The sequence below is a fragment of the Petromyzon marinus genome, chromosome 34 (assembly GCF_048934315.1).
Source record: "Petromyzon marinus isolate PM22_M1 ecotype Great Lakes invasive population chromosome 34, UKy_Petmar_22M1.pri1.0, whole genome shotgun sequence".
NCBI lineage: Eukaryota > Metazoa > Chordata > Hyperoartia > Petromyzontiformes > Petromyzontidae > Petromyzon > Petromyzon marinus.
The window spans coordinates 10,089,402-10,334,728 of NC_133700.1; the positions used below are offsets into that span (position 1 = coordinate 10,089,402).

Sequence of the window (245,327 nt, forward strand, 5' to 3'; positions counted from 1 at the left end):
GCCAACCTCTGTGCATGGTGACCACCCATCCAAGCCCTGTCCAGGCCCTCCACCTGCTTAGCTTCAACGAGATCTGGACGAGACAGGGCACGCGCATTCCGGATGAACCGATCAAAGGCACAAGATGTCCACGTAAACGATGAACACGCAAGATCTGGTCTATGTGTACACTACACACCGATAGACGGAGCTGTATTGTTATACAATACACAGATATACCATTGTCTTGTCTATTTAGGAGAGGAGCGGTGGTTCTAGGTGAGCGCACGGTCCGATGAATCCGGTTACACAAAGTTATATCCCGTCCGTGGCGAGTGATGTCTGCACTGGTCCTGCACCCACCATGTCACCCGCCCGGACTGACCAGCGTGGTGAAGTATGGTCAAGCAACTCTCTTGACCAACACGGACGTGGGGGAGAGGACTTCATCCAGCGGTGGATTGACAATGGGCTGTAAATTATGATAATATTGTTACATACCATATGCCATAGCAGCAGGACAATACAACAACAATAATATAATAAACAGGTAATTATTTACGTAATATGTTTATAAGTGTTACTTTTCGTTATTAAGTTCATATTTCCAAAAGCACTCCAACTTTGCATTTTTTGGGGCACCTTTTTATTTAATAATTTTTCAATCTTGGTCCGCCTGCAATGATTGTCCTTTTAGTTTGACACGATTCTTGTCCACGTGTTTTCGTATTGGGTGCTTCCGATGGGGACATATTCCAATTGTTCACCGAACATGTCGCGTGCGACTTTCATTCCCCCCCCCCCCCGCTCCCTGGCATTGAGAACGGCGGCTCAGAAACGTGGAAACGTCGAACGAGACAAATATTGAAGTTCGCAGAGCTAGCAGTGGAGAGAGGTCAGGTGTTGAGTGTTTTGGGCTGGGCTAGGACCACGCTTGTAAATAGAAAGAGGAACGCATATATTAGACGTTTGACTGTAAAACCACGTTTATTGCTGACAGCAGCAAAAGCGCTGGATCTCGATACAAAGTCGCATCGAATACAGCAGCAGCAGCAAGCACCACGTCACAAAACAACAACAACAATGACCCACTGGCACACGTGGGGGCTGCACGCGCAAGCGTCGCCAGTCGCCACGCCACGCTCCTCTAGAGAGTGAAACGCAGAATGCCGTTCGCGCTGGTGCAGGGGGCTTCACGGCTCCCTCGACCCATCATGCCCCCCCCCCCACCACCACCACCAGCAGCGTTCGAAGAGCCACGCGCGCCTCCTCGCCGGCATCGGGGGGGGGAGCCGCGCCTTGAGCAGGCCCCGGAACGCGCAGAGCGCGGACGGCGTGCGCCAACTGGAGACGTTCTTCCCGTTGACCGTCGGGGGGGGGGGGGGAAGGGAAGCGGGGCTTTGGAGGACGCCTCGCGGTAGAAATGACGCACGGGACTAAGGTCGAGCCCAGCGAATGAGCGGGGATCACCGCGGAGATTTGCGTCCGCGCGTCGAACTTCTTTCGCACCGTACGTAGCCAACCGCGCTAACGGGAGGCGGTGGGGATGGAGCGGGAGGTGCCATTGTGGGTCGTCGTTGCATCGCGAGACGGCGGCTTCAGCGGGGGGAACTGAAAGGCCTTCATCCAGCAGTGAATTGTTCATGGTTGATGATCATCGTCACTTTACATGCACGCGAATGAATGCACACCGTTATGGGCAGCAGAATGTATTCGTGTGCGTGTGTGCGAGATGTTCAGGGTGAGAGTTGGGAGCGGTTGTGTAGCGGGTTGGTGCGCTGCGCTACGAACCAGGCGACCGGAGTTCGATTCCCACTCATGGCCAACACCAGTGACGACTGGTCCTGGACACCCCCCCCCAGGTCGACTCAGCCTCAAATGAGTATCTTGTGTGGTGTGTGAACATCATCACTGGGGAGACAAAGGCGGCCCGGCGTGGTGTTGGCCACCCACCCCCTCGTGTGCCGTGCCGGCCTTCATAGGTGCTCGCTAACAACACTTGCCCCAGCAGTCTGTTCGGGCTATACGGGGGATCTTTGTCTTCTATGTTCAGGGTTAGGTGTGTGACACCACGCGGCCGACGTGAATGCACATGCACACACAATCACGACATGCAGGCCTCGGAACATAATGAATAGCTCCACGTCCGCTCCATCTCGCCACACAAGAATACTGTCGGTGGTGATGGTGTAGTCCATGGGCCTATTGATCTTCCGTATGTATTGTCACCAAGGAGCATTTGTCTCTGTGCCGGGTTCACCCTGCTGGAGCTCATCGGCAGGGCCAGGAGGCCGTGCTAAACAAATCCTCGTTGGTTGACGGGACGCTGTTGTTGGTCAGAGCACTTCCTCTACACTGAACTATTTTTTTTATTTTACCAGGCAAGGCCCCACTGAGCTCTATAGCTCTTTTTCAGAAGCGACCTGCACACAAATGACAGCTCAAAGAAGTAGCGATCCACGTGGAATTTGATAGCAGTAGCCAAATACTCTCAAAGCATTTTTCTAAATGTGGAGGGGAAAAAGCAGAGGACCCGGAGAAAAATCCACGCGACCACGGGGAGAGAAACGTTCAGACTCCAAATATACAACAGCAGGCGTCAGGGTCGGGATCCAACCCAAAACCTCCTGCATACCAGGCGAGGTAGTTAACATCTCGCCACCGCAAAGAAAAAAACAATGTGCTGTATGCCAACCCATAAAATATTAGGAAGCATCAGTTCATAGCGTCACATTTAACATATCATTCAGATTCAAGAGACATGGGGGTGTTGCATTTAAAGTAATATATTACTGCTATTATGTAATGTGGGAGGGGGAGTTGAGTGGGTCCTGTTTATGCGGCTCATTGTGTGAGATTTTACATCTTTGGGGTAGAGTGGGGGGATGAGGATTGGGGGAGCGCATGGCTCGTGGTCCACACACGGCCCGCGACTTCATTTCATCCACCCCGCGGCCACCACTGAGACCCCTGCCACTGAGAAGGGGCCCGCAAACGAGGCTGTATATCCCTCGCTCCAACAATATCGGATCTTAGCCGCACTAATCGGGAACGAGCAGGGGAATCGTTTCTAGCCCTGCAATAACTACTGTCCAACAAAAATGTGAGTCCTAATTATGTATTTTCGTTAGTATTACATAACGGTCAGATACGCGCTCGTGGATATCACACACACACCAAAAAATGGGTGATCCTCAATAAAGAGGAAAGGATTTTCTTGAGTTTAAGATTTGGATAGCAACTTTTGCCTAGCTACAGAACGGTGGTCATTGTGCGTGCGCGCGTGTGGTTACAAAGACGCAGCCCTGCAATGTCTTGTTTCACTGCTAGCGGAAGAGGGTCTCCACTTTACAGAGGCTACAGCTAATGAATGTACACACACACAGGCTAAAAAACATCCCGGCGTCTGTAAATAAACACTGCCCTACATCGCGCCGCATATCACGCTGACGTTTCGGACAACGTACCTCCGTTCAGAGCAAGTGCATCAATTCCACTCCAACACCAACCTTGATTATTAACACTGCTGTAACTGAACCGCAGACGGATCAATTGGCCTAAATCAACGTTGTTGGTGCAATGGTTGATTTCGGAACGATGGCTCTTCTCGTTTGTTCTGAAGAAGGGCCATTTCCCGAAACGTTATCTAAACAGGGCCTACTACATGTGTACTTCATAAGGAAGTGTGGGGAGTTAAGGATCACGATGGTGCTGTGGTGTTTTCTGCAAGCAACGTGAGCCCCCGGTACGAATTAATGCGTGATGTATGAGCGTGTACGCATGCACGTGTGTCCATGCGTGTACGCATGCACGTGTGTCCATGCGTGTACGCATGCACGTGTGTACGTACGTGTACGCATGCATGTACGTGTATGGGTTTGTGACTATGTTTGCGTATGCCCGTGTGTACGTATGTGTGCAGGATGCGTGTGTGTACGCACGTACGTGTGTATTTATGTGTGTCTTTGTTTGTGTGTTTGCCTTTGGTATGTGTGTGATATGTTGTGTGTGTATGTGTGTAACATGTGTCCATGTGTGTACGAATGTGTGTGAGCTGTACGTATGCATGCGTGTGTGTATGCATGCATCAGTGTGCTTTGTATTTACTGGATGTGTATATATGTATGTTTTATTATATATGTATAAACTACTAAATACGATAGTGAGTATGCTGTAGGTTTGTTTGTGTGTGATTACGTGTACTGTATGTGTATATATGTGCGGCTACATAGGTGCTCGCGAACAGCACTTGTCCCAACAGCCTATTAAAGACCATACGGGGAATATTTGTATTGTGTGCCGCGCTTGACCTCATAGGAACTCGCTAAGAGCACTTGCCCCAACAGTCTGTTAGAGGCTATATGGAGGATCTTTGTATGTGTGTGTGTATGTATGTGAGCGGGTGTGTATGTGCATGTGTATTGATATGCATGTATATGGATGTGCATTAGTATGTGTACATGTGTGTATATGTGTAAGTACGTGTATACACATGATATATACTGTGGTTGAGTACATGTAAGTATACATGTTTATTTGTACAAAATATGTATGTAAAAATGTACCTATTTTGTGCATATTCATGTATATATGAACGTGTAAAGTGTGTGTCCTGTATTTGTAAAGAGTATGCATGTGTAAGTGTACACGTGCATATGAATACGATTCTACACGTGTGTTCGTATATGCGTATGCGTCAATTGTCATAAGCATATGTATACGTTTACAAGTATAAAAGTCCACGTTATGTTCATTACTCTGTATTCGTGTAAATGTTCGAACACGTGTAGAATACGCAGCCGTGTACACATTCATGTAAGGTGTACACGTGTAAGCACACGTGCATGTTAATGTGTGCACGTACACGTGCGCGTACACAACATTCGTGGAAACGTGTGAAGTCATCTATTCGTACACATGTGCGGTATAAACATACAATGCTTGTGCACGTGCGTGTACATATATGTGAGCACACGTGCACGAGTTGAAACGTGCACGTCGATACGTGTGTACATATGTAAGTCCGAGTAAATATATACGTGCAAGCACATTTGTGCATGTACATGTGTGCGTGTACATACACGTGTACATACACGTGTACATATACGTGTAAGTAGTACGTGCTGGCCATCCAACCCCTCTCGTGTGCTGTGCCGGCCTTCATTAGGTGCTACTCGCCCTGTGCACTTGCCCCTACAGTCTGTTAAGGCTACACGGGGGATCTTTGTCTTTGTAATACGTGCACACACACACAGGTAGGTAGGGAGGTGTACGCAGCATGAACATTGCCATGCAGAATTCGCCGAATTTTCCTGGGAATTATTTCATTTGTAGGCGGCGCTACCTCTGAGAAAGCTTCCACGGCCACCTCCCCAATATCTCTCCCCTCTCTCTCTTCTCGTGTGAGCAGGGACGGCTACTCAGACCACCACCACCACCACTCAACATCCCTCCCCTAGTCTAAGTCTCAACAACCCCAGCCAGTGGGGGGGGGGGGGGAGAAGAAGGGCAGCTGCGGGTGATAGAGCAAAAGAGATAGAACGAGAAGAGGCAGTAGCTCCACTGACAGAGAGGGAAGAGGGCAGAGAGAGAAGGGGTGTGTGTGTGAGAGGAACAACTTGTGGGAAACTGCAGCCTTCGTGTATATATGTGTTTGTGTGTGTGTGATTTGTGTGATTTGCTCGCAAAAGCGCTCCCACCAACCCCTCCCACCACCCCAATCCCTCCTCCTACCGCCCCCCCCACCCCCGGTCATTCTGTACATCCCCGCCTCCTGTTCCCACCACGTACAAAGAGACCACCGGGCAAATAATCATAATCAATAATCGTAGTAGAAATCAAAACACGAATATCACAGAGAGGAGAGAGTGCGGCAGAGAGAGAAAGAGGTCGGAGAGAGAGAGGCGACATCAGAGAGAGCGCAGAGAAACCAGAGAGAGTGGTGGTGGTGTTGGTGGTGGTTGTGGGGGGTGGAGAGAGTGAGAGAGGAGAGAGTGCGGCAGTGAGAGAGAGAGTCGGGGAGAGAGAGGCGACATCAGAGAGAGAGAGCGCAGAGAAACCAGAGAGAGTGGTGGTGGTGTTGGTGGTTGTGGGGGGTGGAGAGAGTGAGAGAGGAGAGAGTGCGGCAGTGAGAGAGAGAGTCGGGGAGAGAGAGGCGACATCAGAGAGAGCGCAGAGAAACCAGAGAGAGTGGTGGTGTTGGTGGTGGTTGTGGGGGGTGGAGAGAGTGAGAGAGGAGAGAGTGCGGCAGTGAGAGAGAGAGAGTCGGGGAGAGAGAGGCGACATCAGAGAGAGAGCGCAGAGAAACCAGAGTGGTGGTGGTGGTTGTGGGGGGTGGAGAGAGTGAGAGAGGAGAGAGAGGGGGAAGTGGGGAGAGAGTGAGAGAAGAGAGAGAGGTGGTGGGAGGAGGACAGAAGAGGAGAGAGAGAGCACACACACACATTCTGTCTCTCGACTGCTTGACTCGGACCAGGAACCAGGAGGAGGAGAAGAATAAGAACTGGGACGCCACAATGAACAAGCTTTACATCGGCAACCTCGGCGAGAACGTCTCGCCGGCTGAACTGGAGTCGCTGTTCAGCGATAAAAAGATTCCCGTGTCGGGACAGTTTCTGGTGAAGGCTGGCTACGCGTTTGTGGATTGTACGGACGAACAGTGGGCAATGAAAGCCATTGACGCCCTGTCTGGTAGGTGTCTGTGAGTTCTTCTTCTTCTTCTCGTGCCGTGTATTCTTCTACGTGTTTGAATGTTACCCCCCCCCCCTCCCGACCCTTCCCTCTCTGGATTCACGCATAACTAACATAACTACCTCCTTAACCCCCCCCAACCCACTTCATCAATTGTTGCAATAGCCGTATGTATCTATCCACACGAAGAGCAAGTCGCATATGCATCGAATGTTATAGAACGCGTCCCCCCCCCATGTAAAAGGGGTCTCTGTGTGTGTTATAATACGCACGTCTGTCTGTATCTTGGGTTACCTTGCCTTAACAGACGCTATTCCTGTTTAACGTAAGAATCTGTCGCTGTATGTATATATCTTAACGAAATAATGGCATTCGCACGCGTCACTTACGCACACACACACATAATGCCATCTGGGGGGGGGGGCTGGGTTGTGTGGGTTGTGTGTGTGTGGGGGGGCACTAAACGAACGAGTGCTGTGAAACGCGAAGATCACTTTTGTTGGTTTGTTGGTGGCATCACACGGGGAGAGGGCCTCGTGGTGAATGGGGCGAGACAAACAAAAAGAGCGACCCCGAGATGGGAGCTCAATCGAGACAATTATATTTCTTGCCGCTCTCCGCTACCAAATCGGCACGCGCACGTGGTCCTCCGTGTAACCCTCACCAAAACTTTAACGTGGAAATGTCCACACTCTTAACCCGCTAACGCGCCGGGGTCACAGAGTATATAACTACGTTTAAAAATATATATAAGGCAGGTTTCACCACGTATATTATTTTTTTTAAATATACTGTTTGGGGGGGGGGGGGGCGCGAGGCAAAGTGCTGTTTGCGAGCACCTATGAAGGCCGACACGTGGGACTACTGGCCAGCACCTCTCCCGGCCGCCTTTATCTCCCTAGAGCCGACGTTAACACACCGATAGTCGACCTTGCCCGCAACCAATTCGTATATATTCACCATTGGTGTAACAAGCGGGAATCGAACTCAGGTCGCTGGGTTCGAAGCTCCGTGCGCTAACCACAACACGTAGGCCGATGTACACACACATACACGACACACACACGTGTGTCAGTACTGATACACGTGTGTGTGTGTTGTGTATCGTGGTCATATCACTGCTGTAGATTGTCACGCTATATGCTGGTGGTGGAGAGCAGGGGGTCGTACCGCGGCGCGCGTGCTGTGCGATCTGCGTGTCCGACGTTTCGCTCCACGCGCTGGGAGCTTCTGAAATAGGAGGGGGGGGGGGTTGATGGCGGGGAGAGGGAAACTTTAAGTTGCAGTAAAAAAAACGTCGAAATATGATCGCCCGAAACGAGCCGAACAGCAACCCCCGACATCGGGAGCGCTTCTGTAGTATAAACCTCGGGTACGCTGCAAATGTCGTGTGCACGTAGTAAGCGACGTTCGCGACGGACGAATTCTTCCTCTTGAATCTTCAACGTTCTTCGCGGCGTCGGGAGTGTTTCGTAAAGTTTATTTGTAAGATGAAGATGGAATGAAAAATGCCGTCTCTGGGCCAAACTTGTCGAGAGAGAGAGAGGGACAGAGTGTGGCGGCGGTGTTCCATCTCTCAAGGACTACGCGGGTCTCGCGTAATGGACCAGCGAAGCGACGGATCGCCGTGCGCTCTGTTAAAAAAAGGTTATATGATTAATATCGACGATGACTGCGACAGAGCAAGCAAACGATAAACTCACGCGCACACATTTGTTTTCAACGTTATAACCATTCTTATTTACGTCGAAGGGTGTTTTACCCCCAAAGGGGGAGGGTGCGTGCTGCGCATCTGAAAAGCGTTGCGAATACAGTGCGGGGTTGACGGTCGTCTAAGACGTCGTCTTAGTCTGAGACGTCTTACACTATACCACGGTGAGATTTGCTTGTTCAGGCATAAGACGAACCCAGTAATTTGGTCAAACAAGCCAGGCAAGAAACAACATCTGTAACAACAACAACAAACAAATTTAGGGATAGGTCTCGAGGCTTAATTGAAGAGCCTCCCCCACAATGGTGAACGCAAACAACGAGGATTCGTATTAGCGGTATTTAAATGCAACGATTTTACAAAAAAAACGCTTTTGCAAACTCTTACACACACGATTGGTACACGCGCATATCCGTGTGAATGTTAGCCACCAAACTTTGTGTGATGTACCCAGCGATATTTGTGTTAATTGCTGGAAGGAACTAATAACGTTTTTGTAACATATATAAGGGTCATTATGTAATTGCGCGCGTTATACATTTTGTCAACAATTTTATTTATCCATCAAAAATATTCACGCGGTAAAAGTCAACAAAACTCGCACCATACCCACGCCATAGTATAAAAACCCACACCATAGTTTTACCATGCGCAGCCCCCCAAACGTGTAGTAGTTTACACGCTAGAGTTACGTCATCTCTCCCCCCCCCATTCAACCTCTATAATGTTTAAAAGCACCTTGCCACAACTGTGTGAAAGAGATGCAAACAGACACTGCAATGTTTTTAGTTCACGGCCGTATTCCCATTGTTACATATGGTGTATGTAAACATTGTACCTTGTATTTCCATTAAAGTAATATGTTCATGGTAGTCATACGCCTGCTCATATTCAAAGCCCTTTTGTCAATTCACTCCTGAATGAAGAAGGCCTTCCCCAACGCCGTCGTGTCGGTCATGCGTGTTGTTTGACCATACGCTGGTCAGTTCTGGTCGGTGAAGTGGTTGGTGGTGATGGTGATTTGAGACAGCACCGCCATTCAGACAAATGCACACGTGTACATGTACAGCGGCTCTTTTGTGTATCAACCGCTGGACTTTATGAATGAGGGCCTCGCTGTGGCGTACGGGCCAACGGGGTTTGTGTGACCACTTTGGTCAATGTGCTGCGTCGGGGTTACTGAAGTCTTGTTCAGAGGTGCAACGTTTACGGAGCTAGTGGACGGTGGGCCTGTCCTGCCAAGCACCAATTCCACGCCAATTCCATTGTGCATAATTCATCGCGTCCCTACTATAACCGCAGTACAAACATTGGTCTTGTTGGTGATCGTTAACGGTCAATTGCGCCGCACGTGCGTTTCAAACTCGTTCTAACGTTGTCCTTCTCGGTGACTTGTAGGCTCTCGTACCTGTGTTTTTAATTCCGTCCCCTCTCCCCACCCTTTCCCTTCTCGTAGGAAAAGTCGAAATCCACGGGAAATTAATCGAAGTTGAACATTCGGTTCCTAAAACGCAAAGGTATGGAGCGCGTGATTTGTTTATTTCACTTATGTCCCAATGAATATTTGATACATGAAAGCATGGGTTTAATGGCTCAATCGATATTTTCTGGGTCGCTGATTAGGCTGGAGAGTAGGTGGTACGTGACTAGTAGCCGCAGCGAGATGGATACTGGATGCGGTGTGCCGGATGCAGAAATATTTTCACTGACCCGGATGAAAATAAACTCTGCAGAACAAGTCAATGTTACATTGGCTCTCTGTCCCAATGAGCCCTACGGGTATGGCCTGTAACCTATTGAAAAGTCCACATTCTCACGCCGAGGGTCAGACTATCCATAGGTCCACCGCCGTTGACCTTTCCAAAAAGCGGTTGTTTTATCGACCCCGGAGATATGATTGGCTCAGAACTCACAATCTTAAGATTGAGTCCAGCGCTCTAGCCACTGCGAATGATAGTGGACATTGAGAAAGGTATTATGAACAATGCTGTCATCATCTACTGCTGGAAGAACTAAAAATACGAACTTTTAAAATCGTGTTGGGAAGAAAATAGCTTTCAAATCTTTGTGCTTGATAACACGCAACTGATGTGCACACTTTACTCGGCCGTGCCAAACATTGTCTAGGTGATGCGTCAGAGGCACCCGACCTAAACTACAGGCCTCGCTACTCGCCACGGGCACCCTCTTAATGTTCACCGCACTCACACTTCCAAATAAAAATATAAATGCGCAACACGCTACACGCGCCTGATGATTACGTAACGCACGTGCGCGTGTGATGGACAGGGCGCCGATTCAAATGAAAGTAGACATTAGGACCAGTATCGTAAAGAGAGGGTCCTTTGCCTGTTATTACATCTAGCAGTTCGATTATTGGTTAAAGAAAGTCTGACTGCTGATGCGACCCTGCATGCCGAAACCGGTCCAGTTTTGTTATTTAAGCAATGCTGCTGAGATGAAGCACTCCCAGAAGGCCTTGTTGTTTGACGGGGAGTAGAAAACAAATGGTTATATTTTTATATGGAGGGACATATATGTTAAGGAGATACATACATACCTATGTTCTTGTTTGTTAAATGAAGGTGTAAGTTGATTGTACATATGTGTGTGTTTGTGTTGCACATGACGGAGAGTTATGGTTCGTATCAGAGGTGTTGTGCATGTGGATATTCCACGTGAGCAAGAGAGGGCTGATTTAAATTAAGTTGGAGGGATTGTGTGCGTATGTAAGGTAGATTTTCAGATTATGAAATAGATATTGTGTGTACCCCCAAGTGACGTTAGATATCGCTGATTCAAATTAAATTGCAGCTCTCTCTGCGTCATTTGGAACGCGTTTAGCAATCATCAGGCGCGGTGTAGCGACTACTCTTTGTATTCGAATGGAATAAAAAAAATTGGAACACGTGGAAGGGCATTAAGGGGCTTGGGTGTGTCGCCGCGAGGACCGGAGGTTCCAAAACTATCTTCTCGCAGTGGAATCATTACAATTAAGCAACATTGCTAATTTTAGCGGTAAGTCAGCGTGTAGGTGTTGAGATGCGAGCGTAGGCCGCGTGTGTTGGTGCAAAGAGCGCCGTAATGGTTGGGCCCCTTGCGTTCCGCGGTCACCGCCACCACGGTTCCCCAACCTCGGCCAGGACGAGAGCCACATCAAGTCAGCGCCGGCGGCGAGACGTGAACCCGGCTCGACTCACGCCTACGTCGGCTCGGCCGTAAAATGTGAACCAGGTCACGCGGTGGCGTGGCTATTGTGCATGGGGCTTGAGAGACAAAAGGCACCATCACGCGTGCGGTGTGGTTCGTGGTGGTGGCGGATATCCACTACGCCACCGTTCCTCGTGTGTTACCCTACCGGCCTCAATAGGTGCTCGCTAACAACGCTTGACTCCCATACAAACCTGTTGAGGACAACCGTGGTATATTTGGTTTGTTACGTGTGTGTGAGACTCAAGTCCTAAAATGTTATTTTCAACAGCTTCTTGGTTTACAGCAACACGGGACAGTTAAATGAGTGATTGTGTATGATAGTCACTGGCGTACCGGGTTGATGCTCACATCTATATTCTGTACCAGTTTACAAACAACCAACGTGCTAAATATACAAAGCGTTTGTAATACGCATATGTATATATGCATAGCGCCGTGTGTGTATATATATCTCTCTCAAAACCATAGCCCCCGCCGCGAATCAAGAGTACACGTGGAGGAGGAGGAGGCCTTGCGAGACATCTCGTGGTTGAGAGAGAGAGATAGTGTATTTGTGTGCACGCGTGTTGTGTCTATGCACAACAATGTTCACCGTCGTCGGTGTTTTGTGGTTTTGTGTTTTGCGTGCGGCGTGAGATTTGCGGAGAGCGGTGGCGTTTGTGGTTGGCGCACTCGCGCTCACAACCCCCACCTCCCCCAGGGGTCAGTAAAGCTGAGTTCGATTCCCCGGCCACGGCAATTGCTTTATCACAACCTCCCCCCACACCTCTAGGTCATCTCAGCCTTAAGTAAATTAATGCCCGGTGTGATGTGTAATATATTTTCTTTATGATCAGCATTTGGGAGACGAAGGCGACCGTGGGTGCTCCGCGTTTGCCTTAATAGGTGCTCGCTAATATAATTTATCCACAGCCCCCCACAGCAGTCTATTAAGGCTATACGCCGATATAGCAGAGGGACTCTATTGTGCTGTTTACGCTAAATGGATAGTACACAATGGCACGGATCTTGAGCACACGTGCATCATATCACATAGCGTATTATGATGAACACGTATCATAACTGTGTGTGTACATGCGGTTCACATCACGTTTGGTATTGTGGGGGTCAACGATATGTGAGCGGTACGTGGTGTGTGTATGTGTGTACTCTATAGGATTAACAGACTGTTGGGGCAAGTGCTGTTAGGTAGAACCTATGAAGGCCGGGAAGGGCACACGAGGGGGTTGGATGGCAAGCAACACGCCCGGCCGCCTTTATCTCCCCTAGTGGCCTATGTTTACACACACACTCATTTGAGGCTGAGTCGACCTACGGGAGGCTCCAGCACCGGTTGAGATAATCTGCCACCGGCGTTGGTCGTGAGCGAGAATCTAACCCGGGGTCGCCGGCTTCGTAACGCGAGTGCGCTAACCGCTGCACCACCGCTCCTACCCCCCCCCCCCCCCAAATGTTCTCCTAAAGAGATCCCCCATATAGCCTGAGCAGACTGTTGGGGGTAACAGACTGTACGTAACATGGGGACAACACACACACATCCCCCTAGACGTACGTACAGACATACACACACACACGCGCGCGCGCAAATGTCAAATGTAGAGATGCGAGATCTCGCTGATTTTGCATTTCGTAGTAGTATATATTTATGTAGAACACACACACACAGGGGCATGTGTGTGTGTATATGCGAGTACACGTGCGGCTACATACAACAACACAGTGCCTGCGTATACAACACAGCAGTGCGTACACACGCACGCACGTGGCACACGCGCGCTTTTGGATGGACGTAAGAGAAAATGATAATAACTTGAATGAGAAAGAGGAGCAGTAGGGGTGGAGGGGGTGGGGGGACGAATTTGGATGTATTAATGTATCTCATGTGCGTGTGGATGCATGCTTCATTTTACGCTTGGTGGGTAAATATTCTGGAATGGTCGACGGTTTGTGGTGGTGGTGACCGCGGCCGTCACGTTGGGTGATGAGCGCTGATGGTGATGCCGATGGTGATTGTGTTTGGGTTGTTGATCATGGTTGTGATGGTGTGGGTGGTGGTTACGGTGGTGGTGGTGGCGATGGTGGGGTTGTGTCAGTGTTGTTAGGTGGTGATGGTGTGGATATAATGGATGGTGTTAGTCGTGGTGGTAGCGATGTAGGGTGATGGTGGTTACGGTGATTTTGGTTGTTGGTGGTGTGGTGATTGTGATGGCCGTGGTGGGTAGTGATTGTTGTCTTCTCGGTGTTGGTGTTCGTGACGATGGTTGTGCTGGTTGTAAGTGGTGGTGGAGCTGTTGGTAACGGTGTAGTGATAGTAGTAGTGATATGGTGGCGTTGGTGATGCATATTAAGGTGGTTGTTGATCGTACATCGTTCCAGCGATGGCGTGGTTCGTAATGATGAAGGTAGTCGCGTTTGTTGTACTTACGACGATGACGTTGATAGTAATGATGATGGTTATCTTGGTGATTTTAATGAAAACTGTGCTGGTAATTGGTGATGATGGTGGTGCTGTGGATGGTAACGATGGCGATGGTGGGTGTTGATGGTAATCATGACGATGGTGATGATGCCAGTAGCAGGGATTATTACGAAGATGATGATTATGGTAATTACGACAAAAGTGATGGTGGTGCTGTTGGAAGTGGTGATGGTGGCAATGATGATAATGGTGGTGGTAATGCAGATGATGGTGGTGGTAATGCAGATGATGGTGGTTGTGGTGGTGGTGGTGCTGATAGTTGTTGGTGGGTGATTATGGTGGTAGTGGTAATTATGACGATGGTGGTGGTGCTGCTCGTGATAATGCCGATGATACACACGATGATTGTTTAGTTGGTGGTAATGACGGCGGCGGTGGTAATGATGATGGTGTTGGTGGTGGTGGCTGCTGTTTACTATGCTAGCTATTTGAGCCACTATCTGACCCATCCATCCACCTTTTTTTCTTCAAAACAACGGGGCTGGGTGATGATGCACATTTGATGATCCACCTTCGGTATCTTTAGTTCCATAGACCTATGTGAAGGACACGCAACACCACCAAAGTGACGTTCACATTTCTTTCCCTATACGCGTACCACACCACAACCACAGATTGAAAACTAATTTCTTTAGAACTGCTTTTGTGTGTGTGTTAGTGTGTTGTCCACCCTCGCAACCTCGCGATAAGCACAGTTGGCTACGTACGGTGCGAAATAAGTTCAACAGGATGTAGTGGTGAGGACAAGTCTTGATTTTAAAACATTACACTTTAGCTATTAAACAAAGCAAACGAAACAAACAACGTTAGAGCTAGCAGTCGTGAATGCATGCTAGCATGTGTGCATTCGAATTTACAATGCGTAAACACTCACACACATGCGATGCATTAACAACCCAGCAAAAAAATAACCCAGCACTTGAAGTTTGTCGGGTTCTTAATTTGTAATCTCCGGGCTGGGAAGAGCTCATTGTTGTGTGCATTTTAATAACTTGTGTTTGGCGTTTGTACACGAAGATACTTTGATGCAACGTTATTGACAACATGCTATGGGCAAAGCTTAGCCTGTCGGAAAAAAAATGCATGCAGAAACGGTCACGAAGGCCATGGCCAAATTTAACTTGACACGAACAAAAATAATAATTTCCCCCTATTATTGCATTGCTTTAAAAGACGTTTGGGGAGAGATGCGGTTCGCAATGACAGATGGAAGGCTGGCACGGAACAATGAAGGCGGGTGGCGGAGTAGCCAACACCACGCTTGGCCATCTTCGTCTCCACAGTGGTGATGTTTTACACACAACGCCACCAGGTTACTCATTTGAGGCTGAGTCGACCTAGGTGAGATAGTAGTCAACGGTGTTGGATTGTGCGGGGATCGAACTCGGGTCGCCGGGTGCGTGGGGCATCACTTTAACAGCTCCACTCTCTGGCCCCCCCACAAAGGCACGCACCGTTGTGTTTATGCCATCAGAGACACGGAACTTTCTTTACGTTTTATTAAAATACTCGGTTGTAAAGTTAGTGGTAAATAACGTGATGCAGCGCTGCGTTTCAGACCGCGTTCTTCAATGTTAATCAATGCTGGTATTCAATGTTATTATTCAATGTTATTCAGTTCGAACCAAAAAGCGAAACTGCATGTACACACACTACAGGGCGTATTTGGTGGTGCCACGTGACGTGTCCTGGAATAAGGTGTAAGTGTTCCATGTTGATATTTCTTCTGTAAGTCCGGGCTCACTTGAAATACCCATTGGTGTCCCACGCGTGTGTCACAGTGCAGTCCAATACTGCACTGTGAAAGTATCAGGCATCATGGTTTGGAATGAAAAGGTTTCCCCGCAGAGAGTTAAAACTTAACGCGCAATCTTCTATCCCTCGCTCCATTGTGCTGGTGTTTACATTTGTGGCGTATCCACGGCATTACAGGGAGGGAAAAAAGTATTTGATCCCCTGCTGATTTCGTACGTTTGCCCACTGACAAAGAAATGATCAGTCTATAATTTTAATGGTAGGTTTATTTGAACAGTGAGAGACAGAATAACAACAACAAAAATCCAGAAAAACGCATGTCAAAAATGTTATAAATTGATGTGCATATTAATGAGGGAAATAAGTATTTGACCCCTCTGCAAAACATGACTTAGTACTTGGTGGCAAACCCCTTGTTGACAATCACAGAGGTCAGACGTTTCTTGTAGTTGGCCACGAGGTTTGCACACATCTCAGGAGGGATTTTGTCCCACTCCTCTTTGCAGATCTTCTCCAAGTCATTAAAGTTTCGAGGCTGACGTTTGGCAACTCGAACCTTCAGCTCCCTCCACAGATTTTCTATGGGATTAAGGTCTGGAGACTGGCTAGGCCACTCCAGGACCTTAAAGTGCTTCTTCTTGAGCCACTCCTTTGTTGCATTGGTCGTGTGTTTTGGGTCATTGTCATGCTGGAATACCCATCCACGACCCATTTTCAATGCCCTGGCTGAGGGAAGGAGGTTCTCACCCAAGATTTGACGGTACATGGCCCCGTCCATTGTCGCTTTGATGTGGTGAAGTTGTCCTGTCCCCTGAGCAGAAATACACCCCCAAAGCATAATGTTTCCACCTCCATGTTTGACGGTGGGGATGGTGTTCTTGGGGTCATAGGCAGCATTCTTCCTCCTCCAAACACTGCGAGTTGAGTTGATGCCAAAGAGCTTCATTTTGGTCTCATCTGACCACAACACTTTCACCCATGTTGTCCTCTGAATCATTCAGATGTTCATTGGCAAACTTCAGACGGGCATGTATGTGTGCTTTCTTGAGCAGGGGGACCTTGCGGGCGCTGCAGGATTTCAGTCCTTCACGGCGTAGTGTGTTTCCAATTGTTTTCTTGGTGACTATGGTCCCAGCTGCCTTTAGATCATTGACAAGATCCTCCCGTGTAGTTCTGGGCTGATTCCTCACCGTTCCCATGATCATTGCAACTCGACGAGGTGAGATCTTGCATGGAGCCCCAGGCCGAGGGAGATTGACATTTCTGTTGTGTTTCTTCCATTTGTGAATAATCGCACCAACTGTTGTCACCTTCTCACCAAGCTGCTTGGTAATGGTCTTGTAGCCCATTCCAGCCTTGTGTAGGTCTACAATCTTGTCCCTGACATCCTTGGATAGCTCTTTGGTCTTGGCCATGGTGGAGAGTTTGGAATCTGATTGATTGATTGCTTCTGTGGACAGGTGTCTTTTATTCAGGTAACAAGCTGAGATTAGGAGCACTCCCTTTAAGAGTGTGCTCCTAATCTCAGCTCGTTACCTGTATAAAAGACACCTGGGAGCCAGAAATTTTCTTATTGAGAGGGGGTCAAATACTTATTTCCCTCATTAAAATGCAAATCAATTTATAACATTTTTGACATGCGTTTTTCTGGATTTTGTTGTTATTGTCTCTCACTGTTCAAATAAACCTACCATTAAAATTATAGACCGATCATTTCTTTGTCAGTGGGCAAACGTACAAAATCAGCAGGGGATCAAATACTTTCTTCCCTCACTGTACGCAACGATTACAGTAATAATGCACCGGCACAGTGCCCTGTCAATCCACTTCTGGGTGAGGACCGTGTCAGTCATGGGGATGAGTTGTTTGACCATACTTCGCCACTTCCTTCAATGAGGTTTAAGTCAAAGATGGATTTAGGGGAACTGAGCGTGGATGGCCTGGAGGGAGGCGGGGGTCACCCCACCAGAAATGGTTCAGATCTCACTTCACCACTGAGCTTAGCAGTCGTCGCCGGGAATCCAACTCAGGTAGCCTCGGGTTCATAGCCCAGTGAAAAAAACTATAGCACCATCTCTCTCTGTCTCACCCAATATAATATTTATCGTGAGCTTACACCGCATTGCTTTATATACAGCATAAGCAATGTCCACAGCAACGGTTGTTCCACGTTAAAATGCACACTCGTCAATATGCAGCAGAATTGTATTATGGAATAAAAACACTGCCTTGTTCAAGCCACTGCTGGATGAATGCTTAGCCAACTGGTTACACGTTGACACCCCTCTGTACGTATTAAGCAATATGTTACGTCTCAACGGGCAGAACACAAACTCACTGGAATATGACCAGGATAGTAAGGGGGAGGGTGTTTGGCTTATAGAGAACTAAGTCGATGTTCCAGGTGATTTGCCTGATTAAGGGATACAAATATTTGTTTGTGCTGGGATGAGTGCATTGAAGCCACCCCACAGCCTCTGTTCACTGTGTGACTCTGGAGTGGGTGCTACAGGTACACGATGCACATGTTACACATTGGTGGCGTTCATGTCTCATAGTTTTTCAAGACGTCCGATCATTGTTATTGTTAATTAAAGAGTGTGAGCTAAGCACTCTTGCTCATATTTTCCCGTTGGCAATGAAAATTACATCTACAATGTGAAAGCAAAATACGTATCTGTGCACAGTCTACAGTTATCGAAAGCTTCCGTGTAACTGAATCAAATTTACACTGAATAGTAATGTTAACGTTTCAGGGAATGACCCTCGAGAATGGAGGCACATGGTCATCACATGTAGTTGGAGAGATAATTTATAGACTGATTTCAGTCACAATCATGCTCCTGTCCTGTCACTTTCTCTGCACTGCAGAAGGCCCATTGCCCGAATCGTCATTTAGTTATTTCAGTGCCGTGCACACAGTATTTCTTACTTTAAGGCAGTACTGCTGCTCATGGCAATGGTGGCAAAATGTTTCAGCCCATGCCTATGGCTCCACTGCCAAACGATATTGCCTGAAGTTTCACTTGCAAGATGAACACCCCTAGTTCTTAATTAGAATCCTTATTTTTTTCCTCAAGGAATGTGATGAGAGATGCAGTTGGGGTGGGTCAGCCAGCTACATCAACAAAAAGTGAAATAAATGAAACAAGAATAAAACAGAGAACAGATAGGTGACTAATAAATATGTAAAGCATGGAAGCACAAATTTCACTGGTACATCCAATTCATGCAGATTTGTCAACACCAAATGCAAGCTTGGGCAAGGCAGCAAAACAACAACACCATTCCAAGACAACTCGAAAAAAATAAAGTCCATCAGTTACATTGCAATTTAAAATTGAACTAAGGACATTGTGGGGGGCACAGAATCGTAGCTCGGTTGTAATGGGTGCAATATATGAATCGGATCTCTTCCCCAACCAATGTCCACTTCGTAGGCCGGAGCCTGGGCACCTCCTGCCTGTGTGGGCCCCAGTGCAGTTGCAAGGCCTGCTACGTCACTTGCGGTGGCCGTTCCCAGAATAAAACATGAGGGAGGGTTTTTTTTTCGCGTCTGGAGGTGGAGCTGAGTTTGTTGTGAAGCTCTACAATGTGGATGTATGTAGCCTGTAGCCCATAGGTTCTGGTTAGAGCTAGTGCAGTGTGTGATGGATGGTCGCTCAAGAACACAGGGGTTTGTGGGGGATGGGCACAGAGCTTGCCGTGCACTTTGACCTGACCAATCCTTGTGTTTGTGCCTTGCCACTGTTTGTCGGTTGGAACTTCTGAAAACGATCTCCCACAATTTGTGATGGGAAAACTGTTTCCCCACATCTTTGTGGCAGAACCAGAATCCGCGTCCATCTGCCTATGCAGGTGAAAATGTAACGTTAAAGTGAAAAACAAAATTAAAAGTAAATTTACGCCGATGCATATTAAAGTGCAATAGAGTTTGATAGCACAGCAGTTCAATTGTGCCTTTGTTATAAGGTTTTACTTTGGGTATAACAAAGGCGTTTTGAGTGTACACAACATTAGTTAATAGTTAAATTCACGTGTGTGTGTACGTCTGTATTATGTTTGAATGCTCTGTAAGTGATGCCTGGGGTGTTGTGATGACTTCTTTTGAGCATAAAAACAGACGTTTAAGCTGATAAGTGACCCCGTTGGAGGATTGGTGTGTCACTCCTCTGCCTGTCATTTCCCCGTCTGTTAACATAACTTTCTTAGTATATACCATACTAGTTTATGGATGTGTATGTGCTTATATTGTGTCCTTATCTTTGGAAGGTCTGAACATTACATACACTACAAGTCACACACATGTTATTCTTCTGGTTTGTGATCTAGAGTTCAGGTTAGAAATTTGTAACATCCAAAGATGATCAAAATATGTATTTAGCGCTCCGATGTGTTTACAGGTTGTGCCGCGTGTTGTTTGCCATGATGTCTGACGTTTCGCTCCCACGTGCTGGGAGAAACCTGTAAGCACGTAGCACAACCCAGAAACACGTTGGAGAGTTGTACAGCACAACCGTTAAAAACTTTGCAATACTGCAGTAAAATATGCAATTACAATATAAAGATTACAGTATATAGCCAATCACTAACCAGAAGAATATAGTACTGACACAAGTATAGGCATGAGTTGAGTGGCACCACAGTAACGAGATGATAAATACCTCGCCTGGTATACGGGAGGTCGTGGGTTAGATTCAGACCCCGACGCTTGCTGTATTTTCGAGTGTTCATGTTATCTCTCAGTGGTCGCGTGGATTTTTTTCTGGGTTCTCCGGGTTTTCCCTCCACATTTAGAATCAATGTGGCTTTAGTGTATTTATCTGATATACATTTCTACATGATAAGCCACTTTGTGGCCAGATCGCTTGGGGAAAAAAGTGGGCCTTACCTGGTATAAAAAAAAAGTTTCAGTTAAGTTTGTGTCAGAGGTGTGCCCACAGACACACACACACGTGTTGTGTACTTTTGTATGTCTGTCTGCTCAGCGATGTACATTACTGCACCGGATCACACCAAACTCTCTCGCGCCGTTCATTTGGAACTGTTGGTGCGGGATGGATCTCTTCGAGTACAGGATGCTTCAGATATTGATTAAAAAATGCCACTTCAAAGGAGTCTCGTCAACGGGGAGTGCATTTGTTGCTTGAAAAACGCATAATTGTCGACTTGTGCAATGAGCAACGAGGGGATTCCAGGTGTGGTGAGATGTTCTTGATGTGAGAGGTAGTATGCAGTGTGTGTGGGTCTCAATCGGTGATGGGATCTGTGCACAGTAAAGAACACATGAGTAACGTTGTACTGTTTACAGCATTTATACAGTATCATGTGCGTATTCCCTACACATTCCTTAGACGCATAATACTGTATGAAGAACTTCGTGGGTTAACATTTGCAGTACACATTTACAATGTCGTGTTTTCACTCTAATTGAACGCATTCTGTATCACGTGCCACAAATCCATGAGCACGTGGATAACTTCAATCAGAAATCTATCTAAATCAGGTGAGAGCCACATTGAGACTAAACATCTATTGTCCTCGAAGATCCCGAGTCGCCAAAAACAATTGTAGGAAGACACCGATGTATATATTGGGTTTTTTTTTACACAAACGCAGCGGTACATAAAATATATTCGTGACACGTTCCAACTTACGTCCCATGCAGTACAGCAAAATGGCATTCACAAACATGGGTATTGCACCTTTAAGATACACAACTGCCCGCTACAAATGTTTGTGTTTCAATGGGAAACGCTATATAAAAAACCCCCCTATTTCCTAAACTCTGCAACTGTGAAGGATGATTCATTCACATTATTTTTTTGGTGGGGGGGGGATTTTACTCTTTGCACGAGAGAAACAAAGTTTAGGTTTCAGTGTAAAAAAAGAATGACTCATCAATAAGTATGTGGATTATAAGCCCAGGTGACTCATCGGCATGCCATAGCCTGCTGTCACTACAAAGGCAAAAAAACACCCATGGCTTGTAATTGAAAACAACGTTAGCAAAAAGCCAATAAAAGACACACAAGTCCCGGCGAGCCAGTTGCTAGCCTCTGTTTATCGCGCTTTGTTACCAAATCGCCTTGTATAAGGAACACGGGGTTGGGACAGAGAAAGGGGGAGAAAAAAAAACTCCATTCCAACTGAAAAAAAAATGTAAGGTGAAAACCAGCTTTTTCCCCCTCCTCTCTCTCTCACTCTTTAATGGCTCGATTCCAAACTCTGGACGGGGCTGTGTGTGGCTGCTGTGCTCTGCCGTGTGGGTTTCGTGAGCTTCTTCGACACCGCCGCTTTTGCCGGCCACCTCCTCCTCCTGTCTCTGCCGTGTGGCTCCGCCGTGGAAGGTTTTTATTTGGGGGGGGGTTCACGCACAAAGACAAAGATCCCCCGTATAGCCTTAACATTCCTTTTTTGCGGGCAAGCGTTGTGTGAGGTTCGGTACTGGGGGGGGGGGGGGCAGTGGTTCTCCCGGCCGCTTTTGTCTCCCCCGGTGGCGATGTTTACACAACGCACCAGGTGGTAATTTGAGGCTGAGTCGAGCTAGAGGAGGCCCAGAGTCGTGAGCGGGACTCGAACTGGTCGGGTTTGTTGCCGGCTCCGTAGCGCAAGCTCGCTAACACGACCGGCTGCTCGCCCTCCCCATACGGGGTTGGAGGGGTCACCCGCACACAAAGACCCCCCGTGTAGCCTTTAACAGACTGCTGGGGCAAGTGCTGTTAGCGAGCACCTATGAAGGCCGGCACGGCACACGACACGGGGTAGGGTGGCCAGCACCACGCCCGGCCGCCTTTGTCTCCCCAGTGGCGATGTTTACACACATCGCGCCAAGTATCCATTTTGAGGGCTGCGTCGACCTAGGGGGAGGATGTCCATAAGCGGTGCAGATAATCGTCTCTGTTGTTGGGCCGTGAGAGGGAATGGGCCCCGGGTCGCCAGGTTTCGTCACGCAGCGCGCTGACCGCTACGCTACCGCTCCCCGCACGCACGTGGCGACTGGGGGGGGGGGGGGCTGCTCTCACGTGGAGGAGCCAGGGGGACCAGGCGGGCGAGTGGTGGGGGGGGGGGACCAGGGGGTGACCAAAGGGGTAACCGGGAGGGGGCGACTAGGGGGGGGGCGACTAGGGGGGGGCGACCAGGGTGGGGGGGGGGCAACTAGAGTGGGGGGGGGCGACTAGGGGGGGCGACCAGGCTGGGGGGGGGCAACTAGAGTAGGGGGGCGAATGGGGGGGGGTGGAGACCAGGGGATGACCGGGGGGGGGGGCAACCAAACGGGGGGGGGGGCGACCAAACGGGGGGTGGGGGCGACCAAACGGGGGGGGGCGACCAGGGTGGGGGGGGGCAACTAGAGTGGGGGGGGGGCGACTAAGGTGTGGGGGAGGGGGCAAATGTAGCTCCCTCCCCATAGAGCACGCGGTGGTGGTGGTGGCACCGCTTGGCAAAGCGGCGAAACGTCTCCGCGGCGCGCTCACGCACGTGGTCGCCTTCTATTTTCTCGTCGTCGTCGTCATGGTGGGGTGGTTGGTTTGTCGCGTTTGTTTTAAACTTGCAAGGCTGCCGTCCGCTTTGTACGCGACGTTGCAAATGTTGAGCATCTGTGTGTATTTGGTGCCGAGGTTTGTTTTGTTATTGGTGTGTGCACGTGTGAATCATACAGTGCGTTCGGTACTTAAAGCTTGGAAACTCCCAATTGTTTGTGTAGTCTTGACGGGTTTTTTTCTCTCTCTCTCCCGGGTTTGTTTTTTCTTCGCCCCAGTTTCTTTTAGACATTGCTGCAAGCAAACAGTGCTCCGCACATAACGTTATCATTTTTTAAGCTTCGGTTGTTTAAACGCGGCCCCGTGTTTTTTTTTAACAAAGTCTAGTTTTGTTGTTGGGTGGGCAAGGAGTGTTGGAAGAGTATTAATTAGCCCAGTGCCGGTAGTTTACCATTCGTCGATTTCCCAGAAGGACCCAAGAGGCTGTTAACGGGGCCCTCCAAACCAACGCACGCAAGCTCCGATTAAGAGAAAATATAAACAATTTTAACTTAAATTTTGATTTAAAGCTTTCGTGACTGCAGCGATTCGTATTCTTGGTGCTTTCGGTAAAGTCACGTAGAAGGGAAACAATACAATAATAAAAATATAAAACCACAGCAAGAACATTTTCATGCTGTGGTTTTTCACACCTGATGATGATTGCTTGCGTTGCAGTCGAAACAATTTTATTGTTTTATATATTTATATTATTTTATTGTTTCCCTTCTACGTGGCTTAACCGAAAGAACCAATAATATTTCACTTAACTCTTCCCTGGTCATTCGCTGGGGGCAGCCACAAAATGATTTTTTTAAACTGACGGATAAGCACACGGTGGGTGGTGTGAAACAATTGTGAAGGTTGGTTTGGAAGTCTCCTGTTTTGGTGGTGGTGGTGGGGACCCCCCCATGTCCCATGGTCAGGGAAGAAGCCACAAATGTGGCGTTGCGTCCAAGGTAGTTTCTGCCCAAGGTTTGCTTGTCCCAGTCGGCGTCTTTTGGTCTGCAAGTCGTTGCTACAGTTTTTTTTTTAGTCCCGTCGTGCTGACTGATTAAAAGAGTTGTATGTGTGCGAGGTGTTGAGCCCCAAGCAATGTGTGTTAGGGGCGAGTTTTGAGGGTTGTTGATTCATAATAATCCGTGCCCACGGTTTGCGCGCGTTCGTCAACGGGACAGCTCGCGGAAATTGTTAAACCCACACTTGCACTTTGGCGTAAATATCCAATTCAATGGACGTGTAATTCTCAACGTTCCAACCATATTTAGGGAATATTTTCTCGTCCTTCCGTTGCGCTACAGCCTGAGCGTACACATTTTTTTTACATTTTTATTTAAACAAAACCCAGCTCCCCCGCCCGCCCCATTCGCCCCGTACAATTATTAGTGGCATCTCTTGGAGTAACGCTTTTGACCAAACGTCACCCCACAACCCCGCTCAACAACAATATCCGTCGCCCGCCACGACGTTTTTGCGTATCTCGCCACGGAACGCGAGCGAAGAAAGGTGTCACGGCGACACACACGCACACTCACTCGCTGTAAGTCTACGAAATGACATTTGATTGTGTGGAATATTTAACGTTATTATTATTATTAACTCTTGCGGCTCGTCCTCGCGGGCCCTCCTATCTCGCCTGTGGGACTCCACAAAATGGCGGGCGGTGTAAGTGGCTGTGGTTTCTGTGTGTGTGTTGTGTGTTGGCGATGTGGGGGTTGGGGGATTTGTACTTTGGTGGTGGTGGTGGTGAGGAGGAGGGGGGTAGGACGTTGCAGTTTTGGGTTTGTGAAAGCACAAAGAGGTCACCACCTATAACCCCACTTCCCTCTGTAAGGCAGCTAAAGAATTCCTAAAGAGGGTTATACCAAGGCGCGTTTGCCGCTTTCCACACCGCCACCACCATCAACATCATCAACACCAAACAACTCCTCCCCACCCACCCTCCGCCAAAACGGCAATCGGAGCGTAAAGTAAATTGATGATGAAACGGTGTTTGTGTGGAGAAACATTTAGTTTAGTTTTGCGACCGAAAACTGGTGGCGCAACAACAACAAAAAAAATGCCCCTCAAAAGTTAACGTCGTCGTCGTCGCTGTTTATTGTTTGTGGCGGTGCTTGTAATTGTCCCAGTTGGTTTTAAAAAAATACTAATTGAGCTCGTAAATTATCAGAAATGTTCAAGCGCAAACATTTCCCAATTACGCTAAACGTTGAGTGACGTACTGTATGTACAGTGTGCGCCATTCATACCCTTAACGGACAATTTAATTGACGCGCGCATTTATTTACTCGTAAAATAAATAAAAAGCAAAACGCCGCTTCACATTCGAACGTATTCCCAATCTTTAATCGTATACGGTGTAAGTCCCGCGTGCTTTCACTCAATTTCAAAACCGAACGTTAATTCCACAAAATACACGAATGTACAGAAGGTCGTGCGCGTACACGATATCACGATATCAAAAATAAAATCAACCTAATTGTCTTTTGTGAAACTGTACGCGCGCGCGCGCACGTGCGATTTCACACTTGCTTTCACAAGTACCACCCCGGCCGCCCGCCCGCTACTTTCGCTAGGCTACGCGTTTCATTTACCCAAAATATAACAAAACAACAGCTTTAGCCATGCACAAGCGTGTGGTGGTGGTTGTTGTTGGTGGTTGTTGTTGATTGTGGGGAGGGGAAAGGAAAGGATAAGGCGGTTCCAATGGCTGAGCCCGCTCCATTTTGTCTCCTTGCCACTTTCACCTCTGACCCCACCCCCCCTCCTCCTCCTCACGGGTTGGCCCTCAAAATGGCCGCCTCCGCCATGTGCCCCAATTCTGCATTACCCCATCTCGAGTTGGGGAGAGGGCTTTTTTGTGGCTGGCTTTGGAGGGGGGGCAGTGTGCTTGCCACCACCACCACCGTCGTCTCCCCCCACCGTCTATTCGCTGCTCATTGTTTTTATTTATAATTCCATACATTTCACCCACCCCTTGTTTCGCCCCGTTCAGAATTGCGTTCTCCCGTAGGCAACTAGCGAAACGAAGATGCCACTTTTTCACCGAAAATTCAATTTATTTCGCTCATTTTTTAATCCACGAGTTAATAAACGTTGCTGCGCGGGGCGGTTATGTTCGCGCTTATAAATTGGCTTTACACTCGTGTCCAGTGTAGATATTTCTGTATAAAAGGGTGCATCTGTAAAATAGTAAAACACGTTAGTCCGTACAGCAAAGACTCAATGAATTTTAAGACTAAGTCTGCATTTGCGATTTTTGACCAGGTCTTGGCGATACAATTTTTTTTATATTTACATGTTGGCTGCAATAGCTCAATATAAAAGGCACAACAAATGTAAAAAAGGTAATCTTTTATAGGCCAGTTATTGGGTTCCAACAGCTTTAGGAGAATGAGGCGCGTCGTTGACAAAAGAGGCGAATGATAATTCTGTTTTGAAAATTTCTTGTCGATCAGTCGCTTCAATTTGTCCATTTCTTGCATTGAAGGCAGTAATACAGTTGCTACGTGTGATGTATTTGAATCACAGATGGGCATTTGCCATTCCTCTCACAAATAACATCCTAACTTTGACTTAAAGCTTTCGTGACTGCAGGAATTTATATTCTTTGGGTCTTTCGGTAAAGTCACGTAGATAGGTTAAACAAAAAATAACGAAAAACTACGACGTTTCGATCGAAACACAAGCGGTCGTCATCAGGTGAAGACTTTGTTTTGACGACCGCTTGTGTTGAAATCGAAACGTCGTAGTTTTTTTTGTTATTTTCTTTTAACCTATCTACGTGGCTTTACTGAAAGACCCAAATAATATGAACGTCGTAAACATTTTTATTAAACCACTTGTCACGCCAATTGTGTTCACGTCTAACATTTTGCTTTGTAAGTTACTGAAGGCTAGGTGAAACCTAAAAACATAGCTCTATTTGTATTAATTTGTTATTTTAAAGTTAATAAAAATACACATTTCAATCGAACGAGCATTTGCCATTGTCTATTCAAGATATGGGGACGCTGCTGTAGCATAATTGTGAGTGCACAGGACTTGCAATCCACAGGCACCTGTTCGATCTCTCCGTGCGGCAGTTTAAACAATGGGACCAGTTTAAGAAGTCCTCCACACCGCCTCTTGTCCATCCAGCAGTATAGATGGGTGCGCTGCAGTTAGTCGATTGGCGGGTCTCGTGTGTAGGGGTAAAGTGTGGTTAGCTCTCACCTCTTCTAAGACGTCTGTTCAGCGTGGAAGAGTAGGTCCCTCTCGTGGAGGCTCTTCTGCCAGCAGTGGCGTAAGCAGGCAATTACAACGCTGCACCTTTATCTTTATGCAAGATGCGGTATGTGGTTTTGTCGACTTGTTTACATTGTCATTGGTGGCTGCGGTCTATAGCGGTATAGAGTCTGTGCACAGTCGAATTGGGGATTATTACACTGATGGGTCGTATAGGCAAATGTTGTTCCCTAACATCCTTGCAAGGTGAGCTCAATGTGTTGACTTCAAGTCCATTGGATTGTTGGTCTAACAATTGGTTGTGTGTGCGCATTTCTAAAGTCTGCGTTCGTATTTGTGTTAATGGCCGGGACTTAATTTCCCACTGATAATTTTCTGGGTCGCTGGTAGACTGAAATATGTGGCTGGTGACTAGTAGAAAGCCAGAAGTATACTGGATGTGGTGTGCCGGGTACAGACATATGTTCTCAGGTTGCCGACCCGGCTGAAATGAAGCCCAGGGTGTATATGACCATTAAGGCAGGGGAATGGACACTGGGGCTCTAGAAATAACACAACACATGAACAATATGTGCATTGCTGTTGACTGTATACTGCCAATGCACACAGCTACAATGAATAGCATGTAACGTTAAAAAAAAAACAGGACTCGTTTCCTCGAGGCAGTCTTGGTTTAAATCACATTTGTGTGTGACGAAGGCGTGGGTTTTCGCGGTTGTGTTGCAAAGCTCTCTCCGATGTGTTTTTGTGGGTTGTTACTGCGTATTGTTTGGAGACGATGGCCGACGTTTCATTCCCAGCACTGAATTAATTTCCTGGTGAAGCTCTCAGTGCATCGAACGAAACATTGGACGTTGTGCTGAACAACGCCGCGGTACAACCCGTACATACGTCGGAGAGATATGTTTGTGCTCTTGTAGAAGGCCAGTCGGCCAAATTATCAAGGTAACATTTTCTGATGTACTGTAGTATGCAAATGCAAGAGTAAGACAAATATCCTCTCCGCGTAGCCATTCAGACTGATGTGGAAAGTGCTGTTGGAGTGTATTAAGTCCAGAATGGTGTAGGCAGGGCATGGTTTCACCAGCACCACACACGACCACCTTAATCTGCCCAGTGCTGCCGTTGACATACCACACCAGGTTATTAAGGCTGAGTCGACCTAGAGGAGGCCCAGGATCTCTTTCTGATATCGCTCACCGCTGATTTTAGCCGTAGTTGGGAATCTAATTCAGGTCGTCTGGTTTATAATGCAAAGTGCTAGCCACTGGACATCCATTCCCTGCACATACACATTGATTTACACAATTGATGCATGTACGGAATGTTACACGGACTATGTTGCTCAGACATAAAATAACTGTGCAGTGACATTTTGATCATTATAGAATAACAATAATTTTGGGATGACTGCAGTGCTGAATTGAAAGACATGACTACTTTGTATTGAATCAAACACTGAAAACTGAGTCTTATACATTTCTAGAATGCAATAGAATAAAAGTGGTCGAGCAGTCGTTGGTACAGTGGTTATGTGCTGTGCTTTGTAGCCCTGAGTTTGATTTTCTGCAGTGGCTAGCATCAGTGGCAATTGCCATCAAACTGGCCCTGCCACCAATCTGCACCGACCAGCGTGGTGAAGTACGGTGAAAGAACCAACATGCATGGGGAGGCCTTTCACATGGCTGAGAGAGTATTGTACATGCAATATGGTGGTCACATGACATGCATGGAAAGGCGGCGTATGCTTGGGAGTCTGCCATCCTGCTATTGGTGAGCAGCACACGTTTGCATGTTATTTCTAAGCCTTAGTTCATTTGTGGATCGAGAACAGGCTGGACTTGATTTATAAACCGATTGTGTGTTCTAGTGTACAAAGTGATGACTGTTTAAAAGGGAACAGAGATTTTTGCATCGCACCACCTCACTGGAGGGCCCAGCCTGCACGTGTGACATCAGAGTTGTCACCGCACAATCAAGGGCCGTGTCAGCCATGCCCGTGCCTGCAGAGGTTGCTTTTGAGGTCAGGGGGTCAGCGATGAAAGTCGCAATCTCACGCAGACCTACCTGCGGTCCTGATGCTTGTAACGTTGCTAAGCAGGCGGCGAGTTGTAATATTTTTGTTACCAATTTGAGCCAAAATTCTCAAGGTCTGTCTGGTGAACCCCCCCCCCCCTCTTGGTGACGCCGTGTTTTTTTTGAGTAAAGGTCAAAAGTTAAGAACGTAATGAAGAACCATCTGAGAGATGGACTGCTGCCGTGGTGTTGTGCGTGCCTGACGTAGCCTCTTAAAATAAACAGCGGGCGTAATAAAACAATCGTGCCCGTTTTCAATAATGACTTAATTGAAATACAATGGAAATGGATAATTTGCATAATTGGCTTAATTGAAAAACAATAGAAATCATGTTTAAGGAGAAAAAAAAAACCTCCGTTAGCTTCGAGGAAACGTCGAGTGCCTTGCGCAAGGAAGCAGATTTTAACGATTGTCCAAACCGCACATTCATTGTCGAAGACGACAGGACGGACGTCCCGACGTACAATTTCCCAAATCGTGCTGCATTTTTGCAACAGACATCCGCTACGATTTGAATGCAATCGTTGTCAAATGACGGCACTGTAGTAATTCTATATGACACGATATGAGCTCCAGATACGTACGCTGAAAATGGTGCCTCTGAAATACGTATATATACTGTACACACTGAATTTATGTATATGCTTGGATATAATTGGAGGCACTTCATCCAGCAGTGGATTGAAAAAAAGGCTGCACATGTGCATGATATTAATCGTGTATATTTATGAGTGCCAGTTAAAACATTTGTATGCTGGTGCCATTGCATGAGCATGAAGAGAAACCGCGAACGTTTCATGGATTTACACCTCGCGTTAATACACTTGTTTTTAATGCCACATACGATACAGATGGGGCCTCAGAATGGGGGAATGCTGGGGAAACAATTCAGAGTAAGAAAGCTTGAGGCCACCCTCCACCGTACTCTACACGTGCGCGCGTATACAAAGGCGTCAGCAAACGCGTAAATGCGCATACATTTTAAATGTATTCTACGCAACACACGCAGGGTTGTATAATGCTTAAAACGACGTGCGTCAGTGTAGCGGCGTGCATTATGTAAAACTGCGTAATGACTGAACACGTGCGTTGCATTGGCAGTAGGACCACGTGCGTGTAACTGCGATTTTTTTGCGAAAAGCTCTGGAATTGTGATTTTTTTATTTTTTTTTAAAACCACTGGTACCTTTGAGATGTAGGTATCTAACCAAGATCCTGTGTATGGGGGTGGCAGAGATGGAGGGGGGGCAGTGGTCATGTGAAATTTGGGTTTTAATCGTTACATCAGAGCCCACTGTCCTTGTGCGCCTGGTGGGACATTAACATGCGTGTGCGCATCGATTAATGTTAATGAACCCCAGCTCAATTCTATGGGGGCATGTGCATACGCCCGTAAATAAAATATAATCTCAAACCCTCTTGTACATTCTGCTGCACGATGGTTTGTCCACAATAGTTTGTCCAGCCATTGGGATTGTTAGAACTATATTAAATGGTGAAATAATTTGACAGTTTAATGAACGCATCATGTGACACAAATGCAGCATCGCATACGCACGTATGTACGTCCCGATGTTTTTACACCACTGTATATTTTTCTCGTGGCCGGATGGCTCAGCGGCTCTCGGTTGGGAATGTTGCAGGTTCAAATCCTGGTTGGGGGTTGACTCGTCCTATCAACCTTCTGCGGTCGATAAAACAAAGTACCACTTTGGTGGGGAATTCAAAAGGAGTTGACCTATGGATAGACTAACCCCCTAGTAGGAATGTGGAATTTCCACCATGGGCTCAGGGCTGTAAACAGGAGATGATCACCACCACCTCAGTGCTCATTTGTCCAGGCAATGACTTGACTAGATGTCTGATGTGTGGAGTGATCTCATAGTGTTTCCCACTCTGTGCTGTGATGGTGGTGACGTGCCTTGGATTCCTGGCCACAATGCACTTCAACAATGTGGGCCACTGTTGTCTCGACTTGGCCTGAAAATTATTGCTTGGTGCTGTGTGGGAGCGGAAGTGTAGTGGTTAGCACGCTGCGCTATGAACCTGGCGACCGAGGTTCGATTCCCGCTCACGGCCGACACCAGTGACGAATATCTGAACCGGTCCTTGGCCTCCCCTAGTTCGACTCAGCCTCAAATGAGGATCTGGTGCGATGTGTAAACATCGCCACTAGGCAGACAAAGGCGGCCGGGTGTGGTTGGTCACCCCACCCCCTCGTGCGTCGTGCCGGCCTTCATTGGTGCTCGCTAACAGCACTTGCCCCAACAGTCTGTTAAGTCTATACGGGGGATCTTTGTCTTTTTAACGCGTACCATTATTGTCGGGAGACACAAAGGTTGCTGGGCTTTCCTTAACATTTTACTGGTCATCGTCATCAGCAGCAGCCGTGGTCCGTACACTACCGGATGAAGTCCTCCCTATTCCATCATCTGCCCTCACGCTTTCACGATGCTGCGATCCATCTCACTGCTGCATGTGAGCTCACCTCATCGCTCCATCTCCACGGTGGCTGGAAACCCCATCCGCCACTTAATTAGAATGGATGATGCGGGCGACAACTGCAATACTGTACGTGTCTTGCAAGCAACGTAGTGCAGCAACACCAGCGACACCACTGCAGTGTGGTACGCCTTGCATTCTGATATTGGGATGGCCTGCATCGCTACTGCCATGGATACAGTTCCGTGAACGTCACTCATTGATTCCTCCGCCCATGTTGAGGGCTATGTCTACCAAACACTGACTGTTTCTTCTCGTCCGTACTGCGTTCAAGCGCCTCAACTGCAGGTCACAACACCTGTCTTGCTGCTCCTTCCCACGCACTGCTCTATGTTGGAATGCCCTCCAATCATCTCTTTTCCCAATTGTTTTGCAACCCTGCTCAATGCAAGAAACTTAATCTTATCCAATACGCTGTCGAGGTGGAGCGGTGGTGCGGTGGTTAGGGTGTTGCGGAATGAACTCTTGCAACCCACGTTCTATCCCAGCCACAGCTAACATCATTGGCAAATGATGGTTCTGTTATGCATTTTGGGGCCTGCACTCATCAGCGGTGATTAATTAAAAAAAAACACGAGGGGAGGGGTGACTGCCTCGTTTAGTTATTTTTCAGCGGAGTTTGCGTTGTGTCATGCTGATGGGATCACAGCAGTGGTGGCGGTCGTCGGGCAAGCGGGCTCGGTTGACATTAAAATAAGCTCGGGGACCACACGCCTTTTAGATGAATGAACGCGCCTGTTTTTTTTTTTACAATGATGCCGAGAGGGGAATGCAAAGAAGAGGAAGCGCCGTTATTAAGTGGCGGGTTTATTACTCCAGCGCATCTCGTTTTTTTCTTAAATGCTTAGTGGATTTATCGTCTGTCGTTTCCGTACTGCCATCCTCGCTTGGGATCAATCTCGTTTGGTGTTGGTGCTGTTTGTTTACGGTCGCCGTCCAAGCATTTAAACAATGCAAAAATAAAAACCTTGTTAGTAGAGTAATGATGCCAAAATGTGATATTGGTTTTAGAATCACTGTGCCCTCATCAATTGTTGGGTATAGAGGATGTGTATAGAGATGGCCCGGTGGCTAACAGGGCTCATAATGGTTGTGTCGGAGCGGCGAGCCAACGCTGCCGAGTTCCTGGGTTTGAATCTGGGCAGCCACCCGTGATTAAACTGGGTTCTCGTACGCAGAGAGTTGATGGTGTCAGTCCGGTCATCAATGTCTCGCCAATCTCCGGAGGCTTAAATGAATAAAGTTTCAGACGATTCACATGCGGCTGGACACTCACTAAACGACCACTGACCGTGCTGGCTCGAAGAGGTTGAGCAAAGATGCTCGTGATCTGTTGCTGAGTCATCTTCCGGGGCCATTGATTGACATGTGACTGCCGACTCAGGGAATCCCACATGGACATTTTTGTTGTTGTTGGTGTGCCTGATAGCACGATTGAAATTCGTGACGAAATATATTTATTTAGAATACATTGAAGCTTGATGGATGCGTTTGCTTGCAGGTACATGGGGATGCAAGCGTGCATTCTCAATAACCGACAAGGTCAACAATATCCGCAATAACGCCTAAGCAATAACGAGGCTACACGTTCAGCTCCCGCCGAGTTGGTGGCTTATACTAAGGCTGAGGATTGTACACGCGATGTCGTTGGTCACGTGATGTGCATGCAAGCCGATCATGGGAGCTGTGTGCCTTCCTGCTGTTTGTGAGCAGCAGCAGCACACACATTGTGTCTTGTTACTTCCAAGTGACAACACCGTCGGCCGATTCCAACGTAAGCCAAGGCCGCAGTGCTTCCCCTTTGCTCGTTTTGTTTCTGACGCAGTAGTTTGACGGCGCTGGCACGACGACGACTCTCGGTGTCGAGTTGCGCGTCGAGTGTTGCGCTTAAACGATGATCTCGATTTCATTGTCCATGTGCCCGTTGGTGCCTTGCAGCAGTTTGGTCAAGAGCCACCTTTTCTCATTTCGTTATGTAACGAGGGTTTTCTTTTCAAAAACACAAGGGAGCAGGCAAGAAAGGGCACTTGGGCAAATGCGGCTACCGTCATGTATTAAGTAAAGACTGTGAAGTGTTTTGCGCACTGTTGTTGTGAATCCGAAAACCTTGGGTTTGAATACTTGCCACGGCTAACATCAGCGGCCGGGTGATATCTCGAATGGTTTTGATTGCCACCCGTTCGCCAACCCGTGCTGACTGATGCGGTGAAGTATGGTCAAACGAGCATGACTGGCATGGTGGGGGCAAGACTGTCATCCAGCATGGGGTTGACAGGGCTGAAATTTACTATACTGTTGCTGATAATACTGTAATAACAATAATGCCAATTATTTACCCAGCAAAGCTTCAGAGTCTCAAGATTATATCTCAAGAGGGGTCCTACTATGGTTTTGAATGTTTGGCCAAATCCAGTGTCCAGAGAAAACCCTTGCATATGAGGGGATAGCGCCCAACACTGCCATCTCCTGTTAGTGCTCAAGTTTGCCTCAATTTTACCTGCTGTAGGTGATAGCGTTTAACAAAAAAAATGTAGATCTCGATGTTGGTCTTTTAAGTCACCTACTTAATCTTTTATTTTGATCATAATGGGATTTGATCAATATATGATTTAAAAGCTGCTGTTTAACTTGTGTCTTTTTACTGGAAATGTATTTTGGGGTACAGTTCACCGTCGCATATCCAACCGCCGTGACCAGTTAACCGCTCGCACCCAGTGCAGTATCTGTGCGCACGGTGTAATCGTCATTTTTATACAGACATTTACAAATCCTCCCTTTTCGCACGCAGCAATGCATTCTCAATTTCGTGTACATCTGCTTACTCGGAAAGCACAGTCGGTGTTTAAAGCAGTTTGTTCAACATATCTTATTGGCGTGAGAAACAATGCATTTCCAATGCTCAAAAATGCATTTGGTCTTAAGTATTAAAATATAAATTGTATTATTTAACCGAAATAAGTCAACAATATCCTGGAATAACACGTTTGTGACATCATCGTTATCTGTCCCTTCCTTCAGGTCATCAGCGGTGATGGCGCCCTATGAATTTCCACTCCGGTTATTTTTCCAGCCAGTATCACCGCTGCTCTCAATCTCTTAATCACTAATCGTGTAGGACTTTCACCACTGTGCCTATCCCACCTGGATTTCTGTCTTCCCCTGCTCCTGTGTCCTTCTTTGGACAGCAGTCTTTCCGCATATTTAAATCGCTATTTTTTTACAGCTGCATCCTGCATGTGAATGAATACAAGGTTGTTTGAAATATCCCATTCATGCACTCTCACGGTGTGTGGTGTTATTTTAAAGGTACTTTCTGATATTGTTCTGATGCTAAAATAATAATCATTTGGCAATTGTACAGCTAAATATTGGTATAAATTGCCTTTCAATTTACACATGAATTTGGCACTCAAATCCATAATATTGTTTTCTTATTTTAATGTAAAAATAATTGATAATACTCTGCAGTAATAGGTGTGCTCATTGTCAGTCCACTGTTGTGTAGGCCCTCCCCACGCTGTTGATTTTGGGGTTTGTGTGACCATACTTCACCACGCTGGTCCACGTTGGTTGGTGAAGGAAAAGTGGTGGAGAAAGGTGCAAGAACCTCTTTTTGCAATCAATCTTGGGTCGTCAGATTAAACGCATTACGCGAACGACTCTTCCAGTTTCAATGTAATTTGATTTCTGATAGAAAACAATCTCATTTAGGTTTTTGTTAAAAAAAGGATTAAAATACATTGCCCTGCCAAAAAAGCTTGAGGTGCCGAATGTTTAATACAAGATATTTAACAATAGTAATGACATTAATTTTTTTACCGAGGAAAACCTCACCGGGTCTCAACTCTTCCAGAAGGGTCTTTTCGTAAACTGGAGTGCCAGTTTGGTCATTTACATTATTGTTCGTTTGCCTTGTGGGAGGAATCCGGAGCTGCAGGAGAAACGCATATGAGAGGGGATGTTTTGTGAATTTCACTAAAAATAAATAAATGCCACGGGAGTAAAAAACATTTTTTGAATGAAATCAAGCAAAATCCACCACCAGCACCACCACGACTACAGCGGCCACCATGAAACACCGACGCCAAAGGGGGTCGTGTGTGATGCCATCAGATCGGTGCTCCATCGCGCTGCCGATGGAGTACTGATCTGGGGAACACATGCGTTTAATGTTGAACTTCTTTCGCACCGTACGTAGCCAACCATGCTAATCGGAGGTCCTCGAACCGCCTCGCATGCCCCCCCCACACCCCACTAGGCACTCGTTCTTGCTCCTCCACCCCACTCCGCATCACCCACGCAACTAAACAAGCACACGGTTCCATCCAAACAACCACTCAACCATCCACACAATCATTCAACCACCTACCGTACAAAGACAAAGGTCCCCCGTATAGCCAGAACACACTTTGGCGAGCACCTGTGAAGGCCGGAACGGCACACGAGGGGGTGGGTGGCCAATACCACGCCCGGCCGAGTGGCGATGTTTACACCGCACCAGGCACTCATTTGAGGCGGAGTTGACCTAGGGCAGGCCCAGGACCAGTTAAGAGAAGAGTCACTGGTGTTGGCCGTGAGCGGGAATCGAACTAGGGTCGCCAGGTTTGTAACACAGCGCTAACCGCTACACTACCGCTCCCCACGGTACCCCCCCCCCTACACACGCAACATACACATACCCCTCCCCATCTACCCAATCACTCACCCCACCCTCTCCACACAATCACCCACATAAGCACCCCCCCTACACACAACACACAACCACCTACTACCCTCTGCACACAATCACCAACGCACCCCCCTCCACACACACACCCCCAACATCCACCCATCTCCGCTCTCCCCCACCCCCCACACATCCCCCCACACACCCCCCCACACACCCCCACACATCCCCCCCACAGTCCCCATTCCTTCTCTGATGCAGCTTTCTATCCAGTTCCAGCCGGTTTTGGCAGCTGGAACTGGAGGCTGTCCTGGCCCGGGTAACGCCCCCTTTCTCCCCCTCTACTCAATGGAGGCTCCGGAGGTTGATGGTGGTGGGGGAGACAGGGAGAGTTGGGAATGGGAAGAGGAAAGGGGGGGGGGAGAGATTTTGGTGGGAGGGTGATGAGAGGTAGTCGCAATTAGGGGGTGGGGGTGGGGAGGGAAAGCGGTGGAGATTCTGGGTGGGTTTGGGGAGGTAGGATGTGTGCGTGGGTGGTTAGGGGTGGCCTGTGTGGTTATGGGTGGCATGGGTGGTTAGGGGTGGCCTGTGTGGTTAGGGGTGGCCTGTGAGAGGGGTGGTGGTGGTGGTGGGATGCCTTCTTGCTAGGTGCTCGCAACACTGTACACTGGGATCTCCCTCTTGATGGGAACACATAACGTTCTCGAGAGTAACGCAGCGTTCTTGGCGTTGGTGCCCCCCCCCCTCCTTTTTTAGATTGAGTCACAGTAAGAGAAGGCTCCCTAGCGCTGGCCAGTGATCAATGGTGGAGCCGTGTTGGTGTTTGGCAACGGGGGTTTAATGCGCACCCTCACGAGCATTCTGGCGGAAATGTGGCATGCATCGTGCTCACTCCAAGCTGGTGGATTTTTTTTATTTTTTGTTCAATGTCCAAAAACCTCGGCGATAATTATAATGAATTTAGAGTCCTTTGTCCAGCCACTACTGGATGAAGGGCCTACTCATGCCCTGTCGGTAATTGGGATTGTTTAGAGCAGCGGTCCCCAACCTTTTTGGCACCAGGGACCGGTTTCGTGGAGGACAATTTTTTCACGGACCGGGGGGGGGGGGGTACATCATTGGGTCTTTCCCCCTTTTCAAAGAAGCTCTCCAGCCACGTTTGTTTTTTTACTCATTTTGGCTACTAGGGTTAGCTTGTGGGCTTAACAAAACTGTGACGGAGACAAGTGCTCAGTGCGGGAAAGAGGCGCGGACAGAAGTGGTAAATAAAATAATGGGCGGGCCACGTGCGGACTCACCGCTCACCTCCTGCTGTGCGGCCCGGTTCTGAACAGGCCACGGACCGGTAGCGGTCCGTGGCTCGGGGGTTGGGGACCCCTGGTTTAGAGCATCCTTCGCCTTGTCAATGCGGGTTTTGGTGAACGGACGGAGAGGACCATCAAACCGGTTCAGATATCACTCACCAATGATGTTAGCCGTGGTTGGGAATCAAACTAGGGATGCTGGCTTTATTGATAGAGCTTTCGGCAAAACGACTGCATCACCGTTAAAGCCTTTATCCTAACACAACAAGAGCGTTCCCATGCTCACATGGGTGGAAGGAAATACTCATGTTTTACTGGCAGTAGTGAGAATTCTATGTTCTCTTGGATTGAACAAATCTCACCACAAGGCTATCACTTAATTTACAAATCAAGGGATTACTTGTACCCACCATTGCTATATGATGTTATTGGTGAATATGATTTTGATGAAGTTGATCATATTCATTTCGGTTGACCATGTCTGGGATTTTAACCCCATAACCTCATGGCATCCCTACCACCTGAGCGATTCACAGTTTATGCGAAAGTAAATTATAAGCTCACATTTTTCATGTTCTTGATTTCCATTCAGGTAAAACTTTTGTTGTAGCCAAGGGCTTTTTGCCTTAGTTTCCTTATTTAAAATACAGCTACTCTCTCATTTGCGTCTTTAGAATTGCTGCAGTGGTTGTGGTTTGGTTTAGAAATCCTCCGTGTAATGCTTGTTGGCCCATATATTTAAAGTGATTATTACGACATGAACATCTACAGTGTTGGAAAAAAGTATTTGATCCCCTGCTGATTTTGTACGTTTGCCCACTGACAAAGAAATTATCAGTCTATAATTTTAATGGTAGGTTTATTTGAATAGTGAGAGACAGAATAACACCAACACAATCCAGAAAAATGCATGTCACAAATGTTATAAATTGATTTGCATTTTAATGAGGGAAATAAGTATTTGACCCCTCTGCAAAACATGACTTGGCACTTGGTGGAAAAAACCTTGTTGCCAAATCAGAGGTCAGACGTTTCTTTTAGTTGGCCACCCTGGTTTGCACACACCTCAGGAGGGATTTTGTCCCACTCCTCTTTGCAGATCTCCAAGTCATTAAGTTTTCAAGGCTGACGTTTGGCAACTCGAACCTTCAGCTCCCTCCACAGATTTTCTATGGGATTAAGGTCTGGAGACTGGCTAGGCCACTCCAGGACCTTAATGTGCTTCTTCTTGAGCCACTCCTTTGTTGCCTTGGCCGTGTGTTTTGGGTCATTGTCATGCTGGAATACCCATCCACGACTCATTTTCAATGCCCTGGCTGAGGGAAGGAGGTTCTCACCCAAGATTTGACGGTACATGGCCCCGTCCATCGTCCCTTTGATGCAGTGAAGTTGTCCTGTCCCCTTAGCAGAAAAACACCCCCAAAGCATAATGTTTCCACCTCCATGTTTGATGGTGGGGATGATGTTCTTGGGGTCATAGGCACCATTCCTCCTCCAAACACGGCGAGTTGAGAGCTCCATTTTGGTCTCATCTGACCACAACACTTTCACCCAGTTGTCCTCTGAATCATTCAGATGTTCATTGGCAAACTTCAGACGGGCATGTATATGTGTTTTCTTGAGCAGGGGGGCCTTGCGGGCGCTGCAGGATTTCAGTCCTTCACGGCGTAGTGTGTTACCAATTGTTTTCTTGGTGACTATGGTCCCAGCTGCCTTGAGATCATTGACAAGATCCTCCCGTGTAATTTTGGGCTGATTCCTCACCGTTCTCATTATCATTGCAACTCCATGAGGTGAGATCTTGCATGGAGCCCCAGGCCGAGGGAGATTGACAGTTCTTTTGTGTTTTTGCGAATAATCGCACCAACTGTTGTCACCTTCTCACCAAGCTGCTTGGCAATGGTCTTGTAGCCCATTCCAGCCTTGTGTAGGTCTACAATCTTGTCCCTGACATCCTTGGAGAGCTCTTTGGTCTTGGCCATGGTGGAGAGTTTGGAATCTGATTGATTGAATGCTTCTGTGGACAGCTTGTTACCTGTATAAAAGACACCTGGGAGCCAGAAATCTTTCTGATTGAGAGGGGTTCAAATATTTATTTCCCTCATTAAAATGCAAATCAATTTATAACATTTTGACATGCGTTTTTCTGGATTTTGTTGTTATTGTCTCTCACTTAAAATAAACCTACCATTAAAATTATAGACTGACCATGCTTTTTTCTCTCACTGTATCAACTCTTTTTTAAAATTCAATAATTGAAACATGTTCAAATATATAATTTCACTTGATTTAATAATATCGACGATTTATAATTAAGTCAATTATTTACGTGCTGAGTTTCGACACCCATTTTCAGGTGGGACCCACTCTGGGATGTTTGGCTAGAGTCTTGAAAATACAGAATGAGCAAAAAATAAATGTTGGTTACTAAATTTCACGAAGTATTTTTTGAAGGAACTTTCTGCTATGTTTTGTGGCATTTGGGCCACACTTGGCCGCCCTCGTTGATGCTGAGAGACGGAGTTACGCGTACATTGACAGATTTTGTTCGCAGACGCAGTCACCTAGCCTACAATTCATTTCGGACCTTTTGTATAAACTTGGCCATGTGTTCGTTGGCGTTGGTACAGAGTCCCCTAAGTTGGCTGCACTTCTGCTTCATGGGATTTAAATGTTGGTGCTTTGGTCAACGATGATCGTGTGTGCCCCATTGTCACTAGTGGTAAAGAATAACCCTCTTGGACTTGTTGACATAATGGAGCTCTCGGAAATAATGTCCTCACTGCTTTTCTGCCACGCGCTGCGATCGCATTCCATCTCTGATCACTGGGAGGAGTGTCGCTCTCGATGCCCGTGAGTGATGGTGACCTGGTGGGTTGTGACGTGAATTTACGTTGGAGAGAAGAAAACAAAAACGAACAACAGCTAGCTGTATTATGTAAAAAAACGAAATGGAGAGAATTCATCAATCGCGAGCGAGCTTTTGTGATCACGTGGACGTTTTCATTGGTTCTCATGAATCATGTGCTCTTGTAGGCTGACATGTGATTGGTCAAGAATGTATCTGGAGACGCTTCATTTAGGTGCGTCTAACTATTTTTCAAATCCCTGTGAATTTGTACCATATTTAATGAAACCACATGTCAAGTAGCAGCTATAGTTCAGTGGGCAATATTAACAGGGGGCTCCCATTTGTAAGGCCATGAGTTCGAATCTCAGCTAGGGTTGACTCGGACCACCACCATCGGTCGCCGATCATCATCGATCGTCACCAACATCTACATCATGACCATAACCAATGTAATTAACAATGTTGATATATTTGGCACCGCTTGGTACAGTTGTGCTCTAGTCCCTGCCATAGGAATGTGACATTTTCACCACTGACTCTGGAAGAGTCAAATGACCAAAGCACATAAAAAACCGTGAGCTTTTGGCTGAAAGGAAGTTGCACAAATACACAACCTCACAGTAAAAAAATGGAATCCTAGTAATACACGTTCACATGTCATTGGTGTCGTTTGAAGGCTATTATATATACCGTATAGGTTTAGAATGTACCATACTGCTTATTTATGGTATAATTGAATAGTTTTGAAACTACACAAAACTGAATACAGCGTCATCGTCCTGGTGTGGTCAAAACCCCAGTGCATTCGAGTACGTTATCTTCTGAGCGTTTTTTCCCTTTCCGATAAACGTGGAAAAAATTATTTAAATTTGATTCGCAGCCACAATTGGTTGTCACACTGCGTCCAAGTAAAACGCCGTGGAAAACTCTCTTCCCCAGAACATTAGCGAGCTCCTGTCGGTCGAGTCTTTTACTTCTCACATACCCTGCTTGTCTAAGGCTCATGCTTTTAACATAATTTTTTTATCTCTTAATCAGTTAATTCGTGAAGGTTTTAAAAATATATTTTCATGTTTTTTTCTTTCAGTTTTTGTCATTAACGATGTGTTATTAAGGTTTTGGTGATTTATGTGAAGCGATGTGAAGCCTTGTTTGAATGGCTCTGTAGGAAATCAAATTTCAGCTAGTTAGTAAATCAGCATCAGAAAGGGTTTTATTCGCCATGAAAGTTCGCACAGGTAGGGAATTTACTTTGGCAGGAAGGTGCATACATTCAAGATATAGGAATGTTAAATCTTATTATAAAGTAGCTGTAAGATACAATCTAAAAAAAAATACAAATAGGGTAACATAGTTTAAATATGGCAAGGTGTCAGTTTGTAGTCAGTGTAAGCCCTTGGCCTTGTTGAAGAGGCCAGCAGCGGATGGGAAGAAACTGTTTTTGTGGCGTGAGGTTTTGGTCCTGATGCACCGCAGCTTTCTGCCGGAGGGGAGTAGCTGGAACAGAGATTGTCCAGGGTGGGAGGAATCGGCCACAATCTTCCTCGCTCGCCTCATGGTCCTCGAGGTGTGCAGGTCCTCGAGGGTTGGTAGATTGCAGGCAATCACCTTCTCAGCAGTGTAGATGATATGCTGCAGTCTGCTCTTGTCCTTGGCAGTGGCAGCAGCGTACCAGACGGTTATGGAGGAGGTGAGGAGTAATTCAATGATTGCTGTATAGAAGTGCACCATCATTGTCTTTAGCAGGTTGAATTTCTTTAGCTGCCGTAGGAAGTACATCCTCTGTTGAGCTGTCTTGGTGAGGGAGCTGATGTTCAGTTCCCACTTGAGGTCCCGGGAGAGAATAGTGCCCAGGAAGCGGAAGGACTCCACAGTTTTGACTGGGGAGTCGCACAGAGTGATGGGGGTGGGTGGGGTTGTATTCTTTCTAAAGTCCACAACCATCTCAACTGTCTTTAGAGCATTTAGCTCTAGGTTCTGGCTACACCAGGTCACCAGGTTGTCAGCTTCCCACCTATAGTCAGACTCATCCCCACCAGAGATCAGCCCATTGAGGGTGGTGTCGTCCGCAAACTTCAAGAGTTTGACGGACAGATGATTGGAGGTGCAGCTGTTGGTGTACAGGGAGAAGAGCAGTGGGGAAAGGGGAAAGGACACAGCCCTGAGGAGTTCCAGTGCTGATGGACCTGGAGTCAGAGACTTGTGTTCCCAGCTTAACGCACTGCTTCCTGTCAGACAGAAAGTCTGTGATCCACCTGCAGGTGGAGTCGGGCACGTACAGCTGGAACAGCTTGTCCTGAAGCAGGGCAGGGATGATGGTGTTGAAGGCAGAGCTGAAGTCCACAAACAGGATCCTGGCGTAGGATGTTGGGGAGTCCAGATGCTGTAGGGTGAAGTGGAGGGCCATGTTAACTGCGTTGTCCACAGACCTGTTGGCTCTGTAGGCAAACTGAAGGGGGTCCAGGAGAGGGTCTTTGATGGCTTTGAGGTGTGCCAGGACCAGGCGCTCAAAAGACTTCATTACCACAGAGGTAAGGGCGACCGGTCTATAATCATTTAGTCCTGTTGGCGTTAGCTTTTTGGGCACAGGGATGATGGTGGAGGACTTGAGACAGGCTGGTACATGGCATGTCTCCAGGGAGGTGTTAAAGATGTTGGTGAACACCGGAGACGACCTAGGGGTACTTTGTGATTACCCTGACGATAACTCACATTTACATGGATGAAATGTGCGTCCGAAATTATGGAACCGCCCTGAATTTGAATGTGACCCCGTAGAGCCCGTGGAGCTTGATTTTTTGTTCCTGTGATCACCGAGGAGAGCCTCGCTGAGTCTCCAGACACTTTTTCAGGTGGCCCTTGCCAAGTTTTCCCAGTAGGGCGGTGATGTTGCCCCGTGCAATCCCGATTGAGGTAATTGTGAACAGATTTTTCAGCATGGGGAGGTTTGGCCAATGCCCTCACGTAACGTTCATCTAATTATGGGAGGAAACCGGAGAACCCGGAGGAAACCCCCGTGCAGAACAGGCAGACAGCATACAAACTCCACACAGAAATTACGCCCGAATCAGTAATGAAACCCAGCTACCTCTTCCTGCGAGGCACATGTGTTACCGCTGCGCCAACCTGCCGCTCGATTGTAAATTTTCTTGGTGCCATGCATCGGTCTGTGTGATCGTTACTCGTTGATACTCGACCTAAATGTTTCGTGTTTGGCGCAGCCTATCTGGCTGGCTTTCCAGGCCGATCGGACATTGGTGTTTCTGAGCCTTAGGTGAACCGTCGCCGGTCCAGTGCACCGCTTGCTCGTCACGGGAGACCCACGGTCCCTCCGTGTGGATTGCGCTTTAGGGTCTGGGTTGGGAGGGGTGGCGGGGGGTGGGGGTTAGATGAGGTCGCCTTCGCTCCGACATTACCTCCAACGTCAGCGATGCAATTCCCAACGCGAAAGCTCTCGCGCAAATGCCACGAGCAGCGTGTGTGTGTGTCTTTGAACTGTGTGAAGCTGTAGCGCAGTGGTTAGCGCACTGCCTTACGACACAGGTGATCCGAGTTACATTCCTGATCATGGCCAACGTCGGTGGCGATTGTCCGAACTGGTGCCGGGCCTCCCCTAGGTCGGCTCGAAGGTCAGCCGGCTTTCATAGGTGTTCGCTAACAGCCCTCGCCCCAACAGTGCATATGGCTATATCGGGCTATCTTTGTGTTGTCTTTGACTGGACGGCCGGGCAGTGGCAGCTTTCCTCGAGTGAGCAAGCCTCTGCATCCGTGTGCAATACCCTGCTAGCGCCATTTATTTTTAGGCATTCCCCCCATTGCTACCGCACACAGCCACCAGACAAGACTCAGCGGAGATGTCTGTTGAGCAATTCAGCACTGTTGAGTCATTATGCCTTGGCGGCCGGATTCATGGAGTAAACATCTCCGATTTTGAAGCAGATGATGATGAGCGTAATGTATTGGAGTGGAGCGCTTGGTCATGAACTCGCATGCACATTTATTTGCTTGCGTGTTGCGTTTCGGATTGGGGGGGGGGGAGATGCGTTCGCGGGGAGGGGGGCGCAGGGGCTTGCGGATAGTGGAGATGATGTTGGGGGGGTGGCGGCTGTGGGAGAGCGTGAGGGGGGCGGCCTCTTGCTGCGGCTCGTGGGTTGTGGAGGAGGCTAGAGGCTCGGAAGGGGGGAGGCGTGGAGAGGGGCGGTGGGCTGTGCTATAAGAGCTGGCACTCGGCCAAAAAGCCCAGCGTGTGCGACCGTTACTGAGCGCAAGTGGGAGAGAGAGAGGGCGGGAGAGAGAGACGCGGAGAGGTGGAGTGAGGACACGGGGGGAGAGAGAGAGAGAAAGACCGAGGTAGAGAGAGAAGAGGGAGAGAGCAAGAGACGGAGATGAGCTGAAGCAAGCGCCCCTGCTTTGGAATAACGTTGGTGCCAAATAAAAGTGACAACGGCTAGAATCTTGAGAAAATAACGATTAACGGCGTACCGTTGCGTCGAGCTGACCGGGCAGAGCGAAACGGACCCCGTACCAACACGACTGCCGCCGCTGCGCTTTCGATAAAAAACGCGTGTCGCGCACGCAGCGAGGCAAGTTGAGCGAGTGGCTGGTGGGACGCACCTCCGGCGCGATGGAGCTCGGACCGACGGAGCGCGCGAGCATCGTGCGCCGGGACGGGTTAATTGGAACCTGGGCTGCGGCGGTGGCGGCGGCGGCGGCAGCCACAGCCCCGCCGGGCGTCTCCTGCGCTCCGAGGGTGTTGGCGACGCGAGAGCGCGGGCGCGCGCAGGGGGAACGTGCGCCTGGATCTTCCGCCTGCACCGGCGCCGCTGCCACCACCATCGTCGGGAGCTTGGCCGAGGACGAGCTGCTTCTGGGAGCGACGCCGATTTCCATGTCGATTTTCAGCGTCGCGGCCGCCGCCGTCGTCCTCGCCGTCCCGTTTGTCGTTCGCTTGCCGCGCTGCGATGAGGGCAGCTCGATTTGCGGCTGCGGCGCGGGCGCTCGTTCGCGGGCGGCCACTAGCACCGGGCTGCGCAGCCATCGTGGCTGCGGGACTGCGTGGCGACAGGCACGCGGACTGCATAGCGATGGTGAGAGACTGCATAGTTGAACTCGGACTGCAGAGCGACAGCCGCACGGACTGGCAGAGCACGCGATGACGTAGATTTGGACCGCGTGGCGATGGCGACACCGACTGCGACACACGGACTGTGTGGGGACATAGAGCCGGACTGCGTAGCGATGGAGCCACAAGCCTGCATCAGTGAAATGCGGACTGCGCAACGGCTCGTGGGCCGCGTAGCGGTGGGCAGAATGCGCAGCAACACACGGACTACGTAGTGATGGAGGCAGAACCGCGTAGCGACGGGGCGCGGAAGCCTCCGCGCTCGCGTAAACGCACCGACGCTCGGCTGGCTGTGAGGTGCTAAAGGACGGTGGCGTTGCCACCGCGGCAACTGCAGGTGAATTAACGAGCGCCGCCGAAGTCGGTGCGGACGGCGTTAATCGACGGCCTCGTTGACACCGCCCGGTAGAGTCGGCCCGCTGCTGCTCCCCGCACGAGCGTCGGCGAGGTGTCGCGATCTCTCGAGTGAGATTGCGCGCGCCGCCGCCTTGGGGGAGATGGCGCGAGGTTGGGAACGACGGCGGCGGCGGCGGCGCTCGTGACCGACCAACCGATCTCGCTGACTGAGCACCACGGAGAAAACTCGGCCCTTGAAGTCCACACGAACGATCCAACTGCCGCGATGAAATTGCCAGGGTGGCCCAGGTTGGAGAGGTGAGTCCTGTTTGTTGGTCGACGGACCTGAGAATGATGCCACCTTGGGATGCAACGTGCTGCCGCTGGGAGGGCCGTGCTTGAGGAGCACTTTGAGCGATTTGACGGCGTCGGTGGACCATTCACAGCGTAATTTTTTTGCTGTTGAAAAAAGCGCCTACTCGGCAATTGTAAGAAACACATGTACGTTGTTTGTATATGTCGTACGGGGAATGGGGGCAGCAGTGGCAGTGCGTGCAGTCGCCGCGCTGCGCTTTGAACCCGGTGGTGACCTTGGTTTGATTCATGGCCAGGGCTAACATCAGTGGCGGCGAGTGATGTCTGGACCATCCCTGGCCCCCACCCCCCGCAAATGACACCGACCGGGCATCGTGAAGTGCGTTCCAACGAACCTCGTGACTGACACACGGCGTACAGAGGCCTCGATTCAGCGATGAACTGACAAAAGGGCTGGAATGTATTATTGTTTATTCATGGAATGATGCACCAAGTGAACTTTACGCTGTGATAGTTTCACGACCTATTGGGGGCACACACGCATGCGCCGGTGGTTTTCACCTCGCGGCTCTGTCTCTTGGTTGTTGGCTGCTTGAGACACTCATCGGCTGGAACTGGAACATTTATTCCATGAATCGGACGTACGTGCTGTCGGGGAGGAAGTGGTTATGGCGCAGACTTACTAAACGCCGGCAAATGCCGCGTGTGCGTGTGTGGAGTTCACTTCCCGCTCACGGCCAACACCAGTGACGATTATCCGAAGCAGTGCTTGGTTTATTTTATTTTGTTTCAGATTCAAATGAGAACCTGGTGCGGTGTGCAAACATCAGCACTGGGGAGACAAAGGCGGCCGGGCATGGTTCAGTCCACGTGTGTTATTCCGAGAGGGAGGGTGGCCAGCACTTGCCCCAACCGTCCGTGAAGGCTATACAGGGCTTGTCCAGGAATCTCTTATTTTGTCTGGAGCTCTCTTCTCTCATTTCAGCACCTCTGTTGTCCAAATCTATATTTTCTCAAGACTTCTCTAGCTCAAGCTCTACGTCTTATGTCTTATCACGAGGAGTTTATATATCGAATGGGAGGGGGGGGCGCCCACCATTATAATTTCTGATTTGTGACAACAAATGGGGCCAGCACCACCACTGATTCTGCACTTCCAACCCCCGCGACCCCCTGTTCTGTCTCTTCCTCCTTACTCGCATTCTTTGATGTTGTTTTCCCAGCTGATGTCCATTCTGCCACGTCCTCTCGAGCTTTATGCTGGAGTGTCAGCGTTCTTGTCTGATGGCGAAACATCCCCGTTAAATCAAGGGCCACTGTGCTTGTTTATTGCCTTAAGCGAAACACCCCTTGTAAGTTGAGCCGTCAAAACGGCCTCCGAGTCCAGTGGTACCTGGCTCGGATCCTGTGAGGTCATGTAAACCTCGCCCGTATTTTGTTGCACCCAATTATCAAAATATATGTGGACACCGAAGTAAAACCGGTTGGTGGTGGGGTTAAGCGTGGGTGCTTTCTCTCTTCCGAGCCATTGGAGCAGTGTAGAGGAGGAATTTTAAATGTTATTTTAACTTTATCAGGTAATGCCTACTGAGCTATGTCGCTATTTTGCAGAAGAGGCATGGTAAAAATGATAGTTCAACAAAGTGGCTTATCATGGGGAAATCTATGCCAGCCAAATGTTTTAAATGCTTGTTTCTAAATGTGGAGGTAAAAAAACGGAAGACCCAGAGAAAAATCCACATGACCACGCGGGGAGAGACATGTAAACTCCAAATATACAGGTGTCAGGGTCGGGATCAAACCCACGACCTGTATACCAGACGAGGTAGTTCATATCTTGCCACCACAGCACCCTTAAGAGTTAGAGGGGCGGAGGAAAGTGTTCTGCCTGTAGTGACAAACGTTCTGAGCGTAGGAATATCCTTCAACTAAAGCAGAATGCTTCGTACTTGCGTGTTGGCTATAAATGATATACATTGTTGACTGCCAACAGGTGGCAGCTGTCATACATATATATGATCTTGACCGAGAGAGTGACTGATGTGAATTGACATTCTACAAAGGATAGAAAGCTGAAACTTGGCACAGATGTAGTCGAATCTATGCTTATAACCAGAAAGAACAACAATAACAACCCAACAGTGTCGTGTTTATGCCACCAAAAATAGGTTGATTGGTTTCAATCAGAATATTTGTACTGGAGGAATCCGATTACCTATAAAGCTCTTTTTTACAGATGTCCGCTCATAGGGGACAATAAACCTGGAATTGTACATTGCTTTATGTGTCGCACTAAATACTCACAAATATACAACTTCAACTATCACGAACCAAGTAATTCACCTGCCGTGGAGTGTGATGCCAATGTCAATGCAAAGTGGGCGTGGCTAGTTTGGTAAATTTCAGCTTTTCGGTTTGAGCCGTTGTACCCCCCTCTTATTAGGGTGGTCATGGAGCCCATTGGGATGGTCTTTGTTTCTTTGTTTCATGCCCTGGCATGCAATAGAAAACATAACACCTGGTGCAGGCCCTTGACCCCGTGACCCCGTGTATCAGTAAGCCTTTGGCACTCTGCATGGCATCGTAGTGCATTAAACCACAGTGATGTCAGTGCTTTTAACACGTAGGCTTTCACGACCAATATCATCCATATAGGTTTTTGGGTTAGATTGCGTGAATATATAAATGTTAAAACCCGCCGTCACCCGACACAGCCAACTAGTAAGGGTTGTCACGTAAACAGAACGTGGCCAATTCGTCGCTAGAACAGCACACCGGTGTGTTGGAGAGCCAAGCTACAACATTTTCAATCCGAGTACGACGTCAGATTGTAAATGTTATGGCTTGGCTCTCCAACACACCGGTGTGCTGTACTAGTGACGAATTGGCATGTTCTGTTGACGTGACAACCCTTACTAGTTGGCTGTGTCGGGTGGCGGCGGGTTTTAACATTTATATATTCACGCGATCTAACCCAAAAACCTCTTATGATGTTACTGCCACATAGTGGTGGCGATTGGCTGTTTATTGCTGCTGCTGCTGTTTCCGCTGCCCGCCGCTGTTGCTATTGTTGCTGCTGCTATTGTTGCTGCTGCTGTGTACAGATGAATAAACACCCCTGAGCTGGAGGTGGCCGCATGGCTGAAGAGGCTAATACCGTGTCAGATCAGATCATATATCACTCGCTTGGCACATGGTGAGTGTCTCGGGTTTGAATTTGGGTTTCAGCCATCAGTGATTTCAACTTAGTTTTCAAATGTTAGCAAGTTGGTGGTCTTATACCGGTCACCAATGGCCACACAAAAAAACAACAGACCATTTAAAATGTTCTTTTTGCCTAATTTTGCACATTTCCACAATGGGAACTATAAAAAAAAATTGCTTTGAGTGCCGTGTGCCGAACACCAGCTCGTAGCGGGGCATGTGAGAAGCTGCACCACCAAGTGTAGGTAAGAGGCACTTGTAAGAAACCTCAGAAGTAATTCTGTGACATCCGCAGACTCCGCCCTTCTGTGCGTACCTCTATCCCGGCTGCGTTCCTGGAGTGAGCGGGCATCTGCTGTGGCTGCACCACGGTTATGTAATTCCCTACCTTTGGAAATTCGTTTATCCGAGTAAGTGGATACTTTTAAGTCTCGTCTTAAAACATCTTCTTAATTCTCCGTCTCTTTTGGCCTTTCCTTTTTCTTACAAGGTGCCTTGAGACATTCGCGGAAAGCACCATAGAATTAAATGTAATCAGCTTCCAGAAACTGTTCTCTGACTCTCTTCTGCTTTCCGTGAATGTTGGAAATGCAAGTGATGCTGATGGCACAGTTGTATAATTTTTCAGATGCACTTTTGCAGTCGTCTGGAACGCTCTTACGATATTAGGAAGCCACTGGAGCTATGCACTTAAAAAACAGCTGGATTGACAACGAATTTGTTTAAAACTGCTTTTTGTGTTTAGTTTGTTGTCCTACCCCCGCACCTCCAATTATCACGGTTGGCTATGTACGGTGCGAAAAAGTGCACATATAACGTGACATAAATACGCTCGGTCTCTTGGACTCGTCGTGTTGGGTTGTAAGTGTCTGTGTGGCCGGGCTTGGCTATACGGTGTACTCATTGTGGGCTACGTGGTCTTGCAGTGTCTGAAAAGATTGGGAATATTATACTCTTTGTTTTTTTCGGTAAAGTCACGTAGGTAAAATAAATGAAAACAACATTTAATTTGAAAACATTTATTTTACCTACGTGACTTTACTGAAAAAAAACAAAGTTTGAATCCTTGCAGTCACGAAAACTTCAAATCTAGAATTGGGAATATTGTCTTATTGTAGGCCTGGGCTGCGAGATAGCCAGGAGATGCCTGCGAAAACAGTGGATTCTTTTGAATCTATCTGCGTGGCGCTTTGGGAGTCACCGCCTCGCGATTGCGTGATGGGTTTTTCTCCCGAGTTTCTTCTGGAAAAAACATGGCAATGGAGTGGGACCTTCCAAAAAAATGTCTTGAGATTCGGTCAGGCCTTTCCTGGGGAAATCGATGATATCATTCTTGTTATTATTATTACACCACATGTTAGGAGACCTCACCCGTGCCGTGGCCCTCGGTGGTATGTCTACACATCGACACTTTTCGCCCTTTTGCTTTTCACTGATTTTTCCATCCGCAACTTCCCCTCTGTATCCCAACCCCACCACCACCACCCCACCACCAACCAAACACCACCCCACCACCACCCCAACTAACCCCTTGCTTGTACTTGCCTTCACATTCCTGACATGCCATGTGGCATTCACATGCACAGTGGTAGATGTGGCTGATGGGTGGGTGAGGGGGGGGGCGGTTGCGAGGTGGCTGCGGTGGGGATGGGGTTTGGTTGCAGTGCTTTTCTGCTGGGGCGGGAGTGGTGGTGGTTGGTGAGGGGGGGGGTGCCATCGCGGCTCTGCTGGGTGAATGGCTGTGCGGTTAAGCTATCCGCTGTGTGTGCACGCGCATGCATGCGTGCTCGTGTGTACACGCGTGTGTCATTTGGCTTCCTTCCATTTCGCATTTTGGCTTTCCCTCCACCCTGCCCCCCTTCCCCCTCTCCCCTCACGCTGTTCAAGCGCTGCCCCGTTTTTCTCTTTGAAGCAAGCAGTGATCGGAACCCATTGATTGCTGCTTTCAGAGCCGTTCTCTCTACATTAAACATTTGATATTTTTCAGCATAACCCCCCCCACTGCCCAGTTTGTGCAGAATTCCTCCACATTTAACTTCGACGATTGCCTCGCCCAGGTCTCTCGACCCCGTTTACAGGACGGGGGTCCTGCGTCGTGCCCTTTGACAATTTTTCCCTTTTTAATGCGCGAACTTATTCACAACCATTGCGCTCTCCCGAGTCTCTCGACCCCGTTTACAGGAGGGGAGGCGGGGTGGGCAGGGGCAGAGGGTCCTGCTTTTTGCACCGTTTGGCAATTTTCCTCCTTACGTCCGTGACATTAATAATGTCGTCGGCCGTCGGAAAGGATCGGCCACGCGGTTGATCCATCTCTGATGCCGCGTCTCAAAGTTCTCCCCGCTCGCGATGCTGCCCTCTGGCCGTGTTTGATTGCCCGCCGATCCCCTCTTTGGAATGCTGGCTCCATCCTCCCTTTTATTACTTTCTGAGAGACTCAATCCTCGTGTAAGCTGACTCCTGATTCTTCGAGTGTTTTTTTTTTCTGGGGGCTGAGGGGGTGGGGGGGGGGATAGCAACGTAAGCGATTAAAAATAGGTGTCGGCTGGCCAGTGCGTCCACGTGTGTCCACGCGTGTCCGTGCGCATGTTCGCGAGCGTCGGGCTGCGTGACTTGTATCGCTGCTGCTCGTTGGTGAAACGCCGGCGTTTGTGTGTAATCCGCCGCCGCCAGTGTCGTGGTGCACCGCTCGCACAGTTTGCATCACCTGGATGAGACCGAGAGCCGCTGTGCATGCAGTGCACACCCTTGTGTTGCACGTGCGTGTGTGTGTGTTTGTGTGTGTGGGGAGCGGTCGTGTAATGGTTAGCGCGCTGCGCATCGAACCCGGCGACCCGAGTTCGATTACCGCTCACGTCCAACACTCGTGACAATTATCTGAACCGATCCTTTTGCCTTCCCTAGGTCGACTCGGCCTCAATTGAGAACCTGGTCAGGATGCCTAAATATCGCCACTGGGGAGAGAAAGGAGGCCGGGTCGTGGTGCTGGCCACCCACTCCCTCGTGTGCCGTGCCGGCCTTCATAAATGCTCGCTAACAGCACTTGCCCCAACAATCTGGAAAAGGCTGTATGGTGGATCTTTGTTAAATCTGGCTGTTTCCAGCCTGCACACATTTTTCCATTGCATCGTGCTTTCTCTTAACTTACAGTATTGAATGATTGTTGCCTTTAGGCAACTGCCAAGGGGATCTCCCCAAAGTGTAAAGGTCACAGCCCTTTACGTACAGTGAGGGAAAAAAGTATTTGATCCCCTCCTGATTTTGTACGTTTGCCCACTGACAAAGAAATGATCAGTCTATAATTTTAATGGTAGGTTTATTTGAACAGTGAGAGACAGAATAACAACAATAAAATCCACGTCGAAAATGTTATAAATTGATTTGCATTTTGATGAGGGATATAAGTATTTGACCCCCTTCTCAATCATAAAGATTTCTGGCTCCCAGGTGTCTTTTATACAGGTAACGAGCTGAGATTAGGAGCACACTCTTAGAGGGAGTGCTCCTAATCTCAGCTTGTTACCTGTATAAAAGACACCTGTCCACAGAAGCAATCAATCAGATTCCAAACTCTCCACCATGGCCAAGACCAAAGAGCTCTCCAAGGATGTCAGGGACGTGATTGTAGACCTACACAAGGCTGGAATGGGCTAAAGACCATTGCCAAGCAGCTTGGTGAGAAGGTGACAACAGTTGGTGTGATTATTCGCAAATGGAAGAAACACAAAATAACTGTCAATCTCCCTCGGCCTGGGGTTCCATGCAAGATCTCACCTCGTGGAGTTGCAATGATCATGAGAACGGTGAGGAATCAACCCAGAACTACACGGGAGGATCTTGTCAATGATCTCAAGGCAGCTGGGACCATAGTCACCAAGAAAACAATTGGTAACACTACGCCGTGTAGGACTGAAATCCTGCAGCGCCCGCAAGGACCCCTTGCTCAAGAAAGCACATATACATGCCCGTCTGAAGTTTGCCAATGAACATCTGAATGATTCAGAGGACAACTGGGTGAAAGTATTGTGGTCAGATGAGACCAAAATGGAGCTCTTTGGCATCAACTCATCTCGCCGTGTTTGGAGGAAGATGAATGCTGCCTATGACCCCAAGAACACCATCCCCACCGTCAAACATGGAGGTGGAAACATTATGCTTTGGGGGTGTTTTTCTGCTAAGGGGACAGGACAACTTCACCGCATCAAAGGGCCGATGGACGGGGCCATGTACCGTCAAATCTTGGGTGAGAACCTCCTTCCCTCAGCCAGGGCATTGAAAATGGGTCGTGGATGGGTATTCCAGCATGACAATGACCCAAAACACACGGCCAAGGCAACAAAGGAGTGGCTCAAGAAGAAGCACATTAAGGTCCTGGAGTGGCCTAGCCAGTCTCCAGACCTTAATCCCATGGAAAATCTGTGGAGGGAGCTGAAGGTTCGAGTTGCCAAACGTCAGCCTCGAAACCTTAATGACTTGGAGAAAATCTGCAAAGAGGAGTGGGACAAAATCCCTCCTGAGATGTGTGCAAACCTGGTGGCCAACTACAAGAAACGTCTGACCTCTGTGATTGCCGAAAAGGGGTTTGCCACCAAGTACTAAGTCATGTTTTGCAGAGGGGTCAAATACTTATTTCCCTCATTAAAATGCAAATCAATTTATAACATTTTTGACATGGGTTTTTACGGATTTTTTTGTTGTTATTCTGTCTCTCACTGTTCAAATAAACCTACCATTAAAATTATAGACTGATCATTTCTTTGTCAGTGGGCAAACGTACAAAATCAGCAGGGGATCAAATACTTTTTTCCCTCACTGTATACAGGGCTCCCAGAGGCATATGGCAGCAGCGAACATTGACGACTCTACTCTATTGATTAGTCCTAATGATCCATAATACAGATTTTGGGTTAGATCGCGTAAATATATAGCTGTGTCGTAAAACGCGCCACCACCCAACACAGCCAATGAGTAAGGTTTGTCACGTAAACAGAACATGCCAATTCGTTACTCGTACAGCACTAACCGGTGTGTTGGATTGCAAAGCCACAACGTTTACAATACGAGTACGACGTTTCGCCAGTAATTACAACTAGCTTCATCCAGCAGTAATTACTAAGTGGCTGTGTTGGCTGATGGCGGGTTTCACGACACACATTTACGCGATCTAACCAAAAACACCTGTGTTATGGATGATATTGGTCGCGAAAGCCTACGTGTTAATTTGAGTCCTACTGTGTCTGAAACCGGTCTTCAGTTGTGCCTTGTGTTTCACCGCAGCCTCTTGGCGATCATAATGACGAAATGGCCACACGCGTTCAGAGCTCTTTTGAGCTGGTGGTCTGGATAAGGCTGGGAGCTGCTGTGCGTGCAATGCTGCACACCTACTTGTGGGTACGTGTGTGTGCATGTTGTTGAATCCCGGTTTGAATTTTCACTGCCGAGCTCTTCCAATTGAAGCCGCCGTGCATTTTACAACTCCATAGTCACTCTTGCACATTGGACATTGGCAATACATTGATTCCCACCGATTATGAGGAATTCTATGCATGTTTGGAGCGGCCGCTGGTTTAAATGCGTGCAGCCAAATTGTTTGAAGGCCTGCACGTGTTTGTGTTGTGTGTGTGTGAGAATATTCTGTAACCGTAGGAAATAATTAACGTAATACTTCTCAGTCTTGTATCAGTCCGCTGCTTTTCATGGAGGCCTTGCCATGCCTCGTCGACCGTGGGGGTCGTTTGACCACATGTCACCACCGTGTGGATCAGTGCAGGACCGGTGGGTGTCCAGGCATCACTCGTCACTGATGTTAGCCTTGGCCTGCAACAAGACTCAGGCCCACCAACGGGTTACCATGGCTCAACCGCTTTACCATTATCAGCTGTGTGAACGATCGGCACCAATCATGGTGAGGCTGAACTTGGCCCCATCAAACCTTTCCCAAGTGGTGGGGTTAAACGAGGCACTGTGCTGTCGCCTGAATTCACAAATAACGTTAAATTTATGAACGGAGACATTTCAAGTTTTATTTTGCTGAAGCAGGTGGGAACTTGAGAGAACAGAGGGATGAGTCTCGTTTGCAAGAGTGATCGGTGTCATCACAATGACAAAAGCAAAGCAAATAAAATAAAGTTACAGCAATTAAGTGAATATCAGTGTATCAAAAGAATGTGTTTCTGGGTAGTGTAGTGTTATTTCCTAATTGCTTGTGCCTGAAAAGTACAGAAAATTACTATTATTCCTCGCAAATTTTGCTTTTGTGACCAAGGCAGTGATATTTACCACATAAAGTCAGAAAAAAAACATTAATCAAAATTAACGTGTATTTATACTGAAGTAATACAAAAATGACTATATAGTGATATAAATCAGAGCAAAAACAACTGCGTGGTGCATGAAAACTCGAATATATTGCGCGTGCGTGAATCGATGTTAAATTATAAATTCCCTCTCGCGGAAGCTGGCTTGGGCAGATTATTAAAATGTGAAAGTGGCTTCCCACTCAGAGAGGGGGGGGGGTAGAGAACCATTGCTTGCAGCCAGGGTGAGAGTCCAATTGGGGTTACAAGTCTGTTTCTAGGGAGAGCTGGTTTACAAAGAAAAGATACAAGAGTCGTAAAAGCGAATTTGCAAGAAAACAAAGCGTTAAATGTTATAAATAAAATTCAATTGAAAGAAATAAAAAAAACAATTAACACGGAGGCAAAAATAACACAAATCAGATAAATTGGAAGTGCGGAACTTAACGAGGTAGAACAGCGATAAAGAAGCGATTGCACTCGGCTTCAAAGTAATTAATCCGATTGATCGTAGAAGATCGTGTAAAACATTAATGTGGGGCAGTGCTCTTCCACTTATGATGTGAAACTGAATTTCTTTCTCTTTATGAGACCTCCTTTGCCGGTAACAAGATATAGGAATAGGTTTTACCCTTTTAACTGGCACAAAAACTGACACCTTTATTCAAGGCATCATGTTTGCAATAACCACAACACAAGCAGTCAAAATGCAAACAAAAAAGACAACTCTGATAATGATATGCACTGTCCTTGAAATTGATTGGTCCACACCCGAGACGGCTTTTCTTAGAGCCTAGTCTCCATTGGTGTTGGACCAGAAGACGCCAAAAGGCGTACAACTCAAAAACAGCCCTCAATACTCTGATAGTGCGCTGTTTTTGAGTTGTACGCCTTTTGGCGTCTTCTGGTCCAACACCAATGGAGACTAGGCTCTAAGAAAAGCTGTCTCGGGTGTGGACCAATCAAATTCAAGGACAGTGCATATTATTATCAGAGTTGTCTTTTTTGTTTGCATTTTGACTGCTTGTGTTGTGGTTATTGCAAACATTGATGCCTTGAATAAAGGTGTCAGTTTTTGTGCCAGTTAAAAGGGTAAAACCTATTCCTAATTTCTTTCTCTTTGTTGATCCCTCTAGCCGTGTGCACTTAGGTCCCCTACCGCGCTGCGCGGTTGTCATTTGTCGAGCCGGGCATCCCTTGCTAAAGAGACTCTCGCCACCTCACGTGGGGATCTCGCTTGGTGACAAAAAGTGTCAAGCGTCATTATTATCGGATGGCAAGCGGAGGTGCGAGCGGTCAGCACACGGTGCTGCTATACACCTAGCGACCCGAGTACGATTCCCGGCCAAGGCTAACGACTGTAATAGTGAGTGATATCTGAACCGATCCTGGTGAAGTGTAGATCAAACAATCCCCACGGCCAACACGGTGTGTGTGTGTGTCGTGGCTTTTATCCAGCAGTGGATTGACAAATGCTGTTAAATCGACTTCGTTATTTTAAAATCTCCCTGTTTAAAGTGCTGAGACAGTGGCTGGATTTTCGACATTTTTCCTGACGGTGTTGGGGTTGAGGGAATCGTGTATTGTGCAGAAAATTCGCCTGGTGCACTCAGGTGCTCGTGGGTGGCAAGATGCGGAACATTCTTGAGAATTAAATTGACAGTGTCTTCCTCCACCCCCCCCCCCAGGCACGATCATCGAGTTGCTTTGCAGTCGTAGCATTTGTTCTGTGTTTTAATGAGAATCGATCAGATATATATAGCGGTAAAGGGAAAAACGTGGGGCATTATTGTGACCCGACACCTGCGCTGTGTATTTTCCTTTCCCTCCTTCCCTCTCTTTCTCTCTTAACGTCGGCAGCCGTTTCGTGTGAGACCGTTAAGAGGATCTTATAAACGGGCAATTATTTAATGAAATGCTTTAGGAGTCCAATTAGTTTTAATAATGGGCAATAAAAAAAACACGTACGAGTGACTCGAAGCAGGTGTAGCAGCGAGGTACTGGGTTGTACCGATCGGTGCTTGCGGTCGACCGCTCGCGTACGATCGTGGAAATAGCCCCGACCGCTCCGTGACTATTCTATGAAGCATCAACGTTCGTCTTAATTGTGTGATTCCAGTATAATTGGTGTCTTAGCATTTATTTCTGCATTAACGTTAATTCATAACAATAATGGCAAATATGTATTTATTAAGCGCCGGTGAGTGTCGAGGGAAGGCTCTGCCACATTGGGGATGTTTGAGTGAGTCATAATTGGATTTTTGGGTTGGGAAAAAAAATGATCTGAAGGAAGGGGGTGACACTCAGACCTGCCACCTTATGGACACACCTCTCACAGCCATAGACCTACAATATCTGGCTAACTGTCGTGGTTGATGGTGGTGGTGGTGGCGGCCACCCATCCACGTACCAAGCAGGGCTCAATACTGCTCAGCTCCCAACATCTGATTATATGAATATTATTGCCAATCACAAATGGACACATTTGGCAGTATTTAAGAAACCAGAATGTAGATTTTTTTTCTTTGGGCTGGTTTTGATAGCGATGCCTTTGAGGTGAGGTTGGTGGATCACAGAAATGGAACTGTTGGTTGTGCGTGCGACTCCCACTTGCAAGACAACGAGGTGGTGTGTGTAGGGGCAGTACAGTAAGGAGGTTGCAGGCAGGTTATGTTTGTGGATTTTGAGTGTTTCTCCTGGTGTGTGTGTGTGTGTTTTCTTCACAATAATATTGACCGGATATCCCAGTTCAGCAGCCCGAGACTCGGACTTTCATGTAAATAATTAGATTTTATTTTCTGATTATATACTCTTGTCCGTGGAAAGATGCGTGGGTTGTGTCATTCCTTGTAAATTAGATTGATCCACTCTTACGAAGGTGGCAACAATGAAAGTCGTGCATATTTGATTCGCCTTGGTTTCATAAAAAATATAAACTAGAAAGTAAATAACCAGCCGAACTTTAACTTCTTTACCGTAGCTTTAGTCAAATCCAAAATTTTGTCATTGTCTCTTCTGCAATGTTACTCCGATTGTGCTCTCGACTTTAAGGACATTTCCATTCATAACTCTCGCAGGGCAGTGCTTCACTCCTTGATAGAGATTGGTCTGCGGAAGGAGACGGCGTGCGGACTCCATCAGATAACCTTTGAACTGACCTCTTATCCACATTGGCAGAGCAGCACGTTCCACGTGGCCTGCTAAAGAGATATTCTTTGTGTGGCGATCAATCCAATAAATGTGCCAAATTTAGGCACGTGAATTCAGAAATTAGTGCAACATTTTTTTTGTCATGACCATCAACTCCATGGCACCTGAAATCCCGGTAAAACCGCAGGCAGCTGAAACCTGGATGAGAACCCATGCCCTCGGGTTTGCTGGCTCAGTGCTCGGACCTCTGAACCACGCGGGCCATCTCTAGCTACGTCAGGAGTAAACGTTTACAATGTCGTGTTGTGACTGAGTCGAGGGAGGGATTACAAAAAAAGGAAGGAAAGGTGCTTTAAGAGAGGCAGCGAGTCAACACGGCTTTCTTTTTATTGATCCCTGCGAAGGCTGTTCCGAGTGTTGCAACGCGTGCGTTTGGTCTGCGGTGGCAACAACTTAGCATCTCTGGCCGACCGTCAGCTTTCAAGGCGATGTTAATGCTCGTGGCGCAAGCGAAAAACGCAACTTGGATCTGCGGCGAAACGGAATTCCGCGCGCGCGCTCACGGCCCCTAGCGACGCCGAGGGAGACGGAGGTGGCTTTGGCGGTAGCGGCGCCGCAGTTACGGCTCCGTCGTTGTCGACGTGCCAGCGGTCGGCAAGCAATGGCTCGGTGCGCGTCGCAGCGGTTTTCGCACGACTCGCGCGATGGACTTCGCGGTCTGGCGCTTGCGTGTTGCGGGCGACGAGGGGACCTCTCTGCTGACGGGCGATTATAGACTTAGCGGATGTGTCGGAGGTAAGAGGGTGTCGTCGAGCGCCCGCCGCTCATCAGGAGCGTGTCGGTGGAGACCTGCCGCTTACCCTTTTAAAGCAAGTGAGTCTTGCCTAAGGGAAATGTAATTATTGCAGCGTGTTCATTTTGTGACGTCGCTCTAATGGTTTGTGCCTGTGTGTCTGTGTGTTGTGTGCGTGCAAATTTGTGTTCTTCCCGTGGCCGGTAGGAGTCGCAAGATCCAAGTTCGGAACATCCCTCCCCAAATGCAATGGGAGGTCAGTGAAGTATGCGATAGTTTTTACTCACTGAGCGCTGTACACGTGTGTGTTGGTGATAAATAAAATAAATGAATCTTCTTGTGTTCCATATCTCGCGATGAAAACGCATTGTGTGTTCTGTCGGCCAATTGGATGCCTCCAGCTTTAACCGTTAATCATCACTGATAAGCACCGAAAGAGAGAAACCAGCCCAGAGTTGGTGTATTTCAACAAAATTCTGATAGTTTACATACTTCTAAAATACAAATACAACGTATTTAATTTTGATGTGCAGATATGGATCTCAAGTTAATTTGTGTATTTTATTTATGAGTAAAAGTGTAAAGTTTTGCAAACCTATTTATGTTAACCATTCTCTTACGTGGTAACATTTTAACATTTAAATTTGATATTCTTGAACAAAAATCTTCTTATGACCGATAACGAAATACTGTATTGTTATTTGTAAATAAACGTGCACACATACAAACAACACGTACATCCGTACATAATGCACACCATTGCATACGCATACATGCGATTGTATGTACAGTTATATGTTAAAACACACACAGAAACATACTTGCATATGGACACATGTCTGTGTCATGCTAGTGCTTAGTTTTATTATAATTTTCATGATCGTAAATGCATTTACGTCAAACAAAGACGGTCACCGCATCGCGCGCTTTCAGATGCGCTTCTGCAGTCATCTGGAACGCTCTTCCTTCCGATATTAGGAAGCTACTGGAGCTCATGCACTTTTACATCGTCTAGATTGACAACATAATTTCTTTAGAACTGCTCTTTGTTTAGTTTGTTGTCCTTCCCCCCGCATCTCTGATGAGCACGGTTGGCTACGTACAGTGCGAAAGAAGTTCAACATACATAAAATGTACGCATGTGCATGCCATTCAATCGTTCACATTCTACTATCAATGTTGCTCTTAATTTGCCTCATTTCTAAGCAGCGAAATGTTTCTTAAACTCTGCCCCACCCGCCCCCAACCCCCACCTCTTTCCCACACCCAGCAGGATTAATCGGTACACCGCAGTTAGATCGATCGGTCGGCCGGTCGCCCGACTGGTGGGGCACAGTGTGGGTAATCGTCGCACCTCTTCCCGAGATGTCTGGCCAGCGTGGAAGAGTAGGCCAAACATGGTCCTCTAAAGAGGGGTTCTCGTGAGCTCTCTCTCTACTGCAGGCCCCATCTGGCCAGCAGTGGCATGAGCGAGCTATAGCAGGGCGGGGTGGGGGGGGGGCTGCACCTTTCGCTCGAGCAGCAGATCGACGCGCGTTGTAGAACAAGGCAGAAATGCGCTCCGTAGCTCCAAGACCAAACGTGTTTTGTTTTTGTCATCTCGGGTTTGTTCAGTTTAATTAATCGGGGGGTTCTTGTTTGTAGGTTTTAGATGGCCTGCTAGCTCAGTACGGGACTGTGGACAACTGTGAACAAGGTGAGACTCTTGCTCAATCCTTCAGATCTGAAGCTCGCTCGGTAAAATCAAATTGCGCGGCAGGTTGATTGTGTCTCTCGGCGACTGTAACAAGAAACCCCTGTCACACTACATTTGTGTTTTGCGCTTAATTTTGGCAAATTCCAGCTCTTGATAATTAAAACTTTGATTGGAATTTGTCACAAAATCTTTGCAGGGCATGAAGAGGTGCGCCTGTCGTTTGGGATAAAGAGGTCACTCGAAGTGACCTCAGAAGTAGTTCTGTGATGTCATCTTCTGGGGCCATTCTCTGATATAGGGGCTAAATGGAAACGTCTTCATCTCGGGACTTGATGTTGAAAGCACAATCGGGATCTCCTGCAAAAGGAGTAGGGAAAATTGCGTGGCCCTTTAATTCATCACACCGGCATCTTGTTGGAAATTACAGATATATAGCCTGCTCGGCTTACATTTTGGACAATGGCCCTTCCTCGTGGGAAGAATGATTTGTGTTTTCAACACATTTTTTCCTCGATCGCCTGCTTTGCTTCCGTCACATCTCGGAAGCTAAGCAGGCTTTGAGCCTGGATGGTGCTTAGATGGGTGGCCACCATGCACAACAGGATGTTAGAGGCTGCAGGGCTACGTGGTGACCGAGCATAATCCATCGTTGTACTCTGCTTGTACGCTGCCACATCTATGTTCCCCAACCTTCGCCAAAACGAATGCACCGACTAACTCCAACGACCCACGTGGCGTGGGGAAGGCCTTCGTTCAGCAGTGGAGAGATAACGGACTGTGTTGTCGACTTTACAACTGTCTCTCGGTGCATTGCTTGACGTGTATGCATGCGCGTGCTTCTTGCAGTGAACACAGAGAGCGACACGGCAGTTGTGAACGTGACCTTTGGCAGCAGGGAGCAGGCCCGGCAGTGAGTGTCACCTCCACCCACTCCCCCCCCCACTACCACTACTACCATCCATAAAATTATTAGCACACAGAACTTGCAATCTGGAGATCACTGGTGTGGCGTTTCAAACAGTGGGGCGTGTTTCTTGAATCCCACTTGTACTGTTCACCCAGCGATGTAAATGGGCACACTAGTAGACCAAATATGCTCTCTGCGGCAGTGTGAGTAGGCAATTGTAGGGCTGCACCTTTATTTTAACAAATATTCCTCCCAGCTGCGTAGAGCGAGCAGCTCACAGGCTGAAGGTTACGAGTCCAAATCCTAGCTGGGGGTTGACTCACCCCATCTCACACCCCCCCCCCCCCCCAGGTTTGAGAAAGGGAGTACCACCTTCTACTAAAGTCAACATTGGTTGCCCCTACGGATAGACTCGCACCCATCATAGGAATGTGCAATTTCCACCACTGGCTCGGGGGCTGAAAACGAGAGATGAGCCACCGCCTCACGAAATCAATTAAAACACGTGGTCTGTTTGTAAGCCAATTTGTTCGTAAGTCTACTTCTGTCGATTCCAAACATGTAGTATGGCGTGTACACTAAATACGGGGAATGGCTTTAAAAGTTGTATATTCTTCTGTAAATGTAGATGCCACTGCTTCTTCATGTTCTGCAGATGTAGATGCCACCACCGCCATCTATTGCGCGGCGGTTGAACTTACGACTCTCAATCCGAACAGGCAACTGGACATACGGACCAGGTTTGTTCGTATCTCTGAAAGTTCGTCGAGTCAAATGTTCGTAGGTAGAGGAGTCCCTGTCCGTACGTGCGTCTACCCCCTCCAGGGCCATCGACAAGCTCAATGGCCACCAGCTGGAGGGCTACTCACTCAAGGTGGTCTACATCCCGGACGAGAGCGCCGGGCCGCCCCCCGGTCGCCGGGGGTTCCCGGGCGGCCGCTTCGGGGGCCGCCAGCCCGGGGGGGGCGGCGGGCAGGCAGCAGGAGGCGGCGGCGGCGGCCTGGGCCCCGGCGGTGCATCGGGGGGGCCCGGGGGACCGCACGGCGGGGGCCAGTCCGGCGGCGGGGGCCGGCAGCAGGGCGAGGTGCCGCTGAGGATGCTGGTGCCGAGCCAGTACGTGGGCGCCATCATCGGCAAGGAGGGGGCCACCATCAAGAACATCACGCAGCAGACGCAGTCCAAGTGAGAGGCCAAGCCGTGACGTGCATGCATACGCGCGTCTACAAAGACCCCCCGCTCCCCCAGTGTAGCCTTTAAGCAGACTGTGGGGGTATAAGTGCTGTTAGCGAGCACCTATGAAGGTCAGAAAGACACACGAGGAGATGGGTGGCTAGCGCCACGGCTGGCCGCCTTTGTCTCCCATGTGGCGATGTTTACACACCTTGCAAGGTGCTCATTTGAGGCTGAGTCGACCTAGGGGAGGCCCAGGAACCAGTTCAAATTATCGCCATTGATGTTGGCCGTGAACGGGAATGGCACTTGGGTTTCTGGGTTCATTGCGCAGCACGCTAACTGCTCCAGTACCACTCCCCACTCGCGCAGAAATACAAAGAACCCCCCCACCAGTAAAAAAAACTGTTGGGACAAGTTCTGTTAGTGAGCATCTACTGAGGCCAGCATAACAAACACATGAACACCATCGCCTCCCCCAGTGCTGGTGTTCACTACGCACCGTAACCAGGTACTCATTTAAGGCTGGGTCGACTTACGGGAGTGCCGGGTTTAGGTTCAGATATCACTGGGCACTGATGTCAGCTGTCACCCCACGGAATCAGGCGTTGAAAATACACAAACAGAAGCCACAAGCACCTCCGCGTCTCGGAGCTGCGCGTGAACATTGAGCGCGATGTCGTCATCGTCATCCCGACTCTTCCATCCCGTCCCGTCCAGGGTGGACATCCACCGCAAGGAGAACGTGGGCTCGGCTGAGAAGCCAATCACGATCCAGTCGACGGCAGAGGGCAGCTCAGCAGCGTGCCGCCTCATCCTGGAGGTCATGCAGAAGGAAGCGCTGGACACGAAAACGTGAGTGAGAGAGAGCTCGCCCCGTCATCCGCGCGCTGTCACCCGCCGCTCCCTGCACTGCGATCGCGTATGGGTGGTGCTCGATTGTATTGTTTGTTTGGAGGCGAGCTCACGTCCACTATTGATTGAGAAAGTGTTAATGTGCCCTGCGTTAACATCACCTGTCAAAACACATGACTGTTTAAATGTTGATGATATGATAAGTATCTTGCCCCGTGTTATTATATACCTCTGAAAGTATCTTATCTACAGCACATAATTAGCTGTAGTATCCACCCACCTACCTACCCACCCACCCTACCGAATAGGACCCATTCACCAACCTCACCAACAGCCTATCTCATGTATTGTGTTCTTGGTGATGGTGCTTGTACTGACGATGCCCATGTGAACCCTGTATTGACGTGATCACTCTTTGTTGATCCCGTGTAATGGTTGTGCAATGGTTCGCTTCAGTGTCTCGATACGAGTCTCCTCTGAATATAGCGGCCCCTAGTGGCTGCACAGGTGACATTAACACGTGACATACAACACGTACAAATCCTAACACTTTTATTCTCACTCATGCGCCTATCCCGAGCTTGACGAACAGTATGAATCAAAGAGTACATAAGTGGTTGCAATGCTATTACCCACGCTAACCCCATGTTAACCTCGTGTTTTATTACATATCAATGCCGTTTACGATTTGTTTAAATATAAGCTCATGTTTTTCGTTAACTAAGCGAGTGTTTATCTTCACTGTTCAAAGGCCTTTAATAGTAGCTGCCAAAAAAAATCGCAACCAAAGACCAAATATGGGCGCCACTATGGAAAGTTGTTAACTACCTCGCCTGATATACACAAGGTCGTGGGTTCGATCCCGACCCCGACGCTGTATATTTGGAGTCGGCATGTTCTCTCCGTCACATGGATTTTTCTCCGGGTCCTCCTGGTTTTTCTCTCCACATAGTATTTGGCTGCTATAAATTTCCACGTGAGAAGCCCCTTCGTTGAGCTATCATTTGTGACCAGCTCGCTTCTGGAAAATAGCCTATACAGCTCAGCGGGCCTTACCTGGTAAAATAAAAAATAGTTTTTAAATAGATAATTTCACCCTGGACGTGCGATCGCAGTGCCGAGGAGGTCCCGCTGAAGATCCTCGCTCACAACAACTTCGTGGGTCGTCTCATTGGCAAGGAGGGGCGCAACTTGAAGAAGATCGAGCAGGATACCAACACCAAGATTACCATCTCGCCGTACGGAGACCGCACACACCACCGCGTTCGTCTTGCTTTCAAAACCACCGCGTTCGTCTTGCTTTCAAAACCACATTCGCAAGCTTTATGTTTAAATTATTTTGCGCCGTATGTGGCCAACCTTGCTAATCGGAGGCGTTGATATTGAGTGTACAGGCACCGGAGCCCACAGGTCGGCGGTGCCCAGGTTCTGGGTATTATGTAAAGGAGAGGCACTGTTTGAAATTAATCGCAAGTATCACTCGTAGGTTGTAGATAGATGGATAGTTTTTATTTATTTAAGCAGGAAGGACCGAGTGAGCCGTTCGGCTCTTTCATGGGTGTCCTGCGACGGTACAGATGTTATACACTGTGTGTCACGGCCAAGTTAAAATGTTAGTTTCTTGGCTACATTTAAAAAAAGTCATCCTTGAAGTCTCTCAATGACGTAACACGGTCTAATCTTTGCCGGGTGACTTGCGCTCCGTCACCAGGCTGCAGGAGTTGACCCTTTACAACCCGGAGCGGACCATCACCGTGAAGGGCTCCATTGAAGCCTGCTCGCAGGCCGAGGTGGAGATCATGAAGAAGCTTCGCGAGGCCTACGAGAATGACCTGGCAGCCATGACGGTACCTACCCCTCCTGTCGCCACCTCCTCTGAGGAAAACCTCATTCTTTCAAACTAAATATTTTTTGTATTTTACCAGGTAAGGCCCACTGGGCTATATAGCTCTTTTTCAGAGGAGACCTGGCCACAAATGATAGATCAACGAAGTGGCTGATCATGTGAAAATTGATATCAGCCAAATATTATAAATGCATGTTGATTCTAAATGTGCAGAGAAAAACCAGAAAACCCGGAGATAAATCCACGCGAACATGGGGAGAACAAGGAAACTCTAAATACACAGGCATCAGGGTTGGGATCAAACCCACGGCCTCCTGCATACCTGGCGCGAGGTAGTTAAATGGCTACATAGCTCAGTGGGCTTTACCTGGTAAAAGTAAAATACATATTTTTTTCATAATAAAGGTTTTTGGGTTAGATCGCGTTATTTATAAATGTGTCGAAACCCTCCACCACCCGACACGGCCAATCAGCAAAATAAAGTGTCACGTTGACAAAAGACAATTAGTTCACTACTTTAGCCCACCGGTGTGTTGAAGAGTGAATCCACAACATTTACAGTTTGAATACGACGTTTCGCTGGTAATTACATCCAGCATCATCGGGCGAATTGCCCGATGTCACGTTGTCTTTGGTCAACGTGACACTTTATTTTTGCTGATTGGCCGTGTCGGGTGCTGGAGGGTTTCGACACATTTATAAATAACGCGATCTAACCCAAAAACCTTTATTATGAATAATATTGGTCGCGAAAGCCTACGTGTTAAACCAAATATTTTTTTGTTTAGTTTTAATGATTGTCCATGAAGGTTCCTCTCGTGAATCGCGGCATAAAACTGCCATTCAGTGCCACTGGGCGAGAAGAGGTCTTAATGTCTGTATCTCACGAGCGGTGTCACTCCCATCCTGTTCTTAACTTTTGGCAGCAACAAGCGAATCTGATCCCAGGCCTGAACCTCGGAGCCGTGGGCCTCTTCCAGCCATCGATGCCGATGGTGCCACCGCCGGTGGGCTCCGGAGGCCCCTCCTCCTCCTCCTACATGGGCCTCATGGTGAGCAGCCTCACAAGCGGCAGAAGCTCTGGGCGTCAGAATCAGATGAAATTGGCGCAGACCTTCCTTGTAGAGTGTTTGTTTTGTTTACCATTATCATTGTGTTGTTGTTCCCATCAATATCACAGTCATTTATCAAATTTGGCAAATATGTACTGTTATGCCGGGACACACATGGCCTACTCTTGTTTTGAATGACAACATGGAAACTTTTAACATCCTCTTTGAGCCAGACGACACCCCTGATTAGCACGGATGGCTACGTACGGTGCGAAAGAAGTTCAACATACATACGTAGTAATTTCACAGTTAATATACATGCAGGATTAACCAGGGCAACCGCTGGGCTCAAACCGCGAACCTCTGCAACGAGCAGTAAACACGCTACCGCTCGGCCAGGTCACTTGCTCTAGAAGTATCAGGATCGTCATTGTCATGATCATTGCACAGCATCTCTTAACTATGAGTCTCCTTTGCCAGTTTTGCCATCAACATTTTAACCAGACATGATTATTATCACTGTCATCGTTATAATCATCAGACGCAGCAGCAAATTCATCGGTATGATTATTGAACATCCCGTATTCATCATTATCATTGTCATCTAACCACCGTTATCTATGATTCACCGTTATCTTTTTTGGATATTTTCACTGGTGAGATGAAGGCAGCCGGGTGCACCTGCTGCTGGCCACGCCACCACCTGGTCACAAGTGCTCTAAAGCTGCAACAACCTTAATAGCCACTTGTGGACAGCATTTATCCTGAAGGTCTCCCGTCTGTTGAGCGGAGGAAGAGTATGCGTGTGTGTGCGTGTACATGTCTGAGTGCGCACATGTGCGTGTGTTTGTAGGAGCGGGTGTGCACGCACGCGTGCGATTGTGTGTGCGTGTGCACACACCCACGTGTGTTTGCGTGAGCGTGTGTTGTGCACACCGGTGTGGATTAGTTGGTATACGTTTGCACACATCCCTGCGTGTGTCTGTATGCGTGCGCGTGCGTTCGCGCGTGTCCGTTTACACGTGCGTGCTTGCCCGCGCGTGTGCGTACGTGTGTGTGTGTGCGTGCCATCCGGTGTAGGCTTGGCATGCCGCCGCGGCCCCGGGTTCCGCCCCGGGTGTTCCGTCGTGCCCCGTAAGTGCGCTGGCACGCACAAGCGCCAAGCCTATTAACGAACACTTGCCTCCTTTTTTTTTCTCGCGTTCAATAAGTTCCGCCGCAGGCTTGGCCAGTGACCACCAACGCCACCAACCCTCCTTCGCTGCACTCTCCGCCGCTGCCACGCGCGCACCGGAAAACTAAAGTGGAAATAGCCGTTTTCAAATAACGTGTTTTAACAGTGCTTGGGCAGGATTCCATTTCACCGAACGATGTCATTGTTTTCGTTTTTTGCCTCTCAACGTTATAAGTATAACCGTCTGCTCTCCGCGAGTCCTCTTAACATTGCGCATCGGGCAATCTCTTCTGCTGTGCAAATTCTTTGTGCGTCTCTTCAACACCTCCAAAACTCGTGGAAGCCACTGCTTGGCTCGGCTTTGCTGCCTTCTCCTGTTCACCTGTGGGCGTGTTTTCTGTACCGTAAAAGTTACACGCAGCAGCGTTTATAGAGAAGGCGAAGGGGGACAACTAATTTGTGGGGAGGTACCAGCTAATCGCTGCCATTTTGTTTGCCTTCTTTTACAAGCGCTGGGAATTTTGTTTGCCATGGCATTGCGTAAGACATTGCTTCTTAAAAATATTAAACAAATTTCACGGACCTTAATCCCTAAGACCTCACGCTTCCCCTGCAGGGAACCTAAGATCTGGATTTCATTAATTATGATACATTTTTAATGGTTTTCAATTCAGGTTGAAATTGTTTACACATTAGCACGCTGTGTCGTGTCCATAGTGAAGGTGGGAGCACTGTAACTCTTGTCGAGAGGATACCATGTGAATGAATCTAGTATTACATTGTCTTGCTATTAAGCACTTGCCCTAATAAAACCGGCCCCAATGATTAAGGGGGTGAGGCACAAACCAGGGCAAAAAGGATAATTTCTGAATATTCAAACGTGTTTTGCCCTGACAGCTGCCCTTGGTCTTCCGAATGGTTATAAAGACAAACTCACTTTGGAAAGCATTACAGGATCCATGTTGCGTGCATTATTTTTTTCCCAACTTGTAAATAACGACGCCTCCTTCATTGGTCATATGATGCATCGCGATGGGTCACATGACCTTGCACGCACTAACGTATACAGCACATGCAGAGTTTCAGGTTTATTTTATTTAACGAGGTGAGAACTCGGATACCAGGATAAATTCTCATTTGTAACAGTGACCTGTAGCACCAAAACGATGCAACCAAAACAAAATAAAGTACAGCAATGAAGCGAATAGAAATCAAAACTAATTTGGATGGGTAGATGAACAGGACGATCCACTCTTGATTCACGTACAGATTTCACTTTTGCGTGTCAGGGCATGTGTCACGAAATCACGAAGGATTTTTCGATATGGCATGTGCACAGGTGTGGTGCACAGGTGTGGTGCACAGTGTGTGCTTACCATGCACGTGTGTGTTCCTGTGTGCACGTGTGCTTCCTCAGCCCTCGGAGCAAGAGACGGTCTTCCTCTTCATCCCGGCGCAAGCGGTGGGCGCCCTCATCGGCAAGAAGGGGCAGCACATCAAGCAGCTGTCTCGCTTTGCTGGCGCCTCCATCAAGGTGTCTTTATCGTCGCACTGCCCCCCCCCCCGCGGCGCCTCCACATCCAGCACCGTCGCCACCGCCATCACGGTCGTCGCATAACTGCGATCCTCATCTTTGTCGTCAACCTCACCATCGCTATCTTCCTCGCCACCGCCGCCATCGTCATCACCACCGTCCTCATCATTAGTATATATGTATGTTGAACTTATTTTGCACCATATATAGCCAACCATGCTAATCTGAGGTGCATGGGAAGAACAAACTAAAACACAAAAAGCAGTTATCACCATGGCTATTGTCCTCACCTTGGAAATCATCACCATCATCACCACCATCCTCAACATCACTAACATCCTCGATTGTCGCTGCCACCTTCCTCATCATCGGTATTATCATTGACACTAAATTCACTATCATCACTTGCTCTCAAGCACTGCCACAACAAGATTGACACAGTCTTCACAAAATAGGCATTTATGTTGGACACTATCCTTACTATCTCCATCACCACCGTTGTGATAATTATCATCACCACTATTGCCATCACCATTATCACCACCAGCACGACAATATGCATAATCAACTATCACCTATGACACCATCCCCATCATCATCATCGCCACGGATATCATCGGCATTACCGCTGCCACCATCGTCGCCAGCGCCATTACTGTTATCGCCATGCTACTATCCTCACCATCACCCCCACCACCATCACCATTATCACCACCACCATCCCCGCCATCACCGTCGCTACTTCCACAACCTATGCGAGCCACCGTTTGTCGTGTATACCATCTTACAGATTGCACCAGCAGATACGCCGGACTCCAAGGAGAGGATGGTGATCATCACGGGCCCTCCTGAGGCTCAGTTCAAGGTAATTTCCTTCAGCCGTGTTCTCTTGCCCAGGATCAAATACACTTTTGAGTGCGGCCGATCTCGTCAGCTCACACGCACGAAGCAGGGTTGGTGAGCCTGTCTCTGTGCTTGAATATGAGATTACAAGGATGGGAATACCGGGTGTTGCCGTGGTGGCGAGATGTCAACCACCTCGCTTGGTATACAGGAGGTCATGGGTTCGATGCCGACCCTGACACCCATATATTTGGAGTTTGCATCTTCTCCCCGTGGTCGCGTAGACTTTTCTCCGGGGCCTCTGTTTTTTCCCTTCACATTAGAAACATGCATTTAAGAGTATTTGGCTACTATAAATTTCCACATGATAAGCCACTTCGTTGAACTATCATTTTCTGAAAAAGAGCTATATAGCTCAGTGGGCCTTACCTGGTAAAATAAAAAATGGTTTAGTTTGGAGGCTGGGGCTGTTAAGATTGGCCAGCAGGTGGGTCTCAAAAGTGTTTCTCCCCCTTCTCCGGGGCCGGTGGATGCAGTCTCAGGGCCGCATCTACGGGAAACTCAAGGAGGAGAACTTCTTCAACCCCAAGGAGGAGGTGAAGTTGGAGGCGCACATCAAGGTGCCCTCGTCGGCAGCCGGCCGGGTCATCGGCAAGGGCGGCAAGACGGTGAGCATGGCCCGCAGCGACACCACACGGCTCCCGTTATGCTATTCATAATTATTGTTTTATATTTGTTGATTTATTATTAACTTGCCATTTGCCAGTTCGCTGCTGGATGAAGGCCTCGCCATGCCGTGCAGGTTATGGAGGCTATTTACCCATACTTCACCATGCTGGTCAGTGTGTATTTGTGAAGATGGGGAGCGTATATGTGGGAGCATAAAGGTACAGTGAGGGAAAAAAGTATTTGATCCCCTGCTGATTTTGTACGATTGCCCACTGACAAAGAAATGATCAGTCTATAATTTTAATGGTAGGTTTATTTGAACAGTGAGAGACAGAATAACAACAACAAAATCCAGAAAAGCACATGTTAAAATTTTTATAAATTGATTTGCATTTTAATGAGGGAAATAAGTATTGACCCTTGTTGGCAATCACAGAGGTCAGACGTTTCTTGTAGTTGACCACCAGGTTTGCACACACCTCAGGAGGAATTTTGTCCCACTCCTTTTTACAGATCTTCTCCAAGTCATTAAGTTTTCAAGGCTGACGTTTGGCAACTCGAACCTTCAGCTCCCTCCACAGATTTTCTATGGGATTTAGGTCTAGAGACTGGCTAGGCCACTTCAGGACCTTAATGTGCTTCTTCTTGAGCCACTCCTTTGTTGCCTTGGCTGTGTGTTTTGGGTCATTGTCATGCTGGAATACCCATCCACGACCCATTTTCAATGCCCTGGCTAAGGGAAGGAGGTTCTCACCCAAGATTTGACGGTACATGGCCCCGTCCATCGTCCCTTTGATGTGGTGAAGTTGTCCTGTCCCCTTAGCAGAAAAACACCCCCAAAGCATAATGTTTCCACCTCCATGTTTGACGGTGGGGATGGTGTTCTTGGGGTCATAGGCAGCATTCCTCCTCCTCCAAACACGGCAAGTTGAGTTGATGCCAAAGAGCTCCATTTTGGTCTCATCTGACCACAACACTTTCACCCAGTTGTCCTCTGAATCATTCAGATGTTCATTGACAAACTTCAGACGGGCATGTATATGTGCTTTCTTGAGCAGGGGGACCTTGCGGGCGCTGCAGGATTTCAGTCCTTCACGTCGTAGTATGTTACCAATTGTTTTCTTGGTGACTATGGTCCCAGCTGCCTTGAGATCATTGACAAGATCCTCCCGTGTAGTTCTGGGCTGATTCCTCACCGTTCTCATGATCATTGCAACTCCACGAGGTGAGATCTTGCATGGAGCCCCAGGCCGAGGGAGATTGACAGTTCTTTTGTGTTTCTTCCATTTGCGAATAATCGCATCAACTGTTGTCACCTTCTCACCAAGCTGCTTGGCAATGGTTTTGTAGCCCATTCCAGCCTTGTGTAGGTCTACAATCTTGCCCCTGACATCCTTGGAGAGCTCTTTGGTCTTGGCCATGGTGGAGAGTTTGGAATCTGATTGATTGATTGCTTCTGTGGACAGGTGTCTTTTATAGAGGTAACAAGCTGAGATTAGGAGCACTCCCTTTAAGAGTGTGCTCCTAATCTCCGCTCGTTACCTGTATAAAAGACACCTGGGAGCCAGAAATCTTTCTGATTGAGAGGGGGTCAAATACGTATTTCCCTCATTAAAATTCAAATCAATTTATAACATTTTTGACATGCGTTTTTCTGGATTTTCTTGTTGTTATTCTGTCTCTCACTGTTCAAATAAACCTACCATAAAAATTATAGACTGATAATTTCTTTGTCAGTGGGCAAATGTACAAAATCAGCAGGGGATCAAATACTTTTTTTCCCTCACTGTAGATGATAATGGCGGGGTTTGTTAGATTGCCATTAACTGGCCACTGTCGCTTGCTGCTGCTGAAATCAGCCGTGACTGGGAATAGAGCTCGGGTCACCGGAATTATTATCCGGTGTTGTAATATAGTACGAGTGATATGGAGCTCTCCGTTGTTAGTCTGCATGACCCAGAAAGGATTGAGTGGCGTTAACATTTTTTGGTGGTCCAGAGACAGCGGTGGACATGTTATGGTGCTTATGTCAGGGACCAGGAACACATGGATCCGAGAGTATATGTAAGTTAGAGACATAGTGACTGCTCAGGAATTTAGAGTGGCTTTGGTAGGATACTTCATTAGAAAGGTGATGGCTGGTGGTGGATCGCTAACAACAAAGTGGCACCCAGAGGAGGGAACTTGCCCGCGAGGATGGCCGCCATGGAGATGGAACAATGATTAAATTAGCTAATGTGCAGGCACTCAATGGCGGTGACGACCTGGGGAGACCTTCATCCATTTGTGGATAAATCATGGCTGCTGCCGACGATGACGTGATGACGGTGATGATGATTGCGTGTCCCCTCCCATGTGTCCGTGCCGTGTCAGGTGAACGAGCTGCAGAACCTGACGAGTGCCGAGGTGGTGGTGCCACGGGATCAGACGCCGGACGAGAACGATCAGGTCGTCGTCAAAATCATCGGCCACTTCTTCGCCAGCCAGGTGAGCCTTAGTGTGCTTAGTTTCGCGCAAATATAAACGGAACCGCGTTGTGTCTCTCCGGACGTAAATTAAAAAAAATCCGTTTTATTTCACCAGCCTCTTGGCTTTCCACATCAATATTATCAAGCAGTATTTTTTGTTTAAATAGGCAAACTCGACTGGTTTTGAAAATCTAAATGTCATAAGCAAGAATAAGACTTGATGTTATTGGCAAGAGCACTCCGTGTAAAATATAGGACACTTCGATTTAAAGCTTTTGTGACTGCAAGGATTCATCTTCTTTGGTTCTTTCGGTAAAGTCACGTAGAATGAGAATAAAATAAAATAAGACAATAAAATTCTCACGACGTTTCGGCCACAACACAAGTAGCCTTCTTCAGGTGAAAGAACAGAACTGTCGGGACGACAGAGCTTCATTGTCCTATTTTATTTTATTATTTTATTCACATTCTACGTGACTTTACCGAAAGAACCAAAGAAGATGTAGGACACTGTTCGAAATGCAACGTTTTGTAGTGCTTCTTGCACCCTTGCTCTGCAGCACATCCTCTAGTGGAGGCGGCAACGTCAGCACTGGCGTCAGTAAGAAATTGGGGGGTTACTCACCTTACCTTCACCTGTTAATGTCATTAAGTCGAAGATGAATGTTGCGCACTTTCCCTGTGGTTGTTTTGAATGTGTGTAATTTAGTTGTAGTTTTTTTTTCTCTCACTTCGATTAACCTTGTTGACTTACATTTTTTTTCTTTTTTTAGACGGCGCAGAGAAAGATCCGCGAGATTCTCCACCAGTTTAAGCAGCAGCAGTCCCGACCGGAGCAGTCGCAACCCCGCAGGAAATGATGTCATCGCAGAGGCCCAAGAGGACAACGGGGGGGGGGGGGGGGGGAAACAGCAAAACGCCAGTGATGATGTCTTCCCTATATTGAGAAGCCAGTATTGATTATTGCCAATGTTGTCTTGTGTTCCATGGAATGTAACTATTGGACAAATTAAATTGTTAATGCACAGGGACGTCGATCGCGGGCGTGGAGTTGAAAGAGCGGGGAGCAGTAAACACAGGTAGCTTAGGGTACAGGGGCACGCACATTAGGTGTCCTGTTGTCGATGGAAGGCGACAGGGGACACGGGACTATTAATTATTACTATTTTAATGTTTTGTTAACGACAGCTTTTGGGAAACCGAAGCGGGTTATTAAACTGTGCTCTTGAGAGTGCCTGCTTTTTTGTCGTGGCGGCCGCGGCCGATGGTAACCGTTGCTGAGGCCCTCGCGCAAGAGAGCGTTTTAGCGGTAGAGGCGTTTGTCGAAGACACTGCCCAAGCTTTGCATCGTTCGCGACCGGCGCCCGCGTGGGCTTGCGGAGCGGCGAGCGTCGTTCTCCCTCGGTGCGGCGTGGCGCGGTGCGGCGCGACGGGGTTGAGGCAACGTTTTGCGCACCGCAGTTTGCCGTGCACGGAGAACGTCGCGACGTCACGCCGCAACCTAAGCGGCTGAGATCAGAGAAAAAAAAAATCTATAATACTCTAAGGCACATGATGATTGTATAGGATTTTTTATATATACACACACGAAGCTCCGCTAAATGCCTTGCAAGTATTGGCACAAGGGATTTTGTTTTTCTGTTGCTCGTGCTCTTCTCCTCTCCCTATCACATTCCATGGAATCGTTTTTATCGCGCAGTTTCCCCCGTCGAATATTTCGAGGGGACGAAATTGCACACGGCTTGAGATTTCTTCGTAAAACATATCATTGGGGGCGTTTCCGAAATTGTGCTTGCTGCAGCTGGCTTCTTTGGTAAGCCAGCAAAGTTGTAAAGCTTTTTCTTTTTATTAGATCTGAAAAGGGTCTGAGTTTGATCCCCTTAAATGCGTTATTTTGCATTTTTTATGAACACAAATGCAAAACAGGGCTTTCTTGTAACCGCTGGGGTTAAGTTAGTTGAAACGTCGCAAGGAAAACGTTCAATTTAACGGAACTGAACGCGATGAACCTTTTAAAGAGTTGTTCGAAACACTGCGCAATATCCGTGTCACGCTGGTTTTGTACAGTTGTCCTCAACGCAAGGGGTTACATTAAACTGGTCGTCTTTTTGGATACAGCTGCTGCTGCAAAAAAAAATCAAGAATTTTAAAACGACGTATACTTTTAGCTGGCCGCCAATATGTTAAAATAAAAAAAAACACAAGCTATAATGTAATGATGAGGAAATAATAATGGTAATACATTTTTTTAGCATAATCTACCTCAGGCATATTTAGTACCTCAATGTATTTCATTTTTTTAGTTATTTTGTATGCTTTATATGAAAAATAAAAAAAATTAATAGACTTTATAATGTTTTATTTTTTTAATAAAATGAGAAGTTTGCGTTCATTGATGAGGAAGCTGTTGGTGGCATCTTGAAGCCGGTTTGCCTTCAGGGCTTCCTGTCAATGGATCCACGTTTGGAACGTTTACTCATTCAACTCAAATTTATCACGGAAATTGTGTGGCAGAGGTCAGTAATGATCAACGGACATTTTGTTTTGCCTTTATTATTTTTGTCATCCACCGTTAAATTTTTTAGGTTTAACTTTTTTTCAACCTCAATTCTTCTGAGGTGTGTGTGTGTGCGTGTGCGCTGATGCTAGTTTTGTCGAGATGTGGGGAAGTTTAAAGGTGGGGGGGGGGGGAAACTGAAAGATATATGATATATATTAAACTACAAGAAATAACGCGAATCGATTTGGATTTGCGTTGTTGCTGATGGTGCCAGGTTAGGTTTTAAAAATAAATTAGAGCATGAGAGGGAATGAATACGCACACATAATTGTTGGTAATGTCGTGAGATGATGCTACGGATTTTTTTTTACGTGTAGTCGTATTTGTGATACTTGGATTGCGGTGGGAAACTAAAAAAAAGATTGTTTCCTTGCCCAATCTTAAAACAAAAAAAACAAAAAAATGACAAAAAAAATATCCCAGAAAACTTAACAAAAACAACTTGTGTCGCTACATGATGTTCACCTTATTTTTGTCCGGAGATTCCATGTGCATCAAGGGTGCTGTATGTGCTGTGGTAAGAAGAGGTGGTGTTAACTTTACGTTTCCACAGTACAGGTTTCAGGCTTGCGGACTTAACTGTGACATTACTGTGCCAGAACCTATCACGAATGATAATCCTCCTCACAAACTTAGCGAATTCATCCCATCCCATCTCCCTCACCTGCTTCACACCCGCTGCGGGCCTAGTGACCGACCCAGGGAACGTGCACGTTATCTGGGCAGCGTTCTTGTCTGGAAAAAATGTTTGAATACATGTTAATGGTAATTTAGGTTGTGATTTAAGAAAAATATATATTTGGCATTTGGCCCTGCATCACTTAAAAACAAGCTTTAGTGACTGAGGTGGCTGGCCTGTGGTTTCCCCTCTAGCGATTTCACGGCCATTGCCAGGGGTGACCATGGTAGTCTTGGCTCTGTTTTAGAAAAGAGAGCCAGATTGCCCCATGGCTGGACCGCTTGTGACATTATTGGTCCGCTTACAATATCTGGAAAACCCTCATAGCTCTTTTCCACTGGCTCATGTTAGCTGATCCAGCGCAGGGGCCACTCCCAGTCTGGGTGAGTTTCCACCGGATATTTTCTGAGCCGAGCTAAAATGAATCTGTGAAACTGGCCACACATCTCAAATCTGGCTCGGGGGGGGGGGGGGCGAACCAGGGCCAGGGGTTGATAATTTTCATCGCACTCGTCTATTGCATGATGACGTGAGTGCCACGACTTGGGTTTCCCCATCAGAAATGCAACAATGACGCCGCCTGGGCTGCACCGGGCTTGATCGGCGTAGCCCCGAATGCAATTCGGTGGGAAAAAAAAGAGATTGGAGGAGGCCCTGGTATTGTGGTTCGTGTACAGTTCAGTTGCAGGCCACTTGCAGCTGGTTGTGAGAACGTAGCATCAGTCTCCGAGGAAGCCTCGTTGGGATCACAAACCTCACGGCCTGCACGTGGCTACGTTGAAAACAAAACTCGTGCGGAAATGTGTCACGGATTTTTAGTTTTTACATTTTTATAGGATCAAAATGAAATACATCACAAAACGAGATTAGATCGGCAAAAACGACGGTAGCTGGAACGGTGTTTAGTGTTCGACAATTTCCCCCAAGTCCTTTTCCCATCGTCAAACGTAATTTTGCATTGAAAGTTCTAATTAGCAGCGAGTAAAGCTAGATAATGACCATTTACTTACCTATAGCTATGTACTGGCATTTTGTTAAATGGATCTCTTACATCCATTTTTACATCTTTGCTCCCCCCACCTCGTTAATTAGTTTCAGTAACGACTGCTAAAATAATGAACGTAATCTTTCTTGTGTATATTTGATGCTTCTGATGAATCGTAGGTTATCCATGATCGGTAGCCCGTATCTTATGGGGAAATCGTGTTTGATTCAAGATGGGGTGGGGGGGGAGCACCCACGGGAGGGGGGGGGGGCGCTGTTTCCTTTATTACACTCATAAGTTGTGGATACTCCAGACTTCCTCCAAGTCAAGTAGCCTGCTTTGATCAAATTCAGGAAACAACAAAAAAGATACATCGTTTTGGGGGGGAAAAATTTTAAAAAATCACAAAAAAATAAAAAAACCCTACCTCTTCATTCTGCCGAATGATAGCTTTTGAGTTTGATATTATTTTGCTGTTTTTATCTATTTCCTCTGTCTCAAGATTAATCAGGTTTTATAGTATCCATGGCAGTGAATATTTTGTACACTGACAAAACGGTAACATTTTAAAAAGCTTTAATCTCCGCTTGTAGATGACGTAAAATCATGTATACATTATCGCAGTATAACCTTCCTATGCTTTTTGATTGATCACACAGTGAAGTTTTTTGAGGAGATAATACTAATAATTTAGTGTCGACATTCTCTAGAAATTGCATTGCTCTCGATTACTAACATTTGATAAACAGTTTAGTTTAAAAAAATATATACTCTATACCAATCTAGCAGCTCAGCTTAAATGTATGTGTTCATGGTGTTTGCAGACTTGGTTGCGGACCTTTTTGAGAATTTAACAAAAAAAACGAAAAATGTTATTTACTAACAGCTGCACATCACAACTTGTGCGAGTATCACATCACACAATGATTGAACGTTTGCTCAATAACCCACGCTCGTTATTTGTCAACGTTTGCTTTTATTTTCTTCGTTAATGCCCTTCACATTTTTTTTACGCAGCTTATTAGCTGCTTGTGTCACGTTAAACGTTTGCCTAGTGCCACTTTCGATTGGCGAATACAACCCTTGTCTGCCACTGTCCACACTACGTGCAACCACGATTGATAGATCACATGCATTTCGGTTCCACGCCTCATTTGGCTCTGAGAATCAAAGCTTATCGGGTCGACGTCGTGCGAAGAACAGGGGTAGAGTGTGGGGAAGACGTCGTGCAAAGAACAGGGTCAGAGTGTGGGGAAGAGTGCTGCTCCCAACTATTGTGGTGGACAAGAGGTCACCGGAAGTGATCTCGGATGTAGCTTTCATCGGATTCGGTGGTGCTGTTCTGTTATTCGAAGGGTTACACACAAGGCGGTGCGAGAGATTCAAATGGGAAACTTCGTCGAGTGACATTAACACCAATAGAGTGCATTCGGCACTGGACGAAATGTAATTGTAGAAAGTGCCGCTATGAAGCCTATTAATCATGCACTGTTTCCCCCCTCTACCGAAACAGCGTTCTTAAAACTGCACCAGAAAAATAACATTCGGTGTTCTGAGAAGCGCACCGTCGCTTGAAAGTCACATTTCCACCACTGGACAATCGAAATAAAATTGGGCGAATTGGCGACAACGAAACTTGGCTAGCGTGAACGCAGGGGCTGGAAAGTTGAACGCTTGTGGGGCACTGGGCGAGAAGAGAATAATAGTGGACTGCTATGACACCCCTAAGGGGAAAAAAAACTCCTGCAAATTTCGATTTAAAGCTTTCGTGACTGCAGTGATTAATATTCTTGGTTCTTTCGGTAAAGTCACGTAGAAGGGAAATAATACAAATGGAAACGTGAGATGTTTTTTTATCACGACGTTTCGATTGCTTGTGTTGCAATCGAAACGTCGTGATAAACATTCTCATTAGGTGATGATTGCTTGTGTTGCAATCGAAACGTCGTGAGAATTGTATTTGTTTTATTTGTATTATTTTATTATTTCCCTTCCACGTGACTTTACCGAAGGAACCAAGAATATGAATCCTCTGCAAATAATGTCTTGCCGAGTGTGTACAAATTGGCGTTCAATCGCAAGTTGGTGTGTAATCTTAACAGCTAATGTGACACGCACTATGCAGGAATATTGAGGTTAGTCGGTTTAACGCTTAAGACTTTCGCTACCAATATCCATAATAGAGGTTGCTTTTGGGTTAGATTCCTTGAGTATAAGTGTCGTTACACCCGCCACCACCCGACAGCTAATTACGCGACAAACCTTACTAATCGTCTGTCGGGTGGTGGCGGGTTTAACGACACAATTATATTGATGCTATCTAACCCAAAGAAAAACTATTATGCAAGAATATTGACCCTACCTCATCAGTGTTACTCTCTTGCAAGTGTTTGAAGGGTGTTATGTTATTTTTTCAATGACCACACTTTTTTTGGGAGTTGTATTTTTTTAGGAGTTCAATGTATTTAACTGAATGTGACTAACTGATCACACTGTCTTCAATAGCTGAGCGAGAAACGTAACATTGACGAAAACTCAGTAGGCATTAATAGCAGGAGTGGTAACGACTTATACAGGTCTATACGTGTGTACCCACGTATTTACCTTAGATCGCGCATACATTTGAATTGATTTATGATGCAAAAAATTGTTTAAAGCACCAATGAAACCTAAAACATGTTGATATCCAATTCCAAAACTACTTTTCTCAAACGGACTGCCTAAAACAAAGTTTCCCAAACTTCAGTCCTTACGATCCTCCCTCCCCTCACTGTCCACCAGCGGGCTACATATTTGCGCGTTCACAAATTTACTGCACATTCCAATACACAAAATAACGCGCTCCACGCTGCACGCCCCCGATGATTGTTAAACACGTCCGACGTGATGCGCTAAACATTCACGCTGTCTGCGTCACGTAGAACACGTGTACACACACGGCGAGATCTCAATCTTCACTTGGATCGGCTCGATTAACGCGTAACGTGGGACGCGTTTAACAATCATCGGGCGCGTGCATACGGAGAACGATTTCATTTTGTCTTTGAATGGGAGGAGTAAATTGGCAAACGCGGAAATGCGTAACGTGGTGGTGGTGGGGAAGGATCGCGAGGACTGGAGTTGGGAAACCGGACTAAAACATTACTACCACCCAAAAGCAAACACGCGTTTACAGCTGAAAGATTGAGGATTTGGAGCTAGATACGTGGAAATTTTCAAATAGAGCATTACAATAACTGAAGGTTGTGTTTTTTTCCTTCTCTTTACCTATTCCGTATAAGTAGTAGTAATAACGCTTTACATAGTTAACAGTGATGAAGATCGGGTCTCTAATGACTCTTTAAAGCTTCTCTGGCGTCTGTAAGGGTTTTTGTTCCCTCGTGACGGCGTTGTCTCGTGGTTAACATGCGGGGTGGGAGGGCCGGGGTAGTGGTGGGGGGCATGATATCGATCACGCGTGTGATTAATCTACACCCTGCTTATTTCCAGTCCTTTAAACGTGTTCCCGTTACAATTGTGGAGGGAAAAATACTTGGTGGGGGGGGGGGGGGGAATAGCGGCGCTCCCATTCTTTATAGTCACAATGCACACATTGAATCACGCTTGAGAGAGACTTGATAACGATTTGGAGCAAATTATATGCAAGAGATGGTGCTCGTGTTACAGGTGTGGGCTCACGGAGGAGTGGTGCGCTGTATAAGATGACTTAAGATGTGTGTTGTGCGTTGCTGCCCCGTGTTGATCGACGTGCACTCAAGAAGCAGCGTGGTGCGAAACGTCGGAAACTGTGCCGAACAACGCGCGGTGCACGAAGGCACGACCTGAACACACGTTGCGAAAGCTGTACAGCACAGCCGTGGAAACCCTACGAGGGAGAACAAAAAAATCAACAATTGATTTTGTGATCCTCAATCTTGACGATGAATCCACTCGTGGACGGACACGTCTTGCGTTGTACCAACGTAACTTAATTATATACGGAAGGGTTCCGGTTCTTAGCTCACGCGGTAAAGAATTTTGGATTTTATCGAACCACAACTTCCTCCCGCAGAAGGGAAAAAAAATACTCCAAATGAAGTTTACCAAATATCCCAAGCGGAGTCGAAAAATACATCTTAAAAAAATAAAAAATCTACAAGATTCAGTGAGGCTTTGCGGCAGGGATACAGTCTAAAGTACAATTAATTCAAGTCTGTTTTATTCAATACTTGTTACGTCAATTAAATGTGACCGTATACATTGTAAAGAACTGATTTTGTTATTGGCTTAAGTGCCACCGCTTCCCTTACCCTCCCCCCCCCATGATTTTAACCACAGAGCAGCTGAGAGGCTGTGGTAGTAGCTCTTGGTGTTGATTCATTGTTAGTTCTGACTGTTTCGGCTCGGACTCGATCCATGGTTGAAATAACTTCGGCGGAAAAAAATAAACCAGGTTCGTAATTTAATGCTTATAAAAATGCAGATGAGCACAAACAATAAACAAAAAATCTCCAAGGAGTTGTGAGTCAAAGTGTTAAAAGGCAGCTGAGACGGCTATGATTGCCGTGTGACTCCTTGATGTGGTTAGATTTTCGCGATTACACTTTTACATTTTTAAAAAGGGCAAGCCGGGCTGGCGCGTGCCAGTTTCCGAGTCGATCCACCTCTTTAGAGTTTTTAGAAAGTACAAACAACAACGATACGATTGTAATTCTGGTTCTTCATTGACTTGTCAGAGTACATGCAACTCAAGCATCGGGTCGTCGGAATGGAAACGCTTAATTTATATCGGGTCCCGTTCGCACACCGCCGAATACTTTCTGGGTCGTTGGTGAACTGGACAGGGCACGTGGCCAAGTAACCTATAGGCCATGTTCAAGGTATACTGGACGGTGGTGTGCCGGGGGCGAATATGTGTTTTGGGATCGCCGATTCTGCCCATCACGTGTCTCGATTGCTTGAGAGTAAAGCGCGCAACAATGCCAGGTGCGTTTTACGACATGTGACAGGGCGTTGCGCAGGGCTCTCGAGCTGTACAATGTTTCCACATCCGGCTCACCATACCCATGAAACCTCGCGCTATGGCCGTGTGCATGTTTAACTTCTTTAGTGCACCGTACGTAATCAGCCGTGATAATTCTCGGACTCGCGTGCCTACAAGCCACGTGCCACTTACCGGCCTGTTCCACTCTACTACGTGTGGGTAACTGGAGCCGAAGTGATGCGAGACCTCAGACGATGCACTCTGCATTGTTCCCATTCTCAGTGGAGATTCCAAGATGCGGTCACTTTTTGATTGAATCGGGTCTCTTTCGCTCTTTTTCAGAGCAGTTTCACTCATCTGAGCTTTCAAGAGCAGTTCCAATCATGTTGGGAATCAGTGGAAAACAAGAGCTCGACTTTGGACGAGTCTAATATATGCGTTGTGCAAACAGTTTCGGACTTTTTTACCTTCTTAAAATGAACTTCAAGAATAACGTGATTGCTTTTAAAGTTAGAAACAGTGAGTCGTGGACCTGAATATTTGTGTCATCAAACCGAATTATACAATTTTGCATTTATGAAGCGTCAAAATGCAACATCTCAAAATTGTAGCATGCTTAATTAAAAAAGCGTAATTTGAGAGCACATTTAGTAAAAAGTTAAAATAAAACCATCCACCTGCACGAGCTGAAACAAGATTAATTAGTGAATTTTTTTTTACAATTCCTGGTTGACATATCTTCCCGTTTCCAGTCCAGTTTACCATGTCTACCAGAGGTGTAACGATACGTCTATTAATCGACCTCTCTCTATTCTCGTGCTCAGGATACACGCATCGAATCTCGTGCGCTAGTCACGATGTGTGTCATGGTGATGGCTCCGCTCACCACAATCGTAAACAAAATTGTGACAATTCATGGAACCGCGCGGAGGGAGGGCCAGGCAGGTCGTTACGCCTCTAATATTTGCATTATGTACTGTTATTGTGCCTGATAAACCTATGACTGAATGCCAGTTTGCATGTGGGACGATGCTTGTTTGGCATCATAAGCTCTTGCGCTGACAGCGACTCCAGAGGACCTTTGTTTGAAAAAGCAGGGGGGTGGGGGGTCTCCGGCAAGTTTCCGTTATCGTCAGCAGAAATGCAAAAAAAACCCACACACATAGGAGGATTTTAAAAAAATGTAATGGGAGTCATCAGAAATACGCCGTGGTCCGTTGTATCGCGTCGATTACAAGCAAAGTCAGTTTATGTATTTCCCGTCGGCTCGCACAACGCTTCGCCAGCGAGTGAACGCGGCGGTGATGGTGTTGTCTGGCAGCGAATTACGTTATCTAACTACTAGACAGACAGTAATAATATAAAGGGACAAATGCAGGAATGTGATTTGTAAACAGGCGGTGTTTTGCCCAAGTGTTCTTTTTACATAGGCATCGCGAATAATTTATAGGTGAGCATTAACTTAAAACAAATTATCAAACGTTTTTTTTACTGACACGTCACAATAGGAAGATTAATACGCAGTTCACCGTCTTCTCTGCAAATTGTGCTTTTGATATTTTATCGCAGTCTAAAAGATAGTTGTTTATTTATAAAAAAAAAACAACGTATGGGGGTGGATAATATCCATACATTCTTTTGAAGCTACTTGGAGAATACATTCAAATAGGTCGGTGTTTGTAATGGCAAACTATTACTGAAAATTTGTGAAACTATTTTCAAAACAAATCCTCATAAAGCAACCTTTCTAAATATTGCTGTCTGAAATAATAAGTTACAGCCCTTTACCAATCCACTGATGGATGAAGGCATTCCCATCCAGTATTGGTTATGAGGCTTGTTTGACCATACTTCACCACTTTGGTCAGTGCTGGTTAGTAAAGTTGTTTGGAGCTTGGGGGCGGGGGGGGGTTAAGCCGTGGCCGGGAATCGAACGCAGGTCGCTGTGTTCATAGCACAGTGTGTCAGCCGCGGTGTGTCAGCCACGGTGTGTCAGCCACTGTGTGTCAGCCACTGTGTGTCAGCCACTGTGTGTCAGCTACGGTGTGTCAGCGACTGTGTGTCAGCGACTGTGTGTCAGCCACGGTGTGTCAGCCACGGTGTGTCAGCCACGGTGTGTCAGCCACGGTGTGTCAGCCACGGTGTGTCAGCCACGGTGTGTCTGCCACTGTGTCTGCCACTGTGTCTGCCACTGTGTCTGCCACTGTGTCTGCCACTGTGTGTCTGCCACTGTGTCAGCCACGGTGTCAGCCACTGTGTGTCTGCCACTGTGTCAGCCACGGTGTCAGCCACTGTGTCAGCCACGGTGTGTCAGCCACTGTGTGTCAGCCACGGTGCCGCTGGCTTCCTCATAACTCTTTATTCCGCTGTCTGAATACCCTTCGAAACGGCTCGCTGTCACCACCGTCAACAAGATGTTGTTATTATTGTTTAAAACTTTGCCTCCGTGGATTTAGATCGCACCGGTGTCCAGCAAAATGTAACTTTGGTCGTCATTCTTTTAGGAAACATTTTAACGCTTTAGATTAAGGACCGTGAAGAAGTTTAATTTGAATTTCTGGCTTGTGTATTTTGTTGTTGTTGTCGTTGCTTGGATCCTACGCTGCTCATGAGGAATAAAACGACCGAGGTTGTTTTTTTTCTCTTTCATGTCTCTGTAAAAAAAAACAGACGATGCTGGGAATCCTGATGCAAAATACGGAATTGTTATTTTGTAATTTTCTCTTTCATTAGTTATTTGATCAACAGACTTTGCTTGAACGGGATCCATCGCCCAGTTGCGGGGTGTGGGGATGCCTTTTTTGTGTCTCCCAACATTTCAATAAAAGCAAGATGCTGTCCCAAAAATAACCCACCGTCTTCTGCTTGGTGATTTTGTTGTTGTTGACTTGTTTTAACTTCCACAGCTTTCCGGAGTAACAGCTTTAAACTACAGGATGCTGCCGCCCCTTGCTGTGTAAATGGTTCGTCACACACTGGGGCTTTGCAGACCCCCGAAGGTCTCGGGATTCGACTCTTTATCTCTCGGCGTGGCAGTTAGAATTAATGGTATCAAGTTTAATAAATTTCCGCCTCTGTTCATGGGTCCACGACATGTCGATCGGCATGTCGTGTGTGGTGGGGTAAAATGTGGGTACCCCCGTCTCTTCGGTCTGGAAGAGTAGGCCAAATGCCCTCTATGGGCGTTCTAGAGCGTAGCAAACTAAGCTGAATGCATATAAGTTATATTTATCAATCGGGTGGTATAACGTTTAAAATATACTTTAGCAACATTTTTTAATTTAAGTTGATATATTACGAAATTCTCACGCTTACGGCCACTCGTCCAATTGTGCCAGCTACAGGATTCCTAAAGATGCCCAGCAGTGAGTGGTGGAGAAAGCTTGCTATAAGATATTACTGACATGCAGTCTAACATGGATGAGCAACACTAGCATATTAAAATGACAACACTGTAACGTCAGTTTCACGCGTAAGATTTCGCGACCAATATTAAAGCACGTATCGAACCCAAAACCTTTGTGGATAACACGTTACGTGTTTTGTAATTCATTATCGTGCAGTTGTTCTTTTGCACAGCACTTGTTTACACCTGTTTCTTTTTTCACTTATTTTGCATCGTTTTTCTGGTTCCACACTGACACGTTCAACCCACTTGTCACACTGTCTTTATATAATTACACTCGCTCCACATCTCATTTTGTAGGGCCAGAGTTTGTATTCTTTGTTATACAGATTGCCGACTGATAGCTCATGTAAGGATACATAGATATACACACGCACCTGTCAACCCACACGGTACATCCGTATTCTTGTACAGGGAAATTGAGTTTGCAGGTCCATACGGCGTACAGCCGTTTCAATACGGGCAAATAAAATGTTTATTTGTTTGTGTTTCTCACTTGTGATGGGACTTTGTGGTATGAACGTTGAGATTCATAAGAGCACGGGGTGACCAATAAGGTCTGGATCGGTCTGTAATAAGGCCTGAATGAAATATCGACGGAACAACCGAAAGCCCCCATTGGCTTGGTGACCCCCTCCCCCACGTTGTTGTTGATGTGCACAATAAACGACGTTTTAGACAATGATCGTACGAGTGAAATGAATGCACGCACACCTTTGTCCACAAGGGAAGCGAGCCCATGATCTGACACACGCGTTCACGGTTTGCTTTGCACTGCACTCTCTCTGCAAAGGCACCATGCAGTTCGCGAAGGAGCTTTGAGCACGTGGATGCGTCATGTTGGCTTATCGAGCCTAACAAAGGGTGGTAGAACCCGAAAACGAAACGATTTATTTTATTTTACCAGGTAAGGCGCACCAGCTAGCTATATACCTCTTTTTTTCAGAAGCGACCTGGCCACAAATTATAGCTCAACGAAGTGGCTTATCACGTGGAAATTGAGAGCATCCAAACACTCGAAACGCGTGATGTTGATTCTAAATGTGGAGGGAAAAACCGGAGGAGCCGAAGAAAAAACAAAATCTCCGCGACCACGGAGACAGAGAGAGAGACAGAGAGAGAGAGACACGCAAACTCCACACATCCAGCAGCAGGCGTCAGGGTCGGGATCGAACTCACGAACCTCCTGCACACCAGGCGAGGGAGCAAACATCTCGCCGCCGAGGCACTTGGGAGAGATTCACAGCCAGCGTGGAACTCGCGCAAACGGCCGGTCACTGTGAGAGTCGGCACCACCACGGAGGAATGGCCACAGTTGTCCCCCCCACGTGTCCTCTTCACGCGCCATGCCCCACGACGACAGCGAGAACGGCGACAAGAACAGCGACGGCCGCCGCCGTTCACCACAAAGTTGCGGCGACGTCATCGCTGGCGCTTGTGCCAGGCTAGGTGTACCTTGAGGCCACGTGAAGTGTTAAACCACACACAGGCGCAGAGCTGGAAGATCAAGGAACAATGACAATGCAACACAGTGTTCATTTAAAGCGACAATAAAACCTCGGAGGTGGTGCCACATGGCGCGGCACTTTGCGTTGTCTGCGGCGTAAATGCTCCGCAAACACGCGGACAATAAACCCTGCAGGGTGAAGAAGCGTGGATTTAAACCAAGGGCACCCCCCACCCCTGCCCCACTTGCCATGGCATTTGTGCCGTGAAGTTTGATAAGTGCCTCTGCTAAGTCCCACAGACGTGCAGCCAACTTGATGACACAAGTGAATGGAAGCACATCTGTTAGAATGTGCATTCCCGTCGTTCGAGTAAAGATGAGCTGAGCCCAGGCCTTTCCTTTGAAACAAAGCTGAACACATGCCTGCGAAGATTTTTGTTTAGTTCGACATGCTCTTAAGAATATCTACACGTCTCAAATTTAAATAGAAATCATGCTGTGGTGTTCCCCCTTTTCGGTTTTAATACCATTTGCATTCATCCCCTTTTCATGTATTGCAACTGCGTACTTGCAGTGGGTTTAAACTCTGTGCCAGCCCATCCATCAGGCCCTTCCCCGTACGAGGCAACAGCAGATCTTCAAACGGCGTCGGGTCAATAGGGTGAGGCTGCAATGTGTCACTTCACCCACCCACCACATCATCATCGCTTCTCCCCCCACACACACACACAACTCCTCCACCAACCTACCACAACCCCCTCTCGCTAGGACGCCCTTCATCCCCCCCCCCCCCCATTCTCACCTCTGACCTTTATCCACCAAACCCCAGCAAGTGTTCTGTGGATAAAGTACAGTACCAGATAGTTCTGTTTTTTTTTCTGGACAGAGCTAGAGAGAAACAACACCACCGTTGTCCATTTACCAACCGAATTCTCACAGGCACACGGAGGGGCGAATGCTTCGTAGGGCAAGGAGCCGTCCTAGAGGAGGGCTGGACATCTGGCAGATAAACTGGGGGTTGCAAAGTGGTCGCCTGAATACTACTGCTGAGGTCTGTGCAGTTGTGGAGAGTTTGGATTTTAGTTTCCTGAAGAAAACGCTGAGCACGAGGAGTGAAACGTTGGACACCAATCATGCCAAACAACAACACCGCGGCATAGCCCGAAGACTTATCGGAGAGTCCGCGACTTGAGTCCGCGTCTGTTTTCAGGAGACTCGCGTGATATCGATAGATGGGGGGGGGGGGGCGAATAAGACGTCATTATTACGATGATTGTTGCAACTGTTGATTGATTTCTTTTTTGGCTTCTGTCAAATGCCAGGTCATCGGCACGGCCTGCTCCTATCTACTCTGTTCGATCTTTGGGCTCGCTTCTTCATTTCAATGAGAACAAAGAAAATGCTTTAGGGGCCGTCCATAAATGATGTCACGCACCTAGGGGGGAGGGGGGGGTCAGACATTTGTGACGATGTGTGGCGAGAGGGGGGGGGGTGTTTGAGAAATGTGACGTCACATCAAAATGCGCAACTTTAAATAAATATAGACAACACGTTCTACTTTATTAAATAGACGTTTTAATGTTTTCTCCTACAACATCAGAGTGCAGCGCCACATTAAATACGCACTACAATGACAACAGTTTAAAGCGATTTGAAGCATGTTTTATATTTTTTTTGGGGGGGGCAGAGCTTTGTGACGTCATATTTGAGGAGGGTCTGACTTTTTGTGACGCCGTGTGACGAGGGGGGGGGTCAAAAATCGTCAAAAATCGCGTGACGATTTTTGCCTCTTTCTGGCAATAATGCATAATGCGTAAAGATGTCATCAAGGCATATTTGTCGTGCAAATTTTACCACAAGAATGCACGTGGTCAATGCAGACTTGATGCCTTGTAAGAGGTGTATATTTGTTGTTTTAATATCTTTACACCTCCGGTATTATCGCCAGAAACGATGCAACCTTTCCATTTTGTTATCTTAATAGGGTGCTGGCAAAACGAGTCCCGTAAATCAAACAGATTTTTTAACTTAACTTCATTTTGCCTTTCCCCTTCTAATTTGCCATCGTTCATTATCCGCCTCATGGCCTTTTCTCCAACAACTTGTAGAGCTGTCACAAATGCATTCGTTTCTGGATTGCTTTAAAGTGCTACGTGATATAATTGTTCTCTAATAGTATAACATGTCGAAACAAAACTAAACAAAAAACCTGCTTTTCAACATTCAGGTTTTTTGAAGAAATAAACAAATTAATTGGCACGTTTGCCCCACGTGATTGGCTCTGTCGGGTGGCGGAGGTTATCGCTGTCGTTATATCTACACGATCTCAAAACAAATCATTATTAATCATAACATTTGTTCTGAAAGCCTACGCACGAAATTAATTTACAGCCGTTTGTCATTCCATTGATGCATTGAAGGTCTCCCCATGCGGTACCGTTCATAGGAATTGCTCGACCATACTTCACCATTCTGGTCAATGTGTGGGGGTATGCGGTGAGGATGGCTTCAGATGTCACTCGCCACTGATGTTAGCCGTAACCCGGAAAACGAACCCCAGCGTCGTCGAGTTTAAAGTGCAGTGTGCTAATTACTGCACCACCGCTCCTCCGGTTTACAGAATTATAACCATTGGTGGAGTTTGACTTCTATATTCGGTGGGGGGGGGGGGGGGGGGGGGTCCGCTTTGTCCCTCACATTAGGAATCGCGTGTGTATATAATAACTGTTTAATCTGAATTGTAAACTACTGAAAATAAATTAATAAAGGTGTCCAGTTTGGGCGGGGCGTTGCACTCCACGTGCCCCCCTCCCACACAAACTCTGACTTTAACTTGACAATAATAATATTATTGCTATTTTGTTTTTCGTATTTTCATCATCAACTTATAATCAGCCGACTTCTCCCAACGCCACAATTTGTTGCCACCGTGTTTCTGGCTCATTCCACCCCCCACTCCCTTTGAGGTTTAGTGGGGGAAACGGAGCCCACTCCGTGCATCATTAGCATGAGAATTAAGCAGGGGGATTGATAATCCGGGAGAAACCCATTACACCTCACAGCAGGTGCCATCCACAGTGCCAATTATCCTTTAACTGTGGGTCACTCTTGAGATTCTTTTATCGTTTGTATTCATTGATTTGCTTTGTTCCGTTAACAGTGGGTTTTTTTTATTTTTGCATTATTTGTTGGTGTTCTTTAAATTGTACAGTTGAATTCCTGCTAACCGCGACCCTATTACCCGGGGCTCCCATTATCCTCTGGTTTTCACAGCTAATTTGATCGGTTCAGATATCAAGTACCAACTGACGATACATCTATGGGACCCTTTTTTGCCAGTATCAAAATGATGATGAAAAAAAGAAAGATACCAGCAAAATGGGTCCCACAGATATAACTGCTCAAACAGAGCTACCCATGCTTTGGTGTTTGCATTGCCTTTGTTTATGTGCGCCTTTTGGCCTTGTTCTCTGGTCTAACACTGGTTTTCAGTTTCAGTTTCATGTATTAGGTATAACCCTGTGAGCCATGCGGCTCTTGACTCGGGTGCAACCGCAACAAAATAAAAACATGAACAAGAACCATCTTAAAGTGACTACACGCAACAGAAACATCCTGGTGAGACTAGGCCATAAAGAAGACTGTCTCTGGTGTAGGCCAATCAGTATCAAGAACAATGCCCATATATTAATAATTATCAGAGCATATTTCTTTGCATTTTTACCACAAGCATGTGTGCTTAATGCAGACTTGATGCCTTGCAATAGGTGTGTGTATTTGGTGTTTGAACATCTTAACATCCGCATTGCCGGAAATGGTTCAAGCCTATTCTTTTTTTTTATTACAAACTTATCTTATCCGTGGTCAAGAATTGAGCTCAAGGCAACGGGTTCTCCAGCACGGTACGCCAATCACTGCGCCACCGCTCCACCCCACCGCACCTCTACGTGTGAATTAACAATACAGATTCACACAAAATATTGAAGTTAAGCAGCCATAACTTTACACATCCAGTAATAAACAGCAGTTTTAACGAGCAGCTCTACTTCCCTTACTCTCCAAAGGATTTATTTCAAATAATAACTTTCGAACATCATACATCTTTGTATGATTACATCGCAGGATTGCGAGAGGTGTTGGCAGATTGGGGAATCCTTCATCCAGCAGTGGATTAGCCAAAGCAGACGATGATGGTGAAGATGAAGACCTTTGCATGAATAACAGCTGTCTTCTGCTCCTCATTTGTCCTATAGTTTCTCCCAAGCAGGTGCTGTGTTGGTTGCAGGAAGCATTAGCTATTGATCGTGGATGATTAAATGGGCCATCTTTGCCGGCACCCCGTTAAGTGGTCCACTCTCGTTGGGCAATTAATATCTTCCGAGAAGACAAGCTTGCAAAGCACACTGGGATTCCCGTTATGCTCTGCTATTCGAGACATTGTGGATAAATGATCAATTTGTCTTTGGGCCCAGCACATATTTTAATTATTATTATTTTTACCGCGCTTCCGTCTTCAATGAGAGAAAGCGTTTGAATTTGGTTCTTGTTCCCCTTTAAGCTGCTTCGAATTTGTCCCCGTAGTGTATGGGAATCCCACCTCTGGGTTACGTAAAAAAAGACCCCATTACATAATTGGAAGAATATTTCAATTCTGGAAGATATAGTTTCAATTGGTGGCTATGAAAACGCATCTACATTACATTTCACTTAACTGTTAGTTACTATACTATTTGCCAATTATGAATTCAAATGGCTGAGAGAACACAAACATGCACACGAACGCGTTGTATTTTTTCCAATTAATATTATTTCACTAAAGTTTAGGGTATCGTTCTCAGCTTCATGAATGCTCATTTTCACCACTGTGTTGGATTAAAAAAATATATTTATCTCTTTGACAATTGAATTTTAGTTTCAGAAGGAGCTCACAGCACATGGAGTGAAACGTGCCAAACAAACACGCGACAGAACCGGAAAAAATATTTTTTGCAAAACAATGCGTCATAAATGAAATTGCAAATGATACTCTTGATGTTCAACGTCAATATTTTGTTTTAGTTTATAATAATAATACATTCTACATGTGGTTTAACACGTAGGCTTTCGCGACCAATATTATCCATAATATAGGTTTTTCCGAGTTAGATCACGTAAATATAAATGTATCGCTAAACCCACCACCACCCGCAACAGCCAATTAGTAAAGTTTTTCACGTCAACAGAACATGGCCAATTCATCACTCGTACATCACACTGGTGTGCTGGAGAGCAAATCCACAACATTTACATTCTGAGTACGACGTTTCGCCACTAATTACAACTAGCTTCATCAGGTGACAACCAGATTTGTGGAGAAATCCTCCTGTTTCGTTCCTTAAAACATTTATATTTACGCGATCCAACCCAAAAAACTCCTATATTATGGGCATTCTACATTTGTAAATTTTGACTTAAAAAAAAATAAATTTCCTAACTCTATAAGCTCTTTCCAGCTCATATATAAAGGTCGTCTATCTCTCTCTGAGCAAAGAAACTCACATTTGTGAATAGCAATGGGGCCTTAAAAGGAAACCTATATAATAGGCTACGTTTTGGGAAATTGTCCATCTTTCAAGGAAATCATGCGGAAGGAACGTTTCCTTAAACGTCACCGATTAAATATTTGTTTTTCCCTTTTAAGACCGCTGTATTATTTCCGAATGTGTTAAGTTGTTGATGTTGTTAATTATGCTCGTGAACTATTGCCAACGCAACAGCAGCATCACCAAATAATTTCCATATCTCACAGTGGTAGGCATCCATCGACATTACTTGTATTTAACTGTTTTCGTCATTTAGATTCCTCGTTACTTCATTGAGAGGGTAGTCCCCTTAGGATGAAACGTCTTCAAACCACGTGCTGGGTCGCCCAGGGTTGGCGGTGGGCAGGGTGGGGGATGGGTTGAGGAGCAATTTCTGTGAGGCCTCCCAGCAAGGTGTTTTGCCTGCTGGGAGAGAGGGGGGTGTCGGTTGGGGGTGACGGAAGCATTGATGAGGAATGAGGATGAGGAAAGGGATGAGGTGTGAGGTGGGGGTGGGGTGTAGTGCGAGTGGCACAGGGGGGTGTGGGTGGGTGGGGGTGAGAAAGCCACATGGTCCAGTTTGGGTTTTCTTTGTTTGGCTAGGCAAAGGGTCGTCAACCAAAATAACAATAATAATTTTGTAAACCCCCCCCCCCTCCCCAATATTTCAAGAGTTCGCAATACATGCGACTACGAGACGGTGGTCCTTCATAAATCACGTCACGAAAACAGTCGTTCACGAGCCACGTGCAGCTCTGCAGCCGCAGGTTGCCGACCCCTGCCCATGGTAAACTGGATTCCCATGGTAAACTGGATTCCCATGGTAAACTGGATTCCCATGGTAAACTGGATTCCCATGGTAAACTGAACATATGACAATGACTTGGTGAGACCTTCATCCAGCATTGGTTGAGTGATTTGTTGATGTCTACGTTATAGAATATACAACATAGCCCGAGTGTTTTGACAGTGCTCTAGAAGGGCTAGAACTTTGGCCACATTTTTCACATTTTTTTTCTCCGAATAATTAAGACCCAATAGGCGGGTTTAGCCTAAAGTTATGAATAGCTTTAAGTTTAATGCTTAACACAATAAAATATACAATGCATCCCCACGAAGTAAGTCACCTCCATACAGTATTGTACCAGGGTGGTCCAGATGACCTTAAATTAATTCTTCAAAAATTAATGTTTTAAGTAAGGTTTGTTTAAAACAGAAATTAACATGCAACGGAAAAACATTTTAGGGGTCACGGTGACATGTTAAATTGCTTGCCTCGTATACAGGAGGTTGTGAGCTCGATCTCAACCCTGACGCCTGCTGTATAATTGGAGTTTGCATGTTCTCCCTGTGGTCGTGTGGATTTTTTCTCCGGGTTCTCCCTGTGGTCGTGTGGATTTTTCTCCGGGTTCTCTGCTTTTCCCCCTTCCACGTTTAGAAACATGCGTTTCGAGTATTTGGCTGGGATACATTCCCACATAAGCCATTTCTCATTGGGCTATCATTTGTGGCCAGGTCGCGTCTGAAAAAGAACGCTATAGCTCACCGAGCTAAAAACAAGTTTTTTTTTTTAAAATCAGAACTATGGACTCCCACGGTGAACTGGGTATGCAGCGGTGCGTGATGCTGGCTCGGTGTCCTCTTGGTAGTGGTATATGTATACAGGACTTTTTATCACAGCCTCTTGGGTACAGGTTGTGAGTTTGTGTGGCCGAAGTGTTCGTGTCTTTGTCGTGGATAAGACGAAACAGTCATACGTACAAACAATACACTTCCTTTGTGTGTTGCTACATTTGGATGCTAAAATCTGAGTGACATCATCTATCTTCACCGCAGAGTCAGGCCATCGCGGCCGCTGGTATGGTACACAAACACTGCAAATGCGTTCGTGGGATTACACGCAATTTAATTGTGAAATTATTAAAAAGGGGCATGACTATCTCACCGTGGAACACGCCTATCTTGTGAGATAACAATGTGCTTGTATTTGTGGACATTTGCACTAAATAAAAAGTGACCACGAACCTTGCGCACAATCAGCAAAACATTAAAAAAATACATTAATAAGAATTACTATTGGCTGCACTAAAAGGTACCCAGCATGATGTTTAATTCGGGTTATCACAGGCTAATGGTGCGCTACACCACATTCAGTTACACTACATGCAAACACTGGCAAAGAAGGCAGTAAACCGCTTTTTATTGTTTTTTTTCTGTTTAATGATCTGAGAATATGACTTCTTAAGTGGCGGTGCCTTAGAGGAAGCAATCCGCAGTGTAAATAAGATGTTAGCGAATAGCTGAGACAAAGGGTCACACATAAGATGGCAGAGGCCAAAGGTGAAAGGACTAAAGATCACCGCGCTGAGAGGGATAAATTGCCTGAGTGTGTGGCCTCACTAATTAATTTCCGAGGTGGACAAACAAGAGTTCAGCAATCCCAAGAATGTTCCATCCAGGCTCATTTGCCCACTATTTTTGCCTCTCTATTCAAGTTCCAACGCCCCCTACCCACCAACCAAATGCCACAAACACCCTCCACCCATCCTAGCATCTGCGCCATCCTGAAACAAACACGCACACAAACAAAACACAAAAACATTCTTAGAAGCTACGCCCTGCCACCACACACACCGTGCTGTCTCGTACCCACCCCCTCCCCCAAGGGGAATCTAAAGTGGTCGTTGTGGATTTGAGGTGGCAGCTGATGAAATGTACACATTTTAATGATTTTTATTTTCAACTTGTAAGACTATGCGCTGGCATAGTCTTACAAGTTGATTATAATAGTGAGTGAAGTTTATAGGTTTCTATTGAAGGTGGTTCCAGGGGTGGGGGTCGATTGCTCCATCCCCCGTGGAACCCAAACATTTAATTCACATTTACTAAAATATTTTTCAAAATTAAAAAGGGGCCCTATATATATATAAAAAAAAAGTTTGTAATGTCCAGAAGCACCCCCACGTTTGTAAATGTCTCTATCCCCTCTGGTTTACTTGTGGCTCTGATGGGAGACAATTCCTTTGGGCAGAGGAGGCAAGAGAAGGCAGATTAGTTTGTACGTGTCAGTGCTTAAACACGGAGATAAGCTGGAAGCATGCCACACATTCTTGAGAGGTGCAATACTTAATTATTGTAAGGGAGTCGGGAGGTGGGGGGGGTCCTGAAAAAAGCCTGATAAGGCACCCACCACAGCTTTCCTGTTTTGAAGGGGGGGGGGGGGGAATACCGGGAAGACCCACAAACACCATGGAACCAAAACAAAGAGTCCCCGTATAGTCTTTAATAGACTTGGGGAAAGGGCTGTTTGCGAGCACCTATGAAGACCAGCGTGGCACACGAGGAAGTGGGTGGCTAACACCAGTTTGTCATTTTTAACACGTAGGCTTTCGCGACCAATATCATCCATACGTTTTTTGGGTTAGATCGCCACCACCAGACACAGCCAATTAGTAAGGTTTGTCATGTAAATAGAACATGCCAATTCGTTACTAGTGTAGTGTACTAATTCAGAGACACCAGTAGGAGACATACTCTCTCTTGTTTATTCCGACCTTCACAGCCATAGGGGATAACCACATACCGGGTCAGGACAGCCAACATGCTTCCAGACCCACAGCTCGAAGAGGCGAAGACCACGACGACAGCATTCCCGATGGCAGCAGCCCCGACTACGAGTCGGGGCTCGCCTTTTATCCTCCCCAGTGTGGCCAGGTTCCGCCCCCGGCCACGCACCCTTCTGGATCCCCCAGAATGTTCCAGGCTTCGCCCACGTGTCCTACTGGTTAGACCGGGCTGCTCCCCATCATCCCGTTCTGCTAGTCCCCAGCATCCCGTTCTGCTAGTCCCCAGCGATACCCGCTCCAGTGACTCATTTCATGCCACGACACTAGTACAGCACCCCGGTTCGCTGTGGATATTGTGGATTTGCTCTCCACATTTATATTAACGCGATCTAACCCACAACAACCTATATTATGGACCAGTGGTTATGTTTTCACACCACAGCAGGTACTTTACTAATTAAGGCTGAGTCGACATAGCGAAGGTCTACAGATGTGCACGCATGTACACACACATGGACACGCTTACACTCGGCTCTGGTGATCCTCGCGTGAAGACACCGAGATCCAGAGAATTGACACCGCAACATTTCACTTGCACAGACAATGTCTGATCTGAAGTGGTTATAAATGCCAATTGCAAACACATTATATTTCAGTTTTACGAGGCATTTCAAATGATCATCTAATCATATAGATTGATACATTTATAAAAAATTATAATCAATTATTAATTATATATACCATCCAAAAAAGGACCTGTCATTTTAGTTGTAGGCATTCTGATTTGTGGGGCCCTATACGTTTCTAGTATAAACTGTGGATATCAGTGTGGGAATTGCCACTAAAGTACTGTCCTTCTATTTTGCAATCACACACAATCATTGTGTGTCGTGGAATCCTTAATAGGCGCTCACTAATTGCATTTTCTATGTTTGTATTGCTAATTAGTGACTTTGTATTTGAACACACAAGAGTTGTTATAACTGCGGGGTAAATTAAAGTTGTACAATGGATTCTATCTTACAGTTACAATTCTATCTTACAGTTACATGCTAATTTCTCACATTAACATCACTAGCCCTGGCCACTTCTTTATAACCCTTGAGCTACACCAATTTCAAACCTTTTAAAAAGTCTGTCTCAGCAGCAGACCATGCTTTCCCACCTGATGATGGACGCTTGTGTTGCGCCCGAAACGTCGTGATTTATTTTATTTTATACCTACGTGACTTTACCGAAAGAACCAGAGAGTATTGTTTGTGCCACGGAGTTTAATTCGCTCGGTTTACCCTCCAGCGCCCCCTGGTGGAAAATGTTGAAATGTGGCAAAGTTGGCGCTTATTATAAGGGAGTTCAATTGTTATGGAAAGGGTTAATTTAGCTAGTTATTTATATTTACCATAGAGTACTTTACATGGTAATTTCCCCACCAGACAACAGCATCTTCCCATTAAGCTGACTAATATCAGGATTTAAATACACTACTTACACCAAAACGTAATTATCCACGTCTTCAGTAATGATTAACAAACAGAAGGCAGAATACACTTTTTGCCACCACAGTTATTATTATAGTGCTTCACTGCTCTAAGATATTTTCTTACGAACCTCCCTTGTATATTTATCTTTGTCGAATTGTATTTTACTGCAGTAAATTTGCACGGCGGCTGAAGATCACAGTCTCAGCATGAACGTTGAAGTGTAGCGTGCCTTTAGTTTTCTCAAAGCTGGCTCTGTTCGTTATATAATGATAATATCAGAGACACACATGACGTAAATGACAACAGGAAAACAAGAAGTATTTTTTTTTTTAAAACCGTTCGACTACTTTATGATTTGAGTCCTCGTCTGTACAGTACTAGATTTTGATCTGACTTGTATTCATACTTGTGTATGTGCTATGAAGACGGGGCTGTGCCCGAAACGTCGTCTATTATGTTTTTATTTTTATTTTAAGGCCGCTGAGGTATTGACGAATGTGTTTGATTGTGATTGTGGACCCACTTGCCACACCATTGACAATTTTGCATGGCTCTGTTTTACGTTGCATGAACCACATACGTCCACTAGATGGAAACCCTGGACTGGGTTTCAGATTCCAGTGCCCCGTGTGTATCATCATTGCGAATTGCTTGCCAGGTGAAGGATTCTGCGTTAAGGGATGGTGTCTTGCCAAGCTTATGATGGTGAACTTCTCATTCGGTAATTTCTCTCGGATTTGTCTGTTCTTGTTTGTGTTGTTGTTGTTGTGTATGCATTGGAATATAGCAACAACACCAAAGTAGCCTGTCCGAAATGAAGATAGGAGGCATCCTCATCAAAATCAGGCAGTGATCAATCCTCTGTGGGATGAAGGTCTCCCCAAGCCGTCGACAAATCTCACGACCCTGCGATACAATAATCTCACGACCCTGCGATACAATAATCTCACGACCCTGCGATACAATAATCTCACGACCCTGCGATACAATAATCTCACGACCCTGCGATACAATAATCTCACGACCCTGCGATACAATAATCTCACGACCCTGCGATGCAATAATCTCACGACCCTGCGATACAATAATCTCACGACCCTGCGATACAATAATCTCACGACCCTGCGATACAATAATCTCACGACCCTGCGATACAATAATCTCACGACCCTGCGATACAATAATCTCACGACCCTGCGATACAATAATCTCACGACCCTGCGATACAATAATCTCACGACCCTGCGATACAATAATCTCACGACCCTGCGATACAATAATCTCACGACCCTGCGATGCAATAATCTCACGACCCTGCGATACAATAATCTCACGACCCTGCGATACAATAATCTCACGACCCTGCGATACAATAATCTCACGACCCTGCGATACAATAATCTCACGACCCTGCGATACAATAATCTCACGACCCTGCGATACAATAATCTCACGACCCTGCGATACAATAATCTCACGTAGCATCTGCTGCACACGAGCTGCTTCCATAATTATTAATGAGTCAACGGGTACAGAATTCATAATACAGGATGTTTTGGGTTAGATCGTGTAAATACATGTGTCGTTAAACCCGACACAGCCAATAAGTAAGGTTTGTCACGTAAACAGAACATGCCAATTTGTCACTAGTACAGCACACCGGTGTGTTGGAGAGCAAAGCCACAACATTTACAATATGAGTACAACGTTTCGCCAGTAATTACAACTAGCTTCATCCAGGAGTAATTACTCATTGGTTGTGTCGGCTGGTGGTGTGTTTAACAACACATTTATATATTTACGCGATCTAACCCAAAAAAACCCTTGAACACATAGGATTTCGCGACCAATATCATCCATAATAGAGGGTTTTTTTGGGTTAGATCGCGTAAATATATAAATGTGTCGTTAAAACCCGCCACCACCCGACACAGCCAACTAGTAAGGGTTGTAACGTAAACAGAACGTGCCAATTCGTCACTAGTACAGCACACCGGTGTGTTGGAGAACCAAGCCACAACATTTACAAACTGAGTACGACGTTTCGCCAGTAATTACTAGCAGTAACAACTTTCGCCAGTAACAACTAGCTTCATCAGGCGACAGCCAGATTTGTGGAGAAATCCTCCTGTTTCGTTCCTTAAATAGCGGATGTTACGGATGATATTGGTCGCGAAAGCCAACCACGTGTTAAACTGGGTACAGATTTGATCACCTGGGAGTTTAAGCAAAGGTCAACGGGAGTGAACAAAGAACCAGACAATTCGCAACGCACGTGTTGTTCAGCCCTTGTGTGTAAGCCCACTGCTGGATGAGGGCCTTCCCATGCCGTGTCGGTCATGGGGTCTTATTTGCCCAATATTGTCCCACGCTGGTCTGTACGGGTTGGTGAAAGCGTGAAACATAGAAACGCGGTAGCAACAATGGATTTTGACCCCACTGATTTTTCCGACCACCACGTAAGCACGTCCGCCTATTCCTGCATCCTGTCTGGAGGGCGAACCTTAGTCACTCACAGCCATTCAAGCACCGTCCAGGCTCAACTCTGCTTGAACTTTCACGAGACGGGCCGCATTCCTGCCGAATTGGTCATAGGCATTCGGAATGCGTTTTCACCTTTAATGCGGGTATTGTGTTGTTCAAGAATATTTGACAAAACGAGCGGTGTAGCTACGCGATTCCATGAACATGAGTCACGATCACGTATACACGTGAATTCAGGTAGGCTCGAGTCATCATCATTATCTTCATCATCATCTTGTGGTCTTGCGTAACGTGTCTGATCAAGGCTAACACAAAGCAGTCACTGCACGTGATTGATTTACGTGTTCACGTCATTCATTCACGGCTGGTTGTCGGACAGGAAGTTCAGTTTGACATCTTTACTTGAGTCAGACAAAAGAGAAACGTTCCTAAGCATACGTTACATTTTAAAGAAAGTTTTGACCGCCCTGTATGTACGTGGGTATGCACAGTGCAGCAGTGCTAAAGAGGAAGTAACTGTAAGGCTACTTTCACAGTAGTCTAATAATAGTGTTTTACCGAGCTCGATTGTTAAAAGTGGACCGGGATACACATACTCCAGAAGCGTGTGTTGGAGCACTTTGGGATATTATTTTAACTGATTCATAAATTACATAATTTTTGGTTATATCGTGTAAATGTAATGGCAATGTTTATGACAGAGCCAGTCAAATCAAGATGCCACGTGGCTAAATATGCCAATTGATTTATCAGCAAAACCGGAGGAACATTTTTGACTATGTATACGGTATTACATTATTGCGTCCATCAGGGATGGAGCTGGGGTTGTCAACCCTCACGATTTTGCCAGGAGCCTCGACTGGAATTGTCCTCGAGCTCCCGGTGATTATTATTGAAAGCTATCCAGGCGATTTCAACACAGCAATACCCCGGTTAACGTCAGAGAGGCGCGTTCATGAAAGGTGCGACGGCGGATATTGAAACGACGTTGCTGAACGACGTTTCGCAGGGGATTTCATTCGGCATCATCAGGCGTTAACAGAGGCTCGGCTCTTTCCCCCATATTTGCCCGCGTGGCAACTTGAAAGTAGGGTTCGATATACGGAATTTCGCTTTACGTACAACTTTCCAGGAGCGTATCTGTTCCGTACATCGAAGGATGGCCGTACTGTATTAATTGTTTTCTGGATTTTCTGTTTGCACAGTCACATAGTCACTTTAAGATTTCGATTTAAAGCTTTCGTGACTGCAGGGATTCATCTTCTTGGTTCTTTCGGTAAAGTCACGTAGAATGGAAATAAAATAAAAATAAAACATAATGAAATTAAATTCTCACGACGTTTCGGCCACAACACAAGTAGCCCTCCTCAGGTGAAGGAACAGAACTGTCGGGACGACAGCGCTTCAATGAGATGTTTTCTTGCTCATGTTTTGGTTTTGTTTGTTGCGGTTGCACCCGATTCAAGAGCCGAATGGCTCACAGGGCTATACCGAATAAATGAAACTGAACTACTGTGGCAGGACACATAGCTATAAAGGATGATACAGTATATGTATGTATGTTGAACTTCTTTCGCACCAACCGTGCTCGTCGGAGGTGCGGGGGAAGGACAACAAACTAAACACAAAAAGCCGTTCTAAAGAAATGAGTTACTGATCTAGGCTTCCTAATATCGGATTGAAGAGCGTTCCAGACGGCCGCAGAAGCGCGCGATGCGGTGACCACCGTCTTTGTTCGACGGCCAGCCAGAATCCGCTGCTGTGAGGATGACCAGAGTTTGCGTGATGGTTAACGTATCTTTACGAGATCAGCAAAGGTATTGTGGTTAATTTGTGGCAATCACTTTGTGTGTGTTGAGTCGAGACTAACGACGGAATGGCAGCAAAGGAGTGAACACACCAGAGCGGGCGAACGGGTGAGATTATATCATGGACAAGGTGCCACTTTGATAATTATTTACATCGCAAGCCCATCGGGGAAGGCGACGCCTTGGGAAGGACTATCGTCCAGTAGTAGATTGCTCATGGCTGCTGTAATTCATATTCTTGGTTCTTTTGGTAAAGTCACGTAGATAGAAAAGAAAACATGTTATTTTAATATATTTTTGTTTTTTTTACAAATTTATTATTTTTAAATTTTCTTTCTACGTGACTTTCCCGAAAGAACCAAGAATATGAATTCCTGCAGTCACGAAAGTTTAAGTCAAAATTTGGCTGCTGTAAATTGCAGATGACGAAGACGTTTCCCAGCAATGTATTCATTGCGTGAACAAGTGCCAAAGTTTCGTCTTTCCTTCTCCACACAAAGCCCCTTTGGATACTCTGTTAGAAACCCCCGCATTCTCTCGTAGGGCTGGTGGTGGTTACAACACTTAAGGGAAGGTACTTTCCTGAGCCGGTGGGTGGGAAGTTGTGGTTGTGTACTTCCCCCTCCCCCTCTCTCTCTCTCGTTATATCGCTCTTGCTCCACCACTGGCCATGTTCACATCCCCCACGAGCATTCCCTGTTGATTCATTGCTCAGCTGTCTGGTCTTGTTGCTTGACTTTTTCTCTCAACACCGTTGGCTGCATAACAGGGCGAAAGTCGTCCGAATCACTGGGATGTTTCACCATGTTGTGTGGGCCTGGTGAACTCAACAGGTCACTCACACTCGACCTCGTGGCCACAACCCCAGGGCCCTGTGGCACCATCGTTAATAAAAAATAGCTGGCGTGGCCACTTTCATTTGTTGAGACCCAAAGACTTACGGGGAAAACTTTTCTTCAATTTTTTTGTGTTCTTATACTTCTGTGTTTTTTTGGGGGGTCAACATTGAATTTTCCATTTTTTTAACGCTTGCGTATTTTTTTAATTATTATTCCCTTTACTGTAAGTTAATAAATATTATGGTTTTATAATTTACTGGGCAGACCATCGTGCGTGACAGGTTGTTAGAGGCGTGTGAGGCGATGTGGAAGGGAGCTAAGAGAACACCTCCAACCCAAGCTGACAATTCGAGTTTCAAGTGAATTTGTTAGACCAGGTGCCAACTCAAGCAAGGGACCGTGATGAGCCTCATCTGTAAGGGCCACCTGGGGTCGGCAAAATAAAAATAAAACACTAATAAAACACCTGGCAAAGTACGGTCAAATAGCTCCCAGAACCAACACCTTGAACATCATCCAGCAGTGGATCGACCAACCACGAACCGTAAACGCATAGCGCGTTTCACTTTGTTCACTGGTAACCTGTTGATAATATTCTATTGATCAATTCGCTTTACGTTCATTACTATTCAGTACTACTTAATATTCATGATCAACGAGACACGCCCTAATTAATATTAACGATTATCGAGACACGCCCTAGTTAATATGCATGATTGTCGAGACACGCCCCCTTCATTAATATTAATGATCATTGAGACACGCCCTTCATTAACATTCGTATTACGAATACCTACGGATGTTGAGGGCGTGGCTTGACCGTATATGGTATACAGGGCGGCCATGTTAGGTAGAGGAAAACACTTTTTTATTAGTCGAGTCTTGATGACATCACTAAAGTATTATACGGTTTTATTAAATTAAAATAAACACCCAATAGATTACATTAGCAGCGAGCGCGCGGTCAATAACGAAAACAATTATTAACACAGTAGTGGCTTAATTACAAAATAAAACGATATACGATTAATACCTTTTGTTGTTATTATAATAATAAAATATAAAAAAGAATAATAAAATATGAAATATATATTATATATATTTTATTATTGTATTGTTTCCCTTCAACGTGACTTTACCGAAAGAACTAAGAATATGAATTACTGCAGTCACGAAAGCTTTAAATCAAAACCTTTTGTTGTTGTTAACCCTCACTCAAGATGGCCGAATGGGGCGTCCGGGAGGGCGGGGGGCGTGGAAGGACGCCCACGTGCAAAGTCCCCGCCCCCTCATCCACCACCGCCCCCTCCCCCCCCACCTCATCCGCGTTTCTCGCCCACGGCGCGAGAGTTCACAGCCGACTCGCGCAGTACAGCGACGGTAGCAGTCGTAGCAGCAGTAGTAATAATACTATTATTAAATTACATTTAAAATAGGCGGAGAATCAGATAGGCGGAAAGTCCCCTCCTCCTCGTCCTCTACCCCCGTTGGCGTTTTTATTTATTACAGACGAGCGCGGTGGCACGGGATGGATTTGCTGCGACTGATGCTGTGTTGAGTTCCGAGTGAGTACACGTGGGTCGCTTATAAGTTCGTTCAACTCCACCACTTTCATTCAACAACTCCACCACATTCAACTCCACCACATTCATTTAAACAACTCCACCACATTCATTCAACTCTACCACATTCATTCAACTCCACCACATTCATTTAACAACTCCACCACATTCATTTAACAACTCCACCACATTCATTCAACTCCACCACATACATTTAACTCCACCACATTCAACCCCCACGACATTCAACTCCGCTGTCGATAACTGCTCGCTTAATAAACCCTCTTCTTTAATAGCACGCGTGTTTCATTTGAACAAGTGCGTGATTTCCTTTGATTTAATCTCGCAGTGTCTCTCTAAGCACGTTACTAACTTGTCTATTGACTTACAACTAAACTTGGGCCTCTGTGGGTTTTATTAACGTGATGGTATAAAATTGCGTGTGGGTTATGTATATTTATTTACAGATGTTGTCTCTCCATTGAATGTGATGTGCAAGTTGTGTGTTAGGATGCTGCTGTTTTACAAACCCGCGTGTGTAAATATGTATAACGTATTCTGTATTGTGTTTGATTAATGCCTATTACTTATGACAAGTTTACATTTAAGCTCTTTTAAAGCGCTGTCTATTATATGTTAATTGATTCTGCAATGTACAAGCCCTTGGTCTATCCACCGCTAGATGAAGAGCTCACCGAAGGCCGTCTCGGCCACGGGGCTTGTTTGACCATACTTCACCACGCTGGTCAATGCGTATTTGTGAAGTTGATGCTCCTGGGACCGCTTCACAGATGTCTCTCGCCACTGATTCATCGCCGAGTGCGCTAACCGTTGCGCCACCGCTCCTCTCGCGCGCGTTATCTTAAATAACGTTAATCGCTGAACATAAATCGTTCAGAAATACAATACTGTGTTTTAAATGCAATCTATAACACATTGAACAATGCCCATTATCTGTAAGTGCGGTTGGTGTCGCAGTTGCTGTAGTTCTGCGCCCTAAGTTCGAATCCCTGCCACGGCTGACATCAGTGGCGCGAGTCCCCTCTGAACCGGTCCTTGTGTGGCCTCCCTCCCTCGCAAAATATAACCGACCCGGTTAAGCCAGCAGTGGATCGGTGAAGGCACTGCGAACTCACTTAGTCCGACTGCCACTGCAGCAGTGGTTACGATGCGATGCTGCACTCACTCATTGTGCGACGTGCCGCGTGCAGTTTGTGTCGCAGCTGCCACACCGCGTTCGCCATGGGGCTGAGTAACAGCGCGCAGGGCCGGGCGGGCCACGACTTGCGGTCCCATGCCATGCCCATCGCCTTGCCTATGCCGGAGCCCGGAGAGTTGGAGGACAAATTCTCGCAAGTCCTGGTGAGAAGCTGTATGTGGATGTGGTGGGGGTGTGTGTGTGTGTGTGACAGCAGCATCGTGGTTTCTTTGCGACTCAACATGTGTGTGGTTTTGATTTAAAGCTTTCGTGACTGCAGGGATTCATATTCTTGGTTCTTTCGTTATGTTATTGTTTCCCTTCCACGTGGCTTTACCGAAAGAACCAAGAATATGTATGTGGTTCCTTGTATTTACACGATGTAACTTTAAAAAAACCCCTCTATTATGGATAATATTGGTCGCGAAAGCCTACGTGTTAAACCTTCCTCGTGGTGAATGTCAGGATTTCGTGGTGACAGCTCATAAGGTGTGTGTGTGTGACATCATTTTTGGCCTGTGTGTTGTGAGGGCCTTAAACATTGTGAAATCCTCAAGATAGTGTGTGTGTGACACCTTTAAGAGATGTGTGAGAGACCATTACGGTGTGTATGAAAGCATCTTGTATATGTGAGATTCATGGTGTTATACCTTTTAAGGTGTACGTGTAAAGTCCTTATGGTGCATGCTAGGACCTTGTGGTGTTCATAATACCTTTTTAAAGTGTGTATTTAAGGGTGTTCTGGTGTGCGAGCTACTTGTGTTTTGTGTGAGTCCCGTATGGGCTGTGTGAGTGTTAGACCCTCAAGGTTCGTGAGACCCTGAGTGTGTTTGTGACTGCCATGGTGTGCGAGGTCCATGTAGTTTATGGAGGACCTTCACGGTGTGTATATTGCACTTCCATTGTGGTATTCTCTTAAGGTGTTGTGTGTATCTGTAGTGTCTGGAAGGCCAATGTTATTAGCTTTTGAGATTGAGATGCAAATTCTTAAAGGCTAATCCACGTGCAGACTTCTAGCAGAACTCAAAAACTAGGTGAAAAAACCTACTTCATCTCTCATGGAGACCTAGGGGCCAATAGCAAGGTTACTTCCTCAAGCAGTGACTAAATCAATTGTCCATCTTAGTGGAACCTTTAAAATCTGCTTGCAGGGATGTGAAATTTGCATGTGTATGAAAGTTTAGGTGCGCACGTGCTGGTTTTGTGTGCCCGTTCATGTCATTACACATTGTCATGCGTGTAAATAACGTTACACGTCGTGCGTGCATATCCGCCTTTGTCCAGCTGTCCCCAAGTACAAGGTACTTTTTGGATCCACGTGTGTGCTGTGAGCTTGCATCTGATAACACACACTAACGGCACTTACCCACAACAGTCTATATGGTGGTGTTTTTGTCTATGCACGCATATGTAGGGAGTGGTGACATTGAAAACTTAGCACACTGCGCTTTGAGCCGAGCGACCTGCGTACGATTGCTGGCCATGGCTAACTGCAGTGGCGTTTCTGGGCCTCCCCTCGGTTGACTCAGCCTTAAATGTGTAGATGACTATCTGGGGGCGGTACTGCCCACAGCATACCCTCATTCACTGGGCAGTCCTTCACAGGCGTTCACTGACCAGAACTTGCCCTAACAGTCTGATGTGTACACAGCGGATCGTTGTCTTGGACCACGGTGTTTTCTTGAGTGTCGCATGAAATAGCAGTGCTTGTGATGCTAACGCTTGCCGAATCCTCACCTCGCACGAACCCCAAGCATTGGGAAGGAGCTGGGCGGGGGATCTCCGCTTTTCGCAAGGCTGCCAAGCGCAGCCTCTGGAGATTCTTAAGCTTCCCCTAAAATTACAAAGTCAGAAAATTTGCCACAGGATAAATAAATGCGATGCATTGTCATGACTGATAAAATTCACCTTGTGGCGGTAAGAGTTGGCCCCGATAATACCACTGCGCGTAACGACTGGGATTTTGAAGCTGGTTGAATTTGCCGTTAGAAAGTGCAGTGCGGGTTTTAAAAAATAAAAATGTGTGGTTGTGTGTGTAAGCGCCGAGCAGTTGGGTGGCCTGGCAAGTGAGGTTGTGCTTGTCACAGGGTCGTTTTGTTTGGAGTTGGCAGTTCGATTCCCACAGCTACCCGGTAATGTCTGCAGGGGGAATTAACAAAGTAAGCCGTGTGCGCCGCAAAGTGGATGTTGAGAATCACATGATATCACTTGCTAGGGTTAGCTCCCTGTGTGCGAGAGCCATGACCTGAATTATGATCGTTTTGCCAGACTTGTTCAAATCCCCCACCTGAGAGTGGAGCACGGCTGAGCCTTTGTTGAGACGGAGGGAATGTTCTTGCGTATTGCATCTTTACAGCAGCACAATTTTTTTTTAATACAATGCCTCGAGTCTTGAGTGAGTCAGAACGGTTACATCATTAACATCTCATTGTACCCTGGAACCAAATGTGACTAAAGATTTCCTGTATTGCCCAATTGTCGTCGTTTGTCTGTGTTGGAAACACAACTCTCCCCCCACACTGTGCGGTTTGGGAATTGCTGTACTCTCCCGTAATTGTCTGAGGATGTGTGGAGTAGGGGGGAAACAATGCAATGGCTGTCTTACAATGCGATTCCCATTATTAGATGGGTGGCGGCTCTCTCGGTGTGGAATGTGAGCTGGTTGATGGGACCCTAAAGGTTTTGGGGTAACTGTATGCTGATGGATTCACATGATGGCTATTCAAGGCATCTGAGTGAAGTCAAGCGGTGTCTTCACTTAATTGAAAGACCCGATACATTTTGTCTGAAAAAAAAACCCCATCTTGTTTGACTTATAGGAATCGATCTGTCTGTCTGTCTCGGTCCGCATTCTATGGCTGCTTTGTGTGCGAGTTGTGTATTCAGACCAGTCGGTTTTGTCTTGCAGATTTCATGCATAATGGTTGTGCTGGTCTGTGGATTTAGATTAGCTAAATACAGAGGTGTTCTGAAAGAGCCACAATTATACATTTATATTTCCAGACAGCCTTAGAGTTAACCCTAAGGCCTGGCCAAAGGCGGTTTGATTAAAGCAAATCCATTTACACATCCATTCCTGACCGAACTGGACAAATTAATGGTTGTGAATTAGTTTCAGGTTTTTATTTTATTTATGGCAGGTGAGGCAACATGCCTTGTAACCAAGTACTTTACTATAATAATGATGCCAATTATTGAAGCAGGAAATCGTCAGTGGGTCTTAAGACTCTTTCCATGTTTTTTTTATTTACATGTCTCATGTAACGGGGTCACTAGTGGCCTGCCTCTGCATTCACCACAGCATTAAAACAAATTTTTCTTGATTTGATTCACAATCACGAATCGTGACAATTTCATGAATTGCCGGTGGCAGTGGAGAACAAATACTTTCACCTTTTAATATTCAGTATGGAGTTGGTCAGGTGCCTCGAGCAGGTACCTCCTGAAAAAGCATTGTCTTATCATCGTCACGCGATTTCTCTTCGGCGACTGTTGGTGTGACTTATGTACGATTACTTGCGTGGCATCACAGGAAAATAACAATAACCACTTTGCAATAAACGTGACAGTATGTCAGAGAGGGCAAGTGAAAACGGCTTGCCAAGGTCTGGTATCTCTGTTTGAAGAAAAGCCATAAGTTCACCAGATTCGAAAGGGCTTTGGGTTTAAGACTCTGTGGATTTACAGTGCACTGCATGTGTGGAAGTTGTGGCTTTAATTTCTCTGAAGCGGTTCCATTTCGCCGTGCAGCAGAGTTTGCATTTCCCTGATGCAATCACATTTTCTCTGTGTGTCATCACTCGATTTTGTTTGTGTATATTTTTGTGATTATTCGGACTAAGTGTGCACTTGGCAAACTGTGCAGGCATGACAACACAGAAAGGCTGCTGCTGTGAAGACGGCTTTGCTGTTTTGGGGAATATAAAAATACATTTCCATCGTCAGCCATGTTGAGTCCACTGCTGTATGAAGGCTGCCCCAAGCTGTTGCCATCTCTCACGGCCCTGCAGTGTAACTAATTTAACATTAGCGGGGGTAAATATGTATACCTGTACAATCCGTCGCTCTTTTGCTCCAAGCTTGTAAGCCATTTGTGTTCGTAGCCGGTGGATGGGGAACTCTGCTGCTTGACGTTCCCAGAGCTTGGGCGCTATTGTAGGTGGGTTGTGGGAGGATGGCAGTGGTCTACTGAACCCACTTGCCCACTTTGTGAGCATAGTGAGAGGCGAGACTGGCTGTTGAGGCTTCCAGATGTGTGTGATGATTAACTCGCAGCCCCGCTGTTGATGGAAACCGTTATTCGTTCACTCCACTCATGTTACTGTCATGTGACGAATATTGTTATTGGCAATGCAGGTGGTAAAGTGCTTCCCCTACTTTGCGGAATATAGGTCACTTGAAAGGATCTCAGACGTAGCTCCGTAATATTCACTTGTATTTAGATTGGTGGAATACATGTAGAGGCTTTGAGTATCTAAGTGGATCACCTTCTGCTTTGCCATCCTCCCAATTCTCTCATTGAAAACAAGGGCCATCGTCCAAGATCTTAGCATGGTATAATGTTCACTTACAAGGCAGTGCTTGTTAATGACGCTAGTTAGATGCAGTTTGATTTATACGAACCGTAATAATACATCACTTTGTGCTGCGAGCGTTATGCATTCTTCAATTAGCAAACGGCACAAGCGGACTTTGAGTTCCTTTAATGCCAAGCTCACAAAAAAAATGTGCGTCAAAATAGCCTTTGGTCCTACGATCACTTACAAAATAATGGCCTCGCTTGTTATGGTTTTGCATGGGAGGAAAGTGGATTTTCGAGTGGGTGTTCCATACATAGGAGACTATTGAAGTCGGCTTGTGTGTGTGTGTGTGTGCGTGCGTGTCAGTGCGTGTGACTATGGGTTGTGTCTGCCTGCATGTTACAGCGCAGATGAAGATTCTTAAGTCGCCAGAAAGTCAGCCACTGAGCCATTTTGCGCAGAGTTCGATACCTATCGCAGCCGCTCACCAACATCTGTGGTGGTATACAAACATTCACCGATGCTTCGGTTCACATCTCTTAAGCTTATGATACATGCATTTGATTGTGCACGGAAGAATGCATTTGTTTTCAAATTGTGTGTGTTAGGAATGGCAACCAAAAGGGAAAAAAGCACCTGAGATAGACCATCGTGTAGATGGAGCCATGAGATAGGTTAATATGCAGGTGTGAGATGGATAGTGGTGTCGCAGGACCATGAGGCATGGTGATGGCTTGGGGAGGCCTTTATGCACATCTTGTCACGACTGTAATTTGAATCATTGGGAATGGTGGAGTGGGGTTAATGAGAAATATTTACATCTGCAGGCCTTTTTCAATCAACTGCCGGATGCTGTATTGGCATTGGGGTTTGTTTGACCATACTTCACTGGACAGGACTGGTCAGTACGGATTGGTGGAGGGAATGAGCCAGGACCAGTTTGGGTGTCACTCCCTGCGTATGTTAGCCATGGGAGGGATTCGAACTTCCCTTATCGGGTTAATTGCACAGTGTTCTAACCACTGTGCCACTGCTCCCTCCCCAAATATTTACATGCCTCGTAGCAAATGTAACGTGACATCACTGACACCGCGATGAACCTTCGTCTCACACGGTTTAAGATTATTATATATAGAACTGTGTATTTCTCACTGAAACAGTATGCAGTGTATTTATGATTGGGTTTGGATACTATATCAGGTGGTATGGATTGTAAACTTGATCCTGTTTAGCCAGTCCGCACCAAACTTATTTTGAAATAAAAGGGCCATGTACATGTGATTATCGAGTGTTGTTTGCAATTACCTATGAATGGCAGCACGGTTGAGGATTGGGTTATGTGTTAAGTCATCTCATTCCAGGCACTTTTATTTGGTCTTATTTTGAAGGTCGAGGCTTTGTTCATACATTATTCCAATTATACTCCAGTGTCGTGTGTGTTTCAGAGTTGAACCCAAAGTCATTGAGATTGTGGGGCATTGCTCCAACGACCACTACAGTACATCTCTCCATATAGACAAAGATATTCCATGTAGTCTCCATAAATTGTTGAGGCAACTGCTGTTAGCAGTCACCTATTTAAGCTGGCATGGCACACGAGGAGGTGGCAGGCCAGCACCACGCCCTTGTGCTGACGCTTAGACACTGCACCAGGTATTCATTTAAGGCTGAGTCGACCTAGAGGATGGACAGGACGAGGTCAGATACCTCGCTCGCCACTGATAGCCATTGTCGAGATTCAAATTAAGTTCGTCGGCTTCATAGCACAGAGTGGAATACACTGCACCACCATTCCCTTCATAGACATACTTGCTCAAACTGGCTACATGAATACATTTCGGTGTGCATACCTTCACAAAGGCACATGCATTAGCATGCACACATAGGTGCACACAGACCGCAGAGCTGTCAGAAAAGGAATTACTCTGGAGATGGTCTTTCTTTTAGCAAACTTGTGCAGTACTCTTATACTAATTATGCCCCTGGCTAACCTAATAAACACCCACTGATTCATAATAAAATACTAACGATAATTTTCAGCCTTTATTAACCTGCTATTGGATAAAGGCCTTGCCATGCCAGTCATGGGAGTTGGTGAAGGTTGGAAACGGGGGACTGCTTCAGATATCACTTACCACTGATGTTAGCCATCGCCAGGAATAAAACTCGGGTTGCTGGGTTCATAGCGCACTGCGCTATACACTCTGCCACACTCCTCAGGCGTATCATCATAATAATGTCATTTATTCATGCAGGATAGCTTGCGTCACTGTGTCCCCAAGATTACTTCACGAGAGTCCTCTATTGCGAAAGTTTTGACCAGTTCAGTTTAGGAGGCTATTGAGTGAGGCGAGTATTAAGCAAAAAAAGAATACCTGGGTAGAATCTGCAACACTCAAATAACCACTCAGATGGGTTCACAATTCCTCCGTTGTACTGCCACAATGCTCGGCCAACTCGCAGCCCAGTGCGTCTGGCAGTTCCGCAAACTTATGCCATCAATCATCCACTGTCTCAAATGTCCCTAATTGCAGGCGTGTGCCGCACGCCCAGCTCCTGGCAGGCATGCCTAGCTCCCCTTACGCTAAGCAAAAGTTGTTTTGTTTTCACCCGCTAAGTTGCACATCTGCCTCTTTATTATCCAGGTGAGTTATTTATTTAAAACTCTTGTCTTGGCCACACTGTGTATTGGGTGACTGTATTGGGCGGTGGCCCTGACCACGGAAGTGGTTCTCGTTGCCCTGAACCCAGCCTCGCTGGCCCACGTTTCCTCACCTGCAGGTGTTTTGCGCAGATTACATCTCGTGGCCTGAGCCTGCAAGGCCTGGCACGCCATTTCGACGCACCGCCTTTTGAAATCATGCCCATGCACCACGTGGAATGTTTTTCCTCCAAGCTTGCGCAAAGCAAAAGTATATATACGTGTTCTGGTACCTTTGTAAAAACAAAAGACCGCGAGTAGGTTTTTTTTCTTCATTTGTAGTGTTTTGGTTCCACCGGCTGGTGAAGATGAGAGAGCCCTTTGAGACTGGTGGCACTGTCTGTTGTTGTAAGCGAGCGCCGGGGACGTATTGGAATGTAAATTTGGGACTTCTCTCCAAAAGGAAAACACTCGCCCACCAAAGCACATTCTTTTTGACTGATATATTAGGCAAGGTCATAATAGGGTTGGTTTCACAGGACCCCCACTATCTATCCATCCATTAATTAATTCGTTCTTTCCGAGTCATCAGCCATGTTCTTGGTTCTTTCGGTAAAGTCACGTAGAAGGGAAACAGTAAAATCACAATATGAATCCCTGCAGTCACGAAAGCTTTAAATCAACATTCATCAGCCATGGTTAATTAATCCACAGTTGTTTCATTGCCTCCCAAAATGTCGCAATCTTTTACAATCCTCTAATGTAATAATCTGCCGAGCACATGCACAAAAGCTGATTTCATCACTTGGCCTCCTTGCTTGACGTCCTGTCAGATGCGTTCCATTTCCTTGGCTGCCATTCCGTATTCTTGACCATCATTCATCGCTTAATATTTCTTCTTTCAAGCAGGTAAGAACCCATTGAGACTACACAATCCTTTTTCAATGGTGGCCTGGGTTACAAAGGCAAATACGAGCATAAGAATTATATTGCACAACTTTTTAATTAAACACAAAGCATCGTAGGCAAGAATAAGTTAAAAAAGCAAAATACAATCTATCGAAATTAATGATAAGCCTCTTTGTTGAACTGTCATTTGTGGCGAGGTTGCTTTTGAAAAATAATTTAATACCTCATTGGACTTTGTCTGGTAGGATGTGGATGGTTTATTTTTATGCGTTTGGGTGATTTGATTACCTTTTTTCTACTTTGCACTCCTATTGTGTTTTTGTGTTGTTTGTTGTTGTAACGTTCTTACCCGCCCCTACTGGATATCTGTCAAAAAGAGCTTTATAGCTCATCGGATTCCTCCAATATTAATAATTATTCTGATTCTGATCATGAAAACAAAGATCAAAAGCTCTTCTACTTCGAAAATCCCAAGCTCTGTGGGGTGGGGGTGGGGGGGTGGCGCCAGATTTTATTGCATGGCTATTAGCCTGTAATCTGGGTGAATTGCAGCGGCAGGTGGTAATGAAAAGTCCAGAGAAGAGGATGGGGAAAGCTGCCGCCATTTGTGAGGGGGCGAGGGGGGGCCAGTGAAGAGGGGGGTGGTCTGCGAGGGTGTGGCCATGTGGAGGAGGATGGGGAAGCAAAAACAAACACGCTGCAAACACCACGGGTCGACCTTCTCAATAATATTCGCATTCCCAAGGGAAATAATTCTTTGTTTTCACAAGGCACTTTTGCACCTCCAAACCAAAAAGTGCAGACTCTTGACCCCTCTTTTTTCCGTTTCATTGGCACATCTGCCTTTGGTGGGGATTTCTATCAGCTGAGATCACACAGGCTCTGGTTTTGCATTTGAATTCATCAAAGGGAATCTGTGTACCTTTCTAATTACATTATATTCGTCAGTTTTCTTTTGGCCAATGAAGCTACTCAGCTCCCTTGCCGAGCAGTTCACTCATTCGCTTGATGAGGGTGCCCAAAGTGATCCCTCCGGGCCCAAACTTACCTGGGAGGCGGTACTGAGCACACGCATGCCGTCCCTGATGTTTTGTCGTTTGTGTTCATTGCAGAGCTCGATGAACTTGCCGCCCGACAAGGCGCGACTCCTGCGTCAGTACGATGACGAGAAGAAGTGGGAGCTGATCCGCGACAAGGTGAGCGGGAAGGCGAGCCGAATATAATCGAATAAAGCAACCAAAAGTGATGCCCATCATCATCATCGGTCATGATGCAGTCGACACTGGATGAGGGCCTCCCGAAGCTGTCGCCCAAACTCACGGTTTTGTGCGAGGCATCGATCCACGTCGCGTCTGTTGCAGAAGCCATTCGATCGCTCCATCTATTGTGGGTAGACTTTTTGCCACTCTTGTCGTTTGTCTCGTCGACTGGCTGTCATCCCTTTTATCAAGGTGTTCTCATACCTGTCAACCCGTTATCAGTGCCTACCTTATTACAGACCAATTCAGACCTTATTGGTGACCCCGTGCCCTTTTAAATATCAACGTTCATTCTTCAAAGTTCCATCACAAGGGAGAAACACAAACCAAAAAACATTTTGTTTTCCCGTGTTGAAACGGCTGTACGCCGTATGGACCTGAAAACTCAATTTACCTGTACAAGATTATGGGTAAACCATATGGGTTGACGGTATATGTTCTGCCCAAGCACACTTACTATTCTTCACACTGGACACCCGCTTTTATTATGGCGCCTCTAGCTTGAATGTTTTGTAATCCCATGTGTTCCTGTCCACGTTTTTTGCACATGTTTGAATCTTTTTGTTCAATTTTTGGCAATGTTTTTGATGTGTATGTCACTGCAGACATGCACCATCTCAGAATTGCTGATGCCTAGTGGTGTTAGAATACAACAGACATTCGGTCTTGTGGCATCTCAGCATTCAACACTCATTTATCTCAGGATGTTGAATATTTTGCGCTTTGAAACCAGCGGTTCTGGGAGAAAAACCTTACTCGCAATGTGAGGCGCAAGCACCCTAAATTCCATACATGGTGGTCAGACACCTACTTGCTGTACTGCCCCCCACAAGCGACCTCCTGCACCTGGACGCGGGTGTGTGTCTCACGCTGTGGTTCCACCTCTGCGTTGTGCACCAACTCTAGCCTCCCAAGTCCTCGAGTTGCCGGCATGTACCACCACAACTCATGTACACAAACCAAGGACTCCCTTGTCTCTATTTAGGCTGTGTCCTTGCCAAGCATTGCTTTGGAGCGGTTGTAGGGCAGTGTAAAGAAAAATGTTTCCTTTTGTTGATGATTACGTAACCTTGAAGACAATTCCATTTACTGTATATTCGAGACAAATGGGGCTTCTGGAATGTGCGTGGGAGTGTTCATGCCCCACGTACCATAGTTGATGCTCGTGAGTTATTTACTTTTTAAAAACTGGGATGGAACCGTGTATAGAGCCATTTTCCCAGTCTGTACTGGCTCGTTTAATTTGGGGTTAAAGTTGGAATGCAGCCAGTGGTTCTGTTGGCCGAGTAGGGTGCTGACCAAAGTGTAGCCCGCAGCATAGCTCAACAAAAGTGTTTGTTGGCATCCTGACTTAGACTCGGCGTTGGAGGTAGCGCTGGAAATTTAGCCACATGTAATCCGACAGCACTCGAGGACCCATGGGCTTGTAGGTGTGTCATGCGTGACGCAGATCGGTGCTCGTGAGAACAAACTGTATCCAAACAACAAGCGGGATCCCAACTGGTACACACGTGTAAACGCTGCCCAAGAAATCAAGTGTAACATGACCCGCGGCAACACTGTATTGCATCGCGGGTTGTGCTGTGTATTCATCCATTCTAAATATCCATGGCCGGCACAATTGTCGCTTGAGCGCGGCGAACATTTCACTTTTTGCTGCGGTGTAAAATTATCCAATTTAAGTGGAATTGAAAACAATGCATTCTGCAAAAAAAAGTGTTGGCTAACCTGAGGGCTCTCCGTCTGAATGGTCTAAGGCGTGCCACAATTGAAGGACGCCCCCCCCCCCCCCGGGCTGGGCTTAGTTGTGAGATTGTGTGTCGAGGAGGAAAATGTGCGGAGTGAAATGTGCGGGCACTTTGGCCAGCTTACGGTGGCTGCCCAAACAAGCGACTGCAGTGCGTCGTTTTTTTTTGGGAGGGAGGGGGGGGGAAAGGGCGCGAGGTGGAGGTGCTTCAAAGGGGACTCGTGCAGCAGAAAACCCCACCCCCTTGGGCAAAGTCCCAACGAGAAACACGCTCGGCCAGTTTTATTCAACGCTACAAAAAAGTGCGCATTTCCTTTGGCATATATTGCGGTTTAAAATCTGGTAAAGGTACAGCCCTGACATTGCTTTATTATGCCATTGCTTGTGGAAGGGCTTTGACTCGAGGGAGCTCTAGAGAGCTCATCTCGAGGGTAATTGGCCCACTCTTTTTGAAATAATGTAAGAGATAGGCAGTACCCACTGTTAATACCACACCAGATACAACTTGTGTATTGATTAACTGTGGTGTAGCCATTTATACTGCTGTGTTGGACAATAGGCAGCGAGGGCATTTAAGAAACCTAGCCATTGTTTCAACGGCCACGCCAGGTGATTAAATCGAGCCAGCGACAGCCAATAAACCACGGCAACATCCCATATTGCGGTTTACGGAGTTAACAGTTATAATTATGACAAAAATATTTTAACAGAAATTGCAAAACAAAGTCCGTTGCTTCACGAAAACATTTGGGTATTGACAAACTGCGAACAAAGGTTGCTCCTGTCATCCGGCATACCCGCTACCTTTTTACGGTTGCTAAATCGGCACGGGTTATCGCCGGTGCGTGTGTAGGAGGGGCAGTATGCATCGATGCAGCTCCCCTTATGGGTTAATTTTCCAGGTCACTGGCCACCAAGCATCTTCAAATGCTCGCTCGTGACGGGGGCCACCTCCTTCTGGACGCTAAAAGCCTTTCTCTCCGGCTTGAAGGGGCGCTCGACTTGAAAGGCAACCCGCTGCGTTCCAAACCCTTACCTGCCGCCGGATGTCCGGTCAAGTGGCCCCAATCATTCTTCCCGGGCCTAACGCGCCGCTTTACACCACCTTTTTTTGACCCACGTCACGGGTACCTGAGGTCAGCCACTTGACTGATTCCAATGATAATGTAGGAAAAATTATGCCTACGCATAGATTATGGTAAAGGTTTCGAACATGCGGTATGGAAGCCGACGGTTAGCTGTTAGGGCAAAACGTGTGTAAACATGTTTCCAAATAGTCCTGTTTGCCCTAGTTTTGGCCGATTTTCGAAAGGGTAAGTCCTTAGTAGCAATAATAAAACGTTATTCATTTGGGATAATCTTATAATGTCCTCCCCCCCCCCCCCCCATACAGACAGCCGGACAGAGCTAATGCATAATTAATTTCAAGCTTGTTGGAAAGTATAAACAATGACTAATCATCACAACAGTGTCTTGTTTATTTATATCGCGTTGGGGTTCGTGACATTTATATGGCGCATAGAACAAAGTGTAAATGTGACTCGTGCGTGGAAAATAAAAGGAAACATTTGTACTTGGCTTTACTAATAACACGGAAAGTACAATAGTGAGTCACCCCTTTCCCCTCTCGTGGATGTGGGAATGTCACACGTGCGGTGTCACCCATTGATGAAAGCGCAAAATGCTTTGATGTGGACATCCTCTTCAGCATGTGGTTAACGAGTTGTGTACTGTCCCAGTGCCCGATGAAGGATTTTGAAATTAGAGTCATCATGGTCATTAAAGGTTCCACTTTGTGTCGGACAGGGCAATAGGCCAATAGACTGAATAAGGTCCATATTTTATGAGAATAATGTCCTCTATTTAATCAGGATATCCTCAATAAGATGAGACTTTTTTTTTCTGAATGGTCCTGCAATGAGATGTTTGGCCAATTTCATTGACAAGAGCATTGTGGGAAGAAACCAGAGTGACTTCCATGTATATGAGATCACCCTCAATTATCCGCACAGATGTATTCAAGAGCCCACTTGCTGTACAGCCGCCTCCTGCCCACTTCTTCAGGTTTGATTGTTTCCCAAGTTCACATGATCCACCAACCCTTACCTCCAAGGTTCACCTCCGATGAGCACGGTTTCCTACGTACTGTGCGAAAGAAGTTCAATGTACACTCACATGATGCTGCCACCGCACGCAGCTCACAACATGCACTGGCCCGTGTGTGTATCGATGGCACTCGCTGCCAGAACTTCAGCTCGGGCTTTTTAGCAGCCAATTAGCGGAACAGTTTACGAGCTTGTAAAAGTCGCAGGTCAAATTTCAGCCAACAGCTCGCGGGAGCCGGGCACGACGACGTGAGAGGGCGCGGATGGTTTAATTGCTCTGGGGCGGCGCGCTTGCGAAAAGCAGATTGCGCGACGCCCGCGTCTCGGCTTGTCACGCGAGTCTTTTAGCGAAACACGCTCTGGCCGCAAAGCGCTCCTAGCGTCTGCGCATGCGCCCCACCACGGCTTATCGACGGAAATGTTCGACGCGTCTGAGCGACCGAGATAGCGGTTCTCTCCCCCTTTGGCTGCAAACGCCGAGCAAGTTATAAAAGAATCACCCCGGTTATTTATTTATTTGTTGGTTCCCCTGGCCCGCTCTCTCTCTCTCTCTCGCTCTCTCTGCCGGTTTTTCCCGTCGCACTTCAGTGGGGGTCATTGTTTCCGTGCATGGGGGGGGGGGGGCGACTCTCTGTTCAGGATGTGGCCGATTGCTGTGGGGGGTCATGACTATGCGCAGCAGTAAGAGGGTGTGGTGGCGGTGTGGTGGCCCATGCAGCATATCGCTCTTCTCCTCTCACTGGTCCTGCAGATACTTCCACAATGAAGGGCTGTTGCCACATAGGGGCTCTAATCACTCGGGGCCACTTCCTTCTGCTGCCAATCTCGCCCGGCTCTATAACCTAGCTTGATTAGACGTGGGGACAGTACTTCACGCCGTTTCCTCATACAGTCGGCTTAAAGCAGTCGCATTGAGATTTGTTGTCACCCAATGAGATCCCTTGGAGACTTAAAATAGCCAACCGATTGTATTATTAATTCATGACTAACATAGTGTGAGGATACGTCTATCCATTGGTAATTGGGAATCGATGTATTTGACTTTTATTTTGTTTTAATTACTGTGTGGCGCTGCTGTGACACCTTGAAATCATTTTCGTGTTGTCATCTCTGAATTCTATTCTCAGTTTGTTTCTAATTGCGTTACACAGTTGTGTTTGTTGAGTCTTTTGGTTAGCGCCTGGATTGTTGCATCGTGAGACCGTGGCAGATTGCAACGGCTTGGGGAAGACTTTATCTAGCAGTGGATAGATCATGGCTGATGATGATGTGTGGTACCGATTTTTGCCATTTCTCACACCCTCAACTATTGTATCAATGATCATAGTTTGTGATCACAATTCTATTCCAGGATAAATTCTTTCTCCACTGAGGGAGGGTGTTGCACTCGATTCTAGTTTCAGCGGTCATTTGAACTGATTAGAATAATAATAAACCATTTACACAACATTATTTGCATTTATAATGAATGAATGAACGAATGAATGTTAAACGTCTTTTGCACCGTACGTAGCAAGCCATGCTAATCGGAGGTGCGAATGGATATTAATATGATTCTCTACACGGCGATTGTAAGTTGAATCGCGGTGATGTATAATGCCTCTGCCTCATATCCCCCTGGGATCAATAAAATGAGTACCACTTTTCCAGGCAGTCTCCCATCCCGTCTATGACACGGGTTCAACACCACTTAGCTTTCAATGTCTGACAAGATGGGGCACATTAGTTTATGCTCGGCATGTGTATATTTATATATATAATTTATTTAAACGTGACCTACATTACAATTTTAGACAACTTAACGGACAGAAAAGGAAACCATTTCATATGTTTAAACAATTAAATCCAAAATGCTCTTTCCAGTTTCCTTCAGTGTGCTTGGAAAATTCCCAAAATTTCACACATTCCGCTGGGAGATGGCCAGCACTGTCCACCTCCAGAACATCTTAACGCTCTGCGGTTTAAAAGATAAAAGGTCTGTGTTGAATTCCTTGCCCTGATAATTGGGTAGCTAGATTTCACGCCACAGGTGGCAAGGCCATGTGAGTAAAGGAATCGCGGTCTGTGATCCTGACAAAACTGAATCGCAGTGAGCAGTCATGTTGGACGGTTGAATGGTTTGGAAATCACCGCGCTCAACCCACTGATCCTTTTTGCATGGAGCCTGAGATTAAATTCCCACAGCTGTCTGGATTTTTAAAGTCCCCGTGGGATAATAACGCTGGCCAAGAAGAAGGCCAGCTTTTTCTGGTATCATTATAAAAGATCAATCTGCTGCTGGATGAAGTATTCCCTTAGCTGTTACCATTTATCTTAGTCCTGCTATGTAAATGTCCAACCATGCAAATGCACACTCGTGGATTTCATTGTTCCATCCTTGTGGTTGACATCCTCCTGGGCAGGTTCCTTCCCTCGTCTCAACCACCGACAATCATGTTGGTATAATATAATCTATTGCTGGTGTAAATGTCCATAAAAGATATACGAGCATCAAGTAACAAATGTAACACGTCGGCTTTTGCGACCATTATTACTCATTCAAGGTTTTTTGGTTAGATTGCCTAAATATAAATGTGTCGTTAATGACACATTTATATTTACACAATACTTTATTATGAGTCAAATTTTAATATAAATAATGATATCCACATATGAGTTAATGTTTGACACTTGCACAAAGAGCGATGTATCTTATTGCGCTCTTATTAATGTATCAACGCGTTAACAAGAATGGTCATGAAAAACATCCTTCAAGGATATTGCACTCTCACCAAAACTTGAGCTCGTCGGTTACAAATCTTTTCTCAGGCGGTGGAAAGAAATTGGTTCAATCCCAAGGACTGTGCAGCATTGCCTTGTTCCCCGTGTGCCTTGGCTTGTGATGTGACGAGCGTTTTGCTGCGTTGTTTATTTGCAGGAGAAAGTCCAAGTGAAAAACCCTCCGCACATCTACATCGAGAAATTACGCAGCTACTACAGCGACCCGGAGATCGACAACAAAGTGCGTGTGGCCGGTGCGGGCGGGGGAGGGGGCTTGGGGTTACACGCGCGGGACAGTTCCACGAGGATTTTGGACGTGTGCGTTTTCATACGCCCGTTAGGATATGGGTAATCATTCATGAAATCGCAAAAAGTGACTCTCTTACTTGCGGATAGTATGTAAAGCTCTCCACTGATTAGCACGGTTAGCTACGTGCGGTGCGAAGGAAGTTCTACATGCATGCATACAACCAATTAGGGCTGTGATTCGGTAAAATTATACTTTTTCACAGGGGAAAATGATAAAATATCGCGGTGGTGTCAGGCCGAACATGGACATTCTGAGTTGGAATGGTGATGGAGCATTCAGTTTTGTTTATTGTCAAGCTATTAATATATTCCATAAATAAGCCATAGTGTTAGATTATTTCATAAATTAGTCCTAAAAGTATTGGTGATTTCTTTAAGCATAATGCCCCATATGCATTATTATTATTGTTCAGATGATTTTAACCAAGGTTTCCTCATTAGTTGGGCTGCCCTTTTGCGTCCACTGGGAGTGGAATGATTCACCTCCACCCCCTTCACCTCTGCATTCAACCTAAAATCTGCGTCAATGCCGCCATCCAAAGGACTCTGTTGTATTAATTTTCAAAGAGCGCATAATACCACAGGGCCACGGAACGTGCGCAGGGGAGGCTTTTGAGGTGGGCACTCAGTACCAGCCTACGCCACCTAACTTACCCTGCCCTCCACAAAGAATTCCTCACTTCCGTACAACAGATACATGAATGATTTGCATGACCTCATACGCATCATGATCCGACGCGTGCGTTGCGAGCTCAAGCGTCGATCACCATCGACAAACGAGAATCGTTCCGCCTCGAGCGTCAGCCATCGGATTTTATCGCTCATTTTTTACGTGTGAATGTTTTGCGTCGCGGTAACGATTGACGTGAATTTGTGCGCGGTGAGTAGGTTGCACAAGTTTTTGCGACGAGAGCTGTTCCCACGTTATTCATCCGCGACGTGTGGATGTGTGTCAAACTCTTCGTATTCGGTGCACGGCCGACAACCCAAGCCGACGCTTGTAGAACTCGCAGGAATTCGGCGGCAGAAACCCACGAGCAGATCAAACGGCCAAAGTGTGACCCCCCGCTTGCCGTGTCGCCGACAGACGGGAGTTTATTTATCCCACCCAACAGTTAAAGAAAATGTTTAGAATATCCCCAGACAGTGCGCCAAGCCGTGTCTATTTAGCACATTGGTGTCATGAATGTGTTAGCCCTGGAGTTTGTTTAGACTGAGAGGGGCGGTGGTGGTTGCTGATGCTTTTGAAACGGTACAAGCGGTGCTTGTTTGTTCATTCCGATTGGCTGAAACTGATGCGAAATTGCTTGACATGGTTTGCGAATTTACCCAATCAGAGTTCGCTGTGGGCACAAAAAAATACAAAGGCTTGCTGTGTTATTTCAACAAGCTCGTAACGTCAAAAGCTTCATTTTTGTTTTGTTTACCATGTATTAAATATACGCAACCATGAATTATCAGCCTTGGACATGTCTTTTTTTACTTTTTAATGTAATTTCTGCAGTCAGTTGTTTGATGGTGTGACCTCAGCATTCTGTGGGTGAATGCGTTTTTTTCCCCGCTGTATCAGAAATTTAGGCGGAGGGTGAACGAGTCCACGCAGGTTTTGCGCGAGCTCGAGATATCGCTCAGGACCAACTACATTGGGTGAGCACAAGTCGAACTGCACTTCCAATACACTTCCCAGCTTATTGCTTGAAAAAAATGTACAACTCGAAGGATTACACAGACGCCCCACATTGTCAGTGGCACACCTATGGGGGTGTACAGGCGGCGCGACTGCACGGGGGTTGACGGGCCGGGTGGGCCCAGGCACACGGCTACGGAGAAGAGGGAAATTGGTCAAGTCGTCAGTGGCTTGTGCTGTTCCAGCCTCGCTACGGCACCGCCTATCTTGCCCTCCCCAACACACATGGTGCTGACCTCTTTGCGGGCGATACGCGTGCGCTGCCTTCAGATGGGTGCGAGAGTTCCTGAACGAAGAGAACAATGGGCTGGAGGTGCTGATGGAGTACCTGGCGTTTGCGCAGTATGCCGTCACGTGAGTACGCGCGGCTCGAGTCGGACACGTCCTGTTCACCTTTGCAAGACGCCAACGTGATCGTCGCCTGTGTGCTAGGAGAATCGCACGAGTGATGCGTAATGCACACTTGTGTGTGGACTCTCGCAGCGCGTATGCACATTTACGGGGAGCCCACTTCCCTCCTGAGGGCCAAATAGGACTTAAAATACATTTGTCCGTCAAGCAAACGTTAGTTGACACTAAACCCTTGATCATGCTTGGACTGTTTGGATTGTGCTCACAACTACATGAAAGACGAGAGCCTTGTTGCAAGGTTGAAGGTATTCCCTTCTCGTACCTGACTAAGATGTGTGATTTAATGCGTCTTATTTGTGCGCCGTTTCGAAGCGGTAGGCTTCAGGTGGCTGCGGGCTGTGCGTAGTGAAGCCATGGGCTGTTATCTTGTCTGTACACCTACAGGTTATCCTTCTTTGATAGTAGCTCCTGCCAAGCGCAACAAACTCCATGTGCCTTCAACCAAACTAAGTGCACCTCTGCCCATACCCGAACACTGACCCTGACAAAATCCCCCAACGCGTGCTCGCGTCCTCCTCGCAGGTGCGACGTCGAGGGGGATGAGAACTTGGCCCCGCTCTCGAGGAACGGGCAGGCATCGCCAAAGGAGCTCCGCCGGTCACTCAAGCAGAGGGGCTCCCTGCCCGGCAGGCAGCGATCTTTCTCCGGCGTGTCCAGCACATTGGCGGCAGCGCGGTCGTCACGAGCCGCGAGCCTTAGGTCGGTTGTGCACCTCCGCCAAACTCATACGCTCTCTGATCGGTCAAGTTCAAATACCTCGTCACAGCGAGTGCTGTTGATGCTACCCGCGGTGTGTTGGTTGGTGAAGTAATGAGCAGTAGCTACTGTTGGTTATGGCTGCCAACTCTGTCCATGACAGTGTAATTCAGCTGTATTTTCATAATCAAATTGGCAGATCGCATGATATTTATATACTATATCACACGGCTGCGTCGTGACGTCTGTTCTTATGGCCATTAATCTTTCTATATGTCTCCAGGTTTCTTATCTTTTGTTTATATTACCTTTAGCTCACTAATCTTCATCTCTTGTCTGCAGCTTTCCTATTTGTCTTGTTTTTAACTTTTCTCTTTCATCCGAGTAGTCTGCGTATCTCTGTATCTTTCAGTAGGCCACAGCTCGGCAAGCCACTCCGAGGGCCCGTTGCACTAGTCTATGGTAATGTTGTGATTGCCCAGAATGTAGTCATTTAACCCTTTACATATATCAGGGGAGAGCTTATTTTGGCAGAGGTCTATTTCACAAGACACAATATCAACTTGTGTCCACGTTCAACCAGTAATTGGCTTTACTCACTTCCTTTGTAGATCATTGACCAGCAGTGGAAATTCCACGTTCCTATAACAGGGACCAGTCTCCATATTGCAACTACTGTTTAATTCTTCAAAGTGGTACTGTCTTCGAGCCCAGGAGGACGATGGGTTGAGTTTCTTGGGAAATGTTGTACTCACGCGGATTATTTTCATACTGTTTGTGACAAGTTCATTAGTTTCATAGTTTCATTTATTTGGTATAGCCCTGTGAGCCATTCGGCTCTTGAATCGGGTGCAACCGCAACAGACAAAAAAAAACAAAAACATGAACAAGAAAACATCTTAAAGTGACTTTGTGCATGTGCAAACAGAAAATCCAGGAAAAAACATAAAAATATTCCTGAAATAGCACCGTACACCAACGCTGTGTGCAAAAATCCCAGTGGGATGCAAGTCAAACAACAACAACAAGAAAACTTAGATTAAGGCCATCAGTCTAACTCCGTACTACAATAAACAAAAACATGGCCAAACCAAAACACTTTTAGAAATCACCAAAATAAAGCCATAAATGCAATGTAACAGTGATCATAGGAACTGTGACCGAATTTTTAACAATAAACTACATAAATAACATGTAACACCAAACCCTAGAGCCACAGCTGGCTGCATGAGTCACTCCACAAACAACAGGAGCATCAGTCGGAGTATCACATTTTTCAATGCACCTTTAAGATAAGAACACTAAATCAAAATACAGATAATACTTTGCAGCGGTCATCCGGAGTGAAACAAGTAGGGTTTTTGGGTAACTCTTCCATAATATTTTTTTTATTTCAATAATGTATTACATATGTCTTGTTTGTAGACATGATTAAGAGGTTTTATTCTCTGTATGGCTGATGTTGATGTACAGCAACAACTATATTATGTACATTGAGGCGGTTGACCCAGATAATTGCATCAGCAGTTATGGAGTAGGTAATGTCGCACCACCACTTATCGGTTGAACAATAAAACTAGACCTTTGTAACACAGCTTAGGTTACCTTATCCGTGGAAACGTTTTCCAATGGGCCATGTGTGTATGACACAAGCTACATTTAACTTTTATCATCATGTGTATTGAGTTGATGTCAGCCCAATCACCAATGGCTACACAATAAGCCATCGCACTAAATCTGGTTCTCCAGTTAATTTTGGCACGGAGCACTGAGAATTAATTATACCATTTTGACCATCATGTGACAAACGGTACTCTTTGTGGTACCACAAAGTGCTGCCCTACTGTGGGCCGGAGGCCAGAGGTCACCTTTCGTTTGTAAGGTAGCTCTGTGACATCTACTTTTGTGGGCCATTCTCTGATTCGAATAGATAACTTACTCTTATGGCATGACACCAGGAGTACGGTTGAACACAAATTTGGGAAAAAGGCGAAATTATAGATAGATATTTTCTAAACGTGCTTGTCTTTGCCGCGCGACAGTAACATTCGCTACAAGACTCTGCGAAACTCGTGGCTCGTGAGCCAAAAGGACGACGTCCATCTGTGCATCATGTGTCTCCGCGCCATCATGAACTACCAGGTGTGTCCTCTCACCTGGCAACCGCTAGCGAGCACTCGCGATGAACTGGGCTCCTGCTCCAGGTGCGACCGACACAGGGCGTCACCCCTAACAGACACAACCCAAGCAACAAGTGGTGCTGTCCCACGCGAGATTGAAGTTCCCTTAATGAGAAACAAGGCTTTGGTTTCCCTGTGACATGCATCTTGTGCCATGATTACCACTCCACCTTCCCGCAGCCCTCCCCCCTTCCTATTCACGATTAATTAACTTATCGCGATTCAGGATCATGATTCATGGTGATGAATATAGCAGCCTCCAGTGGCCTTGAGGGGCCAAGCATGTGAACTCATTGCTGCATACATCATCATCACCATGATTCGCCATGATCAATCCACGGCTGGATGTAGGCCTCCGTATGCCATCGCCATCTCTCATGGTTATGGTCTTACGATGGAACAATCTGTATGTAACATTTATGGTTCCGAAAAAACGTGTATTCTTGCTCAGCAATTCGATGCATATATTAGTGAGCATCATCATCGTTGTCAAATGATTAATTTATGCATCGTGAAACTTGCTTCCCTCTAGCAATCTCACCATGATGCCACTTCCATACATTTAAATGCATGGTGGATACAGTGATGTGACCTGGGCCTACTATGTAAGCCACACCTGAAAGGGATGTTTCTTTGTAGCTTCATTAACGAATCTACAAGCTCTTGTCGGACAGTCTCGGTATTTCTCTACAAGATATGATTTTTTTTTGGGGTTGCTGAAATTGTCTTCGCGAACCAAAACAGACTGTCAAAATGTCAGATGTACCATAGGCACTATGGTTTATTGTTGACCACACATGTGAGGTGACCCATGTGACCTCCATCGTGTGTGTGCGTGTGCCACTGCAGTACGGCTTCGAGAAGGTGCTGTCACACCCGCAGTGCGTCAACGAGATTGCACTCAGCTTAAACAACAAAAATCAAAGGTGAGAACTTTCATCGTAATATCTAGCCTCATTGCGTATTTTATGCCGTTATGGTTATGGTGTATATGACCAAATCACCTGGAATGTGCCACATCCTGTCAGACCTTTGAAGCTCAGGAGGTTTCAGCCTGCAAGGTGCTTGGATGGGTACGCACCATGCGCATAACACAAATGTAGTAGGCATTGTGAATAGTAGAAGGCAGTGCAGAAAAAAAATTGTCCTGTATACACTGCCTACCCCCCATCTTCACCAATTCACACTGACCAGTGTAGTGAAGTGTGGGCAGATAACCCTGAATGCCTGCATAGTCTGGCGGGGCCCTCATCCAGCGGTGGATGACAAAACGGCTGTACATTGACATGTTGTCGTTATTGTGTTTTTGGGTGAGCGGCGGCCCAGCATTTAACACAGTCCGACCAAAATCTAGCGGATTTGGATTCTCAGCCACGGCAGCAGAACCGGTCCTGGGCCCCTCCCCTAGGTCGACTCTGTGATAAATGAAACCAACTGCGTGTGTACCGTGAGCGTTAGCCGTGGGGCGAGACGTCGTCATCCGGACGTGGTGCAGCTGTCCCACCCGCCTTCCGCGTGCACCGCGCCGGCCTTCTAATAGGTGCTGACTAGCAACAGCACCTTGCCCCCCCCCCCCGCCACCCACTGTCTGTTAATGCTCCGCGTGTGTGCGGGTTGTGGCTGCAGGACGAGGACGCTGGTGCTGGAGCTGCTTGCCGCCGTGTGCCTGGTGAGGGGCGAGGGGCACGAGACCACTCTTGCCGCCTTCGACAACTTCAAGGAGGTGAGGCGGTTTGTGCGAGACGGTGGCGGGGGCCCCGTAAAGCCGCAGTGCGCCCTCGAAGTTGCGCGAGCGGATCAGAATCAGAATCTATATTTATACTGGGAGGAGCAATCCAAAGGGGCTATGAAGCTCTTTTTCACAGATGTCCAGTAGGGGCACGGGGTCAGAATAAACCCTGGCGGGGAAAAAGAAAGATACAGTTCCCCATGTTTACTTTCGGCTTTGCACCACGTAGCTCTGCGATCAGTTGTCCGGTCGTACTGCGTTGATTGGCATGGTGGACACAATGTGAAGCAAAATGCTGCCTTGCTGTTAGCTGCGTCTCCACTCTGTGGTTTCGTGTGCACTCTCCAGCAACCACTGGATCATTGCATCCTGCGTTCCAGACTTGCTGGTGATTTTCAGTGGTTTCAGTGTCATTTTTATCTTCATTTTAATTTTTTCTTTTATGATAAAACAAAATCTCTGTAGATAATATTTCAAGCTCCAAATGAGCTTGATGTGGTCTTATTGTAAATTGCTGGCTTTTTCTTGAAAAATATTATATACCGAGGTGCCCCTCTCCTGAATTACACCAGTATTTTGAGGACACTCTGCACATTACATATTCCTACTTTGTGCTCGGTTCCCACTTCTCGCGTGATCCGAATTCACCCCTGTTGTGCTATCGTGCGGTGCTGTGCAGCATCGCCGTGAATTGGCGGAAAATCGAACCGGGCAAGTTTCACAGCCGTAGCTTAACAAAGTGGGCATTTGTCCAAAGCAGTAAAGTAGCCAAATACAATACGCCATGTATATAAACCATGACCCTGCAGTATGTAAACTAGCGCTTGGTGTTGTGTAAAATCTCACTGCATTATTGCCCAGCATTTATGGATGCTTTGATGTAGTTTCTTTTGCCGCTACGGCAGCATGCGGAGGTTTTTTTTTATTCTTCGTCACTGAAGACGTATTCCCGAGTCTCGCGCATGCTCATTATGTTTTAACCCTCGAGGGTTCTCGGTGGCTTTGTCCAATCACTGAGAAATGTTTTTTTCTGGGCATTTTCCCCCACTCACATGGGGCCTGCATGTCTAGTCCTGTTACTATACCCGTTCCTGTGCTATGCCACATCCACTCAATTGGTACTTGACATCCCGGTTCACTAGATTCATCTCTGGCTTGGCCTGCCTTTTTGTCTCCTCCACCCCAATGTCTTAGTTCGTCATTACATTTCTTCTTCCGCTGTGGTTTTTCCTTCCTTCCTTCCTCCCATATTACGTTTCCTCGGCATCCGAGTCGACTTTTTCTCAGCTTGTCCGAGTATGGTCTACCATTCTAGAATTCTTAATTGTCTCTTCATTTCTGGCCCAATCCAGTCTTGTGATCGCTGAGGGTCTGCCTCGCCGTCGTAATTTTTGGGGTGAACAATATCCGTTCCTCCCCGCATATTATAATGCAACATTCACACCTGTACGGCAGCCCCCGTGGTATTACTGTCTTATAAACGTTTCCTTTCGAATAAGTCAGAATGTCTCTGAGCTAGCACTTGTTGAGATCCTGTTGAGATACTGGTTTCAGATACGTTTAGCAGGTTCGATGGTATCAGCTTGGTTTACAGGGAATTCACAAAAACAACTGTTAAGTGTTTGGTTTCTTACTTGATTTAATCTAGTTCTACTCTAAGGGTTAAAATTTATGAAATTGACGATTGACAAGCTGCAAACGACTCGTTTAAAGTATGAACGAGCAGTGTGGTTTTTAACGTCATGGAAATAATTTGCCACCTTTGTACATCAGCATCAACTCATCATCAGCCATGATCTATCCAGTGTTGGATGAAGGCTTCTCCAAACCGTCACCATCTCTTATTGATTTTGTGGTACAACGATTTATCTGGCTTCTGCACATAAGCCGATTACATCGCTCCATCTCCTGTGGCGGACGTGGCCTCCGCTGCGATCTCTCCTTTGCCTGCCACTGTCGTTATTCTCGACCACCAGCCCTCATCTCTGCAAACGACGTGTATGCTGCCCCAGCAGTCAACACGATGCTTTTAACTTACATACGTTCTCCAATTGATGTGTGCCGCTCTCTGTCACGTGGTTTATTTTAACGACAGAATGCCAGGTTGCGTGACTTAAAAATATATATATGACAGAGCTCTTGCGTAGTGGTATTTCCTCAAGTCTGGAAAATAAACTCCACTCTTGAGTTGTACATTTTTTTTTATTTATACAGTAGCCCCTTTCAGCTCGGAAGCTTGTTTTTGTGAAAGCAGGTTATTGTTTCCATTGGAAAAAGGAAAAAAAGGAAACTGAAAATCTCAGCAGCCTTTGTAATGGCTACGGTGTGATCGTAATATTCTGTGCAGTTGTGCTGCAGTTGAATTGAAAAAATGCAATAACCTGTTCGTTTGCCAAGACCCTCCCGGGGTCTTCTCTGTGTCTTGGTTTATCCGTTCACATGGGAAATTACAGAAAAAACAATCCAAACAATACTAAAAATGACCTTTCCCTGCTGAAATCTGGCTTAAAATGCAATAACGTATTTGACGGCGTGGTAAGTTTGGGTTTAAGTGACATTGTGGATAATTGTTTTGGCTAAGTGTCTTCCGAAAGAGAATTTTCAACTCTGCGTGTGGCTTGTTTTGTTTTGTCCGAGACTTAAATAGCTGATGCCATTTTCAGTTGCAGAACAAAACACTCATATAAGTATGTCGTAGATTCGGTGACTGTCACTGAAATCGGTAGCACTACACATTTCCTGCAGAAGGGGCATTCAAAGTTCGTTTTGTTGCTGTTATGGCTGTTGTGTTTTTTTTTGCACGCAGGTCTGCAAGGAACGGCATCGGTTTGAGCGACTGTTGACTTATTTCAAAGATGACGAATCCAGCATGGACTTTATGGTAGGGGGCACACAGCAAACTCAGTAAATTTACTGTAGGCAGCACCTGTTCGACAACAGCAACACCAACAGTGCTTTGAATAGCGTCAAATTGCAACCACATCTCAAAGTGCTTTTCATAAATAAAATATAAACTACATTGGGGTAGAGGGATGGTGGGGGGGTGGAACGATGGTGCTGAAGTTAGCGCACTGTTTTGTGGAATCTGAATTTGTTTTTGGCTCTCAGCCTTCAAGTCTTGACATTAAACGAGCAGCTAATGTCAAAATCTTTATCTTTATTTGGACTGGAGGAATCTGATGAGCTATGAAGCTCTTTTTCACAGATGTCAAGTTTGGGCGGGTCAGCAAGTTACAACAGAAAACACGATAGGAGTAGAAGCAAGTCACTCAATATAAATAAATAACATACGTCCACTTTGTCAAACTTGGGCAAGGTAGCAGAAACAATAACAAAACAGTCCCAGACCACACCAAGATAATACACAGTTCCTCAATAAAAAGGCACATTAACACTGAACTGTCGATACACAGCAAAGGATCAAAGTTATAAATCACATTGACAAATGTGTTGTCTAAACATCAGCACTGGGGAAACAAAAGCCTATTGGCATGGTTTCCGGGCACACCACTCATTCCTCCTATGCCATAGTGGCCTTAATAGGTACTTACTCACGTAACTTGCTCCCTCTGCACTATCAAACACGAAGGGAGCTCGTTATCCTTGTGTTAGTTCCACAGTGTTCCATTGAGTATCTCTGTCTCTCGCAGGTGGCCTGCATGCAGTTCATCAACATTGTGGTGCACTCGGTAGAACACATGAACTACAGGGTTCACCTGCAGTACGAGTTCACGAAACTGGGCATGGACGAATACCTGGAGGTACCGGCACAAATTGTACAAACACGCTCTGATCGCCCCTCCGCTTCTCACCGGTGCATTTTCTGTTTTACTATTCTACTCGGTCTCATCATTATTAACAAGCAACCATGACCTAACCTCTGCTGTATGAAAGTAAGCTGCAAGAAAGGATTGACTAACAATACAAAATTCTCAAGATAAGAATGGGAAAAACAAGCTACATGATACCTCGAATTAGGGCCTTGGTGTGGTGTGTTAACATCGCCAGTACAGTGACAAAGGTGGCCCGGGGTGATGCATGCCACTCATCCCCTCGTTTGCCGAAACCATCCTTCAAAGGTGTTTGCTAACAACACTTACCCCGAAACGTCTGTTGAGGCTACACGGGGGATCTTTGTATCGTCTTTCGTATGTCATTTTGTTGGTGATTGTGGTGGTGATTGTGGCGTTCGTCGCTATAGAAATTGAAGAAGACCGAGAGCGAGAAGCTGCAGGTGCAGATACAGGCGTACCTGGACAATGTGTTCGACGTGGCCGTGCTCGTGGACGACGCCGAGACGAAGAATGCGGCGGTGGAGCGTGTGCAGCAGCTCAACGAGCAAGTGTCGCACGTGAGTGCTCGTGCAAACAAAGGCAAAGATCCCCCGTGCAGCCTTAACAGACCCGTTGGTGCAAGTGCTGTTGCTAGCGAGTAGCGCCGATGAAGGCCGGCACGGCACACGACGGGGTGGGTGGCCAGCACCACGCCTGGCCGGCATTGTCTCCCCAGTGGCGATGTTTACGCATCACACCGGGTACTTATTTTAGGCTGAGTCGACCTTGGGGAGGCCCGGGACCAGTTCAGAAAATCGGCACTGGTGGTGGCCGTGAGCGGGAATCGAACCGCGGTCATTGGGTTTGTAGCGCAGTGTGTTGACCGCCAACTACCACTCCCGCAAACACACTTCCGCACGCACTACACATGCACTGCGCACACACGCGTTGCCTATAACAGAGTTGGGTGATCATCGTCGTCACGATATCCGAGGGACTCTAGCGATCGGAAACCCAATTGTAAGACAGTGGGACCGATCTTCTTTTAGATCGTGACCACGAGGTCTCCCACGGTTTTTTTTTGAGAGCCCGTTGGGGGCGTCCCCCCGTGGCAGACGTCGCAGTCACGGCCAGCGAACTGGCCGACGAGAGCTCGGGCTTGGAGTACAGCGCCGTCTACCCCACAGCTCTTGGGCCACGGTCCCACCAGCTCTCGTAGGGTTTTCTCTCCCATGAGCCTGGGGCTACTGTGCGGTGCCATGAGCTGTTGTCCCATGCTGATGAACGAACTTGCCGTTCGGAACTTGACCATGTGCAGTGGTTATTTTTTGTATCGAATTGTTCATGTCTGTTTTATTCTTCCTGTAACCAGGCTTATGGTCTAACCAGGTCCCTGTAGAAAATTAGCATTTATTGCCCGATGGGTCTTAACCTTGGCCAAAATCAAATCTAAACCGAATAAATTATTGGTGGGACCAGGGAGATTATTAACCGTGGTGAGAGCTCGCGGTCCCACGATCCACGTGGGGCTCGGAATCCCACGGCTCTAATGCACGAACAGCACACGCACACTCGCGTGCTGTACACATGCGCCACAGGATGCATCCCATACTTAGACGCACTCGCGCGCTGTACACATGCGCCACAGAATGCATCCCATACTTATACGCACTCGCAGGCATTACACATACGCACACACACGCTGCTGCAAGGACACATGCGCGCACTGCACACATGCTTCCGAACGCAGTGTTATATTGATCGCACATCACATATCGCACGTTGTGACCTGTAACAGATGCCTGTAAACATTGTGATGTCTACCGATATAAGTCAGAGGCAAAATTGTCTCGCTGTTCAAACAAGCGTGGGGTGGCATTCATCCGCCGTGGTGGCCTTGATCCAATGGTGGACATTGCACATTGATATGATTTTTTTTTTATACAGAAATCACTTTGAACTCACCGAAAAGTGGTACTCGTATTAACATACCGTACGCACACTATTCTATTATTTGTAAACTATTTTAAGGCCACTCCCCATGTACAGTGCAATGTCGCATATTCCATCCTTTTGGAACTAAGGTATGTGAAAAGGTCAGATATGTGAACGTTTATGGAAAATGGCGATTGCATTGCCAACAAATAGATTATGATGCAAACATAACACACAACATGCTGTAAACATAGGGGCATTCGTTATTGTACTTCAGAAGTAAGTGCATGTAGACAGGAATACGTTGCTGCATGTGAAACGACGGGATTGGTGAACGTCTGTAGAAACTGTCAAGTTAAACCATCATGCACCACGACTGCACTTGGGTGTGGGTGGTTAATTGGTATGTGACAGGCAGATATGCGGCGTTGTGCTTTATTTTGTTTATACAATTAAATAAACGACGGTCTTGTTATTTGACTTGCCTCACTGCAGGAAGAGGCAAGCATGCATGCATGTGAAGGCCATTTGCCGTTTTCTTGCAGCTTCAAGAGAACTTGCAGGAACAGGAGGATGCGGCAGTCTCTAGGATTGTGGAGCTGGAGAAGAAACTGCTGAATTACTGCAAGGAAGTTGAAAAGCTCCAGGTGCGGTCATTTGCTCACTTCCGCATTTACATTTGTTTTGGATGTATGTATGCATGCATGCATGTGTGTATTTTAATAGGATTTAAAGGATCAATCCTCTAGAGGGACTCTCTTAAGCTCCCCCTAGTGGAGGCCCTTCTGCCACCAGTAGCGTGCATGAGCAATTGCAGCGCTGCACCCTTTACTGTGTTATAGGACAAATATGAATCGGCAAAGTTTGTTAAAACTCTCAATGAAACAATTTGTTTTTCCACATAAGTAAAGTCACGTAGAAGGGAAAAAACCGCCACTTTTTTCAAATTTTCTTGCTGTGGTTTTCACACCTGATGATGATTGCTTGTGTTGCAGTCGAAACGTCGTGAGAATTTTATTGTTGTATATTTTTATTATTTTATTGTTTCCCTTCTACGTGACTTTACCGAAAGAACCAAGAATATGAATCCCTGCAGTCACGAAAGCTTTAAATCAAAGGCTGCTAAGATGTATAGCTCTTTTTCAGAAGCGGCCTGCCCACAAATGATAGCCCAATGAAATGGCTTATGTGGACATTTATTCCAGCCAAATACTCGAAATGCATGTTTCTAAATGTGGAGGGAAAAAGCAGAGGAACCGGAGAAAAATCCACATGACCATGAGGAGAACATGCAAACTCCAAATATATAGGCATCAGGGTCAGGATCGAACCCACAACCTCCTGGATACCAGCTGAGGTAGTTAACATCTCGCCACCGTGGCACCTACGGTAGTGTGGCTTAAACTATTTGAGCCAAACTAAAGTACTTTACCAGACAGGGAGTGCTATTCCATTATTATGATTTTGTTGCAGCTTTACGTAAACGATGTCATTTTACACAAGTCTTCCCAAGTTATTTATGAAGTCTAACCTGTTATGATGGATTTAATTAAATGGGTGCCTATCCACTGTCACATACCGCAAAGAGTTGAATAGAATTATATTTTTCTGAACCTTTTACTTCACGTAATCACCCAGAATGCACTGGATCTTATCAGATCTCATAAAGCTAAGCAGGTATTTGCCTGGATAATGCTTGAATGGGCCACTACCGTGCACAAACAGGTTGTTATAGTCAGCTGCAGGGATACGTGTTTGGCAGCAGATGGAAGTGTGGACTGGCCGTCATCCACCAGTGGATTGACAAAAAGGGCTGTGCATGTCAAATGTAAAACTCGTGAGCCTTAGAAAAATGGTCAGCCTTAGACGTGTCATCTTCCTGCCCCTTGTCCCCGATTGTCCCAGGTTTCCTTGAAGGAGGAGCGGGGTCAGGTGTCCACCTTGCGCCACTCAGTCAAAGAGAAGGACCTGGCCCTGCGCCGGCAGTCGGAGCTGGAGAAGAGGCTGGAGGAGATGGAGGCTCATCGCTCCAGCATAGTGCTGTCCCAGGATGCGCTGCCATCTTCCCTGCCCGCTCCCCCCAGCGCTGCCACTGACTCAACCCCTACCTCCGATCGAGCATCGGGTGAGTTCATCTCACCAAACAACACCAGAAGGAATGGGGCCCGCTGGGAAAGCATGTGGTTTTTGTCTGTAATTTTCCACCGATCTCATCCATTTGCATCATATTTCAGGATGAAGAATCCATTCAGAACTCTTGCAGAGCAATGCAACCCTTCGTGTTAGATCAGGGGTTGGCAAACTGCGGCTCCAGAATTGCATGCGTCTCTTTAACGACTGCTGCTTCGTGAAGTTATTTATTAAGGACCACCGTCTCCTATTGACATGCATTGCTGCTCTTGAAAAATTTTGGGTTTTTACCGAATTCGAAAATATATGGCTCTTGTTATTTTGGTTGCCAACTCCTGTGTTAGATGAAGGCCCGCAGAAGCGGATGTCAGAGAGATAATTTTGAGATCTCTTCAAGTTACTTTTGGTCTGCACACAATTGACGGCAGCACTTTCCCACCAGCTCTGCATATGACAGTAACGTTCATCGCGTGCCAGGCAAATGGATATTTGAATTCTAATAGCTGAAATGTAGTCAAGGATTGAGAGAAGAAGCTGCAGGAGATGGAGCATGTGTCTTAGTGTTCGAGAAGCATTTGGTAGTGACATTGTAGGGAACTGTGGGCGAAGAGAGGGCTGGCATGCGTGACGCATCTCGCATCGCGTAACAGAGAACCTCTTTGATTCCGCATAGGGGCTTGTAAATCAGGGCACGTGAGACACCGGCCACGGAAGGATGAGTCCCTTCAAAAGACTGTTGTTGTCCTTTCTGGTAATGCAGTAAAGTCATTCATTGTTGGGATTTTTTTTGACATCCGTAAGTCATGCGTTTCGTTTCTGCATTTTCATAAACATGCTGTGCATATTTTCATCGTTGTTTTTTCTTTGTAGGGAGCGCAGCAAGTAAAGAATTAGACTTTACTTGAATCGGTCATTAATTGTTGACATTGGGGTTTATGCATTTGTTTATTTTGGTGTTTCATTAAACAGGGCGCTCAGCTCTGATTAAGCAGTTGGTTGACTTGATGAATGCTGTTACGCAAGAGATAAAAACTATGTGAATCCGTACTTCACAGGCGTTTACATATATTAAGAGATGTTGCATGGATATGTATCCAGTTTAATGTTTTTTTACCGGAACAATTCAATGGGTGAGATAAAGCTCTGGTTGGGAAATGAAGGAGACAGGAAGTCGCAAGATTCGTTAAAACAACGACAATGGTTTTTACAGTAAAACGTGTTACTTCCTGTAGTGGGGACATTCTAAGTAATGCATAAAATCAATCAGCTTTCAGTAATTCCACTTAAAATGTACTTCTCTATATTTAATCGTCTTATGGGCCATTTGGGCTTGTATTAACTAGCACCATTTGTGTAAGCAAACTCTGGACCAGTTTCGACCTCGTCTCATCATCACCGTCACGTTCTGTTGAGACACTTCATATCGCCTGACATAGGTCGAGAAAGCCAATATGCCGATAGTCTAAACATTATACTCTCTATGAGAAGTTGCGTCAATGCGACTGCAGGGTGCTAACAGCAGTGAAGTGCCAGCCCAGATCTTTGTCATACACAAAACGCTGGTTATTAACAGCACAGCTGGCACTGCTGTTAGCACCCTGTCGTTTTGAAACGAGGAATTTAAACGTATTTGATTTATGGCATCACGTGAGCGAAATACTTTCCCCGATGTTGACCTGCAAGATGAGCAAGTCATATCAAGAGAGGTGTGGTGCTGAGAAGTGATGGTATGATAGATTGACTATGCAAAGCAGGGTGTTACTAACCTTTGCGTAGCAACACAGTGAGCATAATAACTTTGTTAGTTATGGATAGGTGACCCTCCGCCTCATCCCACCTTGTGGTTTGTTGAATTGTCATTCTTCAGGATTGCGATAACATTCAAGCATCAATTGTGTTCTGCCGATGTGGGTGCATGTAGGGTCTCCACTTGCTGCAGGGTTGACTCGAACCAATCCTATACAGCAATATTACAAATATAAAAAAAGTATTAGATTTTACACCTAATTCGATACCATGTGTCATGAGCATCAGAATCAATCTCAATCGATGAATCCTTATGTGCCTGCCATTTTACCCATCGAAGTTTCGATCGAGTCTGAAGACTGTGTGTGTGTCCCGTGCCATCTCTCCCACCTCCTCACCTGCTGTAGAAGCACCTACACCACTGCTGGTCCCAGGCCCACCTGCTCCCCCACCACCGCCGCCGCCGCCGCCGCCACCACCACCACCTCCCCTGGGGGTCTCCCAGGATCTCCCGCCGCCCCCTCCTCCTCCGCCACCCGGCATGGGAAAGGCTTTTCAACTGTCCAAGGGGGCGCCTCGCCACGGAGCGTTCAACAGTCCCACTGTGCCAGGAGGTAGGCAGTTGCTTGTCCATCTGTCTGAAATTCTGTGTTTTTGTCTGTGCCTGCTGTGGGAAATATCCGTTATGTACTTCTCTGGAAATTATCGCCGAATCTCAAGACTCCTTTTTTTCAGAAGGGTCCTGCTACATTGAGATGTTTTTACAATTCTGTTCATTAATGCTTGTCATATGGAAGTTAGTGTTGTTACAGGCCTTTGCTGGATGTGAGGGTATTTGACCATACTTCACGCCGGTCACTACAGATTTGTCAAAGCAGGGAGCATAGACACAGGGACATAGAAGCACAGCACAACAATGGATTTTAATTCACTGCTGCTTTGCTGTCCACAGCGTCGCTCCAACAGGAACTTCACTTGTTCCCGTCATCCAAAGCAGTTTACTCAAACTAAGTGAATAAGCACTCTCGTTTCAGTTTCAGTTTTCAGTTTATTTATTTTGGTATAGCCCTGTGAGCCATTCGGCTCTTGAATCGGGTGCAACCACAACAAACAAAAAAACAAAAACACGAACATAACCGGTAACCCACAGCCGGCGTGAACTCTAAAGCTCGAGAGTAATTTTAACATTCACTTGACATACACAGGAGGCCGTGGGGTGCAAGGTCACACGGACGTGCTGAGAATTAGCGTGGCTCTCAGATATTTTGTTGTTTGCTGGCACGCACCTCAACGAATTCTGCCTCATTACTGTTGCTGGCTTAAATTATGGACTGGCTTCTGTGTGCATGTGTGTGAGCGTGCTTTGTTCCTTTTAAACCTCACAAATTATCCTTGTTTTGATTTAAAGCTTTCGTGACTGCAGTAATTCATATTCTTAGTTTTTTCGGTAAAGTCACGTTGAAGAGAAACAACAAAATAACAAAATATATATAAAACGTGACTTTACCGAAAAAACTAAGAATATCCTTGTTTTGTTTACCAATTGCACAAAGCAAGAACAAGTCGGCACTTGTAAAATCATGAAATCGGAGACAATGCTTCGTCACTAAAGCAAAGATTTAGCCTATGAAAATGCCTGCTGTGTGTATATACACACACACACAGGATTCAACCAGGTCAGATACAATCTTTAGTTTTCAGAGGATCTAATCCAAGATTTATCTTCTCGATGATTAATGTGAACTGCTGTAAATCAGTGATGCCGACTCCCAAGAGCAAATCCTGTCTAGATGTCTGCCAGCAAGACGGAGCCTGTGTTGTGCATTATCACATCACGTGACACAAATCGATTAATTCTACAATGATTGATAAGCCCTGGAAAAGCCATGCCGGAGAGCCAAGCTTCTAGTATTTAATCGATAAAGGCCTGGAGGTACTTGATGATTTGTTTCTGCAAAGAGTGCTTGGGGTGGTGATTGGTTTATTTACCATGCGGGTGCCGTTTTGCAGGCTTAAGTATAAAGCAGTGCACAATCGTGAGCAGGTTGGTGTGGGTATGGCTTTACCCTGCGTTGGAGGTAGTAGATGACCAAAGTCCACGCTTGCATTTGATTATTACCAATGCTGGCCAAATGAGCCAAATATTTAAACAGCTGCCAGGCTGGCCCAGTGGCTTTGGTTTATTGTATTTCAGTGTGGTTAACTTTTAGGTGAACAGACTTATTATACGTGATGGTGTTTGCTTATTGAATTAAGAACACCAAGCACCTAATCCTGATTGCTTACGGTCCATCGAGCAGATAAAAAGTAAACAACCTATTGAATCTAAATATATATGGGATTTTAATACTTTCCGAGGAAGGTTGAAAGCGTTTATACATTGGCATTGCCTCTGTCAGTTTGCAATGGGGTGGGGGGGGCACGATAATGCTCGTGAATATGGCCAATTTCAACCAAACCGACACATTAATATTAGATTGAAAACTGGCCTAATTGTTCTTAAGGGTGGCCCAAATTATGGAATCACAAACCGAAGCAAAAACAGGATTATTTGCAAATATGCAAACATGTTTCACCTTGACAGCTCGGCTTCCGTGCAGCAAATAAATACCCCTTCCCCCCCCCCCCCCGCGAAGATATGCTTGTTAGAATAAGTCACGAAATTAGTGTGCGCGTGTGCACGATAGTTCCCAACTTTGCTTAATTAAAATGATTATCGCTCCGGAGCCTAGTGAAGTGTGTGCGCAGGACGCGACCATTTCGCACCGCCTCTCTAACTGCCCACGGTTTGTTGTTAGGAATACTTCAAGCTCGTTTGGCGTGTCAACGTAGGGCGCGGGGCCGTAGCGCGAGCGCGGTGTGTCGAGATTCCGCGGGGAGATGCGAGATGCCGAGATCAGCCTCTAATGCTGTTTTATTTTATTTGGGAAAAAAGAAAAATGCTGCCCCGCCAGTACCGAGAGGAAAAAGGACACACAAAAAAATAATTTAATGAAGATTTCGTGTAGCATATCCTTAGCTCTTTCGGTAAAGTCACGTTGAAGGGAAACAATAAAATAATAATATATATAAAACAATAAAAATTCTCAGGACGTTTCGACCATAACACAAACAGTCATCATCAGGTGTGAAAATCCAACAGCAAGAAACCGTTTGTGTTATGGTCGAAACGTCGTGAGAATTTTTATTGTTTTGTATATATTTTATTATTTTATTGTTTTCCTTCAACGTGACTTTACCGAAAGAGCTAAAGATATGAATTACTGCAGTCACGAAAGCTTTAAATCAAAATTCGTGTTGCGTTGGTACGCACGACAATTGCCACTATTCATAATGTCGTCTCCGCCGCGTTGCGCGATCACACGCGGTGAGCTGGAACACTTTGTGTGTGCAGGATTCGTCGTTAAAGCTTTCGTGACTGCAGGAATTCATATTCTTTGGGTCTTTCGGTAAAGTAACGTAGATAGAAAAAATTATAACTTTATTTGTACGTTGAAGGTCGCGTGTGTTGCGATCGAAATGTCGTGATTTGTTTTATTTTATAACTATCTATCAGCGTGACTTTACCGAAAGACCCAAATAATATTATTTAGTAAGCTTCCTATGTGCCTAAGGACATATTTGCCACGTTCTAGTAAGGTGCAACTACAATGACCAGCCTGTGTTCTATGCCTCATTTTTGTTGGACTTCATGTAAATGTGTTTATATTCATTCGGGTGTATAGTTATGCTTCAGTTAATGCTGTATACTGAAGTAAATTGCATATGTAAATGCATGTACACTGCACATACTAAAAAACAGCTGTTGTGCCAAGCTAGGTGCACTTCCAGGCTCTGTGCAGTATCTGCTGGAAGGAGGTCACAGAGCAGACCCTGGTGCTATGATATATTTAATACAGATTTAAACTCAAAGATCTCATGTTTATCTTCCTGAACTGGTTTGTTCCTATATACAGCACATTCTCAACTAAATTGATTCAGTTCCTGAAGAAGCTTCTAGCACGTAGATTGAAACGCCACAAAGCAAAACGTCGAACATCACGCCAAACAACACGCGGTACATCCCACTGCGAAGCCCAACACAGTCGTAAAACACTCGTTTATGGAATTGCCCTAATATCCTGATGCAGGACCCTCCTTAAAAGGAGTCCTTAAGACTAGGGTGAGGCTTTCCTCGATGAAGGGCATCATCATTATCACGATTGTTACCGAGGTACGTTATTGATGCCGTGCGTCCCCCCGCGCCGCGTTCCCTGTGCTTGCGCCATCGGCCACTCCAGGCATGCGCATCAAGAAAGCCATCCCCACCAAGTACCGTCTGCCTGTGTTCAACTGGACGGCGCTAAAGCCCTCCCAGGTTAACGGCACCGTCTTCACAGACATGGATGACGAGGAGCTGCTGCAGGTGAGTCTGCTGCACCTGCGTTCCCAGCTCCGGTGGAGCCTTTGTGATTGTTCCGTGTGTGCATGTGTGTGTGTCTTTGTGTTTGTTCATCAAGCGGGGTTAGCACGTTGCTGCTGCGACCCCGGCGACCCGAGTTGGATTCCCGCTCACGCCCAACACCAATGACGATAATCGGAATTAGTCCTGGGCCTCCCCGATGTCGACTCGGCCTCAAATGAGTACTTGGTGTGATCTGTAAACGTTGCCACTGGGGAGACAAAGGTGGCCGGGCGTGGTGCTGGCCACCCACCCCCTCGTGTGCCGTGCTGGCCGTCATAGGTGCTCGCTAATAGCACTTGCTCCAACGGTCTGTTAAGGCTGTCCGGGGGTCTTTGGACCTGGGCACTATCGCCGTGGTAACATCACCACGACTTAGCGGCGAACGGCGGTTGTTGTAAGACAAAGATACCTATGGAGCCTACACAGCACTGCACTACGAACCCGGCGACCTGACTTCGATTGCCGTCATGAATATCTTGAACTGGTCTTGGGCCTGACTCTAGGTTTTCTCAGCCTTAAATTAGTACCTGGTGCGGTGTGTACCGTAATTGTCAGCGCTGCGTAGACAAAGGCTGCCGGGCGTAGTGCTCACCACACCATTTGTATGTGTGCCGTGCTGGTCTGAATTATCCTTCTGCTCTATCAGTACTTGATAAAGAATAAAGAGCCAATCATGATAATGATATACCATAGGTATGTGTTAAGAAGTGAATTGGCACTGTGGCGGTAGCACTCGGCTCACAATCAGAACTACGCGAGTGACGCCACTAAGCACGCGTCCAGTGTCCGTGTTCACGCCGTGACGTCATTGCTGCTTCCGAGCTCAGCCTGGCTGGAAACGTCAAGCGCAGTATAAAAAGCGAGCGTCCCTGCCCGCTTAGCGTCGAAACCCAAGCCTCCTCACTTCCCTATGGGGAGGGGGGGGGGGGGGTCGGCCCAAGTGGGGCTGGCGTGGGAACGCGGACCGAGCCCGGTTCTTAAAACAGAGCCGACACCCTTTCCCCCCCACGGCCGTTGAAACGCGGCGTGAGCATAAAGACGGCGACGTGCCTGCCCGCACGCGCGTGTGGCGCAGGTTCTGGACATGGACTCGTTCGAGGAGCTCTTCAAGACGAAGGCGCAGGGCCCGGTGGCGACAATCCAGGTGGACGGGCCACGGTGCAACGCCGCCCAGCCGAAGGTGGCGCCCAAGGTGTCGCTCCTGGACGCGAATCGCGCCCGCAACCTGGCCATTACGTTGCGCAAGACGGCACGCTCGCACGGGGAGATCTGCAAAGCCGTGCAGACGTACGTGAAAACACACGCACGTACATATCTGAATGGCTACAGCCACTCAAAATGACAATTTATGGTATACAGACAGTCCCCCCGGGTCGCGGAAGGCCCAACTTACGGAAATCCGACCTTCCGGAAATCATGTTAAAAGAATGCAATATGCGGATTTTTTTTGCGTGAGTAACGCAAGCGCAATTTGTGCGGCGCGGTGAGGTTGCGGATGAATACCGCGGAGCGGGGTGTAAGACAGGCCAAGCCTAATGCACGGTCAATGAACATTCGTGGTATTCATAAACGTTTGGATACAGTATATGTTCCATTAGTTTAATTATGGGTAGTGTTAGGATAGATATTAGATGAAATTAAAGAATCCTAGGAAGTGCAGAGCATATGTACAGGGATGTGATAAAGGTAGCGATAGAAAACGGACGACAGCGTGATGCAGCATTGAGAGAAAACGAACCTAGTAATAGGGTAGGGGAGGTGCAACTATTTCCAGCTTATGGGATTTTATCTTGATTTGAGGGTGAATTTGTTCAGTTTCCAACATGTGGTAAAATCCGGGTTACCGATCATTCTCGGGAACCCTAACCCTTCCGTAACCTGGGGACTGCCTGTATAGTTATTTTTACATATTTAACGTACAAGATGGGAAATGTAAACCAGCAACAGTAACAATTGTCAGCTTGCACGGAAGCTCAAGTTACATTTGACACCTTCCCATTCTCCGCCTGTCACCTACAGCACCTGCCAGTCCTTCACCTATGCGACTTTCCCCTTGCAGCAACAACTTCTCCAGTACGTGTCCTCATTATATCAGGCTAAACAGTGCCTTCACCTTATGCGTGTGTGTTTGTGTGTGCGTGCCCGTGTGTGCGCGTGCCCGTGTGTGCGCGTGCATGCATGCCTGTAGGTACGACCTGCAGAAGCTGCCGGTGGAGCGGCTGGAGTGCCTGCAGCGCTTCGTGCCCACCGAGTCGGAGGCGATGCTCCTGCGCCAGTACGAGCGTGACCTGCGGTCCCCCGAGGACCTGGCGGAGGAGGAGCGCTTCATGCTGCAATTTGGCCGCGTCGAGCGTCTGTCCCAGCGCATCACCGTCATGCTCTTCATGGGCAACTTCATGGACACGGTGTCGCGCCTCACTCCGGTTAGTCGACCTCCCGTAGCTTCGAGGCAGACCGGGTCCCAATCCTGATGGATTTACACTCTGAATGAAGGTTTTTGCAGATTATGATGAATTAACAATGTAATATGTTGTCCTATTGAATCTGATGCATTTAGACTTAACAATGTTCACCCTCAGATTTCAGTGAATTCATACTGCTAACGATGTCCTCCAGATTTTCATGGATTCAGATTGTTGGCAGTGACCTGTATATTCTGTTTCACACTGTGATGATGATTTAGATTGCCTCATTGTAGGTTCCTGATGTGTTGAGACTGGTAATGATAATCATCTGTACCTTGTGATGAGATGCCACTGTTAACAGTGACCTCACACAGTTTCTGGTGGACTCAGTGTTAACGATGACCTCGTACAGATTTTGGTAGAATTCAGACGGAATGATGCTCTACTATGATAGTGCCCCTGTCCTGTACCCTCTCATGCCTGCAAAGAATCAGAATCAATATATTTTATGATTCTGGAGGAATCCGATGAGCCATAAAGCTCTGTTTCACAGACGTCCAGTAGGGGTGGGTAAGAACGTCAAACAAACAATACAAAAATACGATAGGAGTGGTGACCGTCTTGATGGGTTTCGACTGCCACTGGCTGCCTCGAGTGGCGCCTGGTGTTGATAGAACATGGTGTCCTCGGGGCAGGATCACTTCTTCATCTCTGTCCGTCCCTTTCCTGTTGCATTACGCAGTACTTGGCCGCCCCTCCCTGTGTGTAACCCCCCCCCCTCCCAGTGGTGTTGGCCAGATCTCAATGCAAATGGAGCAATTCATTGCGGCGAACGTTTGTTTATTTTTCTTGTCTTTTGAGTTTACGATTGTACCCTGCGTGCACACAAAGTAGTGCATGTCAGCTGCGTGCACGAAGAATTTCTCAAGCGTGTTTCAGCGATCGCCTTCGCTGTGCTCATTCACCGCAACAAAAAGATTCCCTTAATATTTCCCCCCCCCCCCTTTTGCCTTGCAGTTCGTGAATGCGATAATAGCAGCGTCGCTGTCTATAAAGTCCTCTCAGAAGTTCAAAAAGATCCTGGAGGTGAGGCCTGCTCTTGCAGATGCTGCAAAACAAAGCACGGGCAATAACTGAAAATGCCGATTAGCTAACCAGCCACATAAGTACTCGCGCTGCCCACAGACGCTCACCCGTAAACAGCGTTAGGCGACCATCGGGAAGTATTATCTCTAACACTGACATCCAAGGCAACAAAATGCCAGCCATGCCCTTGACTCAAAACTACTCTAGCCAACTGAGTGATAGTACGAACCAGTAGCCAACCATCAACTCGCATTAGTCCCCCACTGACCCTAACCAACGGGCCGAGCAGCCACCAACACTAGCCCTCATGTTGATCCTAGCGCTAGCTCTAAAATCACCTTCAACACATCCCAGAGCCCCTTCAAATTTTGTTTGTCTCGGTGTCGATGTTCACAGCACCGTAACCCAAGTTGGCCACGCCACCCCTTCCGAGCATCATGCCGTCCTTAATAGGTGCTTGCGAACTGCTTTTGCCTCAACAGTCTAGTAAAGGGGGGGGGGGGCTAATCTTTGTTTGTCTCTGCTGCACGCAGCTCGTCCTGGCGTTTGGAAACTACATGAACAGCAGCAAGAGGGGGGTGGCGTACGGGTTCAAGCTGCAGAGTCTGGACCTCGTGAGTGAATCCTCTTCTCTCACTGGAGGAAGACGTAACCCACACCACAGTGCTACGCGTGTCTTTTATAAAGCGCTTTTGTGAGAGCGCTTGATAAGAATTGTAAATTGTACGGAGAAAGGCGATGGGGTTTGAGTGTTGGGGAGGGGTGGCAAGAAAGGATGACAGGGGAAAGGGAGGGGTGAGGTTGGAAAGGGGGAAGATGGTTAAGGTTTTAAGGATGAGGAAAGGAAGTATTAGAGGGATACGCTTTTGAAAAAAGTTTATTCTTAAGAGATGAACGAAAAAATTGTGTAGCCTTTTTGTGAAGTTTGATGTGGAGTGGGAGTTTATTTTAATGGAGGTGAGAACTCAATAGACCCAGGATCGTCTCATTTGCAAAAGGCAGTAATCTATGTTGGAAATCCCCAGCTGTTACCCCCACTCGTTAGAATCTAAGGCAACGTGAAAATATGCTCGAAAAAAAATAATTTGCCATTAATTGAGCAGGAGAAAGCAGAAGTGGTTGTTGGGTTGGGTGTTTCTATGAAGCTAGTATTACGATAGTGTGATTTTTATCAAGTGACTTTAAGCTATGGTATAGTGATGTCGTAGTTTCATGTTTTATAACATCGATAATAGGTTTTCCCCTTTTTTCTGGCAACAAAACAGCTGTGTTAAGATGTTAAAACACCAAACTTAAACCTTTTACAAGGAATTATGTCTGCATTAACCACAATGCTTGTAGTCAGAATGCAAACAAAAAAACACTGATAATATATGCATTGTCCATGAAACTGATTGGTCCACACCAGAGACAGCTTTCTTTTGAGCCTCGTCTCAAACGGTGTTAGACCAGAGGATGCCAAAAGGCATTAACGTGACATCACATCAGTGCTGTCGTAGTGCACTTGAGTACCACCACATTAATAAACTTAAACCGGATATCTCGGAACACAAACTAAAGTGAATGTAAAATTTCGATTTAAAGCTTTCGTGACTGCAAGGATTCATGTTCTTTGTTTTTTTCGGTAAAGTCACGTAGAATGAGAATAAAATAACACAATTTAAGTCAGGTGGCTTATTGCTACTTTTATAATGGGATTGACCAATGTGTTGTGGCCGAAACGTCGTGAGAATTTTATTGTGTTATTTTATTATTTTATTCTCATTCTACATGACTTTACCGAAAGAACCAAAGAAGATAAAGTGCATGTATTCAAGACGATAGCTGTCTTTAGTTGCATGTGGGAAAACACAAAAATGAATTTGCATAGAGATCAAATCGCGTGTGAGAGAGCAGAAATGCTCAAATCCTTGCAGATAGGTCAGCGACCTGCTAGCTCTCCTTCACGCTACAGACACCGCCTTGTTGCGGGTCAAGCGGAGCGTCTCGCGGTCACTTGTGCACAGCGGTACCCCCCCCCCCACCCCGCGTGACCCACGTGCTCTGTCCCTGTGCGTCTGTCGGCAGCTTGGGGACACCAAGTCGACAGACAGGAAGTTGACGCTGCTGCACTACCTGGCCGACGTGGTGCACACCAAGTTCCCCGAGGTGGCCTCCTTCCACTGCGACCTCTGCTTCCTTGACAAGGCCGCAGCAGGTGCAGCCCCCATCTCTCCCCCCCATTTGTGCTGCTTTTAGCGTTTTTATCATATCTCTGAGAACGTGTAAACGGATTTAAATTGTAATGCACAGAGAGGTTTCCCCCGCTTCATGCGGCAGATGCGTTCGGGGGGAAAAAAACAGGCGCACACAACGTTGTGCCACGTCTGACTGCATAGCCTTATTTAGTAAATTCAAACTGCATGCAGTAGATTTTGGGTAGAAATAAGTTAGCCAGATATACGCGAAATCGCACCAACCGAACTCGCATAAAGCGAAGGGAACCTGTAATTATGCGTTTTAAGGCCATTTGTCAATTGACTGCGGGATGAAGGGGTCCCCACGTCTTGTCGGCCATGGGGTGGGTGGGGGGTTACGGGTTTGTTTGGCCATAAATCACCACCCTAGAGTTGGTGAAGAAGGGACTTAGCACAGGTTCGAATATCACTTGCTACCAATGTTAGCTGTAGTGGGGAATCTTAAGTCAGGTGGCCGGGTTCATAGCGCAGCGTGGTAACCACTGCCTCGCTGTTTACAAATCAAACATTCTGACCTGTTTCACACTTCATCACGCTGGTCAGTGCGAGACCCGCAAATGTGTTGTGAACCGATAATCGATTTGTTTAATCGGTACACTAGATTGTCATTGACGCAGAAACTGGAATTAACAGTCATAATCGTTGTCTGTGCTGTTGGCGCTGCTGGTGCTGCTGCGACGATGGTGATGTCGGCGCCGCAGTGTCGATGGACAGCGTGATGCAGGACGTGCGTGAGCTGCAGCGCGGCATGGAGACCACCAAGCGCGAGGCTGCCCTGCACGAGTCCAACGTTGGCCTGCGCCGCTTCATCGAGGCCAACGATGACACGCTGAGCCGCCTCGTCGGCGACGCCAACACCGCCAAGGTACGACATCGCCTCCGCTGCACTAATCCAACCGCTCGGGTGGCACAGAGTTTTTGTTGGTCATCCCTTGCCAGCGTCCACAGCTGCTCGGGCTTTGTTCTGTACGTTAGCGTTATACCGCAGGGTCACGAATGTGATGCAAGAGAAGGCCACCTGACTCCACGCCCACCACCCATCATCCCTCACTCTTATATCTGTACTCGGATGGCTCAGCGGTAGAGTGAGTGGCTCGCAATTCCGGTTGGGTTCTTACTCAGCCCAGCACCCGTCCGGGGTTGGTAAAAAATTAGTACCACTTTGTGGGGAACTCAACAGCGATTTTCCTATGATTAGACTCGCTCTTGCTATAGGACAATGGAATTTTCACCACTGGCTGTGCAGGGCTGTTGACAGGAGATGAGCATCGCCTCAATGCTCCTTTGAGCAGGAAATCGCTTTAACCTTGAAGCACAGTCGGTTGCGTCAGTCTGACATGCAATTATGTGGTTTCTCAATGTTGTATAGTGTATGAGCTAATTCTTTACCATCCGAACAGTATAGAGGAGACCAGGCGTTTGTGACAAGCACTTGTTCTCGGTGCAGTAGTATATATATTTTACATGTATATAATATTATAATGTGCAGTTCTTTGACAATCCACTGCTGGATGAAGGCCTCGCCACTGGGTTCACAGCACAGTGTGCTAACCACTTTGCTATCGCTCCACCCTATTTTAAAATATAGTATACATATAACAAGTATATACTTCTTATTAATGTGAATACAACATAAAATGTACATGAATATGCAGCAGTGCTTGGTAATGATATACAGTGATAATGTAGCATCTATTACAATTCCATTTGAATTTATAGAGCTTCTAAATGTATCTGCAGCCAGCCAGCCTTACCCAGAAATCACTCCTCCTCTCCCAGGATGCCTTTCAGGTGGCCGTGGAATACTTTGGCGAAACTCCCAAGACGATGCCTCCTTCCAACTTCTTCCCGGTGTTCTCCCGATTTGTGAATGCGTTCAAGGTAACGGCTGTAAATACACTTTGTGTTTGGCCATGTGTGCGTAGTCAGATGACACCCAATTGAGGCTGAGTAACTCGTTTACAACAGAGACCTCACGTATTTTACTCTTCATCTGGATAGTTTTAATTTGGGGCCTTGATAACAACACCCAATGGTCTATTGCGGTTCATGTCACATGGGTGAGATGGAAGGAAGCGATGTAATGAGATACGAAGATGGGGATGTGATTCGAGAAGTTGCACAGTACAGAAGCACACGGTGAAAGAAATCTGAGTAGCTGACTCCACAATATACTTTGGCTTAGAAGAAGATATCACATGGTCTTCGAATGTCCACTTTAGATAGGTCATTCCCCTGTAATTGTTATCTGGAATTGCAATGATAGTGCACAATACTTTTAGTTGATATCTACATGAAGTTACTACATGGCTGATCAGTTATCTACTCGAGTACAAAACAATACAAGTTATTATGTGGCGAGACAAATATACGAAGGAGACAGTCTGCTTATCTGCTTTGTTATTTGGATTCTTTAAAACGACGCGAGTGATTATTTTGTGTTGTACTTCGGTACAGGTACACGTAAACACGTGCATGCACAAAGTGCTTGTTTAAATAAGCGTGACTGCTTTCATGGTGGGTAATACAAAAATGGGTTCTGAGTAAATATTCCAGGCCAGGCACATGTTACAGCTCACATTCAAGCCAAACAAGCAGGTGAGTGGAGGATATATATTTTGCTCGCCAAGGATTCAAACGGATTCGGGTTTGTGACCACCGAATCGTGCTCTGGTGCAGTCGCCAAATTCAGCTGTAAGCAGACTCGGACCATCGTTCCCATTTCTTATGCACGCTCTAAAAAAAGAATAATTCCACCAGACTGTAAAGGGCTAACTAATTTGCATTCGGGCAAAAAAGTATTGTTGCGTATAAACAAGGAAACGGCAGCGTGGGCACACCTTTTGTGAAAACGAGTGCCCTGTTTTCGGCAGACCCCACGAGGCCAAATTTGCCCACCACTGGTTTCCATATTCAGCCGCTTTGAATGCGGATGATTTGTGCCTCCGTCATGCGTCGTCTTGGCACGGGGCCCGCGACTCCCGCTTGAAGCTGTACCACCTTTGTTATTTCTGTCCTCCGCAACCCCAAGTGAAACTCTAGCTGTGCGCGTGCACTGCTGCCACGGAGTCTACTGTGTCACGGGGCGAAACGAAGTGAGAGAGGGGGGGACAGCGGAAATTATTAGTATTGCTGCAAATGCCAAGGACTCGTTGAGCCAAATTAGTGCGTTGGCACTGTGCCAATTTAGCATAACTGTGAAACCGTTAATGAGTCAGAGTTTTACTTTTAACGTGACATAACGCAATATTGTTCTGATAATTTAAAGCGAATTTTGTAAAATAAAAACGTCTGATTAGTACTACTTACATTGGCACACATTGTCTATTTGATTTTAAACATAATTCAATTGGTAATGATAAGGTATTTTAGAAAAAGAGGTGTTCATATTGCATAACTTTTTTCTTTATGAATAGCAAGTCCTTTATTTTCTTTAAAAAACTTAACATGTTCGTCAGTGACATGACCTCAGCTATAAGTCTATACAGGTATTGTTTGACTTGCGAATGTTCAGTTTGCGAATTTTGGCGTAAACGCAATTGACATTTTATGGACACTTTTCTATTAACGAAATCAAATTTCCCCGTTAACGAAATATCACGACGGTACGCACCATGAAATAAAACGAGATGGCTCTGTCATCCATCCGCGACAGTGACCACGGTATCCCTGCAATGCAGTTGTAACGCCTAACACATCACCTTTCCAGTCATTTTAAATGAATAATTATTCAATCTTTTAAATATTTTTATGCTTTATTTATATTTTTGTATTGTGAAAAGTGACATCGGTGTATATATTTAGGTTAGGAGTAACGTTGGATTGATTATCCAAAATACATCTCTCATTTTTAGTATTAGGTTAAAGAGCAAAGCTATTCTGATGGGAAAAAAAAATGTTGTTTTATGCGTGTTTTTTGAAGAACGCATCGCTATTGTAAATCGAAGGATACCTGTAATAGGTGACGTTTCGGGCAATGGCCCTTCTTCATTGGCTCTTTAATTTGTTTACTCAGGAATGTCTCAGCCTAGTCTCCACACTCGTTTACATGGACACGCTCCTTTTAATATTCGTCTGATTCCGTTGCTCTGTGTGGGAGTAAACCAGCAGTGTACATTCTTTAATAAAATATCCAAAAACATCTCAGCCCCTGTCTCCTGGTCCGCGTAGACATAGCATGCGCTCAGACCATGGCATGTGCTCGGACGTAATCGTTCGCAACCTTGGAGGGGCTGGGTAGTGTGGGAGTTATCACTGAACAAGGTTTCCTGATAGGGACTCCTCTGTTTACCCGTACTCCCCACTCCCCCGCATGTGCCCTCTTCTCCGCCAGAAAGCGGAAAAGGAGAATGAGTCGAGACGCTTGCAGGAGGAGAGAAAACAGATGCTGGAGGAGGCAGCCAAGGAGGAGAAAAATGTAGGTGCATGTGTGCATAAGCATTGTCAGTGTTTGTGTGTGTGTGTGAGTGGGGAGTGGTAGTGTAGCGGTTAGTGTGCTGTGCTAAGAACCCGGCGACCCGAGTTCAATTCCCGCTCACGGCCAATACCGGTGACTAATATCTGGGCCTTCCCTAGGTCGACTCGGCCTCAAATGAGTACCATTGCCACCAGGGAGACAAAGGCGGCTTGGCATGGTGCTGGCCACCTACCCCCTCGTGTACTGTGCTGGCCTTGATAGGTGCTCGCTAACAGCACTTGTCCTAACAGTCTGATAAGGCTATACTGGGGGATCTTTGTTGCCGCTTAGTGCGCGTGTGTACGTACTGTATTTGCACATTATTGTGCATGTACATGGTATATATGCACGTTGCAATGTATGCATGAACGTGTATAATGTATGTGGAATATATTTGAAAGTGTGTGAACACCTTCATACGATGCCCTATGTCTGTCATTAATAATACATACAATGTAAATCCCTGACATGTTGTGGTACAGATGTCAGCAATCAACAAGGGTAAGCGTCAGCAGATGAATCTCATCGCCGAGCTGACCAAGAAGCAGGGCAACAAGCGTACGATGTACGAGGGCAAGGATGGTGCCATCGACTCCATCATCACAGGTCAGAGGCCACAGCTGCCCACTTGCACACACTTGCGCTCAATCCTACGCACGAACATACACACATGCAATTCCCACTTAGCTCTACTCTTGAACGCACGCTCAGCCTCACTCATGCACGCTTGCATACGCCCATGGTCACACATACCTGCTCGTCCACCACTCGCAAACACTCATACACACCCGCTTACCCGATTGTACACGTGCACACACCCCCGCTCGCTCTCACTCAGCAATACTTATATACACGCTGGTTCACTAAAACTCACCCGTGCAGACATACAGCCGCTCACTCGCACACACACATTGGTTCACCCAGATTTACACTTACACACACACACATATCCACTCACTCCCATTCACCAACGCTCACACACTCACCAACGCTCACACACACTCGCCCCCTCTCACCCATGCACTCATGCATGCACACAAGTATTCACAGATACATACCACCAATCACCACATATGCACCTGTGTCACGATACTCCTTTCTTTGCGAAAAATCTTCTGTTATGAAGACAATTGTGTGTGTGCGTGTGGTACGTGGCACTTGGGCCTGTGTATTTATGTGTGTTGTGTATTTTATTTGTGTTATATACATTTAATTAACTTCACGTGCTGCATGTACTTGTATTCTGAATGTGTGAATGAGCACCTGTTAAAGTACTCCCAACGTCATCAGCACTGGGGAGACAAAGGCAGCCGGGCATGTCTGGTGCTGACCACACATCTTGCTGATATGCACTGCTGGCCAAAAGTCTACGGCAGGTTTTATAACAGACCAAAAAAGAAACACCCATTGTAAACATTTAACAGAAATACATTCCTGACCTCTGATGAATTTGTACGCTCCGAGTAGGAAAGTGCAAATTCATTGATGGCAACCCCGAGCATGAACTGCTCCCTTTGTTAAGGCCCTGTTCGGTGATAGACACAGTACACAATAGGATGCACCCGTGCTTGTGTGAACAATGGCTCAAGTTGAAGTGAGGTTGCCTCATGCTGAAGTCATCAAAACACCAACGATGCAATCAAAATGCAAATTTCCATGTTAAAGTGGGTTATTGCTCCAAACCCAGCGACCTCATTTTGGTTCCTGGCCACGATTGATATTTGAACCGGTCCTGCCCCCCACCACCACACTGCCCAGCATGGTGAAATATGGTCAAGGCATCTCCATCACCACTTTACACGGCATGAGGAGACCTTTATATATAAAAAGCCTTCCATCTTACTCCTCTTTCCTTCCAATTCTTGGTCTTGTTTCATCCTTCCCATGATTCCTTGATTGTCATCTCTGTTGTAACACTTAGAATAATGCCAAGTGTTTAAAAAGGTTTTGTGTAGTTTCCGCAGGGGACTTATCGACCATAGCATGGGCACATGTACACCTTGTCAGACTTAATAACATCAGACTGATATCACTCATTATCTAGCAATGAATAGCATTATCAGTCATAATTATTTGCAAAGTGCTGTTCAAGATAATCAGCCTGAATCAACTACATGCACCATCCAAGCAACCAGCAGTAATTCTATAACAAAGGCAATGGGAGCACCAAGGTGGCTTAATATTCACATCATCTAGTCATTTGTGATGCAGGCACCATCTCATATAGGAAGCGAAGTGGGGGAGGGAGCCTCAATATCGAAGTCCTCATTGGAAACTTACAACTCTGAGCGGTAGATTAGGGACCGACTTTGGAGGTCATGTGTTGACCGTGCAATAGCTCCTGGATCTGGCAGCAGGAAGGAAGTGATAGTGAGGTGAGGAGGAACCGAACCGGCATTGACCATTATGACCACATTGCATTGAGTGCCTCCCCAGCTGCCCTGGAGAGCTGCCTCTGAATGTATTGATATATCGATATATTACACATTTTTTTTATTTCGGGCAGCATTACTGACCAATGTGAGTTTTTAGATATCCGTGCCTCTGAATGGGCGTGGGTAAATTCACAAACGCCCCCCGCATGTTTGTTTGGCCGTGTCTTTTATGCTGTCCCCTCTCTTGTGTTGATGCTGAACGATTCTCCTGTCCCTCTGCGCGCAGCTGCTCTGGTTCTGCTCCACGGCTGCCTGGCTCCTGTCCGTGCGCGCGGGGCCTGATGTTGGGGCGAAGCGTTCTCAAAAACCCCTTCCGGCACAGCTCTCTTCTCTTCTTCTTCTTCTGATTCTTCTACTTCCCTATCACCACTTTCCTGACCAGGTCTTCTGCTTCTTCCTTTTTACGTGGAGGTCCCCGACCCTGACTGCCTGTATGTATGGAGTTTGCATGTTCTCTCCATGGTCACGTGAATTTTTCTCCGGGTCCTCCGGTTTTTCCTTCCACATTTAGAAACGTGCATTCAGAGTGTTTGGCTGCTATACATTTCCACATAATAAGCCACTTCGTTGAGCTATCATTTGTGGCCAGGTTGCTTATGAAAAAATAGTTCAGTGGGCCTTACCTGGTAAAATAACAATAATTTAGTTATTTTGGTAAAGTCACGTAGAAGGAAACAATAAATAATAAAAATATAAAACAATAAAATTCTCACGACGTTTCGACTGCAACACAAGCAATCATCATCAGGTGTGAAAACCACAGCAAGAAAAATGTTTCTTGCTGTGGTTTTATTGTTTCATTTTTATTATTTTATTGTTTCCTTTCTACGTGACTTTACCAAAAGAACCAAGAATATGAATCCCTGCAGTCACGAAAGCTTTAAATAAAAAATAATTTAGTTACATTTTTCCACCTTGTAATAGTCTTGTAATTGACTTGTGTACGTGTGAGAGCCCCCTGTTCAAGTCGTGAAATTACAACAGCAATAATACTTGAGTGGTTTGAGGCTTATGCTGCTCAAGAACATACATAACGCATATAATTATGTTTTTAGACATCAATGCACACATGTTATGTGTGACGATGTTAATTAGGGATGGGAAAAATTCAATCCCCTTTCTAATTCAATTAACGGTTGGGTTTCAGGGTTGCGACCTGATCTGGTTTGTCTTACATTGTGATGAAATTAGCGACCTCAAGTGAAATACAGGGGTCACGTGAACTCATTAACATACCACATGCAAGAAAACGAACAACATCATTTATACGGACGTGAATCGATTGACATTTTCACACCTCAAAACACAAATGCTTATTCTCTACACAAGCTGATGTGAGTGTACATCTAAACCTCATAAACATCTGTGGTGAAAAACATTTGTTTGGAATACAATTACACGTCGTTTTTAATTGTCACATTTTTGCTCCCCGGTTTGGTACCTCCAATTGAAATGATGATTCATCTTTATTGTCTTCTCATTTGGTTGTTTATTGTTCCATTGTTACTGATAACTCATTTCCATCCCATGTTGTCACACTAACTTCACAGCTGACCGCTGTTTGCCTGTTCTCTACCGGTGATGGTTTTTCCTTCATCTCATCATGCTGCTTGAACTGTAGCCTAAAAGAGTTCCAGCGAAGAAGACCGTCTCCTTAATTAACCTCGCATTTAGGATTAAAGAACCTCGTATTCATATCGATCCTATGTGTTTGGCCTCATCGATACGCCGGGTCAGACACTTTCCCTCTGCTGGAGGATATTTAAACTATATATATATGGGATGTTAAAATATTTTAATATTACAGAATTTCTTACACGCAAAGAGCGAATAAATTACGAATCCGAGCAACCCTGCCTTGGTTCTTGGAAGCGGTTAACAAAACCAAATTTGACACAACAGCAAGAGGTACTGGATATTATTTACAGGGCAACACTTTGCAAAACTGTTAATGTGACTTAATAATTTAATTTACCTTTCCCCCTCTTCCTCTCTTCTTACCCGCTAGACTTGAAAAAAATTGCCTTCAAAGCAAACGGGGTTTCAAGGGTAAGAGGAGCGGCCGAGGCCCGCGAGGACAGGGCAGCGTAGCGGAGCACTCCCCCTGAGAACGGTGCTGTGGGGAAGAGCGCTACGCTGCGTTTCCCCTCTCGCCCACCCCTCCACCACCACCACCCCACGCGCTTGCACCAGTCTCGGCCGTCTTACCCCTCCACCGCTGCGGTGGCAGTCATGGGGTGGTGGGTCCGGCGGGGGGGGTGGGGGGGGGGGTGATGAGCGTGCGAGGGAGCGAGCGGACAGCCGAGCGAGCGCTTTTCCCCCGGGCGGTCTCCTCGGGGCGAGTCCTCCGCCCTCGCCGCGCCTGAAATGCGTCTGCAGCTTCCACGCCGATGCTTTGCGTGCCGCGTGTGTTTTTTTTTGTTTGCCGCCGCGGAACGCGATGGGTATCGACTCGGAATCAGGAGGTGATGAGTTGGTCGTTTAAGCAAGTCGGCCAGTCGTTCGATAATTATTCAACTTGAGCCGTCGACGTTAACGGCTATGTGTATGTTCCCCGACTCGGGAGGGCGGAGCTTGACCACGCAGATCATCGCCTGAAGCTTTTCGTTTGAGGGCTCATCAGCTGACGTACGGAGCAGTATTTGTCAGCGAGTAACCCTTATTATGTTTAAGCAGTGTTAAAATAACCGTCAGTGAACTGTCCATGGCAGTCAGGTTCGTTCTCTGGTGTAGGGTAATGTCCTGCAGGTCAAGCAACTTTTGCACAAGCCTACTATCTTTTTGGTTTCTTATTTCGACAAATGCAATCATATTCCTGATTCCTGTATATCAGTCCGCTTGCTGTGCGTGCGACTTTAACCAAAAAAAACATCATTCTAACCAAAGAGTGGCACTTACTGCTTTGAGCCTTGAGTGTGGCTTGCATACAACTGCATGCAACTAAACAGCACAGGTCAGCATCAACAAGGCTACATCATCCTTTCAATTACCTGAAAGTAAATGATGTACAATTATCAAAATACATAGCGTCATATTCATTTGGATTAACTTCCAAAAGCAGTGTTCAAGCATTTGTTACATAAGCAAAGAGATCTACAATGCTGTGAATGCCTCATGTATATTAAGCAGAGTGAGGTGATGTTGGCCAGTTGATTTGGTTGTTATCTTGCCTTTCACCATTTCCATTTTGTAAGAATGGGTTTTTATTTGTAAACAGTGATTAGCACTCTGTGTGGGTCAAACTGCATGTGAATCCCTGCCGCAGGGAATCATCCACGGCCGAGTGATATCTAAACCGGTCCTGGGTTTCCCCTTGACCAATCCACACTGACCAGCGTGGTGAAATACGGTCAAACAAACCCCCGTGACTGACGCGACATTTGAACCGTCGACGTTAATCCAGCAGTGGATTACAAAGGTCTTTAAACAATTATTTGTGATAATTAAGAACTGTACTTGAAGCTGATTTTGTATGTGTCACGATGTTTCTTAGAGTCCCAGTTCTCATAGCCTTGCTTGTTGTGTAATTACTTGCAGGCAATCACTACCTTGGGAATATCCTTTAGTTTACAATAAGACACTAAAAACAAACAACTAAACTTTTTTGTTTCATCGAACTTGCGTGAAAAATATTTAATTGAGTGGAAATCACTTCATAAACAATATTTCTGGGGGCGTAGAATGCAGGACCTTTTTTTTGCTTTAATTACTTTAGCGAAAATGTTTGTTAATTGTCCAGGCTGTCTGATGGCGGCGCTGGTTTGCCATGCCTCTCTTGCCGTCATGCCACCGAGTGCAACACCATACTCTGCCATATTCATTTGAGGACAGGGGAACAATTGGAGCTCGCGCCTGAACAAATGTTCAAAAAGCGTATCTTTAGAAAGCTTAAAAAACACCCGCAACAACCGCAAAACATTTTTGCGCAACCACGTGCCGAAATTTCGCCATGGTCACAGCTGCTCAGAGCGAGACTTTGTTCCTTGTCCACGACTGTGGGAGAGGCGCACTTCACTATTTTAAGGAGCGCTTCGTCGGTTGCGTTCTTGGCTTGGAAACTCGACTCGTCAGACGTTACCGCTGTGGGGAAGGGGAAAACATGTAATGTCAGTGAAGGAATACATTTGTAAATGATGGGAAGTAGCTGCTGTGGTGCTCGTGACACATAGGGTGGGTGGATTTTTGGGTAGCGGGGTGTGACCGAGACAGGCACACGACAGTCGGCACATGGCTCGCCTGCCACTGACGGAGTGGGAATGTAGATGAAATATAAGCTAATTGGGTTCCGATGTACAAATAACGGTATTGTGATTGTAAAACTACAGGCTAATTGGGCTACTGTGTACTAGGCTCGTATGCTGTAATGCAATTGTGTTAGTGATAGTCATTAATGATCGGAAAGAAAAATGCATCGGCAGTGACGAGAGGAAATAGAGTCCTAACTGCCTGTATCACGATTAAATCATGACAATAGTACAATATGCAAACGTGCCTGAGAGTACGTCCGCTTCGGAGAAGGCGCGATGAAATCTGTAAGTATGCAGTGCGCGAGGTGGATTGTCACGCCGCAGGACGGTGTGAGATAGCGCCTTCGTCCAGCTTTGGATTGACCATGGCTGATTATGATGAGAAACATAGGAGTAGTGTTGCCGACGACGATAATGAGGTAGGATTCAATGCCCCCCCACACACCCTTTTGGAAAAAGGAAGTCCTAGTTTATTTTGCGTGACCGGTTGTGACCCCCCTTTAAATGTATGGTGGTGTTGGTGCCCATATCGGTCAGGGTTTATTTGTGCTAGCATTACGCTTTTAGAATGCAGTGGTCCCCCCTGGATACCGCCTGGAATGGCAAGAGTCCACCAAAGCAGAAACATCTCTTACTGGAAGACGTGGCCGTGTTGGACGACCATGTGACCAAAACAGAATCGTATTGACACAGCTACCCAGAATTGCCGTTGCGCACACCATGTGTTCACTGGGGTAATGGTTTATATAAAAAAAGAAGCTGCCTCTGTGCCAGTGAAAACCCAGATCTCCATGTTTAGTTGCACGCGGGGATCTCTGAACGATGAAAAAAAACCCCGTGGGATTTATATGAACGCCCACTTACAGGAATGGCGCAAAACTTGTTTATCGGTGAAAATCCCCGACGCGGCACTTTGCCTGCTCCGCTGGGCATCCTGAGCTGGCATCTGTCGCTGAAAAACGTGATGGACGGTGGGAAGGAAATAAAAAAAACATTCAGCTCTTTGGCAATTGCCATGATACAGCCAAAGAGCACCGTAAACACACAGCAAGAAGAGCATTGGCAGTTGGTAGTTGCACCAATGGTAATGCAAATTTACGTCGTTACCCACAAGAGATCTTGAGTTTCAAAACTGCGTTTTTCATGAGGTTCCTGCTGGGGATGGTTGCCCAGAATTTTTTTTGTATTTTTGAATGTGGGCTTAAATTGTTTTGAGTGGTCTCCGAAAGTTTACGCGCTAAAGTTGAAGAACACCGCACAAACGCGGACACCGCACGTATAAAATCTTCGACACCTATTTGCTGTATTGCCTCCCGCAGGCACGGAATTGTCGATTTAAGTGGGTGCTTAATGCACGTAATGACTTGCATCCCTGTGCCATCCAACAACCCGACTGCACAACCACCTCAAAAGAGTATAAAATAACTTGACCAAACTCAAAAGAGTAGTAGCAGTAGTGTTCAACGCAGTAATGGCTGAAGTGTTAGCGGGGAAGGTTGATTATACTATCGTATTGGCTAAAGTTTTTTTTTAAGTAGATGAGAACCACGTAGTATTTTGAGTTCAAGAAGCTATGCTTAGCTTGGTGTCATCCTGCAAGAGGGTGCTCAAATAAGAACCGAGCTGTGAATTGTCAAGCAGGCTTCAGTGGTTGCCCCTTGCGGCATCTACGCCGTGGGCTTGTATTGGGATGGCGATAGCTACGGACGATTCGCTGCATGGAGTATTTTTTGTCATTAGTTGTACGTATTACTTAGCATATGATCGTTACATTTAACAAATAACGGCCTCCTGTTGTACATTTAAGCAATGTATCGTATTCATGCTTCAGGCTTGCAACTTGTCCACAGCTTTGCTTGCAGCTGTTGATGCCCTCCCTCCCATTCACATTTTATCACTCATTCTTTAATGTTCATATGTATTTTGCATAACACCCGTGAGCCTTTAACGCCCTTGCCTGTGCTTACCACTCTTGCTAATACACGTGTGTGTAAAGAAAAAGTGTGTGTGTTCACGAGAATTTCGTTCCGGTGTCATGAAAACTTTTTTCATTAAAATATATTGGAAACTGGCATTGCTTCATAATAAAGGTTTTTTTTGGGGTTAGAGCGCGTAAGTATAAATGTGTCATAGCCCTACACCACCCGAAACAGCCAGTAAGGTTTGTCACGTAAACAACGTTCCAATTACACCATTGGAACCTCCTTTGCCAGTAGCAAAATATGATAAAAAAAATTTTACCCTTTTATCTGGCAACAAAACTGACACCTTTTTTTGACAAGGAGTCATGTTTGCATTGACCACAATACCTGCGGTCGGAATGCAAACAAAAAACATAACTGATAATGTATTGGCACTGTCCTTGAAATTGATTGGTCCACACCCGAGACAGCTTTCCTTAGAGCCTCGTCTCACATGGTGTTGGACCAGATGACGCCAAAAGGCGCAGAGTTATGTTTTTTGTTTGCATTCCGACCGCAGGTATTGTGGTCAATGCAAACATGACTCCTTGTAAAAAAAAGGTGTCAGTTTTGTTGCCAGATAAAAGGGTAAAAAAAACAATTATCAACGTTCCAATTAGTTACTACTTCAGCCCGCCGGTGTGTTGGAGAGTAAATCCACAACATTTACAATTTGAGTAGTACGACGTTTTGCTGGTAATTACATCCGGCATCATCGGGCGATTTGCCAGAATATTTATCCTTACGTGATCTAACCCAAAAGCCTTTATTATGAATAATATTGGTCGCGAAAGCCTACGTGTTAAACTGTGGCATTGCTTGCTGCTTTTGATACATTCCACACGTTTGAGTATGCAGCAGGGTGAAGCCATTCAAATGCAAGCCGTGCGTGCGCCAGTTGGAAATTAACAAATCACGAGTGAAAAATGTATACATTTTAGCTTGTGTAATACCTATTTGGATTTTCTCTCGGAAAATTAGTATGTAGTCGTTTTCTGCAATTGACAAAGGAATCCATGTCATGAGGATTAAGAAATTCGCTAAACAAATCTATTAAGTTAATGCAACAGTTTGTTTAGTATCGTGACACCAGCATGGAGTTCCTCCCGTGTGTGTGAGTGATCGTATGGTGAAGACTTGGCACCCCCCCCCCCCCCCAATGAGCCTCATTTCTCCCCAGCTGTTGATTCGACTTGCGTTGTTGACACTCGTGCTTTCGACTGTCACTTCCCGGCAGACCTGAGGAAGCAGCCGTTCCGCCGCACGGTGCGTAAGAAGAGCGAGGAATCCACCAGCCCCACGGCCTACTCCACTGACGTGTGAAACCCGCGCGCTGCCACTGCAGCCACCGCCGCTGCGCTTCCTGACCACGACCAGACTCGTTTTTGTACGTCCGTCTGTGCCCTCGACAATTTAAGGGCCTCCCCACTTGAAGCCCTTCTGCGACAAACAAACGTGAAGCATTCAAACGAATCAATCCGTAATTTGACCACTGTGCTCCTGAGCCATCGACTGGGCCCGCAAAGTTATGCAGTAAGCACGGTTGGCTGCCATCAGCCAGAGTCGTCTGGATGGTGTCCCGTGGTCCAACTATTGCACTCCAGGTTGGATAAAGCGTGTCCGTCGGGGCACTTGCAGTTATTCGGGAAGCACAATACAAATTAATCGTTTAAAGTTGTGGTGAGAAATCCGCTTGGCTCATCATCCCTCCAGGTTCTGTAAATGTATGGCCACTTTTGGAGAAGCCCTCAATGATGCGATTGTGGAATTGTATCCACCGGTTCAGGATGGAAAATGGGAGATTAGTACCAACGCAATGCTCGTTTGAGAGCGTTTTGGAGATATTGTCCGAAGACGAACGTGGGTGCTTGTTTCTGTAAGGCGCAGCTTGTTTGAGATCAGTCACAATAAGAGGCCGTCAACTTTTTCATTTAGTATTTTATAACGCGAGTGCGTATAAATTGTCACGTCGAGGTATTTAAAGGGGCTTTTATCAACATAAAACTAGAGTGCAAAAAGGATTACATGGTAAAATACCCAAGCAATATTCCTGCTGTCACTCAGTAGAGTATATTTTTAGATTAAAACATTAGTGCACCTGAATTTTTCACATTGAATTAATTAACAACTTTGGTTTCATATTGCACCTTGAACTGTTAATATATTTGGCAGCTTTTTCAATACAGGATGGGCTTCACACTAAATTGACTTTGGCCTTTAGAATGCATGTGCATTCATTCGTTGACCTGTAATAGGTGACATTGCATTCGTCTGTTCTCATTGCTAAAATTAGAATGCATCTTTAAAAAATAATCTTTTAGTTTAATCGCAGCAAGTAAAAAGTTCGGCATGAAGGCAATGTGAATTCCTAATAATCCAATATGCTGTATTTATGTGCTTAATGTGCAAGCTTTGGTCCATGTGAATTGCATAGAACACAACGGCCCATTTAGTTGAAAAGGTTAATGTCTAATGCTGCACTTTTCATGGTTAACTGTATTTTGTATATTTTTGGTGATGCGTATTTTGTTATATATAATGCTGCCATTTTAAAGTGTTTGTATTATGACCTAAAAAATATTGAATTTTATTTTTATCAATTGTTTTAGTTTTGGCTTTACAGTGTATTTTTTTTACAGAACAATTGTGCATACCACACGAGTGCCTTGTGTTTTGCGTTTTCGATAGCTTTATGAAAGATGAAAATTGCACTATATATTAATTGACGTTTAACAAACTCGTGTCCTCGAAGACCTCACAGGGCAGCGTTCTGTGATCACCAGTTGTCAGGTGGCAGCTTGACTCGCATATTAATGATAAGGGGCCCTCGTTCGTCTCGACCACCAACCATCGTACTATTGACGTGTCCTGCGCTAGCCCCCACTTGTCTTGACAGTCAATATGGTTTGCCCACCATGCACAATTCACTAATAATAACGGAGTTGCAACCAACGGGGAAGATACCAGAGATGGAGCGATGTTATCAGCTCGTGCTAGATGTGGAACAACAGTTTTACATTTCATGGTTAGCTGTGGGGAGCGGTAGCGGAGCGCGCAAACTACGAATCTGGCGACCCGCGTTCGATACCCGCTCACAGCCACCAACACCAGCCACGATTATCTGAGCCGGTCCTGACCCTCGTCTAATTCGACTCAGCCTCAAATGGATATCTGGTGTGGTGTGTAAAGATCACCACTAGGGAGACAAAGGTGGTCGGATGTTGTGCTGGCCACCCCCTCGTGTGCTGTGCCGGCCTTTATACGTGGTCACGAACAGCACTTGTCTCTAAAATATGTTTTGGCTATATGGGGGATCTTTGTTACAACAATGGCTTGGGTGAGGCTTTCATCCAGCATTGAACTGATCATGGATAATGGAAATGATGAAGATCAGGAGTTGGGGAAATCTGCATCGTGGTGGGCCCGCGAGGACTGGAGTTTGAGAAACTCGGCTATCGACCATAGAAAGCTTAAACGCCTCGTAGAAACGAACTCAAATGGCCAAATCAGAAATATTCGGATACGTAATAAACATTCATTTTTCTTTTGTTGTCTCTTGTGACGTTACAACTGCAGTGTTACACTATCAGTACCACATTCACATGCCAATTGAGAACATTCATCATTTGGACATGCATCGGCCATCATTTGTCCATTAACTTGTATTGCCCAGCTGTATCTAAGCATTCGCAGTGTTGTGATCCCCCCCCCCCCTCCTGACGATTTGTTGAAATTTAGAAATTCAGCATCACTATTGGATCCATTGCTTAAACAAAGTGATGGACATGCAGTCGTGGCGGAAAGGGTCATGTGAAGCCATTGTAAATTAGGAAATCATTGGTTGTCCTGCTTTTTAATGAACTTTTAAGTGTCACGAGCTTTTGAATCATTGATCCGTCCATGATTATGCCCTCAATAAACTGGATAGTTACTGACGGTTATGCAGTTTTGCCATTGGTCAGCTCTTGGTTAAGTTCCAATGCCTATTCAAACATTTGATTACCTTTCTGAACGTTAATGTTTAGATTGATTAGATTTTTCATTCATTCCACATTTTCACAGCGTCCAAGAATCAACACATTTTTAAAAGTGAAATCATCTGACAAAATAAATCATAGTTAATTTATCTTAAACTATTTAGATACTAATGATCAAACGAGCTGCATTGCAGCCTTAAAAAATTTGAACACATCAGAAGCCAGATGATTGTATGGACCATTACACCAAACCACAGCATCTGCTTTGCGTAAACTTTTCAAGTTCTGGCAACTGAAGAATAAAATCGTAAATTCCTGTTCTTCAAAACCGCTTGTCGTTTAAATTTTGATTTAAAGCTTTCGTGACTGCAGTAATTCATATTCTTAGTTTTTTCGGTAAAGTCACGTTGAAGAGAAACAACAAAATAACAAAATATATATAAAACAATAAAAAATTCTCACGACGTTTCGACCATAACTCAAACGGTCATCATCAGGTGTGTTGGTTTGCATAAATTTATTTTTAAACGGCACATTTATTTATAAATCATTTCAGTTCTTGATTGATTGTTCACGCTTACAGTGGCTTTCAGACAGCATACATTATAAAAAATTTCGTCTCCCCCCTCCTCTTTTCAAAAAATAGATGGACTAGTCCTGGGCAAACTGCCAATCGCTGCGCGTGACGCTAACGTTTTTTTATAAATAAATAAATGTGCCGTTTAAAAATAAATTTATGCAAACCAACACACCTGATGATGACCGTTTGAGTTATGGTCGAAACGTCGTGAGAATTTTTTATTGTTTTATATATATTTTGTTATTTTGTTGTTTCTCTTCAACGTGACTTTACCGAAAAAACTAAGAATACGCTTGTCTTTTGTTTAACGCGTTAATTGTTTCGGTCTCTGTGCAGTGCTGTGGCACATTTGTTGACGCATATGTGCGCACCTCCGATTAGCACGGTCGGTCGGTTACCGTACGGTACGATAGAAGTTCAGGCTGGAGTGACGCGGTGCTGCTTGCCGCAGGGCCGCTTTGCCACGAGTGGGCAAGTGCAGCAGCACTTTGTGCAGTCCACTCCAACAGAGAGTTGGGCCAAAGCGACAGCACTACTCAAACCACACAGAGACCCGGACTCTGTAAAGCATTACCACCCAATGTCCTCACTGCTCATCCTGCACGCTACAGTGAGGGAAAAAAGTATTTGATCCCCTGCTGATTTTGTACGTTTGCTCACTGACAAAGAAATGATCGGTCTATAATTTTAATGGTAGGTTTGTTTGAATGGTGAGAGAGAATAACAAAAATCCAGAAAAACGCATGTCAAAAGTGTTATAAATTGATTTGCATTTTAATGAGGGAAATAAGTATTTGACCCTTCTGCAAAACATGACTTAGTACTTGGTGGCAAAACCCTTGTTGGCAATCACAGAGGTCAGACGTTTCTTGTAGTTGGCCACCAGGTTTGCACACATCTCAGGAGGGGTTTGTCCCACTCCTCTTTGCAGATCTTCTCCAAGTCATTAAGGTTTCGAGGCTGACGTTTGGCAACTCGAACCTTCAGCTCCTACAGATTTTCTATGGGATTAAGGTCTGGAGACTGGCTAGGCCACTCCAGGACCTTAATGTGCTTCTTCTTGAGCCACTTCTTTGCTGCCTTGGCCGTGTGTTTTGGGTCATTGTCATGCTGGAATACCCATCCACGACCCATTTTCAATGCCCTGGCTGAGGGAAGGAGGTTCTCACCCAAGATTTGACGGTACATGGCCCCGTCCATCGTCCCTTTGATGCGGTGAAGTTGTCCTGTCCCCTTAGAAGAAAAACACCCCCAAAGCATATTTCCACCTCCATGTTTGACGGTGGGGATGGTGTTCTTGGGGTCATAGCATTCCTCCTCCAAACACGGCGAGTTGATAGCTCCATTTTGGTCTCATCTGACCACAACACTTTCACCCAGTTGTCCTCTGAATCATTCAGATGTTCATTGGCAAACTTCAGACGGGCATGTATATGTGCTTTCTTGAGCAGGGGGACCTTGCGGGCGCTGCAGGATTTCAGTCCTTCACGGCGTAGTGTGTTACCAATTGTTTTCTTGGTGTCTATGGTCCCAGCTGCCTTGAGATCATTGACAAGATTCTCCCGTGTAGTTCTGGGCTGATCCCTCACCGTTCTCATGATCATTGCAACTCCAAGAGGTGAGATCTTGCATTGAGCCCCAGGCCGAGGGAGATTGACAGTTCTTTTGTGTTTCTTCCATTAGCGAATAATCGCACCAACTGTTGTCACCTTCTCACCAAGCTGCTTGGCAATGGTCTTGTAGCCCATTCCAGCCTTGTGTAGGTCTACACTCTTATCCCTGACATCCTTGGAGAGCTCTTGGGTCTTGGCCATGGTGGAGAGTTTGGAATCTGATTGATTGATTGCTTCTATGGACAGGTGTCTTTTATACAGGTAACAAGCTGAGATTAGGAGCACTCCTTTTAAGGGTGTGCTCCTAATCTCAGCTCGTTACCTGTATAAAAGACACCTGGGAGCCAGAAATCTTTCTGATGGAGAGGGGGTCAAATACTTATTTCCCTCATTAAAATGCAAATTAAAATTATAGACTGATAATTTCTTTGTCAGTGGGCAAACGTACAAAATCAGCAGGGGATCAAATATTTTTTTGCCCTCACTGTATATGAGCGGGTGATAATTGGTAGAAGTGGCAATAATGAAAGAGCAACTTCCTGCTGATTATGCCGGTTTCCACTCGGACCGTTCATGCTGTGGCCAAGTCGCACCAAATTACAGGGGAATTGTTTGCTGATTTGTTAGCTGCTTGTGATGGTTGTGTAATAAATTAATTGGGCTGCCCCAACGTTTAATGTTAGTACCCTTGTGATAGGAATATCCTCCTGACATGAAGTGTCATTCCGCTCTATGCTAAGTGTTCTATCAATCTGGTCAAACTTCTTATGCAGCAGTGTCCAGAATATATATTGTCAAGGCCCTTATCACAAAGTGCTTCGTCCACACTTATATGTTCACTGTCGCCGCATGATCAATTTGCCCAAGTAACCCCCCCCCCGCCCCTGTTAATTTTCTGCTCAGTGGCACGTCCACGGCTCAAACTCCATCCATCCCATCTGATATCCCCACTGCCGCCCACTCTTCACATCGCAACCCCATTATCCGCACGAGGATCCTTAATTCAAAGCCAGAAAAGGAGAGTTCAAAATTATTTTACACCGTCAATCCACGTTGTAGGTGAACGTCCCACACAGGGCAACTGTGAGAGTCGAGTGAATGTTAAGAGACCCCAGTGAAATGATGTCCACGAGTTCCGCGTTGTACGCTAGTTATCATCCCAAACCCGAAATGTTTTGAAATGGTGGAATTATTGTCGGGATATTCATGCGTTCTAATTGAGTGTATAATAATAATAACAGATCATTGGCCAACTAAAGCATTATGCAATTGTATTGCGTTTATAAACACTGCCATTAGTGCTAAACCATTTTATTGCGAGCTAAAGATTTGGTAAAAAAAAAAAATGCTGCATTCTTTGGCCAGCGTGCATGCCAATGTGGAAATAACATCTTAAAGGTAAGTCTGGCTGCCCACGTTCGGATTTAGCCAGAAATAGCAACCCGTCTGAATGAACTAAAAGCCTCCCATTGTGTTCGACCCAGCCTAAATATATACATACTGTATTGTACATTATGGACAAAGACCGCATGGCCTGCACGGCGTGCCTGTGATTCCGGTATGACATCGACTGGAAGGAATGGACGCGTGATTCAGATGTTGGTTGCCTCCACTCGTGCCTCCATGCACTTTCACTTTGGCCACATGTGGTCCCAATGGGGGCAGAGTGCTGATTCCGATCTTTACTGAGGCACATACGGTATGGCTATACATATCCATACGATATAGACACATTCCAGTGGAGCTGCGGTGGATTCAATCGTGAAGCTGATGAATACAAGCCTTGGAAAGGCACACCGTGTGAATTTATCCTGCTGGGACAGCATGCATTGCTTGAGTCTATTTATGGCATCTGTGCAGATTGTAAGTATCCTGTGCATAACTTTTTTTTGTTTGTTGTGAACAGGTACAGCCCTTTGTCAATCCACCGCTTATCCCGACCATTCTGGATGGGTGCCCGGGAAGGTCGTGGTGGCTAATTGACCACACTTTCACCACGCTGCTGATCAGTGTGGGTTGGCGAAGGTGGGGAGCGTAGACAGTATCATAGAGGTACAGCACGACGGCGGATTTTACTCCTCTGCCCTCTGTCGTCCACTGCTTTATTCCAGAGCAAGCCTGTATATAATAACAACCACTTGCTGTGCTTGGCGGTGATCATCCATCCAAGCACTATCCAGACTCAACCCTGCTCAGCTTCCAGTGTCTGATGAGATTGGGCGCATTCCAGGTGAATGTGACGTAGGCCCTCCAACAATAATACCCATAACTTAGCTGAGCAAACATCCCAGGGAGTGCCCTACCCAAAAGTCTTGAGACTTGTTGAGGTTGCCCGGGTCAATATTTTAGGTTACTATTAGACGTACATACAAGTATATTAAAACTGGGACGTTTTAATACTTTTCATATTGCAAGCATGTATGTGTTACTGAAAAATAAACTAAATAACAGCACTCTATCAATCCACTGTTGTATGAGGGCCCACAAAGGTGTTTCAGTCATGAGGTTTTTTTTTAAACCAAACTTCATCTGGTTGGTTATTGCAGGTTCGTGAAGGGGGTGGTGCGTAGGACCGGTTGTGATATCACCACCAGCTGGGATTTTTTTACCAACCCGCACTGACCACGGTTGTGCTCTATTATCAAACAACCCCATGATGGAAGGTTGTGGAGTCGATTGACAAATATATATGAATTATTTTTCATTTTTATTCACCGTTATGCATTTTTTAAGTCTTGCACTCGTCTGTTTTACTTGTCCCTATCTATTGGTCATGATACGATTTATTTAACTTTGTTTCCAAAACAATTCGCTGCGGAAAGTCCCAACAATACCCCTATCCGCGGGTCTTCTCGGAACGACAGAATACTTGGAACGACAAACACTGGCGAACGACTGAGCCAGCACTAAATGCAGGAGCCATTTGGCCTGCACTTTTGCATTTATTCGGATTTCCTGTGATAACAGAGATTTTTTTTAAATTAAGGTTAGCATTTTGCACACGTACTTTAATTCCATTTGACTACATTTGGTGTCCGTGCCATTGTTATCGCACAAGGCTATCACGAACACGGAACACCGTATGTTTGACAGACGTATAATCTGCCAGCGAGGTGTGATGTTGCTATGTGTAAGTACTTTGCCATGTATTTTTTGGTGTTTGGTCCATTTGAAAGGCCACGCCAGTCCACAATGGCCTACTTGTTTGCAAATTACGTCAAGGAATCTTGAGCGTCTACTATAAAGCAGACAGGCACTTGATATGATCAAGTTACATATTCCAGTTTATTTCGTTTAAATCTTGACCTAAAGCTTTCGTGATTGCAGGAATTCATATTCTTTGGGTCTTTCGGTAAAGTCACGTAGATAGGTTCAAAGAAAATAATAAAAGAAACAAAAAATTACGACGTTTCGATCGCAACACAAAGATTCGTTCATGAAGCCATCCATATATAGAGACACAGACACGATTTCAACCGAGAGAATGGGTACAAACTCAGCAATCATTGGAAGGACGTCATCAACCAGCTTAAGTTATAACTAGCTGTGATGTTTACATCTTGTCACCTTCCGATGTGAGTGTTATTTTACTAAAGATGGGACAGCAATTCCAGTTCCTGCAGTGTCGCCCCTGCATTGGGCGTACCACAAGTTGGTTGTGTCTCACTTTCTCTTGACTCTACGATTTCACATTAACATAACCATCTCCGCTTGTGCTGGCCCCAGGGCACTTGTGCCCTGCTCACTTCGTTCTGACACCAGGACGCTTGGGCTACACCCATTTTAAACCTTGAAAATAGCTCGCCTTTAGGGGCTCCCCCCCCCCTTTTCCACCTGATGACGGTCGCTTGTGTTGCGATCGAAACGTCGTAGTTTTTAAAATTACTTTTTGAACCTATTTACGTGACTTTACCGAAAGACCCAAATAATTATTATTTAGTTTAATCAGGTGAGGAGTCAAGATTACCTTTTTTCCAAGAGTGAATTGGATCATCTAACTGACAATAACAAAAATATATTTTTTTGTATCATGAATATACTCGCAGTAATAACCAGGGTGACCTGTCGGATCGAACCATGATTGCCTACAATAAGTTGGACATCCTTGAAAGGGAGCTTTATAGCTCATCGGATTTCTCCGGTATTAATACATATTCTGATTCTAAAGCTGTGAAAGCGCTACCGCTGGGCCACGTTACTGCAAAAAAAAAAATTGGTGAGAAATGTTAGTTGCCAGCGTGTGCTGACGTTTTGATGTCGGAGATAAGCGTCACCTTAAGCATTTTGGGTTTAGTAATGGTTGTGTTCCCTCCTACATTTGCAGTATATTTTTTATGCCGCAGCAGCCATGTTCTTCCCACTGTGTAAATAAGTTTATGTAACACGAACCAGCCATTAAAAGGCCACTACATACACCACAGTGGTACAAAATATCGATCATAGAAGCGAATCGCAACAATTAGTTGAATCACGAAGGTGACAAATTGTAACACCCCTAGTGAAGAGTATGAAAGAAAACGAGAAAGGTACACACGACGCGTTTAATAAACAACAAGGTATTGACGAAATTGCACAATAAACAAACCATGACAAAATTATTCAACTTGCAGGATTGCGTTTAAATATAACTATGGTCTAAATAAATATTTATATGCAAATTAGAAGCTAAATAAACCACTTGTTCCATGTATAAAGTCCTCCAAGTTGTACTTGTTAAATAACAACCGTGATGCCCTTTATTCAGGAAGGCCTCACTGAATTTTAAGGCACTTTTTGTAGAGCGTCCTGCATTGGGATGCTTGGACAATTCCATCAATGAGCATTTATTTGTCTTCAAGTGGGAGAAGACCAGAGGACCTGGACAAAATGAAACATGCATGTGGTGATTATACATACTTCAAGTTCCACACATAGATTCAATTTTTGACTGTACTGAAATATGGTACACTATCTTCAAATGCATCATAGTAGGCAAATCTTCCCAGATGAATGTTGTATTTTATGTGCTGAACCACTAAACTTCTGCGTTTCATTGAATCCTGCATAATGCCTTTATCTAGCCTAGATGGTAGTGGCTCACAATTATCAGGCCTTCAGTTCCAATCCCTGCCATGGTCCCGATCACCTTCATTATACTCCCATCGTTAATAAATGTGCACTACCTTGCGGAGGCTACAGTAATACATTCGCTATTATTTTCCATTATATTATTAAAAACAAAGAATTCAAGAAATACGTTCATATTTTATATAATATAACAAAAGTGAAAAACCCCACTTGGCTTTAACTTAATGCATGTCGCAGACAGATGAAACATTAATAATGTTTTTCAACCTGGATCAATGTCATCGTTCGATAATGTCATCGTTCGCCTGCACCTTTGTACCCTAAATGAACTAATTGGGTCACAGTTGAATAAATCACGGACATCCCTCGATCTACGAAACAGATACGTTCATGAAACGTTTCCCCGATATGCTGTACGTATATCGAGTTGCCTTATAGCAGGAGTCGGAAACCCAAATAACAAGAGACGTTTTTTTTTCGAATTCGGTAAGAAAAACCCCTCGATATGTCAAGAGCCCGCAATGCACGTGAACACGAGACCGGTGGTCCTTAATAAATGACGTCACGAAGCGGCATTCATGAAAGAGCCGGATGCGGTTCCGGAGCCGCAGGTTGCTGACCCCTGACCTAACAACGAGGGATTACTCTATTAAGGCGATACCTGAAACTGCCTTGGTAGCGGTGCCGGATGAAGCTAGTGCGGGGCCTGTAGCATATGTTATAAAGAGGCCCTAAATTAAAAAAAAAACACAAACACATACATTAAAACACAATTTTTTTTAACTTGTATAGTAAAGTATTTTTTCATTTGCTGTACAGCCAGATAATACGACAAATCGCTAACTTTAAACACCCAGTCGTTCATAAAAGTTGAAGGCAGTATAGCGCTATAGTAATAGAGCAAGTGCAGACTCACCGAACCGGAATTGATAGCTTGAAAGCATTTAGCGGGCCCCATAACATATGTAGTAGCCACTTTTGCTGCTAGGATTATAATTAATCCGACATTGAGCGGTGCACAAACCAACAAGGTCCTAGTTCGTGGAGTTGCGAGGTCACAATGCCCCCTAGGGTCCTGCGCGGTGACGTGCAGTCGCATTAGGCAGCACTCAGCCTTGGCTAAATGACATCACGCGTCCGCCAAATATCGAACAGCTGACAAGTTGACGTTCTCGTTTGCAATTTTTTTTGGTATATTAAAATCCGTGACATGAAAGGAATAATGTGTCTTAAGAGGTCTCTCTCCCAGGTTCGATTGACAGAGCGAGATGTGTGTTCACTTGCAGGGGCGGGTGGAGCATTGGATGCAGTGGTTACCACAACTGCGCTGTGAACCTGGCGACCCGAGTTCGTTTATAATGTCATAATCAGACTCTTTATTTAGACTGGAGGAATCTGCGGTGAACGTCAGTGGCGAGCGATATCTGAACCGATGCTGGGGCCCCCTCCTTCACTAAAACAGCACCTAGCCATGTAGTAAAGTATGGTCCAACAATCCCCACGGCCAGCAGTAGATTGATACAGGGCCGCAGGCATGTCTAGAACGCAAATCAATTGGACTGCAAATCATCCAAATGGATGAGATACTTTAGAGCCACATGAGAGCCCAATACGACTAAATGTCACCTTAAAAAGGCAGACCTGTGGAAAACAATACAATATCAATGCCATATTGGATATATATAATGCAGAGACATCACCAAGGGTTTTTTTTAATTTAATCAGCAAAAGGAGATATTATACTCATTACTCTCTGTGACACTGAGTGTCCTCATGTTACGGTAAAGAGCAACCACCCACAATGAATATTAGGCCAAACACGTTTATCGCTGCCTTTATAGCACATACATGTTCGGCAGATGCTGTGGTGCACTGGACAGCACACTGCCTATGAATCTGGTGACCCGAGTTTGATTCCCGGCCATGGACAAACTCAGTAGCGACTGAGATCTGAACCGGTCCTCAGCTTTTCACCCAACACTAACCCGCACTCACTAGCACAGTGAAGAATGGTTAAACAACTCCCGTGACCTAGATGGCATGGGGATTCCTTCATTCAGCAGTGGATTGTGAGACCTTTCCGTGTCACTGAGATATCAGGAAAGCCAATGCCTTCACTTGCGACGGTATTGTGGCAATTCACAAAGGGCCGTACAATTATGACTCGTGCGTCCGCTCATTTGGTTATAAACGAAGGTCAAACTCTTCATGAATTCACTCGCTCATTCATTTCCCAACGTCACTCAGCACCCCCACCCCCCGGTGCTGCCTCCGCTTCCCTGCCACCTCTTCTCAGCACCTCCACCCTTGATGTTCGACCTGACGATGAGCTCCAATACGACGAAGACAGGGCCGACGATCACCGTGAATCACAGCGCGCTTACGGCAGCCAGCTGCGTGCCATGCTATCTAACTGCTCCTGCTGTTGTTGCTGCTGTTGCGAGCGCCTCTGACAAATTCCTGGTAGCCAGAAAGAGCCCATCCTCCTACGGTCCTCGCATCAGGCGTGCTGGGCCTCCCCGCTACGGACGGGGTAAGTGACCCTCTGTCAAAATTGAGCAGCCTAGAGCCTCCTGTTGTCATCTCTGAGTTGGCTCCAGAGGAGGTTGAATTCTCGCCGTGGGTTCCCTTTGAGCCGGCGAATTCTCAAACGCGTGTAGGTGTATCGATTGGCGTGCACTCGGCTTCGTTAAGGTTTATTTTCTTGCAAGCGTGAACACAGCTGCATGTAAAGAGAGGGCAAAGCAGAGTGCGACGAGACGAGATTGTGATCTTAGAAGAGCTGAAATACCTGCAAAATGCAGAAGTCTTTCAGCGATGTATATGTTAATGTGGAACAACGAATCCACCTGGTAGCGCTGTGGTGAATCCATTGCTGGATGATGACCTCTCCATGCCACGAGGGTTTTTTTTAAAATTGTACCTCACCTGGTCAGTGTGGGCTGGTGAAAGTGGGGAGCATAGTACAGTACAACGCAATGGATTTTTCGGCACTCTCCTCTGGTGCCTACAGCATAGCTCCACAGTAGCCTACTACAACACCGTTTGTTCATGTTGATCGCCCATCAAAACACCGTTTAGCTTCTGACATCGGACGAGATTGGGTGCATTCCAAGTGAATTGATCAGAGGCGTCTGAGCTCATACAGGGGGCCGATGGCGCCGAGGGAGCCGACGGAGCCGGGGAAGCCGACCGGACCGGGGGAGCCGGGGGGGCCGGGGGGGCCGACGGAGCCGGGGGACGACGGAGCCGGGGGGGGGGGCGACGGAACCGGGGGGGGGCCGACGGAGCTAGGGGGCCGACGGAGCCAGGGGGGGGGGGCGACGGAGTCGGGGGGGGGGGGGGCGACGGCGCGAGCAGAGGGAGCCGACACTGACTTTCTCACACATCATACACTGACTCACTCATACCATGCACTGACTCACTCCAACATCATGCACTGACTCACTCCAACATCATGCACTGACTCGCTCATCATGCGCTTACTCACTCACACATCATACACTCACTCACACATCATACACTCACTCACACATCATGCACTTACTCACTCACACACCATACACTCGCACAACCACTGACCCATTCACTCATCATACACAGGTTCACTCATCGTGTGCTGGCTCACTCGCACATCATACACTCACTCACGCTGCTGCTGACTCACTCACATATCATACACTGGGAGTGTCGTGATGCCAGCTATGGCTGCAGTTTTTTGTCGTACGTGTTATGTATATCGTTTATTGTTAAATAAAAAATCACAGTTTCCTTCAACGTGACTTTACCGAAAGAACTAAGAATATGAATTACTGCAGTCACGAAAGCTTTAAATCAAAATTTGTTGTTACACTGTTTTTGTAGCTTTATTTTGGTAATTCGAAAACATATGGTTAATCTAAATTGTCTTATGGTTTTTGTTGTTGTTGGCTTGTACCACATTGTGATTTTTGCACACGGCGTTTTAATAAGTTTTTTTGTGTGGAATATCTGCTGGTTTATTCCAGGATGTTTCTGTTACGCGTTGTCGCTTTAAGATGTTCTGTGTTCAAATTGTGTTTGTTGCGGTTGCACCCGACTTAAGAGCCGCGTGGCTCACAGGGCTATACCTAATTAATGAAACTTGAATACGGTGTTACATTATACGCCTTCTCTCGTACAATTCCATGCGATTAATTAATGTTTTTAATCAATTAAAGTTAAATTAATATGAAAATAGATGCGCTTTGCAAGAACGACTTAAACGCTAAACGAATTCAAATTACCTAAGCTATTTGGCACTAACATGACATGGAACAAACAGTTTGAACACAATTACAGATGTTTTTGTTCCAACTTTAAAGACTGACTTACAATTGTTTTATGACTCCTCTCCAGTCTCAGCAGGGCAGACGAGTGCATATATGAGTTTCTGTGAACCCAGACCATTTATTTTTATATTACTTATCAGCCACTGCTAACATCCGATGCGAGTGAGATCAAAAACAGTCCTCCCCCCCCAACCCGCATTGACCAGCATAGTAAAGTGTGATCGCACAACCCCCATAAACAATATCCTACAGTGGATTATAAATAGTTCTGCAACTCTCCCCACCTTTTACTCCCTCCCCTATGTAAGGCTCAGTGGGAGTCGGGACGATTCTCGGATTCGTGAGCTGCGTGATGAGCTGTAACTTGCTCGCGTTTTGTTAAGATGAAAATAAAAAAAGACGTTTCTCACTTTAAAGCTTTCGTGACTGCAAGGATTCATCTTCTTTGGTTCTTTCGGTAAAGTCACGTAGAATGAGAATAAAATAATAAATAGACAGTCTCGTCCCCTTCACCTGATGAAGGCCGCTTGTGTTGTGGCCGAAAAGTCGTGAGAATATTATTGTGTTATTTTATTTTATCAATTTAGCATTTTATTCTCATTCTACGTGACTTTACCGAAAGAACCAAAGAAGACGTTTCTCACTATTCATGTATCATTTGTGAATTCACCACTTTGGTGCGATGCCTTCTGGTTTACCTTCGTGTCCTGTTGTGGGCCTCTTTTGCTACTTGGTCCCGACCGAAAGGTCACAACTCGCTCCTTGTGGGTCAGTGTATGGGGTGGGTGTCATGGCATAGGTCGGTGTTCTTCACGAATTTCCAGACGGGGTGGCGGGGGGGGGGCACTTTCGCTGATAAGACATCATCAGTGTGAGTGCCGCCACACATTTGAAACCATTGGGGTTTGACAGCACGATAGTGGGGGTGTTTTCACGTGTTACAATTGTCGGAGGCCGCACATCAGGGGCCGCACTAAAGGCCACCAGGGGCCTCCAGTGGTCCGCGGGCCTTGCAATGAAGAACACGTGCCATAGGTGCTCGCTAACAGCACTTTTGGTGTGCGCACGTGTTAAACTCCTGGCCTCGCCACCCACCCCACAGTCCAGTCGACCCATTCCTGAAGCTACATCGAGGGTGGGGGGGGGGATAAGCTGGTTATGCGGGGAGGAAGAACCATTCAGTGTTTTAAAAGCACGCAGGCTACCGGGCGTCGTGCAAAGATTAGCTCACTTTTCCGTGGAAGTGTGCCAAGCCTCCTGCACCACCATGTGTGACTTATTATGATTGGAACGAAGCTCTGGGATAAGACGGGCCAGATTAGCGGGTCACCGTAAAGCACGCCGTACAAGGCAAACATGTGTAGTGTTTTGATTTAAAGCTTTCGTGACTGCAGGGATTCATATTCTTGGTTCTTTCGGCAAAGTCATGTAGAAGGGAAACAATAAAATAATAAAATATAAAACAATAAAATTCTCACGACGTTTCGACTGCAACACAAGCAATCATCATCAGGTGTGAAAACCACGGCAAGAAAATTTGAAAAAAGTGGCGGGTTTTTTTAACGTTAAAAAAACCCGCCACTTTTTTTTAAAATCAGAGGTGAGGCAGCGACGAGCTCAGCCTCTCCTCTCATTGCGCAACCCCTCAGTAACTGGATGGAGCGCGGGCAATAAGCGCGTGCCTGTTACTATCTCAGTATGTCACCAATGCAATGTTTGTAGACCCCTTCATTTCATGTCCTCGCCTTCCATACTCCAGGTAACTTATTTCACGTATGTGTATAAAGATATTTAGACTCGCTGGTCTCGTCATGAAACTGCAATGAAAAAGCACCAGGGGAGGCAGCTATCACATCTGCCTCACTTAGGGGGACGTATCTAACACGCCTCCCTCAGTGAGGACACGCCCCTCTCAGTGAGGCCACGCCTCCCTCAGTGTGTGAATCTGGCTCTAACACTAGCCATTGACCTCACCGCACGTCACTGCAGTAAATACGAGTGTGATGTGTTTGGCTGTATTACAAAAAGGACACGTATTAGTAATCATATTCTTTGGGTCTTTCAGTAAAGTCACGTAGATAGGTTGAAAGAAAATAACAAAAATCTACGACGTTGCGATCACAACACAAGCGATCGTCATCAGGATCGCTTGTGTTGTGATCTTTCACCTATCTATGTTACTTGACCGAAATACCCAAAGAATATGAATTCCTGCAGTCACGAAAGCTTTAAGTAAAGACACGTATTAGATTACAGTGTAATTATAATTATTGTATCACCGTGATAGTATGCAATTAATTCCTGGCATTATTGGCCCCAGTTTATTTTGTTTAAAATACAGTACAGCAAGTTTACATATACATACATGCATTTGTGTTTTCGAGCTATAGCACTTGACAAATATGATAAAGATTACTAATGACAACCCTTGCAAGGTATCACTGTAATACAAATATTTTGCATGTTCAATCTTTAAGACTTTAAAACCTCTGCTATCAGAGAACACCTACTCAGGCTAGCAGATAATATTACGGTGTGGTGTGGCCAACAATGATATACAGTGCGGGTTTATACTGGTAGGAACGAAGTTGTAAACTGAGTGTACCAGCCTGCAATAGATTAATGTGTCCGTCCCTCCGTCCCCTTTCAATACTTTAACGAAGTGAAATCTCGTGCTGTTGGGGTGTAAAAATAAAATTGCGCAAAATTCCAATGTTCCTACCAGCCCACCCTGCAGGGACCTGTTATAGTATCTAAAATGCATGCACGTGTATGGATGTACGTTGAACTTTTTTCGCACCATACAAAGCCAACCGTGCTCATCGGAGGTGCGGGGGTAAGCACATCAAACTACGCACAAAAAGCACACGTCAGAACGCTGTATAGAAACACGAAGCATATTTATTTCAGAGGCAACCAGTCACAAGGCAGAGGTAACAAAAAAAAGTGAAGGTCTTTAACTTGGACTTGAACAGAGGGGCAAAAAGGGGTCGACAGAACGGGTGGCTGTGGAAGTGAGTTCAAGACCGTGGGAACATCGGAGGAGAACCTGTTACGTTGAGAGAATTTTGACCAGGGGGGGGGGGGGGCTTTTACAGACAAAAAGACCACGCATAGGTCCATATTTGACGTCCTTCGTGCTGAGATGACTCACACCTAAAATACATTTTGCAAAGAGCCAGCCTCCGAATCTGCACAGGTGATCTCGGCGTTACTAATTCACCATAATTCCGCAGTGACAATTTCTCATGCATTTAATTTTATTCGAACAAATGGAATTATTACTGAGACACTTCGGGACAGATACAATAACATTTAGTTTCAGGGAACAATTATGAGAACATCTAAAGTCCACTGACACAATAGCGGAAATCGTTGTGAGACACGGGAACACATTTAATATACAGTGAATAACACAGGTGCCGAAATATTATAACTTCAAGGGAATGGTTGTGGAGAATTCGTGTGCCAATGTCGTCCGCTTATTTAATTACCGAATGCGGTAAGCGTCGAATTAAAGATCAGTGGAAAATGTCCCTTTAATCATGATTTGAAGCTTTTGTATACTCTGGCAGGAATCCAAACTCTTTGTTTTCTTTCGGTAAAGTCACGTAGGTAGGAACAATAATAATAGACCACGACGTTTCGATCGCAACACTGGAATTGGCGAACATTGCCCTCCCCACCCCCAACCCGTGCTGATGTCTAAGTGGGATTTGCTGCGCCGTGTTCCACCTGATGACGATTGCTTGCGTTGCGATCGAAACGTCGTTATCTATTATTTCCCTTTAAGTGGCACCGATTTCAATAAGCAAGCCGGGGGGGGGGGGGAGGAGAGAATGTAGCGCCCAAGTTTGTTGTGTCGTGTTGTTGTTGTTCGGCAGAATCAACAGCAGGTTCCATCCACTGCTGGATGCCCGTCACATCACTGCGTGCCCATTTCGCGTGGAAACGTTACGCGGCATTCACAGATTGCTTACGGAGAGCGAGAGAGATAGGGAACAAAAAGCACGACTGCGTAATTTTTGTTTGTTTTCCTCGTCAAACAGAAGACGTGGAAAAACAACATAAACGTCTTCTTTCGGTCGACATCGCTTGCGTTGCGATCGAAACGTCGTAGATTTTTCTTTGTTATTTTCTTTGAACCTACCTACGTGACGTAAACCGAAAGACCCAAAGAATATTAATTCCTGCAGGCACGAAAGCTTAAAGTCAAGAAAAAATAAACACTTAAACCACCCACCCCACCCCCGCCGCCTGACAATAACAACCATTTAAGACAACAATAGTGACACACAGCGGCGCAGCAAATCCCACTGCACATCAGCACGGGGGGCGACGTTCGCCAAATGCAATTGGTGGAGCCCTCGGAACCCGCGGGACGAGAACGCCTTCCATTGGCTCTCGGGTGAAGCGACGGCCAATCAGACGCCGGGGTGGGCGTGAACCGGCGTATCCGCGCTAAGGAATTAAAATCGTCGTGGCCGCGGCTCCCCCTCCGCCGCCGCCGCCGCCCCGCCCTTCAGCTGACGCCGCTGATGAGGGGGAGAGAAGCCGAACGTCGTCCACGGCCATGGCTCGCCTGCCGACGCTGCTCGCCCTCGCCGCCACCCTCCTCCTCTTCTACCCTGCGGCGCTTGGTGAGCAAATTCTCGCGACCGACGAGGTGGTGGTGGTGCAGGGATTAAACCCCAAAAAAACCCACAGTCGTCGTCATAAAGTTTGACGATCTTCTCTAGCCCCGGACCGGCGGCGGCGTTGGCGGCGGCGGCGGCTGCTGCGGGCGGGCGGGGGGAAAACAACTCGGGCGAGCCGCGGGCCGCCTTTTGCAACGCGTAGCGCGGACAGGCAGAGGAATGTCCGCGCGGCCAATCGGCGAGCCGGTCGAGCGTCACGTTGTGCGGGCGTTGGCCAATGGTGCGCGGCCCCGGTGGGCGCGATCGCCTATGCGGACTAGGATTTCGAGAGGCGGCGCCCGGACACGTACGGGGAGGGGGGGGCCTAAAATGGCGACCGTTGTTATTTTTTTATAGTTTTTTTTGTTATTCAGAAGTGGTGAAGAGAACGTAGGCTGCTGCCTTCGTGGATCACCGCACTCGTGTGTTTTCGGTGGCCTTGCGAACCGACTAAGCAAGCGTCGCTGATGGGGGGGGGGGGGGGGTGTTGGCTTGCGTGAGTTTATTTGCCGTCTTAATGGATGCACAACCCCGCCGTGTGCGCTTCGAAGAGTCCCGCGTTCCCCTCACAAGGCCTCGATTGTCTCACGCCAGTGATTTTTTTTATATATACTGTGCCCACCGTAGTAGTTTCGTCCGTGTTTGTTGTCCGGCCAGAGTCGAACGTCGTTAACTCTCATTAAAAGTTATTTCGTTGCTTGGCGTAGCGTAGGTTTTGTTGTTGTTGTTGCAGGCGTGCGCGTATCGTCAACTGTCGGCGATCCGCGGGCGTTGTTGCGTGCTCGATGAATGTGCGAGGCCAACCCCCACGGGTTCGATTGTTAAACGGTAATGAACAAATAGTAAAAGCAAAAAAAATGGTATTCGGAGTTTGCTTAAATTAGAATTAAATTTATCTTTTGCACGGTGTGATTGTGTGATTTGTTCAGATTCAGAAAAGTACGTGCATGAGTATGCAGCAGAGCAAGTAGGTTGCTTCTAACCTTTTATACTCCGTGGTCGAAAGGCCTTTTAATAATGAGCGTTTTTTGCCATTTGAAGGATGTCACTGTTATATAGCGATGGTTTCTCAAGGAACGCCTCGTTGAGTTTCAAAACTCATGCGGGTGGTGTTCTGCGACACTTACATTTGGCCAATTTATATTTAAAGTTTTTTTTTAGTGTGGGAACAAACCCACGAAAACGAGGAAAACAATATATCGCACGACTGTTCCGTATTTGAGGCGATTGAGATTTGCGTAGGAAGAGTATTTAAATTGTATGACAACAGGTCAGAGCCCATTAAACAAGACTGCGTAAACCTATTTAAGTGCAACATTTGCCTGGGCTTCCGATGTAAACTAGTTGCCAGGTAAGTGACATGTTTCCTTCATGTGTTTTATACAATTGGACACCGAGGTGTTTAAAGACAGTCCAATAATCGATTTCTTAAAAATGCGCTTTAGCAATTTTAACTAAGTAAACACTTTCGAACCACGCAATGCTTTGTCTTGTGCAGACTCCAGAAACAATGACACGTGTAAACCATTAGAGACGAGATATTAAGTACGCCTTCTATCATTACACCATATATAATGAGATAATGCAGCTAAATCACAAATGCAATATTGAATTTAAAACCTCAAGGTTATAATTGATCAAATGTTAGTATTTTCCATCCGTGTAACAGTTATGGGAATCTGCTAATTGAAAAAAAAACTCCAGTGTTTTGACAATACAGTGTGTGATAGGGTCTGTATTATGAATGCTACAGGCTCCATTTCCCTAGAGGTATGTGTGCGATATATACCTTAATTGCTTAATGTTTTAACTGGCATTTTAAAGGGATTAAGCTTGCAGAATTACTTCTGCCCAATATTGTCTTGCAAGAGTGTTGGTGCCAGCGCCGAGATTGTGTTTGTTCCTAGCAAACTAAAGTGGTGAGGTATTTACTTTTTTTCTTTTGTTAATTTGACAAATATTTGGTTTTGGCAACGTTAGCTGCGCAAAACGACTGTCGCAAGCTTTAATAGCCTATTACCCCTGTGGTCACGTTTTAGCAGGGGGGGAGTCACGTTAACATTAAACCACCCTGGTGACCGAATCTGACGTGTTCGGCTTCGTTCAAGCACAATTGCTGTGCAAATATTTGTCATTACATTATCACCTGTGAAGTGTGAGAAAGAGAGATTTAGCATTGGACGACAAAAAAACATTGACTTATCATTTCTTTGAAGAACCCGTATAAGCTCACATTTCACCATTAGAGTTATTAAGATTAAGGTATTCATTACAAACCACCCCCTGCTAATTAATGAAGCTCATTAAGAAAGTAGTCGCTCAGAAGGGTTATTGGATTGAAATGATAGTTTCGGATGAGGATTGGAGATGACGGGTTTGACTCGATGGTTAATAATACTTTGTGTTTGTCTGGGCTGAGGTTCACCACGTGAAGCACAGAATTAGCCTTCTCCAAATTTACCCGTGTGCTTTTGTTGCGCGTACGTGAGCATATTTAAATTATTTCTTCTACTATTTAACATTAACCTTTAGAGAAACTCTTGATGCATTGTGTGCAAAATCTAGCCAGTTTCATTGCTACACGTGTGGACTGCAAATGCATTTTGTGTGCTGAAATCGACTGATGAAATCATTGATTCGCAAACAGCACGCCTGAGGGATCAACAAAGTAAAATCTTTAAATGGCTACCAGTCTACACACAAATAGCCCAGTGCACAGGGCCCAATTTACGTGTGAGTTCTGTAGATTGGTTGAAATGGAAACCTGTGGTGTGGTAAGCCAGGTCAAGCCACATGTCTGGGAATTTCCAGCCCATTTTGGTTGGTTAATGGTTTATGTGCTTGGACGTATAGTGTGATGGCTTGTTGTTGCGTAACTTCTACGGTTGATCCGGTAATGGACTAAGCCAACACAGCACAGCCACTCAACGTAATGTTATTGCCCAGATATTCAACAATGGCAGTAAAGACGCACTGAAAAGCACATTTCACTGGCTTGCGATCAATTGAAATTGTCAGTTTAATTATGCGAGCCTCTTGAGTAGGTCAGGGATTTTTGGTGTTACAGTATCCAGCATGATGGCATCACGTTTTTTTAGCCACCCGATCCAGTTTTTGAATTGATCAATTGCAGGTCCATTTTTGACCACAACAGACCATTCTGAAGATGCCTAAATAATTACTTCCTGCTTATTTAAACTAAATGCGCTAATGGATTTCAATTCTTTGAGGCACTTTATAATTAGTTATATCCTGCTGAGTTAATTGGCAAAGCCTTCAGTAGATTGATGATTCATCCTAACCACTATCTTCTTTTTTTACCATTTTAGCTACATAAGCCAGTTGGACTTGGAGAATAATACAGGGTGAAAGAATATTTAATACACGGTACAAACGAATACATAATGGAGACAAAATAATACACAAAAGAGAAAAGAAAATGGTGTGAATAATTTTTGGTACTCCATTGTTTATAATTACTGTGCAATGACTTGCTTTCACTGGCACTATCAATGTTTTCATACATTTTTTTACTTCACTTTTCATAACACTTGTTGAGCTACATGACCCACGTTTGACCCTGAGCAGTCGGTTGTTTTTATGGTTTTATATATTTATGAATTAATCTGTTCTCATGCCACAGGGTCTAAACAATTCACTGTCGTAATTTTAGAAAACAAATTACAGTAGGGACAAAGAAGTGAGAGGTTGAATCGTTTTCTTTTCAGTACATTAATGATGCAGAAACGAGCTTGGTCCATATTGTGAAATCCATTTCAATATCGTTTTTAAAACTACAGCTTAATTCCTGTTAAATACACAGTCTGCCGTGGAATGTAGTGTGTTCAGGTTTTTAGACATTTTCGTTTATTATAATTATTAAATCGCAATGGAAAAATTGTATGAACCATCCCTGACTGTGACACAAGTTAATAACGTTGCATTTGCTTTTCCTTAACTATGGACACGGGCAAGTACAATACAAAGTTTTCTGTTTTCATATTTGACATCGGAAACTCAAGATTGCTTAAGTGTGTGTTTTCTTTCCTGTTGGCATAACGTATTAGGGGTCCAAGGCTGATCACTGCTTATTAACACACACACACCACTGAGCGTTGTTAACAGTCCATTTTTTATCGATTGACTTGGCCATTGGACTCGATGGGTTCATTCCTCTGTCGCGTTTTGGTGGAGCCAATGCTTTGGCGGATGAAATACAGGCCGTCTGGTTAGTTGGCACTTAGCAAACATGCCCACAGGTCTGCAATCGCACAGTGCTACATCCCCCCCCCCCCCACTTCTTAACCGAGTGCTGTGGCAGCTGCAGTTAATTTTGGCAGGCGCTCTTGGAGGGGTGTGTGTTATGGATGACACACAGCTTTTAAAGTGGATACTAAAGGACACCTCTTATTAAAGTCTTCTGCCCTGTCAGGACTTAAATATTTAGGGAGGAAAAGTTGTTTCTGGGCATGAGTTGTGACCACCTGCTGGGGAGACCACTTTCCAACACCAGAAAGTGTTTGTCTCGATGTTGTTTTTGGGTTAACGGAGGCTTTTTAGCATTAAGTGCGGGCTAGCTTGACTCGCACAAACACGTTGAGTCATTTGCACTTCCGGGAAAATTCTCTTGAAAATAAAATAATTCTCAGTTTGTTTCACAATGTGTGGCTCATTTGTCAACCCATGCCTACACTACCTTTAATATTACAGGATATACTGTATATTGACAAGGGTGGACATTTTTAAAAATACGTTTATGCTATCTTCAAGCAGGTTAATATTTAAGTAACGTTTTAATATTACAACCGTTTTGTATATACAATTTCATGGTGCTAATGCAAATGGAGTTGTTGCATATTTTAGAAAAATGGTGAAATTTCCATGATGTCGGCTGCAGGTGATGGCGTGTACACACCGCGAGATTCACTATCAAACCGTGCCCGGCTCTCTCCCACATAACCCCCTCCTCACAGCCCTGCGCTGCGCCTGCAAGACCTGCGCCAGCAGCAACTACATCTGCGAGACGAATGGCATGTGCCAGGTGATCGCCGTGCGTAATAAGGACGGTCATGTCACCAACGACCGCAAGTGCTTGACGACAGAGAGCCTGCAGCCGCCAGAGCGGCCCTTCCTGTGCGTCGACTCCGTGGGCTCCCAGTCGCGGTTCAAGGTGCAGTGCTGTTCGCAGGACCTGTGCAACAACAAAACGCTCTCGCTGGATCCGGTGCATAATAACGAAGCAGGAAAACAGCCAGGTGGGTGGCTCCATGATTTGGTGTGTTTGTGTGTAGGTATTGTTTCAGCCAGTCATCTGTCAGTCTACCGATGGCACCTGGGTCTTTCACGTGACCTGCCAGCGTGCGTTCGATACTTTACGCGGCCTTAAAGTGCACATAGCCTGGCACATGCGCTGTGGTGACATCACCGCCGCTTTGTGGCGAATGGCGGTTGTTGTAGATATTATTTCATTTTAGTTGCTAAGTACAGGCAATGGGCCTTTGATAGGAAGTGGTGAACAATCGAGAGAAGTACAGAATATTGCACTGTAGGTGAGCATCATCAAGCAGGGTTTTGTTAGAGTTTTGGATAGGTAATGCACAAGTCTCTGTGTGACTGCACCAAGTGAGCATTAAAATCCTGTGTTGGAGTCTGGACAAATTCTCAAATGTTTTTTATTCTTTTGCTTCAAAATATAGGTCTGTAAAGCCCGTAAGCTGACTTAAAGATAAAAATTTTTTTTTAAGGGGAGAGGTGAAGTCTTTATTTTATTACACAGTGCAATGTGTAATATATTTTTCTGAGGTTTAAATTAGTTTCACGTGTGTAGTGACTTGATGGAATTAAACCGGTCACCAAATGAAACCTTATATTGATTTCAGCCATCTTCAGCCTTGGGTATTGGAGCTATTGTATAGCAAAACAGTTTAAGAGCTGGTGTTATAGGTTGAGAAACGAAGTGCATGTTTTACCCAGGTCAGCGGCTATTGGAATGAAAAACTTTTTTCCCTCAATTTTTTTCTTCCTCCATTTAATTAAGTCGCTAATAATGCACACCCATAAATGAATATATATCACATGTTCAATTAACTGTATTTCCCGGAGCCAACATCCAAATTAATGTCAAAGCCCAACTGCCTAGTTTTAATAATGAAAGTTCACTTAATGTGTCCCATGTGTCACAGCCTGAAGAGTAATTATCTTCCTTTGCTTCCATCGTTGTGTAACACTTGCTCACTACATCTTCCACCCCCCCCACCCCCCTCAAAAATCTGTGCCTCCTTCATTAGCAAAAGTGCTTGGCCTGTGTTTCTAATTGAAGTTAATAACATAAAGCAACTGCAATTAGCCTGTTACTCAATAGCATGTGAAAGCCAATTGAGATGCATAATCAGTTTTGGAATCTTACCTATAAATTGTTCAATGTGAAAAGTAATGTTGTGGAAAACTTAGAGCGTTTATTAATTTTAGATTCATTATTTGAATCTGCTGATGGGTTTCACTGCCCCAAACGAATGATAAATATTATCATTGAATGACATCAGCCAATGCACAACCATCAAAGGGAGCGTAAATCAAAGGAAAACGATTCTTGAAATATATTAATGTCAAGGAATCTTGGTCAATCTTCTTTGGTTCTTTCGGTAAAGTCACGTAGATTGAGAATAAAATAATAAAATAAGACAATGAAATTCTCACGACGTTTCGGCCACAACGCAAGTAGCCTTTTTCAGGTGAAAGAACAGAACTGTCGGGATGACAGAGCTTTCACCTGAAAAAGGCTACTTGTGTTGTGGCTGAAAGGTCGTGAGAATTTTATTGTCTTAGTTTATTCTCATTCTACGTGACTTTACCGAAAGGACCAAAGAAGATGAATCCTTGCAGTCACGAAAGCTTCAAATCGAAATGTAATCTTGGTCAATGTCATCGATACCATCACACACTGCTATTGCTTTCTTGCTTTTGATATAATCGCTCAGCTTTTGCAGTTGACACCTTATTGTCAAGCTATTAGCTTACAACATGCCACTGTCTTTTGGTCTTGGTTAACTAAAAAGCGTTTGGCCAAAATCCTTAATAAGGAATAGCCCAGATATTTTAGGTTAGCTTTCCCGAAAGAACTGCAGTTCAATGAGGCTTTACTGGATAAACAACGGCCTATTAGGTATCACAAAGCAGAGGAAAAATGCCTTGGCATTGTGTTATTTGAGCAGATGTCAAATTTCCAAAGATTAGTGTTGGTTGTGCCTTGAGTGCCTTCTACCTCGACCATGCCTGCAGTTGTCATCCATTGACTGCAATAAATTATTGACGAACGAGTGCAGTTTCCAATCTCTTTTCCTTGTCCAAACAAGCATGTTTGTTTACTTTGTCTCTGTTCCATATCTCATCCTTTGCAGATGACAAGAGGTTTTGAGCTCTCCCCATTAAACATTTTGATCCACTCTCCAGGCCTTGTTCTCTAAAAAATAATCCCTTTTTTTTAAGTGGAATAGTTTGGAGGTTGTTTGTGTGTGTGTGTGTTGCTCATCGTAGTACTGCTTTTGGTTATTGAATTATAAGCAGAATGATAACATATCTATGATTAAAATCAATAGTCGTAGTATGATGTGTTGATGTTTAAAAACAATCTATCGTAGAGTGGTAGTAATTAGTTGTGCCCATCCTACTGCTACTCCCTGCCCCCCAGCTACAGCCAGGCCTACCCCAGCCCCTCCTTAAGCACTCCCACCTGTCCTAACAGTCACCGTAACTACACCCCCACTCTTTATTTTAACCACTATCATATGCACGATTTGATAATTGTTGTAAATGGCCTTGGACTAAGCCCCTCGAAAATTAACTACTGTTTTATAAACTTTTTTTTTTATTTTATCAGGTAAGGTTCACTGAGCTATAGAGCTCTTTTTCAGAAGCGACCTGGGCACAAATGAAAGATCGACCAAGTGGCTTATGTAGAGATGTATAGCAGCAAAATACTCTCAACGCATGTTTATAAATGTGGAGGGAAAAAAACGGAGGACCCGGAGAAAAATGCACGCGACCATGGGGAGAATACGCAAACAGCAAATATATAGGCATCGTCAGGGGCGGGATCGGACCGACGACCTCCTGCATACCAGCCGAGGGAGTTAACATCTCTCCACCACGGTGCCCCATCTATACAAGATATAAAATGTGTGATCGTCTTGTTAAATTGACACTCCCTGCAGATGAGCGCCCGATGAGTTCCCTGGAGCTGGCAGTGGTCGTTCTGGTGCCGACCGTGCTGTTGGTCGTGGCACTCATCGCCTTCCTGTGCCATCGCCGCTCGCTGCACCGTCACCGCCACCATCCCGTGCCCGAGTTTGATGCCGAGCCCTACCGCGAGGACTCCTTCATCCCCGATGGGGCCTCCATCAAAGATCTGCTCTATGAGATGACCACCTCTGGCTCGGGCTCAGGTTGGTGGAGTTTGTTAAACGGTGTTTGATTGACTGTTGCATTCAGAAACTGTTTTGTTTCACCCTGACCACAGTGGCATTTGGCATGTAAGGATTCAGCCTCCATTCTGATCCCCTGCCGATTTTATTTAGGGTCTCAGTGTAACTCAATGTATAATTTGTCTCATTTTACAATCTCATTTTATTGCTACTTCTGTCGTCGTCCAGTTTTCACTCCATCATCTCTAAATGCATAGTTAACTTATTTTTAATTGGCAAAAAAACATGATTGACTTTCACATATGGTGTATGCATTAATTACCATTATGAGAAGCAATTAAATGGATGAGTTTATGGATCATGACATGTCCATTTGGTAAATAATGATTTACCCCATCCCCACCCTTTGCGATTCAGTGCATTGCCATGATTGGGAGGTCACAGTTCTGTTCAAGAATAGTTGTGTTTTTCTTGTTTGTACTGTCTTTTTATCTTGTTTAATTTGAAATGTGTGTTTGCAATAATTTGTGTAGTCCCTCGTTTCTATTGTGTGCTCTCTCCCATTTGTTGTTGTCTCATTCTGTCAGTTTTTTTCTTGTGCTGTTTTGTCTCCACACCCGTATTTCTTCTGCCTCATTTGTCCACTGTTCTAAGAAAAAAACCAAATGCATCATGTTTGTACGACTCAAATGCATTTTACATGCATGATCTGATGCAAGTAATATGATTATAAGAATACATTTTATTCTATGAATCGTTATATAACGAACGAATCATGTCCTTGATGTTTCTGCGTAGCACTGCAGTATTGGGCGATCCTGATACTGCATCACAGTTACATATCGTACCGATCAGTAGAATGGCTGTTGTTAAAGAAAACATTAAGTATCTAACGTCTACATTATTACCTCTATCACGTTTTGAAATGAATAGTCACTTGTAAATATATAAAAAAAATCCCTAATCTTCATTATTGCTATTAATATCCTTGGGTTATTAAATCTTTTGAACAACTTTTCTCCTTATTGGCAATATTCAGCATGAGGCACTTCCAAGACAATGCTTTTATTGTGCAAAACTCTTTAACGTAGGAAATTCCTAGGCAGTCTTAACTGTATTGGGACCCTCCTTTATAAACACTGAAATGAATAGCACCGTTTTGTTTTCACGCCTTTATTTACCTTGTATATTAAGCCACTGGTGATCTTTGCCGTTCTGTACTTAGTGCCTGTAAGTCTATTAACTCTGAACCCCAGAAGGCTCAGCAGATGGGGGAAGCTTATGTCTGTTAAATTCGTCGTGTTGCATTATGACCTGACCCACACTGTTGTACTGCTCGTCTTGTTGTCTGGGTTTGTTATTTACCTCATCGTACCCTGTATGACTCTTGCCTGTTTTCTTTTGTATTATGAGAATGTGTCATTTATATATTTGTTATCATAGTTTTTTTTCTGATTGTTGCTGTTTTTGCGTTTTTTTGTTTGGTTTTTGCATTTATTATCTTGACGAATCCAAACATTTGAAAGCAATGTTTTTGGACCATGCATTGACCCTCTCTAGGGCAGTGAGTAAGCAGTACAGCAAGTACACTTCCAGCCAGTTATCGGTGTAGAATTCAAGTATCCTCTAATTGTATGCATTCATGGTTTTTCCTCCCAGAAACTAGACTTTCCTTCAACACAAAGCAATACCAAAATACTCAATTGGAATTGACCAACACTCTGTTTACCCCCGTGTGCAGGCCTGCCACTGCTGGTGCAGCGCACCATCGCACGCACGGTGGCGCTGCAGGAGAGCATAGGTAAAGGCCGCTTTGGCGAGGTGTGGCGCGGAAAGTGGCGCGGGGAGGATGTTGCCGTCAAAATCTTCTCGTCACGTGAGGAGCGCTCGTGGTTCCGTGAGGCCGAGATCTACCAGACCGTCATGCTGCGCCACGAGAACATCCTGGGCTTCATTGCCGCCGACAACAAGGGTGTGCCATGCCCTCGTCCATCCAGAAACCTTGGATATTTCTCCACCTCGTAAACCTTTAATCCCCATGAATCCCAATTACAATTGCTGTGATTACCGTGAGATGGAGGCACTTGTGTCCCTCATGCTCGCCTTAGAAATAGTCGAGTGTAAATCTAGAACTTAAATGGCATAGTGGGATGATTTGACCAAAGGGCAAGCTTTTGTACACCTTTTATAGTACAGAGCTGCCAGTTGCTACAGCAGAATATTTTAACCCGATTTAAATAAATTATTTTTCAGTAATATGAATAGGGTAGCTGGCAACAGGAATAGTCCTAACAAATATGTGGCTCACTGGCCTTAAATGTAAGGTGTGCGATTTTTCACCAATGACTTAGATCGTCGTCAGTAGGCTGAAATTTCTATCGATAGGCTTGGGCACAGAACCATCAGTGATGGTTGCGTAATTGGTTGGACACTGATGTATAGAACTCCCATTTTCAGTATAGCCTAAGGTTTAGCGTATTGCAGATACCTCTGCAGATATTCAAGTGAATTAGCATCTCAAGTCAGGGGAGAGAGATTGGTGACTTATCTGAACCGGTTCTGGACCTCCCATAGGTCGACTCTGCATCAAATGAGTTCCTGTTGCAGTGTGTTAACATCAACACTGTGGAGAGAAAAGTTGCTGGGCATGCTGCTGGCCACTCACCCCCTCCTGTGCCGTGTTGGCCTTCATAGGTGCTTGCGAACTGGATCTCCCCCAACGATTTGTTGAGGCTAAAGGGGGGATATTTGTCTTTGTTAATCATATGTGCCCATGTCTCCCATGTACTTAATGTACTCATGTATAGCCCTGCCACCGCTCCTTAATCACACCACATCTTCCACTGCTGTTCAACATCACACCACCACTGGCCACTTACAGGAATACTTATGGGGATTTCCAAACATTTGACGATTTTGACACTATTGTTCTACTAGAGTCTTAAATAGGTCTCTTATATACAAAATAAAACCGTGTACACAATGCCCTGCATATATAGTTTTTGTCTCACAAGATTCCAACCAATCTGTTGAGTCCACAAAGTTGGGATACTCCAAATGAAGTGAAAAAACAATTCTAGCAATGGCTTTTTTTCTAGTCTTCAGTAACCAGGCTGAGACCATCAACTCTCTACACTTGAGAACCTAGTTTAACCATGAGTATCTGAAACACGGATTTGAACCCGGGACCTCTGCTGTGTTAGCTGACAGTCTACACTGTACAGCCACCTTAGCTTCCCCCCATCCTTAGCTAATCTTGCTGCGACGGATGGGACCTGCATTCCTTTTCAGACAATGGCACGTGGACCCAGCTGTGGCTGGTGTCGGACTACCATGAGCACGGCTCTCTCTTCGACTATCTCAACCGCTACACGGTGACGGAGGAGGGCATGGCTCGCATGGCCCTGTCCATCGCCAGTGGGCTCGCTCACCTGCACATGGAGATTGTGGGGACTCAAGGTAAAATGTCTCCTGAAGGAACGCATTCATGGTCTGTTCTTGTCGGAGTGCAACATAAGGTTAAAGGTGTGTTTATTTGGCTGGATGTAAAGTTGCACAACTTGTAATCCTAAAAAGTGGTGGTCGGGTTTGTGTGTCGTGCAGAGATGGCCACCATTAAATGTCTGAGGCACCTACCTTTGTGGCTTCTGATGTGCATACATTATTTAGTACTAGTACATTTTTGCCCAATTTGAGTGAAAGTTATAGTGTCATCTCTTCACATCCTTGGGTTTTCTCCAAGTACATTGGTATTCTCAAACAAATAATAATTTCAACTTGTAATGCGCACATTATTTTCTCTTGTGGGATAATGATTCGAGAGGTGCAAGGAACCACACACAAGCAGAAAGGCAGCCACGCGATGAGCCGGCGCCAACAATTGCCTAATCTCTGTGGTCCTTTTATATATGAAGATGTTATTGGTCAATTAACGAGTGTTTACATATGGGAGAAAACCGGAGCACCCGGAGAACACCAATGCTTGTGAGGGGGCAACATTCTATCCCATACAGACAGAACAGGTGGAGTCTGCATATTTGCTGTACTATCTTCTGGCAAGCCATGGTATGGCATCACGATGCCCATGGGAAGGGAGTTTTTTCACAGCATTTGTTAAATCCATCAACCCTTGCCTCCATCCACATTGCTGAATTACATGAGTGCACCACCACTGCCCAGCTAAATACTCAACTGGTCAAATGACCCATGCAGGATCCTATTGGCAAAGTATGTTAACAATTCTCCTGGTGCTTGGCTAAATAAAGTTTTGTTGATATGTTGGGTTAATGTGGAGATTGTTAAGAGTGTCTCAGGATGCAGTTACATTTACACACGTGCATAAATTAAACTTGTGTTTGTAACTTTATTGTGTTGTGCCTTGACAGGCAAACCGGCCATTGCGCACCGAGACCTAAAGTCAAAGAACATCCTGGTAAAAAAGAATGGCACGTGCGCTATCGCCGACCTGGGTCTCGCCGTGCGCCACGACTCGGCCACTGACACCATCGACATCGCTCCCAACAACCGAGTTGGCACAAAACGGTGAGACAAGCAACAAAACAGGGAGGGGCCACAGTCCCATTTAAACAAAACCACCAAAACAATGTGACCTGTCCCATTATTGATATTGGAGAAATTGGCAGTCTGTGAAGTAAACATTATTTGAAATATCTTCGTTGGTTCTTTCGGTAAAGTCACGTAGAATGAGAATAAAATAATAAATTGATAAAATAAAATAACACAATAATATTCTCACGACGTTTCGGCCACAACACAAGCGGCCTTCATCAGGTGAAGGGACGAGACTGTCTGGTAGGACAGCGCTGGAGTGAAAGAGCCACGTTCAGATTACGGCCTTTAAGCTGTGTGAGAGGAACAAAGCGCCTTGACAAAGGAATTAGCATATAATTTAGCATTGAAATGGCTGAATGATTAGCTAAATTATATGCTAATTCCTTTGTCAAGGCGCTTTGTTCCTCTCAGACAGCTTAAAGGCCGTGATCTGAACGTGGCTCTTTCACTCCAGCGGTGTCCTACCAGACAGTCTCGTCCCTTCACCTGATGAAGGCCGCTTGTGTTGTGGCCGAAACGTCGTGAGAATATTATTGTGTTATTTTATTTTATCAATTTATTATTTTATTCTCATTCTACGTGACTTTACCGAAGGAACCAAAGAAGATGAATCATTGCAGTCACGAAAGCTTTAAATCGAAATTATTTGAAATAGGTATAGGCCAATACTTAAGTTGTATATTGGAACAAATAAATATCGTAATAGCATTCTGGGCAGTTGGGCCTTTTGAGAATGAGTGAAGCAGACCTGGGGTGAACTACAATTATAATTGTCATTCGAAATGAATTACAATCACATGCCATTGTAATTTCAGCAAAAACATGCTGGTGTAATTCTAATTATAATGGAACCCAAGTCTGGGGCGAATTGTTATTTTTACATTTTTTATCGTTTGTTATTTTCATGTCGTGTGCACCCTCAGGTACATGGCTCCGGAGGTGCTGGATGACACCATAAACCTGAAGCATTTTGACTCGTTCAAGCGTGCCGACATGTACGCGTTGGGGCTCGTGTACTGGGAGATCGCACGTCGCTGCACGCAAGGAGGTATGACGGGTGGGGCGGCTTGTTGCCCCTAGTTGGAGGGTAACAGGAAATGTTCTGAGCCTTTGTGTAGCTATCAAGTGTGCAGGAAGTGTGAATGCATGGGCCCCCCCCCGGTGCTTGCTGGGGCCCACCAAGCGCTGGGCTATGAAAACGAGGAGGAAATTGGACCAGTTGGCCCCATTTCATTCTTTATACCATTGCTCATGCTAAACGCACGCTACGCCAATGACAGCCTGCATTTATTGGGAGTAACGACCCACTTGTCAAAATTTGATTCACAAACTATTTTTTTGCCACTGCGGTCCAAGTAAAATTCATATTGATATGAATCTGGAATATTTAATAGTAAACATGAAGTGGAAGTAATTGATTCCTAAACGGACAATTAATTGTATCTAGCGTGTGCGTATGAATTATGTTTTCACAAGTAATCATTGCATACCTCATGTTTACGGTTAGGCATTAGACAGCAAGGCTGTTATTAGCCGCGCTTACCTTAAGGCTTTTGTAGGTATAGATTCCAAGTTATTGTTCAACTGGTTGTGGTGACGTATGCCTGTAATCCAGTGCTTTGGTAGCAAGGGTTGGTTAGTGGGTCACATAGATTTGTGAAACTTACAAATTCACTGTTGCAAGGGGCCTTGTAGATAGCAGCAGAGCCAATGGGCTCATAGACCCATCTGTGCAAACTTGCCTATCTCAGTTGAGTTTTTCTCTCGGTACTCCAGTTCCTGCCTACACGTGAAACTCCCACTTAGAGAAAATTGTCCAAACATCATCATGCAGGACACTTCTATATGGCCATGAGACTTATGAGCTTTGGTGTTAATTGTATATGCAGCTGCAAAGTTATGGTAATGTGCATTATAATAATTGTAACCCCCTACCACTTCAGGAGTATTGGACGAGTACCAGCTGCCCTACTATGACGTGGTGCCATCAGACCCATCCGTGGAAGAGATGCGCAGGGTGGTGTGTGACCAGAAGCTACGTCCCAGCATCCCCACACGCTGGCACAGCTGCAAGGTCAGTGGTGGTGCCCATTTCTCTGCCCTCTGTTCTCTTCTGCTTCAGCCTGCCACTGTTGATAATCAAGTTATGTACTACTTGATACCAAAATTGGTGAAACTTTAATATCTACCGTTTGTGAATTTGTCATGACATCTTGAAACATTTGCCTTTTTCGATTTTATCGGTTTTATCCAAAATGTACTTTTGAAGTTTAGACAAATTGTACCCCTTGCTTTCTGCACTATGCCAAATTATTTGACCATTTACAATTAAGCAATGCTTTTGGGAAGTATTTTGCACCTGGGCCGTTAAAAGTGTGTTACACTTCAACATCTCTTTTTAAACTTTGGTGGATGTTCAGAATTGGAAACTCATCAGGAGTCAGCAGTGGCTCACTTTGGCAAGGATTTGCACACGTATTGAGTTACTGTGCTTCAAGGAATTTATTGTTCTTCTATTTTACATAGTTTAGTTATTGACAATATTGTCCGGCAATCATTGCTCATTTTTCGCATTTTTTTATTGCAATTGCTTACGCACCGTCTCCTTATAAACGCCCTTCCCCCTCATGCAGATGCTGCACATTGTGGCCAAGATCATGCAGGAGTGTTGGTACCACAACGCAGCGGCTCGACTCACGGCGCTGCGTGTCAAGAAGTCCCTTTCACAGATGCAGACGGCCCTGGCGTAGTAACACCACTGTGCCACCAACTTGGAACTCCACAACACCTCAGTACCGGAAGCCGAAAGCGCAGGGATATTGAACAAATGTTTGTCTTTTTTTTTTACAGATGTTTTGAAATTAGTTTTGCTTTAATTCCTTCCTGGTGTTATTGTTTTGTTTCTACTATTTTGTTTTTAAAACTCGGGCCTGAGTGCCGTAATGCACGACATGCCCAGTCTTTGGCAAGGTCTCAATCTCCAGTAGGGTGTTACACTGTGCTTTGTCGTGCTGTTCTGTAGAACACCCTTCCCTTTTAATTATCAGGATGTGCAAGCGAAGGGGCAGAGAGTTGCACCTTTTGTTGGAATTCAAAGGTGTAAACCAATGGCCAAATTGGTGATGAGTTCAGGGGCACCGTTCAATTTTGCTAAATCGTGCTTTGAAGAGTGCTTGGATGGGGATATATTCTCCAACCACTTAGAGCCTCCAGACTACCTCACTCCTTCCAATGTATATCCATGGCTTTTCAGGACTTCATGCCTCCAGCGCAGAGGCCAGGGGGGGCAGCGTGTGTGTTGAGTCAGCTTAAAGAATGAAAAACCAGTGTTAACATAAACTTTCCGATTGTCACCATGATTTTTTATTACTTTTTTTTTTCAATGCATTGCCACCTTAATTACAAATAGTGATATTTGGTGACTAGTTTCATTTGTAATTTTGTCTTTATAGTCAACAACCTGACATCATGAAAGTTCAGGTTTTCTCTGCGTAAGATAATATTAACGTATTTACTATGTTAACACCAGACGTTTTCTAAGCCATAGCTCAAGCCATAAACAGGACCTTGTAAATCACTGATATGGTAAACTAACCTTACACTTTTTTAGGAACTACTCCAGACAGATGTATGTGCATCGGATGAGTAAAAAACACCCCACAATAACCACATGTAAGTTTTGCACAATGTGCCAGCCTGAATTTTTCCCCAGTGTCCACATGGTGCAGGAGTATTGAGCATTTAAGGGAATCTATTGAGCAAGTTGACGGGCAACATCTGCGGCTCATTGGGCAAATCATTGTGGCATTTTGTAACTGGTAAGGCCTTTACCTGGACAGAAAAATGGTGTACTTAAATTTTATGCAACATACAAACATTTGAATGTAATCTGCGTAAGCTCAGTGACTTTTTTTATTTCGTATGCACGGTCATTTTTCCTCGGAGCCTCAAATTTCCGTCGTAATCTTAACTAATGAAAGTAAGCACGGTTCACCTCACTGCGATTAAAGGATTGTTTTTTTCATTGAATTTTTAAAAACAAGCATTCACAAATAGGATTTGGATATAGGATGTAATGACAAGCATAGTGATTAGGGAATTATCACATTTGATAAAGGTACTTTTTGACTGCTCATTGGATGTACGCAGTTGTGATTAAAGTTTTATACAAAGATTTTATGTCTAATTAATTAAGTGTAAAACCTAACTATAGCAACAGGAGTTTTTTTAAGTTAAATTTTTATAGTTTTTTATTTTAGTACTCATTGCCTTTTTCTTACAATTAACAGTCGAGCACTTATCCATTGTAAATATTATTTTTTACCGTTGACAAAATTTTCTTTTTAATTATGTGCCAGGTGATGTACATAGATTTTGAAAATATGAATATCGGTGTGCTGTTTAAATTATCTAGGTCTACTGCATCCCAAAAGAGTGGAGTTGTGTTTATCGATGTACTGAATTATAAATCTGAAAGACAAATTGATGGCTAATAACTGACCTGTTATGTGTGTAATGTTCAATTGATGTTAGGGATATATACATTATAGACGATGAAATGTTTTAAATTATGTGCAAAATTAGTTTCAAAAAGTCATGTTCTTACACTGCTGTAACCTATAATTCTAAACAGCCTTGTAACAGATTTGTTACAGAGCTGTGACTAAGATTGTGTTTGTGATTTGTATATAAATTGTTTATATATGTATATAATGGTAACAGGTTTTTTTTGCAGTTTAAACATAACTCTACGCTTCAAATTTATTAGAAATAACATGTTCTGCTCTGAGAACATTCTCTTGTAAAAATGTAAAGCAGTACACAAACTTAGTCGGCTCATGTACCTTTTGAGTCGGTTCTGCTTTCATTTTTTCAAAAGATCGCTCATATCCAGCGGTGATTGTCACATCAGATGATAGTTGTGGATATCCTAGACAGAATTGTTTTGTGTTGACAGCATTACTTTTGCCCTTGTGGTAAGCTTATCAACAGGAATTTGGAAACAGTACTAAACCAGAGTTTAGTTCATTTTAAAAGGTGTACAAAATGATATGTCGTGCTGTGTGGGCTTTGGCCATGTATTGTGCAACATTGCGTGGACCATGTAAAGTTAAATCGGATTACATGTACTTTCTAAAATTATGAGTTGGTGTTATTCTTCTCTGATTCGTACTTTGTGTTTATTATTTCAGTCTTTATTTTTGAAGTTGAAAACCTACAAGGGCACTTTAGTATTGGGGTTTAAAAACATTAAGGATCACCAGCCTTCGTATTTAGGATCCACTTGGTTTAGCAAAACACTTAATTCATAGCTAATTTAATTAAATAGCTAATTTGCATTTCATCTGGTTCAAACAATGGCTTCAAAACATTTAAAGCGCCGATTCCATTGCATCTGAAAAAATAAAGGCAACATCGTAAATGTATGATTTGAATGATCCCCCTGTCCTTTTTAAGAGGACAAATTACTTGTGTAACTCAGCGGGCTCCCTGCTGCTTGACTCAAGAATATTAAAGGAAATATCTGAGGTTCTTATCTGGTTAAATGACGAAACAATTCAGACATATCTTGGGGAGTTGCCGTCAGCTCAAATGACACACAGGTATTACAGCTCCGTGGGTTCTCGCCATCGTCATCAGCCAGTATCCGTGCACTGCTGGATAAAGGCCTCTCCAAGCCGTCGTGTTTAGTTTGCGATGCAACAATCCAAGTACACGCACGTGACTTGACTTCATCACTCCCATCGTTGCAGTGGAGGCGCTTTCGAGCATAATTTTTGACTTGACCTGCCATACGGTCTTCACATCCCGACCACCGGCTCCAGCCCAAACCCACCACTTTGCGCTCACAATGTCTCTTACCCTGATCGTGTTCCCACGTGGTTAATGGAATGACTCCGTGGCCTCTCGCACAGTTAATTTAATGACGTAATCAAAGAGATCTGAAGTTTTCGCCTGGTTAAGTACATGTCAAGATAATAAAAACAGCGGCCCTTTAAACTTGGTTGATCAAAAGACATCAAAGACGTTTTATCTTTGTGGGCTGTCATCTTTGTTTAATAAAGGACAATCGAATGGGAACAACGCAGTGGGTTCCTACATGGTTAATCAAATGACTCGGCCTGTCACATTACCTGACAATTCCAGATAATGACAATAATTAGAGAGATGACCTCTTGTGTGCTTACCTGCTTAATTAAAACCCCGCTGTATTAAATTCACGGGCACCACGAGCTACTCTCCCATTGGCCCAGAACTGGTTGTGGGCGAGGCCACCGTCTGGTCGCTGCAGCGGAGTTGAGTTTACAAGTTCGCGTCCCCGTCCTTTCACCCCGTGTAAACAGACAAACAACTTACAGGATGGACGATCCGGACGGCGCGGAGGCGCATCTAAACAACAACAACGACGTCGTCGAGGTCATAGAATTGGACGGTGACGCCAACCCGGGTAAGATGATGAAACCACGTTGCGTCCACGTGTGTATAATAGGCCCCAGCCTCGGCCTCGCCTAGCGGCCCTACGGGCGAAGGCACCTCCTGCCCGGCTGAGTACCAGGCCTATCACGGGTGGAAATGGTGCTGCTTTCGGTCGTGTTTACGTGACTTGTGGTTATTCTTAATTGCTACTCTTATTGTAATATTAGCGACGAAGTGGTGTGTTTTATAACAGAATTTTGTATTTATTTAAGCTACTGCCTGTGGTCTGCGATTGTAATATTAACCCCCCCCCTGGCCTGTCAAGGCTTCTGGTGTGAGCAAGCGTTACGTTGACTTTGCGATCATCGTCCTCCACCTGTCAACCCCTTATCAGCGTCTTACCTTACTACAGACAAATTCAGACGTTGTGGGTCACCCCGTGCCCCTTATAAATCTCAACGTTCATCCTACAAAGTCCCATCACAAGGGAGAAACATCATTTTGTTACCGCCCCTATTGAAACGGCTGTACGCCGTATGGACCTGAAAACTCAATTTCCTCTGTTGTTACCATCATCACCGTCGTGATTAACCATCGCACACGAGCGCTATTAGCGACGTGTCCTGCCCCCGCCCCTTTATTCACAGTTTGTTGCCTTCCTGCACTTTAAATAGTAACATTCTTATACAGTTTTTTTTAATATATAATGTAAGCTTGCTTTTAACTCAACCAGCGTTATCATTAGAGAACGTGCATGAAGCAATCATTTGGTACTGGGATCTGCATTGCTGTTGGAACACTGGTGTGCATCAGTGATTTTTTAAATGCTGTTTTTTTAAAATCACCATCGTCATCGGCCATGACCTATCCACTTCTGGATGAAGGTCTCCCCAAGTCGTTGACATCTCTCACGATGCTACAGACCATCCAGCCCCATCCCCTATTACACTTGGATGGAGTGTGCATGTTAATATAGTGCACAAGTTTACAAGAAACATTTACGCTGAACTAACTACATTTTAGTCTGGTACAAGTGGAAGGGACATTGTTTTTGTTTTTGAGCAAATCATTAGCTTACTAAAAGGCTTTTAGGCAATTCTCAAAGTCAAAGGTGCAGTCCTGAACTTACTTTATCAGGTCAGAAGTGCCTTCACTAGAGAGAGCTCTAAAGGGTATTTGACCTACTCTTCCAAACTGCTCAAACAACCTTTAAATATGTGGGAGTGTACCCATACTTATCCATACTTTACCCTTATACACACGACATGCCAATCAACTCGGCATTACTACGCCAATCTTGATTTGAAGCTTTCGTGACTGCAGGAATCCATACTCTTTGGTTCTTTCGGTAAAGTCACGTAGGTATAAAATAAAATACAATAAAACAAATCACGACGTGGGCTTGCATGATATTGTTTTTTTTCCAAGACCAAGGTGCTCTGCAAACCTTCGGGCTACTATCAAAGGTTTGTTCATGAAGCCATCCAGATATATAAGCATAGACAAAACTTTAACCGAGAAGATAGATACAAATTGAGCAATCATTGGAAGGATGTTCTCAACCAGGTAATGCCTTAACTTGTTATCCCCTTGCCACGGCAGCTCTCCCGCCGACTTCAGCATTTTCTTGCTGTGGTTGGCCCACCTGATGAAGTTCACTTGTGTTGCGATCGAAACGTCGTGATTCGTTTTACTTTATTTCTACCGACATGACTTTACCGAAAGAACCAACGGGTAGTACTACGCCAGCTAAAAAACGTGTTTTTGGCACATTTAGATTGCCCTTCAGCGTGCTTACAAACTGGCATCGGTATACTTTGTTTTTTTTTTAATTAACAGATGATCTGGCGGACGAAATGGAAGATGTCGATTTTGCTGATGAGTGCGGTGATGATGAGGACGACGATGATGACGACTACAATGAGGAGTGGGCGAGTGAGGCGGATGATGGTGGAGAAAGTGTTCCTGATGACAGCGAGTTTACGGTCAAGAAGCACAAAGGTTTGAGATTTGGGATGAATCTCATCGCCGCATATCACCAGCAATTTTGAAATATCTTTGCCTAGATAGTAATAATAATGCCATTTGCCTATCATGAAGCTGGAACGAGCCTTCATAGTGCTTGAATGGGTGACGACGCATTAAACAGGTGTCGTATTCTGCGGTAGGGCTACATTGTCAGCAGAGGGTAGTGCAGAAAAAAATGCATTGTTGCACTGTACTTCTATGCCACAATGATACATTCCTTGCCTTTATCACCATTCACTTCCCATCATAGTGAAGTGTGGTCAACAAGACCCATGACCTGGCATTCCAGCAGTGAATTGTACATATACCAGTAAAACCTTGGATTGCGAGCATAATTCGTTCCGGAAACGTGTTTGTAATCCAAAGCACTCGTATATCAAAGCACTCGTATATAACTGTTGTGATCACGTGACGCTCGGCAGACAAAGCGTATACGTACTACTCGTATTGCAAGACCCTCGCTCGTTTATCCAATTCATATTTATTAAAAAAAATTTGCTCGTCTTGCAAAACACTCGCAGACCAAGTTACGCGCAATCCAAGGTTTTACTGTATAATCAAGTCTCACTGATTCTCTTGAGGTTTTCAGGAGGGTGCTGCAATGAGACGTTGGGCCACTTGCACTATTCATTGTAGGACATGTGGAAGGAAACCAGAATGCCTGGATGAATCCAATATATTATGGGATAACCTACATCTTTATATCGAGCTTTGAGCATCGAGAACAGGTGGTACCTGTCATCAACATGACAGCCAGATAGTTATAACTTTGAAACTCGTGATTAAGTGAGTCATAACATGGGAGAAGTACTGAACACTACAATGTGGATTCATACAGCAGACACATGCACCCACATCTCAAGGCACTCTACATTAACCCTGGACATATTTGCCTTGTATTGAGTGAGGCTGACTGCCATAAGCACAGTTAAACAAGCCAGAGGCTGGAGGTTGACAGCACGAATGGCTGGTGGGAAGACAGTTATAGACATTGAGTGCAGAGCAGAGTAGAATGAGCCACCTGTAGAGAATGACAGCTGTGGTGCTGGTGGTGATCCCGGTGGTGGTGTTTGTGCTTTGTGAAGGTGCCGTTTTCTGCGTCGCCCTGGACCCCAAGTCGAACGCGCTGGCTGTGACAGGCGGCGAGGACGACCTGGCGTACGTGTGGAGAGTGGGCGACGGAGAGATCCTCTTCCCCTGCACCGGTAACGCTTTCACCCCTGCTCTCACACCACGGGTGTTAAGTGTCAGGTTCCCAAGTGACACTTGTGTAGGGGTAATATATGTGTAAGCAACCTTGTATAAATAAGACAATCTCCAGTAAAGTACTGTTCATATGGTTAAGCAATTGCAAGATCATGAATAGGCAATTATTTAAAGTGTCTGCCGAAATATTACGTAACAAAAAATTAGGCAATTTTAGCAATTAAGTTACAGCATGTGAAATTTGTAAACGATTAATTCTTGTTTTTGTGGGTGAGTTCGTGTAAAAATGTGTCGTAAATTGTCCACCCGACACAGCCAGTTAACACAAGTGTCACGTGAATTGATTTGTGCCAAATGTCTTCCTGCTTCAGCACACCGGTGTGTTGGAGAGTACTCTTACAGCATTTAAGTGGGTACTCAATTATGAATCGTAATATTATTTGCGAAAGCCTAATTAAAATAGTTAAATGGTAAACGTTGCATGGACATGTAATGATCAGTAAAACGTGCAAAACTCATTTTATTCTAAAAAGTATTTGCAAATCATGCAACATTGACCACTAGGGTTGCCATCTCATGGGTGCAAAATCCAGGACACATCATCATGGTAAGAAGAATATTTCACGGTACCGGCGGAGGAGAGAACCACATGTAATTGCATTCTCTTCAGTGGTGTATTATCCCACAACTGACAAAAACCAGGACATTACAGAGTTCCCACGACTTCCACTTGACAAAAGGACGGTCCTGGAAAAACCAGGACCGGTAACAACCTGAACGACGACGTTCCCCCCACCCCCCCAACCCCCCACCCCCCCGCCTTGATGTAGGCCACAAGGACTCGGTGACATGCACAGGATTTAGCCACGACTCCTCCATGGTGGCCACGGGCGACATGAGCGGCCTCATCAAGGTGTGGAGCTTGGCCACGGCGCAGGAGCTCTGGTCTTTCGAGGTGTCCGACCTGGAGGTACGATGCACTGAAGGGAGCCCCGGGTGTACCCCTGTCCCCTGTGTGGACGTGTGGTGTGCGGACTGGTTGCCCTGCATGTGCTGGAGGAGGAGGGCTGTCACACCGTTCACTCCGCGTAACATTGACATGCATATGTATTCAATCAATTAATTATTTTGTGTATCTGGTGCTCTAACTGTGTGAAAGTCACGTGTAAAAAAGCATTAGCTAAATATATGTCCACGTGTCTTGGCCTGTCTGTGTAAACATGTTGTGCCAACAGCAGAGGCAGCTGGTGCTGCAGCCTTTTTAAATACGCTCTTCTGTAGTTTCATGTGCAGCTGATAGATGGATGGTTTGTTGCATGGCAAGACCCTGGGAGATGCCGGAATAAAATAGTCACCTTCATTTTGCATTGCAATGATGATGAATGGTGATTATTATGAACCGTTGTTATGATGTGTCTTATTATTATACACTTCTTACTTGAAACAAGAGATTCCTGCTGTCTTCTTACCTGGTCCGACAAAGGAATTGTATTAGAAGCTGTTGTTCTTGTCCTCCCAGTGGATTGAGTGGCATCACAAGGCACCTGTGCTGCTGGCTGGTACCAACTCGGGAGAAGTGTGGATGTGGAAGATTCCTGCCGGTGACTGCAGGACCTTCCAAGGCCCTGGCTGTCAGAGCATGTGTGGGAAAATCTTCCCAGATGGTGAGTTCCGCCAGAGAAAATAACACACCATTGTTAAAGGACACATATGCGACTGTGCATGGTATTTTCCACTTCAGTGCTTCCTTGTATTTAAAAACATTTTTTTTTCCATCAATTGTATGCTTGTGCTTTCAGTGTCATGTCATGAGACAAAGTATACATTTGGATCTCTCTCAGAGCAGTACAACCCTTGGTGTCGGAGAAAGGGCACAGAAGCAGATATGACAGTGATACCTCTGAGATATTTTCAAGTGACCTCTTGTAAACACAGTAGGGGCAACAATTTGCCATCAGTCTTGTCACGGGAGAGCAACGTTCGTCGCTTTAAAAAACAGTACTTTAAAAATGATCAAAACTGAGTATGTAGCAAAATTTAAGTGCAAAGCAAAATTTAATGCGATGGTATTTTTACACTTGAGAACCCAGTTTAATCACGGGCGCCTGAAGTTCAAATTCGAGTCTAGCATCTCGGCGACGCCAACTCGGCGCTCTGACTTCTATTTAGTATTTTTAAAGCGCCTTTCACGAAGGCCGTCTAACCGCCTCGTGGCTTGCTTTGCTGTAATGCTCGCTCACGACAAATAATAGCCCCCTGCTGTCGCAATTGGCCCCAGCTAAACGGAAGGACGTGTTTTGTTGGCGCGCAGGTAAAGTAGCCGTTGTGGGCTACGAGGATGGGACGGTGAGGATATGGGACTTGAAGCAGTCGACGCCTGTGTTCACTTTCAAAGGTGGGTACTGTCGATGCATTTGCGCACTGTGGGTGTTTGTGCTGGGCTGGCCATGCCGGCAGGCTGTGGGAGTTTGTGGATCGTGCTGCAGGCATCGCGAGATACCCAAATGCAGTTCTAAGAGGTGACCAGTAGATGGAAGTGCTTATTTTCAGAATGCAGATGAATCGATGGGTACCTTGGGCTGTTTTTTTTTTTAACCATTTTTACAGTACATAGATTGTATTTTAAAAACGATTCTCACGCTCGCAAATCAAGTATTGCATCATCTGTCTAAAAATGTTTATTCACAGTTGATGTAAATAATTTGCAAATGTTATGCTAATGATACATTTAGGCTAAGAGTTCGAAAAAAAACTGGACTAACCACACCAAAAAAAAAGACTATCGTAGAAGAAATGGAAAAATTAGGTGGCAGTTCATCACATTTCTCCGGGTGGCTAATTATTAGATGCCATATTTTTTACATAATTGTGTTTTTCTCCAGGTGCTCCGGTTTTCTTCCACACATGCATAAATACTTCACAATGAATTGGGCAAAAGATCCCTGAGTCTAGATACTCATCGACGCCGCAGAGTGCCGGGGAGACACTCACCACTGACCGCTGCGCGTGCAGATTTTTGCCGATCTCTCTGTAAGTCCTCCTTGTCCTGCCGCAGGCAAGGATGGGCACCAGGGCTCGGTAACGTGTGTGGCGGTGCACGACGACGGCACGTTGGTGCTGACCGGATCCGTGGACCGCACGGCAAGTCTGCTCAATGCCGTCACCGGCAAGGCAAGTCATCCATCGCCTCCGTTTTATGCCCGCGCTCTGCTAGTAAAGCCAGCCCCCACCCCCGGATGACCGGGACGCAAGCGGGCGTCAGACAGCGACGCATGTCTTTTGCTAGCTGCGCCAGCCAGAAGGTGTTCTTCCAGAGCCGCCAGGATCGGCGTTGGTGGTGCTACAGCACCCTCTTCAAGATGAATCGGCGTGATCCTGCTCGGCTTCCAAGATCTGACGATATCAGGCGTATGCTGGGTGATTTGTTCCTAGTATGTACATATGTATGTTGAACTTCTTCCACACCATACGTAGCCAACCGTGTTAATCAGAGGTGCGGTGGACCCAGTAGCGGTGGTCCTCGTTTATGCACCGTCATGTTTATTCAGCGCTTATCACACATCCGGTTAGCATGGTTGGCTACATGCAGTGCGAAAGACGTTCGACCTACACACATTGGACGGCTCTGGGTGATTGATTGTCACCGCTCTGTGCCCAGGTCCTGCACGTGTTCACGTTGGATGCCAAGGTGGGCACGGGCAGCGGTGCTGGCGCTGCCGACGGAGACGAGGAGGCGGGGAGCTCCAACTCTGTGGAGTCGGTCGGCTTCTGCAAAGTGTACGTCAATCCCATGCTTGTCATCTGCTCATCGTTCGTCAGATTACTTATAAAAAAAAAAGCCGGGATGCCATTTCGCTACCGGGAAGCTCGGTCTGCTTCGGGCATTCGACTTGTGCGAAGAGATTTGCGCATAGAAACTCGCAAACGTGCAAACGGATACGGTCGGTGTATTTGGTGTGCGAGTTCACACCTACTTATGCCCACGTGACCGTGATATTTTATGCACGCAAGTTGCTCTGGCAGCATACAATTTTTTGTTGAAATGTGTTTTTTTAAATATTTCATTTTCAATATCAGGGCGGGGGGGACCCATGCAAATATGTGCCATGAGGTTGGGAAGGTGCACCTAGTCAAATCTGGAATTACTTGGTTTCGGGGTTTGTATTTGTTGTTAAACTGGACATATACAGTGAGGGGAAAAAAGTATTTGATCCCCTGCTGATTTTGTGCGTTTGCTCACTGACAAAGAAATGATCAGTCTATAATTTTAATGGTAGGTTTATTTGAACAGTGAGAGAAAGAATAACAAAAAAATCCAGAAAAACGCATGTCAAAAATGTTATAAATTGATTTGCATTTTAATGAGGGAAATAAGTATTTGACCCCCTCTCAATCAGAAAGATTTCTGGCTCCCAGGTGACGAGCTGAGATTAGAAGCACACTCTTAAAGGGAGTGCTCCTAATCTCAGCTTGTTACCTGTATAAAAGACACCTGTCCACAGAAGCAATCAATCAGATTCCAAACTCTCCACCATGGCCAAGACCAAAGAGCTCTCCAAGGATGTCAGGGACAAGATTGTAGACCTACACAAGGCTGGAATGGGCTACAAGACCATTGCCAAGCAGCTTGGTGAGAAGGTGACAACAGTTGGTGCGATTATTCGCAAATGGAATAAACACAAAAGAACTGTCAATCTACCTCGGCCTGGGGCTCCATGCAAGATCTCACCTCGTGGAGTTGCAATGATCATGAGAACGGTGAGGAATCAGCCCAGAACTACACGGGAGGATCTTGTCAATGAATCTCAAGGCAGCTGGGACCATAGTCACCAAGAAAAAATTGGTAACAAAATACACCATGAAGGAGTGAAATCCTGCAGCCCCCGCAAGGTCCCCCTGCTCAAGAAAGCACATATACATACCCGTCTGAAGTTTGCCAATGAGCATCTGAATGATTCAGAGGACAACTGGGTGAAAGTGTTTTGTAAGATGAGACCAAAATGGAGCTCTTTGGCATCAACTCAACTCGCCGTGTTTGGAGGAGGAGGAATGCTGCTCATGACCCCAAGAACACCATCCCCACCGTCAAACATGGAGGTGGAAACATTATGCTTTGGGGGTGTTTTTCTGCTAAGGGGACAGGACAACTTTACCACATTAAAGGGACGATGGACGGGGCCATGTACCGCCAAATCTTGGGTGAGAACCTCCTTCCCTCGGCCAGGGCATTGAAAATGGGTCGTGGATGGGTATACCAGCATGACAATGACCCAAAACACACGGCCAAGGCAACAAAGGAGCGGCTCAAGGAGAAGGACATTAAGGTCCTGGAGTGGCTTAGCCAGTCTCCAGACCTTAATCCCATCGAAAATCTGTGGAGGGAGCCGAAGGTTCGAGTTGCCAAACGTCAGCCTCGAAACCTTAATGACTTGGAGAAGATCTGCAAAGAGGAGTGGGACAAAATCCCTCCTGAGATGTGTGCAAACCTGGTGGCCAACTACAAGAAACGTCTGACCTCTGTAATTGCCAACAAGGGGTTTGCCACCAAGTACTAAGTCATGTTTTGCAGAGGGGTCAAATACTTATTTCCCTCATGAAAATGCAAATCAATTTATAACATTTTTGACATGCGTTTTTCTGGATTTTTGTTGTTATTTTGTATTTCACTGTTCAAATAAACCTACCATTAAAATTATAGACTGATAATTTCTTTGTCAGTGGGCAAACGTACAAAATCAGCAGGGGATCAAATACTTTTTTCCCTCACTGTATATGGATATAATATTGCTCAGGCAATGCAATCGGTAGCCTTTTGCCTCTTTTAAAAAATGTAATCGATGGAATACATTTCTCTTGAAAATCTGGCGGACAGGCACCCACTCATCGCTGTGGGGTACTTGGATGGAACTCTGGTCATCTGGGACGTCCCGTCACAGACACTGCGCCACAGGTTGCAGGAAGGGGTGAGTCCTGGGTTTAAAAACAATAACCGACTCGCGGGTCTTGAACAATCGACTTGCAACGCAGAGTGAACTTGTTGCGTGGGGGTCTTTAAAATATAGACTGGCAAACGTGTTTTATCGTGGGATCTTACGTTTCTATTCTCCACAGTGATGCCAATAACCAAGTTTTGCAACGAACGAGGACCCCATCGCGCAAATAGAGGGTCCTTGCCTTTAACATTGGTAGTTCACCAGCATTAAACCTTCATGTCTCCGCACGTGGTCCCCAACTGGGTGGGGCAGTGAGCCCAGTTCCCCCCCCCCCACCCACTGGGCCCTGTCGCGTCGAACTCGGGCTGCTGTTTGCGGAATTTCTGTTCGCTTTCCCCCCACCCCTTCGGTGAGCGGTGCCTTGTATCATGCTTGTATTATGCTTGTATTGAGGTGTAATAATAATGAAAAACGGCACTTGTCCCAACAGTCTGTTAAGGATATCGGGGGCGGCGGGGGATGTTGTTGTTTGCGTGCGCGAGCAGGTGGGCGTGGTGAAGCTGCAGTGGGACCTGTCCTCGGCAACGCTCTTCGTCTGCAGCCTGGACGGCCGCGTGCGTCTCTACGACGGGCGCAGCGGTGCCTCGGCCGGGCTCCTGCAGGGCCACCGCGGGGAGGTGCTCGACTTTGCGCTCAGCAGGTGAGGGTGGCGGTGGTGGCTGTGGCGGGGTGGTGGTGGTGGTGGTGTGTGGAGAACTGGGCTGCAGTGGGACTCGAACGGTCCGTTCAAAGCACCGAGCCAGCCGAGTGCCACTCTGTAACAGACTCACGGTTTATCAGTTGATTTATTTACATGCATAACTTTTGGCAAATAGAATTTGGTAATCCAGTAGCATTAAAAAGCCCATCTCTGCTGACGACACCCAGAAGGTCCGAACTGATGCCGAGTTTGCTTGGTTAAACAGACGCTGCTTGATATTTATTGGTCTTGACAGCAATTAGGTTTTGGACTAAAACCCCTGCAGAACAGGGGGAGAACATACATACTCCACACAGAAAGGGCACCCGAGTCAAGATTGGAACTTCGAGCTTCTTGTTGTGTGGCACAAGTGTTACCATCGTGTGTCACCCATTAATCCATCCCTTGGTTCGCCTTTTGCGGCAGGGACTCGTCAATGCTTGTGACGGCGTCGGGAGACCACACCGCCAAAGTCTTCCACCTGCAGAAGCCGGACCGCTAACGGGACCATCGGGGAACGCCCAATCTTGCCGGGGTGAGAATTCTTTCGTCTGTGACCTTGGCAGCATGAGTGGACTTTTGGGGGGACAAGAGCCACCACCCCTCTTCAGCGCTTCATTGGCGTGATCTAAGCATCGCAGCAGCTTCCCAGGGGTTTACGCACAGCCAGACTGCTCGGATGCCGCACCTCGTTGCATCTTTCACGATGAATGGACCCTGGCGTGGAGTTTGAGTGCCGGTGGTACATATTTTCTGCACCCGTTGGCATCGAGAAGATTAAATTGCGTGACCTCTCGTCTCGTACGAAGAGACAAGGGGATTCCATCTTCATCGACCTTTCGCTTCCTTAATAGTCCCTCCCATTCATCAGGAATGCCTTAAAGTACTTTTTCTATCAATTATTTGACTTGTGTAATGATAAGAATGTCCTTCAAATCTGCAGTCACAAATGAAAGAGCATGCTTGAACAATATCGGTAATGAGGTACAAAACTGGAGCTGTCCAATCTCTGGCCCGTGGGTCAAATAGGTCCCGCTAACTTGCTTAGCCTGGCCTGTCACATCACTGGAATTGCAATAAAAAATGGCCCTCAGATGCTGTGAGTTCAAGTTAACCATCTTGCTCGTCGTGTTGTCTTTGGAGCCACATGATGTGCGGGAGTGGGGGTCGGTTGGGGTTGTGGCCCTGTGAGTTAAAATTGGGCACAGCCTGGTTACCGTGTACACCTTTCCATGTGTACCTCTGTCTCCAAGCTCGCTCTCATATAGCCTCTTTACAATACATCACCTCTATCTCGGTTGCATCTTTATAAATGCATCTCATCCTTTGTCTCTTCTGAATCGTATGTCTTCTATCGAAATGTTCTCTTTGCAGTATCTCCCAACGTCTTGTATGAATGCATCTTGTGTCTTGTCGTACCACCGATTTAGCATGGTTGACTACGTACGGTGCGAAAGAGGTTCAACATACATATGTCATCTGACTGCCTCTCCTCTCAGTGTTACTCTCCTATCACTTCCATTACTATCTCTTGTACTTCTTTCAAATGCCCACGACCCATGGCTTTCGAGCATGTTCACCAATCTGGTCCTTAAAGCAAGAAATCCGGACGAACCTGTCTCCAAACCGGTCGCAAAGGAAACCCGCTGAACCTGTAACTTTCGTTTTCAGTGTTTTAGGTTTCTGACGCGAGCCCGACTGAAGTTCCTATGAATAGCGGATCCAAGTGGATTCATGACATGCTCCGCTGTGGTCAGTGGAATGCTTCACCTGTGCCACAAGTAGGATATCTTGAACCATCCACGCTGCAGTGGTAATCTTCGACGCCCAAGTTCCAGGAATTGAATTCCACTTTTTACAGGTAAAATGCCGACTGCTGATGAGAATGGGATCCCAGATCCTTTTACATGGGGTAATATATAAAAATATATAAATATAAAATATAAAAATAAAATATATATTCTTGGTTCTTTTGGTAATGTCACGTGACTTTACCGAAAGAACCAAGAATATGAATCGCTGCAGTCACGAAAGCTTTAAATAAAAAAAAATATATTTACATTTATAGATCCAATTAATGTTTTGGCAGATCGTGTGCACTGATATTTTGGTGGTAAAAATTTACAAAGGGCTTTTGCTTCCATTGATTTTTGCCATGTTCCTTCAGCAGTTATCGCTAGAAAATCGGCTTCCGTCCACTACACGCATCACGCCCCAAGTATCCGCATAGGGCATCTATGACCAAATTGCCTGGAATGCACCCGATCTCGACAGATCCCTGGAAGCGAAGTTGTTTTGAGCCAGGATAGTGCTTGGATGTGCGACCATCATGCACACTGCGTTGGACAGCAGAGGGCAGTAAAGGAAAGTCCATGGTGTACCACGGCTATCGTCAGTGCTGCCCCGCCTGCCTTCACCAACCCCCACTGACGAGCGTGAAGTATGGTCAAATGACCCCCCCACCCACCATGACCTGCACAGCGTGGGGAGGCCCTCATCCAGTCGTGGATTGACAAACGGCACGGCGAAGGTGCCAGCACCACAGCTCTGCAGGTGCGGTGTCGTGGTATCGCCTTACCTGAGGGGTCCTTTAGCTGCATCTGTTCCTATTATGGTCATTGTTATGTTGCTTGTGAGTGTAAGTTAATTTGGCCATGCCTTAAATGATAATTTTTAAAAGACCACAAAAATGCGTTTTTAAATTCAGACTTACATAAAATTTGTCGTCGGAAAAATAAAGACCGTTAATAAGTTTGAGATAGCAATAATAGCCAGATGTAATAATAATAAGAAAGCTGTCTCTTGTACCTCTGTCTCGCATAAAAAAATAAAAGTAATACATAATCTGTCAGCCGCTTGGCATTCTGGGAGTGTGTAATTTCAGCATTGATGCGATTCAAGCAGTTTCAAAGTTTCTGAGATTATCCACTTTCAGAAGGCCGTGTGGCTGATGGGTTTTGTAAGAAATACTTCAGATTTTGTTTATGTGGAAAGACCGATACACGAAGTAGACATTGTCTACTTATTTATTTGTTATTTATATTCTCCACAACGGGAGCTAACAATTATTTTGAGACGCAATTACTTTATTTGGTCAAATCATTTTTACTAGGACGCGTAAAAACACGCTGCAAATCTCAAATGTGTTACGGCAACAAAATAATATAACGAAATGTTCTGAAATAAAATTACATTTTACGATGATGGATCGTCATTTATTTTTTCACATTGTATCTTTTCACATTGCATCTTTTCACATTGCATCTGTTGACTCATAAACACACCACACTATTAAGTATATGCCTCTCATGAAACCCCAGCATTTAGCTTTCATCAGTTTGCAGTCGAAGTCACAGTCGGATGTTAACACTATAATAAAGTAACATTATTTTTTTCTGATGTGATTACAAACTGATTACAAAGCATTTTTTTTCCTAAGCAAATATACGTTTTGGTCAATTAGCTATTTGGCTTTAAAGACCAATATCACCAGCATTTGTTTAAGCAAACAGGCTGTATCATATTGATCTGGAATGGTAATAGCCTGATGGAATAAAATATGAATATATGTGACAGCACCGACCTCTGCTTACACATGCTTTTACCCATAATTCTCCACAGCAATGCATAATGGCTTTTATGTACGGTACTGACTTTTTGAGGTTGGTTGAATTGTATATATTTGCCAACATGTACCAATTGTGTAATGAATAGCAGTGCATCGCAGGATACTGGTATGTGCTATGTTGAGTAAAAATATTGTAACGCCTTAAGTTGTAACAACTCGTTAATATTCCAGAAGTAACCCTAATTGCAAAACAATATCGATGACCTCCAGCCTTATACTAGCTGCCTACAATTGCCTAAAAAACGTTTACTAGATAAAACAACCACCACCAATTAAATTGGCCAGATGCTTTGATCATTAACATGATTGGCCCTTATTCCCAGTGGCCCACAGTTGGCCACTTTCACCAGTTTGATTCGAAAACGTGCCCTTGACATGTCGTAAATTGAAGTGCCCATTGGGAACTTTCGCAGAGCAGTGCATCCCCCCTACCCCCCTCCCGTGTCGGAGAATTGGCCCTCGGAAGCAGATGTCGCAGAAATTCTTCTGAGATCCCTTCCCGTTGCATCTTTAAACCACGCGCTAAGGGGGGGCTGTGCATTCTCACATGGCACTGCGCTAAAAATGTCCATCGCGTATCAGTCAAACCAACAAAAAAACAATCGTCTAATTTGGAACTTTTGCCACATTCATTGAAAACCAAACTCAACGGGATGGTGTTGTAACATACATTTTTCTTAGCAGTTATTGGTGACTGCACTAAAACCGTCAATTAGCTAGACCTGAAAACCCGGTTTAATCACGAGTGACCAAAACCCAGACGCAGAACCGGGATCTCGGAGGTGATGGCCCAATGCTCTGCAGACAGTTGAGCCGCCCGGCCTCCCCTTGCTGCTCTTGAGCGGTCACCGCTACTGGCTGTCACTGCTGGTCAGCTGCACGTCCTGCGTCTCCGACCTCTCTGACACCACGCGGCCGTCTATGATCTCCTGCGTCACCACCTTCACCATCTTCTTGGTTATCTTGTTCGGTTTCTCTGCCAAGTACACACAGAGTTTGTTGAACGTTTCACTGTTCGTAGCGTGATTTGCGGTTCGGCTTCGTGATGACACGGAAAAGATTAAGTCAAAACTAGAATGCACTAGGGATAGGTTTGTGCTTAGAAGTGCGTATCGCTGCGGTATTAAGCAATAGGATTGCAGCTTAGCCGATTTTTTTAAGAAAATGTATTCTTATTTAAGCGTGTAACTACATATCGATTCGTAAATTTAAAACTGGGTGTAAAGCTCATGATACACGCATTCAAAGTGTGAATCGAATTTTGACCTCGTTTCTTGACAATTCACCAAATCGTGGGCAGGGGGCGAACCGTTGATTCACTACTCGACATGGGTAGGGGAGTGCAGGTGATGGATTTACCAGGCAATTGATAACACTGGAATCTGTATGCCTGTACGTATGATTAACTTCTTTTGCACCGTACGAAGTCGACTTGTGCTAAGCGGAGGGTCCGTGGTAACCTCGTCGCTTTTGAACTAAGCCTGGCACAGATGTGGTTGCGGTGTTATATCAGCCGGCGCTTGAGTGTTGAATCATGCGCGGTTGTGTGTGCGTTGTGCATGCGTGTGTCTTACCCTTTTCATCCTTTGTCACCCTGTAACGACACAACAGGGGCAGTGTTAGTGGCACTAGCGATTTGCCGTTTGTTGTAGCTTGGGATTTTTAAAGAAAAAAAGAGTTTGTGGTGCATCGCCCAATTTACTTTAAGAAGTCTCATTAAAATTGGCATCTGCGTTGTGTTTATTGACTGAACTAATACAATGGGTTGATTAACAAACACCAGGATTTTTTTTTGTTACTATTAACTGAGCGCAGAGGGAGAACTCGAGTATTTGGCTGACATCTCCAGGAATCTCTTCCTGGTGTTGTGAAGTGTGTGAGAGGTGGCGGCAGCTTAGGGGGGAGTCTTTCATCCAGCAGTGGATTCCTTCATCCAGCAGTGGATTGACTACGGCTGTTGGCGGCGATGATGATGATGAAGATGGTTGTGAAATATTCTTCCTCCTCAGATACGCGCTGGTGTTGGTGCACCTCTGGAGGTGGCAGCCCTAGAGCATTTGTGGTGCCCACATCACCAACGATGATGACGATGATTGTGAGATATTCTTCTTCCTGAGGTACGTGCCGGTGTTGGTGCACCTCCGGAGGTGGCAACCCTAGAGCGTTTGTCGTGCCCGCGTCACCGAACGCACCGGACGGTCGTCCGCTCCTCGTAGTGGCTGTGCTGGCCCTCCAGCAGGCGCCTGTAGGTCTCGATCTCCTCCTCGAGGCGCATCTTGGTGTTGAGCAGAGTCTCGTGCTCGCGCAGCTGCCGGTCGATGTCGCCGCGCGCCGAACCCAGCTCGGAGAGCAGGCGGGAGATCGATCCCGCCAGGCCTGCCAGGCCCTCTGCGCTGTGCGCCTCCACGTCCTGGGCTGCCTCGTTCAGCGATGACACCTGGTGCGAGTGGGGTGGCGGGGGGAAGGCGGTGGGCAGGGGAGAGGGTGAGCGCCAGGACTGGTGAAATGCATGAGTAAAAGAAATTGTTTTGGGAAATTGATTTTGATGACGAATTTGAATGGGAGATGGACTAATTACTTGGTCGACACGAATGTTCGTGCCTTTGAGATTCTGCTAATTGGCATTATCACCATTGCCCGTGATCTGTCCACTGCTGGATGAAGACCTCCCCAGTACCATATTTGGCACTGGATTTGTTTGTCGAGAGAACGAGAAAATAAGGAAAGCACAGAACGACACGGACAGACTTAGTAAGAGAGATGTAGGAATGATCCAAAGCGACGAGACCAAATCAAGACGGGAGACAGTGGAAGACGTGGAAGGAGTTCAGCCCTCCCGTCGCTGTTTATTGGATGGAATGTAAAATGATAAGGCGAATTTATTTTTACTGTTATTGACTGTCAACAACATGTTTGTTGTATGAAGTATACTTTATCATAGTCTCATTGTGGGTGGCAATGGATACAGCATTGCATCGCATGCTTTCATATGCAGTGCGCTTCTGCCGACGTCTGGAACGCTCTTCCTTCCGATATAAGGAACCAGTGGAGCTATGCTTGCTGTGTTTAATTTGTTGTCCTTCCCCCGCACCTCCGATTAGCATGGTTGGCTACATACGGTGCGAAAGAAGTTCAACATACCTAGGTACAGCATTCACACTGCTCCCCTCCTCAATACGCGTCTCCGCCCAACATGGGAAAGCTTACGATCAGCGCAGAGAAGTATGTGAGCCCTCCGAAGTGACGCTCTCAACCGCACACGCTAAATACACGTTTTTACTGAACGGAGGAGGAGGGTGTTTGTGGATGCTCACCGTGCTGCGCAGGGTTTCCGCCTCGGCGTACAGGGCCTGCATCGCGCGCCGCTGCTCCGACAGCTGCTGCCTGAGGGTGCCCAGCTCCTCCGAGTTCTGCGAGATGCGCGGATGAATCGCGTCGACCTGCGCGGGTGAGCGGGGAGGTAGAGCAGGGTCACCGCCTCTCATCCCCCCTGCTCCTCCCGCCGCCGTCTCCCCCGCTGTCACCGGCGACATTGTTTGAGAGTCGGGGGGGTTAAAGACGGAGGTGGCCGCGTGGCTCAGAAGTTGGGGGTGAAAGCGCCGAGCTGGTACCGATGGGAATCTGGGTTTAGAATCGAGGTCTCGGTTTGCCTGCCCACGTTTACACCTTCCCTCGCACCTCGAATTGGCACGGTTGGCTGCGTATTGTGCGAAAGAAGTTAAACCTACATACAAACCGGGTTCTCAAGTGTAGTGAGTTGAGTGTATCTGTGGGTCTGCAGTGTGAGTGTATGACTTGACGAATTGGGACTGCTGTGAAGTGGGATCCGGGTTGTCTACTGTAGGTCTCTGAGTCTGTGGATTTCTGTATGATTCTATCCGTCTCTTTGTTAATTTGTGGCTTTCTACACGAGTCTATGGGTCTCAATGTGAGGATATAGGTCTCTATGAGTCTTTTGGCCTCTATGCGAGTTTGTGGGTCTCAATACGAGTCTGCAAGTCTATACGGTGAAGTGCAACCCATCACTGACATCACAACACCGTACATGCTTTCATAGAACGGTACAAACGGAATCCATCTGGCGAACCAGATACTATCAAACGACTGAGGCATGTCCCAGCGGTAGTACCCTCGTCACTTGTTGCAGAGGATCACGGTTCAAGTACAGCGGCCACCCTGATTAATATTGCCACTGTACAAACATGAAGATACGCGCTGTCCGCTTCAAAGTGGACATTAAAGATTCCCCTGACGTTCGCAAAAGTAGGCTTTTTGAGTGCCGGTGTCATGGTGTAATTTTTTTGCCAAAACTGACATAATATAGTGATTTATTATTCATAGCCACCATCGCCCACAACTGAAACCTCAGCAGGATCCTCCTGCAAACGAGTCATGAGACTCGGTGAGGCTTTACTGGGTAAAAATGTGCTATGAGGAAGGGCCGCTGACCGAAACGTCGCCGTTTATAAACTCTTTCTTTTAAGGCGCAACTTTAATGTATGTATGTTGAACTTCTTTCACATCGTGCATAGCCAACCATGCAAATTCGAGGTGCGTGGGATGGACACCAAAACATGACGAATGTGTTGAGTTTGTTGTTTGTACTCGCGCACCACTGCCGATGCAGTGTCACCAAAACAGTTGTTACGACTCAAACAAACAAAATGGCTCCACAACCTCAATGCACACGGAGACTCGAACGTGTCCGTTCCTTGTCAAGCGCCAGAGGAAAGAAGGATGCGCCCGCGAGTACCTTGCTCTTGTACCAGACCTCCATCTCCTGCAGGTTACTCTTGATGAGTGCCTCGTACTGAGTCCTGATCTCGGCGATGATGTCGTTGAGGTTGTGCCCCTTGACGCTGTCCACCTCCACCGAGATGCTCGACTCTTCGATCTCCTTGAGCAGAGAACTCTTCTCCTGTGGACGTCACCGTCACAGCGAGTGCCGGATTATCCTCGTAGCAAAAGTAGAAAATGCTATGGGCCCCGCTCTAAATTCTTTCAAGCTATCAATTCCGGTTCAGTCATTCTGCACTTGCTTTATTACTATAGTACGATACGGCTTTCAACTTTTATGAACGACTGGGTGTTTAAGGTTAGTGATTTGTTGTATTATCTGGCTGTATAGCAAATGAAAAAATACAGTTACTTTACTGTGCAAGTACAAATTTTGAGTTTTAATATGTAAGTATATTTTTTATTTATTCAGGGCCCCTTTCTAACATATGCTACAGGCCCCACACGAGTTGAATCAGCATGAGCCCTTCCACCCTCCGCCACTAGGGGATGTAGTCACACTTTGGAAGTGGGCGTGAGTGGGGAGGGGATCATATTCGCAAAATGATTTTTTTTAATTGGTAGAGATTACAGATGCACATTGAACCATGCACAGTGCGAGAGAGTCGTGTGACATGCACGCCCATGACGCATTGGCACATCGTCGTAGTAATAATAATAATATGTATTTGTCCTGCGCAATATTTCAGAGACGGCGTCACGATGCCGAGTCCTGTGGCGGTGCTCGAACGTAGAGGCGCTGGTTGTGATCAGGTCATCCACTACCCTGAGTGTGGCTGTTTCTGTTAGAATGCTCTGAACGATGTGCGCAATGGAACGGTGCAAACATTTGCCCCGTTGAGATAAGATATTGCTCGGTAACTGGAGGGATCGTCACGATTAAGGTTAGGTTTTTAAAAAAAGCGTAACCAGACGTGTTTTAAGGTTGGATCATTTGCATGCAACGCGCGCACGTGCCCCCAGGCTGGGGAAGCGTTCCTGCACGCCGGCCGCACGAGTTCCACAGGTAACGCGTGCAATTATTAACGCGTGACCGGCTTACTTCATGCACGAATGGTCGAATACATGAAATAATTAATATAAGCAACAATGGATCCATAGATTAGAGGAAGAATGTGTCAATGTGTGAATGATTTAATACGTACCCGAACGGACGAATTAATGAATGCGAACAGGGACGCATGGAACGATGTGTGAGTGAATACAACACTACATAAATTAACGCATTGATATTATATTTTTAAGTTTACTAGGTTTGTTTTCTCTTTAATTTGTACCTGATGATGATTGCTTGTGTTGCAATCGAAACGTCGTGTGCTATTAATTAATACATTTTCTTTCTGCGTGACTTTACCGAAAGAACCAAAGAGTAATTCCTGCAGTCACGAAAGCTCCAAATCAAGTTTAAAACCACAACATGTCTGAATTAGTGCATTCAAATTGTGTGTGGGTGCCTCTTGGCGACATTCAACAATGTCGAGGTTTTTTTTTCTTTCGAGCCGTGCCACACAGTGACTGCGTCCAATGCCCTCCCCTTTCTGCCACGCTGCCAAACGCTCGGCAAACAACGACGGCGGTTTTAAAATAAAAAAATCAAAACAAATGGCTCGCGTAAACAACGCACCGGTAAATGGCTTTCGCTGCAAAAAATTAAATATTAAAATTATAATTTGCGCTCGTGTGTACAGCCCCGTGTACGTGCGTACATCTCATCGGCAAAGCGAGGAGAGCCCCCTAAAAAAAAACTCTTTAAAAAAAGTAAAGGGAGAAAGAAAAAGTCTTAAAAAATGGAAATTGGAAAAGTTTCGCTCATCCGTGCAAGTGAGGAGAAGTCAACCAGACTTTTGGCTGTGGCCTCTCAAAGAGGATTAACGCCTTCCAGGGTTTATGTCTGGTTGTATTTTTTTTTATTTGAACGTGAGCTCCTGTGACAGATGGGAGCCACGGACGTGTGAAATTTTGCAGCGGTGTCCATGATGGGGTTGCCCGAATGTCGTGCTGGGGGGAAAAAAAAAAAACCCAATCCTTTCTTTTCAGACGATTTTACTTTTGACCCAAGAAATACCAAAACAAAAACCGGTGCCGATGGCTCCGTCGACAGCAGTGCGGTACAATTCGACGAGGCGATGGACCCAAATTGTGGGCGTGCTCGATTGCTAAGCGTTGCGTTGCGTGCTTGCGGGTTTTTGTTTTTTGTTTAAAATAAATGAACTTCTTTCGCACCGGTACGTCACCAACCGTGCTAATCGGAGGTGCTGAAAGGTTTAAACATGGGCAGGAAGCCGAGACCCGGATTCGAACCCAAGATGCTCATGGTGGGAAGTAACGTGCAGACGCGCAACAGCGATGCACACGAGTCACTGTGCGTGTTGGATAACGAGTTGGTTGTTGGAGGCAGTACAGAAAGCAGGTTTACAACAAAAAATTGCATATCAAAACTACCGGGGTCAAAATAAAACACAAAGCCTTAAGAGACTGTCAGGCTTTCCTTTGTTGGGTCTGTTGCACCTTATAAAAAAACGTTAATAATACAATTAATTCGAAAACGTGTCGTGCTATTGCGATAAATGTCACCGTTATGTGTACAGGGTGGTCCATGTGTCTTGTGACCCCCCCCATTTTAATCTCTAAAACGTAATAATTTCCGTTAAGTAAGGTTTATTTAAAACAGAAATGTATGTGCAAAGGGACAAAAAAAAGACATGTTAGGAGTCAATTAATTTAGGGTCACAATCCATCTGGGACCACCATGTGCAACAACGACATTGTATGGAGAGCCGAGCTGGATTCTCCACCACGGCTAACATCAGCGCTGCGTGGTATCTGAAGCTGCCCTCAACCTCGCTGTCCCTTCCTTATTTAACAATCAGCGCTCGCCAGCGTGGTGACGTATGGTCGAACAGCCCCGTGAAGAACCTGGCCGGTGGGGAAGCTTCATGCAGCGATGGATAGACCACGTCTGATGATCCTGGCGACGTGTCTGCGTGTCGCCTTCTTTATGCGTATCGTAACTGTGTGACTGTGTTATTATTATTACTAGCCCGCGCAAGGACGGGTGTATTACAGTAAATCTGAAATATTAAATCGAACATAATGTTCCGTTCACGATTATTAATGGCAGCGTTACGGAGTTAGGGTCACATCAGGGTTCTCGCTTGTTATATATTAAGAATATTCAGCATAGCAAGGAAAGCCTCACTCAGTGTCTCGACTCCGTTATAATGAGGGTCCTGCCAAGTTTGTTTTCCCCAATAGGGGGCGACGATTGCTTTAGGTACGTGTATGTTCCAAAAGAGAAAACTGTACGCATGTTTCATGTGTACGTCACATGTCTGCATGTATTTGTATATACGTATGTATCGTGTATCTGTGCATGTGCATGTATCGTGTCTGTATGTATAATACACGTGTGTATACTGTTTCGTGTGTGTGGCTGGCTAACAGCACTTGCTCTGGCAGTCTATTGAAGGCTATACGGGGATCTTTGCATTTGTAATTGCTCACGTCCGCATGGCTCTTCTGCATGTGCAGGATCTGCTCCTCCAGCTGCTCCACCTGTCCCTCCAGGCTCATGCGCGTCACATTGGTCTCGTCGATGGCGCGTCGCAGGTTCGTGATGTCCGACTCCACCGAGGTGTGGATGGAAACCTCCGACTCCAACCTGTTGGAGGACGGGCGACAATGCCTCCACTCACCGCCAGCGACACTCGAAGCACCGACGCCTCCAGCACCGGCATCATCACCACTATCAGCGCCGTCACGAACAAAGATCGCCTGTATAGCCTGAACAAACCTTTGGGGAAAGTGCTGTTAGCGAGCACCTATGAAGCACTGCACGGTAGACGAGGGGGTGGCTGGCCAGCACCACGCCCGACCACCTTTGTCTCCCCAGTGGCGATGTTTACACACCGCACCAGGTACTCATTTGAGACTGAGTCGACCTCGGGGAGGCCTGCGACAGATTCAGATAATCGTCAATGGTGTTTGTGGCCGTGAGCGGGAATCGAACTCGGGTATCCGTGTTCGTAGGGCAGCGCGCTAACCACTGCGCCACCGCTCCCCATCACAAAGTCTATCACTATCACCAGCACAATCGCCACTCAACTTATCTCGACTACCAACACCGCGGTCACTCGCTATCTCAGTCACCGCCTCTAAACTGTCAATCATCACCACTTCAATCGCCAACTCCAGATGAGTCTGGATGTGAAACGTTGAAGCCACTGACACCGATCTGCGGTACTGTTACACGTGGGGGTTTTAGTCAGCAGAGGGCGCGCTCCTATCAGCTTTCAGAAATCGCCGCTCCCTACCAGAGTAAAACAACGTTCTGGATCTTTCTTGACAAGCGATGGGCAATAAATAACTACAGGATTTGAGGGTATAATTAAATTTAGACCCAGTGATTAAAGGTTTGCTGCTGCAAATAAAGATCTGTCGGGTTAACTTTCACAGAATCGGCACGGTTGGTACGCAAGGAAGAATCGCATCGCGGTGAATTTTGCGCGCACGTGAAATAAATCTCGACGTTAAACCTCAAGACACCGAGAAAGTCATTGCGATAAACGTTTCTGTTGTCAAGGAGACCCGCGCAGAAGGCAAAAACAAAGCGCCTCAAGACTTCGGAGTGATAAAACTCTTGTACGCACAGAACACAAGTTCCAAATTTAGAGAAACGTTCACAGAACGTATTGTGCTTGTTTTCTGGACAATGTTTGACAACACGCGGGGGCCTGTTGAACACGTGGAGGTGTTGTGACGACAGCGAGGAGGTTTGGAGTCACCATCCGTCCCCCTGTTGGAGTTGTCTCCCTCACCCGCCACCGCAGGATGAGCCAAAACACCGCTCCCTGGGTCCCTTCTCACCCGCACGCATCACTGGGACCACCACTCTCCCCAGTACTTCAATCAGAGTCTCCACTGGCTCCCACTCCAGACGGCCTTCTGTTGTTAACTAGACAATAGGCGGCTTTCTGCTGCCCAGAATTAACCTTTTGCTTGCATTGTTACTGTTTCTGAGAATTTGTTGAGGGCTAATTTACTCATTTGGAATTACACAGAGCCTCCTGAAAATGTAGAGACCCAGTACGTAATGCTTACCTGGGTAAAACTGGCGTCATAAGAATAATGGTATGTATGTGTGTTGAACTTCTTTTGCACTGTGCTTAGACAACCGTGGCTCAATCAGAGGTGCGGGGGAAGGACAACAAACTAAGCACAAAATTCAGTTCTCAAGAAATTAGTTTTCAATCTAGATTTAAAAGTGCATAGTTCCAGTGGCTTCATGAAATCGGAAGGAACAGCGTCCCAGACGACTGCAGAAGCTCATCTGAAAGCGCACGATGCAGTGACCGTCTTTGTTCGACGGTTGGTCAAAAGTCACTGCGAGGATGACTGGAGTTTGCGTGATCATTTATGCTCCTTGAGATCAGAAAAGGTGTTGTGGTTCATTTACGGAAAGCACTTTGTGTGGCGTAATGAGTGCCTATTACACATTGCATAATGCAATGATGCAATGTGCCCTCGCTAAAATGCCTAGCGACTGCCCCACCACTCATCTGCTCGCTGCGCAATGGAAAGGGGAAACCGGGGTTTTACTGACTTAGCTCGGAAATCCTCGGCAGCCAGGCGCCCATTGTCCAGCTCCACGTGCAGACGTGCGTTGGTCATCGTGGCTTTCAAAATCTGCGGCGACACGAGGGCAGAAGTTGGCCCTGAACGTAACCCGTGCCTGGTGGGTGGAAATGTGCTCCGGAGACTTATACGACGGCCGTGGAGATGGAGCGTTGGAATCGGCTCGCATTGCAGGAGATAGGTAATACTTTTCTATAGCGTCATTCATGCAATTGTGTCCCACAACACTGCACATCAATTAGCCAGTCCGTTACACAGATGATACAAAAACAACAGTTGGCTTGGAGAGGGCTTCATAAAGCAGTGGACAAATCATGGCTGGTGATTATGACGGTAGCGGCCATTTATCAACATCAGGGACGCTAAACTACGTTGGTGGTCCGGAGCCAATTGTGGAAATTTCACATTCCCAAGGTGGATGGTGGGCGGATATCGGCACACGACGAATTTGGTGGCATTGTGTTAAAGTGGTACTCATTTAATCGACCCCCTTGGGAGAGATGATAAGCCGAGACAACCAACCGACAGCAGCATTTGAGTTTACAGTCCCTCCCATTGTGAGTTGAGCTCTCAGGACACAACCCCAGTATAATGGCAAGAGGCGTCATTATGAAATGTGTATGAGCTGCAAGTCAGGAACACAATTTGAAAAATAAAAAAAACAATGGCCCGCAAGGGAAAACATAAAATTTTGGGAAAAAAAGCCCTTCTTTGTGGCAGAGAGATGGCATGACGAAGTGCTATTTCTCTGCATGTCACCTGTTGTCTCGTGTATATATATACACATAATTCCCTTTCAGAGCAGTGCTATTGACACGTGTTACGAGATATTTGTGCTCGTGCACCACCGCCAATGCAGCATCGCAAACAAACGTTTGTCGCACTCCCGGCCAAAAGGGAGGACGCTCGCGTGGCCGATGCCCCCAACGCGGGCTCGGCTACAACGCCACGCAAGAGCCCGGCCATTACGAGACAGCTCGCCGGTCGAATAACCTACCCCGAGCAGCCAGCTAGGCAGCGTCAGATTACACCGCAAACACACACGCGCGCGTGCACACGTGTCTTAGTCTAATGCATGCAAATAGAGGCTTACCGGCCACTGCAATATTCAAAGGCTGCCAGTTATAATGGTACCTTGTGAAAATTAGATATTGCCGAAAGAGTCACGTTACAAAAGCTGCCCGGATCTTGGCCCACGGTGAATTTGCACAACATTTAATTAGCATGTGTGTGAGGGCTTTGTGCTTAAGGTGATTTTGCCCGCACATGGCTCTTGCGTTTAGGCTGTGGTGGCATCAGCTGATTATATTTTTCATATTTGGAAATTATGTTGGGTTTGTCTTTACCCTCTTACGTAAGGGAATGAGACTCCCAAAACACCGTAGATAATCCGTGAAAATTAATAATGCAAATGTTCAAGAATGGAAAACAAAGCAGGCATGCATTTTCTCCTCCCCACCGCACCCCAATTGTACATTATATTCACCAATGTTTAATATTGCATCGTTTTTTTGATGCATTATTTAATATTTATGTTTAATTACAGATGTGTTTAGTTGATTTTTTTTCAGTGCGGCGTTGTTTTTGTTTGCATTTCAGAATTTGCTGTTTTGTTGAAGTTGTATTTAAAATCTAAAATCAGGTATCTTTAAAAAAAACCCACATACTTTCTATCACAACGGGGCCTTGCCTGGTTACAAGTGAAGACTATCAACCAAATGTTTAACAATCTTACAGCCCTTTGTCCATCCACTGCTGGATTAAAGCTCCCCTCCCAGCATGTGGGGGAGGGGGGGCATACTGTGCCTGTCACGAAGCTTGTTTGACCATACCTCCCTGTAACCGGTCCGTACTTGTTGGTGAATGAGGTGGTCAGTATCACGCGCCACTGACGACAAGTAAATACAGATTATTTTATTTTTAACACAGTTAATGAGCACACGCCTAAAGATCTGAAACATTAAGCGGCCCGCAAGGAAGCAGCACTCTGGAAGTTGTGATATATAACAGTGTGCAACACGGTTCTTGAATTGTGCAAGGTCCGAGGGGAATGTTAGCCAGGTAATATTAGCAGTGGAATTGAGCTCAGGTAAGCCAGGTGCGGCACGAGGTTTTTTGTTGTTGCAATGTGTTGATCCTTCATGTTTCTTTAATTTCCACCAAATACTTTGCATAGCCGCTTAACGTGTATGTTAAATGGGGCACGATATCTGTTTGCTCTGTTAAGCGTGGCAGTGAATGTCATGCGATAGCCGAGTTCACAAAACAATGTGCAAGTCACTGTGCCCACCGTTCCGCCCATCGTTTTGCCTCTCAGCTGGCCATGCGGTTCACATATCGTCTGTCCGTTGTGAATATAAATAATGAAAATACTATACTCTTTTGTTCTTTCCGTAAAGTCACGCACGTAGAAACATAATAGATCACGTGAGGTTTCGATCGCAACACAAGCAATCGTCATCAGGTGGGACAAACACAGCAAGAACAAACTGCTGAAGTCGAGTATGGATTCCTGCAGTCACGAAAGCTTCAAATCAAGAATGAAAATACTCATTTGTATTGGGAATTTCTGCGCGAAACCCGAGCGAGTAAAATTAATGGAACACGGGTTGGGGGTGTCACACTCCTCTCTCTCTCTCCCTCCTTTACCACTCACCTCCCAGCGAACGCTGAAAACCCCCTCCACACTTCTGCCGTGAATATCGACGGCCAATTATGCTCGCTTGAGACTCAATCGTACGCGTCCGTACAATTGTATTCTAACATTGCGAACAACTTTGTGCGCCGTATCCAGATCACGCGTGCCGGCTCCACTCCCGTGCATAGGTCGCACAGGGCACGAGGAGAGCAAGCGAAAGCGCAGCGCCACAAGTAGCTCAAGGGGCAATGATGAGTTCACTAAAATGTCACGCTCGCACTTAGAGCATTGTTATGTATGTGTACATAAAACAGAAGGCTGGTCCTCATGTCACAACTAAACATGAATTTGGGGTTGTAACGAATCTATTGCGTTTGTTATTTCGCGCGCCCATGAGATACGATTAAGCTGTGTAGCTCGTCGCATGGAAGTTGTACGACTCGCCCACAATACGAATCCTGTTTAGGGCCCTCAATGAACGGGCTGGCACCACCACCACTGCTGCCCATGACTTGACAACCGAAACCCGCGGCAAGTCATCCCCAAAAACCAATACACCACGCCGTCATACCGCACCACTACACCAGTCCGTCACACCAGTCCGTCACGCCACACCATCATACCACACCATCATACCACATTGTCACGCCACACCACCACGCCGCGCGGGCCACACAAACCCGTCCCCACCTGCTCCCGCAGCTCGCGCGCGGCCTCGTGGTACTGCCGCAGCTCCACGGCGCCCGAGGGTCGCTTCTCGACCAACTCCTTGATCTGCAGCTCCGTCCTGCGGTTGGCCTCGTCCAGGGATCGAACGCGCTCGATGTAGGTGGCGAGCCGCCCGTTGAGGCCCTGCATCTCCGCCTTCTCGTCCCCGTGGAGTCCCTTGAGGGTGGGCAGGGAGGACATGGAGGACGCGGAGGCGATGGTGGCCATCCTCCTGCTTGAGGCCATCCTGCTGGAGGAGGAGAAGGAGCGAGTGGTGGCCGTGCGTGGCGAGGAGCTGCCACTAGCGCTGTGAGAGGAGAACGACATCGGTGCCCGGTGAGATGCCCCTGCTGCTGTTGCTACTGGGGACAGGTGTGACGATGCTGCTGCTGCTACTGCTACAGGTGTGATGCTGCGGCCGCTGTAGCACAGGTGTGGTGACGACGCGAATGTTGTGTGTACAGGTGGGATGATGCGATACGGATGTGATGCTGCGGCCGCTGTAGAGGTGTGTACAGGTGTGATGATGCTACACAAGGTGTGATGCTGCTGTTGTACAGGTGCTCTTGCTGCCGTTCTAGAGGTGTGTGTGTGTGCAGGTGTGATGGTGAGGATGATGCTATACAGATGTGATCCTGTTCCTTCTGCCCCAGTTGTGTGCCGATGGACTGAGAAACAAGTCTCGGCTCGTTTGAACCGTGCGAGGGAGTGGACTTTCAAACGGTGACGGGCGCAGGGGTGCGACCGTAAAGATTATGATACAAGGCCACTATACAAGTGTCTTTATATGCGAGCGTGTGTGTGCGAAGTGTGTTTGTACAACCAGAGTGTTCAGAGTAGGTGCTGATTGGTCAAAGCTCACAATTGGCAGGCGATGGATTGGGCAAAGTCAAATGAATGCACAGAACTCAACGGGTTAAACTCCACCGTGAACCCGCACACACACACACACACGGGCATACACACCTGCCGATCCTGATAGGTAAAATATTAACGTGTGTAAACAAAGTGGGGAATTGCCTTTTGCTAATGTCAACCCTGGACGTGACTACAACGTTTACAAGGAGACGCAGGCAGTTGACACTGAATATACTCACACACAAAACAAATATCCAAAGTATAGCCTTCACAGACTTTTGGGGCAAGTGCTTTTAGCCAGTAGCACCTATGAAGGCCGGCACGGCACACGAGGGGGTGGGCGGCCAGCACCACGCCCGGCCGCATTTGTTTCCATAGTAGCGATGTTTACACACCGCACCAGGTACTAATTTGTGGCTGAGTCGACCAAGGGGGGGGGGGGGGGGGCAGGACCGGTTCAGATAATCGTCGCTGGTGTTGGTGGACGTGAGCGAGAATCGAACTCGGTTCGCCGGGTTCGTAGCGCAGCGTGATCACCGCTACAGGCCAAGCAGGCAAAGGCGTTTGCTCCATCGCCTCTCGGGCGGGTATCATAAACCACATCTCTAGAACTGAGATTTGTTGTGTTTAATTGCGTTGTCCTCCCCCCGCACCCTCCGATTAGCTCGGTGGGCTACGTGCGGTGCGAAAGAAGTTCAACATACGTACGCGCATACAAATGGGCAACGCGTGGTCATCACTGAGGTCAGAGAAAACGGCGACTCGCCTTAACGCATGAATGATCATTCGCTAAATTCTACGTTTCATTTTATTTTGAAAAAAAAATACACCCACATTATGGTCACGTACACACTTCACGTGGGGGAGCGGCGGTAACAGTGGTTTCGTTCATTTAATTATGAAACCGGCGAACTGAGTTCCATTTCCCAGCCACGGCTAACATCAGTGGTCATGCGACAACTCAAACCACACTGTCGTCTGCGCTCCTTCAACGGAGGAGGATTCGCAAACTTCACGAACTCTGTCTTGAAGCCCTCTCGTGACAAGCAGATCTCGAGTTAATTATAATAATTCGACTTTGAGCACGCACATTATTCACTCACTGGCATTTATCTTCTGAGCTCATTGTCATACGCAACAATAGAACAGTGGCGAGTTATATCTTTAACTGGTTCTGGATGCCTCCACTTCACCCCCCCTCGCACTGACCAGTGTGACGAGATATGATACAACAGCACCCATGACTGTCACGGTGTGTGGGTGGAATTCATCATCAATCGTCATTACAAAGGGCTTTAAATTACGATTATTGTTGTTTTTTGGACTTTGAAATACCGTGCCTGCCCCGGCTTTAAATCTGATAATATGTGCGGCATTTAGTCTATTTACTATGTGGGCGGCTGGGTCTTATGGGGTCAGCGGGTTTGTCACTGTGTCATTTATTTGCAGTTCTATTCCCAGTCTAAGTCCCCCCCCCCAACCCAATTCCGCTTTGTTCCCCGGTGGACACCAAAAACGCCGCGAAGCTCCGTCGCTTGCCAGGAAGTGGACGTTAAAGGGACTCCGTGGCATAATTCGCAAGAGCAGACCCGTCGTGGGTGCCATTGCTGTGCTTCTAGAGTCGAAGCAGTGGCGACTCCATGCACGTCAGCCTGCAGCTGACACTGCTGTGCCTCGACACCAGACGTGCGGGGAGATGTTAACCACCTCGTTTGGTATGCAGGAGGTCGTGGGTTCGATCCTGACGCCTGCTGTGTATTTTGAGTTTGCGTGTCTCTCTCTCATCATCATCACGGTGGCTAGGAGATGTTAACCACCTCGTCTGGTATGCAGGAGGTCGTGGTTTCGATCCTGACGCCTGCTGTGTATGTTGAGTTTGCGTGTCTCTCTCTCCCCGTGGTCGCGTGGATTTTTTTGCGAGTCCTGTGGCATTTCCCTCCACATTTAGAAACGTGCGTTTAAAGTATTTGGCTGCTATACATTTCCACGTGATACATCACTTAATTGAGCTATCATTTGTGGCCAGGTTGCTTTTGAAATGAGCTACATATCTCAATAGGCCTTACCTGGTGAAATAAAAATAGTTTATAGTTTTTTTGTTTTGTTTTTATTTTATAGTTTAAACCTTCTTGCAGTGACAGAAATGACGGAGGCGTGTATGTTCATCATGTGTGTTCATCATGTGTGTTCATCATGTGGGGCCCGCCAACAGTTTTTTTTTCCAAACATTTCCGCGATGGACACAGTGCGGTGAAACTCTTTGGTTCTATTCGGTAAAGTCATGTAGGTAAAAAATAAAATAACAAAAATCACGACGTTTCGGCCACAACACAAGTGGCCTTCATCAGGTGAAGGGACCGTGCTGTCATGAGGACAGCGTTGGAGTGAAAACAGCCAAGCCCAGGTCGCGTCCTTCAAGCTGTGTGGGAGGAAGCAAAACGATTTGACAAAGGAATTAGCATAAAAATGAGCATGATGTACGTAGTAGGTGCATGGGCTATGATGGACCAGGAGCGGGGGGGGGGGGGAGTAGAGTGAGTGAGTGGAGTGAGTGAGTGGAGTGAGTGGAGTGAGTGAGTGGAGTGAGTAGGTGGAGTGAGTGAGTGAGTGGAGTGACTGGAGTGAGCGGAGTGAGTGGAGTGAGTGGAGTGAGTGGAGTGAGTGGAGTGAGTGAGTGGAGTGAGTGAGTGGAGTGAGTGAGAGGAGAGGAATAAGCAGCAAGTTTGGGATACCACTACTTGAAAACATTTTACTGTACCATTGAAAATTAATTTAATGTTTGGTTTGATTTAGAACATCTTTCCAATGATTGCTTAATTTGAAACCATCCTCTCGGTTGAAATTGTGTCTGTGTTTGTAAATCTGAATTGCCTCGTGGACAAATCTCTGATAAAAACCCGTGGGTTTGCAGAGAACCTTGGTATCGGAGAAAACTATATCGTGATCACCCACAGCGTTGTAACAGTGGTCAACTACGGCAGAATAATTCGTTCTGCCGTGTTTCAAATCTGATTTGTGCTGGCGAATTCGGTCAGAGACATGTCGCTTCGTCTCCCCGATATAGCAATCACCACAAGTGCAGCTCAATTTGTAAACCCCGGGGTACTGTAAGTCAGGAACAACATCCTTCACGGATGGGATCAGGTCACGGATTTTGTGTACTGTATTGAATCGGACCAGGATCTTGTGTTTGTTTATAATTTTGGAGATCTTTTTAGTAACGCCTGCTATATATGGTAGTGTGATGGTTTTGACCGGAGTATCAAGTGGTTGTTTCTGTATGGAGGTAGAAACAGCTTGGCGGATGGTACGGTCAGAGTATCCGTTTCTCTTGAGGGCCAGGTGTACATTTTTGAATTCACTGGTCAGGTGGTGTTGGTCCGAAATGCAATGTGCCCTGTGGTATAACGTTTTGATGAGATAATTATTTTGAGCTGGGTGGTGGTGGGAATCAGGTTTCAAGTAGGAATCTGTGTGGGTGGGTTTCCTGTAGATAGAATGCCCCAGTGAGCCATCAGGTCTCCTCTCAAACAGAACATCCAAGAATGGTAGTTTGCCATCTTTCTCCACTTCCATGGTGAATTTGATGGCGCGATGTCTAGAATTGATGTGGTGTAGGAAAAGGTTCAAAGCTGGGAGGCCATGTGGCCAAATGATAAAAGTGTCATCCACATATCTCTTCCACAGGGAAGGTCTGAGGGTGGAAGTCTGCATGGCGTCTGATTCAAATTTCTCCATGAAAACATTGGCTATCACTGGTGATAAGGGAGAACCCATGGGGATATCCTCATTTTGTTTGTAGAAGGTGCCATTCCAAGAAAAGTAGGTATTGGTGAGGCAGTGTTTCATCAGCGCAGGTGTATCGGGGTCTAGTCCATGTTGTACCAAATTTTAAATTATTTCAATGGTATCAGGTACCGGGACCTTGGTGAACAGGGAGACCACATCGACGCTGACAAGGATATTGTCAGGGGACAGTACAACGTATTTTACCATAGAGACCAAATGAGCTGAGTTAAGTACTGCTGAGGAGGTCTTGCCAGTGAAAGGTAGCAAGGTATCTGACAGAAAACGTGCTAGCTTTTAGGTAGGGGAGTTGATCGTGGATACGATGGGTCGTAGTGGAGTGCCTTCTTTATGAATCTTGGGGAGACCATAGAATCTAGGGGGTCTTGCAGCAGAAGGTTTTAAGGAGGGACGTTTAGTTGGTTCAATTAGGGAGGTCGAACTTGTGATGATCTTGTTGGTTTTCATAGTTAGGCTATTAGTAGGGTCATTTTTAATTTTTGAGTAACTTCCATCGTTGAGTAGGTTCTGGATTTTGTTGTTGTACGAATCTTTATCCATAATTACAGTAGCGTTTCCTTTGTCGGCTGAGAGGATGACTATATCAATTCTGTTTTTTTAAAATCGCGAGTTCAGAGCGTTCATTTTTGCTGATGTTGCTAATGGGTTTCTTAGCATTCTTAAGAAACATGGCTATTTCAGCTCTCGCAACGTCTGCTTGGATGTGCCCTATGCCTTTAAGGGCCACATCGACCTGAGAGATGATATCTACAGGAATGTTTCGGGGTGGCAGCAAAATTTAGCCCTCTAGCCAGTACTGTTTTCAGATTGTCCGAAATCGGGGTGCTACTCTGATTAATGACGATTTTGTTAACGTCTAGTTTTGTTATATGTGGGACTGAGCTTTTCTTCGATAGGTAGTTGAATTTAGAAATCAGGTTAGCTTTGTATTTGACTGAAAGTGAATCGGCAGAAGAAGCAGTCATGTTGTCAACGTGGTTCCAATCAGAAGGTGACATTTTTTTGTGTTAGCGTTAAATGAGCTTGTAGGAGAGTCCTGTCTAAAGTATGGAGTTCAAAAGGGAGTAATCTTATCCTATCTGAGATTAAAGATAGGCTGGCCTTAAACTGAATCTGTTTAGAATTCGGTGAGGATACAGCAGCAGATGTGAGTGTGAAAGCGATGGGTATTACCTTGTTGTCGCGGCATCTTTTGAGGAAGGTCAGCGTCTCGATGAGCTTTGACTTCTTGTCCCGTTGTCTGTTGAAAGCGCTAACAGATAGTGGTATCCCAAACTTTCACAGCTGCTTATTTCTCTCCACTCACTCCACTCACTGACTCCACTCACTCCACTCACTCACTCCAATGACTCCACTCACTCACTCCATTCACTCACTCCATTCACTCACTCCACTCACTCACTCCACTCACTCACTCACTCCACTCACTCACTCACTCCACTCACTCCACTCACTCCACTCACTCACTCCACTCACTCACTCACTCCACTCACTCACTCCACACACTCACCCACTCACTCACTCCACTCACTCCACTCACTCACTCTGCTCACTCCACTCACTCACTCCACTCACTCACTCACTCCACCTACTCACTCCACTCACTCACTCACTCCACTCACTCACTCCACTCACTCACTCACTCCGCTCACTCCACTCACTTACTCCACTCACTCACTCCACCTACTTACTCCACTCACTCACTCCATTCACTCACTCCACTCACTCACTCACTCCACTCACTCACTCCACTCACTCCATTCACTCACTCCACTCACTCACTCCACTCACTCACTCCACTCACTCCACGCACTCCACTCACTCACTCCGCTCACTCACTCACTCCACTCACTCACTCACTCCACCTACTCACTCCACTCACTCACTCCACTCACTCACTCCACTCACTCCACTCACTCACTCCACTCACTCACTCCACTCACTCCACTCACTCACTCCACTCACTCACTCCACTCACTCCACTCACTCACTCACTCCACTCACTCCACTCACTCACTCCACTCACTCACTCCACTCACTCACTCCACTCACTCACTCCACTCACTCACTCCACTCACTCCACTCACTCCACTCACTCACTCACTCCACTCACTCACTCACTCACTCCACCTACTCACTCCACTCACTCACTCCACTCACTCCACTCACTCCACTCACTCACTCCACTCACTCACTCACTCCACTCACTCCACTCACTCACTCCACTCACTCCACTCACTCACTCCACTCACTCACTCCACTCACTCACTCAACTCACTCACTCAACTCACTCCACTCACTCCACTCATTCACTCCACTCACTCCACTCACTCACTCCACTCACTCACCCCACTCACTCCACTCACTCACTCACTCCACTCACTCCACTCACTCACTCACTCCACTCACTCACTCACTCCACCTACTCACTCCACTCACTCACTCCACTCACTCACTCCACTCACTCCACTCACTCACTCACTCCACTCACTCACTCACTCCACTCACTCACTCCACTCACTCACTCACTCCACTCACTCACTCACTCCACTCACTCACTCCACTCACTCCACTCACTCACTCACTCTACTCACTCACTCCACTCACTCACTCCACTCACTCACTCAACTCACTCCACTCACTCACTCCACTCACTCCACTCATTCACTCCACTCACTCCACTCACTCCACTCACTCACTCCACTCACTCCACTCACTCACTACACTCACTCACTCACTCCACTCACTCACTCACTCCACCTACTCACTCCACTCACTCACTCCACTCACTCCACTCACTCCACTCACTCACTCCACTCACTCCACTCACTCACTCCACTCACTCACTCCACTCACTCACTCCACTCACTCACTCCACTCACTCACTCACTCCACTCACTCACTCACTCCACTTACTCCACTCACTCACTCCACTCACTCACTCCACTCACTCACTCACTCCACTCACTCACTCACTCCACTCACTCACTCACTCCACTCACTCACTCACTCCACTCACTCACTCCACTCACTCCACTCACTCACTCCACTTACTCCACTCACTCCACTCACTCACTCCACTCACTCACTCCACTCACTCACTCACTCCACTCACTCACTCTACTCACTCACTCCACTCACTCACTCCACTCACTCACTCCACTCACTCACTCACTCCACTCACTCCACTCACTCACTCCACTCACTCCACTTACTCCACTCACTCACTCCACTCACTCACTCCACTCACTCACTCCACTCACTCTACTCCCCCCCCCCCCCGCTGCTGGTCCGTCATGGTCCCTACCCGCTCCTGGTCCACCATGGCCCATGCTCCTACTACGTACATCATGCTCATTTTTTTATGCTAATTCCTTTGTCAAAGCGTTTTGCTTCCTCCCACACAGCTTGAAGGACGCGACCTGGGCTTGGCTGTTTTCACTCCAACGCTGTCCTCATGACAGCACGGTTCACTCACCTGATGAAGGCACTTGTGTTGTGGCCGAAACGTCGTGATTTTTGTTATTTTATTTTTTACCTACGTGACTTTACCGAATAGAACCAAAGAGTATGGATCCTTGCAGTGACGAAAGCTTCAAATCTAGAACAGTGCGGTGATGCCTGCATCTCGGAGTGGATTCACAAAGGTTCTGTAAATTAATGATTATTGTTGTCATGTATGTTGAACTTCTTTATCACCGTACACAGTCAAGCGTGCTCATCGGAGGTAAAGTCCACAATTGAATGGTTTCTTATTTGCACAACTTTGAGCACTTTACTCTGCCCTTATTAAAAAATAATCATTCACAAATGCAATTTGCGACGGATTGTACCATTCACAAATATGTTATTTTCTTTTTTACTTCTCAGGATATGTACTGTAGTCGCAAACAAGGTGTCGTGCTTCTTGGCAAGAGGAACGTGGGAAATACTTTGGATTAATTATTGCCTAATGCCATGACGACCTCACTTCACTGCGGAATGATACTGACGGCGACAGCGCTACACTGCAGCGTTGTGACTGCACGGCTGGATGAATGCCTCTCCCACGCCATGTCGGTCGTGGTGGCTGCTTGATTATACTTCACCGCGACGCTCACAGTGGGCGTAAGTAGAGGCCGCCAGGACATATCACTCGGGACTCGAACTCAGGAGGCTGGGTGCATAGCGAAGTGTGCTAATCAATGCGCCACCGCTCCTCCGATATAGTTTATACCTTAGTGCTTACGTTACAAAATGGGAATAAAGTTTACAAAAAATTCCCTGTAAGCTTTGTGTCGGCATAACTATATTAGAATGTAACATTGCAATCATAAAATTGGCGCTGGCGTTACACCTTGAGAACGTAATACATTTGCACAGGGAGTGTCCAAAGTTGAGTCAGCACGGCAAGTAGGTTTATTACATCCTAAATATGTAAGTGTTGTAATCTGGTCGTGTATGTGTGCGTGTGATCTCCGGCAGGCAAGGCTGCGTTGGCTGGGCCATGTAGCCCGCATGCCCAGCCACCGCATGCCGAAACAGCTTTTGTTCGGCCGGATCGAGGGGGCTAAACGGGCCCGGCACGGGCTAGAGAAGAGATGAAGTGATGTGGTACAGAAGGACGTGGAGCTGAGCGGACTTGCCGATGACTGATACCAGCGGTGTCAAGATCGGCCTCTGTGGAGGAGGCTCGTGAAGGACGCTACTGGGCAGTTGGAGGCAGTCTCCCTCCAACAACAACGGAGGGCGGAGGAGCGACGCTCACAACAACGAGCGGAGCGCCGGGTGGCTAAAGCACAGCAGGTTGGCAGAGTAGGGGGCACAAGTGGTGCATCAGCCAATCGTCTCAGTCAGTCGACCCGTGGCACCTGGGTCTGCCCCGTGACCTCCTGCCAGCGGGTTTTCGACACCTCACGTGGCTTCAAGGTGCACATGGCCTGGCACAAGCGTCGTGGTGACGTCACCGCCACTTAGTGGCGAATGGCGGTTGTTGTTGTTGTTCTCCAGGCACTCCGATTGCCTCCCCGTCTCACCAGGAAGCCAACAAATTCGCGCACACTACGCTTCCCAGAAGCAGGAATCTCTTGAAATTGAGTCACGTGACTCGGTGACATTTCCCTGGGGTCAGCAGCTGTCCCGCACATTTACAAATGCAAATATATCGCCCGTTGAACCGCATAGGCTGCAGCAAACGAGGGACACAAATCACGATCATAAATGAGTCGATTTTGTATTCGTGCCATTATTGCACGAAGCCGCTATGGTTTCGACATAGTCGGCCGTAGGTTCACGGTACGGATGCAACGTTGCTGTGTACGGTCCCACACACAACGACCTCCTCATTTCGAACGACGTCCACGATTAGCAACGTTTGGCCTACGTACGGCGCGAGAGAAGTTCGGCGCACATACGCACATGCATTTTCAGGTGACTACACGCGGCGGTATTTACCGGGGCAGCCTGCGGTGTCGAACCGCCAACCTCTGTCGCAAGCGGCGAAGGCGCTACCGCTGGGCCACGTCACCGCTCCCGCCAATGTTTGTGAGCACTGATGAAGGTAACCACCTGGTTTTGTCAGGACCGCACCCAGTCACCTTTGTCTCCCCAGTGCTAACATGTACACACCACAGCAGGTACTCAAATATTTAACGCCTTGTAAACCTAGGCCGCGGTGTCGGGCAACCAAAATAACAAGAAGAGCAAATTTTTTGTTTCGAATTTTTGTTAAAATAAAAAAAAAACTCTCAACATTTTCAAGAGCCGCAATGCACCGTGGTGAATGCGAGACGGTGGGTCCCTTGGTAAACATCGGCACGAAGCGGTCCTTTCAAGTACCGCCGCATGCGGCTCCGGAGATGCGGGATGTCGACCCCTGAGTCCTCGGCCGAGGACCTGGAAAGTTTCACACAGCACTTGCCACCGGTGCCACCTACGCCTAGGAATCTAACTCACATCCACCCCCCCACCCACACACACACACAGTCGATTGGAATGCGTTGAAGGGGAGGCACGGGGAGGAAGGAAAAACACAGGAGGCCTTTGTGGATGGAAGTCGTTCGGGTTTGATGAGTGGTTTGTGTAAGTTTAAGGGTGGGTGGGGAACGTCTAACCACCATCAGTCACCACCTCCATCTCACAGCCACCCGCTTCCTGCCCTGATTCTTATCTGATTTTCACGATCACGCTGTCTTGTGCCAGGCAGACACTGACACTGCAGCTCTTAAAACTACCTGAGCAAGTTTTCACTGCTGAGCTGTCTAGCTCTCTGAAAATAATCATTAGAGCCATCGTGCATAGAGGCCTCCGATCGGCAGCGTCTACACCACACACCATCAGCAGGCAGGCAACGTTACACAGTCTCGGTGGAATGTCAGCTGTTCCAGTTTCCGATGAAGCGGAACGTCGGACATCATGCCCAACGACACGCGGTGCAACCCGAATGACGCGTCAGAGAGACGCGTAGCTTCTTCAGCTCTCCTACGGCGGGGAGTTGATCAGCGACGTCTGTACGTTCGCATTGCGGTTGGTGAGTGAGCAGTGACGTCACGAGCGTGGGGAGAGGGGGTGCCTGCCCCCCCCCCCCGGCCCCCCACTGGTGGCCAAAGCTACGAGGTTGGGACCCCTTGACAAACCACTATGCTACGAAGCCGTATTGGCTGCATTTTGGCGAAGACAGAGCGCCCCTCCAGCGTGAATTGTTCGAGACCGTTGAGTGTAACGACGATGTGATTAGGCCCTACCTGACCGATTGGCACAACCCCCTGAGTTGATGAATGTAGTCACCACGCCATTGTGGGTGTTGCCAGTGGACGTTCTGCAGGAGTAGCCTGATGGTTATCTCGGCAGGAATGCAACACAACTTATACCCAGGGGTTTCAGTGGTGATTCTGTTGCTTCCCCTGCTTCGAACCCGAGACTCTGGTTGTAACATCAGGCAGGTGCAGTAGTAAAAATAATGAGCACACGTATTTGTCCAGCGCCACATTTCAGAGAGAGCGTGACGAGGGCCGAAGGCCGTGGAGAGTGCAGAGGCGCCGGTCACAGAGGCTGCAACGAAACGATGTTTTAAAATGTTTTTATATGTATAACAATACATATTCTTGGGTCTTTCGGAAAAGTCACGTAGATAGGTCCAAAGAAAATAACAAAAAATAACAAAAAAAATACAATTTTCTTTGAACCTATCTACGTGACTTTACCGAAAGACCCAAGCATATGAATTCCTGCAGTCGCGAAATGTTTAAATCAATATTTGTAACATTCCACTTTTTCTGTTCATTGTTACTCTACAGGGTAGAGCAATAATGTAGAGTAACGGCTGGAATCTGTAATATTTTCCCTGTTTTACTCGTTTTGGCTCTCTGTCAATGCCTCCCCCACGCGGTGCCGATCATGGGTGTTGATCGTACTTTAGCGAACAATATCTGAACCGGTCCTGGGTCTCCCTTAGGTCGACTCAGCCTCACACGAGTACCTGGAGCGGTGTGTAAAACATCACCACTCGGGAGACAAAGGCGGCTGGGCGTGGTTCTGGCCACCCACACCCTCGTGTGCCGTGCTGACCTTCGCATGTGCTCCTCGTAAACAGCATTTGCCCCAACAGTCTGTTAAAAACTTGATTTGAAGCTTTCGTGACTGCAGGAATTACTCTTTGGTTCTTTCGGTAAAGTCACGTAGAGAGAAAATAAAAGGCTACACGGGGGGATTTTGCCTTTGTCCACTTCAACACGCGTTGGTGAGAGGCGTGGCTCGAACCGGTTCAGATATCACTCTGCGCTGATGTTATCCGTGGTCTGGAATCAATACTTGGGTGGCTGCTTTCATAGCACAAGTGCGCCAACATCCTGCCACTGTAATAGAGGTTTTATTTTGTTTAGATCGCGTAAATATATAAATGTCTCGTTAAAACCCGCCACCACCTGACACAGTCAACTAGTAAGGGTTGTCACGTAAACAGAACCCGGCAATTCGTCACTAGTACAGCGCACCGGTGTGTTGGAGAACCAAGCCACAACATTTACAATCTAAGTACGACGTTTTGCCAGTAATTACAACCAGCTTCATCAGGCGACAGCCAGATTTGAGGCGTAGATGTGGTGACCACGCTTATGCGCTCTTGCGCAAAGTTGGGGGTGGGGGGATCACTGAGTCAACGTACATTGTGCATGTGCATTATGCGAGCCCTTTGAATGTGTCCTTCCTGTCTATTGTGTGTATTAAAATAGCCGTACCAACGGTAATCCGCATGCATTGAAATAATGTATTATTTGATGATTCGCTTCCACGCAGCACTAAGGCGGTAGCTATCCGAACGGTTAAAATTATTTTTATTTCTTTCAATTTCGATAGATTATCTAATTAGTCTTGGCCAGTAGAAGCTAGTTTTGCACAGAACTTCAACATTATCAAAATAAATTGAGTGTCCTTGTTGGCACGTGTGTTCTGCTACTGCTGACAGTTGCATTTGGGATAATTAAATATTTCTCTGATGTTCTTTAAGTCTCGTGCTGATCATTCGTCTTGTTTGCCCAATATAACATTTTTCACACGTGCAGTTAATCATGTACACACCTTCTGTTGACAGCTTCGGTAATACATCTTTTGTACCAGATATACATTTCTGCATTTTATGTACCGTGCCAAATCTGACTCGGATGTTTTGTTTTTCCAAACATCTGGCTAGTTTTAACGACACATTTATATATGTACGCGATCTAATCCAAAAAGCCTCTATTATGCATGATATTGGTCGCGAAAGCTTACGTGTTAAACATCCTGCCACTGCTTTCCCCAATGATACGCGTCTTTGTGAATCTCGTGAGACGTGGTTCTGACTTTCTTGGTTATTGTTTGATCACATTTTTGTTTTTGTGTTGTCAAACGAGTTTAACTCTCTCTAGCAGTGTTTACAATTGTTTAGATTTGTTTAATTCATGTTTCTGAAACGTCACCTTTTTATCGTCTTGGATTCCTAGCACGAGGAATGAAATGGGCCCCCGTGTCCCCCCCCCCCCCATCCCCATTGCGGTTGCACCGCTTGCACGCTCCTCGATAGCTGCACGCACCGCTGTAGAGAGGCACTTGCCTCAATAAAGTCACGCGTGGAATAGTAACGTCCCATTGTCACGGTGATCTGGTGAAGACGGTATCACTGATCAGCCGTGGTATTTAAAGCGAGCATGGGGCATGGCAGCCAAGGAATGAAACGAGTCCAGGAGGACGTACACTTGGAGAGATGGAGCGATGACATCAGTTCATGTTCAGGTGCGAGGTGGATTATTAAGTGCACATCGCAGCGTTGTGAGAGGTGATGACAGCTTAAGCAGGCTTTGATCCAGCAGTGGATTGATCATGGCCGATGATTAATATCACGATAATTCACTGAGACTTAAAGTCAATTTTTGTTAACAGACCCGGATAAAAATAATAAGCATACAAAAACTTTTACATTATGAGACCTCCGTTGCCAGTAACAAGATATAGTAATAGGTTTTACCCTATTACTACTTGAATAAAGGTGTCAGTTTTTGTGCCAGTTAAAAGGGTAAAACCTATTACCATACAAAAAACTCTTTAAAAAAATAATAAACTTTAATGACTTTCAAAATACTAAACAAAATATAGCATTTTATTTTACCAGGTAAGGCCCACTAAGCTATAACGCTGTTTTTCAGATGCAACCTGGCCACAAATGATAGCTCAACGAAGTGGCTTATCAAGTGGCAATGTACAGCAGCCAAATAATCCAAACACAATGTAATACGCCGCAAATAAAGCACTTGGGATAAACGTGAGATCAGTTTTGGACGCTGCATGTTAAAGCGAAAGACACTTAGAGTGATACTGAAATATAAACAAGTGTTAAGAACAAAAACATTCCAGCCACACTCAATCCATGAGCGGAGGAAGCCCTCTCCACGCCCTGCCACTCACGTGCTTTATCCCCGTCTCGGTGGTCAATGCAGTCGTGGCGGGGTGGGGAGGGAGGGCATGCCGGTTCTGATATCCGCATCGGAACATTTAGACTTGCAGGAGAAATCTGAATGAGCCGGGAAGATCTTTTTTCGCAAATGTCCAGTATGGGCGGGTCAGCGAGTTACAACAAACAATAGAAAAAAAAACATGACAGCAGTGCAAAGTAGAGGAAAAGGTAAGCAAGTCAATATATATATTAATAACAAATACATTAATTATATTACATAAGTCAAATTCATCAAACTTGGGCAAGGCAGCAAAAACAACATCACAGTCCCAGACCACACCAAGAAATCAGACAGCAGTCGTCCCTCAATGAAATAGCACATTAGCGTAGATCAAAGTTACAAATCATATTTTAAAATGTGACTTAATCTTCTGATTCAGGAAAACCACCTGCCACTGATGTTACCCGTGGCCGGAATCGAACTCTGGTGGCTGGGTTGGTAGTGCAGCGCGCGAATGACCACCACCGCCCGCCCCACCGTTAGCGTTTACGAACACAGTCGTTTATTTCCAAGTCTCAAATTGCTTTTCAGGAAACGTTCGACCTTCCTTTAAATCACGGGTTGCTGAGCAGAGGGTCAAATATTAAATATGCCAAGTGGCCAGCAACAAACCACGCTATTTAAGGTGTCCAGTACAGATGTAAGGTTTAACCCGTATCTTGAATTGAGAGAGAAAGGTGATAAGAAAACGTGGGGGAAAAGACGATGGGAGGATGGAATCCCAAAGTGGAGCAGTGCGAGGGGCCTGCGGTGTGGTGGTTGAACACTTTGGATGAGACGACACGGTCTGGTGGACAGAATCAGAATATTTATATTGGAGGAATCCGATGAGCTGTAAAGCTCTTTTTTCCACAGTTGTCCAGTATACAGACCTGAGGCCTCCACATTGGTGGAGGAATTGACAACTTAAATTAATGGTTAGCTGTAATCATGACGGTAGCATGGTTGGTTACGTACGGTGCGAAAGAAGTTCAAAATACATACATAAATGAGTGATGAGTAGGTGATT

At 46.1% G+C, this 245,327-nt stretch overlaps 5 protein-coding genes across 23 annotated transcripts; 4 read left to right on the top strand and 1 right to left on the bottom strand.

Moving 5' to 3' along the window:
* Window positions 1–2,900: 2,900 nt before the first annotated feature.
* On the top strand, window positions 2,901–86,435 carry LOC116948693 (insulin-like growth factor 2 mRNA-binding protein 3). Of its 12 annotated transcripts, XR_012945933.1 has the most exons (18): window positions 2,901–3,082; window positions 6,452–6,666; window positions 9,834–9,894; window positions 60,392–60,449; window positions 61,829–61,880; window positions 62,727–62,790; window positions 63,613–63,969; window positions 64,678–64,812; window positions 65,928–66,050; window positions 66,524–66,659; window positions 67,585–67,710; window positions 68,791–68,844; window positions 70,302–70,418; window positions 71,209–71,283; window positions 71,798–71,929; window positions 74,304–74,417; window positions 75,172–79,845; window positions 79,882–86,435. XR_012945933.1 is itself a non-coding variant. In XM_032965647.2 (17 exons), coding segments are annotated over exons 1-17 (1,908 nt in total). In that variant the 5' UTR covers window positions 2,901–3,080; the 3' UTR covers window positions 75,259–86,435. The 12 variants fall into 12 exon arrangements, 11 of the variants coding, with proteins under 11 accessions (XP_032821538.1, XP_032821539.1, XP_032821542.1 ...); XM_032965647.2 differs by having other exon boundaries at window positions 75,172–86,435; XM_032965648.2 differs by having other exon boundaries at window positions 60,392–60,440; window positions 75,172–86,435.
* Window positions 86,436–105,501: 19,066 nt separating this feature from the next.
* LOC116948695 (formin-like protein 3) lies at window positions 105,502–166,289 on the top strand. Of its 5 annotated transcripts, none has more exons than XR_004403828.2 (28): window positions 105,502–105,742; window positions 106,951–107,101; window positions 116,120–116,203; window positions 123,036–123,119; window positions 124,758–124,834; window positions 125,145–125,228; window positions 125,808–125,984; window positions 128,024–128,123; window positions 129,011–129,087; window positions 129,788–129,884; window positions 132,697–132,771; window positions 133,541–133,651; window positions 134,092–134,241; window positions 136,144–136,245; window positions 137,504–137,723; window positions 139,882–140,088; window positions 143,755–143,879; window positions 144,994–145,205; window positions 146,107–146,341; window positions 147,341–147,409; window positions 147,943–148,023; window positions 149,477–149,606; window positions 150,348–150,511; window positions 151,426–151,527; window positions 153,980–154,063; window positions 154,585–154,708; window positions 156,764–156,919; window positions 163,983–166,289. XR_004403828.2 is itself a non-coding variant. In XM_032965662.2 (28 exons), the coding sequence occupies exons 2-28, from the start codon at window positions 106,982–106,984 to the stop codon at window positions 163,986–163,988; spliced, it is 3,138 nt and encodes a 1,045-aa protein (XP_032821553.2). In that variant the 5' UTR covers window positions 105,502–105,742; window positions 106,951–106,981; the 3' UTR covers window positions 163,989–166,289. The 5 variants fall into 5 exon arrangements, 3 of the variants coding, with proteins under 3 accessions (XP_032821553.2, XP_075927817.1, XP_032821552.2); XR_004403829.2 differs by lacking the exon at window positions 163,983–166,289 and adding an exon at window positions 158,546–158,560; XM_032965662.2 differs by lacking the exon at window positions 156,764–156,919 and adding an exon at window positions 158,546–158,586.
* A 16,492-nt stretch (window positions 166,290–182,781) lies between these two features.
* Window positions 182,782–201,099, top strand: LOC116948696 (TGF-beta receptor type-1-like). 2 transcript variants are annotated; one of them, XM_032965664.2, is made up of 9 exons: window positions 182,782–182,932; window positions 187,942–188,223; window positions 191,179–191,409; window positions 193,130–193,360; window positions 194,680–194,847; window positions 195,774–195,930; window positions 196,884–197,008; window positions 197,904–198,034; window positions 198,594–201,099. In XM_032965664.2, exons 1-9 carry the CDS (start codon window positions 182,866–182,868, stop codon window positions 198,708–198,710), a joined length of 1,509 nt encoding a protein of 502 aa, XP_032821555.1. In that variant the 5' UTR covers window positions 182,782–182,865; the 3' UTR covers window positions 198,711–201,099. The 2 variants fall into 2 exon arrangements, with proteins under 2 accessions (XP_032821555.1, XP_032821556.1); XM_032965665.2 differs by lacking the exon at window positions 182,782–182,932 and adding an exon at window positions 183,286–183,796.
* A 1,084-nt stretch (window positions 201,100–202,183) lies between these two features.
* AAMP (angio associated migratory cell protein) lies at window positions 202,184–225,248 on the top strand. Of its 2 annotated transcripts, XM_032965668.2 has the most exons (12): window positions 202,184–202,408; window positions 204,217–204,378; window positions 205,491–205,610; window positions 206,442–206,581; window positions 207,131–207,275; window positions 207,923–208,006; window positions 208,667–208,782; window positions 209,270–209,388; window positions 211,484–211,574; window positions 212,090–212,244; window positions 212,710–212,818; window positions 217,921–225,248. In XM_032965668.2, exons 1-11 carry the CDS (start codon window positions 202,321–202,323, stop codon window positions 212,783–212,785), a joined length of 1,296 nt encoding a protein of 431 aa, XP_032821559.1. In that variant the 5' UTR covers window positions 202,184–202,320; the 3' UTR covers window positions 212,786–212,818; window positions 217,921–225,248. The 2 variants fall into 2 exon arrangements, with proteins under 2 accessions (XP_032821559.1, XP_032821558.1); XM_032965667.2 differs by lacking the exon at window positions 217,921–225,248 and having other exon boundaries at window positions 212,710–215,487.
* LOC116948699 (keratin, type I cytoskeletal 18-like) lies at window positions 214,970–230,590 on the bottom strand. 2 transcript variants are annotated; one of them, XM_032965669.2, is made up of 8 exons: window positions 229,671–230,590; window positions 226,311–226,393; window positions 224,213–224,369; window positions 220,665–220,829; window positions 219,226–219,351; window positions 218,104–218,348; window positions 217,486–217,505; window positions 214,970–216,887 (listed from the first exon to the last, which is right to left on the bottom strand). In XM_032965669.2, the coding sequence occupies exons 1-8, from the start codon at window positions 230,013–230,015 to the stop codon at window positions 216,763–216,765; spliced, it is 1,266 nt and encodes a 421-aa protein (XP_032821560.1). In that variant the 5' UTR covers window positions 230,016–230,590; the 3' UTR covers window positions 214,970–216,762. The 2 variants fall into 2 exon arrangements, with proteins under 2 accessions (XP_032821560.1, XP_075927819.1); XM_076071704.1 differs by lacking the exon at window positions 229,671–230,590 and adding an exon at window positions 228,999–229,638.
* Between the last annotated feature and the right edge of the window lie 14,737 nt (window positions 230,591–245,327).

What these genes read in the sequence shown, in the direction of transcription:
- LOC116948695 (XM_032965661.2), top strand. Translation starts at nt 106,982, where the DNA reads ATGGGGCTGAGTAACAGCGCGCAGGGCCGGGCGGGCCACGACTTGCGG. An exon ending in GGGAGCTGATCCGCGACAAG is followed by an intron (nt 116,204 to 123,035) that starts GTGAGCGGGAAG and finishes GTTTATTTGCAG; the next exon opens with GAGAAAGTCCAAGTGAAAAA. An exon ending in ACCCGGAGATCGACAACAAA is followed by an intron (nt 123,120 to 124,757) that starts GTGCGTGTGGCC and finishes CCGCTGTATCAG; the next exon opens with AAATTTAGGCGGAGGGTGAA.
- AAMP (XM_032965668.2), top strand. Translation starts at nt 202,321, where the DNA reads ATGGACGATCCGGACGGCGCGGAGGCGCATCTAAACAACAACAACGAC. An exon ending in GCCACAGGTTGCAGGAAGGG is followed by an intron (nt 211,575 to 212,089) that starts GTGAGTCCTGGG and finishes GTGCGCGAGCAG; the next exon opens with GTGGGCGTGGTGAAGCTGCA. An exon ending in CTCGACTTTGCGCTCAGCAG is followed by an intron (nt 212,245 to 212,709) that starts GTGAGGGTGGCG and finishes CTTTTGCGGCAG; the next exon opens with GGACTCGTCAATGCTTGTGA.
- LOC116948699 (XM_032965669.2), bottom strand. Translation starts at nt 230,015, where the DNA reads ATGTCGTTCTCCTCTCACAGCGCTAGTGGCAGCTCCTCGCCACGCACG. An exon ending in AGGTCTGGTACAAGAGCAAG is followed by an intron (nt 219,352 to 220,664) that starts GTACTCGCGGGC and finishes TCACCCGCGCAG; the next exon opens with GTCGACGCGATTCATCCGCG. An exon ending in GAGGAGCGGACGACCGTCCG is followed by an intron (nt 217,506 to 218,103) that starts GTGCGTTCGGTG and finishes GTGTCGTTACAG; the next exon opens with GGTGACAAAGGATGAAAAGG.
- LOC116948696 (XM_032965664.2), top strand. Translation starts at nt 182,866, where the DNA reads ATGGCTCGCCTGCCGACGCTGCTCGCCCTCGCCGCCACCCTCCTCCTC. An exon ending in AACCGAGTTGGCACAAAACG is followed by an intron (nt 195,931 to 196,883) that starts GTGAGACAAGCA and finishes GTGCACCCTCAG; the next exon opens with GTACATGGCTCCGGAGGTGC. An exon ending in CACGCTGGCACAGCTGCAAG is followed by an intron (nt 198,035 to 198,593) that starts GTCAGTGGTGGT and finishes CCCCTCATGCAG; the next exon opens with ATGCTGCACATTGTGGCCAA.
- LOC116948693 (XM_032965647.2), top strand. An exon ending in AGCAGGGAGCAGGCCCGGCA is followed by an intron (nt 62,791 to 63,612) that starts GTGAGTGTCACC and finishes TACCCCCTCCAG; the next exon opens with GGCCATCGACAAGCTCAATG. An exon ending in ATGACCTGGCAGCCATGACG is followed by an intron (nt 66,660 to 67,584) that starts GTACCTACCCCT and finishes AACTTTTGGCAG; the next exon opens with CAACAAGCGAATCTGATCCC.